We start from the raw sequence: 288,358 nt of genomic DNA on the forward strand, positions 1-288,358 counted from the left end.
GTTTATTGTAACCTATTATGTGAGGTCCTAGAGATAATAGAAAAAAACAACAACAACAACAACAGACACAGTCTCTGCCCCAAAGGCTAAGTAATCTGTATTTTTAATGATCTGCAGGTCTTTCTTGAATACAATAACCCTCTGATTCAGATATTGTAGCATTCACTGCCAAGAAAGTAGATTGGGGCCTGGGACACACATTATTGGGGCTAATCACCACCACCCCTCTCTCCCCCCCACCACACCCCAGCGGAGCATGTGTAGGTCACAGGGAAGGACTTGCCACAGGAGCTGGGCTGAAGACAGAGGCTCTGGCAATGCCGGAGGGGGCTGAGGCCCCACTGCAATGGGACCAGGCCCACCCCATGACAGAGTGCCCTAGGCCTCTGTAGGCCTCTCCTTGTCCCCTCCCTACAGCTCATGCACCCAGGGACGGGCCCTGCAAAAAAGTGCTGGGATTCGGGGAGCAGGGAGGGTAGAAAGTAGGCTTCCTACGGGCCGGGCTGGCTCCCAAGGGGAGACGATGCTGTAAGCATGCACAGCTCCTTCTGCCATGCTCTGGAAGCAGGTATCCCTCTCCTCTGGATGAAGCCGGGATGCTGCTTCTCCAGGGGTTCCCCCTCTGTCCCCACCCGCCACCCTGCATGGAAATGGAGGGATGGGCAGCAAAGGCAGTGATGGTGGATGACGGTACAGACAGTTGGGAGCCCTCAGCCCCAGGTTGCTTTTGATTTATTGTTGCTAAATTAATGTACTGAAGCCTTACTGTGTGTCAGGCAGGGGGCCAACCTTTTGATGTCACTGTCCTGTGGAATCATCTGGAAAGCCCTGACCGGGAGCACTTACCATCTATCTTCACATCTTCTCCAGGATCACACTAGGAAGTGGCAGCAACTGGCTGCAACCAAAATGGGTCTGATGGCAAAGCTGGGGTTCCCAGCCTCTGAACTATGCTGGCTACACTGGTCACCCCCGTCCTTCTTGCAGATGCATGGATTGCTTTCAAAATCACTGCTCACGATACCAAAGGGGAAAGAAAGAAAGAAAATGTGTCTTTTGGCACATGCAAGAATTCTTGGGTCTAGCCAAGAAAACCCCGAGTCTCCTGACGGCCAGATCTGCCACCTGCCCATGGTTCACACGTGATCACCACTCACAGTGGCAAGTGCTCAGTCCTCCTGACGAGCATGTGAGGGGGAATGATATTATCACCTTTTTTGCTAGCTGAGGAATCAAGGCCCAGAGAGGTTAAACAACATAGCAAGTGGTTCAGCTAGGATTTGAATCCAGCCCGTATGACTTCAGAAGCTGTAATTGTCACTACCTCCTCTAATTCCTTTTGGACCAAAGATGAACAAAGCAGCTAGGACAGAACACTGTGGTGATTGGTCATGGGGATTTTCCCTCGGTCCTTTTGGCATATACACTTCTAGATTTTTCCACCAGTCTCGGGGAAATGTCCATTACTCCGTATAATGTGGGCGTGGAGCAGCAGGGAGGGGCAGTCTCCAGTTATGGAAGTCTCCAGTTATTTCTGAGCCAGTTGACTCTTCAGGGGCTTATTCTTGTACCAAAGTACTTAACCCTTTTTAGCCTTTTTATTGACTGTCCTTGGTTCTAAAATGTCTCATGCATAGAACATTCCATTTCCATAATGTGGCCTTTCTTTCTCGTGAAGACTTCTCTTCCCTGCAAATATTGAGAGGGTTTTTTTTTCTCTGTTGATGAGTTAACACACGCCACAGCCCAGCCGGCTTTCACTGCCCCCTGTGCACCTTGAAATGTACCCAGAAGGTTTTTCACCAATTTTATTTGCAGGGAGCACTAAGAGGCCCTCATTGCACTGAGAACAAAGAGTAAACAAAACAAGGAGGGATCACAAGAGGTGAAGCTTTAAAGCAAATCCTTAGGATGCTTAATGATGACCTAACTCACAGCCAAACCTTCTCTAACAAATAAACAGGGGAATGCAGACTGCTCCGGGGTGGTTAGCCTGGCTTTCCCTTTCAGCAGCTCTGATATTCTGAATCATGACTCTAGCTTGTTGTGTAGCACATTACAGAGCTCTTTCATGCCCACAGTCTTCTCTGATCCCTCTAAAACTGTAGGGGAGTGATGGAGCCCGGAGGAGGAAGACAGACATGAAACAAAGATCAGCTTCTCCCCTGCCTCTCTCCACTGCCTGGTGTTATCTCTGCCTTGTGTGGCTAATCCACCCAATAGATTGGAAAAGCTCAAAACAAAACAAAACAAACCTCACTTGCCCAGTCTCCCTTGTAGCCCAAGGTTGTCATGGGGCATAGCTCTGGCCAGGGAGGTAAAAGCAAAAGTCTGCTGGGGATTGCTAGGATAGCTGCATAAAAGGTAAAGAGGCAGTTCCACCTCTTTTACCCTCTCTTCTTAGTGCCCTGAATATGGACTTGATGCTTGGAGCTGCAGCAGCCGTCTTGTGACCATGAGGGAAAGGACAAGAGAATTGCCAAGAAGCCAAAGCAGAACCCTGACATCACTGAGTTGCTGCTCCAATAGCTGAAAGCACCTGCCTTGGGACTTCTCCTTATGGGAGAAAAAGAAACGTCTGTTTAGGCCCCTGTTAAAGAGTATTTGTTCCTTGCAGGCAAAAACATTTCTAAACAATGGAGTGCTACTTGGGTGCTATTATCTCCATTATTCAGGTATCGAATGAGGTCAGAGACACTGTCTTGTTCAAGGTCCCATTGCCAATCAACAGAACATGCACTGAAGCATGAGCCTTGTCCTGGCCTCTCCCTGCCCTTTCACCGCTGCCTCCATAGTACGGTAGTGGCAGAAATTCTACCTAGCAAAAAAACCCCACTGCCCTGAATAACTAGCACTTCCTTCAAGCCGTGAATATGTTTTCCTGAGTCAATGGTCCAAGTGTTTGTGTGCAGCAAGAGGGCTCCCTCAGTTACTTTCCAGACACTAACCAGTTGGGACTTTGGCCACATAAAGGGAAGAGTGAACTATCTTAGCTGTTGGAAGCTTTAGGATGGAAGCTTTAGGTGTTCAGTTGGATTGAAGTAATACTCGGTAAGCTTTCCCTCCCATCCTGAGGCACAGCTGAGTGCAGTCCTGCATCGTCACTGGACGAAGTCAGGGGACATGGACACCAGCTGAGTGTCCAGAGGGGATCTGGTGACCCTTGGCCTCCATCCACCTGTGTAAATGCTCATGGAGTCTCACAAGCCAACCATGCACGTTTTCTTAACAAACACCTGCTTCTGGCCTGTGCAGGGTGATTTTCTGGATGCCTACCCCCAGTCTCCCATGTCCCTACCCTCCAGACTCTAGCAGTTCTCTGTGTTCAAATGCTTTTAAGTCATCTGGACTGTATTGTGTGTCATTTAACTGCAGTTGTAATTAAACAATTATTTATGCGATGATCTGCTGAAGGTCTGTTTCCCACATTAGACTGGAAGCTCCACATGGGCAGACACCCTGCTAGCCCTATTCACAGACATACCCCTCAAGTCTAGCACAGGACTTGGGCAAAGTAAATCCTTAATGATGTGCTTTGAATGAATAAATGAGCAGATAACTGGGTGGTTTCAGGAGCTCTTTCTACCTCTTGCTAATTTGGAATCCCCCGTCTCTCCATCTAGCACAGGAGGTTTACCTGTTCTCTCAGCAACTGCCGTTTTTCCCTCCTCTTCTGATCTGGCTCTGGTTCTAGGCCTTGAAAGAAGAGAGGTGAATGATAATAATATTAATAATAATAATAATAGCAGTTAACATTTATGAAACAGTTAGTATGGGCGCCGAACACGGTGCTAAGTGCTCTCTAACCATTACCTCATCTGATCTACATGCCAAGACTCTAAGGTAAATGCTACAACATTTCCATTTTGGGGGGAAGGAAAGTGGGGCTTCTTTGAGAGGGAGAGGGAGGGAGAGGAAGAGGGAGAATGACCAGGGGGTGGGGCAGGCTTTGCACTGAGCAGGGAGCCCAATGCGGGACTTGATCCCAGGACCCTGGGATCACGACCTGAGCTGAAGGCAGATGCTTACCTGACCGAGCCCCCCAGGTGCCCTGATAAATCTTTTGAGATACAGGAAGAGCCTGTTGAATACCAGGGTTTCCCTTTTCTTTCTTTCTTTTTTTTAAAGATGTTATTTATTTATTCATGAGAGACACCGAGAGAGAGACAGAGACACAGACAGAGGGAGAAACAGGCTCTCTGCGAGGAGCCCAATGTGGGACTTGATCCCAGGACCCTGGGATCATGCCTTGAGCCGAAGGCAGACGCTCAGCCACTGAGCCACCAAGGCATCCCCAGGGTTGCCCTTTTCAATGCCCTTCTGGGTTGAAGCCCGGTGGGCTGTGGGGAGAAGCTCTCTGGCTTCGGTTCCCAGTCCTCAGAACACAAGGCCATGGACAAGCTGGAAGACCACCAACCGAAGGCCGATGAGCTGCTGTTGCAAAACTCCCCATGGCCTCCCTTCCTCTGGGGGCTTCTCTTGCATATCTTGCTTCTCACGCGTCCTTCCTGGTCCCCACGCCAGCTCCAGACAAGACTTCAGGCCTTCCAGGAGCCCTGCCCACCAGAATTTACCTCAAAATTTCTCCACAGACTGTGATGTAGGGGAGACTGTGGGATGTAGGTTGCCCCAGTGGTGGCCAACTGCCCTGATCAGGATCCCACATTTCAGGGGGTGGTTGGGGCCTTCCGTTGAAAGGCTATACTCTGGAGGGGCCACCACCCACTTGGGCTCCTCTTCATCCCTGGTCCATAGTGGAGAATTTGCTACTTATCAATAATAGATATTAGAAATAGATTTTGGTGGTGAATATTCATGGCTAGGGAACATCATGGAAGCTAGAAATGAGCTCTCCTTGGTAAAATCTGTGGTTTTCAGATACGTGCGGTGGCTGACATACGCTAGAGGCATCTCATCCATGTGTGAACAGGAAATGGAGCCCAGGGCGCCCTCCCCCAGGCCTCCGCTGTATGCTCCATTCCTAAAGGGCCTGTGTCCAGCCACCAGTTGAGAGGATTTGGTGACACTTGGCCTTAATGAGCCTTTTACCCAAGGTACAGGTAGAGCACCTACAAGGACTATGAATTGGGACTGAGTGAGCAGGCTGTAGGATTGCTTTGCAGGTCCTTGCTGATACATGTGAGTCCAAGTGGGTAGCATTCCTACCAGGGAGCAAAGTCGGGGAGTACCACGCCTAACAACCACCAGCCTCTGCTATCAACCAAACCTTGCCAAATTGCCATTTGCCTAATGAAGTTGGCTAACATTAGTTCGCAATACATATTTCTACTACTCAACCCCAGTGCTGCATGCATGGATCCTTGTAGGGTTCTGTGAGTTGGCTTTTAAAAATTTAATTTAATTTAAATTCAATTAAATAACATATAGTGTATTATAGTTTCAGAGGTAGAGTTCAGTGATTCATCAGTTGCACAGAACACCCAGTATTCATTCTACCACCTGCCCTCTTTAATGCCCATCACCCAGTTACCCCACCCCCCAACCATCCTCCAGCCACCTTCAGTTTGTTTCCTAGTTAAGAGTCTCTTATGGTTTGCCTACCTCTCCAGTTTTGTTTCATTTTCTGTGGAGTTTTTTGTGTGGAGTCTTGGAAACAGCTCTGGAAGACATTCTAAAGCAACCCTAGAGCAAGGTATTTCAACCTTAGCACTGTTGGCAATTTGGCCTGGTTCATTTTTTGTTGCAGGAACCATGAATTGCAGGCTTTTGCAACATCATGGCCTCTTCCACAAAATGCCAATAGCACTCCCATCCTACCTTCTCCTGGCCCCCTGTGTCCAGTTGTGACAACCAAAAATGCCTCCAGACACAAATGTCTGCTGGGAGTAAAATTGCCCCTAGTTAAGAACTACTTCCCCTGAACTATTGGGTTAGATTCCAATACAGTCAACACGTCCATTAACTGAAGGAAGGGCTCTCCAACCTCCCAAAGAACAGAGTCTCTACAGAAACACACTGGCCAAAACACAGCCCTCCATCTCCACTTTCTAGTGGAGACACAACCTTAAAAGTTACAGAAAAACTAGGTCTGAGGCACACTCTCATCTCTGAATCATCTTAATGTTTGGAAAAGAACGCAATCTGAATGACAGAGGTGCCTTGGAGTGCAAGCCACCAGTGCCATAGCCATTCCCAGTAGTCGATGATGTCAGAAATTCCCATTCCCCACAATCAGAGCAAATTTTCCCACACTCAGCTTGCTTTGCTTTGCATGAGCGTGACATTTGATCACTGCATAAATGCTGGAGCCACGAGCATCCCACAAGAGTTTGCTGAGAGACGCCAAGAGCCTTCGGTCTGACGCTGCTACCAGGCATGAGCTGCGCGTCTTTGAAGTCACTCCTTCCCAACCTTCACAAACGTGCTCCTGCAAAATGGGTGGATTTTAGAAGCTGAAGAATTCTTTGTAAACCTGAAAAAGACCAGGCACCATCTCCCTGGAAAATATATATGAGCATAAAAGTTCCTCGCATAAAACGTCAGGGGTTTCACAGGTGTGTGTGTGAGGATGCAAGACCCCGGTTAGGAATATTCGGTGGGAGGCCTCTAAGCCTGCTTTCAGTTCTGACTTCCTGGAGCCTGTTCTCTTCCTGGAACAATGTTGACCACCAGTTAGGGCGGCTGGGAAGCTGAGGGCGGGGGGGAGCTTGACCAGGGGTGGAAGGGAACAGCATGAGTAACAGAGTATGAGTAACAGAGTGGGGAGAGGCTTCTTACTGTTTTTCTCTGATTACATCAAAGAAAGTCTCAGCTGGATGCTGTAGTCTCCTTACCCCCTCCGCTGCCATCTAATCCTCTTTATGGTAGAGGCCTGAGGCTGAGCCCCTTCAGGAGGCAATGCTATGAAATAATTAGTGGTAGAAGATCAATAATCCAACAAAACTCTACAGCAATGTGGGAATATAATCTGACCCCCTTGATATTTATAATCCTGGGGAAAATAAGGCATGAGTAAGTAGCAGAAAGCAGAAACCCACCCTGAATTCTAATTACAACAAAAAGTCGTTCTATCCAGAAAATGTTGGAACTGTAAGATCATTATGCTGCACCCCTTATACACTGCTGTATGTCAATTATATTTCAATAAAATTGGGAGGAGGAAAAAAAAAGCCTCTACATCAGGAGGTAGTTCCCTTGCAGTGTCTCACCAAAAATTACGAGGCAGAAATTTCATTTACACCTAAAAGTCATTCTCAAATCTTGACTCTAGTTCCAACAAGAAATTTTCCAAGTGTTTCAACATCTCCAAGTGAGGACAAATAGCAGGTGTTAACACCCCCAGTATCTCCAGGAGTACCTTAACTGCCCAGGGGTCCCAGCAGCACAGTAAGGTGGGCACTTGGCTGACTCAGTCAGTGGAGCATGCAACTCTAAATCTTGGGATCATGAGTTTGAGCCCCATGTTGGGCATGGAACCTACTTATAAAAATAGACTATTTTTTAGAGTAGCTTTAGATTTATCGATAAAAGCAGAAAGTACAGACTTCCCATCTACTCCATCCCTCAGATTCTTCTATTATTAATATCCTGCATTGGTGTGGCACATTTGTTATAATTAAGGAGCCACACTTTGCATTAGGATTCTCGCTTTGTTATCCACAGTTCTATGGGTTTTACAAAGACATGATATCATGTATCCACCATGATATGGTCATACAGAATCATATCACCATGCTGAAGATCCTCTGTGCTCTACCTACTGACCCCTCTGTTCTTCCCTCCCTCAACGCCTGGCAACCACTGATCTTTATCCTACTGCCTCCATAGTTTGCCTTTTCCAGAATGTCTGATAGTTGGAATCATACAGTATGTAGTATTTTCACACTGGCTTCTTTCACTTGGCAATATGCATCTAAGGTTCCTCAGTGTGTGTGTATGTGTGTGTGTGTGTGTGTGTGTTTAAGATTTTGTTTATTAAAAAAAAAAAGATTTTGTTTATTCATTTGAGAGAGAGAGCACAATTGAGGGTGGGGAGGAGAGGGAGAAACAGACACCCCCTGAGCAAGGAACCCTGATGTGGGGCTCAAACCCAGGACTCTGGGATCATGACCTGAGCCAAAGGCAGACCCTTAGCCTCCCAAGCCACCCAGACGCCCCCCTCTGTGTGTTTTTGTAACGTGATTGTTCATTTCTTCCTATAGCTGAATAATACTCCATTGTGTAGATGTACCCTAGTTTATCTATTGAAAGACATTTGTTTGATTCCAATTTTTGCCAGTCATGAATAGAGCTGATACAAAAAAAAAAAAAAAAGGAGGCAATGCTATGTAGTCAGAATGTAATGCCAACTTTTTTTTTTCACTGCATTTTTTTTCAAACCATTTATTTTTAATTCCAAAGGCAGAAAGTATAAACGGGATCAGCCAGGAATCTTCACTCAAAGTGGTTTCCCGCCCCGGCCATCAGCTTTTCCTTCTCTCCTAGGTGATCCCCGAGTGCTTCTTATGTGGCCTTCCAGAAATATCTCATGCACTGCGAGTATATGCAATATGCATTTTTTGCATTTGTTTTAAAATTAGTATTTATTTATGGCAAGTAAAGCTGGTCTCTGTTTATGATTTTGATGTATGGTTTTGTTTTCGAATAAATGTGTTCAGGGGCGCCTGGCTGGCTCTGTCGGTAGAACACATGACTCTTGGTCTCGGGTCGTGAGTTCAAGCCCCACCATGGGTGTGGAGATTACATACATACACACAGATGCATGCGTTCACACTTAAAGGAAGGAAGGGGTCACTTGAGTAAAGCACAGTGTCAGGTGTATGCACAGAGACGACACAGCCCCCAGCCCTGCTCTGTGCGGGGCCAAGGCCAGGCTTCACTGCCTCTCTTGGTTGCCCGCCTGTGGTGACCAGTGGCAGAGGCTGGAGGCATTTGGTTCAGACTCAGGTCGTGTTGGAGCAGCCCCCTCCCTGGCACCCTGTCCCCCGGAAAGGAAGGGGAGCCCAGGTGGAGGGCACAGGCCCTGTCAAAGGGATCTGGAGGTGGGATCCTGGCCTCTGGTCTCCTAGGCTCATCAGAAGCTTTCGAGCCCCTCAGTTTCTATTGTTGCCCCCACGTGGAGGAGCTTCCGTTACATCATGCCTGACGTGTATCTGCTTTCAGAAAGAACATATCGTCTGGAGACTGTCCTTCCACTGTGTGGGGGGCCTCGGTGCAGGGGCATGCACACGTGACTGCGGGAGGGCTTGTGGGGCCCCACATGGGTCTCAGCAAAGGAGCAGAGAAGCTGCAGAAATGGACCAACGACTCCGAGCTCCTATCTGTGCCACATTGGCCCAGCTGGAAGCACTTAATAGTCATGAATAGAATATTCATGCATTTTATTTGTGCACTAATGAATTTCATTATAAATACAATGAACGCCCTCATTCTTCTCAGACACAACACCTCATAAATCTAAGGAACAAAATTGAGAGAGAACCACTTACTGTCATTTATCCATAACTAAATTCCAATTTTGGAAGATACACGCAGACTCTCAGGATGGACCCTTGTGACTCAGACCCTGGACCACTCTCGTGCACGTGGATTCGTTTTAGGAGCCGTGTTAGATTCAAAAGAGGTGGGATGTGTTTACCATCGCACAGAACAATTCTAGGATTAATTTCACAGGGTCAAATGAAAACATGCTCAGAAATGCCTGCCACTGTCAGAGTCACTGTGATGCCACATGATAGTCACACAGTGACAGACCCAGTTTTCCTTTGATCACTAGATTCTTGCTCATTCATCAGTTGCAGGGATCATGAGAACTGTAGACCTGGCTGAGCCCTGGGAACCCATCCAAGTATCTTACAGACAATTGTTCACTAGTCACAAAAACCTCCGTGTCCCGGGGGCTGCCTTCAAATAAACACGTGGACCTCTCAGCAAGCCATGAGAAGGTTAAGCCCATTCCACGGAAAAATGTGTGGGTCTTCGTACTTGGCATGCATCTATGCAACTGGGTTTTTTCTTTTCGTTTTAAAGATTTTATTTATTTATTCATGAGAGACACACAGAGAGAGGCAGAGACACAGGCAGAGGGAGAAGCAGGTTCCCTGCAGGGAGCCCGATGCCGGACTCGATCTCAGGATCCTGGGATCACGCCCTGAGCCAAAGGCAGATGCTCAACCACTGAGCCACCTGGGTGCCCCAAGCCTCCCTCAATTCCAACATCTTGACCAGAATGCTACAATCCATGAACCTACATTTGACATGTCATGATCACTCAAAGTCCAAAGTTTACATCAGGGTTCATTCTTGGTATCGTACGTTCTATGGGTTTGGACGAACGTATAATGACATGTATCCATCATTATATCACCATACAGAATAGTTTCAGTGCCCTAAAAATCTTGCTTTTATATACTGACTTTTTTTCCCCTGATGAGCTATACACCATAAGCGTTTTCTTGGATCATTAAATATTCTCCGGAAAAAAAAATTATTTACGTGGCTGGATTAGCTGGAGAGCAGGCTAAGCTGCTACATCAGAGAGACCACTTCTCCCGGGTGCCGAATCTTCAAAGAGGGATCCACATACAGGTTTCTTTCCCTCTCATCCAGCACATAGAGGTGGGCAGGGTGCTATGGGGCTGCTCACTCAGGAACCTGCTTCCTTCCATCTTTTCCTCCCTTTGTATTTCATTTGCTGAAGAGAGAAGACTGCCCACAATCTGTGCTTGTGCCAACACCTAGAGATTATTCTAAAAAAACAGGACAATAATGCCCAGCTCTCGGGGTCATCTGTGAGCTAACCGAGACGAAGGCATGACCGAGCCTCTGATGGCACCCTGCAGAGTGGGTGCATTCACAAGCGCTTCCTTCTTATTGCAGAGGCTCAAGGGAGAGCAGAGTCGGTGATGGTAACCGCAAGCAAAGTGTTTATGAAGTGCAGCTCTGATATCTGTGTGTGGCTGTGGGAGGGCCCCACGCCAGCCTCCCAGAGCTGCGTGACCACACCTAGCAGGGAGGGCCCTGGCAGGCCTGGCCCTCAACACCTGCTGTTGGCTTTCTCTTCCCTTCCTTTGTTTAATGGTCCTGGGTATGGACCCAGGCTGAGTGCTACCAGATTCGAAAAAATAAATTTATAATAAGGCAGGCATCAAACTCCATGAGCCACACAGGAGGCAAGGCAATTACATCCCTAATCATTTTCCTATCTCTGCACTTTACCATGAGAAATTCATTTCAACAACTATTAGGCTTGAATTCGCTACAGTAGGAATGCCACGGAAGGGATGGCGGATGCACCCACAAAATTCCCTTCCCATGGGTTGTTTCTTGGTGAGACATCACACTAGAGTGATGCTACAGTGGACAAGGTTAGGCACGTTCCCTTATGGACCTGAGAACTGTCTGAGGCTGGTGCCCTGGAGCAGAATGGCCAGGTCATGAGGTACATGGTGCTGGTCTGTCTCAACTCTTACAGCACAGCCTGAGAGTCCCCTCGTTAGGCATCAATCAGCTTCTGATGTTGCCAGATCTCATGAGGATAAGGTGACCTCTCGTCATTTCGATTCACTTCTTAGTTACTCGTGAGCTTGCATCTCTCTGGTCTTGTCAGATTCTTCATAGAATTCCCAGCTCAGCGTCCTCCGCTTGTTTTCCTCCAGGCCCCTGAAGGTTGAGCAGAACTCCTTGGTGCCATCTGGTCTAGGCCCCTTGTCAGCTTTAGATGCTGAAAGTTGTCTTTTCCCAGTGTTGCTGGGACTCTATTACCTCTTTTTCATGGTGGCCCTTTGGATCAGAACCTGTGATGCTGTTGGTCTATGGTTCACGTGTTGAGACCATGGTTTCAAAGTCCTTCCCACCTCCAGATCACAAAGATGGTTTCCTATGTTACCATATACATTTTCTGTTTGTAGCACACATAGGCATTTCAGTGTTAATCTGTTTCAAGGCTAATTTTGTTATAGGGTTTTAGACAAGGATCCAGTTTTACAGTTATACATACAGTGATAGAGTTTTCCCAGCATCATCTGTCAAATTGTCCTTTCCTCTTGATTTGCAAGTCCTATACTTTTTTAGCTCTGTGGACTTACTCATTCAAGTATAGTTTGTGTCCCAGTAAAAGTAACCGATTATAAGCAGGAGGCAGAAGCAGCAGCCTGCTGTTCACACAGATGGACACCAGGGGACACACCTTCTCTTTGTGCTTTCAAGCCCTGGGAGCTTGGACAAATGTTTGAGGTCCGACCTTGAACCTCACCTTTTTCACTAGGACAACGGGTACAATAGTCCCAAGGATTCTTACAAAGATTAATCGAACCGCTGCCTGTGAAATGCCCTGGGTGTGCAGTTCTTTTGTTTTCTTTGTCCAAAGTTTCCATCAATTCCTGCCTCTTTTTCTCATTTCATCTCCAGGCTGTTTTGAGGCCTTCGTTTTCCTATGCATTTGTTTGCAAGTCGCCCCCACATCATCCCAGACATAAGCAATGCATCCCCTTCCATGTTGAATATAATGTTTGCAAATATATAGGAACTGGATCTGATTGCATTTGATTGGCTGAGATAATATTATGTGCACGTTTAAAGATGTCTCCATTGCAATTTTTGTGTCAACATTTTTCCTTCATATTTTGAAGCATTTTTTTTAAAGATCTGAAATGTTTTATAAACACTACCACTTAGTGGATAAAACAGCCCAGACTTCTCTACCTCTGCAAAACTAACCTTGTGGCTACCATTTGCCTTCCTGTGTAGATACCTACTTGGAACCCAGCATGGCCGTTCCCTCATGAACCCAAGCCCCACCATCCCATCTTCCACCTGACCAAACCCAGTCAGTGCTGTACCTGGGTCTCCACCGAGGACATGCAGTATTCTTTTCTAGAGCCAATAGCCAAGGACACACGCCCTGGACCAGGCTAGCTGGGTTCAAATTCTTGTTCTGCCACTTACCAGCTGTGACTTTGCAGAAGTTCGTTGACCTCCCTATGCCCATTTCCTAATTTGTAAAACAGGGCAGGAATGACAGCTACCTCATGTGCAAAGTGCCTGGGCAAGTGAATGCCAAATTCCCTTGTGCTATCAGTACAGTTCCGTTCAGAGATGCAGTCTTCTCCACTGGAGGCACTCAAGTATTTCCAAATTTGACTCACAAGAATCACCTGTAGGACTTGATAAAAATCTAGATTTTCCAGGTTGATCCCCTGAGGGATCTAATTCTGTTGGTCTAGGGTGGGGCCCTGGGTTTTGTATTCAACCTCAGTTCTGTAATGTGAATCATATAGTGTTAGGCAAATTATGGAATCTCTCTGTGCCTCAGTTTCTTCTATGTAAAATGGGGATAAGGGCTATCTAGGCTGTGGTAAGAATTAAAACAGTGTCTATAACACCCTGCACAATGCCTGGGGCATAGATTCCTTTTCCATCTGTCATCTTAGCCTCTGGCATAAAAACAACAGTTCCTTGGACCAGATCATTATTCAATTTTTTGGAAAATTGTTTTTATCGGTTAAATTTTTTAAAAATAAAAACAGCTATAGGGGCACCTGGCTGGCTCAGTCAGTAGATCACAAGACTCTTGATCTTGGGGTTGTGAGTTCAAGCCCCATGTTGAACAAAACACTTACTTAAAAATTTTTTTAAAAGGCTCTAAATTTTCCTAGGACCTTAACTATACCCCATCAGTATTCTTTTCTGTTATTTTCAATTATTATAGTTTCAGTGACTTCTTTGATCCAGTTTTTAAAGACTGTTTCTCAGTTTCCAGGTGGGTAAGTTTTCTGGGTTATATTTTTGCTTCTGATACACTGTAATCAGAGATTATGGTTGTGATCGCACATCTCTGTGAAATGTACAAAGGTTTTTTTTTTTTTTTTAGGTTTTTATTTATTTATTCATAGACACAGAGAGAGAGAGGCAGAGACACAGGCAGAGGGAGAAACAGGCTCCATGCAGGGAGCCCGATGTGGGACTCGATCCCGGGTCTCCAGGATCACACCCCAGGCTGCAGGCGGCGCCAAACCGCTGCACCACTGGGGCTGCCCTGTACAAAGGTTTCTTTTGTGGTTTCCAGAAATGCTTCATAGACATAAAAGAAAAACGTGTATTTTCTATTTGTAGGGGCAGAGTAATACAAGCTCATTGATTATGTCATCCAGATATTCTGTATCCTTATTATTTTGGCTTTTTTCAGTGTTTTCTAGAGTCATTAAAATACTCACTTTTGTGATTTTTCCCCCCATACTATACTGCTATTTAATATATTTTACTTTAAAAGGAAACCAATATTAGGGGCTCCTGGGTGGCCCAGTCTGTTAAACGTCTGCCTTCAGCTCAGGTCATGACCCTGGAGTCCCCAGGGTCAAGCCCTGCGTTGGGTTCCCTGCTCAGTGAGGAATCTGCTTCTCTCTGCCCCTCACCCTGCTCATGCTGTCTCGCTCATTCTCTGTCTCTCAAACAAATAAATAAACACAATCTTTAAAGCAAAATAAAAGGAAACCAATATTGTCTCTTAATTTCCACATCAACACAAGTCTAGCATAGGGCACTGAAATATTTGAGAATGAACATGTTCAGGGCTGAACTGCATCCTCCCTAAAACTCATCTTAAAGCCTCAGAATATGACTATATTGGAGATAAGATGATTACAGAGGTTAGTTAAGGTTAAAGGAGGTCATGTGGATGGGCCCTCATAAAATATGACCAATGTCCCAAAAGAGGAAATTTTGGATAATCAGAAACACCAGGGAGGCGAGCATAGAGAAAGGGCGTGAAAGAGATCAGCAGGAAGGTGGCTGTCTGTGAGCCAAAGAAAGGAGCCTCAAGAAAACAAACCTGCCAGAACCTTAATCTTGGACTTCTAGCCTCCAGAACCACGAGAAAACACATTTCTATGTTTAAGCTCCCAGCCTGTTGTATTTTAATAGGCAGCCCTAGCAAACAATATGTAATGAATGAGCTGTTCCCTTCTCCCTGGCACTTAACATCAGCTACTGTTTTATACAATTGACTTATTTATTTTTGCCTGTTTCCCTCAACTATGCTGTACAGGATTAGTAATGTTTTGCTTCCTGTTGAATTCTGCCTAGAGCAGTTCCTGCTGCATAGCATTTTTGAAAAGATTTATTTGAGAGAGAGAGAGAGAGAGAGAGAGAGAGTTAGCTCATGAGCAGGGGGAGGGCAAGAGGAAGAGGGAAGAAGCAGGCTCCCCACTGATCATGGAGCCTGATGTGGGGCTTGATCCCAGGGCTCTGAAATCATGATCTGGGCTGAAGGCAGATGAGCACACACACCTTCAGAGTTTTAGTCAGAGTTTTCTAGAGAAATTAGACCTACTGGCCATATGGATAGGAAAATATTTCTTATAAGAAACTGGCTCATGCCATTATGGAAATCGAGAAGTCCCACGATCTGCCTGGGCCAGCTGGAGAGACCTGGGGAAACCGGCGGTGTAGTTCAGTCTGAGTCCAGAGCTCTGAGGGCCAGGAGTACCAAAGGGCAGGTGAGGACCGATGTCCCAGCTCAAGTACTCAGGTAGGACAGGCTGAATTCTCCCTTCCACTAAGGCCAAGGGCAGGAGAAGACTGATGTCCCAGCTCAAGCAATCAGGTAGGACAAACTGAATGCTTCCTTCCATTAAGGCCTTCAATGGCACCCACCCACCGAGGGCAAACTGCTTTACTGAGTCCACTGATTCACTGCTAATTTCCTTCAGAAACACTCTCACACCACACCCAGAAATAACGTTTCACCAAATATCTGGGCATCCCATGATCCAGTTGAGTTGATACAGAAACTAACCATCTTGTTTATTCACTCTCTGTATCCACTGCACCTTGGATGTAAGGAACATTCCATAACTGTGTCTGTCTCCTCACTCATTCAGCAAACTCACCCAGGATTTTCACTCTTGCAATGACTAGGCAGGCTCTTCCTCATTTTCCTGATATCCAAGAAGATACCCCCATCATGCCCACAAGGAAGTGACACCATGGGCTCTGATGCCCCGCTGTACTCTGCACATCCTCTGTGCGCTGGCCACCAGGCCAATGACCAACCTATTTGCTGCATATTTCCAAGTCAACACATGCTTTTGTGCCCTTGGTTCCCTTGCAATCAAGAGTGTGCTCACATGGCTGGTGTTCTTAGACATGTGGAAGAATCTACAGAGGAGATGGTGGCAGGAACAAAGCAGTACCATGCTGCTGTGGGAAAGCACAGAGCAGGAACACAACGGCTTCTGGTTCCAGCTCTATGTTGAGCTGTTTAACCTTGACCTTGATGTCGAGGAGGTAGCTTCACGTCGAGCCCTCAGCTCCTGCACCCGTAACTGGACTTGGAGGAGCTGACCTGCCTTTCCAATCTCAAGTACTAGGAAATAGTGCCTGAGAGGCACATGGCTGTAATAAGGCAGTTCATGGTGGGGTACCACTCACAGCCATCCAGGGGATCCAGAAACACCCCAACCCCGCTCTACTCAGCATCTTGTGAGACTCCCCACAGTACCCAAAGGACGGTGTATGGGATCAGTGCTGTGGAGCATTAGCAGGAAAGGCTCTGCAGTAAAATCCCGCTTTCTTGCAGTAGAATCTCAAGTTTAAAAACAAAACAAAAAAAGGCTCTTTTCTTTTTCTAAATAAAATCCTATGAAATATTAAAAGTTGAGTGCTCTCGGCAGCCCTGGTGGTGCGGCAGTTTAGCGCCGCTTGCAGCTGGGGGTGTGATCCTGGAGACCCGGGATCGAGTCCCACATCGGGCTCCCTGCATGGAGCCTGCTTCTCCCTCTGCCTGTCTCTGCCTGTCTCTCTCTCACTGAATAAATAAAAGCTTTAAAAAATAAATAAATAAAAGTTGAGTGCTCGGACTTAAAGTGGGTTTAAGGGAAGAGATATGGGCTATTCATTTTATGACCTCCTTCTCTAACCCCCATTGCTGTGTCACAATTACCCCATAATTAGGTTTATGTTCTGCTCATTCCTAGATCTCATATCAGGGATGGAATTATGGTGAGAGATGTTCAGGAAAGACCTTCCGCTGTTCGGGTACACCTCGGAAATACTGCGGGTCTGGTTCTGGGCCACTGTGATAAAGTGACTATCACAATACAGCGACAATATATGTTTGGTTTTTTTCGGTGCATGTAAGTTATGTTCACACTATACTGTAATTTATTAAGTACACAACAGCATTATGCCAGAAAGTACATACCTAAACTTAAAAATATTTTATTGATAAAATAGCCATCATCTGAGCTTTCAATGAGTTACAATCTTTTTGCTGGTGGGGGGGGCGGTTCTTACCTTGATGTTGCTGGCTGCTGATTGGGGCAGTAGTTGTGGAAGGTTGGGGTGGCTGTGGAGATTTCTTAAAATATTGAAGTCTGCTCTATCAATTGACTCTTGCTTTCACCAACGATTTCTCTGTAGCATGAGATGCTGTCTGGTAGCAGTGTTTTTTTTTTTTTTTTTTTTTTTTAAGAGAAAGAGTGCATGTGTGGGGGTGGGAAGAAACAGAGAGCGGGGGAGAAAACCCCAAGCAGGCTCCACACTCAGCACAGAGCCTGACGAGGCTGTTCAATCTCATGACCCTGAGATCATGAGCTGAAACCAAGAGTTAGACACTTAATCAACTGAACCACCCAGGTGCCCATCTGGTAGCTTTTTACCCTCAGTAGAAATTCCAAAATTGGGAGTCAATCCTCTCAAACTCTGTCACTGTGTTATTAACTAAGCTTATGTGTTATTCTAAATCTTTGTTTTCATTATGATCTTCTTAGCATCTTCATGGGGAGTCGATTCTCTATCAAGAAACCACTGTTTCTGGGCAGCCCAGGTGGCTCGGTGGGTTAGCACTGCCTTCAGCCCAGGGTCTGATCCTGGAGACCCGGGATCAAGTCCTGCGTCGGGCTCCCTGCCTGGAGCCTGCTTCTCCCTCTGCCTGTGTCTCTGCCTCTTTCTCTCTCTGTGTCTCTCATGAATAAATAAAATCTTTAAAAAAAACAAAAACAAACCACTGTTTCTATGTTATAGAGATGGCTTCTCTCCTTAAACCTCATGAACTAACCCCTTCTAGCTCCAAATTTTTCTTCTGCAGCTGCCTCCCCTCTGAGCCTTCATAAAATTGGGAGTTAGGGCCTTGCTCTGGGTTAGCTTTGGCTTATGGGAATGTTGTGGCTGATTTGATCTTCAATCCAAACCAAATTTTCTCCCTATCAGCAAGAAAGCTGTTCCACTTATCATTCATGTGTTCACTGGAGTAGCACTCTAAATGTCCTTCACAGACTCTTCCTTTGCATGCAAAACCTGGCTGTTTGGTGCAAGATGCCTTGCTTCCAGCCTGTCTCAGCTTTTGACATGCCTTCCTCACTAAGCTTAATCATTTCTAGTTTCTGACTTAAAGTGAGAAACACATGACTCTTCTTTCGCTTGAACACGTGGAGGTCACTGTCGCGTTATCAACTGGCCTCATTTCAGCACTTTAGTGTCTCATGGAAAAGATGACGTAGAGAGACTGGGGAATGGCCAGCTGGTGGAGCATTCAGAACACACATTTATAGATTAAGTTTACTGTCTTGTGTGGGCAAGGTTCATGGTGCCCCTAACCCATCACAACAGTAACATCAGAGATCACAGATGACAGATCACTGTAACAAATATGGTAATGAACAAGTTTGAAATATTACAAGAATTGCCAAAATGTGACACAGACACAAAGTGAGCAATTGTTATTGGACAAAGAGCACCAGTACTATGCAGGGTTGCCAGAAACCTTCAATTTGTAAAAACAAACAAAAAACAAACAACATAGGATCTGCAAAGCACAATAAAGTGAAGCACAATATACTATTCTCTTAGAGTGTGGTTTCCTAGCTCCCAGGGCAGAACTTCAGTGGATTCATTCTTGCTCCCTGGCATTCTACTAATATTCAAGCTGCCCCCCACCCCTGTCCTTTTGAAGTTGTCTGAATGAGCTACCGAGTAGATACTAAGGAACTTTTGTAAACATAAATGATACAACAGATACAGAAGTCTTCCACATGGGTTAAGTAAGAAGCCTTTAAGGGGCCCTTGGATGTCTCAAGTCATGATCCCGGGGTCCTGGGATCGAGTCCCATATCACCTGGAGCTCCCTGCTCAGTGGGGAGCCTGTTTCTCCCTCTGCTTCTGCTGCTCCCCCTGCTTGTGCTCTCTTGCTCTGTCAAATAAAATTTAAAAAATTTTTTTCTTAAAAAAAAAAAAAAATCTTTAGGTGGCTCAGTCGTTAAGCATCTGAGAGCCCCATGTTAGGAAACTGTGCTCAGTGGAGTCTGCTTCTCCCTCTGCCCCAGTTCATACTCCTTCTTAAACAAATAATCTTAAAACAAAGAATCCTTTAGTTCCTACATGTCCCTTCTTGACCACCCCCTCCATTCTATCCCTTCCTAGGCAACCACCAGCCTGTACTCTACATATTCTTCATTTTGAATTTTCATGCTTTTGCTTTCCCTTACTGTTCTACACCAATTTTCTCTCTAAACATTGCTTCGTCCTGCCTGTGTAGGCAGTAGGGTCACACTGACGTTTTCACTCAGTGCTGCTTTAGACTCATCTGTCATATTATTTTGCTGCTGTAGTCTTGTTACATGGAGACACAATTTGTGTGTCCATTCTTGTCTGATGGCTTTTGGGGCTGCTCCAAAAGTTTCCCAAAGTGACTGTACCCATTAATGTACACTCCTGCTGGCAATACATAAACGTTCCATGCTCCACGTCTTGCCAACATTTGGTTACTGTCAGACATAAAATCTGCCAGGTAGCTGCAACGCAATGGTGCCTCCAAGCAGTTTAGTTTGCCTTTTTCCTCATTGCTGAGGTGGACCAGTTTTTCTGTTCCTGCCCTTTCTACTCTCATTAACATTTGCATCAAAGGTTCCTAAGATAAGAGGAAGAGATTAACAGGCTCCCTTAAAGTGGCCATCTCCGACAGGATCTGATCCAAGGTTAAGGCTCCACCAGCCAAGCCAATTACAAACTTTTTTTTTTTTTTTTTTTTTTTTGGTGCTTCTGCAGTGCACTTGCTCTTGTGCATACATGTGGCCTTGTGCTACAAGCTGGGGGGCAGAAAGAGGTAGAGAACCCTGATTATTAAGAAGTAAAGACAGATGAGAAGACACATGTACCAGTCTCTATGCGGAGTAATTCAAAGTGCTCTAGAGAAAGCACAGAGTACCACGATGTGTATAAGGAGAATTCTTGATGGAGGCAGTCCAGAGCAGCAGGGAGGTCAGGGGAAGAGTGTGTGTGGAGCACAGAGCTAGTGTGACCAGACGAGCACGTGAAAGCCAAGGTCAGAGGTACAGGGCACAGGCCTGGTGTCTGGCAGGGGGCTAAGGGCCTATTTAGAGGCCTCTGGAAGATCCTGACGGCTTGGAGCAAGGGAATCTGAGCAATAAAATCCTGGCTTTCGTGTGGAAATAAATTGGCAGTGTAAAAACCAGTCAGGAAAAGTGCTAGGACATCTCAAAGTATTAACCATGCCGACGATACTGCACCATGTGTGTGAAAAATGGAGAGTCCCTGGAATGGCTCCAGCAACCCTGAAAGCTCCCATTTGTCACAGGTGGATGGGAGGCAGTAAGGAAAGGTGGTGAAGAGGCAGGGCCCAGTGAAGTCACAGATCTAGCTCTTGTTTCCAATACTTGCTACATCACTAACTAGCTGTGCAATCCTGAACAGGGATTCCCACCCTTGGCCAGTTTCTCCACCTATAAATGGGTGGGTACAGGAGCACTTTAGGACAGAGCTGTTTAAGGATGAAGGGTGAAGGCAGCTCATGCCTGTCAAGCCACAGCACCCAGCACAGGCTATGGTGAGTGCGTATTACACTATGACTGTTAGCACTCTGCAATCACTCAGGGTGGAACAGAAATATTCTGGAAAGGTTTTTGGTTAAGAATGAACACATAGAGGAGTTTCTGCTTAGCAACTGCAACTGATGCATAAGAAAATGAAGTGCTTTACATGAGTAAGTGGAGCATGACGATTGGCATTATTGTAAATAAGTACTGAATGCCTACCCCATGCCCAACACGGCCAGAGGCTGGGAATGCCAATAACTTGTCGATTGCTCTCCAAGGACTGCTGGGAGGAAGGATGGAAGGCCTGCAAGCTGCTCTGTGGGGCAGTGACAGGTGCATAGCCAGTGGAGTGGGAGTTTGCCGCCCTAAAGATCAAGACTGAGTGGGAAAATCATAGTAAACTGGAAAATGGAATCGGAAAAGCCAACAACATGGAAAAATACACCTTAGTGGCCTCAGTGGAGCTTCTTCAGCAGTGAGTCATCATCATCGTCAACACAAAGCCTGAAATCTAGCGGGCACTCGTGCAAAGAATCCTGAGAACACACACAGGGTGCATATTAATACCTTTTAATGTTTCACAGTTTTTTTTTTTTTTCCCCAGAAGATACATAACAAAAATACATGGAATTTAATATGAATCTCAGTACAGTGGGCAATTACAGAACCTAAATAAGACAAGTCTATCAAGTATAATCCTTCTTATGGGGGCCAAACATTCCATTCTACTAAGAAGAAAGAATCACAACATGATTAGGCACAAACATATCATACTGCCTATTGTTCTAACTTCTGAGACTGGTAGTCTTGGAGAAAAAAAAATCGATTAAAAAAATAAATAAAGCTGAACACAGTCAACTGCCTCAGTTGTTGTCCCCTCCCCCCCACATCCCCGTTTTCCTTTTTGTGCTCTTCAAAGAGCCATATGGGTGAGGGCGTGAGGCAGAGCCGTGTGGGACAGGGGTAGGCACCCTGCTGACTACATGCCAGGCAGATGCAGAAGTTCCCTGAGGTGACCAAAAAATGTACTGCCACTCAGCGTTGCTGCTGAGAACTCGAGCTGAGAGGAGGTGATGGGCTGGCAGGGGCCTGACAGCCACAGCATATGGTGCAGATCCAACTTTGAGAGACAAAGTGGCCCACACGTCATCGTGGAATAGTCAGCACATTCATGTAGGAATCTCGAACTGCAGAGCCAACCCTCTCTGTCATGCTACAAGCTGGAATGCTTTGACCACAATTCTGCCAGGATCAGTCATTCATTCAACAGAAAAAAAGTCAAAACCATTTGGTTTTTAAATGAAAATCCTTCACGTCCACCTGTGTTCAAAAATAATAACTTAGGACATTAATACTTCCTTAAAACATCAATTACCATAACAGAGTTGAATCGTAAGTGTGGGGGACCTATTTTCCTATGAACACAGCTCATAGGAAGGGATAGATATGTAACACACATGAAAAGTAAGGCTGTGATAGTCTTTGTTTTTAGCTTAAAGCTCAGGTTACCCCCAAAAAGTATTACCCAAGTTAAATGTTTCTTACTGAGAAAGAGCTCACTTAGACCAACACGATACACTAAATAAAGGAAAATATTTATTGTTCCTCCCCATTTAAAGGTGCACCTCTGCCTCCACGGTGAGTCCTGGTGGGAAACCTCCTCTCTGACTAGGTCTGCGCAGTGGAGTATTACTTCAAACAAGCTGGCCAAGGAGCCACCTTTTTTCCTAAACAGCATTAAAACTAAGAACAGTAGGTGATGTAGCAAATGGGACAAATGTGGCCAGATCTTGTCATAACTGTACTTGTTCTGACACAAAACCCCTGAGGGGAGACACTGAATGATAGGTTGGTCACAAAGGACAGGACACTGGAATCCTGGCACAGTTCTGTTGTGCAGGACAAGCCTAAGCAGCCTCCAAGTGACCAAACCACGCCTCCCGTGCACAAGGCACCTTACTTGCATACTCAAGACCTGCTTTTGAACAAAAACCAACTGCTAACATTTCTCCTCTCTAGTATCATTTACACCTTGGAGGGAAAAAAAAAAGGAATCAACATTAAAAAGCTTAACAGTGAGAATAGGCAAACTCAGAAAGGAAAGATCACACTAAAACTGCTCGACAGTTGCTCCATCACTGCCCACCGCATGGCTTGAGGCCAGTGACTTCATGGACGCACCACGCCGATGCATGCCGAATGTCAGTTCCAGTCCTTCACGGTGACCCCAGTGTGACGCTGCCTGCCTTCCATTCACCACCTCCTGCCCAGGAGATCCAAGGGGGCCTTGGGTGCTGTGCGCACAGGACGTCCAGGTGCCAAAGCCCAAGACCTTCCTAAAAACTTCCCCTTGGGTTTGGGCAAGGAAACACAGCAGTGGTTTGGAGTATTGGCAGCAGCATCCACACTGGGGCTTAACCTCAGCAGCCAGCCTGGAGGATGCTTGCCCCAGAGCGCTTGGTCACTGACAAGGTCGTGAATACCTGCGGGAAGGACAGAACAGGAGATGTTCAGACACCCCAGCCAAGAAGTCACCAGGGAGCGGTGCCAGTAACACCAAACCTACTAAGATGGACTCAGAGGACTACTTACAGTGAACAAAATGGAAAAGAAGTATGACCAAAGGTATCACAACTTTTTCAGAGGATAAAAGGGGAGATGTATTTTAAAAACAAGGTAAAAGAGGAAAAAAATTTAAGTTTTATCTAATGAAGAATTTTATTTTCATGAGAGTGATTAAAACAATTAAATGTGTCATCCCGGTTGCCGGCCAACTCTCTCAAAGAAATGCATGGTGAACCTAAGACCCAGCAATTGCACTACTGGGTATTTACGCCAAAGATATAGATGCAGTGAAACACCGTGACACCTGCACCCCAATGTTCATAGGAGCAATGTCCACAATAGCCAAATTGTGGAAGAAGCCTCGATGTCCCTCGACAGATGAACAGATAAAGAAGATGTGGTATATACACAATGGAATATTACTCAGCCATCAGAAAGGACCAATACGCACCATTTGCTTCGATGTAGATGGAACTGGAGGGTATTAGGCTGAGTGAAATAAAACAGTCAGAGAAGGACAATCATCATATGGTTTCACTCATACAGGGAATATAAGAAATAGTGAAAGGGATTATAAGGGAAAGGAGGGAAACTGAGTGGGAAAAATTAGAGAGGGTGACAAACCATGAGAGACTCCTAACTCTGGGGGGAAAAAGGCTTATGGAAGGGGGGATGGGGTAACTGGGTGACAGGCACTGAGTAGGGCACTTGATGGGATGAGCACTGGGTGTTAGACTATAATTTGGCAAATCGAATTTACATTAAAAATTTTTAAAAAGAAAACCTTTAGTAACGTGGAGGGAAATAAAACATAGCAACTAAATAAAACATAGCAACTATAATTTTAATAAACTGTAGATTATGATGTATTTACCTTTCTTTAAAGATGTGTTTTAATGATACTATGATTAAATATGGAAATGGAAATTTTCTCCACTTTTTTCCAAATGGAAAATTTGAAGACAGAAGGGTTATGCCTTTTTTCAATTATTGTAATTTTATAAAATGTTTAGTTTCACATCAAATAAGAGAAACTTTCTAAATTATCTATGAGACAACTTTCAATTTTACTAAGATGATAGTATGAGGAGGATCAGAAAAAAAAGAGGGGGACGCCTGGGTGGCTCAGTGGTTAAGCGTCTGCCTTTGGCTCAGGGCATGATTCCGGGGTCACGGGATCGAGTCCCGCATCAGGCTCCCTGCATGGAGCCTGCTTCTCCCTCTGCCTATGTCTCTGCCTCTCTCTCTATGTCTCTCATGAAAAAATTAATAAATAAAATCTTTAAAAAAAAAAAAAGAAAAAAAGAGAGGAACTAATTGGAAACTAGCAACTATTTAAAATTTCTAGAGAAATGCTGGGATTTCTATAAGAAGAAAAAAGTAATTTTGATTCTTGATGGAGTTATAATAATCTAAGTGTTGCTGTATGTGGCTTAGGTTCTCAATAAAATGTTTGTGGAAATAAAAAAAGAAAAAGAAATGCATGGTGAGATATTCTGGAAATGTAGAAAGGTATACAGTATACTGTCACAAATACCCATGTGCTATTAAGCGTGTATAAATGTGGTTAGAGCCCCATGTGCGCTCCTCCCTCATCACCTCTCTCCTCTCCTCCCCGACCAGTGCTTACCACTCCTATACATTTCTTGCATTTCTTTGGTGGGTTTCTACCAACTTTACCTCTAAATAGCAAGATGATAAATGTACTCTTCTGCCACCTGCTTCCTTGGCATCATCTTGCATTTCTGTAATTCATTCACCGATAAGGATACAAGTATCTCTAATTCTTCCACTTTTCACTGAATAGTATTCAAGTAACTACAGTACACTATATCCACTGTGTACTAGAGAATCCAATTATTCAGTGAATATATTACAAATTACATACCCAGGCTCCTATAGGTGGCCCTTCCAGCAGTTGCTAATATTCTATTTGCAATACGCTCTGTGACATTCCAGTTGTCTCCTTGTACCTGCAGTTAGAGGTACAACTTCTGGGTTGGAAAGTATATGTCACTTCTACGTGACTGGATTCCCAAGGTGCCAGACCAACTGATGAGTCCACCTCAAGTCACATCCTGCAAACATCTGGTGCTTATGGACTTAGAGCCTCAACATCTTCAAGTAGCTATTTTACCATCTACTATTCATAAAAACAGTGATTCTCAAGCATTAGTGAACAAAGTCTACTCATAGATAAAAATACACAGAAATTATACTGATGTCAATATGGCAGATTTAGGGTAGGGCCCAGCAATCTCATTTTTAGCAGGAGTCCCAAGTGATTGATTCTAATGCAGGTTTATCTATAGTACACTTTCTTGTGGAACACTAGTGCAGGAATTTTGGGCAAAATCCAAATTCAAGAAGTCTACTGCATGTAAACTAACCAGCACTTGCTTATCTTTGTAGTTTTACCAAATAGGAAGCCTACAGTCAAGGTTTTTAAAAACCTATACTCTACACATTTAGAAACAGAGAAACAAGGTGAGCCTTCAACAGTCCTGGCTTTCTACCCGGAAGCCTCTGTATGACCCTGGTACAGCCCAGAGACAACACAAACATCTCAGGGACTTGAAGAGACAGAGTGGAGACTGGGGAAGCTGAGGTGGCTGGGCTTTGTGGGGCCAAATTCCTAAGAGGAGGCAGCCATGTAGAGAAAGAGCTGTCCCCTCATCTCCACCTGAATACCAAGCTCTGCACATGTGGGGGGCAAGATCCCATGAGGCCAGAGAAGAACCACCAGCAGACAACTGTATGCTGAACCAGCACCAGAATCCACTTGGGGCTGGGAGATGTTCCAGTTGTCACCAACTGGAGTCCGGAGACTTCTCTGAGGCCCTGGAGCAATCAGTAGAGACCCCAGAAAGCCACATCTAAAAATAGGGCTAAGCTAGTAATGTTACTGGCCCCAGAGTAAAAGCTACCCTAGACCACCCTAACAAAGCTCAAAAACAAGCTTCCAAAGGATCAAATGATCCACAAGGACATTATCTACCACAAGAAAACTCGTACCTTTTAAAGGAAGACAACAAAACCCAGGTACCTGGCATGGATTCAAAGAAAAAAACCTGTCAACCCAGAATTCTATGGTCAACAAAACCTTCCTTCCATGAAGAAAGCAAAATGAAGACATTTCAGATAAACAAAAGCTAAGCGACTTGTCACTAGCAGACCTACGATACCAAAAATGGGAAAGGAAGTCCTTCCAGCTCAGGGAAATGCACCAAGAGGTAACATCTTTCCTACCATCACCGGCCTGTCGCTTGCCACCCAGGGATAGCCCACTCTTACCACCACTCCTCCTCCATGACTCCGCAAGAACAGTCTTCAGGCTGCCAGGCTGGGCTTAGGATCCCACCCCTAGCGTTCTTTCATACATCACCTGAACCCACCTCTTTTTATTCTCAAGTTTGCCTTTACCACTGCTTCTTCCTCCTTGGCTTTCAAAATGTGTTTATACTGCATTTATCCTGAAACAATTCTCCTTCCACCTTATGATCACCTGTACCACCAATGTCTCTCATCCTCTTTACAGACAGAATCTTGAGCTCTTGGTACTGTACTTACAGTCTATTTTGATTCATTTCACAGTCTATTTTGATTCATTTCACTGGATTCTGTCCCTGCCACCACGCCTGGGGTTCATTAAGAATGTCTGGCTGCCAAACCCAGGGGGACACCTTGAGTTTTCTCACCCTCACACACCCTCTGCAGCACTTCTTGTCATCCCCCTCATCTCCCTTTTAACAACTCCTTCCTCTTCCCATGCCCATGTCCTCCCCTAGTGGCTCCTCCCACCGTGCAATGGACACATGCAGGAACACCTATCTCCCCTGGCTAATGCACTGGCTGAGCCCTTGGGGGGCTGCGCAGCCCAGCTGCCTGTCTGCTGTGGGGTGCTGCACCAATGCTGCCCCAGGCTTCGGCCACCATTTCTCCCCGTAAGACAGCCTCACGGCACATGTCTTATTCAGTTGGTCTCTCCCTTTTAGGCAGATGAAGGCACCACTTCTCCAGCCACCGTGTGTCCCTCCTGAACTGTATCTACCAGTAAGACCCAACACAACACTTCTTCCCGGATGACACTTCAAACCCATCACGTCCAAGACTGAACCATCCCCCTCCCTGAATCCAGCTCCTTCAGTGAAGGCCATCACTAGGCCACATATCTGCAGTTAATGTTTCATTCTTTTGTCTCCTTCCTGCTGCTAAGCAATCAATTCTGAGGTCTTCCATAGCTTCTCTTCTGTCATATCTGATCTCTTTTTGTGTTAACACTGACACTCAGCTCATGTCTCATCATTCTGACTGACCTACTGGGAGGTTTTTGCTAGTTTCCAATGTCTTCGTCTCACCATGAAGACTTCTGTATGGCACACATTACACACTTTTGCCCTATTAGATGTTAGGGGCCCAGGGCTTGCAGTGTAAGGAAGAGGGATGCGTCACCTCTGAAAACCGGGAGCACCAAAGTGTGCCTTCCTACATCTTGTTCCCCTCTGCATCTTAGCCAGAAATGCCCCAGGAAGGGGCTGCTTCTATGAGTCAGGGCCTAGAGTGAAGACAGAATGGAAATAGTCACATCTGGTCCATGATGACCATGGAGCACTGGCAAGGAAGAGACCTGGTTTTATAAGCAAAACAAACACCACCACCCAAACTGTCCATCTGTACTGCCCAGTCATGAAAACATAAAAAGGCATTGTGTTCAATTAATTAAACTTAGAAGCCTATTTGGATATCAAGTATACTTAAGATTTCAGTCCAAACCTTTTTGGCCACAGCACTTGGATGGAGAAAAAACACCAGTAAGTTTCTGTAGACTCCATCTGTCCTCTACACCCAGGCTGATCCCCTCCAGCCAGTAAGCATCTGGAGTAAGACTGGAGGCCATGGCTTAGTTATGAGAGTCCCCAGCAGAAGCAAGACTCATGCAGTACCCACAACTGTGCTGGCACACCAGGACACCTGGGCAAATTTTTTGGTCAGCTACCCCCTTGCTTCCTGAGTAAAAACTAGTTTCCTGGTTTTTAATATAAAGAAGAAAGAGCACAAGAAAGCAAGACTACTTTGACTTAATGTCGGTCAAAGCAATAGCAATCAGCATCAAAACTACTTTTGAGGGCAGCCTGATGGCTTAGCGGTTTAGCGCCGCCTTCAGCCCAGGGTGTGATCCTGGAGACCCAGGATCGAGTCCCATGTTGGGCTCCCTCCATGGAGCCTGCTTCTCCCTCTGCCAGGTCTCTGCCTCTCTCTCTCATGAATAAATAAATAAAATCTTTTAAAAAAATACTTTTGAATAAAAGGAGAAAAACTTTTGTGTAAAAGAGGAACATTATTGAGAAAAGCCCTTGGTCCATTTCAGTCTTAAACTAGTGACAAAAAGCCTTTTTACTACTTACATACATATAGATACACTTATCTATAGAACTATATATATCATCAGCACCTTAAAAAATTCAGACCCAAATAATAATGAACAGTATATTAAAACATTAAAAATATGAAGCTAGAAGAAAATATGAACAATTCATATTTTTAAAAATAGGTTAACGAAGATATGTAAAAATCCTTGAAAGTTAGTCCTTTTTTACTTGATACAGAAAAAGATTTATTTACACCGAATTTTGCAACATTTTCATTAGCACTCCCAAATTCATGCTGATGACACTGTAAGCTATGGCAACTTTTGAAAAGCAATAAAAAATTTTTTGTTTAAAAAAATGTGAAACTGAACAAGGACAGAAAGACAATACATGATAATGAAAATAGCTGTGTTAGGATGATATCATGGGCAATTTAAAGTATCATCAAATGCACTGGCCTCAATTTTTATAAAAGAAGAAAGATAAAGAGCCAAGGAATACATTACAACACATTTCAGGCTTCGCGATGTACAAGCTTCAGTTTTACTTCTCAGGAATTAATTTGGAAATAGAACTGATGGGAGATTTTTGGTAGAAAAGGAAACCTGGGTGGCTCAACTGGCTAAGTTCCCAACTCTTGATTTCGGCTCAGGTCATGATATTAGGGTTGTGACCCCAAGCCCCGAGTCCAGCTCCGCACTGGTGTGGAGCCTGCTTAAAATTCTCTCTTTCCTTCTCCCTCTGCCCCATCCTGCCCTGCTTGTACAAGCTACCTCTCGGAAGGAAGGAAGGAAGGAAGGAAGGAAGGAAGGAAGGAAGGAAGGAAGGAAGGAAGGAAGGAACGAACGCAGGCCCATCAAAAACGCAAAGTGCCACTGTTGATTAGTCTAAATGAAAAAAGAAATAAGGTCAATTTTTACATTTTTATTTGTACATAGCTGCTTTAGAATTTTCCTAAAAGCACATATTTTAAAGATGAGCATAGAGGCTACCCCTTCAAACTTTCCTAGCCCAGCAAGAAGTGCACTCACGAAGGTCAAGTGCTGCTATAGGCACCCCCCTCACATTCAGATCCACCACCACCTCCCAGCCTCACAAGCCCCCCTGTTCCAAGGCTGCGATGTTGACATTGTTTACAACTTTTGATGTTCAGCACTAAGACTGACTTAAAAACATTTCCCGGGTCTTTCCTAATGTTTTCTCCTCTTGGGCTATTATTTTTCCCCTACAAATAAACATGATTAGTTGAAATTACTCCTCCAAATGATGTGCAGTTTCCTATTCAATTACTGCTGCTCCAAAACCTGGAATAAATTATCACCACACTATCTTCACACTGAATAATGCTAATGCATTACTGATGCTCCAGCCATTAAGATTCCCCCAGTATTGATACCAAAAAAAAAAAATTGCAGGCTAAAAGAGTTCTCTCCTTCTCTTAGAGCAATTCTTCAACTGAGCAATCTGTTGACTTTTCTCAGTAATTACTCCTCAGAACCAAAGGTTGGTTGCTCAAACAACAGGTTACATTCCCACAATGGTGTGAAGAGCCTTCCGTGATTCATTCCGCAAACCAGCGCCACTGGCCCCAGAGCTGTGGCTAGTTCCGGTCACTACAATAGTGTTCAGGACCAGTTTTTAACTTACTGACTTCTAATCCAGCCCATGGACTGATATTTGTGAAATCCAATAAAATGAAATTTTCAGAGGCACGTAAAAATTTTTTTTTAATTTTTATTTATTTATGATAGGCACACAGTGAGAGAGAGAGAGAGGCAGAGACACAGGCAGAGGGAGAAGCAGGCTCCATGCACCGGGAGCCCGACGTGGGATTCGATCCCGGGTCTCCAGGACCGCGCCCTGGGCCAAAGGCAGGCGCCAAACCGCTGCGCCACCCAGGGATCCCTCAGAGGCACGTAAAATTAAAAGCCAACCTGAGATATCATCAAGTTTCTAACCTTCCCTTCTTCATTTCCATCCATATCTCAAATGCACTACTAACACACACTCTGGGGTGGCTGTGAGAGGCATGTCTCTATAGCATAAAGCTGGACATGAAAAAACTGGGTCCAGCAACTAATCCAATCATCATCCAAGCCAGACCCCCCATTTAACACAGAAAAAAAGAGCCCCTAAAAACTGCCTCCAAATCAAATTTTACTTTCCCTTGATCAAGAAGCTGTAAAAAAATATTTCCATAGTTAGAGATTGGAAGAATTTGATTTTTTCAAAATCCGATTTGCCAGCAAGCAGTTCATACTGAGAGATTAAAAAAAAAAAAAATCACTCCTCTCTTGCCTGAACAGAATAATTGTAAATCCATATCTATTAAGGGGCTAAATATGTAAAATACACAAAGAATTCATACAATTCAACAGCAAAAAATCAAATCCAATTAAGAAACAGATCTGAACATTTTTCCAAAGACACCCAAAAGGCCAACAGGTACATGAAAAAATGTTCCACATCATTAATCATCATCATTAATCATCAGGGACATGTAAAGCAAAACCTACAATGAGATACCATTTCACACCAGTTAGAATGGCTATTATCAAAAAGAAAAGAATTAAGTACTGATGAGGATGTGGAGAAAAAGGAATCCCTGTGCACTCACTGTTGGTAGAAATGTAAGTTGGTACAACCACTATGGAAAACAATATGGAGGTTCCTCAAAAGTTTAAAATAGAACTACCAATATGATCTAGGAATTCCAATATTGGGTATGTATCCCCTCAAGAAACACAAAATACCAATCTGAAAAAGATATCTGCACCCCAACGTTCCCTATAGCACTACTTACAATAACCAAGATATGGAAGCAACCCAAGTGTCCATCAGTAGATAAAGAAAATGTGGTGTACACACACACACACACACACACACACCCTCTGGACTATTACTCAGCCTTAAAAAAAAGAATGAAATCTTGGCATTTGCAACAACATGAATGGACCTCAAGAGCATTATGCGAAGTGAAAGGAGTCAGAGAAAAATATTATAGGATCTCTCTTATATGTGGAATCTGAAACAAACAAAAAAACATGATCCCAGAGAAAACAGGCTAGTGGTTACAAGAGGCAGGGGTGAGGGTGGGAAAAGTGGACCAACTGTTTTGTTTTCTCCTTGTTTCACATGTTTTTAGTTTAAAATTTATTTAAGATTTTATTTTTAAGTAATCTCTACACTCAACGTGGGGCTCAAACTCATGACTCTAAGATCAAGAGCTACATACTCTTCTGACTGAGCCAGCCAGGTATCCGGGACAGGACCTTTTTCAAAATACACATCCCTACCCACCCCACCCTCCAGCCCTCTTAAGAAATACTGTAAGGATGACCTTGAGTGAAGCTACATCTTCTATAATGATAGAAGAACCCAGCCTACACACTCTCCACACAGTGTCGTCCACTAATGATAGAAGAACCCAGCCTAGACACTCTCCACACAGTGTCGCCCACTAATCCTAGGACTCTAGCACCATCTCTGCTTTAGTTAAGGTGTCTGAAAAGCTGGATGCCATGGCCAGGCTGAGATTCTGCTGAGATTACAACCCAGCTCTGTGTCTCCAACTACACTCATGTTACCACCAGGAAATCATTTCTATGTTTTAAATTCTACGTCAAATATCATAGAAGAGGTATGCAAGTAGAGTATCACTTGTGGTGTCTCAGGAGCCAGACTGGTTGGGTTTGAAGCCTGGTTCTGCCAGTTCCATTCAACCTCCCTGTCCTCCATTTCTCCATCTGTCAAGTGGAGCTACTACCGCCCCCGGGGAATGCTTGTATGGACTTTGCAGAGAGCAGAGTGCCTGTCACACAGAGGAAGGCCTGAAGAATGTCAGCGCTGTGGTTAGAATCACTCCCCTGGAACCTGCTTTTTTTTGCCACCACTTCCCACTTCAAGCCATAGCTGTGAATCACTCTGCTTCTTCCCTCTCCCACTTGCAGTCAGTTGGCAAGCACCATGAAGTCCACCTCCTATTTTTCTCTCAAATGTCTCAAGGTCTCCTGACATCCACTGCCACTACCCTAGGCTGGCACCACCTCCCCATTCCCTTCTGGATGTGTCTGCTCTGGTCCAGTAGAGCAATGCCCCAATGTAGCCAGTGATTTCTCTCTACAGTGCATCTGATCACATTACCCCTGGCTCTAACCTTCTCCCAGCCAAACCTCAGTGCCCCCAGGATAAAGCCCCTGGTTTACAAGGCCATGACCTTCCTACCAGCTTCTCTAGCATCATTGTTTTTACTTCTCTATAGGCTCCTCAAGCTACAGCAGTAGAGGTCCTCCCTGTTCCTCCTTGAAGAAACATGATCTCTCCCACAGAGGCCTTGTACTTGGTATTCCCTCTGACAGGCTAACTACCAACACACTACTCATCATAGACCAGAACTACCTCCTCAACTGTCCTGCCTGGGTCTCCCCACTCTGGACACCATCAGGATTGCCCCTGATCTGGGGGCCTGTCACACTGAACTGCAATTGCTATTTCACTCAGCTGCCACTTGCTCTTTCTGAGTCTCATCTTCTATCTCTGCTCTAACCCCATAAATGCCTGGCACAGTGCTACACTCATAATTGTACAACAAATGTGTTCACAGAGTGACGTAGCACCCAAGTTTTCTCTCATTAATAACCAAACACCAGCTTGGGGAAAAAAATTTTTTAAAGCCCTAACAAATCAGTGAAACTTTCAGCCTCCAAGCTTCAAAGTCATAAGAGAACCAACAAATGGAGATGCACAGGAGCAAATGCTCAAAATGTGCCAAGTATACCAAAAGGAAGAGACCTTTGGCTGACCTACCTGCAGGCAGGGGCTTCAGGAAGACTCCCTGCCTCTTCAATACCATCTCTCTGCACAGCTGGCTGTCATCCTGCCAGATGCCACCTCACCTGCCACTGCCGGGTCACAATACAACAAAACCACGTGGATGATGGGAGTCAGTCTTTTAACCAGTCCACTGAGGGCTAAACTCAAACTCAGAGTTAAAAAGTTAAGACACTCACATACACAAGTTGAAAAGTCACCTTTTCATCCAGGACAGAGACGACTGCTGTGGTTTTTAAATATCTTGAATTGGCTTCTAAAATTTTAAATATACTCAGTGTAGTGGGTTAAGTCTCCCAGAATGACATGCTCAATACCTGTTAACGTGATCTTATTTGGATAAGGTCAGGCTGGATTGAGTGGGCCTTAATCCAGTGACTGAGGTCTCTCTAATAAGAGGAATCCAGACACAGACACACAGGAGGCAAGGCCATGCACGTGAAGACAGAGATGACAGTGATGCAGGACTCAGCCAAGGTCGACCAAGGACTGCCAGCAACCACCAAGAGCTCGAAGAGGCCAGCCAGGCAAGATTCTTCTCCAGAGCCTTGGGAGGGAGCATGCCCCTGCTGACACCTTGGTTTCAGACATCCAACCTCCAGAACTATGCAAGGATAAACTTTTTTGTCTTCGGCCACCCAATGTGTGGCACTTTGTTACATCAGCTTGGTCTTTTAAAGACATCATATTATATACTAATATTTATCTCAATGGAAGTATTTATGAAAAAACTGAAGTTAACTGGTTCCTTCCCCAGGCAGATAGTCTTAGTCATTACAATGAACAAAAAAGATATGCTGTATATTCTTTAAGAGCTTCAATCTGGACTCTTCAATTTTGGGGTCATTTTTTTAGAAGCTTAGTTTTATTTCACAAAAACAGAAGTTTTCTATGAATAATGCCCTGGTCACTAAACATGTTAATATTTTATGCTTCCATCCTAGCCTGGTGTATATTATTAACACAGAGGAGGACCCTATCCCTAATTATAGAAAAGGCAAAAGCAAAAGGAATCCCAAATGTTTCCTCAGTCTTGAAGCTGACATTTCACATATTCAGCAAAGAATTCAGTTGTGCAAGGGCAAAAAGAACAGACACCCATCAGTAAACCAGCTGCAGAATGAAATCAGGCATGCACCTGCAGGTATACACCCTGGAAACCACTCACTCTGGTGACCAGATAACAGCTATGGTTTTCAACTCCATACCTACGCTGGTCTAATATGAGCTACCTTCTCCCAACCTTCGCCAGTCTCCAAAGTCGACACATTTTTGGTTTACAAGCCCTGCTTAGTAGTAAACATAATAACCTTCAACTCTTGCATGATCATGGGCAAGCATGAAGAAATGCTGGCACCCCAGAGGCCCAGAGTGGTCAACTTCCAGTTCTAGTGTCAGTTGCTTGATCTTTTAAAAGCAACACTTTCAAATCTCATCCTTTGATACAGAAAGCTAGAGGCAGACAACATCACTGAGCCTTGAGGTGGCTCTGGGATAACTAGGACTGCAAGCTCTTTCTGGGTATGAAGGGCACTAGTCATTGACTGCCAAGAAAACCATTTAGGAGACATGACAAAAAAAATTTAAGGCACATCTCTATAAATAAATCACTGCCATCATTTTACCATTAGCATGATACTCCTATCCAGTTCATGTCAGGAACAAAAGTATCTGAAAAAGGAAATTAAACTGTAAGGAGGTACAGATATAGCTCAACTACAACAGAAGGACACTAACTTCAGAGTCCTGGACTTGCCACTTGAAAGGCAGGTGATGTTGTGCACTTTTAAACAGAGCTGTCAAAGTGCAGGGGACCCACCTCTGCACAGATGGGGTGGATTCCAATGGTACTGTCCAGCTGCATTTTGGTCAGTCCACACTTGAGGGCAGCTGCAAAGCCTTGTGTAACTTCTCCAGCATTTGGACCCAGTACGTGGAAGCCCACGACACGTTCCTAAGATATAAAATAAAGTAACAGTTACGCTGATTCTTTCCCCCTTAACAACCTAGAACATGAACCCAGTCTATTCTAAAAACCCTGTTCAGAAAGACTTATACTAACACATGCTAAAAGTGACTTAGGCTGAAGAGACTCCAACATGGGCTAGTAGAGTATAGTGGTTACAGCAAGTAAGAAGGGAGAGACATGAGTTGGCCTTGAGGGATGAGAAAGAAAATCACTAAAAGCAAACATGCCTGCAACTCCATGGGCACCAAAATGTTCTGGAAAATATTTTCAACGAGCAGTTCTATCCTCATCTCCTCTATTTGGTTGTCTCAAAGCTCCAGATAAACTATGTGTGATAGCTGTACATTCAAAAACAGTCATTTCAGGGTGCCTGGCTGGCTCATTTGGTAGAATGTGACTCTTGATCTTGGGGTTGTGAGTCTGAGCCCCACGTTGGGTACAGAGATTACTTAAAAAAAATCTAGGGGTGACTGGGTATTGCAGTCAGTTAAAGCATCTGACTCTTGGTTTTGGCTCAGGTCATGACCTCAGGCTCCAAGCTTAGTGTGGAGTCCCCTTGGGTTTCTCTCTCTCCCTGTGCATCTGCCCATCACTCTCTCTCTTTCCCTCTAAAATAAATAAGCCTTAAAATAAAAATAAATAAATAAAAATAGTCATTTAAATTTAGAAAGTATTCTAAGGCCTTGAGGGCAGGCAGCATTGTTAGACTTCAGACCTTTTTAATCTGAAGCCATTTAGAAACCAACAGAAAAATTTTTGGCAACTATGAAAAGTGATGTGGGAATTACTTTGAATAAACTCCAAATCTCAGACTCCAGCTACCTCTGCCAAAGGCAAAGAAATCTGATGCATTCTAATGTTCAGACTTTCATGACTGAGCTACACTATCTAGTCCAACCTCCTCAGCACAGGAAAGGCAACTGACACTGCGGGGTACACAGCCTTATCTAAGGTTCAATTGCTGCCTGGAAAACAATCAGGATGGTTGTCCTGTTGCCAAAGTACTATAATATATTCCACGCTGAGTTCCTCCATATTCATTCTGCCAATCAGGGGTTTAGTGTATGGATAAAGCACCAAACACACTGCACTTAAGATATATAGACTTACGTTTAATGATATGGATATATCTCAAAGAAAGAGATTTTTAAAAAGTTATAAGGTTCTATTTTTAGCTGAGGATACCACTCTTAAATCACAATGCGTGTTTATGGATACGTAACAGGCAGCAAATGTAAAAACGTGAACAGGTGAGACACTCGCTTCAAAACAGTGTTGCCTCTGGAGCAAGGAGTGAGGAGTGAGTAGTACAGGATCACAGGACTGAGAAGGACTACAAACGATTACTCAGGCATACGGTAATGCTTAATAGTTTGAGATCTACATTGCCTGGGATTGAGTTCCAACTCTGCCATTAACTAGGTTAGTGACCTGAGCACAGTTACACTTAATCTCCATGTGTTCCAGTTTCCTCATCAATGAAGAAGGGATAACAGGAGTACACACCTCACAGGATTGTGTAAGAATTAACTAAGTCAATACAACAGACACCCAAGTAGTACCTAGTGGTACATAGTAAGTGCTCAATAAACATAAGCTATTCTAAATTTCCTCTGTGATGGTTTCTCTCTTACAACAGAAAAGCTCTGAAGCAGACACACTAAATCTGGATGGTAGGTACTTTCCCTATCCTTCTGTAAATGTTAAATATTTCACATAAGAACAACATACAGAAAAATAGAACCCCAGCAGATAATAAACACTGAAAAAGCCAAGCATAGGTAGACACTGTAAAGTGACGGACTCAAAATGAATAAAACATATGCCCCAAAGATGGTCAAGTTCTAGAAGCATGCTTTTGCATAAGACTGCTCATGATGGCTGAGTGTCTGCCTTTGGCTCAGGGCTTGATCCTGTAGTCCTGGGATTGAGTCCCACATCAGGCTCCCTGTAGGGAGCCTGCATCTCTCTCTGCCTCTCTCATGAATAAATAAATAAAATATTAAAAAAAAAAAGAGACTGCTCATGACAAAAGAACAATGACAAGTATTCATTTTTTCTAATACAGTCTTTGTGAAAATAATTAAAAACAGTATCATCCTCCTTAAGGCCTCAACTATTTTAATTAAGATGGGCTCATTAGTAGTGAAAACTGCTCTTCATATCTTATTTAAAAAGTGTTATTTGAACACATGACACAACAGTGGGAAAAGAAAACACATACAGTTAAAGAAGATTTGCTTGGTCTGAAGGAAAATGTGGAGGTTTCATTGCTACATGCAACATGCAACTGAACTACTTCTTGTTGGAGGCAGTTATCAGACTGCTAGTGACAACCTCAGACATTGTCTCCTTTTGTCTACAGCCGCATGAGAGTTTTGTATACGCAAACACTTTTAATAATAAAACATGTCTGCAAAGGAAAAACTGCATAAAATCATTCTTTATGCCAACTGTATCCTAGTATCCTCATTTATTAAATGCATCTAAATGCATCTAGGATCACCATTCCTGTAGACAGTGCAGGTTTTCCTCTACTACTACCTGAGGCAGGAGTTTCTTAGTAGGATACATGGCTTAATTTTATTCAAACCCTCCAAATAAGAAAAGTATGGATTCTTCAGAACCATTTACATTTTTACTTAGGTCTTTTTTTTTTTTTTTAAGGTAAGATCCCAACTAAGTTAAAAATACCAGTTCTCATCAGATTTAATCCATAAGCATATGTGCAAAGATATATACATTCTGAATCACAATATAAAATGAGGACAGTAGCTAAAAAAGAAAACCAACCGTGTATTCAATCATTTTGTGGGTATGGAAACAAAACTGTGAGGTGAAGGAGTTTGCCCATAGGCTTTCAGTTACCAGTTGTTACACGTAGGAGCTGGCAATGAAATCTTCAATCAGAACCCAATTAAGAGCTCTTCCTATTACACCTTTATCATTAGTGCCAGCTGCCCAGGATACGAACACGTGTTACTCCTTTTATTTTTCATTATTTCTAGATAGTCACTGACTTCACTGCTTCCCTTTCGCAAACACAAGTGTAAACAGTTCTCAAGCTGTCTCTGTGGTCTTTGCTCGGCGAGGTCTTGTGGACCTGCGACCACGTGCGGGGCCCTGTGACAGTGACCCTGAGTAGAGATCAAGCAGTGTCACCATAGTCCTTGCCCTCAGTGTCCACACGGCTGGGAAGACCAACAATAAAACACTAAAGGAATGTGAGGTACATCATGTGATCAAAATAGAACTACATATTAAAAACGGAATTACTGAAAAAAGGATTCAACGAGGATTTCACTTACATTATCTTTGATGTTACAGATTACTTTTGCGTAACATTTGTTATTATCTCTTGAGGGAATTGTCCACTCCAATGGCCAGAAGTAACTATGATAAACCTGAGAAGATACACAATTTAGGCCCATTATCTTAAGAAGTCTGTTTGTCAAACACCAGCTGTGATTTGAAAACACTGAAGGCTCTTTGATACTTAGACTTTCATGAAACAATAAAATTCATGGAATAAATAGGAAATTTGGTCAGAAGGTAAATGACCTTACACTTGTCGTCAGGCCCCTTTGCTATAAGCTCCTTCCCTTAATTACATCTCAACCTCAGAACAGTAAACCTTAGGTAATAATAACAACAAAAAGCAAGCAAATGAGAGAAAGAAACCAGGTAATTACTTGCTGTCTTACATTAAAAAAAAAAAAAAAGAAAAAAAGAAAAAACCCAACACTATCTTGCATCTTGAATGGCAACTTTGGGCAAAAAACAAGCAAGGTGCCACAAACAATTATAGCAATTACCCAGTTCCTTGCTTAATGCTTCCAAAGAAATTTCCTCCTTTGGTATTTTTCACCAAAAGTAATGAAGAGGAGGAAGAGGGAGAGATGGAGGGAAGATGAGAGGTGGAAGGACACAGATATCTTTACTGATGCTTCATGAACTTAAACCTGGGTGACTACAGGGATTTATTTCCACCTCCAGCTGCTAGCCTCAATTGAAAACATACATGGCTGGCTACCTTTTAAAAAAATATGGATTATGTAGCCATTATAATAAGTGTTCTTTGATGTTATAATACAATGTGAATTTTTTTAAAATGTGGGTTATAAAATTGAATATATAATGTTATAGTATCACCACAATTACATAGGGAAAAGATATTAAAGAAATTATCCCAAATTGCGAAGAATGGCTATTTACAGACATAAGTCTATGGATAATGGTTTCCTACTTCCATTTTCAAAATTGCAACCCAAATGCATTACTTTTAAATGAAAAATGCAAATTTCATAAAATGAAAGCCAAAGCCTGTCAAGAAATATGAAATATATACTAAGAACCTTAAAACATAAGACTCTTGACAGGACTCTATTGTCAGAAAATAACCAGAGAAATACAGTGAATTATGAAGATGTTCACTGTTCTATTTGTAAAAGTGAAAAACTATGAACAATCTAATAAAAGTATGGCTTATCAAATTATTTTATAGCATCCAAAAAAAATAAGTCATTTTTTAAAATGCTGGGTTTAGGGTGAAATGCTCATGACCTAACATTAACTGTAAAAGAGAAAACTGCAATAACTTAATCATACTTAAATTAAGACACATGTACCTACAATTATACAATACACACAATGTATATATACAAGTATACAATATATAAACATGTAAATAACTTGGAAAGAAACTAGAAGGAAATATGCCAAAATATTAATAGCAGTTTTTGCTTCATGAATTACAATTTCCTTTTTTATATTTTCCTAATTTTTCAAAAGTCCTAGAATGAGGATACTATTTTTGCAATCAGAAAATGCTACTAATGTGGTACAAATAGACCAAGATATTACATACTACCACTAATGTATATAGTAAGAAAAAATTAAGATATTTAAAATAGGCTTTTATATAATAAAATTTACTCTGATTTACAAATCTGGTCTTCTGGAAGGTTTTACTGGAAACTTTTTTCCTGAACAATTTAAAGCAGCAGTCCCTGGGGTAGCATCCTGTTTCCAAAAATAGCATCTTTCAGGTGCCTGTTCCTGGATTATGGCAAAGTTAGAAGAGGGTAATGGTACCAAAAACCCCGACTATTACTAACAGAGTCGTAGAAATGGAGTTTATTTTTAGTTTTCTTCTTTGTATTTTCCATAATTCCAACAATATTATTTTAATAATAAAAGGAACCAGTAAAAGTGGTTTCAAAAAGTAGAAGGAAGTATTCCTGGGTCAGCTGACAATATTGAAAAACAGAAGGTAGGTCATATCCAAGTATTGTATCAACATTAAACTTGTGAAAAGTGGTGACTATAATGTAGTTAAGAAATACCCTGTTCGCAGGAAACACACACTGAAGAATTTAGTAGTAAAGGCGCATTTCATCCTCTTTCAAAAGGTACGGGGAAAAAATACAGATACAGAGAGAGAAAAAAGAAAATATGAAAAGTATAAAACAAATGGCAATACGTGAATCTGAATTATAGGTATACAGAAAGGTCTTTCTACAATTTTTCACCTTTTCTATGTGCTTGAAATTACTTTTAATTTTGAACAAATGAGCAGTATAACTTAACATAGGCATAAAGAATATAACTTACCTCAATATTTTCTTCCCCGAATTTCTCCACAGCTCTCTCCTCAGAAAGACCACAGGCACCATATTCCAAAGGAGTAAACACAGTTGTTGGAACATTTTCATAATCACACTGTTTCAAAATGAAAGGTTAAAGACTGGAGAAATTATAACTCTAAAAAGAATATGTCAAAAAAGTTTAAAATCAGGAGGGGAGGGCAGCCCTGGTTCAGCGGTTTAGTGCCTTCAGCCCAGGGTGTGATCCTGGAGATCCAGGATCAAATCCCACGTCAGGCTCCCTGCATGGAGCTTACTTCTCTCTCTGCCTGGGTCTCTGCCTTTCTCTCTCTCTCTCTGTGTCTGTCATGAATAAACAAATTTTAAAAAATCTTAAAAAAAAATCAGAAGGGGAAAGCAGACTAATAAATTTCTATGAAAAGTATGGGAAGTCACAACACCAGATATAAACCTACTACACTGAGAACCATTAACTCATGTGGCAGTTTTAAGAGGTCTGAAGTCTGTCAAGACCAGGTATAAATAGATTCATGTGCCTTCTCCATCGATCTACTAACTGATGTTAACAACAAGGACACACTTTTTCTCCCTTTATAAAGCAGCCAAAAACAATACAAGTGTATTCAATGCTGACAGTCTCATACAGGTGACAGAAATTAATAGACTTCTTTGGAAAATCAATTAGGTAATACCTAGTAAGAGCCATAAATACATTCTTTATCTTTGTGTCAAGAACCCCACCCTTAGAAATCTTAATAATTTATTATATGGAAAAAGTGACAGGCATTGAGCATTGCTGCAGTCTTCAACAGGGGCAATATACTGAGTGGTTATAAATAGCAAACAGGAGAGTGATTCTATAGTATATACTCTCAGTGTAGTATTATACAGCCACTAAAGTGGAAGACCACAGAAACAAAAAAGTTAATGATGGTATTTCCAAAGCATATTTCATGATGTTAATAGTAGAGATGACAAAAGGATTCTGAAGTCAAACAAGTTTGTGAAACACTAAATAAACAGGTTTCTCTACAATGGATTTCTCAGAGCTTCCAGTATACTGATGTGAATTGTGTTAAAGATATTATGCAAATACCAAACATGTTTACAAATGATTTGGTAAAAACCTACCAAATCACATTTGTACACAGAGGTGAGCCTAAGTAACATTTTGCATTTAAAATATCAGATATTCAATTCCCCTTTAAAACACTCTCCCTCTAGAAACAATATAATCCTTCTTCTTTAAAAAGAACATAAACTCTTAGAATTATGAATCAAAAGTATAGGTAGACATCAACAGACAGCCATAATAGTGTATCAGGGACCAGATGTCCCTTCCTTCTTTCAACAAGCAGAAAACCAGACAAACAGCAGCCACCACTTGCAGACCCTGGACAACAGGCAGTGCAGGATGTGTGATTCCGGACAGAAGGGAAACAAATGAGGTGAGCCCAGTGATTTCTCATTTACTGTCCAGAGCACTAAGGACTGGTGCAAGAAGAGGGAACACAAACAGAGCACAGCAATCTCTCTTAGTTATGGAGATAGAGACCACAGTTTAGGCTTAGGGCTGCAGGGCAGAGCACCTGAGGGTAGAGCAGGACGAACTCTTGAGATCTGCAAAGAATGGGGCTGAGAACTGATCCATAAATGTGTCATAGGTGGTCCTCAAGGGTGAGGAAAGAGCTACTGGAAAGCAGAAAGCAGCAGGCCCCCAAATGACCAGAACTCTTATAGGACTGGAAATAGCTCCTGTTTCCTCAAGCCAGAGTAGAAAGAACTCATAAGGAGGAATGGGGTAGAGTCCTCCAAAAGGCAGGAGTTAGGAGTGGAATTAAATCAGCCCTAGATAGAAGGTGGCTACTTGCAGACCCTAAAAAAAGCTTAAAAGCAAGTTACAAAAGGATAAAACTAATTCCATGTAACTTAATGGGCTGCCAGAACAAAATTCAACACTGTATAAAGGAATTCAATAAAACCCACCACCCAACAGAGTAAAATGTACAATGTCCACATCCATCCAAAATAACGAGACATGCAAAGGAGAACATGTGAGCCAATAACGAGAGAAAAATCAATGAATAGAAACAGACACTAAAAATGAGATGATGGAATTATCAGAAGACATGAAATGAGCATATTATAAATATGTTCTGTATAGTCAAGTAAATAAAGACATGAACCCATTGAGGAGAAAAAACAAAAACATTTATTTTTTAAAAGATTTTATTTATTTATTCATGAGAGACACAGAGTGGCAGAGACACAGGTAGAGGGAGAAGCAAGCTCCTCACAGGGAGCCCAATGCAGAACTCAATCCCAAGACCCCAGGGTTACAACCTGAGCCAGAGGCAGAAGCTCACCACTGAGCCACCCAGGTGCCTTGAGAACATCTTAGGTAAATAAAACTTGTAGAGATGAAAAAACTATTTGAAGTGCAAATTACACAATCTGGATTTAATAGCCTAAGACAGTGCAGAAGATAGTCAACTTGAAGACATCACAACAGGTCCTTGAAAAAAACACAGCACAGAAACAGAGGGGGAAGAATATGAAAAGAGCATTAGACACTCAGGATAACACTGAGTGAACCAACATTCATTAACTGGATGCTGAGGGGGAAAAAGGGAAGGGGGAAGACAGGAAAAAAAACGAATGGCTAAAAATTTTCCAAATCTGATGAAAAGGAGAAACAGAAGTCCAAGAATCTTGACAAACCATAAGCAGAATAATAATAATGAAAAGCATGCCAAGGCACACAGTAATTTAGCAGTAATTGCTAAAACACTGTGATAAAAGGCAATCTTATAAAGAACAAAGATAAAAATGACAGCATACTTGTGTTCAGAATCTATGTGATCAAAAGATAATAGGCAAATCACTAAAATATTTAAAAAACACAGTAAATCTAGGACTCTATATTCAGCAAAAATACCTTCCCAAAAATTGGAGGCAAAATGAATCTAAAAAAACAAACAACAAAGAGTAGAAAAGGAATCTACCAAGAGCAGACACACACTAAATAACTATTAAAGGAAATTCTTTAAGCAGAAAACAGTGTATCAAACGGAAATCAGTATCTACATAAAAGACAGGTTTGTCCCCGGTTCCAAAATGCAGATTCCTATGGACTTAAAGTGGACTGTGTGGCCTAGCCTGGAAAATGTAACCCTTGTTTCTATCACTTCCATTTGGAGAACACACTTCGCAGTTTTCACAACATCAGCTTAATGCACTTTTAGAATGCACATTCTGAAGTTGAAGATATGTGTACTGCAGTTTCTCTATGGTTTTCACATAAAATACATGCACACACACACACACACACATATATATACACACACATATACACATTTTAAGTAGGCTTTACACTCAATATGGGACTTGAACTCACAACTCTGAGATCAAGAATTGGACACGCTACAGACTGAGCCAGCCAGGCACCCCTAAAATATTTTATATATACTATAATACTCAGTTAACAAAAAGTACCACCTTAATAATAAAGATGCTAGTGTTTACTCTTTGTAAAAACGAAGTATTTCAAGTGTTTGAGAGCAACTTTTTTTTTTTCATTTCTTCATTTTGTTTCCAAAAGAATGGAATAGTTTAATGGCAAATATTTTTAAGTTTTGAAAGTTTAATTATTTTTTTTTAAGATTTAATTTATTTATTCATGAGAATACACAGAGAGGAGAGAGAGGAGAGAGGCAGAGACACAGGGAGAGGGAGAAACAGGCTCCACACAGGGAGCCTGACATGGGATTCGATCCTGGGTCTCCAGGATCAGGCCCTGGGCCGTAGGTGGCGCTAAACCGCTGAGCCACCAGGGCTGCCCGAAAGTTTATAATTATTAAGTGCTAAAAAGGGTCATACAAATTTTCCCTATATATTTTCTGCTTCATTTTATTTAGGAAAATTTTATTTGTTACAGAAATTTTTGCAAATTGGTAGATTCTTTAAGTATGGAGATATCTTTCCTATTCCACCCCCTATTTTTCTATAATCTATACGTCCTAGATCTTCTTTCTTAGGCAATAAATTGTTGTGATTAAGAGAGCAGTACCTACAATCAGAAATGGACTTCATTTTTATGCCTTGGCTGCCTCCTAGCCTCCTGACCTCACGCAGTTACCTAATTTCCCTGTATTATGTCATCAATCTCCACAACTGCCCTGAGGCTGAATGAGATAAGGTCTACAAAGCCCTTAGCGCAATGTCAAGCATGGCACAAGCACTCACATGTAGCATTATCTCTTTTTCCTCCCAACACTCTTGTGAAGCAATAAGGAATAGATGATAGCAATTTTGGAGTAAGGCACCAACACCCACGATTCAATTTGAGCTCCCTTAAAATCCCATAATGGATTGAACTCAGCTAGGTGTTGATGTTAAACTAAACTTTTCAATAGAGCTGCTCCCTTAGAAGGAAGGAAGTCATGGATCCTTTCACCTTCTTAGATAATATGTGATAATGCTCTCATTAACATATGTTGGGCAAAATGAAAGGGAACAAAATTATGCAGTTGCTTTAAAAGTGTGTGATTTCCCCAAATACATTTAACCTAGATATCTACTGGCATTTTGACTTTATTTATTATATTGAAGGACAGACCAGGGAGACTTCAAACTCAGAGATCAGAGCGCATCTGCATCTGTTTATTTTCTTGTTCAGTAAAGTATGTCTTATTATTATGGTTAGACTAAAAATAAGGAAAAAAACATAAAACAGAATAAAAAAAGAGTCCTTTAATTTCAACCTACATTAAACTCTGATGTTGATAAAAGCTTAAGGCACTTTAAGAAAATTGGCTCTACCTAGGAGAGAACAGAATACAGTACCATGCCAACACATGGAAGGCCACAAATAAGTAGGTGCAAATAAAGGTTTTTTAAGAATTAAAGTTTTTTAAAGAATTTTGTGCTACTTAATTTCAAATTTGTTTAGGAGCAAATTTTTGCACGTGTCTTCTTTGGTTATTGTTGGTATACAAAAATACCTCCATTTTAGGAAAACACAAAGATATAAGGTCAGGAACAAATACAATGCATCTCAAGCTGTATTTCCAGGTTCCCTTTTCTTGGTTTACCAGATACTCAATAACTGCAACAATGAATACAAGACATAACTCATTCCAGTAAGTAGTTAAATTTATCCCAAATAGTAATAAGAATCAGCTACTATGCCCTGGATGTTCAGACAATCTGGAATTCAAATCCTTTTTAGTCTAAATCCTATTAATTTCAAGATAGAAGATCTTATTATGCCACTATCCAAACTAACCCCAGGTACATTTGAAATGCCTGTCATAAATTTTACTAGCCATATTCTTTGAGGTTTCCATTACTATAACCAACCCAGATCAACCCACGGTGATTTATGTGCCAGGAAAATGAGTAATGACTAAGTTCTTTAAAATCAATGTTCCTGGAATCCTTTCAAATAATCAATTAGGGAGGAAATGCTGATGATGGGGAAGGCTATGAATGTATGAGTGCAGGGAATAATATATGGGAAATCCTGGTACCTTCCTTTCAATTTTGCTGTGAACCTGTAACTGCTGTAAAATTTGTCTTAAAAAATTACAGTACATTTATATTTGCCATCTAGTCCTATGAAACATACCTAAAAGTTTCAATTTCATACACTGACTTAAAAAAAAATCGAAAACATTAATATAGCACATTAAACATTCCAAGAGCAGAAGACATATTTTTAGAAAGGACAAGGTAATAAAAGCTTAAGTATCTGTTTAAGCAGCTCTGTACAATGACATTATTACCTACATCCTCAAATCCTTTTATAGCCTAGATGGGTGCCATAGAAAGATTCAGAAAATTATACTAAAATGGGTAATAATGAAATTAATGTAAAATGCAACTATTATGCATCTATGAAACATAATAGTGCTGAAACTTGATTAATCAAACTCATTTTATTCCGAGTGTGATTCCAAGAATGACAATTTTCATAATAAAGTCAAAAAAGAACAGTAGTCTTAACAATGTCTTGTTTTGAATACAGTTAATAAAGCACATCTAAGATGCTGTCAGCAGATAGCTAAATTATTCAAGACCCGGAAAACTTGGGACATCTGGGTGGCTCAGTGGTTGAGCATCTGCCTAGGGCTCAGGTTGTGATCCCAGAGTCCCGGGATCAAGTCCTGCATTGGGCTCTCCAAGGAGCCTGCTTCTTCCTCTGCCTATGTCTCTGTCTCTGCCTCTCTCTGGGTTTCTCATGAAAAAATAAAATCTTAAAAAAAAAAAAAGACCTGGAAAACTTCACAGCTACTCCTAACTAGAGAATTGGGAGCATTATTAAAAACAGTCTCAATAGGTGGGGTGCCTGAGTGGCTCAGTAGGTTAAGTGTCCGACTCTTGGTTTTGGCTCAGATAGTGATCTCATGGATCATAGGACTGAGCCCTTGTATAGGACTCCACACTCAACAGAGTTGGCTTGGGATTCTCTCTTCCCCTCTCTAATAAATACATAAATATTAAAAAAAAAATAAAAAACAGTATCAATAGGTGTCAGCTACAACTCACCTTCACATTGGAGCCAGCATAAAGCCTCTGAGCCAACAATCTTCCTGCCTGGATTGCTACTGGGGTGAGCTCCAGCTTCCCCTCCAATATATCACCAATGGCATAGATGTAAGGTACATTGGTCTGCTCTTCATCTGTGACAGGTATTTTTCCAGTCCTGAAAATTCATTCAGTTAAAATTATTAATTACCACTATGAAGTAAAACAAAATCTCCTTTCTCCCAAAGAAGCCCAAAACTGTGATTCTAGCTAAGGCCAACATTCTAATGCATTAACTTAAAAATACATACGTCAGGGGCAACTGGTTGCTCAGTTAAGCATCTGACTCTTGATTTCAGCTCAAGTCATGATCTCAGGGTTGTGGGATCAAGCCCTGTATCAGGCTCTGCACTGAATGTGGAGCCTGCTAAAGATTCTCTCTCGCCCTCTGCTTCTGCCCCATGCCCCAAGCACTCTCCTTCTCTTAAAAAAAATAAAAATAAAAATAAAAAAATAAAATAAAAATTAAAAAAAATTCTTAAAAAGCTTAGAGACAATTCTGGAATAAGAAAAGCGTAAGAAACTCTGGAGGGTTTCAACAGTGGTTAAGAACATGCAGGTGGATACTAGGGGTGCCTGGCTAGCTTGGTGGGAGGAATGTGCGACTCTTGATCTCAGGGTTCTGAGTGTGAGCCCCACGTTGGGTGTAGAGATTACCTAACTAAATAAAACAAAAAAAGAATATAAAGATTCTAAACTGTAATAATCAGGTCTGTTAGTTATCACCTCTATGATGCTGGGAAGGCTATTTAATGTCACTAAGCTTCATTCTCCCAGGGGAAAATGGGAACCATGTATTGGGAATGGGAACCATAATACTGGGAATACCAGTAAGAAGGAAAAGGATACCATCTTCTACTTTAAGAGGCAGCGAGGACTGAATGAAAATGTGTACAAAATATTTAGCACAAAAGGCCATGGCTCATAGTAAGTGCAGAGTAAGTGTTAGCTGTTAACATAACACAAAATCTAAGCCTTGGGCCCACTGGAAACAGGCTAGCAGGTATATTAAGCTGATGGAACATTTGGTCTGCTAAACCTTACTGATGACCTCCTCAACAACTGTCTCTTCATTCACCCTAGTAAAAAATGAATAAAACAAAAATCCTCACAATCAGATTAGGGAAGTCTCTTCTCTAGAAGATAAGATTATTCCAGTAAAAGGGAAAGTAACCTGCATTTTTAGTTTCCCAGACATTTGGCATTCACAGTGCTTGTTTTTACTTGGTTTAAGGAAGGGGATATTGAAAAACAGCCTCAGGCAGCAGATAAGCAGATACCACCCAGGTCAGTTATCTCAACTAGTGCTACAGTCCAGAACGTTTTAACTTTTAACCTTGAAAAGTTTTTGATACTTGTAGCTGTCACTAGAAATACAGTGACCACTCATCATCCTAAAATTTGGTAGCTCTAAACTTGGTTCAATTTATATATTTAATGAGGCTCAAAGCACACACCTGCAATTAACTGTGGGGTTAGATTCTTTTTCTGTACCCTAAACATTAAAAGAAACAAAATGCAAGCTGCTCTATCTTCCATTTAGATTCTGAAAAGGGGAAAGAAGTAAAAACAGAAAATACTACTGTGAATAGCACTGAGAGTTTTCTCCAATATGACAACTAACTAAAAATCTAAAACTTCACTATTAATCAGTATTATAAAATAACTGGAACACTAATTCAGTAAGACATAAATTTTTTTCTTACTTTTCATTTATTTTTACTCCCACGGTTTCTAAGCCAATTTTTCTTGTGCAAGCATCTCTTCCTATTGCCAGCAATACCTGAAAAATTATTAATATATCAGTGACTGTTACCAAAAGGTTGCATATAAGTTACTTAATCATTAAGCCAATCTCATTGCATTTTCCAGTCCTGGAAAGAAATACTTCACTAAGAAAATACTGCAAGAGTTTAAACAAATTAAAATCTTAAAAAATATATATATAGCCATTGAATAGGATACGGTAGAGATCCTTATCCATTTATTAAGAAAAAGAAAGTTAACAATTCCTTTATAAATCTAGCCAAGTTTAGGGACAAAGAAAGCACAGCCTATGACTGAACTACTTTTTTTTAAAGTAGTGAGCTAGAGAAATTAAAATTTTTAAGGACAGAGAAGTTCTAGCTCATTTTAAAAGTTGGATGTCCTTTTCAGCTCTTTGACAAATGATGTTTTAAAGTTACATTAAAGAAAATCTGAAGCCATCCCTATACTAAAACAAATTGTAATACCACAAGCAATAACAATGTCTTAGAATGGGAATATAATCAAGGGTTTTGGAAATAGCAAGCAGCCATTGTATATACCCAGCAAATAACAATAAGCACATTATCTGCTTTCTAATGCATAATGACCTGGGTCCTCTCCTTACCGTATTATACTCTCCTTCAATGGTTTCACTACTACTGGTGGACTGAGCTACCACCCTGAGTCGGCCTGGTGTCCCTGCTTCAATTTGTTCAACCTATAAAAGTAATAAAGTTTCACTTACTCCACAATAAGGACATGTACCAAGCCTTTTCTATCAGGTCAACCCAAAGTTAAAACACAAAATCTGGCTCGAAAGGTCTTTCATGTCTCATCTCCCTCACCTTAACATCATGAGGATAATAAGAGATTTTTCTATTTTATCCCCTTCTTTCTTATTGTTTGTTTGCTAGAGGGGCTTTCTTTCAAATAGTTCCCAAACAGAATAAAATTCAAAGAGAAAATTGGGAGAGAAAAAAGTCAGAGACCCTGGTAACCCAGTAAAATGTTATGTGCACATATTTATTTTACTAGGGGATAGTCCACAAGATTCTCAAGGTGCTCACAACTCTCTAAATGTTAAGACATTATAAAGGAATGGTCAATTAACCTTCAACAGAGAAGGAAAGAATATGTAATGGAAAAAAGACAGTCTCTTCAACAAATGGTTTGAGGAAAACTAGACAGCTTCATGCAAAAAAAAGAAAAAAAGAAAAGAAATGAAACTTGCCCACTTCCTTACACCACACACAAAAATAAACTCAAAATGGATTAAGGACCTAAATGTTGAGACCTGAAACCATAAAAATCCTAGAAGACAACACAGGCAGTAACTTCTTTGACACTGGCCTTAGCAACAATTTTCTAGATAGGTCTCCTCAGGCAAGGGAAAAAAAAAAAAAAAGCAAAAATGAACTATTGGGATTACATCAAAATAAAAAGCTCTTGCAAAGCGAAGGAAACAATCAACAAAAGTATAAGAGAATACTTTCTACTTCTGTAGAATGAGAGATGAGATTTGCAAATGACATATCTGATAAAGGGTTAGCATCCAAAACATATAAAGAATTTATATAAAAAAATTTATACAACTCAACACCAAAAAACCAAATAATCCAATTAAAAAGTGGGCACCTGAGTGGCTCAGTTGGCTAAGCATCTGACTTCTGATCTCAAACCAGATTTTGATCTCAGAGTCATGAATTTAAGCCCAACAGAGCTTACTTTAAAAAAAAAAAAAGGGAGAAGACATAAACAGAAAGGCATCTCCAAAGGCATCCAGATGGCCAACAGACACATGAAAAGATTGTCAACAATATTCATCATCAGGAAAATGCATATCAAAACCACAATGAGGAGGAGGCGCCTGGGTGGTTCAGTCAGTCAAGCATCTGCCTTTATTTACACTGCTGGGGATTTACCCCAAAGATACTGATGCAGTGAAACACTGGGACACCTGCATCCTGATGTTTCTAGCAGCAATGTCCACAATAGCCAAAATGTGGAAGGAGCCTCAGTGTCCATTGAAAGATGAATGGATAAAGAAGATGTGGTATATGTATAAAATGGAATATTACTCAGCCATTAGAAACAGCAAATATCCACAATTTGCTTCGACGTGGATAGAACTGGAGGGTATTATGCTGAGTGAAATAAGTCAATCAGAGAAGGACAAACATTACATGGTCTCATTCATTTGGGGAATATAAAAAATAGTGAAAGGGAATAAAGGAGAAAGGAGAGAAAATGAGTGGGAAACATCAGAGAGGGAGACAGAACATGAGAGACTGCTAACTCTGGGAAATGAACAAGGGGTGGTGGAAAGGGAGGTGGGCAGGGGGTGGAGGTGACTGGGTGACGGGCACTGAGGGGGCACTTGATGGGATGAGCACTGGGTATTATGGTATATGTTGGCAAATTGAACTCCAATTAAAAATAAATAAATAAATTGCTTTAACAAACATGAAAAAAAAATGCATCTGCCTTTAGCTCAGGTTATGATGCCTGGGTCCTGGGACTGAACCCCTCATCAAGCTGCCTGCTCCACGGGGAGTCTGCTTTTCCCTCTCTCTCTGCTCCTTAACCCCCACTCATTTTCTCTCTAAAATAAATAAAATTTTTAAAAAAAACACAATGAGGTATCACTTCACATCTGTCGACGGCTAAAATAAAAAACACAAAAAATAGCAAGTATTGGCATGGATATGGAGAAACAGGAACCCTTGCACACTGTTGGTGGGAATGCAAACTGGCATAGCTACTGTGGAAGACAATATGGAGGTTCCTTAAAAAATAAAAAATAGGGATGCCTGGGAGACTCAGTGGTTGAGTGTATGCTTTTGGCTCAGGGCGTGATCCTGGGGTCCCACATCGGGTTCCCTGCACTGACCCTGCTTCTCCCTCTGCCTATGTTTCTGCCCGTCTCTCTGTGTCTCTCATGAACAAATAAAATCTTAATTTTTTTATTATTTTTAATATATTTTTTATTGAAGTTCGATTTGCCAACATAGTTTTTAACACCTAGTGCTCATCCTGTCAAGTGTCCCCCTCAACGCCCATCACCCACTCACCCTAAATAAAATCTTTTAAAAATTTTAAAAATACAGGGGTATCTGGATGACTCAGTCAGGCATCCACCCCTTAGTTTCAGCTCAGGTCATGATCTCAAAGTCCTGGGATCAAGCTTCACAGTGGGCTCTGTACTCTGTGCAAATCTGCTTAACCCTCTCCATCCCTCTCTGCCCCTCCCTCCATTCATGCGTACACACTCTCTCTAGAATAAATAAAATCTTTTTTTTTTTTTTAATTAAAAATAGGGCAGCCCGGGTGGCTCAGATTAGTGCCGCCTTCAGCCCAGGGCATGATCCTGGAGACCCAGGATCGAGTCCCACATTGGGCTCCCTGCTTGGAGCTGCTTCTCCCTCTGCCTGTGTCTCTGCCTAGACTCTCTCTGTGTGTCTCTCATGAATAAATAAATAAAATCTTAAAAAAAAAAAATTTTTTTTTAAATTTAAAAATTAAAAATAGAACTACCATATGATCCAGCAATTGCACTATCAGGTATTTACCCAAAAGATATAAAAACATTAATTTGAAAGGATAAATGTACTGTTATGTTCACTGCAGTATTATCTACAACAGCCAAATTACAGAAGCAGCCCAAGCATCCATCAATAGATGAATAAAGATGTGGTTTATACAAACAATGGAATATTAGCCATAAAAAAGAATGAAATCTTGCCATTTGCAACAACATGGATGGAACTAGAGAGTATAATGCTAAGCAAAATAAGTCAGAGAAAGACAAAAAAAAAACCTATGATTTCATTCACATGTGAAGTTAAAGAAACAAAACAAATGAACAACAACAACAAAAGAGACAAATCAAAACAACCAACTCTTATTAGAGAATAGATGGTTCCCAGAGGGCAGGCTGGGGTGGGGGGGGGGGGAAGAGTGAAATAGGTGATAGGGATTAAGGAGGGCACTTATCATGATGAGCATAACATGTTGCTGAATGACTATATTGCACACTTGAAACTAATATAACACTGCATGTTAACTACACTGGAATTAAAAAAAAAGACATTATAGGAATAGGTTACTCTTCTATCAGACAACACGTACATCCAGCTGTTGTTTTCTAATCACAGTCCTAGTGCAAACATAGGATATCTACCTCCACTCCTTAAAAAAACTCTAGTAATTATAAAGTAAAGGGATGTCCAAAGAGAAGCATTAAAAAAAAAAAAAAAAAAAGAGAGAGAGAGAACCTAAGGTAAGAAAGTTGAGAGGAGAGTATTATTATTAATTATTAATCTGCAGACAAGAACAAAGCTGTTGGGGTGCCTGGGTGGCTCAGTGGTTGAGCATCTGCCTTAGGCTCAGGTCATGATCCCGGGGTTCTGGGATCAAGCCCCACACTGGGATCCCTGCTCAGTGGGAAGCCTGGTTCTCCCCCTCCCTTTGCCTGTCCCCCAGCTTGTGCTGCCAAATAAATAAAATATCACAGGTGAGGCTAACGGTTTATAATGCTGAAAGAAAGCTCCCATCATCCACCCCAATGCTTTCTCTCCTGCCTTTTAAACCTAAGTATAGAAACAATAAACCTACCAGCAACTCCACTTACTTTTATTGGTACAAACTGTCTTATAAACTTGACACCATGTTCTTCCATATGTTCACCAATTTTGTTGGCCATGTCCTGGTCAAATCCTCTAAGGAGAATGGATCGTACCATAACAGTAACATCTAAACCAATGCCAGCAAGAAATCCAGCACATTCCAGGGCAACATAGGATGCTCCAACCACCAGGGTCTTACCCGGGCAATAAGGTAAGGAAAAAAGATCATCACTGAAAGGAAATTAAAAAAAAGAAAAAAAAAAAGAAAAGAAAAGAAAGACGGAAAAAAAGAAATTGAAAATGGTCGTATGTGAATAATGACTAAATGAAAGTAAAACTTTTGGTTTCTTAAGTATGATACACTTTTCATATTAAAAACATTCAATTAGCTACACACATAATATATGGAAAGTGTTTGCAAGGCCTTAGACACTGTCCCTTTCTTGCCACTCAGTTGCTTTGGGAGTAGCTCAAGCTGCTCATGGCCAAACAGCTCACCGCCCGATTTCTGACGTTAGTCCCAGCTCGTGGTCAAACAAAATAATCCTGAACGGTCTGGAATAACTGTCCACTAATGTGTTTAATATCGTATTTTCGCAAATCAAACCCCCATCCCTCATCTCACCACTTAGCTCTCTCCGAGGTAAAAATCTGTATTACTTTTTATTTAGAACACCAATTATCAAGAGTGGGGAGAAGAGTTGGAGAAAACTTGCAACATAACTGTTTTGTAAAATAAAAACCAGCTCTAAAAGGTAAAACCCAACAAAATCTTTTAGTCAAGAATATACAGGACATGAGAGAGATCACAAAGGCATTGTTGGGAAATTATTTTTTAAAATATGAGAAGGGAAGCTATCCGAGACAACAAAGAGAACTGTTACCATCCGAGCTGCCCCTATATGAAGCACAAGGGAAAAAAAAAAATAATATCCTTGCCCAGAAAAAGGGCCCGAAAGGAAATAATTTATAACATAATCAGAAACTCCTTGAGCAAAAAACACCCAAGAGGACGTATTTATCAACAACCTGTCATAATTTCATCATAATGTTAAATTCCTGATTGAATTCCAAATGTGAATTGCTATGTCACCGTACAATCACCTGATGGGCAAAAATAAATCACACAGCCAAACCTTGCCTGACTCACTTATTTCAGATGGCCAGCCTACAGTGACATTATAACCTTGTAAACAGCATGAGGAGGGACGAGGGTTTAATAAATCTATATGGCCTGCCACCCTGTCATTGTTTTAGTGTCCCCATGAATATTCTTCTGGTTTTATGTTTTATACATTTATAACACACACTCACACATATATACATTTCAAACATAAATCTATATGTCAGCAGTGATGTTAACCGGGTAGTAAAAAGACCAATGTTTACGGCTTTGAATTCTTTCAATGTTCTCTTGCATAAAATGATTTTTCCTGTGTTTTTTTCCCCAACTCCCTGTCCCTTTTGGGCAAAAAATGTGGCAAAATACTTTGAAGTTCTAGGAAATGGACTGAATGGGTTTGAAGAAAAAGCCTAAAAAAACAAACAAACAAACAAACAAAAAAACCTGAAAAGCATAAATCTAAAATGAATTTCTCTTTCCCCTGCAAGGTCCCCTTACCTGCTGATGCAGTACTCTCGGTCACCGGGGATTCCCAAGTAACGTGGCCTCTCACCAGTAGCAATGAGAAATCTCTCTGCTGAATAAATTTTTTCTTTGCCTTTGTTATTTGTTGCCTGCAAAGAAACCAATGTCAACTTTTAATAAGTTATTATTCATTAGAATTGCAGACTTTATAATTAACAAAGGCCATTCACCACATTATCCAATTTGATCGTCACAAAAATCTGGTAATACCCAATAAGATGTTAAGGCTCTGAGTAATTAATACATTTGTTTAAAATCATAAATCTAATAAGCAGCAACACTCAAATCCAGGTCATCTGGCCCCAAATCCAGTACTCTTACACTACCACCCCACAAAAGAAAGCCCTGTAAGATGTGACTGCAAAATCACCAAACTGGGCAATTTGGGTCACCATGGCTTTTATTTTATTAAGATAATCACTTTCTTTTTCCTCCCCTACCCCCAACCAAAGTTTAAAACAAACAAAAGCTACTCAGGGTGTCACACAATTACCTTAATCCTATGAGGACCCACAAACTGTCCATATGCATTCTCATAGGTCACCTTTTTCTCCCGCAGAGCTACCCGGTAGCCCCAGTTCAGAGAGCCAATGTGGTTCTGTACAGCTTCTGTCATTTTATCCCAGTCATGTTTAACTGCACAAAAAGATAAGACAAAATGCTTTTAGCTTTTCAACTGCCTGGCAAAGATCATTTCTTAGCAACTATTCACATGGAATATGAAGAGCAGAGCTTTTAGTCTAAAAGAGCAGGGTCCTTCATTTCAAGCACATCAACAACTTTTTCATGCTCAAATATTCTTTCTTTTTTAGAAGACCACCATACAATTAAGTCATGCAAGGCCTCCTGGCAATTCTTAAAACTAAGATAACCAGGTATAAACTTTTTAAGAAATGAACAGGATTTATTTTGATTGTAAATACTGATTGTTGGGGTAATGAGGTGTGGTAAAGCCTAGGATTCTGTAGTTTTAACAATCCCCAAAGGATCCTGATGTAGCCAGGTTTGGAGTTACTACGCTTGTAACAGAGTCTAGACCAGAGACCAGCAAACAAAGGCCAAGTATGGCCCCACAGCCAAACATAGCCCATCACATTTTTTTTTTTTTTTTAAAGATTGTATTCATTTATTTGACAGAGAGAGAGCACAAGCAGGGTGAGTGGCAGGCTCCCCACTGAGTAAGGAGCCCAATGTGGGACTTGATCCCAGGACTTTGGGATCATGATCGGAGCTGAAGGTAGACGCTTAACTGACTGAATCACCCAGGCGTCCCCAACACCTTTTTTTTTTTTTTTAAAGATTATTTATTTATTTATTCATAGACACACACACACACACACAGAGAGAGAGAGAGAGAGAGAGAGAGAGAGAAAGAGGTGCAGAGACACAGGCAGAGGGAGAAGCAGGCACCATACAGGGAGCCTGACGTGGGACTCGATCCCGGGTCTCCAGGATCACGCCCTAGGCTGCAGGCGGCGCTAAACTGCTGCGCCGCCACCAAGGCTGCCCGCCATCACCTTTTTTTTAAAATCAAGCGTATACACTCATGATCATTTATTTACATATTATCTAGTATCTAGGGCTTCTATTGTGCCACTGGGCCACACCCTTAAGTTTGACAACAGTAATCAGACTAACTGAACTTTGTGGAATCTTTAACATCTTCAGGGCAATCCTGCCTGTGGTCTAGGTCATTATTTTTCCAGGCAGGCATTATTGGCATGTTGGACTGGATACCTTCTAATTGGAAGGAACTATATATAGCGAAGGATATTTAGCATCACTGGCCTTTGGTCATTCCCAAACCACTGTAATAGCCAACCACATCACCAGTAAAATGCTTAGGGTTTCTAGTAAAAGGATGCCTAGGAAGCTCAAAGGTCTGACTTTGGCTCAGGTCATGATCGTGGGGTCCTGAGATTGTGCTCCATGCTCAGTGGGGAATCTGCTTCTCCTTCTCCCTCTCTTTCTGCCCCTTCCCCTGTGCACATGTACAAGTGCTCTCTCTCAAATAAATAAAATCCTAAATATTCTAGTAAAAAAATGGGGGTATATGAAATGAGATTGGCAAAATGTTGGTAATTTTTATAGCTAGATGATTGGCACAGGGGGTTGAGTTACACTCATTATTCTGTTCATTCCTTGGAGACAAAGCAGGAGTGAATCTTGCCCCTTTTTCTAGTGTTGCTAGATGAAGGCCAGATGGGCAGGTTGGCAGGGCTCCCTCAGTGTCCCCCAGTCCTGCCTCCCAGCACCTCACCCTCTCAGCATTGCAACCACAGTGGCTTCTATAGCCGCTGTTTGTTTCCACTGATCTCAAGTCTAACATTTTATGATTATGTGAATTCAGTATTGACAGTCTGCTCTCTCGGGTTCCACAGACCAATTTTTGTGTTGTTATTCCCAGTTCCAGAGGCTGGCCTTTGGGTTGTATAGACTTGATTCACCACTTTCTCCATGGCTAAGCTGCTTATTAATCCTGAATCTAAGATTCAGACTCCTCATTTTCATGACAGATCTTTTGAGTATAATTTATTTTTTTTAAATATTTTTTTTTTATTTATGAGAGAGAGAGAGAGAGAGAGAGAAGCAGAGACGAGAGACGTAGGCAGAGAGAGAAGCAGGCTCCATGCAGGGAGCCCGATAAGGAACTTGAACCTGGGACTCCAGGATCACAGCCTGGGCCAAAGGCAGGTGCTCAACCGCTGAGCCACCCAGGTATCCCTCATTGATAAGTTATTAATGGATGAATGATTGATTTTTTTATCCACTGAAATTTAATATATTAGTGCCTGACTCAAAGGATTCAATTTTTTTTTTAACGCTTTATTTATTTTAGAGGGAAAGAGAGCGAGCATATGTGTGCGTGTACACGCAGGGAGGGGCAGAGGGAGAGGGATTTAAATATAGGGCATGGCTTTCATCAAACCCTTTGGGATTGGTGCTGCTAGCAAATAAAAGAGGAGAGTATAAAAATAGAAAATTGTAATTTGTAATGTTTAAATCTGGAAAGGAGGAAGAAGCACAAGATTAAAACTGTTCATTTAGCTGAATAAATAATTTCTTTAAAGACAACTTTGATTTGGCCAAGTTTTAAAATCCCATTAAAATTCAGGGAGATTTTACTGGTTTTAATGTATAGATCTGGATTTATGCTGGTAGTGGCTCTTTATCACTCCAGTAACTATATATTTATTAGTTCTTTATTATACAATTCAGAAATAAATTCAACATAAATAAGCATAGCTAATGTTTATTGTTACATGACAGATACAGAAATATTCATCTGCTGGAAAGATCTGTCGATTCACTAAATATTTTACCACCCACCTGATTACTGAATTTATTAGAATTACACTTAGTTGGTCCTGTTAATAAAAATTCACATTCAGCAGAGGCCTGTACTTAACTCTTTTTAAGATTCTAAAGACCCACTATATATACACTTCCCTACATTTCTAGCTAAAATTAAGCAATTCTGTTCCACTCACTTTATTTTTCATAAGAGTGGATAGCTTAAAGCTAACATCAATTAGTACAACATGCCAATTTGAGTATTAGATCCTTACATGAATGAATAAAAATTGTGTGACTGAGTTATATAGCTCCCTGGCCCTGTTACTTACCTAGATTTAAGAGACAGACATGTTCACTGTAAATGCCAGTATGTGGAAATTACAAAGCTGTGTAAATCAAAATTTGCTTGGAACAATCTTACTTTTTCCAACAGATTCTAGACTTTTTCAGATTAATGTTCTTGTTACATGTCCTTTTTAAGAGAGTAACTAACTAGTTCAAATATACAACTTCCTGGAGTACCTGTAAATGTTGTTCTACACATTAAAGAACTAAGTGCTTGGCAGAGTCTACCCAATTTATTCAAACCATGAATGGAAGAATTAAAGGCAACAAGTCCAGAGGCAAGGATAAAAACTGTATGTTGAGTGGCAGCTATTTTAACCACACTACTATACTTAATCCTCATCACAAGCAGTGAATGGAAAAGTCAGAAGTTGTGCCAAGGGCTATCTCATTTTAGTATCAGGAGGGCTGGGGTGAAGGAAGCTCTTAACTCAAGGGACCCAGAATACCAGCAAAGACTGTGTGTTGCCACTTAACTCCTGTTACCAATTCTACCTCTGGGCCCCCTGGGTACATGGTCTGCACTTTGATGATAGTGGTACATCAGTGATTATGGAATCTGTGTACCTATACAATTGCTGTTACTCATCTCTGTATCTCTCCAGGACAGACTCAAATGCAAACAGTGGGCACTCAATAGCAATATTATTTAACTTTACCACTTTAAAATGTCTATTAAGAAGTCTAATAATTAACTGAAAGGAGACCTCTTGTTCACGGAGGTACATTAAAAGTAGGCTTCCAGGAGGGGAAAGAGTGTATCTAATGGCAGACTCAGTGGGGAGACATTCAGACATGAGAGTAACAATAATTTGGGGAGGGGCACAGAGATGGGATTAGGGACGGATTATCGGTAGATTATGTGTTAAATTCACATTCCGTAGGTCAAAAGAGTCACTTTGACTGCCCTGTTTGTTGGCAAGAGAAAAGGCATGGCACCTCAGAAACAAGTAATGAAACTCTCAGTACCAGCCTAAGGCCCCAAAGGTCATAGACAGAGAATAGCCTCGTAAGGATCTGAGGAAAGAAAGATGACCCCAACACAAAAACATTTTTTGAGTAACTGATTTTCTAAAATTCCAAACTTGGATAAAAAAGTACTGTTGATTTTAAACAGGAAGTAAAAGCATCAAACAAAGGAAGCATAGCTAATGTGAGTAGGAGCAAAATTTTTCAAAGCACTTATTTATTATGCCTTTTTAAAACAATATTTAATAAACTTAATTAAAATTCAGAAAAAGCTACAAAATAATTTACCCTAGCAAATGTCCCATACCCTATAAGATCTCATAACTGTATCAGATACAGTTGGAGTTTATCTCTTCAAGGACATGGTGACCTATGTCATTAATTATGAAGCTATGCTAACCTCAATTTTTTTTTTTTTTCAACCAGATAATACAATCTACTTTCCAAAGGCAACAATTCCTTTTCAACTTTCCTGGGGTCACTAGGGTACTTTAAATATTTTATCCAACAAAGTCTATCTCTTCCTCAACAAATAAATAGCACCCCCACACCCAAATTATCAGCTTATGAAACTGATTTCTTGGGAGAGAGAAAAATGAAACCATTTCCAAGGAAAGCAAATGTTATTTACACTCTTTATGAAACCCTAAGAAAGAATTTATTTGAGGAGCACCTGGCTAGCTCAGTCAGTAGAGTGTGACTCTTGATCTTGTGGTCATGAGTCTGATCTCCACTCTGGGCACAGAGATTACTTTAAAAAATAATAATAATAAAAAGAATTTATCTAAAAAATTCTGGTTTTCTATTACAGAAAGGCACTCTAAGTACAGTATCTGTCCTTACCATACCAGCTATGCAGCTACCTGACACAGGATAATCACAGTAATTTTAGACATAAAAAACGTCAACAATAAAAACTTCCCAGTCATTTTCTAGTCCCACAGAAATGGATGGTGCATTAGTGCAGGATCACAGCTCAAACCCATCAAAAGCACAAATGGAAAAGCAGCTTTTCCTGCCGTACCCGTCTCCTCGGTGCTCCAACCATAGTTCCGAGAGTCCTGTAGGGCTTGTCCTAACAGAGCTGCTTGGTGCATCAGTTTTTTAGGTATGCAACCCACATTTACACATGTTCCTCCGAGACCTGCAACAACATTGAGAAATCAGTTTATATCCAGCTTCACAATCCTTGAGAGAAAAAGGTCAATAATTATTGTTATGCTAAGAAAGATCATCATTTATTTGTTTAATGTAGCCAATACTATCTACACAAGTTTATTCCTACGACTCATGGTATTTCTAAGCTCAGAAAGCCTTATATATCAAACATAGTGATACATCCTAAAACGAAAGAAAAATGAGATCTCCCCAATTTCCACAGACTTCAAAGATTCAAAATTAACTGCTGATTAAGATGCCACAAATTGACATTTTACTTTGTCCACAACCCTACACTCGGCACCACATCTGTGACTAGAACTAAATGGTAAAGGGGTTGTTAAGCTGGCCACGGATGGACTAGAAGTACATACAAAATCTGGTATATATGAGCATTTTCTAAAGTAGGATTCATGAGTGAAACAAAACAAAGAAACAAAAAGAAATTTAGCATCTCTGAGCTGAAAGAACATGGCAACAGACTGTCTCCATTAGAACAAAATGTAGACAGGCAGGGAGGGAAGACAAAATGGCATAAGCGTACAGGACAGCAGTGGACTTCACAGCTCAGGAAACATAAGCCCTTTGAAGAGAATGCTTCCAGACTGCCACTATGGAGTGGAAGCTCCACAGCCCAGAACACAGCTATGTCTGGCACAAGAATAGTGCCTGACACAAAACTCACACCTAATAGGTACTTGCTGAATGGATTAATCGGAAATTCAGACACTCTCTTATCCAGAGTTCCTGCTTCTTGTCTCCTAATTAGAACAGCTAAGTCATCTTGTTAAGATTTACATTATCACATCAATCCCCGTCTCAAAGGCTTCCTACTATGCTCCAGTTAGATCCAATTTCTTGTCTTGACCTACCAGGACTTGTACACCCTGACACTTGCCTTCCTCTCCAATCTTACCTCCAGGTCGTACCACTCAAGCTACAACCATGAAGGACTCCTACTTGTCTCAGGGCCTTTTTATGTTCTATTCTCAAGAAAAACTGAGAAAAGTCCCCTGAAAGGTTTTTTCTCAGTTTTTGGCATAGTTCGTTCACTCTTAATTCTTTTGGCCTATCTAAAAGCCACCTCTTCAGAGGTCTTCTCTGATAATCTTCTCAAAGTTAAACTCTTTCCTCTACCCAGGTCCTCCCTATTCCACCATATAATTTTTTCTAGTACAACTTATCATAATTCATAGTTCTTGCTTGTCTCCTCACTAGCATGTAAACTTGACAAAGGCAGGAACTTCATGTCCACCAAGTCCACTGCTATAATCTCCAGTGGTTCATAATAAGTGTTTAATTAATACTTATAGAATAAATGAACACAGAATATTTAATTCACCAAGACTGGGAAGCACCACGGGCTATCCATTAAGATACCTGATTCCAGTTCCTGTTGAATGTAGGAACTGGTTTTAAAACGGAAATCCACAGATAAATGTTTAAACTTTCAGTTAATAAGCCACTAATTTCTAAATTTTTAATTGGGTTTTAGGAGCCATTTAAACCAATTTTGGAATTTGGAAGAGCCAGGGAAAAACCTGCTCTTCCAAATTCACTTCTAAAATATTTTAAAGTGGGATCCCTGGGTGGCGCAGCGGGTTAGCGCCTGCCTTTGGCCCAGGGCGCGATCCTGGAGACCCGGGATCGAATCCCACATCGGGCTCTCGGTGCATGGAGCCTGCTTCTCCCTCTGCCTGTGTCTCTGCCCCCCCCCCCCCTCTCTCTCTGTGACTATCATAAATAAATAAAAAAATTTTTTTTAAATGTTAAAAAAAAATAAAATATTTTAAAGCTTACCCCATCTAGTTCCACGAGGGGTTGGAGTGACAAAATCCAGGACCATTATCTTCTTATTATATCTGGCTGCCTCCTAGAAAATAAAAGTATTAAAGTAAATTGGAAAGGTGAATATGACAGACTAGAAATGGGTTATTAAAACTCCACACTCTTCTTATTAAGCTATAGTGCCTAAGGCATAACCAGTTATTACTACCTGGGAATTTCATATACAAAATGATTAGTGTGACTCCAAGATAAAAATTAAGGAACATTCAGACAGTCATAAAGGTAGTTTAAAGAATATGCAGAGTACAGCTATAAAACTATCTGCTGTAAACACTAGAATCCTCTTACAGAATTCCACTCAAACAAAAGCATGTTAAGCAATAATCTGAAAAACCTGTGGTCATTTTTAAGCAAACGAGTATTCAGTAAAAAAGATTTATGACAGTCTACAGCTCTTGATTCAACCTGTATCGTACAAGTATTTTTTAAAGTACTTCTAAGTTTTATCTAATTCAGTATCCGGCAGAATATTGGAAATATTTTTCTTCTAAATTTGTCAGATTTCTTAAAATTTCACATGAGGAGCCAATGATAAAGTTAATGGTATCTAGAAGGTTTCCAAATCAATTTTAGGGGAGTGATCACAACAGTCAGAAGGTCATTTTGCAAAGTATCCTTTAAACTTCTCCGAGAATAAGCTTTGTGTACTGGCAACTAGAACTCCAAAGGTTACTTGAAAAGGTTGAGTCTGGTGTCCTTTAAAACCACCAGAACTGGAGTAAAATACATCCAGCATTATTCCTGTATCATTTACAGCAAAGTATTGCTTGATGCCAGACACTGGCCTGATCTTTATCTGGGCAGCTTCATTTGAATCTACCTTTCCTCTTTTTTTTTTTTTTTAAAGATTTTATTTATTTATTCATGATAGACATGGGGCGGGGCGGGGTGGGGGTGGCAGTGGCAGAAACACAGGCAGAGGGAGAAGTAGGCTCCATGCAGGAAGCCTGATGTGGGACTCAATCCTGGGACTCCAGGATCACACCCTGAGCCAATGGCAGGCGCTAACTGCTGAGCCACCCAGGGATCCCCTGAATTTACCTTTCCTGATCCACAAGCTACATGTTAGGGGAATATAACCATCTCATCTTTTAAAAGTACCTGTTGGGGAAGGATGACAGGTCCCAAGCTCTTCACACATGGAAAATGTATTTCAATTTAGGGCCAGGAGCCCTAAATTTTTTTAGTTGTTTTTTTTTTTTTTTTTTTTTTAATTTTTTTAGTTTTTAAGTAATCTCTCTTAAGGTTACTCCTTAACCTTTCTTATATATACACATCTTCTACCCTCTTACCCCCAGGCCAGAGTTGGTAGTTATTTCTTAGTTCTCTTCACATACAAAGGAGGCAAACATTTTTAATGATTAAGTTTAAGAACTCGAATTGCTCTCCACTTTTCTCTTGGGGTAGAGGGCTTGTGAATATTGAAAATCACTGAAGTGAAAAGTTCATATTAATATTTATAAAAAAAGAAAGATATTTAATTTCAGGCCATTTCTAGACAACACCTTGATTATCTTTGAAAAATCAGTCAAAATGAACAAAAACATGTCCCAAAATATTGGGGCTGGTTCTGTTATATAGAAGTACTTTCATAAAGAAGATCCAGTTCAACCTGGAAAAATGATTTATAAAATAGTTCCTTTATACACATGTGCTGCCCAAGTTAATGTGCAAAATGTCACAAGAATGGCTAAAAGAAATTCCAGTGAGAACCAGATTCCAGTAAGAACCAGAAGTCTGTTAGGAATAGGACTATTCTACCCATCCCCCAGATAACACGGAACTTGCCTTAGCAGCTGCCAGTCCTCCTGAGCCCCCTCCAATGATGATGAGGTCATAGTCATAGACCTCAGGAAGATCCTCAGAGCCATTCATGTTTAGTAGGTTTTGAAGTCTGCCCTCTTGATAAGCCTAAAGAAAAACAATGGAAGGGGAAATACTTTAACTTAAAAGCAGCAATATCTGAAAAGTTTTGTGAGAAAACCTTTCTTTAAAGAAAAACAAAAGGAATTTTTAAAGGAAAAATAGTAATTATATTATAGCACACAAAACAGAAAATGTGCAACCCTTTTCTGAAGTGGTGATCAATGATTTGCTTTTGTTAGGGCTGTTCAAATTCCTTTTTATAGCACAGATAGCTAACTTTGAAATGTTCATATAGTACTTCTACGTAAGTTAGGTCTTCACATTCCAACAAGATCAACTTAGCCTTTTTTATTTTTTTTTATTTTTTTTCAACTTAGTCTTAAATTAAGTAAATTTTTCCTAGAATTATTATACTAGGTTTCAAATTAGGTTTTTAAAACACTTGTCCTATATGTTTTTAGTAAAATCATCAATACCAGTCAGCAGCATCTTTATTTTCTATCATCAAAGGTACCACAATGAATGGGCTAAGGTCTCAGGTTAAGATAGAGGACTGGGAAATAGCAACGGAAACAGATCAGCCAAATACTTTCCTACATTGTTTAGGTAAAAATTCAGAACAAAATCATTAATTGACACTTAACTGCATGAATAGCTAAATGTAAAAGTCCCTAATTTTCCAAGGCATTTTAAATAAGCAAAGGGGAAAAAAAAAAAAGGAAGGAGGATGGAAGAGGGTAAATAAACAAACACGTCCCTGTAAAGCTTCTCTCTTTTTTTTTTTTAAAGAACACATTTTATTTTATTTTATTTTTAGTTTTTTAAGTAATCTCTCCCATCCAACATGGGGTTTGAACTCATGACCCCCCTGAGCCAGCCAGGCTCCCCTAAAGCTTACTTCTTTAATCTACCTATGCACAAGGCCTCTGGTATTTTATTTAAAATTTAGTTTCCATGTACCTGACACATAACAAGGTATATAAATGTTATGTACTTTTAATTTTAAAAACCATTTTATTCCTAGCTTTTATACACATTTCGTATTAGTTTGGAAGACTTTTGATGATCTATTTAATTAGCTTTTATTAAAACAAAAATCTGTGCTAAGGTGAGATAATGGTTAGAAATGTTAATAGGCATGAAAAATTTTTATAAAAATCAAGTTTTAATCTCAATAATAATAATAAAAAAAAAAACCAAACTTACCAACCCAGACTGCACATTTTTCTCCTGCCTACCATCAGCTGCAGGGGGTGAAAGGCAGGGTTTAGGGTCAGAAGAGCAGGATGCTTGGGATGTGGAAGGGGGTACAGTGGAGGAAGGTGGAGGAGGCCCAGCACTGTGGCTGCCCCTTGGCAATGTGGCAGGTGCACCCGGTGGCTTGGGGACTGAAGGAAGAACACGTGGAAACCAGCAACAATGGGGGAAGAAGGGAGAAGACTTCACCCTGACCATCTGTACAAAAGGTCTAACGTGAGAGGCTGGTAAACACAGCCAGTATTCATCAACTGGCATTATGGCAGAGGCTTCTCCTCCAATACAAGGCACTGTGGGGGAAGGGAAACAATTTGGTAATAATAGCCATTTAGATTAAAGGATCAATATAAGCTTCAGATAGCAAGCATTACTCTCTTGTTGGTCTCAAAGAGCACAGGTTGACTGGCTGACTTGCTGGCTTAGAGGAATTAATAAATGCAGCTAGATGTTCTTCTGGAAAAACAAAGTATAACCATTCTAAATTTCAGCCTCAATTTTATCTGCAAGTACATGACACAGTGCCAGAACAGTCATTGGCTGTCTAAATGGCAATTACCCATTTCATAACCACTTCCCCCCAACATATCCACTAGAACAAAGGAAAGAAAATGCACTGTCATACTGAAAAACCACTTACTCCCTCCACCAGAGCGTAATCTGTTCTGCACTGAAATTCTGGATCACACCTGATTCTTATGGTTCAAGTTGAAGTCAAATTATATTAACTAGTATACAGATTTTACAAAGAAAGCTGCGTGAGCTTGAACACTTCACTCTGTACAAGTAAAATGAGTAAGACACAGGCACCTAAAGCATTCCACTGACCCCAGAACATGGTGCTTTAAAATTTTAATCCAACTTAAAACTGAAATTGGTGTCAATAAGGTCCAAATTAAGTGGTTTCCCACCTGAAATATAAATACAATAGACAGTAGAACACAGCTCCCCAAGACAGGGTCAGGAAGGAACACACTGATGGCTATGGAGAGGAGGAGAAAAATACCCCCCATTCTCCAATTATGAGTGCTAGAAATAGTGGCCACTGACCATAGTAACTGATAAAGAACAGTTCTCAAACTTTTTAGTCTCAGGATCCTTAAATTACAACCTTAAATTAGTTAGGACCCCAAAGAGCTTTGGTTAGTGTGAGACTTATATATCAATTTTAGTAGATTAAAAATTAAAACTAAGAAAATATTAAAATATCTTAAATTATTAAATATCAGGATGCCTGAGTAGCTCAGTGGTTGAGCATCTGCCTTTGGCGCAGCACATGATCCCGAAGTCCTGGGATTGAGTCCCACATTGGGCTCCCCAGGGGGAGCCTGCTTCTCCCTCCACCTATGTCTCTGTCCCTCTCTCTGTATTTCTCATGAATAAATAAATAAAAATCTTAAATAAATAAACAAATATTAAATACCTTAAGTACTACTGTTAAACATACCTTATTAACAATAATCTTTTGATTAGTGAGAAGGGTGGCATTATTTTATATCTTTGTAACTCTTTTTAATGTCTATCTTAATAAAAGACAGTTCATATCCTTTCTGCAGTCAATCCATTACAGCATTACCTGTCTGGAAAATTCCAGAAAATTGAGAAAGGATTATAACACAAAAGCATCTTAGTATTACGGAAATAATTCTGACTTTCAAGGCCTTCCTCTTCGGGCCTCAGGAGGCCACCAGAGGAATTCAGTCCACACTTTGAGATCCACTGCTTTAGGTCTTAAGTGCAATTATACAACACCTTACACCAGGAGGTGTCTGTCTGCCCTAGTTACTGGATATCCTTCCATTTCTTCCATCTGTCTCTCAGGAAAGCTTCTGCCCGCCCATCCCACTCCTAAGTGAAACACTGCTCCAGACTCACCTCTGAAAAGGCACAACATAGAAAGTAATTCAAGTGTGCCAGATTTCTTTAAAATTAGAATAATCTCTATCCCCCTTCCCCCAAACAGGATTCATATCCACTGGGCACAGATGTGTACTAGTTTTACCATTATACATTAGCTCTGGTGTTGGACTCACCTGGGTTAAAATACTTGCTCTACTACTTTCTAAGCTCAGTGAAATAAGCTAATCACTTAATTCTTAAGAGTCTGTTTTCTCATTTTGTAAAATGAAGTTAACATACCCCTGTACTTCACCAACCTGCAGGCTTTAAGTAAAATAATGCATATCGGCAGAATGGCTAGTAGGAAAAATCTCTTTAGGTTACTAACTCTCCCCTTCCTAAACAAAAGGAAATCTGTGTGGTCAAAAAGCTCCTGGAGTGTTTAAAAGATGTCCCTTGTACCGCACCTCACCTCTTCCCATCAAATCCTGATAAGAGTACAGGAACAGCACATAAACCTCGATGCTAAATTATTTTTATTCAATGTACACAAACACACTATTCTTTCTAAAGCATTCCTTTAGGGGCAGGGAAGGGTTCTTTTACCAACATTCTAAGACTCCAACACAACGCCCGTTTCTTCCATTAGATCTCCCCTAAAGTTCTCTTATTGTTTCTTGTCACTCCATTAACATATAGCATATCCTCACATGAAGCAGCAGAGGGAGACTTCACTACAGTAGTAAATGTGAAGACAGATTTAAGAAGTTGCACTGGCAGCTTTGAAAATGGAGGAAGAGATGGGGAATCAAGGAATACAGGTAGCCTCCAAAACCTGAAAGAGGAAAGAAAACAGATTCTCCCTCCAGAGCCTCAGCAGAAGCAGCCCTGCTGACATCTTCATTTTAGCCCAGAGAAACAGATTTGACTTTCAACCACTAGAACTGTAAGATAATAAATTTTTGTTGTTTTAAGCCAGTAAACATTTGGTAAATTGTTACAGCAGCAATAGGACACCAATACACTCAGTGAAATATAAAGTGCGTACGAGATGGTCCACCACGTTTCCCCCAGTGCCTAGAGCAGTGTTAGAGCAGTGTCTGGTACAGAGAGCACTCAAACAACTGAGTAAGTTAGCAAGTGCCAATTTCAATAGCTTGGTAATGGAGTCCTCAAAACAAAGGCAAAGCATGATGAAGTCCTATCCTGACGTAGAGTGAATGAACCATAACAGAGATGTCACCACTGAAGGAGGTGGCAACGCAGAATTTCTGACCGTAAGATTGAGGCACTAACATGCATGATCACAACAGGCCAGACACAGTGTTAGATGCTTTATATATATTATCCCATTTAATCCTCACAACAGTCATCCAAGCAAACGTCATTCCCATCTCCTAAGTGACAATATAGAGATCCTTGGAGATGAACTTGCCATGAATCAAAAACTGAACCCAAGAGTAAGTGATTACAAGCTCTTGCTTTTCTCACTATACCATGCCCAGTAACTCATATTTCAAAGAACAGTTGACCCTTGAACATCAAGGCTTTGAAATGCAGTCCACTTATACAGATTGTTTTCAATATAGTATTTTAAGTGTATTTTCTCTTGTCAGTTTTTAAAAATTTCATTGATTTGAGAGAGGGCACACATGTGAAAGAGAGAAGGGGGAGGTGCAGAGGGGGGAGGAAAAGGGAGAAGGAGTGAAGAGAATTTTGAGTAGTCAGCACTGGGCACAAGCTCGACATGGGGCTTGATCCCACAACCCTGAGATCATGACCTGAGCTGAAATGAAGAGTCAGACGCTTAATGACTGAGCCACCCAAAGCACCCCATTCCTTATAATCTTTTTTCTCTAGCTTCCTTTATTGCAAGAATACAGTACATAATACATTTAACATGTTTCAACTAACTCTTTATGCTAATGGTAAGGCTTCTGGTCAACAGTAAGCTATTAAGTTTAGGGGGAGTCAAAAGTTATACCTAAATTTTTAACTGTGCAGGCGGGATGGTGTCCCTAACTCCCTCATTGTTCAAGAGTTACTATACTCGTCACAGAGATTTTCTAACTTTACACTTAAACATAATAGACATATTATATAAACATAATAGAGGTATCATTCCCACTTAACAAGTCAAAAACCTAAGGTTTACATGTTCAATAATTTGTCCAAAGCCTCTAACCAGAATGGTTAGTCAGGATTTGATGCCAGGTGCTTTTATTTTTTTTATTTTATTTTTTTATTGGAGTTCAACTTGCCAACATATAGCATAACACCCAATGCTCATCCCGCCAAGTGCCCCCCTCAGTGCCCATCACCCAGTCACCCCAACCCCGCCCACCTCCCCTTGTTCATTTCCCAGAGTTAGGTGTCTCTCATATTTTGTCACCCTCACTGATATTTTCACTCATTTTCTCTCCTTTCCCTTTATTCCCTTTCACTAATTTTTATATTCCCCAAATGAATGAGACCATATAATGTTTGTCCTTTTCCGATTGACTATTTCACTCAGCATAATACTCTCCATCCAGGTCCCTCTACATCGAAGCAAATGGTGGGTATTTGTCGTTTCTAATGGCTGAGTAATATTCCATTGTATACATATACCACATCTTCATTATCCATTCATCTTTCAATGGACACCGAGATGCCAGGTGCTTTAATCAGAAAAGTGATCGTTACACAATAAAGTTCTAATTAAAATTTTTTTCCATAGGGACACCTGGGTGGCTCAGTGGTTCAGCGTCTGCCTTTGGCTCAGGGCGTGATCCCAGAGTCCCATGATCAAGTGCATGGAGCCTGCTTCTCCCTTTCCCTAGGTCTCTGCCTCTATGTCTCTCATGAATAAATACATTTTTTCCCCATAATATTCTCCTAAAATTCAACTGAGTTTATTGAACCTGTGAAACTTAAGCCACTCTAATTATATTACTGGGAAAATACCAGATCTGCAGTTGGGCTCATACCTATCTCCATAATTATCTATTTGTCTATTCTTTTTTTTTTTTTCTTCCAAGTAAGCAGTCACTTTAATTTCAAAGAGATGAGGCAACTGAGGTGTCACAATAACCAGCAGAAATACAAACAAGGGGTCACACCATGATTTGTATGTTTAAAGCTATAACTTTAGAGAAGACCCCCAAAATTACCTTCCCCCTAAACCTGTACATCTTCTATTGTTTTAGTCAAGTCTCCAATACTCCCTGTAAAGAAAGATACAGGGCACCTAACAGAACCACCTGGGGATGAGTCAAAAAGGGAGGCAGGATCTTCTTGCTACCAAGAATGTCAAATCTCTGGAAAACCCAAGAAATTTGGTTGGGAGAGACAAGCTAAAGTGAGGATCAGCGAGAGTATGGTATTTCCCTGACTGCTAAATAAATCTAAGAGTGGTAGACACCAGAACGGTTAGCATTCCTTCAAGACATGAAAAAGGGGAAGGGATGGCTACATTAGAAAACTGAGCAAGTTTCAAGAGAAATCTGGCTTTTGGCTAAAAACAACTATTACTGAAGAATCTTCCCCACACATACATTAAGATCGCTCCTGTCAATCCTGATGTCATTTATTCAGTCTTTGGATTTCCCTTCCCTGTACCACACTAGACTTAGGAAAATTTATTGTTACTTCTATGGAAAACAGATACTTCTCCATTTGCCAAATCATGCTTTAGGGCAAAATTCACTACCAAAGATTAAGCTCCCTTAGGGATCAAGAAAAGCAGCCTACAGGGCACCTGCCTGGCCAGTCAGTGGAGCATGTGACTCTTGATCTCTGGGTCCTGAGTTGAAGCCCCACATAGGGCACGGAGCCTATGAAAAAGAACAAGAACAAGAAGAAGAAAAGAAGGGAAGGGAAGAAAAGCAGCTTATTTAGGCATGCTCTGTACCTTCAAAATTATTTTCTTAAAAACTTAAATTTTTGGTGTAACCTCAAAATAAAATTGTAATTTATAACCTTAAAACAACTGCAAGCAACAAAAAGAAAAAAAAAGCTTTCATGGTTAAATAAAGAACATTTGGGGAAGTCAATTACACATTTCATTTTTTTAAAAGATTTTATTTATTTATTCATGATAGACAGAGAGAGAGAGGCAGAGACACACGCACAGGGAGAAGCAGGCTCCATGCCGGGAGCCTGATGCGGGACTCGATCCTGGGACTCCCGGATCATGCCCCGGGGCCAAAGGCAGGCACTAAACCCCTGAGCCACCCAGGGATCCCCAATTACACATTTCAGTATAAAGAGAGATTGTTTCCAGGCATTTAAAGCCCAAATAAGAAACAAAATTGAACTGGGAATTTTCAAGGCTGTAACATAATGAAACACCACTGATTCTGAAGGTCACTCTGTGCACTAGCAGAAATTACCAAGGGTTTGGAGATTAGAGACTAGAGAAGAAATTAACCAAGTAGATAAAGCCTATAACTGGTTTGTGTTTGAAAAAAAAAAATACCTTCTACCTCTGAGGATACTAATAACAAGGTATTTCAATTTTTGCTCAGTTTAACATTCAAATCGAACACCAAATCTCCTGATTCTCTCTCTGGTGCCATTATTTCTTGTAATTCCATGTATTTGGCCTCTGTATTCCCCTGCCTAGAATACCCTTCCTATCTTTGACTAATCGCTGCTCACCTTTCAGCATACACTTGATGCCTCACCTGACAAAAGTAGAATGACTCTACAGTAGGTAAGTCTCATCACAGGAAAATTCTTTAGAATATAGATATCCACTCATTAATCATACTGAATCCTCCTTGCAATGAAGCTTGGCATCTAGTTTTTTCTGCAGCATTAACATTGCTTATTCACTGCCCTAAGGATAAAGTCTTCCTTGAACTTTTTTCCTTTTTTTTTTTTTTTTACAGCTTCCCCTAACCTTGTCAGGAACCCCATATGGGATTCTTTTTGTTCCCTCTAACGGAGGAAGCAAGGCAGTATCATAGAGCATCATAAAATTGATATTTTTGGTAAATTATCAAATGCCTTTTAACTTATGAAATTCAGAACTGATTTTTATTGATAAAGACTTAAAGGGCATTCAAAAAATCTTGCAAACATGCAAGTGAATATTTTTTAATAACAGAAGATCATGACAACCTTATAAAGTACCAAAAAAAATACACTGCACAGTAAAACAATTTCTGGTGTTTCTGAAAACACTTTTTCATTCTACATGAAATACAGTATGTGCTTCTGCTTGGATTTTACTCTCCATTTTGAGTACATTAGGAAAGCCAGATAATGCAGCCTATACTAAGAACAAAAATCCCTAGTATGAGTTTGTGATCATAGCCTCTGAAATTTCAAAAGTTGCCACAATATTTTTCCAGTCCTGTAAACTTAAAGATATAACTCCTTGTTTCCTGCCATGAGAACTGGGATCATTTCCCTCATCCACTTGGTTAATATTAATCGGCTCTAATATTGGCAGCCTGTCTTGGTCAAGCCTTATTCTCGCAAAACCATCCCTTATAATGAAAGAAACATAAAATATATTCTCCACAGTACGAGAAAAAGAGTTTGGATCAATCACAAACTCAAAATAGGACACAGGAGTATCAGGATACTTTCGAAAGTACGTTTGCAACAATCCCAAGATTCTCTCTACTTCTTTTTCTGTTGCTTCTTGATTGTTACTCAGGTCCAACTTCCTCAGCTTTGTAGGCATATCCCCACTTTCTTCTACTTTGTGAGCTTTTTTGTGGTGTTCAAGTCGGGGCTTTGGTGCAGAAGGTTTGGACTTGAATGAACCGAAAATAAAGTGAAATGTTTCAGCTTGCAATATCCAGGATGTTGCTTCCTTCTGTACTGTCTCCCAGAAGGAAAGAGCTATATTATCATCACAGCCACTCAGTTCACCAGGTTCATCATCTTCCATCCAGTTCAGACCCACAAATATAAACAGAAAGTCACAAAACGCTACTTGATTAAAAAAGCTCATATCAGAGTTTAGTTGCTTTGCTTTTTCTTTACCCAAATCAGAAGCCAAAACAAGAAACTGGGCATCGAGAGCTGCTTCTCTTGTCCGGCTCACTCCATCAAATAGGACATTGGCTTCTTCAAGAGCCTCGGTTAACGAGTCGCTGGCAGTGTTCACGATGTCATCACGGTTCTGCTGGACGTTATAGATGAGCTGCCGGTACTGCTTGCGGATCTTCCGGCATTTCTCCTCGTCATCCGCAAGCTCTAGGAGGCTGGGGTCTATGTCGGCCTCCCCACAGCTGAGGTCGTCAGAGCAGCCATCAGCCACTTCCACTTTCACGGGCTCCTCGCCGTCGTCCGCCTGTTTCACCGAGTGCACAGTAGCAGCGAGGGTCCCCGGGGGCGCCTCTCCTTCCTCTACCGCTCCGGCGCGGGAGCCTTGTTCCTCAGACATTTCGGGGCCGGCGCACTCACTGACACTCCGCTAACGGCCCTCGCGACGTTTGCGACAAGAGCGGAAATCGAAGGGGGTCGGTGGGAGCAGAGGAGGTCCGCCCATGCGCACTGGCCAGGCCCCGCGCCCTGCCCCCAGCCCACCCCGCCCCTCGGCGCCGGGAGCCCAGACCCGTCGGTGGTTTCCGACCAGCCGACCGCCGCGGCAGGCAGCAGGCAGCGGGCAGCGGGCAGCGTAGAACGCGAGCAATAATGGGCCCCCCTCCGCAGGCGAACAATACCCGCTCAAACGACAGCTTCATTTTAGCAATTACCGACAGTGTCCTCTAGCTTTCAAAGAAATACCTGAAAATCTTACGACATTTTAAAACTGAGGGGGAGGGGGAGGGACTAAAGGTCCTGCGCTTTGAAATACCTGCTGTCACATACTGCAGTTAGGTCAACCTATGGTTTTCGTTTTTACTCTGATTAAATGGTAGGGTCTTTAGAGTTTTCTTTTTTGTGTGTTTTTAAAAACTAAATCTGGCTTTGCTGTCAACTGCCCATAATGCTAAGCATAGTGAACTGCAGAAAGTCCACTACAAATAGGCCGAATTCTCAGGGTTCATTTGCAAGGTTTGGAATTTATTCATTATACAATTGCATATTGGGTTAATTACCCTACACTGGCCCTCAGAAGCCAGACCCCTTTCAACCAACAGAGGAGGCAGCTGCCAGGCAAGTGAGTGGCTGAGCTGGCGCTGGGGCAAAAGGTGGGGGAATGTCAGGCATTACCCAAGTGACCTTTGGGTCTCCACCACCCAAGGGTGGAAGAATAAAGTGGGTACAGTCTCTGCAAAGAGTGGTTTATTTGGAAGCTTACCAAAGGCTAAAAGCCACAGACTGTGGAGAGAAAGCTAAGCCCTGAAAGGTGAGCAAAGCTATTAAGATTTTAAACACAATCTGGGGCAGCGCCGGTGGCTCAGAGGTTTAGCGCCGCCTTCGATCCAGAGCGTGATCCTGGAGACCAGGATAAGTCCCGCGTCAGGCCCCCTGCATGGAGCCTGCTTCTCCCTCTGCCTGTGTCTCTGCCTCTCTCTCTCTGTCTCTCATGAATAAAAATAAATAAAATCTTAAAAAAAAAAAAAATCTGATGTAAGGGTATGAAAGTGAATGCTGCAAATCAAGTGACTACTTTGGAAAACTCACCCACTAGTTCACTGGGAATTCACATACAGTTGGGAGAAAAGGCTTAGCTCAATGGTTTCATAAGCAGCAAAGTATATGTAACAATAAAGAATATATTTTGTTGGCCCCGCGGGGAAAAAAAAGGAATATATTTTGTTGTTAAAGAGAACAAAATAAAGTGCACTCTTAGCCCACAGGATCAAAAGCTTTTCACTTCCAACAGGTGCCCCTTTAATGGGGGCTGGGGGGGGGGGGCCTGAACACCATACTGCACCTGTCAACTCTGGTTTCAGGGTACTAGGAAGTAAACTAGCCCTACCTTCCTTCCTATGCATCTAGACTAGTTCATTTTTCCTTGTTTTTGGCAGAAAGTTTCTTGTAAATGCATTAGCAGCACAACCTAGTATTAAATTTCTCTGACCTATTTGTATTACTCTTCATCCACCACAATTTTCTCTTTTTTTTAAGATTATTTATTTTATTTGAGAGAGAGAAGAGGCGGAGGAGCAATGGGAGAGGGACATGCGGACTCCACACTAAGCCTCACACAGGGCTCTATCATACACCCCTGAGATCACAACCTGAGCCAAGACCAAGAGTTTGGAAGCTCAACTGACTGAGCCACCAAAACACACCACCACCACCACACACAGTTTTTTAAAGTAGAGGTATAATTCAGAGGGAAAAATATGTATTTTTCAAAAACACCAGGCATTATGGCTATTCATGCATAAATATTATCCTGCTGTATTAGACCGAACTACTCTAAAGCAAGAATCTGGTTTTAAATCTTCCAAGCAAAGCTGTTTTCACATGAACATAATTGAATATGCACATTGGAATGTATAAATGAATGTAGATAAGAAACACTGTTCCAGCACCTACTGCCAAGTTATTTGGCAGAAAAGATTAATTTCACAGATTAGTGGGAAAAAATAGATCCAACACACTGAAAATAAAAGTTGACTGCTTTTCAGAAAGTCAACCTTTACTCTTCTCTGAAATAATGGAAAAGCAAGAGAAAAACAAAGGTGAGCCCTAGTATCATCAAAGGGCCATATTTTCCTCCCCAAGTCTGGCCAATTACAAACTATTTAAATGTTTTAAATCTTAGATGAAGAGACATAGTTAATTATAAGTTCCAAAACAAAAAATATTTTCTTTTAGTTAACCATATTCTTGGGAGCTCTTATATCTTCTTCAAATTCAGTAAAAGCAACCTATAAAAGAACTCCAAAAGACAAGCCAACCTTCCCACCCTAAGGTGTCTATTTTCTCCTGTCTCACCAGAGGGAAAACAGGCAGACAACAATTTGCTCTACACAGAGGCTTTCATCTAAGAATTTCAAAATGGTTTAGAAAAATAATTCTCCCACCCTACTTATAAAGTATTACTTGTACCATTTACAGGGATTTCTCAGGAGATAACAGCCCACACAACTTGCTCAGAGCAACAGAACACATCAAGACAAGCATCATATTATTAAGCAGTGATTTCCAATGCTGAATTCATTCATTAGATGCTAGTTAGATCTCAATCCCTAAGGACCTTGGTAACATGTAACATATCATCATCCTCAGAAAGTCATATTTGCATTATATATATTCAGCCTTTTTAACTCTGCCTTCAGAGCAAAGTTTAAATGTCGCTACAAACCGCAAATCTCAAGGCTAATGATTTTCCTTAGTCATTTAAAAAAAATGGGATTTCTATACTTGCAAATGCTAAAATCACTATATAGTGATTTTCTACCCTAAAGTCCGATTACTCATGATAATTATATAAAAGCAGCTTAAAAAGAAGGAACAGCAATAAATTGTTATGCTGGTAAACTTCTTTATGGATTGTAAAAGAAAGCAAACATGCACTAGCACTACAAAGAAATCACTAAAGTTTACCTTCCTCATTCAGTAAGGCTGGTTCAGGTCACCATGACACAGAGCTTGGGCTTCAAGATAATTTGGCTCTTCCCCTTCCCCCTTTTCCTCTTTCAAAAGGAGTTGCTGCCAAGTGCTCAATATGGCCCAACATCTCCTTTCTTCTCTTCAGTTTTTTCTATTTTCCAGTCCCCCTTTACTACAAGTTCAGAATCATTCATTTCCAGCTCTTAGGCTCTCTCCCACAACACCAGGGCTCAACACAAACATGATGGGGTGGATGTCACAGGTTCCAGGCCTCTCTATGGCCAAATAAAAAAAAGAACTCACACAGGGTCAGTGGGGGTTTTTACTGCAGGATTAATCGATAATGGACCTAGAGACTTCTGGGCCAAAGCCAGGGACCAATCAGGTTTGAGTCCCACACTACAGCAGATATGCTTAGCCTATTAGCTACTTCCCTGAACTTTCCTATTCTTTCTTTCATGGCTGTTTCTCTTCTCTCATCCTGCCAGGGTATCTATTTTATACTCAGCAGAGAAGAGTCTTGCTGACAAAAGCACTAGTTTGATTTGTCAGAGTAGCAGGGTTATTAGGTATATTTTCTCTTTCATCTTAAGGTTATGCTTTTGCTTTGGTTGGTATTTTTGTATTTAAGGTAAGCTTCGCCACGATCAAGGCAGATACATATTTTTAAAATAACCATGGACAGTGGAAGGAGGCAAACTCAGGTTCCAATCTTGACCTATTATTAGTTATTAGGTTTCTCTTAGGTAGGTGGCTTAACTGCTCAGCTTCCAGGTTCCTCATCTGAAATACTACTAGTTACACACCATAAAGCTACTGCTAAGTACTAAATGAGAATTATGGGACAGATCTGATCATACTTTCAACTCTGAGTAGGCACTTAGTAAGTTTTAAATTATCCCAAAGGTACTAAATGTTTATTAGTAAACATTAAGAACTAAACAGAAAAAAAGTATACAAACCAGTAGCCTCACTCCTGAATGCTGTTTTAGGAACAGGAAAATATTTTAAAGGTTAAATCCATAAGCAGGAATACAGGAATATGTCCCACTATAACTAATGCCAGTGAAAAGAAAATTGCCATAGAATGCAATTTAAAAACCTACTAAGGTTTCAACTAATGGAAGGGCACATCATACTTTGAAGAGGTAAAAAAAAAAAAACCAACCCAGTACTAGATAGATAATCTGAACTAGGTCTATTAAGAGTCTGAGATTATACGCAAAATTCTTATGTACACTTTTCTCATGAGTGGTTCCTTGGATTTTAGCAGATTCTTAAAAAACAAAACAAAACAAAACACATACAGTACCCAAGAGAGGCTTCAAATAACTGTTCTATTCAAATAACATGGCTTTACTGTTAGTGAAGTAAAAGATAAAATGACAGTCAAGTGCCACAGAATAATGCAGATCCAAGCATTTAAATACTTAAGAGTACATAAAACCTCCACCCTTACTCTGTGGTCAGTCATACACTTCACTGTCACCAGAAAACCCTGTCCTGGCTGACTTACGAAGCCTCAAGAACAAACATAAACAAGGGTGTGAGTTGAGAACAGAACCTTTCAGGTTATGAGAGCAATTACCAACTCTCTTAGGACACATCTCAGAAGTCAGCAATGACCAGGAGCATCATTTTGATAGACTACAGGCAGGAAAGTACTGGGTATTAAAGAAGGCAGCCTTGAAGGAACTCATTCTGGAAGCCTGGGCTCAAATCAAGACTAGTGCTTTATTAATTTCCATTTATTTTCTTCAGTCTGAATTTCCTCCTTTGTAAAAATGAGTCTATTGGAGATCTTCTCTGCCACACAGAGTGGTTGTCACTCTTTATTAAAAAAAATGATAAAGAAACATTGACAAATTTATCTTAAAATATATACATTTGCCCTACAGATTTGTGTTACAGAGAGCAAAGACAATGCCTAGCCCAAAGTTGAGAACACAAGTATTCAATAAATAGTAGCTAAATGGGATCCCTGGGTGGCGCAGCGGTTTAGCGCCTGCCTTTGGCCCAGGGCGCGATCCTAGAGACCAGGGATCGAATCCCAGGTCGGGCTCCCGGTGCATGGAGCCTGCTTCTCCCTCTGCCTGTGTCTCTGCCTCTCTCTCTCTCTCTGTGACTATCATAAATAAATAATTAAAAAAAAAATAGTAGCTAAATAAATGTAATGTGATTTCCTTCTAAACTGACCCGGACACACTTGCTTAACACAATGAAGGCAGATAATGCTGCTGTCATATAGCTCTTTAAAATTCTAAACTGTCTATAATACACTGCCTAGAATCTCTCCAGAGTATCTTAGGGGTTGGTCTCAGGTAGAGATAGTCCATCTTCTCAAAATTAGATACCCTGTAGCTAAATATCTCACTTGAAGTGAGTCTCCTCTGGCCCTACCACCATCCATTCATTCAACAAATACTTACTGAATGCACACTAGGTGTTAAAACACACACATACACAGGATTAAAAAAAAAAATCATTTTTGTCCTAAAGGAACACACAATTTAGTAGGCACAGAGGAATGTAGTTCCACTCAGCAAGCATTTAATGAATGAAAGCCATCTGCCAGAGCTACGCTAGAAATACCAAGATTTGCATGGGCTCAGGCCTGAATGATGAGCACACAATCACACTGGGGAGATCAGGCATGTATCCTAGTAGCTGTAAAATGAAGTGCCTGCAGGTATGAGTATAACACAGTGAATTTCAGACAGGCCTGGATTCCATTCCTGCTTCTGCCATGTAACTTGCTGTCTCATCTGTAAGACTAGATAATAACCCCTTCTGCACAGGACTACTGTGAGAATTTAATCACCTAGGCATTATATGGCATGGAGACCCTAATGTATAGTAGATACTCAAATGAATGGTAGTTACTATTATTAATGGGCATGCTTGTTTAAATATTTGCTGAACTCTAATATAGGCCTGGGATCCTAGGCACAAAGAATATGACTTTCCACTTTTGATATGTAAGTCAAAAAAATTATAATTGGTAGGACTCCCCCTTTTCCAGAGATAAGAGGTCGTGGCAAAGATTGGGCAAATCTGGCCTTGTACTCTAACACAGGCAATTGGGAAGGTGGGTCTGAGCAGGAAGATAAATCAGAAACTGGAATAAAGAACTGAACAAAAGAGGGAAATTTTAGGGACTCTAGCTGTGACGGCAATCCCACTTCCTGTAGGTAAGGGAGCAGAGCAGGAGATAAGCAGAAAAGCAGGCAGGGGTCAGACCCGGGAGAATATAGAATACCTAGCTGAGGAGGGTGCCCTATACCCTGCATGCATGCCCGAGGGCAGGGAAGGAGCAAGCAGGAGATGCCTCCAACAGCAGACGGGAAGGAGAGGAAGATTAAAAGTAGAAAGCCTAGTAGAGAGACTGCTGAAGCGCTTTAGGCAAGAGGAAATGAGGATGTGTGAAGAGCTTGGGCAAAAGTTAATAGAGGCAGTGGGCAAGTATGAGAGAAAAAAGTCAGGCCCCACCCAGTGAACAGACAGGAGAGGCCAAAGGTGACCTAAAGCAGGACCAGCAGAACATTGACACTACTGTGAAAGAACAGATGAAGAGCAAGGAGGTTTGTGTTGTCACTTTGTTTGAGGGGGATGAAGAGGCGTGGAGTCTCAACACAAATTCACAACTTCTAAAAACTTCTTTACACAAATCAGCCCCAGGGAAATTTGTCTGCAGTCCTAACAATCCAGGCCTTTTCTTTTTTTTTTTTTTTTTAATATTTATTTATTTATTCCTGATAGAGAGAGAGAGAGAAAGAGAGGCAGAGACACAGGCAGAGGGAGAAGCAGGCTCCATGCCGGGAGCCCAACATGGTACTCGATCCCGGGATTCCAGGATCACGCCCTGGGCCAAAGGCAGGCGCTAAACCGCTGAGCCACCCAGGGATCCCCCAATCCAGGCCTCTTCTAAATCTTATTAGTCCTCGCCCCTTACCTTTTTAGGTCAGCCAGAGTCCGTTCACTTCCCTCATCTTCAAAGGAGTCCTTCCCATTCCTCTCAGGCCTCAACCTTCTCTCAGTCAAAACAGGTACACCACTAATCTCTCCTAAAGGATTATGTCCCAGGAAGGAATCAAAAGAAACATAGTTTTCTGCCAATTTTGGTAGAGTATTAAGAAAGGAAGGGGATGGTTGGAGAGTTACTAAATTACCACTCATTTCCTGATGTCTATTCAGTTAAAGAATCTGGTTCCTGTAACTTTAGAAGTCAGGCTTGAAAGGAGACCTGCCTTTGTTGTAGTGTCTACATGCACAGCCTAGACCAGGGGGCAGGAGCCTCAATGCAACAGCATCATACTGGAGCTCCACCCACAACTGTCTCCATAATTCACCTGGAGGCCAATCAGGCAGGCACTGCTTTATATCTGGCATCTCTCCTCTTATTGCCTTGAAGAAATTAAGTACCCTGGTGCCAGTTTTAGTCTATTATCTCAAACTACTAGTCTTCATTATGTCATCCTGTCCTCAGTGTGCCAATAAACATATTTCATACACTTCTCTTTTCTTCTCAATTTCCCTCCCCATCCTAATTATTTATTTTTTTTTAAGATTTATTTATCTATTCATGATAGACACACACACACACACACAGAGAGAGAGAGAGAGAGAGGGGCAGAGACACAGGAGGAGGGAGAAGCAGGCGCCATGCCGGGAGCCCGACGCGGGACTCCATCCTGGGAGACCAGGATCGCGCCCAGGGGGCCGAAGGCAAGCGCTAAACCGCTGAGCCACCCAAGGATCCCCACATCCTAATTATTTAGCAACCAATCTTGACCAAACCTCCTCATACATTAGTCTCAAATGTAATATTTACCTTAAGAATTACTTGAGTGGAAAAAAAAAAAAAGAACTACTTGAGTGGACTTGTTTAAAGTAAGTTAAAAGGCAGCTCCTAGTCCCTTCCAGAGGGTTTCCTTAAGACCTCAGGTAAAGCCCAGGCATGCAGGTTTAATGAGCACTGCGGGGGATTCTGTGCAGGTGGCCCATATACTAGTCTTCTGAAATATAGTTCCTTAAAACAAGGTAGGTTTTGCTGTGGCTGCTGCTGCTACTGTTTACTGAGGGGAAAGGGAGATAAAGGAAGAAACAAGAGAAAGGAAAAAGCAGACATTTTAAAGAGCTCCCTCTCCCCTATTTAGGTTGCAATTAAGGTATAAAATCTTCATTTTTTTTTAAAGTGTGGACTTTAGAGGACTATGACACTAATCCTATAAACACTTAATTCTCCACTAAATAAATTCCTTTCTCCACTCAAACCCAACGTTCCCTAAAGATTTTCAGAAGCCTCCATTTAGCCCCAAATGTGGGCAACAGTTGGCTGGAAATTCACAAACATTTCCAACTAGTAGTCCTTACTTTGTTGTGTCTCTTCTTCCATTTCTTAGTACTCATTAGAAACCAATATAGGTGATATAAAGTAGAGTGACAAGCTTACTTAAAAATGATGTGCTAAATGACTTTATTTTAATTAAGACTTGGGTGGTGTACTTCTCAATCTTGACACTGTACCTCACTAAATGTCTGAAATTAACTACAATCAGGGATCCCTGGGTGGCGCAGCGGTTTAGCGCCTGCCTTTGGCCCAGGGCGCGATCCTGGAGACCCGGGATCGAGTCCCACATCGGGCTCCCGGTGCATGGAGCCTGCTTCTCCCTCTGCCTGTGTCTCTGCCTCTCTCTCTCTCTCTCTCTCTCTGTGACTATCATAAATAAAAAAAATTTTTTTAAAAATTTGAAATTAACTACAATCATATGGATTGAAAACATCAATCATACTAATAAAAGTGGACTCAAAGCTTATAAAAACTGATTCTTTTTACTCCCCCTGATGCTAAAACCAGAACTATTTGTAGAATTTACATAAAGGTCAAATGCACGTATAACTTTTTAAGTGGAAATTTATGACACAGGTGGAGAAAACAGAACAATCAGACATAAAGTAATATTAATAAGCCTTTGTTTCATCTTACTTGAAACTCAAGCTAAAAGCCTTTTTATCCTTTAATTTTTAATTTTCCATTAATTTGCTCTGTGGGACACCTGGGTGGCTCAGTGGTTAACTGTCTGCCTTTGGTTCAGGGTGTGATCCTGGAGTCCCGGGACTGAATTCCACATCGGGTTCCCTGCATGGAGCCTGCTTCTCCCTCTGCCTGTGTCTCTGCCTTACTTTCATGAATAAATAAATTAAAAATCTTAAAAAAAAAATTGCTATTTGTCTTTGAAGTCTATCTGCATTTCCTATTCCATTGCCCATTCTTTAAAAATGGTAAATAAGAATCTTTTAGGAGAAAAGGTAGTAAATAAAAATGCAAATTGTGAATATTCTTCCTAAACATGCACATATCTAGACTTTTACATTTAACGGAGGCCTCAGGTTTACCTCTAAGAAGGTAATGCTCAAGTATGAGTTCCATTTCTTAAAAATTACACAAACAAGAACAAACTGATAATCAGTAAAAAAAAAAATTAAGCAAAAAAGCATCAAGGTGGTGAGATTATGATGCTTTTTAACCTGCTAACCAACCACACTTGATGTAGAATAACATCCACGTTGGGTGTCCTCTCAGTCCTGCAGCTGTCTCCAAGCACTCTGCCAGTACCAGGGCCATGACTCATCCACCCCACGGTGCCTGGTCGGTGCCTGGTCCTACCGGAGGGTGCCACCACGCTTGCCACCAGCCAAAGAAAGGACTTCTCCCTTCCCTCTATCAACTGTTAACTCCGGGCTAGAAAAGAGAGAACTGAAGGGAAATAAACTCACTGGAGAAACTTGTGGGTTGCTCTCCCCAGGGCCCTGGGGCATCAGAATTAAAGAGAAAGAGGATAGGGGATGGACAAAGGTAGGCATTTCCTGATCCCCTTTTCTCAGTACTTAAAACGACTCACTTTCAGCAGTTCACACGGCCGCTAGATAATTTTTAAAGGTTTTAGACTGGTTAGAAGGGGCAAAGGGAAGGCAGAAGAGGAGGAAACAAATTTTCCGAACACGTGTTTTAAAAGACAAAAAGTTACATATTTCCTTCCAGGCCTCCCGGGTTCTGAATGTAGCCGCCGACCCACCGAGCTCCACCCATCGAGCTCCCCCGACGCGCCAGTGGCCGCCGTGCGTCTCGGTGGTTTTTAAGGACCCACCGGGCGCGGGGCTGTTCGCATCCCGCCGGCCCTGACCTGACGCGAGGGCCGCGAGCCGGCGAGTAAAGAACATGAACGCCCCTCACCTACCTTCAGGGTTGGACCATGGCCGCCTATGTTCCGCCACTTCACGAACACCACGGGCGCGTCGGTCTCCGGCGTCAGCTCCGAGAGCGCTAGTTCCAGGCCCCGGGCGTCCTCTGCGACACAAGAGCAGGGGCGGACACGGGTCAGCCCCGCCGGCCCGCGGCGGCGGGAAGCGCGCGACGGGGGCGGGGCTTGGGCGGCGGCGACGGCGCAGCCCGCGGCTGCTCCCCCCACCCCCCCACCCCCCACACACACAGCCCGCCCTGACCGTCGAGGTCGGCCCGGGGCCGGGGCAGGCGCTCGGAACCCCGGTAGGTCCCAGAGCGCACACCGGGGCGTCTCCGCGCTGTCAACCGCCTCCGTCCCTAGGTAATTCGCCTTTGAACTCTGCTTGTGCCCAGACTGCAGAGCCCGCTCCTCGGGCTTCTTTCAAGTTCGGAGCCACGAGGCGAGGTGAGAACGCGCTGCCCCGCTGGAGCGCCCTCACTCCGGGGCCTGGAAGCCGCACAGCAGCACCTCGCCTGACACAGCGGGAGCTAGTGGCCCAATTTTACGACCGGGTGAACTCAGGTAAGGGTGTGAGTCAGCGCCGGAATTAAAAATAGACTCCAGTTACTCTAACACCATCAGGTCCATTCATGAGGCAGAAAGCACCGCGACGCTCCCCAGCGCGGCGGGCTGACGGCGGTGGCGGCCGGCCCTCCCCCGGGGACACGGCCGCACCGCGGTCCTCTGGCGTCCGCGCAGCAGGCAGGCAGGCAGGCAGGCGCAGAGCGGCCCGCGCGCCCGAGCCCAAGAGGCAGGGCGTCCGCAGCAGGGTAGGGTTCGCCCCGCCGCCGCCACCCTGGCCTGCCGACAACCGACCCACGCGCCGGGTCCCGAGTCTGCGGCAAGCCGCGAGATCCTAAGCCTCGGTTTCCCCGCAGGCAAACCGGGAGGTGCAGACGATTTGCCAACTCAGGATTTCCGGGCACTAAATGGTGCAAGCGTGTCTTCAAGAGGCCCCTGTCGATCCCTCTGCTCCCTCAGCGCTGTCCAGGGTCGGCCCGGCCGCGCGGCGCACTGGCACCCTCGGTCCGATGCTCGCAGTAGGGGCCGGGGCCGCTCCACCCCCCTCCTTCCCGTTGCTGCGCGGCGGCTCTCCCGGCAGGTAGCGGAAGGACCGCCAGGCCGCCCCGGGCAGGGCGCCCCGCCCCCGCCCCCGCCCCCGCCCCGGGCCAGGCGCTCACCGACCCGCGCAGGCAGCCACGAAGGCGGCCACGCGGCTCACCGCCCGAGGAAAGCTCGCCCCTGCTCGGACACCCCTCAAAACATCGCCCCTTCCGGGACCCACCCCCATCCCCGGCCTCAGGGCCCAGGGGCCCGCCGCTCCGCCCGGCTCCCGCGAACCCACCGCTGGCGTGAACCCGAGCGCCCGGCCCCCGGGCCCTCCTCGCGGGCGGCTCCCCGGCTTCGGCTCCGGCCCGGCGGACTGGCTCGGCGAGGCGGAGACGGCGGGCTCCCCGCGGCCGCGAGAAGCCACGCCCTGCTCGGAGCGGGCGGGCCGCCTCCGGAGTCAGAATGACAAAGCAGAAATCCACTCCCGTGCAGCTCTGCGGACCAAGCCGACAGGCTCTGCGGGCCGGGACCTCCTAATTGGGCGACACCACATGCTCTTCCTGCTCTCAGCGCCCCCAACCCGACAAAGGAGCAGAAACAATGTGAGGAATGTTTGGAAGCGGAACCCAAAGGAGAGTGCTTTAACCACACAAAACCGGCTCTGCCCTAAGGCAGTGACTCCGGAACTTTGCGCCCAATGCAGTCACGAGAGGATCTTTAAAAATACTGACGCCTCGTCCCCACACCCAGACACTCTGAGGTCATGGTAGTGGGTGCGACCCAGGTATCTGAGGGTTTTGTTTGGTTTTTTGGTTTTGTTTTGTTGTCGTGTTTTAACTCCCGGGGTGATTCTCGTGAACAGCAAAGTTTGGGACCCAATGCCCTAAGGTAACAGATTAGTCAGTCTGGCAGTTCCCTAAAGGAAGTTATCTATCAGGCTTTTAAAAGAAACCTCTAAGTCATGCCGAGTAATCCTGAAAAGTGACAAATTCCCACCAACACATAACTTCCCCTTCTAGCCTTCCTCTTTAACCCACTCAGGTTTTGATTTGTTCTGTTTGTTTTCGGGAAAACAATAAGTATGATCGACTCCGGCCATGCCAAACCACCTGCAGCTGCCCTGGTGGGTCATGCTCTCTCATCTTCCTGCTTAGTCATATTCTTACTCAGCACCTTGCTTCAGTAGGTAGCTAGGAATATTTGATGAATAAATAAATGAGTGAACGGGGATCCCTGGGTGGCGCAGCGGTTTGGCGCCTGCCTTTGGCCCAGGGCGCGATCCTGGAGACCCGGGATCGAATCCCACATCAGGCTCCCGGTGCATGGAGCCTGCTTCTCCCTCTGCCTATGTCTCTGCCTCTCTCTCTCTCTCTGTGACTATCATAAATAAAAATAGAAAAAAAAATTTAAAAAAAAAATGAGTGAACGAATGTCTCTCCCCCTTCTTTGTCTGGATACTGACAAACTGAAGCGCACTGGAGTGAAAGGACTTGATTTCTTAAGGCTAGGAGAAGACCTGCCTTCTCTGAAGTGGCAGGCAACCACAATTTGCTCCTGTGAGTACATTCCCAGGCACAAGTTAGAGGTTTGGTATACAGCCTCTCAGCGTCTGCACAGTTTGTGCACTTGTGCAAACACACACATAGCATATATAAATGGGCACTCTCCCTGCATGGTAGTTGCTCACCTAAGTGCATGCCTCTCACCTGTTCTGGGGTCCTTTGAACAGAGAATGGGTCTAGCACAGGTGTTTGGGAAACAATGTGATTTAAGGAGCAAAGGATGAATAATGAGAGGGCAAGAAACCCAGGACTCCAAAGTAGAAAACATTTCCTCCTGGCTGCTGTGCCCAGCTCTGTTAACCGTTTTATATACCTTAGCTCATTTAATCTACACGATAATGATCCATGAATCAGGGTCATAAACTTCTCCCTAAAATGCATAGAAACTACAGCTTCTTCCAAAGGTATGTCTCAAGATAGAGAGGAACTGTAAAATTATTTAACTTGAAATAATGTACTAAAAGCAAGTGATAAAGATTGATTTCTATGAAATTCATATCAGGTCAGAGCTGCTATAGTTCATATCTCCTAACAGCATATCAAAAAAGCATTTTAACTTCACACTGTTATTAAGTGAGCAAATTATAGCACAAATACCTACAATAGCTCCATGTAGCTTTTTTTAAGTTAAAAAAAATCACCATTTTTTAAAAACCTTCACTTTCAAACCTTTTTTGTGCAGTGAAGGGCCCAGATGCCTCACCCTTGTCACAAAACACAGAGAACTCCTTAGTTACTGTTAGTTTCTGGGTAGTGGAAGAAGTGCTTCATCATCTCCCACCATTTCTCAACATGCAGCACTTTGTTCTAGACATAACTCTTTCATCTCTTGACTGAGCTCATGTTATTCCCACGGCCTAAAATAATCTCCCTCCCTAAGGCCTACTCCTTCAAAGCTCATCTGAAATGTGACCTCTTCTGGGAGGGCTTCCCAGGTTCCCACTCAGTGTTGATAGCTTCTTCCCTATCCTGGGATCCCAAATACCCAAAAGTAATTGTAAATCATGTAAATCCAAGAGGGCTTTGGGAAGGCAAACCCTTGTTTAATTTACCCTGTCTTCCCAGAACCTGCTATACATAGTAACTTGCTCAGGAAAGGCTGGAAAAGACCCTCTATGTTGCTGAGCTGTCACATAAACACAGTATAAACAGATCTATGCAGGGTCCTATTGCATTAAACTACTGTTCTTCCTACAATAAGTTTCCCTCTCACACACATATACCACCCTGAGCTAAAACAATCTTTCTGACACTCAAATCTTCTCTGCTCAAAACTTGTCACTCTCTGGGGCACCTGGGTGGCTCAGTGGTTGAGAGTCTGCCTTTGGCTTAAGTTGTGATCCCAGGGTCCAGGACCCCAGGGATTAAGTCCTGCATCAGGCTCCTGATAGGGAGCCTGCTTCTCCCTCTGCCTATGTCTCTGCCTCTCTCTCTCTCTCTCTGTCTCTGTCTCTCATGAATAAATAAAATCTTAAAAAAAGAAAAAAAAAAACAAAAACGTGTTACTCTCTAGAACCCTCAAAACAAATTCCAAGCTCCTCAATTGTACTGACTTGGCAAGGCCCACCCTTGTTAAACCTTGCTGTCCATATATTCTGTACCCTACTTATACAGCAAAAGATTGCTGGAGAAAACACAGAAATTAAAAGTGATTTCACTTCAAAGTCAAGAGTGCAAATGTCAGCAAGTCTCCAAAGCTGCCCAGCAGTGCTTTGCATCTGTGATATGTTTTCCTAGTTTCCAAAGTAAATATTTCATACTTAGTCCTTTTTTTTCTCAAACCTCTAATACACCTACACTTTGCCATTAACTCATAATCTGCTAATTTAAGAAAATAGAATCAACCAGACAGAAATCCCTCCCATTTTCCTCTGAATCACCACGCTGCCATATTCTCTACCTTTGCCCCTGTTTTAAAGAGGGCCAACTTCTCCACTTGTGTACAGATTCTCATCTTGTCTTGCTTTCTCGATCTTTAATAATTTCACTTCTGAAATTAGCCTCTCTCTGGCATCATTAGATTCTTGTTCTCTGCCTGATCATTCCATCATCAAATATACTGTAGTTTTTCCATTAAAAAAAAAAAAAAAGCCTCCTGTGATCCCATGTTTACTATCCCATAGTTACTATTCCATTTCATTGTTCCCCTTCCCTGGGTGGGGGAGAGGGGGAATACTGTCTTTAAAGAATCCTTTCTACCCTGAAGAAGAAGAAAGTAGAATATGGAAGTCAGGAAAGATTGAAGAATATGGCACTTGAGTAGAGACCTAATGAAAAGAAGGAACAAGTCTTATTAAGAGGGGAGAAATCTTTCTAAACAGAGGAAATACGAAGTACTAAAGTCCTAAGCTGGGAGCCTGCTTGACTTGTCCAAAGATCTGCAAGGGAAGCAGTGTGAACAAGGAAAAAAGTGGTAGATAATGAAGCCAGAGGAGTAACCAGGGGTCAGAGCCCAAAGGCCGTAGGACTTTGGATTTCATTCTAAGTGTGATAAACCAAAGCATCACAAGAGAGGACAAGGAAATCACCTAGTTTGTGTCTTAAAAGGATTGCTCTGCTGTGTGGAGAATAGACTAAGGTGGAATGATGGAGCACAGACTAGCTAGGAAGTTGCTGTGGTAGTCCAAGCTAGAGATGATGAAGGCTTGGATTAGGGGGTGGGAAGAGATATTTGAAGGTAAAGCTCATACATTTTGCAGATGGGTGAAATGAAGGACATAAATGAAGGAGAAGACTTGGCAACTGAGTAAATGGGGGCACTCTTTAAAGACAAGTGGAAATACTCCAGGAAAAGAGGAAAGATGGGAGTGGGACAGATGGAATGAAATAGTTTGGGACAAATCCACAGTGTGGTTTGAGAGGCCTATTGTTATCCAAATAGAGATGCTGAGTAGGCAGCTGGTATGCAAATCTGGAGTTCAGGGAGGAAGTTAGAGCTAGAAATAAGAATCTGGGAGTCAAATATAAAAGATGTTTAATGCCATGTATATTAGTCAGGGTTCTCCAGAGAAACAGACCCGATAGGGTGCAGAGATAGAGAGAGAGAGAAACAAATCGGCTCTCAGGAGGGCAGTGCAGGTGGCTCAGCAGTTTAGTGCCGCCTTCAGCCCAGGGTGTGATCCTGGAGACTGGGGATCAAGCCCCACATGGGGCTCCCTGCAAGGAGCTTGCTTCTCTCTCTGCCTGTATCTCTGTCTCTGTCTCTCTCTCTCTGTCTCTCATGAATAAATAAATAAAATCTTTTAAAAAATTGGCTTTCAGGATTGTGAGGGTTGGCAAGTCCAAAACCTATAGGACAGGCCAGCAGGCTGGAAATGCAGCATTCTTCATGTTGCAGTCTTGAGTCTCAAGGCAATCTCAATTCCTTCCCCTTCAGAAGACCTCAATCTTTTCTCTTAAGGCCTTCAACTGATTGAATGAAGCCCACTGGCCTTACAGAAAGTAACCTGCTTCATTCAAAGTCTACTGTCTTCAGTGTTAATCACATCAAAGAATACCTTCACACAGCAACATTTACCCTGGTGTTTGGCCAAACAACATGCCACATAAAGTAACCGTCACACATGGGACTAGATGAAATGACCCAGGGAATTAATTAACATAGCTAAAGAAATGAAGACGGTCCAGGACTGAGCCCAGCACAGTGCAAAGGAGGATGAGGGTCCAGCAAAGGAGCCTGAAAAGAAACTGGAGGGAGGTGGGAGGAAAACCAAGAGAATGTGGTGTCTCAGAAGCTAGGGAAGAAGTGCTCTCCAAGGAGGAAGACCAACTATGCCATGTACTGCTGAGAAATACACCAAGATAAAAATTGAGTCTTGGGCATCATTGCTGATTTTTATGAAAACGAGGGAGGAAAGAAAGCCTGATTGAGGAGGTTCAACAAGAAACAGAAAAAAGGACATGAAGGTAGTGAGTATAGCTATAAAAACAGAAACGTGGGAAAGTAGATGAAGAGGGATAAAGGACCAAGGAAGGTGTTTTGTTTAGTTTTGTCTAAGAAGGAAATTATTAGAACATGTATTTATGTTGGAAAAAAAAAACCAATCTAGCTGAGGGAGAGTTGGCAATTTTCAAAGAGGAAAGCAATGAGAGGAGGTCGTTACAAAGTCCTCTGAACAGGCATCTATGATGCAGCATAGACTTAGTCAAACCCAGGCTCTATCTGTGATTAGACTGTCCAGATACTCAGCCTCTAGCTCCCTCATCACCTTTCTCTAAGACCTTCTGTGGTCTTTCTACCTCTCTATCTCACCCAAACCTGCCCTCCATCTCTATACCCCAGCCTTTAGCCTTTAATTACCTAACCCTGGGGCTTTGCTAACTGCCAGTGGTTCAGCAGATCTGAGTTCAAGCAAGTCTTCCTTGAGGAAGCCATCAAAATGGGTCACCTCCCCCGATGAAATGCTCCTGTGTTATCATGTATTCTTTCTTTTTGCTACTTATCACAATTGCAGCTATATTTTTACTGATGATTATTTGATCAATGTCAGCCTCCCTCTAGGACAGCACAGTTCAACAGAATTTTCTATGATGGAAATGTTCTGTATCAGCACTGTCGAACCAGCACTGTCACTGTCCCACTAACCACATGTGACTGTTGAGCACTTAAAATATGGCTAGTGCAATTGCACATCTGAAGCTTTTATTTTATTTAAGCTTAATTTGCTTAAATGTAGGTTGTCCCATGTAGGCAGGATCCAGGATTATTTATGCTCACCACAGTGTTCTCAGTACTTAAAACAGCACACATAGCAATTGCTCAATAAATATTTCTTGAAAAACTCAATCTGTAAAATGGGAAGAATACTAGTTAATTTGTGGATTCCATCTTTTCCATAGAGGAGAGGAAAAAAGACTTTTATATGGCAACTCCTGTAGGTTCTCAGTCCTCCTACAAAGATGAATTTGCCCTTTAAGTTAGAACTTGATCTATCCCAGAGGGTAGCAGGGATAATAAATGAGAACTTACTGAGTGGTCTGAATGAAATAGCATCTGTAATATGCCTAAGAGTGTGCCTGGAACATAGTAGGTGCTTAAAATGTGGAGGTCATCCATCAACTTCAAATAGAAAAAGCAAATAATGGTATGGGAAGATTGGGAAAGGCCTCAAAAAGCAGATGATACCGAACCATATCTTGAGGAATAATAAAGGTAGAAGTAATAGGAGTGGGAGAAATGCCTGAGAATATTTTAGTGTTTGAATGTTTCAAGAAATATTTATTGAGCAATTGCAATGTGTGCTGTGTGGGCACTGTTTTAAGTACTGAGAACACTGTGATGAGCATAAATAACCCTTGATCCTGCCTACATGGGGCAACCTACATTTAAGCAAATTAAACCTGAGGTATAGAAGGGGTAATTATTTTGCCCACAGCCACCTAAATAACAATCAGCAGAGCTGAGACTGACCCTCAATCCTTGGCAATCACCACGATGCTGTTCTACTTCTTGAACAGAATGTTTTCTAGGCAGAGAGAGCAATGCATACAAAGACACAGCCATAGGAAAGAAATGGTGTGTCCTATAGGAGACGCAGAAGCATAAGAGGAGATGAAACTATATGTTGGGTTCACTTTGGGGTTCACAAGACAGCTAAGTATCTGGTTCTTTTCTCTACATTCTCAGTTAATCCTCAAAAATCATCTAACTGTTACACCATATTAAAAACTAGAAACTGAGATTTCAGGAAGTTTAAGAATCTTGCCAAAGATCACAAACCAGTATGTTGGAGTTAGGATATAAATCCAGGTGTGCCTATCTCCAAATTCATTGTTTGTATTACAATTCAACAATATATAGTGAGGTAGGGGCCAAAAACAGGCAAAAGCAAAATGCTGTAGGGAAAACAAAACAAAGAAACAAACCATTAACTTTCTGGGGTACCTGGGTGGCTCAGTCAGTTAAATGTCTGCCTTCAGCTCAGGTCATGATCCCAGAGTCCTGGGATCCAGTCCCATGTCAGGCTCCCTGCTCAAAGGGGAGTCTGCTTCTCACTCTCCTCCCTGCTCGAGCTCTCTCACTATCTCTGTCTCTCTCTCTCAAGTAAATAAATCCAAAAAAAAAAAAAAAAGAATTAACTTCCTGACAAAAATCAGGGTGGACTTCATCCATGAAGCATGATGAAAACTTCAAAATCCTGAAAACTTCAAAACTTCAAAAAAAGTTCAAAATCCTGCTTGGGGGGTGGGGACCATGATCTCTGTGATGCCTTCTCTGATCAAACACAGAAGTAGTCCTTCTTTTATTTCTTATATCGATCTACATTAAAACTGTTTACATGTCTGCCATGCTCAGAATGGTCACTTAGTGAGTACTTCTGTGCCAGGAGCTTTGCATGTTCTCGTTAATCATTGCAATAACCCTTTGGGATGTGTATTACCGTTTCTATTTGCAGATGGGAAAAGCAAGGTTAAGTGACTGGCCCAAGCAAGTTCTGGCAGCTAGTGCAGAATTTATGTCTCCTACTCTATTCTCTCTGCTAAGGTATTTTTTACCTGAGGCGTTGGTCTTTGTAGCCCCAGTATCTGGCACAGTGCCTTTCCCATAGTAGCTTGCACTTGAGATTTGAATTCAACTGTCAGTATAGCAGGCTTTCAAATGTTAATGAAGTAGAGAAGAGAGTTCAAAGAGTTCTGGTAAACCAGCTTGGGGGTGGGGGCTGAATTTGTAGCATTTGCCAATTTTTGTGGTATAAATACTCCCACTTTGGCTGATTTCTAGCTATCAACCTGCTTACAGAATTCCTCCACGTTTAACAATGGCTGTCTCAAGCTGATAGGAGCAGTTCCAGCACAACCTCTAAGGCCTCAAGATTATCAGGTACAAGCTTCTTCCCCTCCTACATCTCCTCTTCACTGCAGTTCTCTATTCTTAGACGTGACAGCAATCTCAGAAGGCTAAGGATTGTTCTACTTCTACCTTTACCAGAGCCCCACAACCTATCCCAATTCCAGGCGGTGTTAGGAAACCCCACATCCCTTAAACATCCTCTCCCTCTCTTCTATCCAGGACCATTCAAGCCCTCCTGCCTTCAAACACATCCATGTCTCCTCTTTTGTAAATATCTCACTGACCCCACAGCCTTATTCAGCTTTCTACGGGCAGTGTGGCCCAATAGTCAGCACACTTCTTCTGAAGTCCCGTAAACCTGGCTTTTCTGCCCACAAGATGCATGCCCTTAGGCAAGTTCTGTTCCCTCTCTGTTTACTCATCTGTAAGATGGTGATAAATACAGCACCTACACTTCATGGTGTGGCAGTGGGAATCAGATGTAAAGGGCTCAGAATGTGGTAGGTATTCAATATCTGTGTTATTATCATCATTATGTCTTTATGCATGGTGTAAATCTAGGAAGAACACAGAGTGGTTAAGAGTTTGGATTTCCTCCTTTAACAAATTATTCATAGTAACCATCAACAATGTGTTGCCCTAGACGATATTCAAAACTTAATTCAAGGGGGCAACCTATTCATCTTTCTTTTAATTAGCAATCTGTGACTAAGCACACCATTTTCCACGGCTATCTATCCATATTACTCAGAACTTGTTCTTTACCTGCCAGAAGAAAAATGTAATTTCCTTAAACAACTTGCTAAAAGAAATGCAAAGGACATGAGGAACTTCTAAAAGAATCAGTACATGCATCTCATATTGAGTGTTCATACACACAAAATGTAAACACTCTAGAGCATGCAGAAATAGTCCCCTTCTGCACTCCATTTGTTTTAGGTCTCTTGGTGTCTCATCTCAATTCTAGAAGAAAGAAAATGTTTTTAATGCAGAAAACCACCAGCCAGCAGAACCTAAGGAGACACAGGCTCTCTTGAAGTCAACTCTCAGATGTCTTGTCTGAAAAAACTGGAGATCAGCCACCTTTACCACTAGGGGTTGTATAAGTATTAATTAACAGTGGTAAACAGCTTTTAGATCCTACAGATGAAAGAAGAGCCATACAGTTTATTACCATTGTTAACCTCTAAATTCTTAAGCCCTAGTAGGTAGTTGATATTGAGAAGAACATTCGCCTCTAATTTTTCCCAGAGCACAAATTCCAGAATCTCCAGACAGTTGATGACCACAAGTCATTGGTGGAGGGTTAGTGTCACCTCATGAAGTGGCCTTGGATCTCCCTGGATGGTAACTATCATCCAGACCCTGATTTGAACAGAGAGTGATCTATGTCTCATTTATAACCATAGATGTAGTAAGACTAACTTTTCCACTGTAAAGACAAATGAGAACATTATATAGTTCTCTACTAAAATATTTCTGAACTTCTTTATCTACAGATTTACAATATCTATAATAATCTTCAATATTCTCAGAAACTTTTTTGAGGCCATGTTGTAATGGACAAAGCTGGACTACTTCCTACTCCTCTTGATAAGTCCTGGTCAATGTTAAACATTAAGTGAGATTACCAGGCCTCTAGTTCAGTCCTTTTTCAGTCACTGGCCTTTCTAAGACCGCAAAATATTTCCCACCTCACTACCATCATGTAATGACCATAGCAGGGTGCCTCTATACTTGTGATTTAAATAGGAAATAAATGTATGGTTTATATGGAAATTATTATACTAATCTTCAGGTGAACCAACCTCAGCTATTCTGCAGGCAAAACCAAGATGAACTAGCATCACTAACTGGACTCTTGATTTTTAACTGTGTACTTGACTCCCCAAATAAAGGTTTCATTTCCCCGTCTCCTTTCACCATATATATGGCTAAGTGACTAAATTCTGCTTATGTCAATAAGACATAAGCACTCTATCAAGTGCAACTTTCAGGAAATGTTCTTAAATAGTAAAGGCAGTCCTCCTTCAGCTCTTCTTTCAATTGATGGCTGTAGTTGGAATCCCCATCTTGGGACATTAGATGGAAGACAAATGCTGAGGAGTATGGGCCATGAATACAGGAGGACTCAATATTGGATCCAGCGCTGTGGAGTATCACACCAGTCCTGGACAGACTACTCTATTTAGACTTCTTTTAGGTGAGAGAAAACTAAGCTTATATCTAGTATAAGCCATTGTTATTTTGGGTTTGTTGTCACATGAGACCAAACTAAAAACTAACTAAAACACTTATATTACACTATAGGAAACACATTTGCATTATAGGATGTTTAAAAATATATATAAATAAAGCAAAGGAAGAAAAAGACATCATTCAGAATCTTACCCTCTGGATGCAATCAAGATCTAAGTCTCCTGGGGGATCCCTGGGTGGCTCAGTGGTTTGGCGTCTGCCTTCGTCCCAGGGTGTGATCCTGGAGTCCTGGGATCGAGTCCCACATTGGGCTCCCTGCGTGGGGCCTGCTTCTCCCTCTGCCTCTCTCTCTGTGTATCTCTCATGAATAAATAAATAAAATCTTAAAAAAAAAAGATCTAAGTCTCCTGCTTCACTCACAGACTTTCCCTGAGTGCTCTTCTTCATTCACTTCACCTAGAAATTAAACCCTCTCAAATCTGTATCTCCCACTCATGCAGACCTATAAACCAACCAGCCTATATATCCACATTGGATAATCATTATATGTCCAAAACCAAATTCATCATCTTCCTTAGTCTAAATCCCATCTCCTCTCTCAATGAATACCACCACAATCCTCCATTCTTTGTAGCAGAAATCAAAGCAGCATGTTTGGCTTCTTTCTGTACTTCATCCTACACTACTTTGTGACTGTCTGTCTCCCTTATTAAAACCTTTTCCTCAAAACAAAAACAAAAAAAACCCTTTTCCCTGGGGTGCCTGGGTAGCTCAGTGGGTTAAGCATCCAACTCTTGATTTTGGCTCAGGTCATAATGGCAGAGACTTGGTCCAGTCTGCTTGAGATTCTCTCTTCCTCCCTCTCCCTCTGCCCCTTTGCCCCCACTCTAATGAATAAATAAATAAGATCTTAACAAAACAAACTTTTCCCTGACAAAGAAACACATCATTTCACCTGTATTTCCTCAGTGCCTATTGCACTAGCAAAATAGATGCACAAATAGTTGAGTGATTATTCATATTTAGTGTACCTTTCTAGTCCTTTTCCTATACTTTTAAAAACAAGATGGGACTATTTTATAAAAACTATTTTAAACTCTGCTTTTTTCCACTAACTATTATAGTACAGAAAAATTCCCCATGCTATTAAAAACTTTTTTTTTCTTATGAATATAGTATTTGTTTGTCTTCCCTCTGTCAAACCCTGAGCCAACCACTCTCCCCAGGCTTCCTGGGGAGGCATAGGAAAAGGAACATACAGAGCAGACAAGACAGGGGAGAAAGACCTATGAGAGGTGGAGAGGACACCTTCACATGGTGCAAAGGATGAAAAAGGCCACCATCAGGCCAAAGAGCCCCATGGCATCCAAGAGGGCAAAGCCCAGAATGGCGTAGAAGAAGAGCTGTTGCTTCAGAGAGGGATTCCTGGCATAACCAATGATAAGGCTCCCAAACACAGTCCCAATTCCAGCCCCAGAGCCTGCCACCCCTACAGTGGCAGCCCCAGCCCCAGTGAACTTGGGGCTGCTATGTCAATGTCCCTTGAAATGGCGCTGGTTCGGAAGCTGCCGCTAGAAATATGTGAGGTCAGGGGATGTGGGGCAGCCCAGCTGCTGAGGCTCTTATCTGTCAGTGTCAGTTTTAGCACCACTGCCGACAGTCATCAGCTCAACAGCTGAGAGGTGCTCCGGACCAAGAAGGCAGTGGAGACAAACTTTGCACAGGCGTACATTTTCAGGGGATGAGGGGATGTAGACGGAGAGCTGCTCCCAGGGCAGAGACGACAGGGAGCTTTGTGAATCTTTTTTAATGGCTGCATAATATTACATGAGTTAGCATCTACTACTAAGGACTGAGTGTGTGTCAGTGCTAGGTGTTCTTATATACATCCTCATTAGATCCCCTACTTGACAGATGAGGAAACAAGGGCTCAGAGAAGCAAAGAGCCCTCTTTGCACCTGTGGTGCCTGTGGCCTGTGACTAATAACCCACAACATATAGAGTCCACAAAGGGCAGAACTCTTATCATTTATGTGTAAGAGCAGGCCCTCCAACATTTGTTCAAAGATTGAAAAGAATCAACAATTTACTAGAATGTATGTCTGGCTTTATCTTGCTTCATAAAAAGCTTAATCTAACTTTTTCTTACCTAAGTACATTGGGAAGAGGACAGTAATTGAACACTATGTTAGATGTGTTATATACATTATTCTGTTTTTTATTTTTCTAAATTTATTTTTATTTAAGTATAATTAGCATACACTTATGTTAGTTTCAAGTGTACAATATAATTTTTTCAACAATTTTATACATTACTCAGTATAGTTTTAATCCCCTTTATCTATTTCACCCATCTCCCCCACCCACTTCCCCCTTTTCTGGCAACTACTAGTTTGTTCTCTGTACTTAAGGCACAAACATTATCTCCTATTAATCCTTACAACTCAAACAGAGGAACAACATTATTCCATCTGGCATGGATTTGAACCTAGGTCTGTGTGATAGGAAAATGTATTTTTTATTTCTTACTTAAAAGAAATCCTTTCATAAGATGTGTGAGTTGTTTTCTTAAATAATCAGCTCTCCCACCCACCTCGTATTCATTCTAAAACAGAAATGGACTTGAATAGAGGTGTATGTATATGGATTCCTATGTGAATGCTACATGACCACTGGTCTCTGTCCTCTCTGTGCTCTTTATCTAAGAGCAAAGCATACACAAGCGGTGCAATCAGTGCAGTGGTTACTTCCACAAACTGCATGGAAACAGGTATAAAAGGCAATCGGGGGAGGGGGGGTGTGGAAGTTAGTGAGGAGCACCAGGACCTGCACGATCATCAGCAGAGGTTAGAACAGAGTTCAGCAGTAAGTCTGGTTTTATGACCTTGAGCAAGTTGTCTGACCTCTTTGTACCTTGATTTCCTCATCTGTGAAATGGAGATAATAGAAATATCGGCTTCACAGAACTGTGTAGTTAAACTAGTTAACATTGGCCATGGCAATAGCTCCTAGATATTGCTATAAAAGGGTTTCCTGGTATCATTACTGTTACGTGAGGAGCATGAACACATAATTCACATAATAAAGGACAATAAATGAAATACAATGCAGATAAAGTGCTACAACCTATAGAAAAAACTGCCTCATTAATAGTCAAAGAAATACAAATAAAAATGACACTTTTTTATCTCTCAAATTGGCAAACAATCATTTTTAAAAACCTCTTATCATTTCTAATACTCACTAAATACAGAGAAAACTCATTGAATCTGTGGAGTTTAACAATTAGTCCACATCATTTAAAAGGCTCTAGAAATTTAGAAATGTTAATACTCTGATCCAGGTATTGATTCTAGTAATCTATCCTATGAAAAGAATTCTAAATACAACAAAAAATTTAGTACAAAGAAAAATATTTCTAACCTATTATCCCATAATAGTGAAAACACCAGCAATAGACTATTTGTCCAACCAAAGTGGAATAGCTAAATAAAAATATTATATGGACTATTATTTTATAGCAACTGGGAAGATTACTAAAAACTTTTTTTTAAAGATTTATTTATTTATTCATGCAGAGAGAGAGAGAGAGAGAGAGAGGCAGAGACACAGGCAAAGGGAGAAGCGGGCTCCATGCAGGAAGCCCAATGTGGGACTCGACCTAGGGTCTCCAGGATCACGCCCTGGGCTACAGGCGGTGCTAAACCACTGCGCCACCGGGGCTGCCCACTAAAAACTTTTAATAACATGCAAAAACATCTTAACATAACAAACAGAACGCAGAATACATAAAAGGCATACAAAAATATTTATAGTGGTTCTCCTGGATGCAATTATATGTGGTTTTTGTGTTTTATTATACTGCATTCTACAAAATCTCTAAAATGAACCTTTTTATGGGCAAAATCAAAATGTCTAAAGAACATTTTGAGGGACGCCTGGGTAACTCAGTGGTTGAGCATCTGCCTTTGGCTCAGGGCATGATCTCAGGGTCCTGGGATCAAGTCCCACATTGGGCTCACTGCATGGAGCCTGCTTCTCCCTCTGCCTGTGTTTCTGCCTCTGTGTGTGTGTGTGTCTCTCATGAATAAATAAATAAAATCTTTAAAAAAAAAAAAGAACATTTTGAGTTTCATTCGTTGAAATAAGCAGAACAATCTCCTACGGACCCCCACTTCCTCTACCGTCAAGCCTCTTGATTTCTCCACTTTCATCTCTTATTATTCTCTCTGCCAGGTACTCCTCACTAGATTCACTCTAAATGAACAAAGCAGGATGCTTTCTAATTTGTTTTGTTTACAACTACAAATTCCTTACTTGCCACATTTTTTCTATCAGGAAAACACTTGTGCAACATGCTCTTACAAGTACTCTGTGATCCTGCAGCCTCTCCAGGTACCAGATCACACTGAAATTAGAAGGGAGGCAGATGCAAGCCAATAGGATGATCTTAAAGAATGAGACTGTGCCTTATTCATCTTTTTTCTCCTGCAGTGGCTGGCACAGAAATCAGTGCCCAAGCACATCTGTTGAATGAATAAGCATTGGTACCTAAGTGGTAAGGTCTGAGCTGGGCTAGGGTACCTCTGCATGTAAGGGGTTTTTATTTGTTTAAAGAAAGCAATCCCTGGGGATCCATGGGTGGCTCAGTGGTTTAGCGTCTGCCTTCCGCCCAGGGTATGATCCTGGAGTCCCGGGATTGAGTCCCACATTGGGCTCCCTACATGGAGCCTGCTTCTCCCTCTCTCTCTCTGTCTCTCATCCATAAATAAATAAAATCTAGAAAGAAAGGAAAGAAGGAAAGGAAGGAAAGAAAGAAAAGAAAGAAAAGAAAAGAAAAAAAGAAAAGAAAAAGAAAAAGAAAAAAAGAAAAGAAAGAAATCCCTGAAGAGGCAGCTGGGGAACCAGACAAGCCTGGGCTTGACATAGCAACACTGAGCAAGTTACTAAAATGCTGAGTATCTGCTTCCTTGCTTGTAAAGTAGAATTAAATCCAGCAGCCACACAAGGTCAGTGTGAGGATTAAGCAAGAGAGATGTGAAACACAGACATGAGAAAAAAAAAAGTTCATCAATATAACTCAAATATGTGTTAAGTCAAGGTTGGTTCCTTTCCCTCTGGGTAAGGGCATTAAAGCTATGCCCTCCATAAGCAGCCGGGGTAAGGATGATACCCATCAGAACCCCCAAGCCAGTGAGTGACATATGGCATCCAGACATACATCCTGGCAAACTATCACATGAGTCCTCTTAAACCTTACATCTGTTTTCCATATCAACAGCTGAAGAGCGGCAGCAGCTTCCAGACCAGATTAAAATGACTACACTGATGTTGTCTGTTCCTCGGATCGAAGCCGCTGGGCAGATACCCAAATCCAAGAGAGAGGTTTCACAGACCAACAAGCCCTGTGAATGACAGCTCATCCACAGGGATAGCTAAGGTGCAGCTATCACAGTGGTAGGTTGCATAACCTCCGGTCACAATAAGTCACTGTCCCATCCAGGAACACCCATCATAGTATCAATGCCATGAACATCATACATCATACATAAGGCAGATAGGGTGAGTCATGACAGCCTCTGAGGATGTAATCAGAGGAAACTGAGGGGAGGGACCAGGAATTACCCATGGGTTCACTAGCAAGCCATACATCCTCTATATTAATACTTTTCTACATTTTGTTTCTTCATCATAAGAAGGTGATATCACACCTACCTCACTGACGGTATTTTGAAGATTAAGTAGGAAGATATGCATAAGCCCCTGGCACAGGGAGGAAAAACATTTATGCCCATTACCGCTGCCCATACACAGATGCTAATGCCATGCATTCCAGGTGCTGAGTTCTCTCCAGTACCAATCTTGGTAGATCTGAGTTGATCTTGATGGTTCTCAAATAGTAATCTTAATTTATATAGACTTGTCCAAAATATAGCCCAAAATAAGGAAGAAGAAACTGTCAGGGTGGCAGGGGAGGTTCCTGGCAACAGAGCTTCCCTTCTTGATTTTCCTTAAGAGATCATACTACTGCCACCAGGAACTCTGTGCGCAGCACTCCATTACCAGCCCCATCAGATAGCACACTGCACTGGCTGCCACAGACATTCAACTCTAAAAGAAGAGGAGGGGGTTTTTGTGAGTGGGGGGAAATGCAAGTCTAACTTGACAAGAACACAGTTCCCCACTATGTTTCCAGTGCTTAGTACAGAGCCTGGCATGCAGCAAATACTCAACAAGCTGGGTGAAAAAATGCACCCACTTCATTCTATACCAAACACCCCTGGCCTACCAAATGACCCTCTGGCTCTTTGAGAATCTACTGTGATCCAAGAGCTGAGGAGATTAGGTAGCCAAGACTGGTGAGAAAATAATGCCTGGGCAGTGTTCTTCATAGAGCCAAGCCAAAACAGATAAAAAACTATTCATTCACAAAACCAGCACTTAGAGACCACAGCAGCAATTCCAGCTTTGTAATTACAAGCTGCTTGCCAACACAAACCTGATCACGTATCTCTCCTGTGTGGCTGGTTCTGAGGCCCAGCACATGTTGTACAGTGTTCCTCCTGTGCTGGAGACAGGTAAATCACGTAGAATCCAAAGTTCTTAATTGTTTGTTTGTTTTTTAAAAAGTTTATTTTTTTTTTTTTTTTTTTAATTTAAGCAATTTCTACACCCAACATTGGGCTTGAACTCACAACCTCCAGATAGTCTCATGCTCTTCCAACTGAGCCAGCCAGATGCCTCCCATGTTGTTAGATTAATACACTCTTCCTACTTGCCTTAGAACTCAAGATGTCAAATTTTTGGTGTCAGTAGCCCTTTATACTCTTAAATAATTATTGAGGACTTCAAAGAATTTTTGTTTGTATGGGTTATAGCTATTAAAACTTACCACATTAAAAATTAAAACCAAGACATTTTAAAAATATTTATTTATTCTCTTAAAATTGGTAAACCCATTACATGTTAACGTAAATAACATCCTTTAAATAAAAATGACTGTATTTTTCCAAAAGAAAATAATGAAAAGTTGGCATTGATATTTTTGCAATTTTTTGTCTGCTTGGTTTAATACTAGACAGATTCTCATATCTGCTTCTGTATTCAATATATTGTAATATATGTTGTTGTAGTAGAAGTATATGAAAAAAAAACCCACTCTCACAAAGACAAATAGTTGGAAATAAGATAAATATTCAGTAGATTTTTTAGATAATTGCAGATATTCCTTGATACTGCACCAAAACTTTGAATAGCTCTTTTACCCATGAACAACTCTGTAAGATCATACATTGATCATTCAGAAAATATTCATTCACTAAATACTGAAAAGCTATTGAGCTCACATGCCAGGGACAGCTTCCAAATTTCTTATTTTCACCTGAAAGCTTAAATTTTATCATGGACAACAAATATTGTCAGTGGTTTACCTTTAAGTGACAGACTCGTTTATTCATTTGAGGGGAAATGTCTGTCAAATACCCAGCTCTGAATAATCTATATCATTTGAATAATTTGACTGCTGGTCATTCTTTCAAGTATATATGGTATTTCATGAGAAAAGCAGCTAGTTCACTTTGCAATGCAAACTGTTAATTGTACAAGTGCTTTTCTTTGAGACAACCATTGTGCTTCATGCAACAAAAACACTTTATGCATTTTTACCCACAACTGCTTTTTTTTTTTTTTAAGATTTTATTTATTTATTCATGAGAGACACACACAGAGAGAGGCAGAGATATACGCAGAGGGAGAAGCAGACTCCTCACAGGGAGCCCAATGTGGGACTCGATTCCAGGACTTCTGGATCATGCCCTGAGCCAAAGGCAGATGCTCAACCACTGAGCCACCCAGGTGCCTCACCACAACTGCTTTTGCACCATCAATGAAAATATCAAGACGGGGCAGCCCAGGTGGCTCAGCAGTTTAGTGCTGCCTTCGGCCCAGGGCCTGATCCTGGAGACCCGGGATCAAGTCCCACGTCGGGCTCCCTGCATGGAGCCTGCTTCTCCCTCTGCCTGTGTCTCTGCCTCTCTCTCTCCCTCTCTCTCTCTCATTAATAAATAAATCTTAAAAAAATATATCAAGACAGTAAAATAGTAAACATCTTAAACATTATTAGAAAACAGTTTTGAGCTTAAGGATCCCTCCAAAATCACAGGTACACCAGGGGTGTGCAGACATTTTGAGAACTGCTACCTTACTCTATAAATCCTTATCTGAAAAAAAATAAAAATAAAAAATAAATAAATCCTGATCTGTTCCTACAAACTGCCTGGCTTGGGAAGGAAGAGAGCTTATTCTGTGTGATGAAGCAGCAAGTGAGGACACAGAGGATCATCAGCTCTCTCATCGAGGAAGAGACTCCCATCTTTCAACTACAGAGGCTGGTTCAGGTCAAACCTATTGCAGCTCATGTCCTTCAGGTTTTCTGAGGTAGGACTTTACCAAGGGGTGAGTGGGAGCTCCCAACTGTGATCTGTAGATCCACTGCCACATCCACAATAAAGGGAAAGAACTGCCTGTCTGATTAGTGTTGCCAGAATTAAAATGTCTGAATAGTTGGCACTTGCCTTTACTGATCTCCCATCTACCTTTGGCATTTCTGTCATACTCTTTGTCTCTTTCTGTGTTAGGGAATCTGTCTTTAGAAGCATCAAATAGGAGCGCCTGGGTGTCTCAGTCAGGTAAGCATCAGCCTTCAGCTCAGGTCATGGTTCCCCCGGTCCTGGGATGGAGCCCTGCATCTGGCTCCCTGTTCAGCAGGGAGTCTGCTTCTCCCTCTTTCTCTGCCCACTCCCAACCCCGCTCATGCTCTCACTCACTCTCTCTCAAATAAATAAATAAAATCTTTTTAAAAATTCTTTGGAATAATAATTTTCTGTCCTACAACCACCTCCTTCCTCTTGACCCTAGAAATGAGCTTTCTACCCCAATTATCACATCTCTATAGTTGAGTCTCTTTTATTTTCAAATACTATTTGGTATAACTTATTGGAAAGGTGGCAAATTTGCAAAAATAATAGTTACCATGAAACCAGAAAATACTGTATCTGTAACTAGACTCAGGATTAATAAGAAGAATGATTTCAACATGAAGCTCATATAAAGGCTATAAACAAGGTAAAGACAAAAAGCAAATACAGTTAGTCCCTTGGAATGGTCTGGCTAAATGGTCAAAAAAAAGAGATCTACTGGAAAGAGCTCCCTAAACAATAAAAACTTCAAAGGAGAAAAATAAAAACCAGACAAACTAGATTAAATAAACTGCACAGTCACCGGATGTATTTTACATATTCAGTAGAATCTTACCTGCTTGATCAAGTTCGAGCAAAAAATACGGAACACTCATCGACTCAAATAACTTCTTTACCTGAAAAAACAAGGGGGAGAATTGCTTTTCAAGAGTCTTCTCTCCAGCTTTTTACTTTCCTCTTTAATCAGGCTTCTCCTTTGCAAACTTACCAGCCCATTTTTATAGAACCCACAAGATTCTCCCTGTTGTTGGCAGTAATGATACTTAATGGCTATTTGAAGTATGTTGATTCTACTCTATGTTCAGTGATTCACCTCAGATAGCTTCATAAAATACATTTTACATGTTTAGTGACTCCATCTACCCCACTATAAAATGGGTTTAGTACTAACCATGTTTAAAAAGGCACTGTCATATTTAATATTTCCAAAACATATGTGGAAACTCTAAGAAAAAAAACACATCCTGGGATCCCTGGGTGGCGCAGCGGTTTGGCGCCTGCCTTTGGCCCAGGGCGCGATCCTGGAGACCCGGGATCGAGTCCCACGTCGGGCTCCTGGCATGGAGCCTGCTTCTCCCTCTGCCTGTGTCTCTGCCTCTCTCTCTCTCTGATGACTATCATAAATAAAAAAATAAAATAAAAAAAAAAAAAAAAAAAAAAAACACATCCTGCAATAGTCAAAGTATTATTTATTTTTTGGCCAAGTAAACCTCAACCAACACATCAATTACAGAAGTCATATGCTCAATATTATACAAACCATAATGGTAAAAAATTCCTGGAAAGATAAAGAGTTACTTTTGCCAAATTTGTGCCATTAAATAACAAATTACTGATAAAAGGGACTGTAAAATGACATTTATAAATAAGACACAATAGCTTGTCATTAATGCTTCAGGAAAATTTAGAACTACATTTCCTCCAGCTTCTACAATAAAATGAAAAAGGTCTGAACTATGGCCTGGGGTTCATAGAAATTACCAATCTAGAGAATGTATTCCTGTCCCATTCTAATGTAACTACTGAAACAGCAGGTTGAAAGAAATTTTCAATTTTATAGGACCAAAGACTATATTTTGATAAAAATGGAAGAATAAGCTCATTCACACAGTCTCAGGGCCCTCCTCTTAGCACTCCTCTGAGCAGCTTCTGTGCCCCAGTAGGAATTCAGTTCCCCCGGCAACATACAGTTAAAAAGATAAGAATCATTTGGAAGAGTGATAAGGTGAGTAAAGAGGGACTTTAAGGAAAGGGCAAAGAAAGCTACAGCTGAGAGACCATCTGGACAAAAGTTAATTCCTATTCCAATGCTCATTTTCTAAGACTAAAAATAAACAAGGACAAACACATAAAATTATGGGCTCTTAAGGCTTCCTTAGCCACTTAACTTTAGAAATAAACCATTTGCAGTTTGTTATAAAAACAAACAATTTTCCAGATATAGAGAGTAATCCTAAAAACAGCTCCTAAAAATATCAACATGTGACAATATATGAAATGTAGAAAATATAAGCTCTAGATTCCAGAGTACACATGACCCTACTTCAAGAAACTCTTTGGTAGGTTATTGTAACTCTGATAAGGGGCACCTGGGTGGCTCAGAGCTTGAGCATCTGCCTACGGCTCAGGTTGTGATCCCGGGGTCCTGGGATCGAGTCCTATATTGGGATCCCCACAAGGAGCCTGCCTCTCCCTCTTCCTGTGTCTCTGCCTCTCTCTGTGTCTCTCACAAATAAATAAGTAAAATCTTAAAAACAAACAGAAACCTCTGATGAAACTTTCTCATTGATCCACAGTACAACATTAAAGATCTGTATTGAATATCATTAGCACCGGTTTCCAGAATACTCTAATTGGTAGAAGTAAAGGATGGTCAACTTTGCCTATAAAATATACACACTATGGAGAAATGGCAGTGGATCTGGGTGTCAGGCAATTGATAAGTTATATGAGACTTCATTTGCTAATTCCAACTTCATACATCTAATTTCCCATTGAAATATCTGTAAGAAATAAATATCACATTTCTGAAGAGATAGGAAGTTATCTTTGCACTTTAAAACCCAGCCATCACAGTAGGATGAAAGCAAAGCACACACCGTAATGTGTTATGCAATAAGTGGGAAACTAACTTACGTAGAAGTTCATTTCTTTGCGGGCATTTCTCAATTTGAATTAATGCAAATTACTTACTCATCTCAGAGAGAAATATATATTCATTAGACTAAGTGCAGATATAAAACTGAAGTTTCTCCATTCTGATTTACTCACAACTGTTAGACAATCAAATCAAAACTGAAGGAAATTTAAAAAAAACTGAAGGAAATAACCTGGGGAAATGCTACTTCAAGGTAACTTTTAAAAACAATAAAATAGAAAATTAAAATTAAAATAAAAAAACCATGAACAGCCAAGTATAGAAGTTGTACCCTCAAGAAAATCACTATTTTTACCAGAAGAGACACCTAACCATCCTTCACAAAGGAATTGAAAATTAATTTCCATATTAATTGGCACAAATCTGAGAATAGCTTATATATTACATATTCAGAAAAGCTAAGGAACTGGTATTTGTCAAGGTAAAACTAGGGGATATTTGTCCAAAGGCCCTGGTATACCCAGGAATTATTCAGATAATGACATTAAATAAAGTTGCCAGAATTACCCTGCATTTTAACACAATAAATATGCAAGATCTACCACAAATTTTACAGGAAATGTTCACCATTCCTAGAGCATATTTAATTGAGGAAAAGGAGGTTTTGTCTTTTCAGAGTCAGGGAGGAGACTTAGGAAATGAATTCAGGGAAAAGAGTGTAAAATAAGAATAATTATAGGTCAAAGAGATGGGCAATTGTAGGGAACATGCAATGAAACTGCCTATAGCTACTAGCAATCCTGGCCAGGCTAGCCCAGTTCTTTGCTGCAGGACTAGAGCAGGGTGAAAAATGCAATTTTCCAATTTTTTAGTAGTGTTTTAAAATACAACTAGAGTGACCAAACATTGCCTTGCACACAGTAAACACTCAATGGTGGCTCCTAATACAAGTGTAGTACTGTAGGCTTCCAAATAGATCTAAAATGACTGGTCCTCATAAGGAAGCTGTGCATAAACAAGAATAGCAGATAAGGTGGCATTGTCAGTCTTACTGTTGAGGAAGCTGATTTACAGAATGAGAACTGAGCCCTTTCAAATCCAGGTGTTCTTTCATTACACCACCAGGTGCATAGAGTTTTGAAGGGAGTTGTTAGTTTAGGAAAAAAAATAGCCACTTTTTAATAGGAGTAGCTATAGTAGGAATAGAATCGGATACTTGTTGATTTCCACCTACCTGAGGCTCAATATTGATGAAAGAAGATCTCATCCAAGGTTGGAAGTCATGTTAGGAAAACAGGAAGGGCAAGTAGTTCTTTTATTAAAAAAAAAAAACAAAAAAAAACATTATGTAGGGGCACCTGGGTAGCTCAGTTGGTTAAGCACCTGTCTTAGGCTCAGGTCATGATCCCAGAGTTCTGAAAATCAAGCCCCACATCAGGGCTCCCTGCTCAGCGGGGAGCCTGCTTCTTCCTCTCCCTCTGCCTTCCTCTCTCCCTGCTTGTACTCTCTCCTTTTCTTTGTCAAATAAATAAATAAAATCTTTATAAAAATCAAAAAACATTATGTAGCATTTACTATGTGCCAGGCATGTTCTGTGGCTTCTATAAATATTAGCTAATTTGATCCTCACGACAAACTTCTGAGATAGGTGTATTATTACCCATATTTTACAGATGAGGAACCTGATGCACAATAGATAAAAACCTTAACCAAGATCATATGGCTAATAAGTCACAGAGGCAAGATTCAAACTCCGACTTCAGAGTTCAGGCACCTGACCATTATTTGGAAACAGAAAAGATTAGACAACTCCATAATTTCAGAACTAACAGGAATCTCAATAGTCAACTAGTCCAAGCCCTTTATTTTACAGATTGCACAAACAAGGGGGAAGAGCCTCAAAAGAAGTTCCCAGAGGACGGGAATTATGCAGGGGATTTCTGATACCCAGCCCTCTTCCAAATTCTCTAATGTTTACTGCCTATGCTAATGATTTAGAATGTAATGGTTTACCTTAGGTCATTTTTCTTTTCTTTTCAAGATTTTATTTATTTATTTGAGAGAGGAGAGACAGAGAGCATGAGCAGGGGAGGGGCAGGGCAGAGGGAGAGGGAGAAACAGACTTTCCACTGAGCATGGAGCCAAAAAGCAGGGCTCCATCCCAGGACCCTGAGATCATGACCTGGGCCAAAATCAAGAGTTGGTGCTTAACCGATTGAGCCACCCAGGTGTTCCAGATCATTTTTCTTTTTAAGGCCAATGTCTGCCTTCTCAGTTTGATTAAACCTTCTGGGGATGGAACTTGTGTCTCCTACCTCTTTACAACCCTGTTCCCAACATGATGGACTACACGAAAGGTTCCACAATGATGTTAATAGAGGTGAAGCCCCAGGTGACACTGAGGCAGACTATGTTGGGATGAGAAACAAACATGAAAGGTTTTGCCTACTTTCAATATTTCCACTGCTTGCCCACTTTCCTTTTTATTTACAAGAGAAGCACGCATACACACACACACACACACACACACAAACCAGGAGTCCAAGAAACCTGTCTCTGTGTAAGGCTTCCAGAATATAAAGGCTTCTGAGTTCAGTCTCCTTGAGAGCTGGAAAATAAATCAAGAGATAAACAGAGAAAACTGAACTTAATAAATTACAGGTGAACCCTGACAAAAGGTCAGCTATGTTCACTTAAGAATCCACTGTGTCAAATCCTGGAGCTACCCTGAGTATAATCTAAAGCTAAGCTTCAGTGACATTTAAACATCCTCAACCTTCCCATAAAGCACCTGATCAGATTTGTCTATTAATTCTCGACATCATTCTGTGGTTAAATCAGGGAGGACTAAACCAACCCTCTCCATGGCTGTGATCATTGACCTTTTCTCTAAGAACCAAGTAGGAAGCACAGTTTATTCTTTGGGAAGTCATTTTCCCCATGATGAGCATGAAGAGATACTTAACAAAATTTAGCAATATCTTAAGTAACAGCTCCTAGGAAATATTCTCTGTAGAAGTGCCTAAAAGAGCAGCCAATCACCTGGTTTGGGAGTTCCCACCCCGACTTTGCCTGACCCTTGATTACCTGAAAGTATCTAGTATTTTGGAAAGTCAGGAGATTACTCAAGCAACCTTTTGTTCTCAAAGCATCACCCTCCAAGGTTTCTGAAGCAACTTACAACCACGCAAACCCCTTCCTCAGGTGAAATCCAATGACTCACAGCTGAGCTCAGAAGTCTGTCAAATTTCTCTAAGGCAACAGTTTATCGCAGCTCCTAGAGGCTGAAGGCTTACCTCAGCACAGCGCTTGCATGCGGACTTGCTGACAATGACTACAGGGTGGCTATCTATATAGGCCCTGAGCCGGGCTCTGGGGTCCAAGAGGCTTGTGCTGGTGGACCCTGAGGGTCTGCTCACACCAATGGCTGGGTTTTCTGGCAAAGGCTGACAAGGGAAATGGTCCTTAGCTAGAAGAAATGGAAGCAAAGATGGTAATTATCAGAAAGGAAAACATGATGATGCATTTCCTAAAATTAGTTTACTCGACAAGCCTCACAATTTTAGCTCCAACCACCAAAATAAGGAGTCTGAGGAAGGACTCTAAGGTGGATTACACATTAAATTCTGTCATCTGACCGGAGACTCCTGGCAACTCACTGGATATTTCCAATTTGTTTTTGTTACATTCGAGATTAGTTGGGGGCTGATAAAAAAAGGGAAGAGACTGAAACTTCCTGAGGCAGGAAACTAAGTGACAGGTCTGGACATTGAGGGCCACATATGACCTCACCCCGACCCTGCCCATGGTATAAATGCAGAGGGGCCAAAGTTCAGAGACTACATCCCCTTCTCACACAACCCTGCTCGGAGCACTGGAACAGGCAACTCAAATCAAGGCTCATTCCTTTCCCTCTAGCTAACTTCTGGACAAGCAGAAACAGGATCTTCAGACCACAGGCACAGCAAGATTTTAAAAAAATGACTTCAGATTCTGTTTTCCTCCCCAGGATTCTGTGGCAGCCCAAACTGGCACCTTAGTACACATGACCCAACTCAGTGGTATGTTACCCCACATGACACCACTATCATCTCAGGCATCATAGCCAGACAAAAACCACGGAGAGATTGCTACCTCTGGCTTGTAAATATTTTAAACTAGCTATCTTCTCCAGGGCCACAAGCAAAGCAAGCTTGATCCTACCCTTATTACCTACTCCACAAGTTATTTCCTCTCATTTTTGCTTGTCTAACTACCCATTCTTCTTCAACCTCCTCATCATCTTCATAGTTGATATTAATGTTTACTCAGAACTAGACAGGGAGTATCCGATATTTGCATGCATCATCTCATTTAATCTTTACAAGGATATCATAATGTAAATACCATCATCCCTATTTATGCAAATAAGGAAACAGATTCAGAGAGGTTAAGCAACTTCCCCACAGTAAGTGACAGAACTGAGATTCAAAGTACATCTTAATTCTCTGGAACCCATACTTCAAAAAACCCAGCTTTATTGCTATATAATTTATATACCATAGAATTCACCAATGGAAAGTATATAATTAAATGTTTTTTTTTTTTTTTTAGTTCAAGTTGGGCAACTATCATCACAATCAAATCTAGAACATTTTCATCACCTCAAAAAAGAAGCCCTGTAGCCATTAGAAGCTGCTCTCCATTCCCCGCCGCCCCCCCAGCCCTTCTCCTTATTCCCCTCGGCAACAACTACTCTATGGAATTATATAATATGTAGTCTTTTGTAATTTATTGTTATATTTTTTAAGGTTCATCTATGCTGTAGCATGTGTCAGTGCTTTCTTTTTTATTGTTAAATAATAGTCCATTGTAGGAATATACATTTTTTAATCTATTCATCAGTTGATGGGCATTTAGGTTGTGTCCACTTTTTGGCTGTTATGGACAGAGCTGCTATGACCATTTGTGCACAGGTTTTGAATACCTGTCTTCAGTTTTTGTTTTTGTTTTTGTTTTTTGAGTAAATGCCTAGGAGTATGAATCTTAGGAGGAACCATCAAACTGTTCTCCAAAGCAGTAACATTTTACATTCCCATCAGTGATAGATGAGGGCCCCAATTTCTCCACAACCTTGCTAATACTTACTATTTACTTTTTGATTTGAGCCATCCTAGTAGATGTGGAGTGGTGTCTCATTGTAGTTTCATGTGTATTTCTCTGAGGGCTAATAATGCTGAGCAACTTTTCATGTGCTTATTGATTATATATCTATATCTATAGAAGATATAGATATATTTCTTCTTTGGAGAAATGTCTGTTCAGATCCTTTTCCCGCTTTCTAATTGGGCTATTTGTCTTTTTATTGCTAAATCGTAAAAGTTTTTTTTTTTTTTTTTAAGTAGACTCCACACCCAATGTAGGGCTTGAACTCATGACCCTGAGATCAAGAGTCACCTGCTATACTGTTAAGGCAGCCAAACACCCCTAAGTTACAAGAGTTCCTCAGATAGTCTGGATATAAATCCCTTATCTATATGACCTGTGAAATTTTTCTCCTATTCTATAGGGTTTTTTTTCCCCCTTTAATTGATGGTGTTCTGTGAAGCCCGGACATTTTTAACTCAGTAAATCTAACTTATCTATTTTGTTTTCTCGTGCTTTTGATGCTGTATCTAAGAAATTGTTGTCTAATCAAAAATCACAAAGATTCACTCCTATAATTTTCTTCTAGGAGTTTATAGTTTTATCTCTTACGTTTAGTTCTATAATCCATTTTGAGTTAATCTTTGTGTAGGGTATAAGGAAGGGGTCCAACTTCGTTCTTTTGCATGTAGATATCCAGTTGTCCCAGCACCATTTGTTAAAAACATTATTCTTTCCCCATTGAAATGTCTTAGGAACTCTGTCAAAAATAAATTGACCATGAATATAAGAGTAGAACCCTTGCCTTTAACTAGTGTGCCATACTGACACAGCACTCAGAACAATATTTGCACAAAGTATTAACAAAATCTGCTAATCTCAAGAATGTTAACGATGGTTATCTCTACTAAGCTTGACTTTTTTTTTTTTAGATTTTATTTATTTATGAGAGAGAGAGAGAGAGAGAGAGAGAGAAAGAGAGACAGGCAGAGGGAGAAGCAGGCTCCAGGGAGCCGATGTGGGACTCGATCCTGTCCGGGATCACGCCCTGGACTGAAGGTGATGCTAAACAACTAAGCCACAGGGGCTGCCCCCTAAGCTTGACTTTCATTTTTCATCATAAAATCTTTTGTATTATGTGTTTTTAAACCATAAGTATTATTTTTATAAAAAGTTTTTTAAGTGCTAGTTAATTTTAAATTTTTAAAAAATCACCCCTATTATACGTGGTCAAGACAGGGTCAAAAACTAAGTGACTGTATTTTTATATGCCATTCAAATATTACTAACTGAAATAAAGTAAAAAGGGATATAGAAATCTCTAAATCTGAGACATGGGTGCTTTTTTTTTTAAGATTTTATTTATTTATTTATTTATCTATTTTTATTTTTTTTTATTAATTTTTTTTTATTTATTTATGATAGTCACAGAGAGAGAGAGAGAGAGAGAGGCAGAGACACAGGCAGAGGGAGAAGCAGGCTCCATGCACCAGGAGCCCGACATGGGAATCGATCCAGGGTCTCCTGGATCGGGCCCTGGGCCAAAGGCAGGCGCCAAACCGCTCCACCACCCAGGGATCCCTATTTATTTATTTTTGAGAGACACACAGAGAGGCAGACCACAGGCAGAGGGAGAAGCAGACTCCCTGCGGGGAGCCTGATGTGGGACTCGATCACAGGACCCCGGGATCACGACTTGAGCTGAAGGCAGACACTCAACCACTGAGTCACCCAGGTGTCTCATAGGCATGCGTGCTTTTTTTTTTTTTTTTCATATTCAATGAATTGTAGACTTTTTTTCAGTTTATTAAGAAAAACTAGAATTGACATGTCTGTCAAATTCTTGTCACATCTACATTTTTGTATTCAGAATATCTCAGACTTCACCCAATAGATAATACCACTGTATTATTCAGGGCTCACCCCATTGCAAGTGACAGAAACCAAATTCAAATTAGCTGAAGCACTACTGGTGGCTCTAGAAACTACTGGTGGCTCTAGAAAAAAGCATAAAGGACTCAAGAGACTTCATGACTGCAGAATTAGATCTAATCAGGCTGATATTAAAAATCAATTAAATGAGATGCAATCCAAACTAGAGGTCCTAACGACGAGGTTTAAAGAGGTAGAAGAACAAGTGAGTGACATAGAAGACAAGTTGATGGCAAAGGGGGAAACTGAGGAAAAAAGAGACAAACAATTAAAAGATCATGAGGATAGATTAAGGGAAATAAGTGACAGCCTGAGGAAGAAAAATCTATGTTTAATTGGGGTTCCTGAAGGCGCCGAAAGGGACAGAGGTCCAGAATATGTATTTGAACAAATCATAGCTGAAAACTTTCCTAATCTGGAAAGGGAAACAGGCATTCAGATCCAAGAAATAGAGAGATCCCCCCCCCGCTAAAATCAATAAAAACTGTTCAACACCTCGACATTTAATAGTGAAGCTTGCAAATTCCAAAGATAAAGAGAAGATCCTTAAAGCAGCAAGAGACAAGAAATCCCTAATTTATATGGGAAGAAATATAATATTAACAGAAGACCTCTCCACAGAGACCTGGCAGGCCAGAAAGGGCTGGAGGATATACTCAGGGTCCTAAATGAGAAAAACATGCAGCCAAGAATACTTTATCCAGCAAGGCTCTCATTCAGAATAGAAGGAGAGATAAAGAGCTTCCAAGATAGGCAAAACTGAAAGAATATGTGACCACCAAACCAGCTCTGCAAGAAATATTAAGGGGACTCTTAAAATTCCCCTTTAAGAAGAAGTCCAGTGGAACAATCCACAAAAACAGGGACTGAATAGGTAACATGATGACACTAAACTCATATCTTTCAATAGTAATTCTGAATGTGAATGGGCTTAACGACCCCATCAAAAGGGGCAGGTTTTCAGACTGGATAAAAAAGCAGGACCCATCTATTTGCTGTCTACAAGAGACTCATTTTAGACATAAGGACACCCACAGCCTGAAAATAAAAGGTTGGAGAACCATTTACCATACAAATGATCCTCAAAAGAAAGCAGGGGTAGCCATCCTTATATCAGATAAACTAAAATTTATCCCGAGGACTGTAGTGAGAGATGAAGAGGGACACTATATCATACTTAAAGGATCTATCCAACAAGAGGACTTAACAATCCTCAATATATATGCCCTGAATGTGGGAGCTGCCAAATATATCAACCAATTAATAACCAGAGTTAAGACATACTTAGATAATAATACACTTATACTTGGTGATTTCAATGTAGCGCTTTCTACACTCGATAGGTCTTCTAAGCACAACATCTCCAAAGAAACAGAGCTTTAAATGATACACGGGACCAGATGGATTTCACAGATATCTACAGAACTTTACATCCAAACGCAACTGAATACACATTCTTTTCAAGTGCACATGGAACTTTCTCCAGAATAGACCACATACTGGGTCACAAATCAGGTCTTAACCAAAACCAAAAGATTGGGATTGTTCCCTGCATATTCTCAGACCACAGTGCCCTGAAATTAGAGCTAAATCACAAGAAGTTTGGAAGGATTTCAAACATGTGGAGGTTAAGGACCATCCTGCTAAAAGATGAAAGGGTCAACCAAGAAATTAAGGAAGAATTAAAAAGATTCATGGACACTAATGAGAATGAAGATACAACCATTCAAAATCTTTGGGATGCAGCAAAAGCAGTCCTGAGGGGGAAATACATCGCAATACAAGCATCCATCCAAAAATCGGAAAGAACTCAAATACAAAAGCTAACTTGCACCTAAAGGAGCTGGAGAAAAAACAGCAAATAGATCCTACACTCAGCAGAAGAAGAGAGTTAATAAAGATTCGAGCAGAACTCAATGAAATAGAGACCAGAAGAACTGTGGAACAGATCAACAAAACCAGGAGTTGGTTCTTTGAAAGATTTAATAAGATAGATAAACCATCAGCCAGCCTTATTAAAAAGAAGAGAGAAAAGACTCAATAAAATCATGAATGAGAAAGGAGAGATCACCACCAACACCAAGGAAATACAAAAAATTTTAAAAACATATTATGAGCAGCTATATGCCAATAAATCAGGCAATCTAGAAGAAATGGAAGCATTTCTGGAAACACAAACTACCAAAACTGTAACAGGAAGAAATAGAAAACCTGAACAGGACAATAACCAGGGAGGAAATTGAAGCAGTCATCAAAAACCTCCCAAGACACAAAAGTCCAGGGCCAGATGGCTTCCCAGGGGAATTCTATCAAACGCTTAAAGAAGAAACCATACCTATTCTACTAAAGCTGTTAGGAAAGATAGAAAGAGATGGAATACTTCCAAACTCGTTCTATGAGGCCAGCATCACCTTAATTCCAAACCAGACAAAGACCCCACCAAAAAGGAGAATTCTAGACCAATATCCCTGATGAACATGGATGCAAAAATTCTCAACAAGACACTAGCCAATAGGATACAACAATACATTAGGAAGATTATTCACCATGACCAAGTGGGATTTATCCCCGGGATGCAAGGCTGGTTTAACACTCATAAAGCAATTAATGTGATTGATCATATCAGCAAGAGAAAAAACAAGAACCATATAATCCTCTCAATAGATGCAGAGAAAGCATTTGACAAAATACAGCATCCATTCCTGAACAAAATTCTTCAGAGTATAGGGATAGAGGGAACATTCCTCAACATCTTAAAAGCCATCTATGAAAAGCCCACAGCAAATATCATTCTCAATGGGGAAACACTGGGAGCCTTTCCCCTAAGATCAGGAACACGACAGGGATGTCCACTCACCACTGCTATTCAACATAGTACTAGAAGTCCTAGCCTCAGCAATCAGACAACAAAAAGAAAGAAAAGGCATTCAAATTGGCAAAGAAGAAGTCAAACTCTCCCTCTTCGCAGATGACATGATACTGTACATAGAAAACCCAAAAGACTCCACCCCAAGATTGCTAGAACTCATACAGCAATTCAGCAGTGTGGCAGGATACAAAATCAATGCCCAGAAGTCAGTGGCATTTCTATACACTAACAATGAGACTGAAGAAAGAGAAATTCAGGAGTCAATCCCAATTACAATGGCACCCAAAAGCATAAGATACCTAGGAATAAACCTAACCAAAGAGGTAAAGGATCTATACCCTAAAAACTATAGAACACTTCTGAAAGAAATTGAGGAAGACACAAAGAGATGGAAAAATATTCCATGCTCACAGATTGGAAGAATTAATATTGTGAAAATGTCAATGCTACCCAGGGCAATTTACACATTCAATGCAATCCCTATCAAAATACCATGGACTTTCTTCAGAGAGTTGGAACAAATTATCTTAAGATTTGTATGGAATCAGAAAAGACCCCGAATAGCCAGGGGAATATTAAAAAAAGAAAACCATATCTGGGGGCATCACAATGCCAGATTTCAGGTTGTACTACAAAGCTGGGGTCATCAAGACCGTGTGGTACTGGCACAAAAACTGACACATAGATCAATGGAACAGAATAGAGAATCCAGAAGTGGACCTTCAACTTTATGGTCAACTAATATTCGATAAAGGAGGAAAGACTATCCACTGGAAGAAAGACAGTCTCTTCAATAAATGGTGCTGGGAACATTGGACATCCACATGCAGAAGAATGAAACCAGACCACTCTTGCACCATACACAAAGATAAACTCAAAATGGATGAAAGATCTAAATGTGAGACAAGATTCCATCAAAATCCTAGAGGAGAACACAGGCAACACCCTTTTTGAACTCTGCCACAACTTCTTGCAAGATACATCCACGAAGGCAAAAGAAACAAAAGCAAAAATGAACTATTGGGACTTCATCGAGATAAGAAGCTTTGCACAGCAAAAGAAACAGTCAACAAAACTAAAAGACAACCTACAGAATGGGAGAAAATATTTGCAAATAACGTATCAGATAAAGGGCTAGTTTCCAAGATCTATAAAGAACTTCTTTTTTTTATTTTTTTTTTATTTTTTTTTTTTTTCTATAAAGAACTTCTTAAACTCAACAGCAGGCAGCCCCGGTGGCGCAGCAGTTTAGCGCCGCCTGCAGCCCAGGGCATGATCCTGGACTCCCGGGATGGAGTCCCATGTCAGGCTCTCTGCATGGGGCCAGCTTCTCCATCTGCCTGTGTCTCTGCCTCTCTCTCTCTCTCTGCATCTCTATGAATAAATAAATAAAATCTTAAAAAAAAATAAACTCAACAGCAAAGAAACAATCCAATCATGAAATGGGCAAAAGACATGAACAGAAATCTCACAGAGGAAGACATAGACATGGCCAACAAGCACATGAGAAAATGCTCCGCATCACTTGCCATCAGGGAAATACAAATCAAAACCACAATGAGGGATCCCTGGGTGGCGCAGTGGTTTAGCGCCTGCCTTTGGCGCTATGTATGTATGTCTTCTTTGGCGAAATGTCTGTTCATGTCTTCTGCCCATTTCTTGACAGGATTATTTGTTCTTTGGGTGTTGAGTTTGATTAGTTCTTTATAGATTTTGGATACTAGCTAGACCTTTATCTGATAAGACATTTACAAATATCTTCTCCCATTCTATCAGTTGTCTTTTGGTTTTACTGACTGTTTCCTTTGCCGTGCAAAAGCTTTTAATCTTGCTGATGTGGCAATAGTTCTTTTTTGCCTTTCTTTCCCTTGTGCCTTTGGAGATGTGTCTAGCAAGAAGTTGCTGTGTCTGAGATCATAGAGGTTGCTATCTGCATTCTCCTCTAGGATTTTGATGGATTCCTGTCTCACATTTAGATCTTTCATCCAGTTCAAGTCTATTTTTGTGTATGGCATAAGGGATTGGTCCAGTTTCATTCTTCTGTACTTGACCGTCCAATTTTCCCAATACAATTTGTTGAAGAGACTATCTTTTTTTCCATCGGATATACTTTCCTGCTTTGTCAAAGATTAGTTGACCATAGAGTTGAGGGTCCATTTCTGGGTTCCCTCTTCTGTTCCAATGATTTGTGTCTGTTTGTGCTACAGTATCATACTGTCTTGATGATCACAGCTTTGTAATACAGCTTGAAGTCTGGGATTGTGATGCCATCAGTTTGGTTTTCAACATTCCTTTGGCTATTTAGGGTCCTTCCTGGTTCTATACAAATTTTAAGATTATTTGTTCCGGCTCTGTGAAAAAAGTTGATGGTATTTTGATAGGAATTTTACTGAATGCATAGATTGCTCTAGGTGACATAGACATTTTAACAATATTTGTTCTTCCAATCCATGAGCATAGAATGTTTTTCCATTTCTTTGTGTCTTCCTTGATTTCTTTCATGAGTATTCTATAATTTTCTGAATACAGATCTTTTGCCTCTTTGGTTAGGTTTATTCCTAGATATCTTATAGGTTTTGGTGCAATTGTAAATGGGATCAACTCCTTTATTTTTCTTTCTTCTGTTTCATTGTTAGTGTATAGAAATGCCACTGATTTCTGTGCATTGATTTTGTATCCTGCCACTTTGCTGAATTCCTGTATGAGTTCTAGAAATTTTGGGGGTGGAGTATTTTGGGTTTTTCACATACAGTATTATGTCATCTGCAAAGAGTGAGAGTTTGACTTCTGTGCCAATCTGGATGCTTTTCATTTCATTTTGTTGTCTGAGAAAAAAAAATTTTTTTAAATAGTATGGTGACGGTACACCTGGGTGGCTCAGTCTGTTAACTAATTTTGGCTCAGGTCATGATCTCATGGTCATGAGGTCAAGCCCTATGTTGAGCTTTGCACTGGATGTGAAGCCTACTTGGGATTTTCTCTTTTCCTCTCCCCCAGCGCCCCTCCCTCTCTAAAAAAGTGTTTAAAAATTTTAAAAAATTAAAATAATATCGTAATTATGGCTCCATAATTTGGAAAAAAGTTTTTTCACTTATCTCTTACTATATAACAAACAAAAAGAACTCAAGCAAATTGGTGAATAAACAGCAGGATCACAAATGATAAAGTGAATAAAGAACAAGAACAACTAATTCATTAGAAAATAAAGAACAAACCTAGAATAAAATGTCTATTTCACTTTTCTTTCAAAATCAGAATTGAAGATTAAAGCAATGAAGTATAGTTTCATATTTATATACACATATATATGTAAGAGATTTTATTGATTTATTCATGAGATACAGAGAGAGGCAGAGACACAGGCAGAGGGCGAAGCAGGCCCCCTGTGGGGAACCTGATGTGGGACTCGATCCCAGGACTCTGGGATCACGCTCTGAGCTGAAGGCAGATGCTCAACCATTGAGCCACCCAGGTGTCCCCATTTTTTATGTATTAAAAATGGAAACTCCCAGTGTTGGTAAATGTACACTAATGGGAGTCCATGAACATAAGGGAGTATCTAGTATAAGCTGTTACTATTCTTTTGGAAAACCATTTGATAGTGTGGATCAAAAACCATTGAAATAGCCATCCTTTTCCTTTTTTTTTTTTAAGATTTTATTTATTTATTCATGAGAGACACACTGAGAGAGGCAGAGACACAAGCCAGAGGGAGGAGAAGCAGGCTCCATGCAGGGAGTCTGATGTGGGACTCGATCCCAGGACCCCAGGATCATGACCTGAGCTGAAGGCAGACGCTCAACCACTGATCCACACAGTCACCCAACAGCCATCCTTTTCAACCAAGGATTCTTATAGGAATTTATCTTAAGAACAACAACAAAAAAATTAAACTAATGAAAACATTATATTCATAAAATGACCCTCACTTTCTAGTCTTCTCATAGGAAAAGTTTTTAGTAATTTTTATTTATATAATTAGCATCATCTGGTTAATGGGAAAATTTCCAAATCTCTTTTCAATATGAGTTCTATAGCCTTAGGAATAATCATGTTAACTTCCTGTGAAATCCAAGGGAGCAAAACAGACCACTGACCTATCAACATTTTCCACTCCCTACCTCCTGAACATGTGTATCACCTTTCTAAGGACAGGGACAAAATCATATCTTGTTTCAGCCACCTTTCTCTCTCCAAAGGCTAAATTGCAAACAGCTTCTATTCCTCCTCTCCAGCCTCCTTCACACCTTTCTATTCCCATCCTCAATCCATTCTTTTTATCTATATGTTACCAACACAGCATCATTGGTTATAGTAAAAAAAAAAAACTGGAAAACAACATATGTCCAACATTAGGAGAATGGCTAAATTATAGTACCTCTCTTTTTCTTCAATAATTTTAATGGTTCTATACTTATGCAAGATTCAAAACAATATGGAAATGGCTTAACGTATTGTTAATTGCAAAGAAACAGAATACCAAATCCTATATACCATAGTTTTACAATTACATGAAACTTTGCATATAGGAATCCTAAAAAGGGATATGCAATATGGTTATAGAAGTTATATTGGCAAGATAGAATTATGCATGACTTTTCCTTTTTTGTATTTCTCAAACTTAAAAAAGATTTTTTTTTTGCAAGACACAATAATTGGCCACAATTTGCAATATATGATCCTTAATTAGAGCTCTAACTCACAACCCCAAGATCAAGAATTGCATGCACCATGGACTGAGCCAGCCAGGTGCCCCACAACTGAGTAAATTTTAATATGAACTTACATAGGATGATATTATTGTGTTAAGTCCACTGACTTTATATGGAAGAGTATTTGTTCTTAGGAGACACATGCTGAAATACTTAAGGCTAAAAGTTGTGATGTCTGTAATTTATTTCAAATGGTTCAAGATAAAAGAGTAGAGGGGGATTGTTTGGGAGAAAAAAGAGGATGTAAGGAAGGAAAATAAAACAAATGTAGCAAAATGTGAATCTTAAGAAGAGAATTTGGGTATCCATTATACTAGTCTTTCAACCTTTCTGTTGACTGGGGAAATTGCTAGAATTATTGGGATAATAGCCTTCAAAGCTTTTCTACAAAGCCCATAATACTGTATTCCTGTTCAGAGTTGCGGGAAAAGTCTGGCTCATTCGTCTTCATTCCATTACCTTCAGTCATGTCTCTGCAGATGGCTGGTTTGAGTTTGAAAAACTCCGGAAGTTGTAAGTCAGCCAACTTTGGGTACATCAACTTGTAGCTAATAAGGAATCCCTGGGACTTATTTCTTGATTTCCTTTGTTTAGGCAACATAAACATCTCTTAGAGCAGTGGCCCTCAAAATGTGGTAGGCATACCTCTGGAATCCCTGAGGTCAAAACTGTTTTCATAATAATAAGATGCATTTGCCTTTTTCACTGTTGGCATTCTTAATAACGTCGAAGAGTAAAAGAGTATTAAGACCAAAAGTTTGACAAAAGTTTGACAACGACCAATCTTGATGTTTTCAAAGATTTGAAAGAAAGAAAACATGAAAGGTAGAAATTCCATAGGAGCTAATTTTATCTAGGCCTGAAAAAAAAATTTTTTTTAAAGATTTATTTATTTATTTATTTATTTATTTATTTATTTATTTATTTATTTATTTATTTATTTATTTATTTATTTATTTATTTATTTATTTATTTATTTATGATAGACATAGAGAGTGAGAGGCAGAGACACAGGCAGAGGGAGAAGCAGGCTCCATGCCGGGAGCCCGACACGGGACTCAATCCCGGGACTCCAGGATCGTGTCCTGGGCCAAAAGCAGGTGCTAAACTGCTGAGCCACCCAGGGATCCCATGAAAAAAAAAATTCTTAAAGCGAACACAACTTGGCTTCTCTCCCCAGAGTCCCCAACACTAATTAGAATAGGGCAGTCCTTCAGTCTAGGCTCCTCTTAAAAAACAAAAAAATTGCTTTTGTCACTGTTGTTAGTTCTAACTCCATGCCACTTAAAACAAAATGGAGGAGGAGATGGTGGAGGAGGAGGGGAGGAAAGTAAAGGAGGAGAACAAGAGGAAGAAGAGGAAGGAGGAGGTAAAGTGACCTTACCAACTGTAGAACAAACAGATTCAATGTTCCCCTCCTTCCTTGATCCTTACACATTGCATGAGGCTCTCAAGGCCTGCAGGTCTATGCTGTAGTCACCAGGACAAAAAAAAAAACAGCAGCAGATTATTGGAGTTGACAGCTTAGACTTCTGAGAGCACGGGGTCAAGGCTGTCAAGAGATGAGAGGAGTAGCTTGTAAATTTCAGAGCAGGGGAGTCAAGGGGGAAAGCAAAGCAGAGCCCAGCAAAAGGAAGCAAAATGCAGAGTTAAATACAAACTAAAACTGCCACTTGTTAGAACTTGAATTTCTGCCATTAATAAGCCACATGATCACTTCAAATGTGATGATAAAAATTTTATAGCACTCCACTCTGCCCGCTGTCATCACTTCCTGGTTCATAGGTTTGTCACATTCATGTGTTTACTCTGTTGCCTATGGTGAAAAGCACCTAGACTATAAGACATCAGAAGAAATCAAGGATTTCCGCAAATCCTATAGCTCTAAAACTTTTTATTTGGCTCAAGGATTTTGCAAACATGCCACTGCTCTCAGATTTCTTTTAATAAATTAACATTTGTAATGGTATTTTTTTCAACCCGGAATATTATTACACTTGGGTCTAATAAGACTCCATGAAATAACAAGATATTCCATAAAAATCCTAAGAGTGGGGAAGCTATCATGGGGAAGTATGACATGATCTATATGGTGAGAAGACAAGATAATTATGCACGCTTTTTAAAGGCTGCAGGGTATGAGACATGTTAGAAAAATAAAACATAAGAACATAAGAAGGAAGACTAAAGACTCCTTAATGTGACATGATGATGACTTCTCTAACACTGAATAAATGCATCTTAGTCTTTAGTACTATTTATTTGCCAAATTAAAACAAAACACCTAGGATGTTTTTTTAAGCCTCAGAGGGATTTTTAATTCTTACAAAGAACTTGCCATGTTAAGTACTTAGTATGTTTCAGAAGAGCTGCTACAAACAGGCCTACAAGTCCTGATTATAGCTCTTCTTTATCTCAGAGGAGTCTCATTAGAGGGTTAAAATTAAACCTGGGTTATGCTGAAGGTGCTACCTCTTAGGGATTTCCCACTTGCCTCACCCCACAGTTGTATACTATTATGATGATATGCCATGTCCAGGATTAGATAGCTATATGAGACTGAGAAGATACATTTGAAAGGAAATAGCCCTTCCCCAAAGGACTGGATTATGGAATGATCTATGATGGAAGAAAATATGCCAGAAGCTCAAATGAGTTGTCACTAGAAACTGACTCTTCTTGTGGGGGTGGGCAGGGGTGGGCAGAAGGTTATTCTTATTTACTGGATCACTCAGCCCAAAGATTATCAGGTCAGGGTTAGGGTCTACTACTGAATGATCAAATGGAAGAAGAAGAAAATCCAACTTCTTTTCACCTCGCTGTTAAATTTTATATTGATGCTATTAATAAAAACATCATTTTAAAGGAAATACTATAGAAGTTTTTTAAAATTGGAAGTGTGAAAACAAAAGATATTACATGAAAGAATAAAATCTTTTTATTTTCTATTGGTGTTCAATTTGCTAACATATAGAATAACACTCAGTGCTCATCCCGTCAAGTGCCCCCCTCAGTGCCCATCACCCAGTCACCCCCACCCCCGCCCACCTCCCTTTCTACCACCCCTTGTTCGTTTCCCAGAGTTAGGAGTCTCTCATGTTCTGTCTCCCATGAAAGAATAAAATTGAGAAGCTTTCCTTAGTATGTCCTTTAAAAATGACTTTCAATGACTTGAGAGATAGATCTGGCTTAATAATGCCTTCTGGACTTCAATTTTTCCATCTGTGATATGAGTTGGTCTAGACATTTCTGCAAATGTGCCCTTTGTGAACATAAAGCATATACATGGCAGAAAATGTATAACATACTTACTATTAACATACTTTGTATAACATACTTACTATTAAACCTGAATAATAGTCATTAAACTACAAAAAGAATCTGTGGAAAATGACACAACTGATTCCTCACATACCTACGTATGCGCGCACACACACACACACACACACACACACTCCTACTACATACCACTTAAGAGCTAGCTAAAAAGATCTCACCTATACTACACCATTAATTCTCATAATTTCAATAAACATGCTTCAAACATTTATACAGAAAATATTCTGCATTTTTCATATTCTTTATGTGACCTAATGAGTGTTAAGAATAGCCAATGAGAAAAAAAAAAATAGCCAATGAGGGGTGCTTGTGTGGCTTTGTTGGTTAAATATCTGCCTTCGGCTCAGGTCATGATCCCAGGGTGTTTATCCTGGGGATACAAGACTGGTTCAATATTCAAACTCAATCAATATAATCCACCATAGGGATCCCTGGGTGGCTCAGCGGTTTAGCACCGGCCTTCGGCCCAGGGCGTGATCCTGTAGTCCTGGGATCGAGTCCCACGTCAGGCTCCTGGCATGTAGCCTGCTTCTCCCTCTGTCTGTGTCTCTGCCTCTCTCTCTCTTTATGTCTATCATGAATAAATAAATAAAATCTTTAAAATATATACATATAATCTACCATATTAATGGTCTAAAAGAAAAACCCGTATCAGTTATATGCCAATGTACTAGATGCCCTGTAACTACCCAAACTGACTCAAGAAGAAATGCAAATCTAAACAGACCTATAACTAGTGGAGAATTGAATCACCAAGAAAACTTCCCACAAAGAAAAGCTCAGACTCAGATGTCTTCATTAGTGAACTCTAACAAACATCCAAAGCAGAATTAACACCAATTCTTCACAAACTATTCCAAAAAACAGAAAAGGAAAGAACATTTCTCAACTCATTTTATGATTACCACTATTACCTTGAAAACTAGACAAGAACATTACATGAAAAGAAAAACACAGAACAATATTCCCTATACACACAAAAATCCTCCACAAAATATTAGCAAACCAAATCCAGCAACATAATCGAAATAATTATGTATCAATCATCAAGTGGAATTTATCCCAGGATTAACTTTGCATAGGTTGATTTAACATATGAAAAAATCAATTGAGGAACCCCTGGGTGGCTCAGTGGTTGAGCATCTGCCTTCTGCTCAGGGCATGATCCCAGGGTCCGAGGATCAGGTCCCACATCGGGCTCCCCATAGGGAGTCTGCTTCTCCCTCTGCTTGTGTCTCTGCCTCTCTCTCTGTGTCTTTCATGAATAAACAAATAAAATCTTTTAAAAAATTAATTGATGTAATCATTTTTAAACAGAATAAAAAACAAGGGACCCCTGGGCGGCTAAGTGGTTGAGCATCTATCTGCCTTTAGTTCAGGGCATGATCCTAGAGTCCTGGGATCGAGTCCCACATTGGGCTTCCTGCATGGAGCCTGCTTCTCCCTCTGTCTGTGTCTCTGCCTCTCCGTGTTTCTCATGAATAAATAAAATATTTTTTAAAAAGAATAAAAAATAAAAAACAAAAACTACATGATCATCTCAATAGATGCAGAAAAAACATTTGACAAAATTAATAACCACCTTTCATGATAAAAAAAATACTCAACAAACCAGGAATAGAAGGAAACTCTCAATTTGATAAAGGCCATCTGCAAAAAACAAAGGCTAACATCATGCTTAATGGTGAAAGAATGCTTTTCCTCTAAGATCAGGGACAAGATAAAGATGTCTGGTCTTACCATTTCCATTCAACACTGTATTGACAGTTATTGCCAGGGCAATTAGGCAAAGAAATAAAAGGTATCCAAGTTGAAAAGTATGAATAAAACTACTTGTATTCACAGATAACACGATCTTCTCTGTAGAAAATCCTCAGGAGAACACACATACACACACCTGTTAGAATGAATAAGCAAGTTCAGCAAGGTTGTAAGATATGAGATTATATTCCTATAGATGAATCTGAAAATGAAATTAGGCAAGCATTTTCCCCCCGTTTACAATAACCTCAAAAAGAATAAAATACTTGGGAAAAAGTTTAACAAGACTGCAATGATTCAATTTCTATGAAATGTCTAGAATAGGCAAATCTATAGAGATAGGTAGATTGGTGGCTGACAGGGCTGGCAGGGGTGGGGGTGGGTGGGTGGAGGCTAGTATTTATGGATACAATGTTTCTTTTAGGGGTAGTGAAAATTACATGGTTGTACCTGAACTATGCATTTTATTTTATTTATTTATTTTTTAAATTTATTCATGAGAGACAGAGAGAGGCAGAGACACAGGCAGAGGGAGAAGCAGGCTCCATGCAGGGAGCCCACGGGACTTGAGCCTGGGGTCTCCAGGATCACACCCTGGGCCGAAGGCAGCGCTAAACCACTGAGCCACCAGGGCTGCCCAACTATGCATTTTTAAATGGTGATTTTTTTTTTTAATGGTACGTTAGTTATGTCTCAACTTTTAAAAACCCTTATGTAAATATTTATAGCAGCTCTACTTATAATCCAAAAAAGTGGAAATAATCCAAATATTCTTTTTTTTTAATTTTTATTTATTTATGATAGTCACACAGAGAGAGAGAGAGAGAGAGAGAGGCAGAGACATAGGCAGAGGGAGAAGCAGGCTCCATGCACCGGGAGCTCGACGTGGGATTCGATCCCGGGTCTCCAGGATCGCGCCCTGGGCCAAAGGCAGGCGCTAAACTGCTGCGCCACCCAGGGATCCCTCCAAATATTCTTCAATGAATGAAAGGTAAATAAATTATGGCATATTCATGCAATGTAATAAATGCAATGAAATGGAATAAACTATAGTTACACACAACAAATTGGATAAATTTCTAAGGCATTTTACTGTGCGGAAAAAAAAATCTCAAAAAGTTATATATTGTGTAATTCTATTTATATGACATTCCTGAAAATGCAAAACTATACGGAGAACAGATAGTGGTTCCCAGAAGTTAGAAGTGGGGGTTGGTTGTGTCCAGAAAAGGACAGCATAAGAGAGTTTTTTCAGGATTATGGAACTGTTAATATATGCTGATTATGTACACATGTGTTAAAACTATCAATTTTACTTGTATCATAAAAATTAAAAAAATAAAATTTAACAAGGTATCTCAAAAGATACACTCATTTCCTATGCAGTTGTTATAAAATGAAAAAACAAGACTGCAATAGAGATCTTATATGAACAAGAGGGACATGAATTTAAGGATCAGCCTTCTCAGAGAATGGGTTCTTTTTTTTTTTGTAATAATAAATTTATTTTTTATTGGTGTTCAATTTGCCAACATACAGAATAACACCCAGTGCTCATCCCGTCAAGTGCCTCCCTCAGTGCCCATCACCCATTCACCCCCACCCCCCGCCCTCCTCCCCTTCCACGCCCCCCAGTTCGTTTCCCAGAGTTAGGAGTCTTCTATGTTCTGTCTCCCTTTCTGATATTTCCTACCCATTTCTTCTCCCTTCCCCTCTATTCCCTTTCACTATTATTTATATTCCCCAAATGAATGAGACCATATATTGTTTGTCCTTCTCCAATTGACTTATTTCACTCAGCATAATACCTTCCAGTTCCATCCACGTCGAAGCAAGTGGTGGGTATGTGTCATTTCTAATGGCTGAGTAATATTCCATTGTATACATAAACCACATCTTCTTTATCCTCAGAGAATGGGTTCTAAAAATATACTTGAATTTATGCATATTCCTCTACTGAAATCTTAAAAAATGCAATTAAGATATTATTTGGATCTTAGCATATTTATTACTTTAAAGCAAGCTCCTTCCTGCTATGTCAGAAGTTACTGACATACCCACATAAAATGAAGCAAATGAGTTAAAATCCTAGTTGTTCAGGCATGCGTTCCAGCAGCCAAGATGAGAAAAAGGATATGTCTTAGATAATACATGCAAAATTCCTTTGTATATTGTGGGATCCTATAAAATGCTAGTTATTTTTATTTGGAATTAATACATTTCCTATGCATCTGGTGATTTGATTAACTTTTCTGGGAGACAGATCTACAGAATATTAGAGCTGGAAAGGTCTTTTTGTCTTAAGATTTTATTTATTAGTGAGAGACACAGAGAGAGAGAGAGGCAGAGACATAGGCAGAGGGAGAAGCAGGCTCCCTGCAGGGACCCCAAAGTGGGACTCCATCTGGGGACTCCAGGATCATGCCTTGGGCCAAAGGCAGGCGCTTAACCGCTGAGCCACCCTGGCGTCCCAAGAGCTGGAAAGGACTTAACATTTATCCATTCACCTTATTTTGCAAGGAAACCAAGGCGCAAAAGTGCTATGGAAATTGTCTAAGATCATATAGCTAGTTGTTGGTACAACAAGAATTAGAGGTTTGTTTTCCATTGTCTCTCAAGTGACTTGTGGAGCATAATCTAAATGAGCAGCTAGCTACATCATCACTGTCATGACAGTGACTATATCAGGGACCTAACTTGGAAGCTAAGTTTGTTTGTTTTTTTTTTTTTTTTAAGATTTTATTTATTTATTCATGAGAGACACACAGAGAGAGGCAGAGACGCAGGCAGAGGGAGAAGCAGGCTCCATGCAGGAAGCCCGATGTGGGATTCGATGCCAGGATCCCAGGATCACACCCTGAGCCGAAGGTAGACACTCAACCACTGAGCCACTCAGGTACTCTGCTAAGTTGTTTTATATCAAGTTCTTCCTATTGGTTCAAGGTTATATTCCAGGGACACAATTGGTCTTGTGGACATGAAGTGATAAAGGGATCTACTCTGCTTTGTAGGCAGATCAGTGAGCCCATTGCATTCAGCATTCACCACCTAAACTGGGTATTGAGGGCTATTCAGGATTTCTATGACTGATTTTTATTCTACTTGTCCCTAAATATAAGGTTAAACTACATAAACATGCTCCTTTCCCCATTATTTCCAGGTACTGGCAATCCTCCAAAAAGTTTTATTTTAATTCTAGGGCTGGTTCTCATAATAACACAACGCTTTACTTTCAAGGGGGGATCCATATTGCCATTAGATTAGAAATGGCTAATCAGTCTATTATGGGAAGGAGTATGGCACAGTACTTAAGAGCATTAGTTCCTAGGTGAGAATCCTGGCTCCAGTAAGGACTGGAGCCTTACCAGTTACATGCCCTTTCCTCTTCTGCGCCTCATTTGCCTACAATGCCTAACGTCTATAAGATGGTTAGCTTAAGTGTTGAATGAGGAAATGTAGCCTAATTTACAAGAATTATCTTCCCTTTCAAAAAAAATTATTACTGGAAACTACAACATTCCATATGGTATATTGGAAAATTGACGAAGACAATTTTACCTGCCTGAGATGTCCCATTTGTAGGATTCCAAAGAGGTGGGGAAAGAGAAGTAGATAAGAGGTTTCCAAAAGGAAAGAAAGATGGTCCTCCATTGACTTTCACCAGGATAGAAAAATCAGACAGGAGGGGTGCCTGGGTGGCTCAGTTGGTTAAGCGTCCCACTCTTGTTTTTGGTTCAGGTTATGATTTCAGGGTCGTGAGACATGCCCTGTCTCAGGCTCCATGCTCAGCCTGGATCCTGCTTAAGATTCTCTCTGTCTCCCTCTCCCTTTGCCCGTCTTATGCTTGTGTGGGTGCATGGATTCTCTCTCTCTCTCTCTCTCAAAAAACAATAAAGTAAAAGAAAAATCAGAGAGATGGAAAAAACTTGACTCACTTGATACAATTATTTTTGAGCATCTACTATGTGTCATGATACATCATCCCAAAAAGGAAATTCAACTCTGAGCAAGACATCCTTACCCTGGGAAGTCAGCCTAGTAGAGCGCACTACACAATGCACTATATGTCCTGTAACAGAAAATGGAAAAGGCCATAGTTTTCCACAAGGCACAACACTAACTCTACTTGGGGAATCTCAACACTGTCACTTGGAATGGGTCTTTATGGGTAAGGAGAGCTTGCTCAGCAAAGAGAAGAAGGAGAATATTCTAGGCAGACAACCAAATGTTCAAGAACAGATGAATGAAGGAGCTTGGCAAGATCAGCGAACAGGAAGAAAAAATGTGTCAAATGCAAGAGAAGGGCTTAGAAAGAGACCTAACCCTGTCAAAAGGTCCTTTGTTCTTAAAACAAACTTCACTAGGAGCTCCAGGATTGGTCCAATGTAGTGAGAATGATTACTAATCAGTACCTATGCAAAAAGAAAAGATCCAACACACAATTCTCTTTAAAATCTACCTCCTCCTGGGGTGCCTGGGTGGCCCAGTTAGTTAAGTGTTGGACTCTTGCTTTTGGCTCAGGTCATGATCTCATAGGTTATGGGATCAAGCCCTGCATCAGACTTGATGCTTAAGATTCTCTCTCCCTCCTTTCTTTCCCTTCCCACTGCTCATGCACTTTCTCTAAAAAAATTAAGTAAAATAAATAAATCTTAAAAAAAAAAATCTACCCCTCCCCTTCTCACACTACTCTGCCCACACCCAGAGCTAAAGACATTGACTTGGCTTTTTGTTGGGTTGTTTTAATAAATACAATTAACATGCTTTAGCAAGTCATTCCTGCTGTTGTGCTCCCAAACCAGTTGCCAAACACACACTGGCCCATGCTTTTTCCTCCCTCCTTGCCAATCTCTACCCGCAGCTGCCTCTTTGTAATACCAACGAGCTGTTACTGCTATTCCCTGCACTTGACTGAGGACCCAATCCCAGTTTAACTTCCTTTTCATTTCACTTTGGTTTGGACACCCGCTCTTGCCCAGCCAGATCAGCCCCACCAAATCCTGAGGATCATATTACCAGTCTAGCAAATCAAATCACATCCAGAAAGATACCATGGAATCCTACTGCAAATAGGTACAAGGAAACCTTGCCTCCTGGCTCTCCCAGCATAAAGACTGTTTAGCCCAGTATTAACATTTCTGACAAAACCTGATGGGGGTGGAAAGCAGCTTACCAAGCAACCCCCCTCACTTCTTTGACCTCACTGCCTACATAAAAGAAAAAAAAAAAAAAACCAAAGAACTAGCCGTTGCTCAAATATGTACAATTACTTCCATGAACCTAAAACAGTACAGTACATGACTGTACTGTATCCACTTCCAATTAAATCTTTGTTATAAAGTATTCAACGAAACAATCATTAACTGGATATAGAGGGGCGCAAGTCTTTAATATGGTCACAGAGGTTTAAACCTTATGTAGGCTGTGGCACATACCTGAAAAAGTAGTTGAATTTGGGCAGCACATTGGGGATGGAGGAATAACCAGCTTCAAATGCCACTAAGTAAGTGAGCAATTACTCCATGGTAACCATAACTCTGGTATAATATCCATGATCTTAAAAAAAAGCATCCAAAACTTGAAAATAAAGGAAGAGGATGACGATGCCATTTCAATGTCATACTGGGGCATTGTTTGTTTAACAAGCCCAATAAAGGATCATTCAATCCTTGAAGAGAATGTGCTTGTTCTTGACTTTGTTATTTACTAGTTCATTAGTGTCCAGACACTGAAGTTTTGTCATTGTTTTAAGATGTTGCTGTTAAATAATCTCTACACCCAATGTGGGCCTGAACTCATGACCCCAAGATCAAGAGTCTCACACTCTACCTACTGAGCCAGCCAGGCACCCCTGGGACTCTGAAGTTTTATTTTAACTTATACACGTCTATCCAGTAATACCAAAGGTTACAGTTTTATTGCCCTGTAGGACATTAACCAGTTCTGTAACTACTAGCAAAATTCAATTCAGTAATACTTTGACTGATTCTCTATTCCTTGGATTCTCCCTCAAAACAGCAGCTTTACCACCTACTGATTACTTCATACATTCAGTTTAATAAACTTTTATACATGTTCATCTTATTTTTACAAGAATCATGTTTTTAACTTTTTGAAAATCATACTTTAGTCACTACATCGTTCATTCAGTTGTTCCTCTGTGTTGCGTTGCTATCTATGAAAACAATGTAGATTTTCTGCCTTGTCTACTTTTCCTACACCTTCAAAAGGCACCATCTTTTTTTCCTTTTTTTTTTTTTTTTTAAAGATTTTATTTATTTATTCATGATAGTCACAGAGAGAGAGAGAGAGAGGCAGAGACACAGGCAGAGGGAGAAGCAGGCTCCATGCAGAGAGCCCGACGTGGGATTCGATCCCGAGTCTCCAGGATCGCGCCCTGGGCCAAAGGCAGGCGCCAAACCACTGCGCCACCCAGGGATCCCCCATCTTTTTTTCCTTAATGTGTGCCAGCTTGACACGACATATTCACAGGCCATAATTACCTGCAATTGTATCTTGTTTGGCCCTCAGTGTTTTGTTTTATTTAACTGAATTATCACTGACATTTACAAACTGGAAGAAGTCACAAGCCAATATATGTGGATTTCTAGTTTCTCTTGAAGAAAATCAGAAGTATCTAGCAACACTAGAGTCATCTTCCCACCCAACAAAGAAGAGCCGAGCCCCTTTTAGCGCATGTTGTCCCTTGTTCATCCCAGTCTCCACTGTTGTCTATTGTTACCTGCCTGTCTTCGCAGTTAATTCAAATTTTCAATCCCTCAACTGTGTCCATTCTTCCCATAACAAGCTGATTCTCAGTCTGTCCCACCTCCCACTACCTGCTTAGCTCAATTCTTCATTCAATAGACACTGACATCTGAAGAGTGTCTGTGTGTGTATACATATCCTATACACACATACATTCAATTATGGCAAAAAAATAACTAAAATATTGATCGAAAGTTGGTAGCACATTTTTAAGGCATTCTTGACACCCCTAATGGTTGAAAGCTGAAAACCTTTGCACTCTCATTTAAACCAACAATAAATTGTTTTACAACACCAAATAGGGATTCATAATAGTGATTTACAGCTGTACACATGTAAGACTAGCAAAGCTCTGAGCTAAAGAACAGGATATAAGGAACATTCATGAAATGCTCAATGATGTTGTATGAAGGTTAAAAAAGAACCAACGTGGGATCCCTGGGTGGCGCAGCGGTTTGGCGCCTGCCTTTGGCCCAGGGCGCGATCCTGGAGACCCGGGATCGAATCCCACGTTGGGCTCCCGGTGCATGGAGCCTGCTTCTCCCTCTGCCTGTGTCTCTGCCTCTCTCTCTCTCTCTCTCTCTGTGACTATCATGGATAGATAAATAAAATTTAAAAAAAAAAAAAAAAAAAAAAGAACCAACGTTACACATTAATCCCTCCTTTCAAGGGCTTAATCCAATTGTAAATCCAAAATATACTTTTAAAAAGGACACATTTAAAAGCTTTAAATACTCGGAAAACATTAATACAAAGAGGTGAACATTCAAGTGTAAAGATTCAAACAATGGCTAAAGACTTTTATTTAAATTATCTGGCTATTGTGGGCTAAGAGCAAGTTTTCCCTTGAATTATCCAGCAAATTATGCAATATTCACTTTTGACTGCAGATTCCTAGCACGTCACTCAGGATGATCTTAGTTTCTACACCACAGCTTTCAATTTCTTATTACATCCTCCACCCAAGCCTCAACCCCACTGCTAAGGACAGGAGCCTCTCCCCAGTAAAAGGTGGGTTCACTCTGGCTCAAACACCTCCCTCCTGTGTTCTCAGACCTTGGTTCAAACAGAATCACCTGAAGCACCAAACATGGCAATTCCTGGCCCAATACCATGAGGCTTGATTTAGTAGGATGAAGCCAGGAAAACAAACTTTTAACTTACATATAACCCACCCTCTGTGTAATTAATTCTCTTGCAGGTGGTCTTAGAAGAGGAGACACACTGGCAAACACTGTGTCCTTGCCTCACTGGAGAAGCTGGTTGTAGAAACCAAAATGGAGTCACTCATGTAAAACAGGGGCCTGTGTCAGGTGATGACGCAAGTACTTGAGATACTGCAGCTACAAGATATCGCTGAGACCAGCAGCAGCTGACACCCAGAACTGATAATAAGCCGAAGTGGAGGAGGTCTGCAAGGGCCCAAGACTAATTAAATCTCTCTGAAAAGGGAGGATTTTTGCTGCAAACTATCCTCAGACATGACCCCTTTATGTCTGGCCTCTTTAAAAAGGCAGCTGCCACCAAAGGCTCTTCCTGATTGATCTCTGAACAGAGGTGAGATCCTTCATTGCTCGAACATCATAAGCAGTAAGTGCTGAGAGCTGACCCGGACCAGACTCTACCGTGGGCTCACAGGCTGAATTCACGTTTAGTTTGTTAACTTCTACCCACTGTTATCTTGTTTACCGTGTGACTTACGTTCTGCTTTGTGTGCCATGTAAGAAGCCAAGTTAATGATATCGGGACATGTCTTTGAATTTGGAATCCTGAACCTGCTTCATAATTACATTAATCCTGCTTTATGACCGAACAAAGCTGACATTATGGAAAGATACAACTCACGTGTGCGCCTTGAGAGCATGCTCGTGACGCAGGTCAACGTTAGTAACATCGGCTTTCGGAAAGTTTCTCACAAAAAGTTGTCCTTTGCCGTATGGAGCATATGGACACATTTACTGAGTCCTAACCATGTGTAAGGCAGCGTGTCAAGGACTGTGGCCGACAAAATAATGAACAAAACACATTCCTAACCCTCACAAATCCAGCGGGGAAAAATAAGCATTTACCAGTTAATTAAAATAGAATGGAATATGTGTCATGGCAGGAGTCCAAATTAAACTCTAAGCACTCAGAAGTTAACTCCCTCTACCATTCTTCCCCAGCATCTCAACGATCTATCTTTATGATTACACATGATGATACAGCATTTTCCAAACCCTTGCTCTCCACTGGACTGCAAGTTCCAGGGCTGAGGTCATGCCTTGTTCATTCCTGAGTTGTTAGTGCCTGGTACATAATAAATGCTAAGTAGAAGAGTCATTTAATCAACACACGCTTCATCATTACAACTTGCCCCAGATTGTGAGAAACTTCACATTAATTTCTGGCTGCTCATTTAGGAAAGTCAGTTCCTTGAAACCTAGCCATGTAATTTCACATTTGGGGGTAACATGTGGTCTGGCATGTCACAAATTTGGTGTGCAGATTATTAGTGGCACTCAAGGAAGATAGCTTCTAGAATGTTTATAGGTGACATATGAAAAACATTTTAAATTTCAATAGGACGCATATGTAGGCGTGTATAGAAAATATCTAAAACAAAGCAGTGCTTTCACAGATTAGTGCTTAAAACAATTTATTTCAAAAAGTAAATGTAGAACGGGTGAAACTACTATGCTATTAGGAATCATAGTGGTTGCCCTTGGTATGAGAGTAAGAGGCACAAGGTGGGTTTCTGGGGGGCAGGAAATGTTTCTTTAGCTGGGTTCTAGCTGCTCTTTTCTGTAATGTACAGTATATTTCGATCCAAAAGTATTTTTTTAAGGGGATGTAGTTAAATAATAAATGATAGCACATGGACACTGGAAAAATCCTGAAACTGGGAAAGGAAAGGTTAATTTGGGACACAGCTACTCAAATTCCATTGTGAAGAAACTCAAGTGATTACCACACATCAGCTGCTTGATCTTGAGTAGGAGCTGCCTCTCTCCCATTCTCCCTTTTCCCACCTCAAGTCCTAAATTCCAGCAGGATAAGCACCTTCAGTGTCTCCACAATGGTTTTTATCAGCCGCTTCCCACTCAGACACCGGAGCCAAATCCTAATTCTTCCAAGAGATTCGCCTTCCCCACTTGGCTGTTTTTTTTACCATTCCTCTAAGCCCTTCGCCATATGCTGCCTTGTCACTAAATTATAAGCCACAGGAAGACAGGTGCTGCGGTATTTAACAATTCCATCTTTTGGGCAAGTGACTCTTTTATGTCTCGCTTTTAACACCTGTAAATCTGGGAGTTGCCGAGGTCAGCACGAAGATTTTGATGGAGTCTGGAGTCAAACGTTGCACCTATCCCAGCGCTCCCGCTTACTACTGGGGAACTTTGGGCACGTTTCATCATCCTTTTGTGCTGTCTTTTAGTGCTGCTGGTAAAGTGACACAAGATCATCCACGTGGGGGGCTTGAAACCGTGCTTAGTACCTGTTAGGCACCGTCACCGTCATCTACAAAGTGGAGGGAATCCCAGCGCCTTTCCCCTGCCGGAGTCCTGGAGAGAGTGGGCCATCGCGGTCAGAAACATGCCTAAGACTCAAGGGGTGGAGAAGGCCGGGGAGGGCAGGAGAAGGGCACCCGGGTGGCTCAGCTGTTGAGCGTCTGCCTTTGGCTCAGGTCAGGGTCCCGGACCGGCATCGAGCCCCGCCTCGGGCTCCCCGCAGGGCGCCTGCTGCTCCTGCTGCTCCCTCTGCCCGGGTCCCTGCCTCTGTGTCCCTCGTGACTATATACATCTTTAAACAACAAAGAACAAAAGATTCTCCAAGGCGGAGGGTGTGCGTGGGCAAAGGGGTGCACGAGCCCCCCCCCCCCCCCCCCACGAGCCACCAATTCAGGATCTCCGGTTAAAACGGCCCTTAAGTTCCTTGGATTTTGGTTCTGTACCCCCGCCCGCCACTCCTTGAGAGGTGAGGGGGAATTCCCCTTCGAAACACGGTGCTTGGAACAAGGGAGCAGCCCAGGGCACCCCGACACCGCCCCGGCCTCGCTCGCGGGAAGCCGTCTCGGGGCAGGTCCTGGGGAGGCCGCTCGGAGGGCGCCCCCCGGCCCCGCACGCCCCGCGCCCTGAGGCCGCACCTCCGCCCACGCTCGTACCTGACGATTGGCTGCCCGGGCCCCGGCGGCCGTTGGCTTCCGGCTGGGGCGGGGCGCCCGCCCTCACCTTGCTCTTCCCGCAGCCCATAGCCCGCGGAGGCCTCTGGGAACTCGCGGCGGACGGCCCCTGAGCGGAGGCCGCGCGCCCCCTGCCGGCGGGGGGCGGTCACACCCTGACGTCCCGCCTCCTCTCTTTCAAGCAGGTGAATTTTTTTCATATTAAAATATTCTCACCAGGGGCCCCTGGGTGGCTCAGTTGATGAAGCGTCTGCCTTCGGCTCAGGTCCTGATCTTGGGGTCCTGGGATCGAGCCCCGCATTGGGCTCCCTGCTCAGTGGGGAGCCTGCCTCTCCCTACCCCTTTGTCCCTCCCACCCCGGCTCCTGTTTGCTTGCGCGCTCTCTCTCTCTCTCTCTCTACAAACAAACAAACAAACTTTTTTTAAAAAACGTCCTCTCGGGGGATCCCTGGGTGGCGCAGCGGTTTAGCGCCTGCCTTTGGCCCAGGGCGTGATCCTGGAGACCTGGGATCGAATCCCACGTCGGGCTCCCGGTGCATGGAGCCTGCTTCTCCCTCTGCCTGTCTCTGCCTCTCTCTCTCTCTCTCTCTCTCTCTCAATGTGTGTGTGACTATCATAAATAAATAAAAATTAAAAAAAAAAGTCCTCTCAATAAATAAATAAACTTTTTTTAAAAAACGTCCTCTCAATAAATAAATAAATAGACTTTTTTTTTAAAAACGTCCTCTCGGGCAGCCCGGGTGGCGCAGTGGTTTAGCGCCGCCTTCAGCCCAGGGCGTGATCCTGGAGACCCGGGATCGAGTCCCACGTCGGGCTCCCTGCATGGAGCCTGCTTCTCCCTCTGCCTGCGTCTCTGCCTCTCTCTCTCTGTGTCTCTTATGAATAAATAAATAAAATCTAAAAAAAAAAAAAAAGTCCTCTCAATAGAGCTACTGTACTAGGCTTACCTAGTCCTCTACTGATGGACATTTAATTCATTTCTTATTTTAAAATATAATGAATAAGATGACAGTGAGTATCTTTGTTTTTAGAGCTTTAAGGCTCTCTCTTGCTTTCCAGAATGGTGGTGCCCATTTGTACTCCCAGTGGTAAGGAATGAGAGTTCCATACTACCCAAGACTGATTTTTAACACCAAAACCACATTGTGCCACATCAGGTGGGGTCATTGTTCTCAGGGCAGTGCTTAGTTTTCCCTTCTTTCAATGAATTACCATATGTGAAGCATCCAGCCCATATCTGGCTTCGTTCTAGGGCTACAGGGTGTCTGAAACATGTTTCCTGTTCTTGAGGAACTTCCATCCCAGCTGAGATTTAGTGAACATATTTGGTCATTAGATGTGTGGTAGGGGTGCAGGCTCTTTGTTTGCATCTGGATTTGTGTGCAAGCTTATTTCCTGCTTTTCTTGGGTGCAATCCAGAGTCAAAATGCTCTTGGAAAATGTTGGGTGTTTATTTGCTTAAATACAGAAAGCAAAGGCTGAACCAAAACCTTTTAAAAACACACTACACAAAGCCAAAGTGGAGCTGGAAAACCTCATCCAGTTGTTTGCAATCTGTCATGATGGTCAGTAATATAATCAAGCTGGGAACTTTCAAAGGCAAAGAAAAGTTCGCTCCCTTGGTGAGCCAGCTCACAGTTCCTTTCTGCAGTTGGGCTGATTATTTCAGAGATTTAAAAAAAAAAAAAAAAAACATGCTATTCAACTTATGCTAAAATTACTACATATTTTGTCAACAAAATTCTAATTGTGGTTGTCTTTTCTTTTTCCCTATTTAAAGCACACATTAAACTAAAATGATGGCTTTTCCAAAAATTTTTAAAAAATATCTATGCAACAGAAGCTGACAGTCACATGCTTGCCTGAGTCATCTTACCACATGTCAACAATTTGTTGGATGCTAAGATGAGCCTGGCACCTTCACCTTATGTTACCTATACAAGAGCCCTGTGTGGTAGGGACAACCATTATTCCTATTTTATTTTATTTTTTCTTTTTTTAAAAACACATCTTAGGCACACTGTCACCTGCCTAGCTGCCTAGACAAAGAATTTCTGGTCAAGGTCAACCGTTGCTACGCCATCCTGGACTGCTGAAGTGACTGTTGGGGTTTTAGTTCTTTCAGCTGCCTTTATTTATTTTAAAATATTTTATTTATCTATTCATGAGAGACACACACAGAGAGAGGCAGAGAAACAGGCAGAGGGAGAAGCAGGCTCCATGCAGGGAGCCGGACGTGGGACTTGAGCCTGGGTCTCCAGGATCATGCCCTGGGCCAAAGGCGGCGCTAAACCGCTGAGCCACCCAGGCTGCCCTATTCCTACTTTACAGTGAGAATCCTGAGGCTTGTGGATTAATTGCCCAGATTCACAAAGCCTGATATACAAATCCAGGTCTCCTTACTTTAGGGCCTCTGCTCTTTTTTTTTTTTTTTTTTAAGATTTTATTTATTTATTCATGAGAGACACATAGAGACAGAGACACAGGCAGAGGAAGAAGCAGGCTCCATGCAGGGAGCCCGATGTGGGACTCGATCCCAGGTCTCCAGGACCAAAGGCAGGCATGAAACCACTGAGCCATCCAGGGATCCCCAGGGCCTCTGCTCTTAACTACTAACTTATATAATCATTGTGATATTGCAATCCCCAATCTCTATACATGGAAGGACTCTTCTTTGGGAAATATTTTGAGTGTTGATTTAATTATATAAGATCTGTTTAAAGTGCATCAAAAGAGAGGGCATCTCTTTTCACTCAATAACAGTCGATGTTTAGTCCTTGGCTTATGTGACCCATCCATCCCATGTGACCCCCGTTTGTCATTCTCTCCTTCTTGCAACTGTTGGCTTCTAGAATACCACACTCTTCCCTTCCTCTGAGCTTGAAGATGCCCCTCCGGGTCTCCTTTGCTGGTTGCCTCCCATTTTCCATAGCACTTAGTATTTAAGTGCCCAGGGCTCAGTCCTTAAACTTTCTCTGCCCTTCCCCCCCATTCTCAATCTGCATTCGCTCCCTTGGTGACTTCACCCAGTCTCAAAGCTTTCTGGGCCATCTGCCAAATTCACATTTCCTGTCCTGTCATCTGCACCTGAGTGTCTAAGAAACCTCTCATACCTAAAGTGTCCAAACAGATTGTCCCCTCCCCAAACCTGTATGTCCCCCCATCCAATAAAAAGGCAACTCTGTTCTTTGAGGTACAAATTGGTGATCTTGGAGCAGTATTCATTCATTCCTGCAGAAAATACTTATGGATCCCCTGTTGTGTGCAGGGCATCACTTGCAGACCACCAGATAGTAACTTATGGATGCCCACCCTCACTGTTACCATACTTATAATTATCGTTCTGGGATGATTAATGTCAAAGCTGCTGTCAGGTCAAAGTCAGAACATCTCATTTATCTTAAACCATCAGTGCACCTCAGAGGGCTACTCCATAAATGGAGCTTATGAACAAAGTCTTAAAGTCACAACAATTAAGGTTCAACAATTATTTATTTAATTTAATCTCTGAGTGTTGACAATCTGGGTACAGTACATCCTTTATCCAGAAGAGGAATTTCTCTTTCCATGTAACTCTGTGTGCCTTGCTTGGACCGTCCTCCCCCTGCCTATTTCTGGTCCCATGGTCAGAGGCCACCCCTAGCCCACCAGGTTCTACTTACTCTACCTGCTAAACCCCTGAATCCACCTGCTCCTCCCAGCCCTACCTGGGGAGATACCTGTGGTACCTTGGTCTCCTGCTCCTTTCCCTACACCATGGTGAATGTGTTAAGGGCAGGTATGTGACTAATTCACCTCTGTGTCCTCAGCACATGGCTCAGTATCTAAGAAAATCACTGTGAAAATATTACACAACATCCACCATCAATTATGCATTGAAAAGCCTAACATTGGTCATCAATTACACATTGAAAAAACTTCCAGTTTTTTTAGTTTTCCAGTTGTTTGGATTTGCTGTGAAATTTACATTTTAAAACAACTTTCCTAGATATAATGTCTCTGCTATTAGCACTTTCTGCTTGAGTAACATGCCAACTCCACCGTCCATTTTAAATTTTTTTTTTTTTTTATGATAGTCATACAGAGAGAGAGAGAGGCAGAGACACAGGCAGAGGGAGAAGAAGCAGGCTCCATGCACCGGGAGCCCAACGTGGGATTCGATCCCGGGTCTCCAGGATCGCGCCCTGGGCCAAAGGTAGGCGCCAAACCGCTGCGCCACCCAGGGATCCTTCCACTGTCCATTTTAAAGTGATTATATATAACCTTGCATGCAGCTTTCAAACAGCCTCTCACATAAAGGAGTTAGAGGCTATCTCAACAGTAGTTGTGGAGGTGCAATGGAAATGTGCTGTACTTAATTCTGAGAAGCAAGCTTTCCTTGAAGGAAACGTTCAACTGCCCTTAACATATGGAAGTTAGATCTTTTTTTTTTTTTTTTAAAGGGGGTGGGTATTTTTTTTTAAAGATTTTATTTATTTATTCATGAGAGATACAGAGAGACAGAGGCAGAGACATAGGCAGAGGGAGAAGCAGGCTCCCCACAAGGAACCTGATGCGGGACTTGATCCCAGACCCCGGGATCATGCCCTGAGCCAAAGGCAGATGCTCAACTGATGAGCCACCCAGGTGTCCCTGGAAGTTAGATCCTATCTCAACAGTAGGTGTGGTGGTGCAGTGGAAATGTGACATACTTAACTTTGAGAAACAACCTTTCATTAAATGCAGCTTTCAACTAGCCTCTACCACAAGGGAGTTAGAATGTATATTGATAGTAGATGTGGAAGTGCAACCTAAATGTGCTGTACTTAAGTCTGAGAAACAAAAGTTCCTTGATTGGGGTTTTCAACTAGCATAAGGGAGTTAGAACCCATTCTAACAGAAGGTGTTGAGGCGTAATGGAAATGTGCTGTACTTAACTCTCAGAAACAAGAGTTCCTTAAATGCAGCTTTAAACTAGCCTCTTACAGAATGGAGTTAGAACCTCTCTCAAAGTAGATGTGGAGGTGCAATTGAAATGCGCTGTACTTAATTCTGAGAAGCAAGTGTTCCTTGAATGAAACTTTAAACTGGCCTCTAACATATGGGAGTTAGATCCTATCTCAACAGTTGGTGTGGAGGTGCAATGGTAAAGTGATATACTAAACTCTGAGAGGCAAGCATTCCTTGACTGCAGCATTCAAATAGCCTCTGACATAAGGGAGTTAGGAGACTGGAGAGATGGTGGAAGAGTAGAGGCCCTCAACTCATCTGCTCCCACAAACTTACCTAGATAACTTTCAAAACACCCTGAACACCTACGAATTCGACCTGACATGTAAAGAGAGAACAGCTACAATGCTACAGAGAGAAAAGTTTTCACACCCAATAAAGTAGGAAGGCAAAAAAATAAAAATAAATCAAGTCGGGGAGGGGAACCATGACTAGCAGTGCTAAAGCAGAGCTGAGAAAACCTCCGGGGCAGGAAAGCCCAGCCCCGGACAAGAAGGAACTTTAAAAATCCGCACCTCAGTTTGCCCTGATGCAAAAGTGCTTAGGGAAATCAGGCAGAATCGCAGGAGGGCAGTGAAGCCTCAAGATTTCCAGAGTCACTATAAGAGGACGGGCGCCTCGGGGAAAGCATACTGCAAACCGTGGACTGAACTTGGTAAAGGGCTGGAGCGACGCAAGGGCATCTGGGAGATGCCAGTTAATCAGGGGGCCAGCTCTGGAGCGCCCTTTACCCTAGAGGTTGGCAACAGACAGAGGCAGCTGTCTGTTGGGCGAGGCGGCCCTTGGGAGCATGGGTCCAGGGGCACAGGGCCCTGGATCTGAGGGTGCAGAAGGGGACAAAGCCAGCTACCCTCCATTCTCCCTGGGACAGGGGGAAGTGGGGAGGGCACAGGACAGCGAGAACTCTCCTGCTGCTGGACACCCCTGAAGCTGTGCAGATTAGTGCACCTGCATCTGCCCCAAGGAGCATCTAGGCCAGTGTGGACTGGGAGACTGCAGTTAGTCACCCGGGGGGGAGCTTGACTACAGACCTGGCAACCTGGCTGCCACCATTTTTTTCTCTTCTTTTCACCTTGCACCTGGGAGAGTTGGGGCCTCTAGGGAACAAAGGTCTCACAGGATAAACAGCTCACACAGAGCTCTGCACCTGGCAAGGGGTGGAACATCTCCAACCAGGCACACACACCTGAGAACCAGCACAGAAGACCCCCTCCCCAGAAGACCAGCTGGAAGAACAAGGGAAGAGCAAGTTTACTGAACAAGCAGCACTGGAAAGCTCCAGGACTGAGGGAGAATAGTTTATAGAATTAGATGGTCCTTTGTTTTTTTTGTTACATTTATTTTATTTTCTTTACATTTCTTTTATTTAAGTTCGATTTGCCAACATATAGTATAACTCCCAGTGGTCATTCCCTCAGTGCCTGTCACCCAGTTATCCCATCCCCCCACCCACCTTCCCTTCCACAAGTCTTAGTTTCCCAGAGTTGGGAGTCTCTCATGATTTGTCTCTCTCTCTAATTTTTCCCACACAGTTCCCTTCCTCTCCCTTATAATCCCCTTCACTATTTCTTATATTCCAAGTATGAGTGAAACCATATGATGATTGTCCTTCTCCAATTGACTGATTTCACACAGCATAATACCCTCCAGTTCCATCCACATCAAAGCAAGTGGTGGGTATTCACCCTTTCTGATGGCTGAGTAATATTCCATTGTATATATAGACACATCTTCTTTATCCATTCATCTGTTAATGGATATCGAAGCTCCTTCCACAGTTTGGCTATTGTGGGCACTGCTGCTATGAACATTGGGGTGCAGGTGTCCTGGTGTTTCACTGCATCTATATCTTTGGGGTAAATACCCAGTAGTGCAATTGCTGAGTCATAGGGTAGCTCTATTTTTAACTCTTTGAGGAACCTCCACACGGGTTTCCAGAGTCGCTGCACCAGTTTGCATTCCTACCAACAGTGCAAGAGGGTTCCCCTTTCTCCACATCCTCTCCAACATTTGTTGTTTCCTGTTTTGTTAATGTTCACCATTCTCACTGGTGTGAGGTGGTATCTCATTGTGGTTTATTTAGATTTGTATTTCCCTGATGGCAAGTGATACAGAACATTTTCTTATGAGCTTGTTGGCCACATGTATGTCTTCTTTGGTGAAATTTGGTTACATTAGAAGCGAAAACTTCTCTCTGTAGCATTCCAGCTGTTCTCTCTTTAAATCTCAGGTCAAATTCGTAGGTGTTCAGGATGTTTTGAAAATTAGGTAAGTTTGTGGGACCAGATGAGTTGAGGACCCCTACTCTTCTATCATCTTGCCCCTTACCCCACAACAGCTTTTTTTTTTTTTTTAAAGATTTTATTTATTCAAGAGAGACACAGAGAGAGGCAGAGATATATGCAGAGAGAGAAGGCTCCCCACAGGGAGCCCAATGTGGCACTGGATCCACAAACTGGTGTCATGCCCCTGGCCAAGGCAGACACTCAATCACTGAGCCACCCAGGCATCCTGACAACAGTTTCTTGAATGCAACTTTCCACTAGCCTCTTCCATAAAGGAGGTAGACCCTATGTCAACAGGAATCTGTACGGGGAGTGGAAAGGTGGTCTGGTTCACACTGAGAACCAAGCTTTTCATGAAAGCACCTTTCAACAAGCTCTCACAACTGAGGGAGGTTAGCAGTGAGCTCCAGCATTGGTGGAGGAAGGGCAGTGGAGAGGCAGTTCTTTTCATTGAGAAAGCAACATTCCTGGCCTTCACCTTACACCAGGTCTATCATTGGACAGAGTTAGCACCTCTCTCCAGTTGTTGTGAAAGTGAAATGACAATGCGATATACTGAACAATGAGAAACAAGTGTTCCTTGAATGAAACTTTCAGCTAGCCTCTCCCATGTAGGAGGTGGGCCTTGGCTCAACATTAGGCTGTAAACACAATGGAATTCACTCTCCTGAACTCTGGGCACAAGGTTCTTTCCACTGGCTCTAAATGAAGGGCTTTAGAACCCAGCTCCTCAGTAAGTTTGGGGGGGTCCCGTAAGGCACTGTCCACCTCTAGGGGATATAGGCCTTCACGGAATGCACCTTCTGACTAGCTTCTCACATCAGAGAGCTGGGGCATCTGTCTCAGCAGTGGTGGTGGTGCAAAGGGAAAGCAGGCTACCTTTCTCCAAGGACAAAGCTTTCCCTGACTAAGCTTACCTGTAGGTCTCTCCCAGAGGCCTGTAAGACCCTGCTTCCCCAGCAGCTGTGGGGGCACAATGGAAAGGAGCTGGCCTTAGTTCTAAGGCTCAGGCCTTCCGTGAAGGTTAGCTTCTCAATGAAGGGAGTTCAAACCTGTCTCCCCACAAGGTGTCGAGGGGCAGTGAAAAAGTGCTGGAGGGCCTCTGGGACACCATAGTTCCTTGAATGCAGCTTTCTACTAGCCTTTTCTCTAAGGAAAGTAGAACTTATCACCCCAGCAGATAGACATGGGCAGTGGAAGGACTGTCAGCTTCAGTCCGAGCACCAAGCCCTCCCTGAGGGAACTTTTCAATGAGCCCGCACAGCTGAGGGAGGTTAACACCAGCTCCACCCTTTGAGGTGGAGGGGCAGTAGAGAGGTCTGGTACTTTTCACTGAGAGAGCAGCTTTCCTGGTCTTCACCACTGGGCCTATCACTGAGGTGAGTTAGCACACCATCTCCACAGTTGTGGAAGTGAAAAGACCATGCGACCTACTGAAACTATCAGTAGCCCCTCCCTAGTGGGAGGTATGTCCTGGCTCCATCTTAGGCTGGAGACCCAATGGCACTCTCTGTCCCGAACCCTGGGCTCAAGGGTCCCATGAGGGCAACTTTCCACTCACTTCTTCAGGAAGGGCTTCAGAAACCAGCTCCTCAGGAAGTTTGGAGGGGCCTCGGAAGGCCGGTCCACCTCTTGGGGACCTAAGGCTTCCTGGAGTACCCTTTGTGACTAGCTTCTCACCTCAGGGAGTTGGAACATGTGTCTCAGCAGTGGTGGAGGCACCAAGGGAAATCAGGCTACTTTCCTCTGAGGGCAAAGCTCTCCCTAACTAAACTCACCACTAGGCCTCTCTCAGAGGCCTGTGAGACCCTGCCTACCCCGCAGCTGTGGGGGTGCAATGGAAATGAGCTGGGCTGAGTTCTGAGGCTCAAGCATTCCCAGAAGGCTGGCTTCTCAAAGAAGGGAGTTCAAACCTGTCTCCCCTGAATGTTTGGTGGGGTGGTCCAAAAGCATTGGGAGGGCTTCTGGGACACCACATTTCCTTGAGTGCAGTTCTCCATTGGCTCCTTCCTTGAGGTAAGTCAAACCCCTCATCCCAGCAGACAAGCCTGGGCAGTGGAAAGGCTGTGCGGCTTCATTCAGAGAACCAAGGCCTCGCTGAGGGAAACTTTCAAGGAGCTTTCACAGCTGACGGAGGTTAGCAGGTACCTCCAGCCTTGGTGGTGGAGGGGAAGTGGAGAGGCTAGGAACTTTTCACTGAGAAAGCAGCTTTCATGGCTTCAGCTTACAAGGAGTCTGTCACCAGGGTGACTTAGCACACCCTCTTCATAGATGGTGTGGAGGTAGAAAGACCATCTGACATACTAAATGCTGAGGAAATAGCATTCCTTGAATGAAACTTTCAGCTAGCTCCTCCCAGGTGGAAGGTATGCCCTGGCTCCACCTTAGGCTGGAGACTCAATGGCACTCTGTCCTGAACCCTGGGCCCAAGGGTCCTATGAGGGCAGCCTTCCACTGGCTGCCCTTCCTTGAGAAGCCAGCTCTTAGGGAAGTTTGGAGGGGCCTTGGAAGGCACTGTGCACCTGTAGGGGAACCTAAGGTTGTGACTTAGGTTCTCACCTCAGAGAGTTGGAACATGGGTCTCAGCAGTGGTGGAGGCACCAAGGGAAAGCAGGCTACTTCCCTCTGAGAATAAAGCTCTCCCTGACTAAGCTCACCACTAGACCTCTCTCAGAGGCCTGTGAGACCCTGCCTACCCAGTAGCTGTGAAGACACAATGGAAACGAGCTGGACTAAGTTCTGAGGCCCAGGATTTCCCAGAAGGCTAGCTTCTCAATGAAGGGACTTTAATCCCCTCTCCCCACAAGGTTTGGGGGGCAGTCCAAAAGCACTGGAGGGCCTTTGTAACACCATAGTTCCTTGAGTGCAGCTCTCCACTGGTCCCTTCCGTGAGGAAAGTAGAAACTCAGCAGATAAGCCTGGGCAGCTTCTTGAATGAAGCTGTGGGCTTCATTCAAAGAACCAAGGCGTCCTCACAGCTGACGGAGGTTAGCAGGTACCTCCAACCTTGGTGGTGGAGGGGAAGTGGAGAGCCTAGGAACTTTTCTTTAATAATAAATTTATTTTTTATTGGTGTTCAATTTGCCAACATACAGAATAACACCCAGTGCTCATCCCGTCAAGTGCCCCCCTCAGTGCCCGTCACCCATTCACCCCCACCCCCCGCCCTCCTCCCCTTCCACCACCCCTTGTTCGTTTCCCAGAGTTAGGAGTCTTTATGTTCTGTCTCCCTTTCTGATATTTCCTACCCATTTCTTCTCCCTTCCCTTCTATTCCCTTTCACTGTTATTTATATTCCCCAAATGAATGAGAACATAGAATGTCCTTCTCCGATTGACTTACTTCACTCAGCATAATACCCTCCAGTTCCACCCACGTTGAAGCAAATGGTGGGTATTTGTCGTTTCTAATGGCTGAGTAATATTCCATTGTATACATAGACCACATCTTCTTTATCCATTCATCTTTTGAAGGACACCGAGGCTGCCTAGGAACTTTTCACTGAGAAAGCAGCTTTCATGCCTTCAGCTTACAATGAGTCTGTCATTGGGTGACTTAGCTCACCCTCTCCACAGTTGGTGTGGAGGTGAAGAGACCATGTGACAGACTAAATGCTGAGGAAATAGCGCTTGTTGAATGAAACTTTTAGCTAGCCCCTCCCAGGTGGGAGGTATGCCCTGGCTCCACCTTAGGCTGGAGACCCAATGGCTCAAGGATCCCATGAGGTCAACTTTCCACTCAATTCTTCAGAAAAGGCTTGAGGAGCCAGCTCCTCAGGAAGTTTGGAGGGGCCTGGAAGGTGCTATCCACCTCTAGGTGACATAGGTGTTGCTGGAGTGCACTGTGTGACTAGCATTGCACCTCAGGGAGGTGGAACACGGGTCGAGGCAGTGGTGGCAACACCAAGGGAAAGTAGGCTGTTTTTCTCTGAAGACAAAGTTCTACCTGACTAGTATGCTCACCACTGTACCTCTCTCAGAGACCTTTGAGACCCTGCCTACCCAGCATCTGTAGGGCCGTAATGGAAATGAGGAGGCCTGAGTTCTGAGGCTCAGGCCTTCTCAGAAGGCTAACTACTCAATGAAGGGAGTTTAAGCCTGTCTCCCCAGAAAGTTTGGAGGGGTGGTCCAAAACTGCTGTAGGGCATCTGGGACATTACAGTTTGAGTGTAGCTCTTCACAGGTGCCTTCCATGAGGAAAGTTGAATCTCTCAGCCCGGCAGACAAGTCTGGGCAGTGGCAAAGCTGTGGGCTTCTGTCTGAGAACCAAGCCCTCCCTTAGGGAACCTTTAAATGAGCCCTCACAGCTGAGGGAGTTTAGCAGCTAGCTCCAGGCATGGTGTTGGAGAGAGTGGAGAGTCCAGGTACTTTTCACTCAGAAAGTAGCTTTCTGGGCCTTCAGTTTACAAGAAGTCTGTCACCGGGGTGAGTTAGCACATTGTCTCCACAATTGCTGTGGAGGTGAAAAGACCATGCAACCTCCTGAACTTTCAGCTAGCCCCTACCAGTTGGGAGGTAGGCCCTGACCCCACCTTAGGCCGGAGAGCAAATGGAACTCGCTGTTGTGAAACCCTGGGCCCAAGCGTCCTGTGAGGGCAGCTTTCCAGGCCTCTCCAGGAAGAGCTTGAGAAGCCAGCTCCTCAGGAATTTTGGAGGGGCCCTGGAAGGCACGGTCCACCTCTAGGGCACCTAGGCCTTCCTGTAGTACCCACTGGTGGCTAGCTTCTCACCTTAGGGAGTGTGAACAGGTGTCTCAGCAGTGATGGGGGAGCACAAGGGAAAGCAGGCTACTTTCCTCTGAGGACAGAGCTCCCCCTGACTAAGCTCACTCATAGGCCTCCCTCTCCCAAAGGCCTGTGAGACCCCGCCTCCCCAGCAGCTGTGGGGCGCATTGGAAATGAGTTGGCCTGAGTTCTGAGGCTCAGGCCTTCCTAATGTAAGCTATGTCCAGAGTAGGTGTGGAGACCAAATGGAAAGGTCCTGCGCTCAACTCTCAGAAAGAAGCATTCATTGAACACAGCTTTCAGCTAGCCTCTCACCTATGGGAGTTAGAAACTAACACCACTGTAGGTGAGGAGGTACCATGAAAATGCACTGAACTCTGAGATACAAGCTTTCATGCCATGCACATTACCACTAGCCTCTCACCTAAGGGAGGTAAAAGCTATATCCACAGGAGTGGAGGGGCCATGGAAATGCTGTGTAATGAGCATTTATGTAGTGAACTGTGAGCAACCAACGTTACTTGGTGCAGCTTTCCACTTCCGTCTCACCCTCTGGCATTAGAACCTATATCAAAAACACCTGTGGAGGCTCGAGTGAACCTGTGGGCTACTGAACTCTGAGAAAAAAAAAAAAGTGTTCCTTGGAGGCAGCTTCTGAGAAGCCTCTAACATAAGGGAGTAAGAAGATACGTCCACAGGAGGTATGGAGGCCCAATGGAAAAGTCCTGTGCTCAACTCTGAGAAAAAAGCATCCTTGAACGCAGCTTTCAACTAGCCTCTCACCTATAGGAATTAGAAGCTAGCTCCACTCAGGTGAGGAGGTGCCATAGAAAGGCACTGTACTGAACAATGAGGTACAAGCATTCCTGCCCTGCAGCTTTCCACTAGCCTCTCACCTATGGGAGGTAAAAGCTATCTCCACAGGAGTGGAAGGGCCATGGAAATGGTATGTAGTGAAGTGTGAACAACCAGCATTCCTGGAGAGCAGCTTTCCACTCACCTCTCACCTACCTGCATTACAAGCTCTATCAAAAGTACCTGTGGAGACTCGAGTGAAATGTGGGCTACTGAACTCTGAGAAAAAAAGTGTTCCTTACAGGCAGCTTCTGAAAAACCTCTAAAAGAAATAAAAGGCATTCAAATTGGCAAAGAAGAAGTCAAACTCTCCCTCTTCGCCGATGACATGATACTGTACATAGAAAACCCAAAAGACTCCACCCCAAGATTGCTAGAATTCATAAAGCAATTTAGCAATGTGGCAGGACACAAAATCAATGCCCAGAAATCAGTGGCATTTCTATACACTAACAATGAGACTGAAGAAAGAGAAATTCAGGAGTCAATCCCATTTACAATGGCACCCAAAAGCATAAGATACCTAGGAATGAACCTAACCAAAGAGGTAAAGGGTCTATACCCTAAAACCTACAGAACACGTCTGAAAGAAATTGAGGAAGACACAAAGAAATGGAAAAATATTTCATGCTCATGGATTGGAAGAATTAATATTGTGAAAATGTCAATGTTACCCAGGGCAATTTACACATTTAATGCAATCCCTATCAAAATGCCATGAACTTTCTTCAGAAAGTTGGAACAAATAATCTTAAGATTTGTGTGGAATCAGAAAAGACCCCGAATAGCCAGGGGAATATTAAAAAAGAAAACCATAGCTGGGGGCATCACAATGCCAGATTTCAGGTTGTACTACAAGGCTGTGATCATCAAGACAGTGTGGTACTGGCACAAAGACAGACACATAGATCAATGGAACAGAATAGAGAATCCAGAAGTGGACCCTCAACTCTATGGTCAACTAATATTTGACAAAGCAGGAAAGACTATCCACTGGAAAAAAGACAGTCTCTTCAATAAATGGTGCTGGGAAAATTGGACAGCCACATGCAGAAGAATGAAACTAGACCACTCTCTTGCACCATACACAAAGATAAAATGGATGAAAGATCTGAATGTGAGACAAGATTCCATCAAAATCCTAGAGGAGAACACAGGCAACACCCTTTTTGAACTTGGCCACAGCAACTTCTTGCAAGATACATCCAAGAAGGCAAGAGAAACAAAAGCAAAAATGAATTATTGGGACTTCATCAAGATAAAAAGCTTCTGCACAGCAAAAGAAACAGTCAACAAAACTAAAAGACAACCTACAGAATGGGAGAAGATATTTACAAATGACCTATCAGATAAAGGGCTAGTTTCCAAGATCTATAAAGAACTTATTAAACTCAACAGCAAAGATACAAACAATCCAATCATGAAATGGGCAAAAGACATGAACAGAAATCTCACAGAAGAAGACATAGACATGGCCAACACGCACATGAGAAAATGCTCTGCATCACTTGCCATCAGGGAAATACAAATCAAAACCACAATGAGATACCACCTCACACCAGTGAGAATGGGGAAAATTAACAAGGCAGGAAACAACATTCCAAATGTTGGAGAGGATGTGGAGAAAGGGGAACCGTCTTGCACTGTTGGTGGGAATGTGAACTGGTGCAGCCACTCTGGAAAACTGTGTGGAGGTTCCTCAAAGAGTTAAAAATAGAGCTACCCTGCGACCCAGCAATTGCACTGCTGGGGATTTACCCCAAAGATTCAGATGCAGTGAAATGCCGGGACACCTGCACCCCGATGTTTCTAGCAGCAATGTCCACAACAGCCAAACTATGGAAGGAGCCTCGGTGTCCATGGAAAGTTGAATGGATAAAGAAGATGTGGTCTATGTATACAATGGAATATTACTCAGCCATTAGAAACGACAAATACCCACCATTTGCTTCGACATGGATGGAACTGGAGGGTATTATGCTGAGTGAAGTAAGTAAATCGGAGAAGGACAAACATTATATGGTCTCATTCATTTGGGGAATATAAAAATTAGTGAAAAGGAATAAAGAGAAAGAGAGAAAATGAGTGAAAACATCAGAGAGGGTGACAAAACATGAGAGACACCTAACTCTGGGAAATGAACAAGGGGTAGTGGAAGGGGAAGTGGGCGGAGGATTGGGGTGACTGGGTGATGGGCACTGAGGGGGGCACTAGGGATGAACGCTGGGTGTTATGCTCCAACCCTTTATGGAGCTCAGCCCACGGTGTGTGGCGCGCTCTCCCCTGGGGTGCACATCCTCCGTTAGTGACCCTGGGAGCCTGGGGGCATCACTGCCCCTCCTGGGAACTCCTGCCCAAGTTCCCTGCGAGTGCCTTTCTGTCCAGGAAGATTGGTAAAGTTCCTGCTTCTCCCGGACTGGGCTTTCCTGACCTGTAGGCACTTGCTGCCTGGCCTTAGCCCGGCTCCTCGCAGGGGCCCCTCCCTCTTGGATGCTTTTTTATTTATTTAATTTTTTAAAAGTTTTTATTTATTTATTAATGAGAGAGAGAGAGAGAGAGGCAGAGACAGAAGTAGGCTCCACTCAAGGAGCCCGATGCGGGACTCAATCCTGGGACTCCAGGATCATGCCAGGGGCTGAAGGCAGGTGCCAAACTGCTGAGCCACCCAGGGATCCCCTGCTTTTTTATTTCTTTATTTTTTTCCCGTCTTCCTACCTTGATAGAAGCGCGAACTCTTCTCACTGTAGCATTCCAGCTGTTCTCTCTTTAAATCTCAGGCTGAATTTGTAGGTTTTCAGGATGATTTGAAAGCCATCTAGGTAAGTTGGTGGGGACAGGTGACTTGGAGATCCTACTCTTCCACCATCTTGCCGCTTCCCCCCTTGATATAAGTTCTAATACTGATAGGTGAGGGGGGTGTGGAAAGCTGCACTCAAGGAACGCTGGTTGCTCACAGTTCACTACATAGCATTTCCAAGGCCTCTCCACTCCTGTGGAGATGGCTTCTCTCTCCCTTAGGTGAGGGGCTCCTGGAAAGGTGCAGGGCAGAAATGCTTCTGTCTCAGAGTTCAGTACAGAGCATTTCCATGGCACCTCTTCACGTATAGTGGAGTTAGCTTCTAACTTCCATAGGTGAGGGGCTGGTGGAAAGCTGCATTCAAGAAATACTTCTTTTTGAGAGTTGAGCACAGGGCCTTTCCATTGGGCCTCTATTTTTAAAACTTTGAGGAACCTCCACACTCTTTTCCAGAGTGGCTATACCATCTTGCATTCCCACCAACAGTGCAAGAGGGTTTCCCTTTCTCCACATCACGCCAACATTTTTGTTTCCTGTCTTGTTAATTTTCACCATTCTCACTGGTGATTTCTCATTGTGGGTTTTTTTTAAATAATAAATTTATTTTTTATTGGTGTTCAATTTGCCAACATACAGAATAACACCCAGTGCTCATCCCGTCAAGTGCCCACCTCAGTGCCCGCCACCCAGTCACCCCCACCCCCTGCCCTCCTCCCCTTCCACCACCCCTAGTTCGTTTCCCAGAGTTAGGAGTCTTCCATGTTCTGTCTCCCTTTCTGATATCTCATTGTGGTTTTGATTTGTATTTCCCTGATGGCCAGTGATGTGGAGCATTTTCTCATGTGCTTGTTGGCCATATGTATACCTTCTTTGATGAAATTTCTGTTCATGTCTTTTGCTCATTTCATGGTTCTCTATTCTGTTCCATTGATCTATGTGCCTGTTTTTGTGCCAATACCACACTGTCTTGATGACCACAGCTTTGTAGTACACCTTGAAATCCGGCATTGTGATGCCCCAGCTCTGATTTTCTTTTTCAATATTCCCCTGGCTATTCAGGGTCTTTTCTGATTCCACACAAATCTTAAGATTATTTGTTTCAGCTCTCTGAAGAAATTCCATGGTATTTTGATACGGATTGCATTGAACGCGTAAATTGCCCTGGGTAGCATTGACATTTTCACAATATTAATTCTTCCAATCCGTGAGCATGGAATATTTTTCCATCTCTTTGTGTCTTCCTCAATTTCTTTCAGAGGTGTTCTGTAGTTTTTAGGGTATAGGCCTTTTACCTCTTTGGTTAGGTTTATTCCTAGGTATCTTATGCTTTTGGGTGCCATTGTAAATGGGATTGACTCCTGAATTTCTCTTTCTTCAGTCTCATTGTTAGTGTATAGAAATGCCACTGACTTCTGGGCATTGATTTTGTATCCTGCCACACTGCTGAATTGCTGTATGAGTTCTAGCAATATTGGGGTGGAGTCTTTTGGGTTTTCTATGTACAGTATCATGTCATCGGCGAAGAGGGAGAGTTTGACTTCTTCTTTGCCAATTTGAATGCCTTTTATTTCTTTTTGTTGCCTGATTGTTGAGGCTAGGACTTCTAGTACTATGTTGAATAGCAGTGGTGAGAGTAGACATCCCTGTCTTGTTGCTGATCTTAGGGGAAAGGCTCCCAGTGTTTCCCCACTGAGAATGATATTTGCTGTGGGCTTTTCGTAGATGGCTTTTAAGATGTTGAGGAATGTTCCCTCTATCCCTACACTCTGAAGAGTTTTGATCAGGAATGGATGCTGTATTTTGTCAAATGCTTTCTCTGCATCTATTGAGAGGATCATATGGTTCTTGTTTTTTTTCTCTTGCTGATATGATGAATCACATTGATTGCTTTACGAGTGTTGAACCAGTCTTGCATCCTGGGGATAAATCCCCCTTGGTCATGGTGAATGATCTTCTGAGAATTGGAATAAATAATCTTAAGATTTGTGTGGAATCAGAAAAGACCCTGAATAGCCAGGGGAATATTGAAAAAAACCAGAGCCGGGGGCATCACAATGCTAGATTTCAAGTTGTACTACAAAGCTGTGATCATCAAGACAGTGTGGTACTGGCTCAAAAAACAGATTCATAGATCAGTGGAACAGAATAGAGAACCCAGAAATGGGCCCTCAACAGTATGGTCAACTAATATTCGACAAAGCAGGAAAGACTATCCAGTGGAAAAAGGACAATCTCTTCAATAAATGGTGCTGGGAAAATTGGACAGCCACATGCAGAAGAATGAAACTGGATCGTTCTCTTACACCATACACAAAGACAAATTCAAAACGGATGAAAGATCTAAATGTGAGACAGGAATCCATAAAAATCATAGAGGAGAACACAGGCAACACCCTTTTTGAACTTGCCACAGCAACTTCTTGCAAGATATATCTATGAAGGCAAGGGAAACAAAAGCAAAAATGAACTATTGGGACTTAAGATAAAAAGCTTCTGCACAACAAAAGAAACAGTCAACAAAATTAAAAGACAACCTACAAAATGGGAGAAGATATTTGCAAATGACCTATCAGATAAAGGGCTAGTTTCCAAGATCTATAAAGAACTTATTAAACTCAACAGCAATGAAACAAACAATCCAATCATGAAATGGGCAAAAGACATGAAGAGAAATCTCACAGAGGAAGACATAGACATGGCCAACAATCAGATGAGAAAATGCTCTGCATCACTTGCCATCAGGGAAATACAAATCTAAACCACAATGAGATACCACCTCACACCAGTGAGAATGGGGAAATTTAACAAGATAGGAAATAACCAATGTTGGAGAGGATGTGGATAAAGGGGAACGCTCTTGAACTGTTGGTGGGAATGTGAACTGGTGCAGCCACTCTGGAAAACTGTGTGGAGGTTCCTCAAAGAGTTAAAAATAGAGCTACAATACAACCCAGCATTTGCACTACTGGGGATATACCCCAAAGATACAGATGCATTGAAAATTCAAGACACCTGCACCCCAATATTTATAGCAGCTATGTCCACAATAGCTAAACTGTGGAAGGAGCCTCGGTGTCCATCAAAAGATGAATGGATAAAGAAGATGTGGTCTATATATACAATGGAATAATACTCAGCCCCTAGAAATGATAAATACCCACCATTTGCTTTGACGTGAATGGAACTGGAGAGTATTATGCTGAGTGGAGTAAGTCAATCAGAGAAGGACAATCGTTATATGGTTTCACTCATACAGGGAGTATAAAGAATAGTGAAAGAGATCATAGGGGAAAGGAGAGAAATGAGTGGGAAAAATTAGAGAGGGTGAAAAAACATGAGAAGACTCTTAACTCTAGGAAACGAACAAGGAGTAGTGGAAGGAGTGGTGGGCAAGGGAATGTGGTGACTGGGTGACGGACACTAAGGGGTGCACTTGACTGGATGAGCACTGGGTGTTATAATATATGTTTGAAAATAGAGCTGCAATAAAATATATATACTTAAAAATTATTAGTCCCTGTATTTTTAATATACCTGTCTTCCTATGCACATTGAATTCCAGTAGTATCTGTGTAATGATATTCTTCCCAAAAGCTTACTGTATCACATAGCTCATTTTTACAGATTGTATTTTTTTAAAGATTTATTTATTTATTTATTTATTTATTTATTTATTTATTCATTCATTCATTCATTCAGAGAGAGAGAGGCAGAGACACAGGCAGAGGGAGAAGCAGGCTCCATGCAGGGAGCCTGATGTGGGACCCTATCCCAGGTCTCCAGGATCACACCTTGGGCTGCAGGTGGCGCTAAACCGCTGCGCCACCGGGTCTGCCCTACAGATTGTATTTTTGTGGCATATATAAACATGTCACACAGATTCTGCTAGATAAAACCTATTTCACACTAGTTATATATTGGTTTTATTAATGTTGACTAATTTCAGAAACATTAGGGTATATATGGTCAAATGCAAAATATCAAAACCCACAGCCAAGTCATAGATTACTTCCATCATATCCTAAATCTCTTACCTCCAGCAAGTGGTCCCAGTGATCTGCTAAAACTGGAAAATTTGGAACTACCATAATCTCCATATTCAGCTCACTGACACTGACTGACATGTGTCTTATGCTGCCTACCTATGTGTCTCAGGACTCCCTTAGCCCTCTACTTGAGTATTTCCTGAAATCACAGGTAAGACTGGAGATGCCACCAATAGACCAAGAGGTAAGAGGAGGCTTATTACCTACATAATGAGGCTCTGAGATCAGGATAAGTCTCCAGAGATGATCCAAAAATGGTTAGGGAATGAATAAATGTAAAAGAAACTGACCAGATTTCTTTCTTATTATTGTTATGGTTACAGGTGTGGCTGGGGGAATGGCTTATACATGCCAGCAAGGGGTTGGTTGCATGGTGCCACAGCAGGGAGAACTTTGGATTTCTTATCGCTTTGCCCAGAGTTGAGGCACAAGGGGAAGAATAAGGAGGAAAGCCTAAAAGCTGATAGCCAACATAAAAGAAAAAAAAATAGAGTCAGCCTTATTATTACAACTACCCGCCCATCAGAATAGCCACAATTTTACAAGTGACAACACCAAGTGTTGGCAAAGATACGGAAAATTTACCACTTGTATACATCCAGTTGTAATGTAAAATCTTACAATCACTCCTGGAAAAGAGTTTAGCAGTTTCTTCACAAAATATTTTGCATACAAATACCACATAATTTAGCAGTAGCACTTTTGGAAATGTATCTCAGAGAAATAAAAAATTATTTTCAAAAAAAGTTATTTTCACATAAGAAGTATGCTACCATTGATAACATTATCTACAATAGCTAAATTATGGAAACAGTCTGGTGTCTATCAACTGCTGAGTGCATATGGAAGAGTGGTATACATTGTCTGTATGTATATATATTTCTAATATTTCTTCGTGCCAAAGGGACTTTCATGCCTTCAGAAATATGCAAATATGTGATAATTTTAGCTCTTTTTAAAGTCAGATATAGTTTAAACTATCACAAATTTCTCTTAAATGTGCTCTTATCTAATGGTTCATGTACATCTTTATGGAACACATAAATTTAAGATGGCACTGATGATTTTATACTGATGATTTTTATATCGTATGATGTTACTCATATGCTAATGTGGCAAAAGTTAAATTATTCAGCTGGGCTTAATCCAAACACATGAGACCTTTAAAAACAGAGTTTCTCCAGGTGGTAGTAGAAGGCGGATGTCAGTAGGATTTAAACTGCAAGGACTCAGTGCACTGCTTTGAAGATGGAAGGGCCATGTAGAAAGAATGTGGGTGGCAAGAATGTTGATAGTATCTATGAGCAAAGCATGCTCCCATCTGACAGCAAGAATGTTGATAGTATCTATGAGCAGAGCATGCTCCCATAACAGCAAAGGACCTATGGCCACAGGGAACTGGATTCCGCCAACATACTGAATGAGCTTAGAAGTACATTCTTCTCTAATCCTCTAGCTCTAAGCCTACTCAGGCTGACATCCTGACTGCAGCCTTGTAAGGCACTAAACAGAGTTCTATTGAGCTCACTTGGACTTCTCATCTACAGAACTGTGAGCTAATAAATGGGTATTGTTAGAATCTGCTAAGTTTTGGTAATACACCAAGATTTGTTTAGGAAAAAAAGGAAGATATATATGAATTGCTCTGCCATAAAAAAGAACAAAATCTTACCATTTGCAAGTACATAGATGGAGCTAGAGAGTATTATGCTAAATGAAATAAGTCAATCATAGAAAGACAAATACCATATGATTTCACTCCTACGTAGAATTTAAACAAAACAATTGAGCAAAGAGAAAAAGAGAGGCAAACCAAGACACTCTTAACTATAGAGACCAAACTGATGATTACCAGAGCGTAGGTGGGTTTGGGGATGGGTGAAATAAATGATGGGGGTTACAGAGGGCACTTGTTGTAATGAGCATGGAGTGTTGTATGGAATTGTTGAATCATTACATTATACACCTGAATCTGATATTAGACTGTGTGTTAACTGGAATTTAAATGAAACTTTAGGAGGAGGGACAAGATGGCGGAAGAGTAGGGTCCCCAAGTCCCCTGTCCCCACCAAATTACCTAGATAACCTTCAAATTTTCCTGAAAATCTACGAATTCGGCCTGAGATTAAAGAGAGAACAGCTGGAATGCTACAGTGAGAAGAGTTCGCGCTTCTATCAAGGTAGGAAGACGGGGAAAAAAGAAATAAAGAAACAAAAGGCATCCAAGGGGGAGGGGCCCCGCAAGGAGCTGGGCTAAGGCCGGGGCGAGTGTCCCCAGGACAGGAGAGCCCCGTCCCGGAGAAGCAAGAGCTGCACCAACCTTCCCGGGCAGAAAGGGCCTCGCAGGGAGTTGGAGCAGGACCCAGGAGGGCGGGGATGCCCTCAGGCTCCCCGGGACAGTAACAGAGGAACTGCGCCCCAGGAGAGTGCGCCGAGCTCCCTGAAGGGCTGCAGTGTGCACGGCTGGACCCGGAGCAGCTCGGAGGGGCTCGGGCAGAGGAAGAGGCTCCATGCGGAGGGGGCTGCGCCGCTCCGGGAGCAGCTCGGTGGGGCTCGGGCGGTGGCTCCGCGGAGGGGGCTGCAGGCGGGAGCGCGAATCCAGCAGCGCAGGCGCCGGAGCACAGGGCGCCGGGGACACAACCCAGGATCTGGCCTCCCCCTGGGACAGGCAGAGGCCCGGAGGGCCCAGGACAGCGAGGACGCTCCTGCCCTGAGCTGAGCAGATCAGCGGCCCCGCCCCAGAGCCTCCAGGCCCTGGAGACGGAGAGCTCTGGAGCTACTGCGGGGGCTGACTCCAGGGCTCCAGGGCTGGCCCCGCCACTGCGGTTGTTCCTCCTGGGGCCTCACGGGGTAAACAACCCCCACTGAGCCCTGCACCAGGCAGGGGGCACAGCAGCTCCCCCAAGTGCTAACACCTGAAAATCAGCACAACAGGCCCCTCCCCAGAAGACCAGCTAGACGGACAAGTTCCAGGGGAAGTCAAGGGACTTAAAGTACACAGAATCAGAAGATACTCCCCCGTGTGTTTTTTTTTTCTTTTTGATTTCTGATTGCTTCCCCCACCCCCCCTTTTTTTTCCTTTCTTTCGTTTTTTTTCTTTTCCTTCTCTTTTTTCCCTTCCTTTTTAATTTTTTTCTTTTTCTCTTTTCTTTCCTTCTTTCTCTCCTCTCTTTTTCTCCTTTTCCCAACACAACTTGTTTTTGGCCACTCTGCACTGAGCAAAATGACTAGAAGGAAAACCTCACCTCAAAAGAAAGAATCAGAAACAGTCCTCTCTCCCACAGAGTTACAAAATCTGGATTACAATTCAATGTCAGAAAGCCAATTCAGAAGCACTGTTATACAGCTACTGGTGGCTCTAGAAAAAAGCATAAAGGACTCAAGAGACTTCATGACTGCAGAATTTAGATCCAATCAGGCAGAAATTAAAAGTCAATTGAATGAGATGCAATGCAAACTAGAAGTCCTAACGACGAGGGTTAACGAGGTGGAAGAACAAGTGAGAGACATAGAAGACAAGTTGATGGCAAAGAGGGAAACTGAGGAAAAAAGAGACAAACGATTAAAAGACCAGGAAGATAGATTAAGGGAAATAAACGACAGCCTGAGGAAGAAAAACCTATGTTTAATTGGTGTTCCCGAGGGCGCCGAAAGGGACAGAGGGCCAGAATATGTATTTGAGCAAATCATAGTTGAAAACTTTCCTAATCTGGGAAGGGAAACAGGCATTCAGATCCAGGAAATAGAGAGATCCCCCCCTAAAATCAATAAAAACCGTTCAACACCTCTACATTTAATAGTGAAGCTTGCAAATTCCAAAGATAAAGAGAAGATCCTTAAAAGCAGCAAGAGACAAGAAATCCTTGACTTTTATGGGGAGGAGTATTAGGGTAACAGCAGACCTCTCCACAGAGACCTGGCAGTCCAGAAAGGGCTGGCAGGATATATTCAGGGTCCTAAATGAGAAGAACATGCAACCAAGAATCCTTTATCCAGCAAGGCTCTCATTCAAAATGGAAGGAGAGATAAAGAGCTTCCAAGACAGGCAGGAACTGAAAGAATATGTGACCTCCAAACCAGCTCTGCAAGAAATATTAAGGGGACTCTTAAAATTCCCCTTTAAGAAGAAGTTGAGTGGAACAATCCACAAAAACAAGGACTGAATAGATATCATGGTGACACTAAACTCATACCTTTCAATAGTAACTCTGAACGTGAACGGGCTTAATGACCCTATCAAAAAGTGCAGGGTTTCAGACTGGATAAAAAAGCAGGACCCATCTATTTGCTGTCTACAAGAGACTCATTTTAGACAGAAGGACACCTACAGCCTGAAAATAAAAGGTTGGAGAACCATTTACCATTTGAATGGTCCTCAAAAGAAAGCAGGGGTAGCCATCCTTATATCAGATAAACTAAAATTTATCCCGAAGACTGTAGTGAGAGATGAAGAGGGACACTATATCATACTTAAAGGATCTATCCAACAAGAGGACTTAACAATCCTCAATATATATACCCCGAATGTGGGAGCTGCCAAATATATCAATCAATTAATAACCAAAGTGAAGAAATACTTAGATAATAATACACTTATACTTGGTGACTTCAATCTAGCTCTTTCTACCCTCGATAGGTCTTCTAAGCACAACATCTCCAAAGAAACGAGAGCTTTAAATGATACACTGGACCAGATGGATTTCACAGATATCTACAGAACTTTACATCCAAACTCAACTGAATACACATTCTTCTCAAGTGCACATGGAACTTTCTCCAGAATAGAGCACATACTGGGTCACAAATCGGGTCTGAACCGATACCAAAATGTTGGGATCATCCCCTGCATATTCTCAGACCATAATGCCTTGAAATTAGAACTAAATCACAACAAGAAGTTTGGAAGGACCTCAAACACGTGGAAGTTAAGAACCATCCTGCTAAAAGATGAAAGGGTCAACCAGGAAATTAAGGAAGAATTAAAAAGATTCATGGAAACTAATGAGAATGAAGATACAACTGTTCAAAATCTTTGGGATGCAGCAAAAGCAGTCCTGAGGGGGAAATACATCACAATACAAGCATCCATTCAAAAACTGGAAAGAACTCAAATACAAAAGCTAAACTTACACATAAAGGAGCTGGAGAAAAAACAGCAAATAGATCCTACACCCAAGAGAAGAAGGGAGTTAATAAAGATTCAAGCAGAACTCAACGAAATCGAGAACAGAAGAACTGTGGAACAGATCAACAAAACCAGGAGTTGGTTCTTTGAAAGAATTAATAAGATAGATAAACCATTAGCCAGCCCTATTAAAAAGAAGAGAGAGAAGACTCAAACTAAAAAAATCATGAATGAGAAAGGAGAGATCACTACCAACACCAAGGAAATACAAACGATTTTAAAAACATATTATGAGCAGCTATACGCCAATAAATTAGGCAATCTAGAAGAAATGGATGCATTTCTGGAAAGCCACAAACTACCAAAACTGGAGCAGGAAGAAATAGAAAACCTGAACAGGCCAATAACCAGGGAGGAAATTGAAGCAGTCATCAAAAACCTCCCAAGACACAAAAGTCCAGGGCCAGATGGCTTCCCAGGGGAATTCTATCAAACATTTAAAGAAGAAACCATACGTATTCTACTAAAGCTGTTCGGAAAGATAGAAAGAGATGGAATACTTCCAAACTCGTTCTATGAGGCCAGCATCACCTTAATTCCAAAACCAAAGACTCCACCAAAAAGGAGAATTACAGACCAATATTCCTGATGAACATGGATGCAGAAATTCTCAACAGGATACTAGCCAATAGAATCCAACAGCACATTAAGAAAATTATTCACCATGACCAAGTAGGATTTATCCCCGGGACACAGGGCTGGTTCAACACTCGTAAAACAATCAATGTGATTCATCATATCAGCAAGAGAAAAACCAAGAACCATATGATCCTCTCATTAGATGCAGAGAAAGCATTTGACGAAATACAGCATCCATTCCTGATCAAAACTCTTCAGAGTGTAGGGATAGAGGGAAATTTCCTCAACATCTTAAAAGCCATCTACGAAAAGCCCACAGCAAATATCATTCTCAGTGGGGAAACACTGGGAGCCTTTCCCCTAAGATCAGCAACAAGACAGGGATGTCCACTCACCACTGCTATTCAACATAGTACTGGAAGTCCTAGCCTCAGCAATCAGACAACAAAAAGACATTAAAGGCATTCAAATTGGCAAAGAAGAAGTCAAACTCTCCCTCTTCGCCGATGACATGATACTGTACATAGAAAACCCAAAAGACTCCACCCCAATATTGCTAGAACTCATACAGCAATTTGGTAGCGTGGCAGGATACAAAATCAATGCCCAGAAATCAATGGCATTTCTACACACTAACAATGAGACTGAAGAAAGAGAAATTCAGGAGTCAATCCCATTTACAATTGCACCTAAACAGCTATTAGAAATGACAAATACCCACCATTTGCTTCAACGTGGATGGAACTGGAGGGTATTATGCTGAGTGAAGTAAGTCAGTCGGAGAAGGACAAACATTATATGTTCTCATTCTTTTGGGGAATATAAATAATAGTGAAAGGGAATATAAGGGAAGGGAGAAGAAATGTGTGGGCAATATCAGAAAGGGAGACAGAACGTAAAGACTGCTAAGTCTGGGAAACGAACTAGGGGTGGTAGAAGGGGAGGAGGGCGGGGGGTGGGAGTGAATGGGTGACGGGCACTGGGGGTTATTCTGTATGTTAGTAAATTGAACACCAATAAAAAATAAATTAAAAAAAATTGCACCCAAAAATATAAGATAAACCTAACCAAAGAGGTAAAGGATCTATACCCTAAAAACTATAGAACACTTCTGAAAGAAATTGAGGAAGACACAAAGAGATGGAAAAATATTCCATGCTCATGGATTGGAAGAATTAATATTGTGAAAATGTCAATGTTACCCAGGGCAATTTACACGTTTAATGCAATCCCTATCAAAATACCATGGACTTTCTTCATAGAGTTAGAAAAAATTATTTTAAGATTTCTGTGGAATCAGAAAAGACCCCGAATAGCCAAGGGAATTTTAAAAAAGAAAACTATAACTGGGGGTATCACAATGCCAGATTTCAGGTTGTACTACAAAGCTGTAGTCATCAAGGCAGTGTGGTACTGGCACAAAAACAGACACATAGATCAATGGAACAGAATAGAGAACCCAGAAGTGGACTCTGAACTTTATGGTCAACTAATATTCGATAAAGGAGGAAAGACTATCCATTGGAAGAAAGACAGTCTCTTCAATAAATGGTGCTGGGAAAATTGGACATCCACATGCAGAAGAATGAAACTAGACCACTCTCTTGCACCATACACAAAGATAAACTCGAAATGGATGAAAGATCTAAATGTGAGACAAGATTCCATCAAAATCCTAGAGGAGAACACAGGCAACACCCTTTTTGAACTCAGCCACAGTAACTTCTTGCAAGATACATCCATGAAGGCAAAAGAAACAAAAGCAAAAATGAACTATTGGGACTTCATCAAGATAAGAAGCTTTTGCACAGCAATGGATACAGTCAACAAAACTAAAAGACAACCTACAGAATGGGAGAAGATATTTGCAAATGACGTATCAGATAAAGGGCTAATTTCCAAGATCTATAAAGAACTTATTCAACTCAACAGCAAAGAAACAAACAATCCAATCATGAAATGGGCAAAAGATATGAACAGAAATCTCACAGAAGAAGACACAGACATGGCCAACACGCACATGAGAAAATGCTCTGCATCACTTGCCATCAGGGAAATACAAATCAAAACCACAATGAGATACCACCTCACACCAGTGAGAATGGGGAAAATTAACAAGGCAGGAAACCGCAAATGTTGGAGAGGATGTGGAGAAAAGGGAACCCTCTTACAGTGTTGGTGGGAATGTGAACTGGTGCAGCCACTCTGGAAAACTGTGTGGGGGTTCCTCAAAGAGTTAAAAATAGATCTTCCCTACTACTCAGCAATTGCACTGCTGGGGATTTACCCCAAAGATACAGATGCAATGAAATGCCGGGACACCTGCACCCCAATGTTTATAGTAGCAATGTCCACAATAGCCAAACTGTGGAAGGAGCCTCGGTGTCCATCCAAAGATGAATGGATAAAGAAGATATGGTCTATGTATACAATGGAATATTACTCAGCCATTAGAAACAACAAATACCCACCATTTGCTTCGATGTGGATGGAACTGGAGGGTATTTTGCTGATTGAAAAAAGTCAATTAGAGAAGGACAAACATTTTATGGTCTCATTCATTTGGGGAATATAAATAATAGTGAAAGGGAATAGAAGGGAAGGGAGAAGAAATGTGTGGGAAATAACAGAAAGGGAGACAGAACATAAAGACTCCTAACTCTGGGAAACGAACAAGGGGTGGTGGAAGGGGAGGAGGGCGGGGGGTGGGGGTGAATGAGTTACGGGCACTGAGGTGGGCACTTGACGGTTTGAGCACTGGGTGTTATTCTGTATGTTGGCAAATTGAACACCAATAAAAAATAAATTTATTAAAAAAATAAATGAAAGTTTAAAAAAATAGACAGCAAAAGAAAACTAAAGGCATCTATTACATGAACACAGACACAAATATCTCAAGCTAAGTATTAGCAAACTGAATCCAGGAATACATGATAAACACAGGGGAAACTGTCATGATGAAGTTGGGTTCGCTCCTGAAAAATATGAAAAGATGTTCAACGTCATTATGCAATGCAAATAAATAAAAACCACAATGAGATGTGACTCCACACTCACTAGGAGTATCATAATCATCAAGAAGGAAAATAATGACAAGTATGTGGGGAAGTTGGAACTCTCAAATATTGCTGGTTGGAATATAAAGTGGTCAGCCACTGTGGAAAAGTTTAGTGGTTTCTCCACAAGTTAAACATTACTATATGTTCCAACAATTGTTCTCCTAAGCATATACTTGAGTAGAAATAAGAGTTCAGACAAAGACTTATACACAAACGATATAGCATATGCAGTTGCAATAGCTACAAGATGGAAACAACCTAAACGCCCAAAAATAGAAAAATGGATAAGCAAAATGTGCACACTCATGTGATGGAATATTATTCAGCTATAAAAAGGAATGAAGTGCTGATACACACTGCAACATAGGTAAGCTTTGCAAGCATTATGCTGAGCAAAAGAAGCCAAACAAAAAGCATCCATACATATGATTCTATTTACATGAAATATAAATGTGTATATAAATATAAACACTCAGAATAGGTAGATCCACAGTGATGAAGAGCAGAGTAGTGGTTGCCAGAGGCTGGGAGTGAAGAGGGAATGAGGATGAACCATCTACACAGCATGACGTTTTCATATGGAATAATGAAAATGTTCCAAAACTAGATAGTGGTGATGGTCACCTGATATCGTGAATGTACATAATGCCACTGAATTATAGACCTTAAAATGGTCAAAAAGGCAAATTTTATGTGTATTTTGTCACAGTAAAAAATATGAAGAAAATATAGAATTTAGCTCAAAGGTGAGACATATTATCATTCTTCAGAGTATTTCTCCACTTTTTTTTTTCCACTTGTAATAGAAATCACAATATATATGAATTAAATATATTATATGTAATATATAAGATAATATATAATAATATATTATTAATATATATTATATATTATATAAAATATGTAGTAGAATTATATATTTAATGTGATTTAAAAAATAACTCCTAGAAATTAAATACCAATGAAAATGTTACTTAGGAGTAAAGATACACTGAGGATATTTTCAGAGACATATATGCACATACATGCACACAAGCACACACACCAAAGCTACTGCAGTCAATACAAAAGGAAATTCTAAAGAATGTTTTTCAGGAAGGAGACAAGTTACCCCTGAAGGGCAGGGGTAATCCTAAGTTGGATTCCTATGAAGCAGCCCCTACAGCACAGTCACCAAAACCCTTCCACAAGTAAACTACAGAACCAGAGAATATCATGGTGAACTCTATTACACAAAGTAAAGTAATTCCACACTTACATTTTGGCAAATAGTAAAAATTGCAAGCATTCCACAACTAATTTTATTACACTAGTAAAACTTTAAAATAAAACCAAGAAAGGAAAATACTAAGACACATCAATATCATTCATGAAGATCTAATCCAGACAAAATCACTTAATTCAACAGTACACAAAATGATAGTTTCCATGTATGAGTTAGGTTTACCCCAAGAAAACAAAATTACCTTACTGTTAAAAAGTAGTCAACTAATCTTTGACAAAGCAGGAAAGAATATCTAATGGAAAAAAGATAGTCTCTTCAATAAATGGTGTTGAGAAAATTGGACAACTACATGCGGAAGAATGAAACTGGACCATTCTCTTACACCATACACAAAGATAAACTCAAAATGGATGAAAGACCTAAATGTGAGACAAGAATCCATCAAAATCCTAGAGGAGAACACAGGCAACACCCTTTTTTACTTTGGCCACAACCACTTACTGCAAGACACATCTCTAAAAGCAAGGGAAAAATAAAAATAAAAAAATAAAAAAAATAGGGATCCCTGGGTGGCGCAGCGGTTTGGTGCCTGCCTTTGGCCCAGGGCGCGATCCTGGAGACCCGGGATCGAATCCCACGTCGGGCTCCCGGTGCATGGAGCCTGCTTCTCCCTCTGCCTGTGTCTCTGCCTCTCTCTCTCTCTCTCTCTCTCTGTGACTATCATAAATAAATAAAAATTAAAAAAAAATAAAAATAAAAATAAAAATAAAATAAAATAAAAGCAAGGGAAACAAGCAAAAATGAACTACTCTTGGGACTTCAAGATAAAAAGCTTCTGCACAGCAAAGGAAACAGAAAAACTAAAAGGCAACATACAGAATGGAAGAAGATATTTGCAAATGACATATCAGATAAAGGGTTGGTATCCAAGATCTACAAAGAACTTATCATACTCAACAGCCAAAAACAAACAAATCTAATCAATAATGAGCAGAAGATATGAACAGACATTTCTCCAAAGAAAACCAACAAATGGCCAATAGACACATGAAAAAAAAGCTCCATATCACTTATCATCAGGGAAATACAAATCGAAACCACAATGAGATACCACCTCACACTAGTGAGAATGGCTAAAATTAACAAGATAGGAAACAACAAATTTTGGTGAGGATGTGGAGAAAGGGGAACTCTCTTACACTGTTGGAGTGAATGAAAGGTGGTGCAGCCACTCTGGAAAACAGTGTGGAGGTTCCTTAAGAAGTTAAAAATAGAGCTACCCTCTGACCCAGCAATTGCACTACTGTGTATTTACCTCAAAGATACTGATGTAGTGAAACACCAGGATACCTGCACCCCAATATTCACAGCAGCCAAACTGTGGAAAGAGCCATGATGTCCTTTGACAGATGAATGGATAAAGAAGATTATATATATATATATATATATATATATATATATATATATATTCAGCTATCAAAAGAATGAAATCTTACCATTTGCAATGACATGGATAGAACTAGAGGGTATTATGCTAAGTGGAATAAGTCAGTCAGAGAAAGACAAATACCATATGATTTCACTCATATGTGGAATTAAAGAAAAAAATAGATGAACATCGGTGAATGGTAGGAAAAATAAATAAGATGAAAACGGGGCGGGGGGGAAGAGACCCATAATCATAGGAAACAAACTTAGGGTTGATGATTGGGAGAGGAGTGGGGGGATGGGGTAACTGGGTGATGGGCATGAAGGAGAGCAGGTGATGTAATGAGCATTGCGTATTATATCCAACTGATGAATCACTGAATTCTACCTCTGAAACTAATACACTATATGTTAATTAATTGGATTTAAATTAAAATTTAAAAAAATTTTTTAAAAGATCCGTTGGCCATATCAGAATGCATTTCCTTCTGGGCTCTCTATTCTGCTCCATCAGCTTATGCCAGAACCACACTATTGTGGGGTTGGTTTTATTAAGTAGGCCCCATGCCTTGTCCATAGCCCAGTACAGGACCTGAACTCATGACCCTAAGATCAAGACCTGAGGTGAGATCAAGAGTCAAACACTTACCGACTGAGCCAGACAGGTGCCCTAGAACCACACTGTTTTAATTCTGTGGCTCTGTAACATAGTTTGAAATAAGAAAGTGCTGCATCCAGCTCTGTTCTGCTTCTTCAATATTGTTTTTGCTGTCCAGGGTCATTTATGGGGGTGTATGAATGTTAGGGTTGCTTTTTCTATTTCTAAAAACTGCCATCATTATTTTGATAGGAATTACACTGAAACTGAGGGTCACTTCAAGTACTATGGACATTTTAACAATATGAAGGCTCCCACCCCATGAGCCCAGAATGTCTTCCCAATGTCTTCTAGTTTTCAGTGTACACGTCTTTCACTTCCTTGGTTCAGTCTAATTATTTTGTCCTTTTTGATGCTACTGAGAATGGAGTCATTTTCTTAATTTTCTTTCTGAGTGTTCATGGTTGGTACACAGAAAAGCTACTGATCTTCAAATGTTGATTTTGTGTCCCACAACTTTACTGAATTCACTTATTAGTTCTAACAGTTTTTGGTGGAGTCTCTCGGGTTTCCTGTTTATAGTACCATGTCTTCAGCAAATAGGGACAGTTTGACTTCCCCCTTACAGGTGTGGACACCTTTTATTTTTTTGTGTCTGTTTACTTCCAGTGCTAAGGACTTCCAGTGCTAAGAAGGGACTTCCTTGTCTTATTCTTGCTCTTAGGGGAGACAATTTCAGCTTTTCACCATTGAGAATGATGTCAGCTGTGGGCCTTCATACACAGCCTTTATTCTGTTGATGGACATTTCCTCAAAACCCACTATGCTTTTTAGGATGTATTTTGTTAAATGCTGTTTCTGCAACTATTGAGATGATTGTATGGTTTTTGTCCTTTCTCTAGTTAATGTGTTGGATCGTGTTGATTGATTGCCAGAGGGAAGGAGATGGGCAAAATAGATGAAGAATATTAAGAGCCATAAGTATCTGGTTCTAAAATAAGTTACAGAAATTTGAAAAGTACAGCCTAGGGAATGGAGTCAGTACTATTGTAATAACTTTGTACGGGGACAGATGGTGATTATACTTCTCATGGGGAGAGCTGAATAATGTACAGAATTGTCAAATCACTATATTGTAGTCCTGAAACTAATGTAACATTGTGTGTTGATTATACTTCAATAAATATTAAAGAATAGGGGCTTCTGATATAAATCACGATGGGTCCGTGAAAGGCATTTACACAGCCTTTACAAATATGAAGGCACCTCTGCAGAAGGGATAAAGATTTCTGAAATGTTTTAAATGTTAGTTTTTAAAATATGTATTTGAGAGAGCATTCCGATGCTAGCAGGAGGGAGGGGCAGAGGGAGAGGAAGAATCGGAAGCAGACTCCTCACCCAGCCGGAGCCCGAGCCCCACATGAGGCTTGATACCACAACCTGACGATCATGACCTGAGCCAAAATCAAGAATTGACATTTAACCGACTGAACCGCCCAGGAACACCTCAAATGTTCTTAAGTGAAAAACCCATGCTATGAACCCTTGGGGATGGGAGGACATTTGCGACACCCAGTCTACCTAGAAAGACAAGAGGCCTGGAGGGCCTGATGATGGGAGCTAAGGATTTGGGAGGGTGCCAGCATCCCCTTCCCACCTTGCATGGTGACAGGACCCTCCCCTGGGATACTTGCCCTTCAGGGTGAAGGGCTCAGTGATGACTGGACCTCCATCAATCTACAGTGATGATGTGGGACCCCATTGTGAGTGGAACTGTGGTGCCATGCTCACTACGTGTCCGCAGGCATTTGGAGGCACTCATGCTCCATACCCTGGCTCTGCCATAATGGAACTGTCCCACTCTCCCCAATTATCCAGTCTTTAAACGATAGGTGCTCACACAGTGACAGGTCACAGGTGAGTGGGAGCTGTTCCCTGCTTCCCTTGGGCCACAGGTGGGGGTGCTGGTCTCTTGGGCTGGGTCAAGAATACCCCAACCCCCATGCAATGACCATGAGACAGCTCCTGAAGCCCTTCCACAGCTCCATGGGGTGAGGGCTGCCAAGCTGCTGCCTCAGTCCAGGAAAGGAGGCTGAAGTCAGAGCTCAGGCAGCTCACCTGGGACCTCTGCTCCCCTGAAAGCCCTGTCCTGTGCAGGAGAGACCCAAGCCATGACCTTTCCAGCCCATCCGAGACCCATGGACCCCAACACATGATGACCCATCCACCCACCCTGTGGTCTAGGGTAGACGGTCAGGGCTTTCTGGATCCTCCTGGCCTGTGAGCAGGCTTGCTCTTTATGAACTGGAACATGGGGTCCCTTGTGCTCCCCCTAGACTCCCCCCTCAGGCTATTCACAAATCATTGCGTTCAGGGGGTTCGTTGCATTCAGTTGGTCACACTCTTGCTGGCATAAGTTTTTAATTTTGATGAAGTCCAGTTCGTTGCTTTTTCCCTTTGGTCATTGTGCTTGTGGAATCTAAGAGAAACCTCCAATCCTCTCAAGCCTGTAGGAACACTCACTGGCCGGGCCACTCACCACCATCTTGGCACCAGCCCTTGGCTGGGAAACATCACCCCAAGCATCAGGTCGGCAGTTCCCTGGAGACTCCTGGGCCCCCCGTGTGCTTCTGATAATGGGGTGGGAGAGCTCTGTCATCTCAGTATGACGGTGTGTCCTGGAACAGTGGCTGGGAAGGTGGACTGTAGTTGGGTGAGCTATAGACAGTGAGTGCCCGTGTGTGATCCTCCAACCCAGCATGTCCCCCTAGGAGCTATAGGGTTGTCTCCATGCTCTGGTCAGACATATAGGGATCTGCCCACAGGGAGCAGATAGATGCATGTGTCCTCTGAAGGTTTGCATGCAGTATCATATTTGGATATGTTTGGTTTGTAGTCCATGCAAGAGGACTTGGAGACCCTGCTGGCCCTGGAAAGGGCTGATATCATACCAAATACCATCAGGTGAGGCCCAGACAGGTACCATAGACACTAGAGCACCCACTAGAGGTGGGGACCATATCTGCAAGAGCAGGTGAGGCCCAGGAGGAGATCAGAGCCAAGGATGAGCCAGGTCAGCCCAGACAAGGACCATAGACATCAGAAACAAGTGAGACTCTGGGGATGGTCCTGGCCATTAATAGCACGTGAGGGTCCATCCTGGATCATAGTCATTGGTAACTGATGAGTCCAGGTGAGGCCCAGGCGGTGATCAGACCCAGGTATGGCCCAAATGGTATCATGAGCAGCAAGAGCAGTTATGTACCAGGTGGGGATCATAGCCACAGTCCAGCTGATGAGACCCAAGTGGGTATTGTTCCTAGAGCAGATAAAGCCCAGGTGGGGATCATAGTCCTCAGGAGCACCAGATTTCCAGGTGGGTGTTTTAGCCAGCAAGTAGAGGTGAGACCCAATCAGGGATCCTAATCTCGGCCAAGCAGATAGAGCCTAGGCAGAAATGAAAATAAGAGGAGCAGAGCTTCAGGAAAAGACTGGAGGCATCAGAGCCAGGTGAGGCCCAGGTAGGGATCACAGCCAAGGATGAGCCAGATCAACCAAGACAAGGATCATAGTCATCAGGAACAAGTGAGACCCTGGGGATGGTCCTGGACATCAGTATCAAGTGAGAGTCCATCCAGAATCATAGTCATTGGTAGCCCAAGAGCCCAGATGGGGACCATAGTCACTCACATAGTCAGGTGAGGCCCAGGCAGCGATCATAGTCACCAGGTCCAGGTGAGGCCCAGGTAGGGATTGTCACTGGTAGGAGCAGGTGAGGCTGTCAGGCTGCTCCCACTGGGCAGAGGGGCCCTTCCTCTCATGCCCAGCCAATCTCAGGGGGTCCTGGGTTTCCTCAGGATTCAGGGGAGGGATGAGCCATTCTGCTCCCTCCTTTCCCCATGTCTCTGGCTCTGATCGGTCCCCATCACGGGGCCCTCTCTGTTTCAGGCACACTAAGCAGGGTCTTCACGGGACCCTTGGGATGATGCTGACCTGTCACTGTGGAAGGTCACGGACCATCAGGGCTTTCTCCAGTGAGTCCCCTGGACACAACTTCATCCATCTCAGGGGTGGTTTGCATTTGCAGGAACACCTCTCTGGAAGGTGACCCATCTCCCCAGGTCAGGACCTCATCCCCTGGAGCCCACTTAGGGCCATGTCTGCACTGGGATAGAGCTGAGAGACCAGGAGGCAAACCGCGAAAGTGGGCAGAAAGGGAGCCGGGCCTGGGAGCGGGCTCCCGGGCACTCAGGGGAATGGCCTCCACGCCTGCTTCGGGGAGGGCCTGGTGTCTGTCTCCTGCTTTGGGGTGGGGTGAAGGGGGTGTCCAGTCCCTTCAGCAAGTGCTCTAGAGGGTGAGGGGCTCTGGGACAGTGGTGTGCTTTCTGTAGGAGGATGGCCTGGTCTGGGGTGAGTTGGGAGGAGTGCTACTCACTCACACCCCCCAGGCCAGGGCCTCCACAGTCCCAAAGGCTTCTGCAGGGCTGCAGGTAGATGCCAGGGACAAGGCAAGTTCAAGGAGGGAGGGTGGGCACAGTGGGAGGGGCTGACCAGCTTGGGCAGGAGGAGGGAAGAGGAGGAGGAGGCTGCCCTGGGGCAGGAAAGAGGGAAGGGGACGGGGGACCCAGTGGCCTTGGTCAGAGGGGAGGAGGCTGCTGGGTCGACAGCCCCACAAGAACCTCACGGAGGCTGGAGATTCCATGTGGGGCCAAAAGGGCTGCTTCCTGCCCTCTCAGCCCTGCTCCCTGCCCAGTGGCTGCTTGGATGGGTCAGGGGTGGGTCGTGCTCAGGGACTGTGATGAGACAAGAGGTAAAATGGGCCAAAGTGGCAGAGATGATAGCAAGAGGAGACACAGCCAGGGGGCAGCAGGGGGCATGGCCAGGATGCGGGGGGAGGCTGGCTGGACACCGGGCAGTCAGGCCCTGGGAAGGTGGGGAGACCTCAGTCGGATAGTCATGGGGGCACTCGGGGCACGCTGACAGGTCTCAGGCTGGTCCATCCCAGGACAGTGGCAGGTCACCTCCCAGGGGTGCCGAGGGGCCCCTGTCCAGCCCACCACCAGCAACAACCCTTCTCAGACACCCCAGAATGCTGCTCCTATCTGACCACAGGCAGCTGACAGCCCCTGCCCTCCCTGGGGGAGAGCCCTCCCCTCCCGAGGCCCCTGGGCCCAGACATGGGGGTGTGGGGGTTAGGGCCTGGGCCTCAGGGCTCTGCGTCTCTTGCCTTCCAGGGAGAAGGAGCTGCCTGGCCCCAGCCCCCTTGAGGCCAAGGTGAGAGCCTGTCCTGGGCACCAGACAGGATGTGGACGGTGGGCTTGGGGCCAGGTGTCTGCAGACCCTGTCCCCCAGGATGTCCCCCGGGGTGTCTCCTCAAACCCCCTGTCCCAGCACTGCATGGGCTGCTGGGAATGTGCCCCAGACCTGGAGCCGCGGTCAGCAGGAGAGGCCCTGTACCTTCCTGGCTCCTCTGAGTCCCTGCGGGGGCAACTGGACGTGGCACCAAGTGCCCACCTCCCATGGCTGGAGGCTCATCTGCTGCCCCCACTTGTCCTTTACCAGAAACATCGCCAGGAGACCTGGTGAGCTGACAAGTGGCTAACAATGTTCAGAAAATGGGGCCACTACCATCAAAGCGTGCCCCCCGAGGGTACCCTGTCCTGACCGAGCTAGGGGGCCACCCACAGTCTCCTCCTGCCCCGTCCCCAGGAGAGTCCCCTGCATGGGGAGAGTCTGCTGCTGGAGCTGAAGCCTCCCCAGGTCCAAGGATGGCAGTGGGGGAGCATCAGGTGAGAGCCACGGTCCCCTGCTCCTTGTGGGGGAAGGGGCCCAGCTCTAGGGATGCCCAGCCTCTCTGGAGACACCGTAGAACCGAAGCTGGAATCTCTAGATGCCTCCTGCTCCCTGGGCTCCATGGTGCTGCCCTGGGCTTGTCTAATCAGTTGTCTAATCAGCACTGCCTTCCTTCCTGCAGCTGTGTCGCCAGGTCTATAAGGGGGTCCCTCCCCAGGTATGGGGACAGGTGTGGTTGTGTTTGCTGGACAGGTAGGGCCCTTCCACTCCTGGCAGACACATGGCCCCTAATGGAGGCCGGGGCAGGAGCTGAGGGGAACCTGGGAGGAGGGGGTGAGGTCACCTGCCTGGAGACCTGGGGTGGCCCCAGCATTTCCTGGTGCCTCTCAGACCCAAGGACCCTGCCCACCTCCCTGCTGTCCCCACCTCAGTCCCACTGTCCCTGGAGCAGGGTAGACCTGGGGTCCAGAGAGGGACAGGGCTGCGGGGCTCTGAGCTCCTCCTGGGCAGGGTTGGTGTTGGAGTGATGGGAGCTGGCCCTCTGGACAGGCCTGGAGCCGCAGCAGCCCAGCCCTGGAGCCCCAAGTGGGGCCGAGCAGGTGGGATGGGGCCAGGTTCCTGCTGGATGAAGCAGAATGAGCTCTCAGGTGGGGATGGGAAGAGGAGGACAGTTGGCCCGTGCCACACCTCACTCAGGAGGGCATCAGGAACAGAGGCCCCCCAACTCTCCTTGTCTCCCCAGGTGCCCTGAGAGCAGCCGGTGCCCTGGGGCAGGTTTCAGGGAGGTTTCTCCCTGAGGGCAAGCTCAAGGTCTAGCCTGGGGCTCAGTCCTGGACAGGCCCTGTGCTGGAGGAGGGGAGGAGCCTTGGGCTGAGCCCTGGGAGTCCCCTCCCTACCCGAGGTTGACCCCCTGTGTCCCCTCCCTGCCCATGACAGCTGAGCACAAGCCCTCACACAGGCCCCATGGGCACAGTGGGCACTTGTGCCATCTCTGGCTTCACAGGAGAAGGAAGGAGGTTTCTGCAGGACTCACTCACATGGTAGCCAGCAGTGCTCCCTGCTTAGGATGGCAGTTGGTGAGAGTTCGGGTTCTGTGTCCCTGATGCCAGCTCCTCCTCCTGGGTGCTCCCCACAGGAAATGAAGGAGGAGGCCCAGGTCTCCTATGACATCAAACAAATCGACCTGGATGTTTTTTATTTTTATTAAAGATTTTATTTTTTATTTATTCATGAGAGACACAGAGCAAGAGAGAGAGAGGCAGAGGGAGAAGCAGGCTCCATACAGGGAGCCCGACATGGGACTTGATCCTGGGTCTCCAGGATCACGCCCCGGCTGCAGGTGGCGCTAAACCGCTGTGCCACTGGGGCTGCCCACGACCTGGATGTTAACAGAACCTTCCACTACCACATCATGTTCTGGGACCACAGGGTTCTGGGGGCCCCAGGGTAGCCCCAAGGGGCTTCTGGGTAGCGAACATGGGATCTCTGAGGCCAAGGGGAATTACAGCAGCAAACAAAATACTGCCGCATGGTAAAGTGCTTGGATGACCCATGTGCCCCCTACCTTCTGGGGTCTCTGCAATGGGGAGGCCACTAGGACAGGGCCTCCAGGTGTCACTGTGTGAGCTGAACCCCAAGGTGGTGTGGGGTTGCCCCATGAAGATCAGGGGCTGTGGAAGGGCAGTAAGAGGACATGGGGGCCAGGCAGCACAGCTGCGGCTGGACCAGGACACACATGGACCGAATGAGGTTTGGACAGGTCAAAGTGACAGCAATCCTCAGTGTTTTAATGTATTTCTGAATTTTTTGCATTTTATTTTAGACAATTTGTACTGTTTGTAAATATACATAGTATGATGAACCCCCACATACCGCCCTGGGTCCAGCCAGGGTCCTGCACTGACTGCACGGGACCCAAAAAGCAAGTGTGTCACAGAGCAAACCCCAGACCTGGGGTAGACTTTACTTGTGGACATCTCCGTATGCATCTTACAGAATGGGGATGCCCTGTGTCTGCATGCTCCCCACAGCATAATCCCCCACACCATCCCCTGCACCACCACCCCACCCCCGCACCATCCCCTCACAGCATCCCCTCCACAGCCACCCCCCCCCACACCATCACCGTCCACACCATTGCCCTGCACACCATCCCCCCACACCATTGCTCTCTACACCATCCCCCATACCATCGCTCTGCATATCATCCCCCCACACCGTCACCCCCACACTATCCTCCCTGCACATCATTGCCCCCACACCATTGCCCTGCACACCATCCCCCCACACCATCGCCCTCCACAACATCACCCCCACCCAATGCCCCCACACTATCACCCACACCATCGTCTGCCACATCGTCGTCCCCCTGCACCATTGTCACCCTGCACTATCGCCCCCCACACCATCGCCCCCTTGCAAGGATGTGGTGCAGCTGCTTAGTGTGGGGTATGTTTGTACCTCCCCCACCACGTTAGCGTTCTCTGGATGGTCTGTTCCCATCAGAAGCCTGGGTGTCCTGTAGAGTCCCAGGGGCCACACGGGAGGGAGGGGAGGAAGTGTGCCCCCAGACAGGTGAGTCCAGGTGGATGGAATAGAGGATAGAGCTCTATCTGTGTGCAGCGTGGGGTGGCTGGTGGTGTGTATCAGAGCCCGAGACCCACAGAGGCTGACCTGGAGGGGCACCAGGGACAGGGCTGAGGAGCCACCAGGCAGGGGTGCACTGGGGCTTCCTGGGGGGCCCCTTGGACCATCTCAACCATGAGGGGTCGATGCTCCTCCATGCAAGGAACCTGGTGAACCCTGTGTCACCCTTGGCTCTCAGAGTACAGCTGCGTCAGGCTGACCCGTGACCAGGTCCAGAGTGAGCCAGCCTCTAGCAGCCCTGGCACGAGGGCAGTGGGAGCTGGGGGTGCAGACTCAGGCAGCAGTGTGGGAAGGCAGGCGAGCGGCTTCTGGGAAAGCTGAGCGGGGCTTTACCACAGTACACCCCAAAGTGCTCATAGAGAGTGGACCAATTGGTTCAAATCCTTGTATCCAAGTCAAACCTACACGAACGTTCCCTGCTTTCTTCACAATGGCTCAAACCTGGAAGCACCCAAGATGTTCTTGGATGAGCAAGCACGGGAATCCCTAACACACAATCCAGTTCAGGGACACAAGGAAGGCACTGTGGATGCGCTCAGTGCCATGGATGCACCCACTGCGTTTGCTCAGGGCAGGAAGCTAGATGGGGGCTGGTGGTGTTCCCAGGACATAAGGAACAAGCCAGAGCAGGGAGACGAGAGTTGTCAGAGCAGGGTCAGGGGGAGCGCCTGGCTTCCAGGGGGGCGTTCAAGGTGGGGGGCTGCTCCAGGGCTGGAAGGGGAGCTGGTGACTCAGGGAGAGCCCAGGAGCTGCACACCCCACAGCAGGAGCTCTCCTGGAGGCACACGGAAAACACCAGAATGCAAATAAACCCCAGCATGCTGTATGTGTGAGGTCGCTGCCTATCACCGTGTGCCGGCCTGACCCCAGAGAATTGTCCCCCACTGAGGTGCCCTGAAGAGTGCAGGGCCTGCCTGGCTGGTGTCCACACCTTGCCAGGCTTGCTGGGCAGGGGGCCGGACTGAGCAGACCACCCTGCTGTCCCCCCTCCTAGCCAGCAAGCCCTGTTCCACATGCTGTCAGCCTATTCCATGTACAACACCATGAATGCCCCTGCCCCCGGGCCTCCTGCCCTGCAGGTGTCCTTGTCCTGAGTATTAGTGACCAACAGGTTACATAGTTAGGGCCCCAGCTCCCACTGTCCCAAGATGCAAGGGAGGGTCTGTCTCCTTCAGGACCTGGGCAGGGGGCTGGGGTGCAGACCTCCCTGTGGGAGTGCCTGAGTGCTGGGGCTGCCTGGGGCTCTCATGTGCAGTTGCTGTCCTAAAACTCAGGTAGGTGCTGCCATCTGGGCTTCATCTGGCTGTGGGCTGGCAGGGTGGCCTGGGTGGGGAAAGCAGGCAGCCAGATGGGAGGCTGGAGGAGCAGTGGGAGTGCAAGACTGTTCTGCAGATGGTGGGGCGGGTGGCCATGGCTCAAGGACCCCAAGGGCCACCTGGGGAGGCGGTGCCCTTGCTGGTGTGGAGGCAGGCTGGGTGGGGGTCCCCGCCTGCCCCACGGCTGGAGCAGCCCTGCAGGCAGGCTGGCTGTGGCAGGTGGGAGTCCCAGCCTGAGTTGAGACCCCCAGGGGCCCTGCTCAGGCTGCTCCTCTCACCCCGCTGTCCCTTAGACCCCCTTCTCGCTCACCCTGAAGCTCTGGGACTCCTACATCCTGGACAGGGAGCGTGTGCTCACAGCCATGGCTTACAGGATCCTCAAGGTGCACAGGAGTAAGTGAGCCTCTGGGAACCCAGGTGTGCCCGAGGAGGGGGACAGGGACGTTGACCTACTACTTTGAGTACCCATCGCGCTGGCCACGCACTGCCCACGGCACTCCTGGGCACAGCTGGACCCCCAGCCACTGCCCCTGGGGGGCACCCTGGAGCCACAGGGTGGGGCCCCTCTGGGTCTGACTCACCCACTGCCCAGAGCACTCCTGAAGCTGCCCCTGGAAGGTCTTTGGGAGTTTCTGCAGGACTCGCTGGCCCAGCCCTGGGCCCTGGAGGATGAGGTGGTGTTCAGACGCCCCCGGGCAGCTCCGAAGGATGACGTATGACCTCCCCCACCCCCCAGGTGGGCTCAGGGCCCTATCCCCTCCCGATTCAGCCTCCTGGGGCTGCCCACAGTGGAAAGAGCCCCCAGGGCCTTCCTCCTCATCTTTGGGCCTCTCCTCTTCTGCTCCAACCTCGGGGATGCCAGGCCAGGGCTAGGGGTGCGAGCACTTACTGCAGAGGCTGGGCACCAGCAGTGTGGAGAGCTGCGGACAGGGTCAGACCGGGGCGGGGGGGGGGGGGGGCACACAGGATCCGTGAGGACCCCTGGGGCCCCCCTGCTGGGGACACACAGCCTGCTGGTGATGCTAACTCAGTTGGCCTTTTTCCAGAGGAACCTGAAGAGTTCCCCATGAGGCCCCTGGGCCTGGAGTGAGCGTCCCCGGCGCCAGGGCCTCTCCTCCCTTCTCCTACTGTTGACATGCTGCCCAGAGTGGACGAGCAGGCCTCCCCAGGCCCAGCCACCCAGCCTGAGCTGCCTGGACTCCCCTCCTGGCCAGGCCATCCTAAAGGCCGAGGAGCCACTGTAGGAAGGAATACCCAGAGCCCATGGCTGCATACCTGTGTCCAGGAACACTGGGGGCTCTGCTTCTGGCCAGGCCGCCCCCAGCCCAGGACCCCTCACTGGCCAGGCTGCCCCCACAGTGACGGAACTCCCTCCCCATCCTCCCAGTGAACCAGGAGGGTGCAGACAGGCAGTCCACAGACATGGGCTTGAAGCCAGAACACGGGTCCCCTTCCCTTTGGCACTTGCCTGGGCCACCCCAGAGGCCATATGACAGGCCAGGCCCTGGACTCCCCTGGGACTCCTCCCATCATGGGGTCCACCTAGCCCACTAAAGACAATGCTCTAGTGCCCAAGACACCCTTCCTGCTCTGTGGCCACAGCAGCTCAAGCCCCTCACTGGGCAGTGACTGACCCAGCCAGGGGAGAGTCAGGGCAGCACTGAGCCAGCTGCCCTAAGGCCCCACACATGCCTGGGACCCTCTGACCTCTACAGCCCCAGGGAAGCTCAATGCTCACAGGCCTCTGGAGCAGAGCATGATGGGGAGTGTGGGGGCCCTAAGGCTCTGGCCAGCCAGCACCATGCCCTGCCTTGTCTCACTGTACTTCCTGGAGGGCGGTACACTCAGGGATGCAAGTCTCTGACCCAGAGGGACCGAGGCTGGCCTCTCCCCAGGCTCTGAGGGGGCAGGGTCAACATGAGCCCCACCCAGGGCCAGAATGAAGACTGATGGAGTCAAGCCCCCCGTGGCCCTGGCCAGTCCTGGATTCTGCCCCAAGCCTGTTTGAGCCCTCTCAGAGCAGTATGTGGCCTCCTGGGACCTGGGTGTGCCCCACAGATCCAGGTCTCTGACCTAGGGCAGCACTGGGAATAACAGGACCCCCCAGGATAGGGGCAACAGGGGCAGGCCAGTGGGCCCCACCCTCACCCACACTAGGAGGCAGGCTCCTCCACATGCTGGGTCTCCAGCAGTCAGTCATCAATGAGCCAGAGGCTGGGGTCCAGCTGGGACTCGCCCCAGGAACCCAAAAGCTGCAGGTCTGGGTAAGGTCTGCTGTCCTCAGAACTGCTTCTCATGGCCCAACCTCAGGAAATATGCCCCCACCCAGAGTCGGCACAGGCTCCAAGGTGGGGCACTCTAGCACCCACAACCCCATGTGATTTCAGCATTCCTATAAAGGACAAGGTCTCCCTCCCCAGGGGAAGGCACACACCCTCAGCTCTGAGCCCCTGTTTGCTGTTGAAAGTTCAATAAAGTGTTGTTGTGTTCAAATGCACACCCAGCCCATTTCTGCATCTCCCAGAGCTCTGCGCAAGAAGCACCAGACAGACCCCCAGAAAGTAGGAGGGGGCACCTCCCAGGCCCCTGACCAGCTCTGCAGAGGGGCCACCAGGCAGACAAAGCTGATGTTCCTACATGCCTTCCAAGGTTGGCCAGATGCCAGGGTCAGAACCATCATAGACTTTACTGTGACTCAGCCTATGCCCCATAGGCCAGGACGGGGCTGGGAAAGAGTAACACCCAAGGGGGCCCGGTGGCCTCAGTTCATGACAGTCTGTGCAAAGCGCCCTGGGAGGTCTGTGCTCCCTCTGTCCAGGGAGCCTGGACTGGCCGGGTTCTGGGGGTGCTTCCTCCCTTCCTTGCCCTGTGCCTGTGCTCCTGGGGCACAGAGGGCCAGCAGGGCTGTCAGCATGGCCCTGGAAGAGATGTAAGGACAGAAGGCACTTGCAGCTCATGCACCTGGGCCACCGTCACTAGGTGGGCTCAGCTTGCGCACCTCGTGCTGCTGGATCTCTTGCACCAAGTTGTGGAAAGCAACCACCACGCCCTAGCAAGAAGGGGCTGGGTGAGAGAGGGGCTTGGCCCAGGGGCCTGGCAGCACAGGAGACTGAGGGACCCCAGCCCTTTCCCCATCCTGACTCCCACACACAGGCAGCCCCAGGGCTCTCCCCCATCGGGCAGCTTGCTCTTCAGGAGCTCCCCCACAGGGTGGCCCTGAGGTCTGGCTCCCAGCTTGGGAGGCATCGAGAAGAGAAGCCAGTGCTCAGCTGGGACCCACTGCCAGACACATGAATGTGGCCAAGCTGGACCTTCAAACTCAGCTGACCCTCCAGCAGAAAGTCATTGCACGAGTGAGTCCAGGGTCGACCAGTAGAACCCAGCTAGCCACCCAATGCCAGCACCAGAAATAATAAAGAAATGTTGTTTCAAGCCAGTTCAGTGTGAAGATGACACAGCCTGGGGATCAGATAGCTGCACAGCGATAGATACACACACACACACCTCAAAACGAACAAAAGTCGGAATCCCCCCTCAATGTTGTCAGCAGCAGAATTTTTACATACACGATACTCTAGTCACACGAGAGAATAGACTGAAGATGCTACAAATCATGACTGCAGAGAGGTGTTGGAGGCATGGAGATGTGCTTGCTGGGCTCTGACAATTAGTGAAGAGTTGTAGGAAACATTTGACAGAGGGTGGGCCCTCTCTTAGGAAAGGACACCAGAACATTTTGAAGGCTATAGCTGGTGAAATCTGTCCTTCTCTTTTGCAGCTTCTGTTTCTTCCTCTACTTGTTCTTCATAATTATATTTCAGCCTCCCCCCTTCTTCCAAGCCAATGGCCATACAGGCTTTTTAAAGACATTAGGTCCTAAAAGGAGGCAGAGATTTGGCTACTGGTTTCAGGAATGATTATTGCTTAGATGTATGCTGATCCACCAAACTCCTGCCTTCACAGCTCTTCTCTCCTTGCAGATGAGGGGGAACACAGGTCTTATAATGAAAGAAGTCCACTCCCACTTTGGTGGGACCATCACTGTGGAGGATGTCATCTGGGCAAAGCAGTGAAAGTAGGGTTGATGAAGAATGGGTTGCAGATTAGACATTCCGGTTTGTTTTTTCTTTCTGAAGCAAGCACTTACCTTTGATGCCATGTTTTGTTCATCCATTTATTATTTTTAAATACTGTATTTTTGTGTAATCTCTATATCAAACGTGGAGCTCAAACTCACTACCCTGATATCAAGAGTTTCACACTCCACTGACTGAGCCAGTCAGGCACCCAGTGCCATGTTTTGTATCTTTGCTTGCACGCCTATCTCTGCATCCGGCTGGAACATTAAGTCCACAAGGGGGGAGCTTTAGTTATCTCCAAATCATGGAATGTTCTTGCTATATCCCAATCCTAGAACAATGTTTGCCATTGAATAGCACTTTAAATAAATCATCGGTTAAAGGACTACTGGTAAAGGAAATTGTCAACATTTAACATATATGGGCCCAGCTCTCTGGGCTCCCAGGGAAGCTATGCTTTCTTTAACACTTATCAAGGTCCAAATGATTCCACAAAACTTCAAAGGGTGGGCTTAATTTCTTCCCTGAACACATGCTGCATGTCTGGTTCAACTAATATCAATCAATCAAAGGGGGCCTGGCTGGCTCCGTGTGGTTGGTAAGAGTATGCGACTCTTGATCTTGGGGTAGTGATCTTGGGTGTCTGCGCCTAAGGGAGCTTCCCCGCCCCCTGCTGGTGCCAGGCTCAGTGGGAGCTGTTTGTCCTGTGAGGCCTTTGTCCCCTGGGTGTCTCCCAGGCACAAGGTGAAACAAGGAGGAAAAACACCACTGTGGCAGCCAGAATTCCAGCTCTGGAGTCAGTTCCCGGTGAGTAACTAACAGAGTCTCCCTGTCCACACTGGCCTAGGTGTTCCTGGGGCAGCGAGGGTGCGCTGATCTGCACAGCTTGAAGGTGCCCAGTGGCAGGAGAGGCCTCGGTGTCCTGGGTCCTCCCGGCTTCCGCCTGTCCCGGGGAGCACAGGATCCTGGGCTCTGTCTGTTTCAATGCTCTGGGATCCAGGGGCCCTGTGCTGCTGGACCCACACCCCCAGGGACCGCCTCTTCCAAAGGGAATGGAGGACAGCCACCTCCATCTGGAGCCAACCCAACTAACGACTGGCTTCTTCCAAATGCCCCCGAGGGCTGCGGCGCTCCAGCCCTTTACCAAGATGGGCCATTGGTTGGTGGTGAGCTTTCCCCTGGACACCTGAGAACCAGCACAACAGAGCAAGTTCTTGACCAAGCAGCCCTGGAAAGCTTCAGGACTGAGAGAAAATAGTATATAGAACTAGAGGGGCCTTTATTTTATTTTATTTTTTCTTTCTTTTTCCATTATGACTCATTTTTATATCAGATAAAAATTTCTGATATATTTTCTCTTTTCCCACCTTAACTACAATATTTTACCAACTCCTCATTTTTAAGTGTTTTCCTTTTTGACTTTAATATTTCTACAATTACATGTCTTGGATATATTTTTTACTTCTGGATTTCCTTCAATGTATAGAATTTAATTTTGGTAGATATATATGAGATATGGGTTTTTATTTTTTATTTATTCTGCCTTGTTTTGTTTTATCATGGTGGAAGTTAGTATCTTCTAAAGCAAGACCACATACACCCAGAACTAAGTGGTTAATTGTGTGAGATTATATTCTCTCTTCCTTCCCATTCTGTCCCCCTAATTTATCTTTTTTATATTTTGATGGTCAATGTTGGGTCTTTATATAAGTATTTCTGGTTTATATAAGTTTGGGATTGAGCATCTTCTAACATACAGAACAAAATACACTCAGAACCAAGAAGGTCACTCTCGAGGATCCCCGAGGGACATTACATTCTCTTTCTACTACCACTACTTCACCACAACCATCACCTCTTTTTACTTTTACATATCAATTTACTTATTTTATTTATTTTTATTTATTTATGATAGTCACAGAGAGAGAAAGAGAGAGAGAGAGGCAGAGACATAGGCAGAGGAAGAAGCAGGCTCCATGCACCGGGAGCCTGATGTGGGATTCGATCCCGGGTCTCCAGGATCGTGCCCTGGGCCAAAGGCAGGCGCCAAACTGCTGCACCACCCAGGGATCCCACATATCAATTTATAATATTTTTTATTAGAGTTCGATTTTCCAACATATATTATATTATAATACCCAGTGCTCATCCCATCAAGTACGGCCCTCAGTGCCCGTAACCCAGTCACCACATTCCCCTGCCCACCTCCCCTTCCACAACCCCTTGTTCGTTTCCCAGAGTTAGGAGTCATGTTTTGTGACTGTCTCTGATTTATCTCCCTCATTTTCTCTCTTTCCCCTATGATCCCTTTCATTACTTTTTATATCCCCTGTATGAGTGAAACCATATAATGATTGTCCTTCTGAGATTGACTTACTTCACTCAGCGTTCCATCCAAGTCGAAGAAAATGGTGGATATTCATCCTTTCTGATGGATAATAGCCCGTTGTATATATTTTACCACCTCTTCTTTATCCATTCATCTTTGCATAGACCGAGGCTCCTTCCACATTTTGACTATGGTGGCCATAGCTGCTATAAACATTGGGGAGCCAATGTCTTGGCTTTTCATTGCATCTGTATCTTGGGGTAAATCCCCAGTAGTGCAATTGCTGGATCGTAGGGTAGGTCTTATTTTAACTCTAGAGGAACCTCCACAAGGCTTTCCAGAGTGGCTGTACCAGTTCACATTCCCACCAAAAGTGCAAGAAGGTTCCCCCTTCTCCACATCCTCTCCAACATTTGTTGTTTCCTGCCTTGTTAATTTTCCCCATTCTCACTGGTGTGAGGTGGTATGTCATTGTGGTTTGATTTGTATTTCCCTGATGGCAAGTGATGTGGAGCATTTTCTCATGTGCTTGTTGGCCATGTGTATGTCTTCTTTGGTGAAATTTCTGTTCATACCATTTGCCCATTTCATTATTGGATGGTTTGTTTCTTTGCTGTTGAGTTAAATAAGTTCTTTTTTTTACATCTTGGATACTAGCTCTTCATCTGATATGTCATTTGCAAATACCTTCTCCTGTTTTGTATGTTGTCTTTTAGTTTTGTTGACTCTTTTTTTTTTTTTTTGCTGTGTAGAAGTTTTTATGTTGATTAATATTCAATAGTTCATTTTTGCTTTGTTTCCCTTGCAGAAATAGAAAACCTTGCAAGAACTTGCTGTGGCCAAGTTCAAAAAGTGTGTTCCTGTGTTCTCTTCAATGATTTTTACAGAGTCTTCTCTCAAATTTTGGTCTTTCATCCATTTTGAGTTTATCTTTGTGTCTGGCCTAAGACAATGGCCTAGTTTCATTCTTCTGCACATAATAGTCCAATTTTCCAGCACCAATTATTGAAGAGGCTATCCTTTCTCCAGTGGATAGTCTTTCCTGCTCTGTCAAATATTAGTTGATGAAAGAGTTGAGGGCCCACTTCTGGGTTCTCTGTTCTGTTCCATTGATCTATGTATCTGTTTTTGTGCCAGTACCACACTGTCTTGATGATCACAGCTTTGTAGTACAACTTGAAATCCAGTAGTGTGATGCCACCGGCTCTGTTTTTCTTTTGACCATTCCCCTGGCTATTCAGGGTCTTCCCTGATTCAGAACAACTATTTTTTTTAAGATTTATTTATTTGTTCATGAGAGACACACACAGAGAGAGGCAGAGACACACAGGCAGAGGGAGAAACAGGTTCCACACAGGGGAGCCTGAGGCGGGACTCGATCCCGGGACTCCAGGATCATGCCCTAGACCGAAGGTGGTGCTAAACCGCTGAACCACACGGGCTTCCCTGATTCAGGACAACTCTTAAGACTACTTGTTCCAACTCTGTGGAGAAAGGCCATGGTATATATACATCACCTAACTAAAATCTTAGAAGTAACTATGCCTTCAAGCCAGATTCTGCTAGCTTCTCTTTTATGCGAGTTAGACCCTAGCTCCATTCAATTTGAGCATATTACTAGGAAATCGCTGTACTGAAGTGGATACAACAGGCATCTGGGCCTGCAACTTCCAAATGCTTTGCACACAACTTCTGCCAGCATCTAACTTAAGGAGGATGGAAGCTAAGTCTACAGGAAGTCAGGATGTGTGAGAGTCCTGCAAGAAGCTAAACTCTAAGAAATAAGGATGTCTTGAAACCAGCTTTCAACTAGAATCCTACTTGTTGAAGTTAGAACTTAGCACCTTACTTAAGGACGAGGTTCCACTGAAGCGCTGTACTTTACACAGAGACACAAGCCTCTCAGGCCCGCAGCAGGCCACTTAGCTCTTTCGCAGATTCCGACGATCATCTAAGAGAGGATGTTAGAAATTACATTCACAAGCACTGTGAAAATGCCAGGGACAGCACCTATGTCCCACAAGCTGAAGGAAGTCTGTCTAGTAGCCAGATTACAAGTACACATGCTCCTATGGGAGTTATAAGCAAACATCATTCTAATGTAGGCAATTCCATTGGAAAAGGTGTCTTGAACTCCGAGACACTAGCCCTCCATGACTGCAGCTTGCCACTGGCCTCAACGCAGTTTCTGACAAGCAAATAAATTAAGGATATTACAAAGTAAATCCACAGGAAGTGTGGAACTGCAAGGGAAAGCACGTGTGCTCAACTCCCAGAAGTAAGCATGCCTCGAATCGAGCATACAGCTAGACTCGCTCCTATAGCAGATAGTGGCAAACGTCATTGTGAGGTAGGATCGACCGAGGCAAAGGCAGCCTTCAACTTGGAGACACACGCCTTCCAGGCCTGCAGCTTGCCACCAGATTCTCATGCTGCTTCTGACAAGCTTCGAAATGAGGTTGTTGGAAAGTAAATCCCCAGACAGTGTGGAACTGGGAGGGACCTCACCTAGGCTCAACTCTCAGAAGGAAGTACGCCTTCAAGCCAGATGTCAGCTAGCTCGTCATTTAGGCCACTTAGCACCTGGCTCCCTTCGCATTGAGCATAGTACTAGGAAATCGCTGTATTGAATCGGATACGACAGGCATATGGGCCTGCAACTTCCACGTGCTTTTCACACGACTTCTGCCAGCATCTCACGTAAAGATGTTGGAAGCTAAGTCCACAGGCAGTCAGGATGCGGGAGCGTCGTGCCAGAAGCTCAGCTCTCAGAAGTAAGTAGGTGTTCAAGCCAGCCTTCAACTAGCTTCGTTCTTCTTCGAGTTAGAAGTTAGCACCTTACTCCGTGATTAGGTTCCATTGAAGTGCTGTACTCCCCTGGTGACACAAGCATTCCAGGCCTGTCACTGGCCGCTAACCTCTTGGGCAACTTCTGACGATCATAAAAAGAGGACGTTGGAAATTACATCCGCAGGTAGTGTGAAAGTGGGAGGGACAGCACCCGTGTTCAATTCGGTGATGGAATTCTGCCGTGTAGCCTGCTTACAAGTATACATGCTCCTATGGGCGTTACAGGCAAACACTATTCTACTGTAGGAATTTCTATTGCAAAAGGTGGCTTGAACTCGGAGACACTAGGCCTCCATGACTGCAGCTTGCCACTAGCCTCAGACACAGCTTCTGTCAAGCCTACCAAAGGAGGATGTTAGAAACTAAATCCACAGGCCGTGTGAAACTGCAAGTGGCAGTACATCAGCTCACGTCTCAAAAGTAAGTACGCTTGAAGCCAGGTTTCAACTAGGCTCTCATTGATGGCAATTTTAATCTAGCCCCCTTCTTAGTGAGGATGTTGTGGGAAATCTCTCTATTGAACAGGGAGACACCAGACATCTGGACCTGCAATGTACACTTTCTTCTCACGCAACATGTCAAGCATCGAACATTAGGATGTTAAAGCTAAGTGTTTAGGCAGTCAGGATTGGGGAGCTACAGGTGGTAATCAACTCCCAGTAGTGAGTATGCCTCGAATCCGGCATACAGCTAGACCCCGTAATCTGGGAGTTAGTGGCTAACTTCATTCTGCCGTATGATTGTGGCAAAGGTGTCTTGAACTCACCCCTTCCAGGCCTGCAGCTTCCATTTGCCTCTCATGCTCTTCTGTCTGCTACCTAATTGAGGATGTTGAAAATAAATCCCTGGGCAGTGTGGAAGTGGGAGGGAACTCACCTAGGCTCAACTCTCGGAAGTACTTATTCCTTCAAGCCAGATGTCAGCTAGCTCCTCATTTATGCCACTTAGAACCTGGCTCCTTGGGCAGCCCGGGTGGCTCAGCAGTTTAGCGCCACCTTCAGCCCAGGGCATGATCCTGGGGTCCCGGGATCTAGTCCCACATCAGGCTCCTTGCATGGAGCCTGCTTCTCCCTCTGTCTGTATCTTTCCCCACCCCCACCCCCGTCTTTCGTGAAAAAATAAAATCTTAAAAAAAAAAAAGAACCTGGCTCCTTTCTTATTGAGTATCTTTCTTGGAAATCGCTGTATTGAATCAGATACAACAGGGGATTGGGCTTGCAACTTCCACATGCTTTTCACACAGCTTATCCCAGCATCCAATGTAGGGATGTTGCATGCTAAATCTACAGGCAGTCAGATGCGGGAGTGTCCTGCAAGAAGCTGCACTCTCTGAAGTTAGGATGTCTTTAGCCAGATTTCAACTTGCTTCGTTCTTCTTTGAGCTAGAACTTAGCATCTTACTCTGTGAGGAGGTTCCTTTGAAGCGCTGTACTCTACTCGAAGACACAGCCTTCCAGGCCTGCAACTGGCTGCTTAGCTCTCACGCAGCTTCAGACAATCATCTAAAATGGATGTCAGATATTATATCCCCAGGCAATGTGAAATTTCCAGGGACAGCCTCTGTGTTCAATTCTCTGAAGGAAGTCTGTCTGTAGCCAGTTTATAAGTATACTTGCACCTATGGGAGTTACAAGGAAATAGCATTCTATTGTAGGAATTTCCATTGCAAAAGGTGTCTTGAACTCGGAGGCACTAGCATCCCATGCCTGTAGCTTGCCACTTGCCTCACATGCAGCTTCTTACAAGCATATAAAACGAGGATGTATGAGTGTAAATCCCCAGTCAGTGTGGAACTGCAAGGGACAGCACCTGTAGTCAACTCTCAGAAGTAAGTATGCTTTGTAGCCTGTTTTCATCTAGCCTCTCTTGATGGCACATGGCCACCACTGGGTGGTGGGCACTGAGGGGGGCACTTGATGAGATGAGCACTGGGTTATACGCTATATGTTGGCAAATAGAACTCCAATAAAAAAAATAAGAAGAATAAAAGAAATGATTAAGTGGAAAGTTTGATGAGAAATGGGATATTTATATAGAATCTCCCATAAAATATGAATTCGTTATAGAGAAGTAATAGAAAAGCCTGGAAGGCACCACTTTCAACAATGATCAAAGAGAATATATTTAGTTATAAGCAACTGAAATTGTTCTCCACCAAATAATATGCAATAGAAGAATTCATCATGGCTTTTGTAGTAATCCTGGCAAAGTTGCATAACCTGAATTGAATCAAGAGAAAACTCAGAAAAAAGCAAATCCGTGGGCATTATAGCAAATAACTGACCTGAGGTCTTCAAGGTGTCAAGATCTTGAGATAGAAGACTGAGAAACTGTCTCAATCTAAAGGAGACTAGAGAGACATTATCAACTGCAACACATGATTCTAAGTTGTATCTTTATCCTATTTGGGGACAACTGGTGAAAACTGAATCGATTCTGAAGATTAGATGTAAAAATGTTAATGTCCTGATTTTGATGATTCTGTTGTGGTTATATTAAAAAATGTCCTTGATTGTGGGAAATTACACTAAAGCATTTGGGAGTGAAAGGGCATCATGTCAGCAAATTATAGATAAATATTTCAGGGGGAAAAGGTCTTTGTGCTGTACTTGCAAATTTTGTAATTCTGAGATTGTTTTGAAACTAAAAAATACGTGTTATTACATTTATAAATTAAAAACTCTAGTTATTGATACTCTAAAAAAAAGCCATCTATGAAAAGCACACAGCAAGTATCATTGTCAATGGGGACAAGCTGAGAGCCTTTCCCCTCAGATCAGGAACATGACATGGATGTCCACTCTCACCACGGTTATTCACCATTGTCTCTCCTTTCCCTTTATTCCCTTTCACTAATTTTTATATTCTTCAAATGAATGAGACCATATAATGTTTGTCCTTTTCCGATTGACTTATTTCACTCAGCATAATACCCTCCAGGTCCCTCCACGTCAAAGCACATAGTGGGTATTTGTCGTTTCTTATTTTTTTTAATAAATTTATTTTTTATTGGTGTTCAATTTGTCAACATACAGAATAACACCCAGTGCTCATCCTGTCAAATGCTCACCTCAGTGCCCACCACCCAGTCACCCCCACCCCCCGCCCACCTCCCCTTCCACACCCCTAGTTCGTTTCCCAGAGTTAGGAGTCTCTCATGTTCTGTCTCCCTCACTGATATTTCCCACTCATTTTTTTCTCCTTTCCCCTTTATTCCCTTTCACTATTTTTTATATCCCCCAAATGAATGAGACCATATAATGTTTGTCCTTCTCCGATTGACTTATTTCACTCAGCATAATACCCTCCAGTTCCATCCACGTCGAAGCAAATGGTGGGTATTTGTCGTTTCTAATGGCTGAGTAATATTCCATTGTATACATAAACCACATCTTCTTTATCCATTCATCTTTTGATGGACACCAAGGCTCCTTCCACAGTTTAGCTATTGTGGACATTGCTGCTAGAAACATTGGGGTGCAGGTGTACCCAGGGCAATTTAAACGTTCAGTGCAGTCGCTGTCAAAATTCCATGGACTTCCTTCAGGGAGTTGGAACAAGGACTCAGAAGAGTTGCCTGCACTGAAAAAGACTCTGAATAGCCAGGGAAATAGTGAAAAAGAACACCAGAGCCAGGGATATCACAAGGCCGAATCTCAAGCTGTACTACAAAGCTGTGATCCTCAGACAGTATGGTCCTGGCACAAAAACAGACACCTAGCTTAGTGGAACAGAAAAGAGAACCCAGAAATGGGCTCTCAACTCTATGGTCAACTGGTATTTGACAAAGGAGGAGAGACCTTTGGAAGGACAGTCTTTTCAGAAATGGTGCTGGGAAAATTGGACAGCCACATGCAGAGGAGTGAAACTAACCATTCTTTACACCAGACACAAAGGTAAACACAAAATGGATGAAAGTCCTAAGTGGGAAACACAAAGCCAGCAAAATACAAGAATAGAACACAGGCAACACCCTTTGTGAACTTGGCCACACACCTTCTTGCAAGATACATCAATGAAGGCAAAAGAAACGAGAGGAAACTAACTATTGGCACTTAAACAACAGATAAAGACTCTGCACGGCATAAGACATTCAGCAAAATGAAAAGACCACCTACAAAATGGGAGAAGATATTTGCAAATGACATATCAATAATTGGCTAGGACCCGAGATCTACACAGAACTAATTAAACTCAACGCCCAAGACACAAACAATCCAATCCTGAAATGGGCAGTTGGCATGAACATAAATGTCACCAAAAAGACGTAGACATGGCCAACAAGCATATGAGAGAATTCACCACATCACTTGCCATCAGGGAACTACAAACCAAAACCACAATGAGATACTACTTCACACCAGTGAGAATAGTGAAGATTAATGAGACAGGAAACCATGAGTGCTGGAGAGGATGTGGAGAAAGGGGAACCCTCTTGCACCATTGATGGGAATGTGAACTGGTACAGTCTCTCTGGAAAGCAGTGTGAAGTTTCCTCAAAGAGTGAAAAGAAGAGCTGCCCTATGACCCAGCAATCGCACTACTTGGGATTTACCCCAAAGATACAGAGATAGTGAAAGGCCGAGACACTGGCACCCCGATGTTTATAGAAGCAAAGGCCACCATAGACAACTGTGGAAGGAGCCTTGGTGTCCATGGAAAGACGAACGGATAAAGAAGAGGTGGTGTAATATATACAATGCACTATTGCTCAGGCATCAGAAATGACGAAGACTCACTGTTTTCTTCAACGTGGGTGGAACTGGAGGTATTATGCTGAGTGAAGTCTGTCCATCGGAGCAGGACAATCATTATACGGTTTCACTCATACAGGGAATACAAGAAATAGTGAAAGGGATCATAGGGGAAAGGAGAGAAAATGAGGGAGAAAAATCAGAGAGGGTCCCAAAACATGAGAGACTCCTAACTCTGGGAAACGGACAAGGGATAGAGGAAGTGGAGGTGGGTGGGGGCATGGAATGACTGGGTGAGGAGCACTTTGAGGATCACTTGATGTGATGAGCGCTTGGCCTTATACTGTATTCTGACAAAGCGAATTTCAATGAAAACATAAAAGAAAGAAAACAAAAAACACCCAAGGACTTGATTAAAATTCTTTTACACCTATTACTCTCACAAGATGTTTTCTTTTTTTCAAACACTGAGGTGGATCTTATCATATAACCATGCTTTACTTTTGTCTAGTACATTTTCGTTCAACTTTATTTTAGATTTACATTTAATCTGATGAGACCTCTTAAACTTAGAAATCATATGGTAGTCTTTAATATCCTACTCCGACTGTCTTTATTTTTGAAATAATATTATGAAATGCAATGTTTATTAGTTCCAGGTGAACAGTAGTGATTCATTAGTTCTGTATATTACTTAGTGCTCTTAGCAGTAAGTATACTGAATCCTCTTCACGTATTTCACCCACTCCTGCATCCATTTTCCTCCTGGTAACTACCAATTTCTTTTCTATATTCGAGTCTGATTTTAGTTTGTCTCTTTTTTTTCTTGGTTCTTTTGTTTCTTAACTGCCACACATGAGTAAATTCATATGTTAACCTAACAGTCAATTTTTTAAAAATATTTTTAAAATTTATTCATGAGACACACACTGAGAGAGAGGCAGAGACACAGGCGGAGGGAGAAGCAGGCCCCATGCAGGGAGCCTGATGTGGGACTCAATCCCAGGACTCCGGGATCAAACCTTTAGCCAAAGGCAGATGCTCAGCTGCTGAGCCACCCAGATGTCCCCACAATCATTAATTTTAAATCCCATTTCAGTTTTTTTGGTCTAGGCAAATGTAGTGAATAAACCATGAGGTTCACTCCACCATGGTCCCTGGTGGTATCCGTCATCCCTGGTCTATATCTCTCTGTAAGCTCTGATTGGTTGCTAGTAGGTCTCTGAGTTATGATGTCAACTCTTGTCTTCCCTCAACTATACAAAGCAAGATTGGTGTTTAGAACTGCCTTATATAGAGGCCCACAAAGGAAGAACCTAGGGATTGCCCAGGCCAAAAGGCAGAAAGGAGCTTAAACAGTAATTTTAAGTTAAATCCTGATACTTGGCACTTGGGAGCAAATATTACCACAGCTGAGCCTCAGGTGAGGCCACAGACTACACCACACAGAGAACTTGAGGCAGAGACACCTTGGTTAAGCTGTGTACAGATTCCAGCTCCAGACTCAGTTTTACAGCAGTGTTGTCAGAGAGAAAGAGATAGCTAACACAGTCTACCAAACTTCAGCATCTGGCCCCACCATCTACCCCCATCCGTTGTTCTCCCCTCCCAGCCTCCACCACACTCTGGCCACTTTTCTAAACTTATCTATCCAAACTAGCTTCTGTCTAAGAGACTCTGCCCCAGAAGTGCCTTCTGCCTGACACTCTGCTCCCAGACTTGTGCAGGTTGCTCCCTCTTGTCATTTTGCCCCCAACAGGGAGGCCTTCCAGATCTTCCTATCCTGTGACTCCCTACCACAGTGTGGTTTTAATTGGGGTATAGTATTTGCTCTTTTCTGTCACATATCTTTGCTTTCAAGCTTTTGTCCTACATACTTTGAACACCTGAACAGCAGAAACAACTTGGCCATTTTCAGCACTGCACTGGGGCCCACCAAGTCATCTGGCACAGGGTGAGTGCTCAGATCATAGCTGCTTAAAGAATAAATGGGAAGATCTTGGAGCCTCTCCTTCATGATTCTGACTAATTCATTCTGTAGGGATAATGACTAATAATAGGACATGCATGTTGTTTCTGAGGTAGAGGCATGGCCAAAATAATCTTTGTATTATCCTTTCTCAAGTTGCTCCAGAAATGCTCAGTAACACCACAGACACCACTACCTGCCTCCTAGTAGCCAGCACTAGCGCTGCAGCACCACACAGCAAACTAATTGGGTATTTTTGGGGCAGAGGCTCTCCACAGCATAAAGTTCAGCATAAAGCTTCAGTTCCAGCAGCTTCCAGGGCTGTGGAAGGAACCTCAAAAGACACTCTTGATAACCTATTCTCCTCTACACTCTGAGGCGTTTTATTTACTCACAAGGCATCCTCACCTCACCCAGGGTCGTGATTACACCCATCTTTCAAATGAAGACTCTAAGGATCCAACTAGGACAGATATTGTCCCTTATACCCTTCTTATTCAGTCCATGGCTCTGCCTCCTCTCCACCCAAACTCCTCATTTGCCAAGCTCCAATGTTCCCTTTTCTCTGAAAAACTCATGGAGTGGAAAGCATTTGTCCATGTTCTCAGAGAACAATGAGCTTTTGGTTCTGAACTAAGGTCTAAAAACTTTCCAAACAGACATAATCCTTGTGGTCAGACACATCAAGTACACATTTTGTAGTGTAGGAAACTGAGTCCTTTCCTATAGCCCCTGTCTACACTGAAGGATATGTGCCCAGTTTCAGGAGCCGAGAGCTGTCGACATTAGGAGCCCTGGCCTTATCCTCTGGAGACTACTGGGATATGGCCAGGCAGGGCTATGGGGACTTTGAGAGTCCCTCTCATGCTGTGGACCTCTAGATGTATCACCAGGAGAATAGATGCCCCTTGTCTGTGCCTCCAACTTCTTTCTTCTTTTTTTGTCCCTTGCAGGGATTCTGCTCTCCTTAACCATCCCTCAATGTCTCCAACTGTGAAAAAGTCTGTTTCCATTTGTGTATGCCCATGTACTTCTGGGGATGAGGTGAGTAAAATGGCCCATATTGGAAGGGGTTGTGCAAGGATAACAAGGATCTTAGGGACTCTAGTTTCCAAAGTAAATGTGCTGAGAGGGTTGAACTCTGTTCTAAGGAAGCCAAAGTAGTCACATTTCTTCTGGGATCTTCCTATGTACTGAGACCTGGACCATCCCTGCTTCTTTTAGGGCCTCTGACTCCCAGATGTATAAAGAGCGTTGGGATGTGGAACTGTGAAAGTATGTGCACAGGAGGATATGATCTCTGGCTCCATCCTCACTGGATGGGGTGTTCGTTTGGGTGGCCTCTGGCAGGCACAGGTATACAAGTCTCCTCTAACATGGCTAAAGTGGCTGGACATGGAATGGGAGCAACAGGACTCCTGTGGAGGTTCCAAAATCGACAAGAAGCCATGTACAGTCCCCAGGACAATGAGTACTCCTGTGCTCCAGCCGCCTGTGTAGGCATTCACCCTGCACCAAGAGATCTGCTCAGTAAGCAAGTTCTTTGTGATGCTCTCACCTGCAACCTATGAATGCCCCACAGATGAAGATAATTCACATTTCACAAGTAGTCCATGGTAAGTAAGTATGGGTGGCAGTGATATTTACCCTATACATGTTCACACCATGAAAACTTGCTTCACAATCTACAACACTTCCCTCTTACAACTGAGAGGAATAATCCTAGTGAGAATACCCACAGCTGAAGGTACACATTGATTATGGCAAATCCAGTTGTTCAGCTGAGTCTCTGAATCTCTATTTGGAGAAAATTCAATAGGACAAGTCACTTGCTACTTGAAAGCCTATGTTTATGCTTTATGTGAAGTAAATATGAATTTGTGTAATGTTAAAAACTGATATTTTCATGTTTGCCATTATAGCAGCTAACTTTAAGGAAGTCTGGATATACACATTATATCATATTGTATATATAATACATAGAATTTTTTCAGATATTTTACAAATGGTATCAGTTCTACTTAATTTAATTTGCATAAAAATTTAATTGAATAGAGAGGGTTATTATCATAATGTTCTTCCTTATCTGATTAACTTTTTATTTATTTTTTATTTTTTAATAATAAATTTATTTTTTATTGGTGTTCAATTTGCCAACATACAGAATAACACCCAGTGCTCATTCCATCAAGTGCCCACCTCAGTGCCTGCCACCCAGTCACCCCCACCCCCCAACCCCCTCCCCTTCCACCACCCCTAGTTCGTTTCCCAGAGTTAGGAGTCTTCCATGTTCTGTCTTACTTTCTGATATTTCCCACTTATTTTTCCTCCTTTCCTCTTTATTCTCTTTCACTATTATTTATATTCCCAAATGAATGAGACCATATAATGTTTGTCCTTCTCCGATTGACTTATTTCACTCAGCATAATACCCTCCAGTTCCATCCACGTCAAAGCAAATGGTGGGTATTTGTCGTTTCTAATGGCTGAGTAATATTCCATTGTATACATAGACCACATCTTCGTTATCCATTCATCTTTCGGTGGACACCGAGGCTCCTTCCACAGTTTGGCTGTTGTGGACATTGCTGCTATAAACATCGGGGTGCGGGTGTCCAAGAGTTTCACTACATGTGTATTTTTGGGGTAAATCCCCAGCAGTGCAGTTGCTGGGTCATAGGGAAGATCTATTTTTAACTCTTTGAGAAACCTCCACACAGTTTTCCAGAGTGGCTGCACCAGTTCACATTCCCACCAAAAGTGCAAGAGGGTTCCCTTTTCTCCACATCCTCTCCAACATTTGTGGTTTCCTGCCTTATTAATTTCCCCCATTCTCACTGGTGTGAGGTGGTATCTCATTGTGGTTTTGACTTATATTTCCCTGATGGCAAGTGATGCGGAGCATTTTCTCATGTGCTTGTTGGCCATGTCTACGTCTTCCTCTGTGAGATTTCTCTTCATGTCTTTTGCCCATTTCATGATTGGATTGTTTGTATCTTTGCTGTTGATTTTAATAAGTTCTTTATAGATCTTGGAAACTAGCCCTTTATCTGATACGTCATTTGCAAATATCTTCTCCCATTCTGTAGGTTGTCTTTTAGTTTTGTTGACCGTGTCCTGTGTTGTGCAAAAGCTTCTTATCTTGATGAAGTCCCAATAGTTCATTTTTCCTTTTGTTTCTTTTGCCTTCATGGATGTATCTTGCAAGAAGTTACTGTGGCCGAGTTCAAAAAGGGTGTTGCCTGTTTTCTCCTCTAGGATTTTGATGGAATCTTGTCTCACATTTAGATCTTTCATCCATTTTGAATTTATCTTTGTGTATGGTGCAAGAGAGTGGTCTAGTTTCATTCTTCTGCATGTGGCTGTCCAATTTTCCCAGCACCATTTATTGAAGAGACTGTTTTTCTTCCAGTGGATAGTCTTTCCTCCTTTGCCGAATATTAGTTGACCATAAAGTTCAGGGTCCACTTCTGGGTTCTCTATTCTGTTCCATTGATCTACGTGTCTGTTTTTGTGCCAATACCACACTGTCTTGATGACCACAGCTTTGTAGTACAACCTGAAATCTGGCATTGTGATGCCCCCAGCTATGGTTTTCTTTTAAAATTCCCTTGGCTAAAAAAAATTTAAAAAAAAATTCCCTTGGCTATTCGGGGTCTATTCTGATTTCACACAAATCTTAAAATAATTTGTTCTAACTCTCTGGAGAAAGTCCATGGTATTTTGATAGGGATTTTAATAGGGATTGCATTAAATGTGTAAATTGTCCTGGTAACATTGACATTTTCACAATATTAATTCTTCCAATCCATGAGCATGGAATATTTTTCCATCTTTGTGTCTTCCTCAATTTCTTTCAGAAGTGTTCTATAGTTTTTAGGGTATAGATCCTTTACCTCTTTGGTTAGGATTATTACTAGGTATCTTATGCTTTTGGGTGCAATTGTAAATGGGGTTGACTCCTGAATTTCTCTTTCTTCAGTCTCATTGTTAGTGTATAGAAATGCCACTGACTTCTGGGCACTGATTTTGTATCCTTCCACACTGCCAAATTGCTGTATGAGTTCTAGCAATCTTGGGTGGAGTCTTCTAGGTTTTCTATGTAGAGTATCATGTCATCGGCAAAGAGGGAGAGTTTGACTTCTTCTTTGCCAATTTGAATGCCTTTTATTTCTTTTTGTTGTCTGATTGCTGAGGCTAGGACTTCTAGTACTATGTTGAATAGCAGTGGTGAGAGTGGACATCCCTGTCGTGATCCTGATCTTAGGGGAAAGGCTCCCAGTGCTTCCCCATTGAGAATGATATTTGCTGTGGGCTTTTCATAGATGGCTTTTAAGATGTTGAGGAATGTTCCCTCTATCCCTACACTCTGAAGAGTTCTGATCAGGAATGGATGCTGTATTTCGTCAAATGCTTTCTCTGCATCTATTGAGAGGATCATATGGTTCTTGGTTTTTCTCTTGCTGATATGATGAATCACATTGATTGTTTTATGAGTATTGAACCAGCCTTGCATTACAGGGATAATTCCTACTTGGTCATGGTGAATAATCTTCTTAATGTATTGTTGGATCCTATTGGCTAGTATCCTGTTGAGAATTTTTCCATCCATGTTCATCAGGGATACTGGTCTATAATTCTCCTTTTTGGTGGAGTCTTTGATTTTGAAATTAACGTGATGCTGGCCTCATAGAACGAGTTTGAAAGTACTCCATATCTTTCTATCTTTCCAAACAGCTTTAGTAGAATAGGTATGGTTTCTTCTTTAAATGTTTGATAGAATTCCCCTGGGAAGCCATCTGGCCCTGGACTTTTGTGTCTTGGGAGGTTTTTGATGACTGCCTCAATTTCCTCCCTGGTTATTGGCCTGTTCAGGTTTTCTATTTCTTCCTGTTCTAGTTTTGGTAGTTTGTGGCTTTCCAGAAATGCATCCATTTCTTCTAGATTGCCTAATTTATTGGCGTATAGCTGCTCATATGTTTTTAAAATCGTTTGTATTTCCTTGGTGTTGGTAGTGATCTCTCCTTTCTCATTCATGATTTTTTTAGTTTGAGTCTTCTCTCTCTTCTTTTTAATAAGGCTGGCTAATGGTTTATCTATCTTATTAATTCTTTCAAAGAACCAACTCCTGGTTTTGTTGATCTGTTCCACAGTTCTTCTGGTCTTTATTTCATTGAGTTCTGCTCGAATCTTTATTAACTCCTCTTCTACGTGGTGTAGGTTTTATTTGCTGTTCTTTCTCTAGTTCCTTTAAGTGTGAGGTTAGCTTGTGTATTTGATTTTTTCCCCAATTTTATGAGGGATGCTCGTATCGTGATGTATTTTCCTCTTAGGACTGCTTTTGCTGTATCACAAAGATTTTGAATGGTTGTATCTTCATTCTCATTAGTTTCCATGAATCTTTTAAATTCTTCTCTAATTTCCTGGTTAACCCATTAATCTTTTAGCAGGATACTCTTTTAACCTCCACGTGTTTGAGTTTCTTCCAAATTTATTCTTGTGGTTGAGTTCAAGTTTCAAAGCATTCTGGTCTGAAAACATGCAGGAGACAATTCCAACCTTTGGTATTGGTTGAGACGTGATTTGTGGCCCAGTATGTGGTCTATTCTGGGAAAGTTCCATGTGCACTTGAGAAGAATGTGTATTCAGTTGCATTTGGATGTAAAGTTCTGTAAGTATCTGTGAAATCCATCTGGTCTAGTGTATCATTTAAAGGTCTTGTTTCTTTGGAGATATTGTGCTTAGAATATCTGGCATTTGCAGAAAGTGCCATGTTGAAGTCTCCCAGTATTAGTGTATTATTATTTAAGTATGTCTTCACTTTGGTTACTAATTGATTGATTTACTTGGCAGCTCCCACATTAGGGGCATAAATATTCATGATTGTGAGGTCTTCTTGTTGGATAGATCCTTTAAGTATGATATAGTGTCCCTCTTTACCTTTTACTACAGTCTTTGGGATAAACTTTAATTTATCTGATATGAGGATGGCTATCCCTGTTTTCTTTTGAGTACTATTTGAATGATAAATGGTTCTCCAACCTTTTATTTTCAGACTGTAGGTGTCCTTAGGTCTCAAATGAGTCTCTTGTAGACAGCAAATAGATGGGTCTTGCTTTTATATCCTGTGTGAAACCCTGCATCTTTTGATGGGATCATTTAGTCCACTCACGTTCAGAGTTACTATTGAAAGATATGAATTTAGTGTCATCATAATACGTATTCAGTCCGTGTTTTTGTGGATTATTTACTTGGGCTTCCTCTTTCTTTTACAGAGTCCCCTTTAATATTTCCTGAAGAGCTGGTTTGGTGGTCACATAGTCTTTCAGTTTCTGCCTATCTTGGAAGCTCTTTATCTCTCCTTTTATTCTGAGTGAGAACCTTGCTGGGTAGGGTATTCTTGGCTGCATGATATTCTTATTTATGACCCTGAATATATCCTGCCAGCCCTCTCTGGCCTGCCAGGTCTCTGTAGAGAGGTCTGCTGTTAATCTAATACTTCTCCCCATATAAGTTATGGATCTCTTGTCTCTTTCTGCTTTAAGGATTTTCTCTTTATCTTTGGAACTTGCAAGTTTCACTAGTAAATGTCAAGGTGTTGAATGGTTTTTATTGATTTTAGAGGAGAATCTCTCTATCTCCTGGATCTGAATGCCTGTTTCCCTCCCCAAGTTAAAGAAGTTCTTAGCTATGATTTGTTCAAATATACTTTCTGGTCCTCTGTGCCTTTCAGCGCCCTCTGGAACCCGAATTATACATAGATTTTTTTCCTTCTGAGGCTGTCATTTATTTCCCTTAACCTTTCCTCATAGTCTTTTAAGTGTTTTTCTCTTTTGTCCTCAGCATCCTTCCTTGCCATCAACTTGTCTTCTATGTCACTCACTCTTTCTTCTACCTCATTAACCCTCATCATTAGGACCTCCAGTTTGGATTGCATCTCATTTAATTGATTTTTAATTTCAGTCTGATTAGATCTAAATTCTGCAGTCATGAAGTCTCTTTAATCCTTTATGATTTTTTCTAGAGCCACTAGTGGCTTTATAATTGTGCTTCTGAATTGGCTTTGTGACATCAAATTGTAATCCAAATTCTGTAACTCTGTGGGAGGGAGTACTGTTTCCAATTATTTCTTTTGCAGTGAGTTCTTCTTTCTAGTCATTTTGCTCAGTGCAGAGTGGCTGTATTAAGAATATCAGCCACGACCCAAGTAAATTTTACCCTAGATGATTCTGCCATGGTCAGAGACCAGAAATTGAAAACAAAGATCAAAATGAAATAAAACAAATGGACCACTAAAGTGAAAAACAAATTTTACAACAAAGTAGTAAATATAAAAGGCCAGGAACCCTAAGGAAGAATAGAATAGAAAAGAAAAGAATAGAAAGAGAAAAAAGTAAAAAAAAAAAAAAAGAGAGAAAAAAAAAAAGAGAAAAAAGTGGGAAAAAAGGAGAAGAAAAAAAGGGGGAACTGGGAGATGGTGGTGGTGAAGAAGTTGTAGTGGAGGGAGAATATAGGCTACCTGAGGGGTTCTAGAAGGTGATCTTGTTTCTGAGTATATTAAGTTCTGTTATTTAGAAGATGCTCAGTCCCAAATTTATATAAACCAGAAATACTTGTTGACAACTCTACAATTGACGACCAAAACAAAAATGATATAAGGGAGGGGCAGGTTGGGAATTAGGAATCTCACATAATGAACCAGCATGGTATACCACTTGTTTCTGGGTGCATGCTGGTCATGTTTTAGAAGGTATTAACTTCTGCCATTGTAGAACAAAATGAGGCAGAGAAAACAAAACACACACACACACACACACACACACAAACATATCTTGTATATCTCCCAAAATTAAGTTGAGTATGTTGAAGGGAATCTAGAAGTGGAAAATATATCTAGGACCTGTAATTCTAGAAATATGAAAGTCAAAAAGGAAGAATCTTAAACATGAAGAGGTGGTAAAATATTGTAGTTAAGGTGGGAAAAGAGAAAAAAATTGGAAATTTAGGCTGGTATAAAAATGAGTTATACTGGAAAAAAGAAGAAAAAAAAGGGGGAAGGGTACCCAGGGTAACCAGAGCTCTATATACTGTAAATCCCTCAACTTTCCCTGTAGCTTTCCAGCGATGCTTATTCAAGAACTTGCTCTTCCCCTGTCCTTCCAGCTGGTCTTCTGGGGGTGGGGCCTGCTGTGGGGTCTTCCGGGGGTGGGGCCTGCTGTGCTGATTCTCAGGCGTGAGCACCTGGGGGAGCTGCCCCACCCCCTGCCAGGTGCTGGGCTCAGCGGGAGTTGTTTATCCTGTGAAGCCCCTGTACCCTGGCAGCCATGCTGCGTCCCAGGCATAGGGTGATGCAAGGAGGAACAACAACACTGGCAGTGGCCAGCTCTCCAGCCCTGGCATTACCTCCCACAGTAACTACTACAGTCCCCCAGTCTGCACTGGCCTAGATGCTCCCGGGGCAGTGCAGGTGTGCTGACCTGCACAGCTTGGGTGCTCCCAGCCACAGGAGAGTCCTCACCGTCCTGTGCCCTCCCCGCCTCTGCCTGTCCTGGGGGGGAGCCAGGATCGTGGGCTGTGTCCCCCGACGCCCTGGGATCCAGGGCCTGCGCTGCTGGAATCCTCCTCCTGGGACCATGGCTCTCGAAGGCAGCAGGGTGCAGCTCCCTCCATCCAGAGCTTCTGCCTGAGCTTCTTTGGAGGCCCCACCGGGTGCACACTCCAGCCCTTTACCAAGATCCGCCCACAGTCTGTGGTGCGCTTTCCCCCGGGGGGAACTTCCTCTGTTAGTGACCCTGGGAGACTGGAGGCTCCACTGCCTCTCCTGGGATTCTGCCCGAGTTCCCTGCTAAGTGCCTTTCCATCAGGGAAGAATCTGGTGTGGATTTTTAAGGTTCCCGCTTCTCTGGGACTGGGCTTTCCTGTCCTGGAGGCTCTTGCTGCCCGGCCTTAGCCCAGCTCCTCATGGGGGCCCTCCCACACTTGATTATTTTTTATTTTTTTCCACCTTCATACCTTGTTAGAAGTGAAAACCCTTCCCTCTGTAGCGTTCCAGCTGTTTGCTTTTTAAATCTCATGGCGAATTCGTAGGTTTTCAGGATAATTTGACAGTTATCTAAGTAAGTTGGTGGGGACAGGTGACTTGGGGACCCTACTCCTCTGCCATCTCGCCCCGCCCCCCTCTGATTTGTTCTAATATACTTTGTGGCCCTCTCTCCTTCTCAGGACTTCTGGAACCCCAGCTATATGTAGATTCTTCCTTCTCAGGCTGCCATTTATTTCCCTAAGCCTTTCTTCATGGTCTCCTAATTGTTTTTCTCTTTTTTCCTCAGCTTCCTTACCATCAACTTTTCTTTTATCTCTCACTCTTGCACCTCATCAACCCTAGCAGTTAGGGCATCCAGTTTAGATTACATTTCACTTAAAATATTTTTAATTTCGGCCTGATTAGATGTCAATTCTACAGTAACAGAGTCTCTAGAGTCCTTTGTGCCTTTTTCCAGAGCCACCAGTAGCTTTAGAATTTTGCTTCTGAGTTGGCCCTCTGACATCGAATTGTAATCCATATCCTGTAACTGTGGCAGAGAATACTGTTTCTGATTCTTTTGTAGTTAATTCTTCCTCTAGTCATTTTGTTCAGTGCAGAGTGGCTTTATGCACAGGCTGAGTCAAAAATATCAACCACGACCTAAGTAAATTCCACCTTAGCTGATTCTGATGAAGTCAGAGACCAGAATATGAAAAAGAAGGTCAGAACAAAATAAAAGGACCACTAAAGTGAAAAACAAAATTTAAAACAAAGGAGTAAAGATATAAGACCAAAAACCCTAAAGAAAAAGGAAAAAGAAAAAGAAAAAATAAGAAGAAAAAAAAAGTAAAGCTAAAAAAGAGAAAAAAAGAAAAAAATGGGGTGGGCACGGGGGATGGTGGTGGTGAAAAGTGGTAGTGGAGAGAGAATGTAGTTTACCTGAGGGGTCCTAGAGGGTGATCCTCTTTGCTCTGAGTGTAATGAGTTCTGTATGTTAGAAGATGGTCAATCCCAAATTTATATAAACCAGCAACGCTTGTAGAAAGCCCCAACATTGACCACCAAAACATAAACGAGATAAAAAAAGGGGGGCAGAATGGGATTGAAGAGAGAATATAATCTCACAGAATGAACCAGCACGGTATTCCATTGGTTCTGGGTGTATGCTGGTCATATTTTAGAAGGTATTAACTTCCACCATTGTAAAACAAAATGAGGCAGATAAAACAAATACAAAAAACAAAAACGCATATCTCTTATATCTACCAAAATTAAATTGAATATGTTAAAGGGAATCCAGAAGCGAAAAATATATCTAAGATATGTAATTGTAGAAATCTGAAAGTCAAAAAGGAAGAAACTTAAAAATGAAGAGCTGGTAAAATATTGTAGGTAAAATGGGAAAAGAGAAAAAATATTGGAAATTAGTTGTAATGGAAAAAGGAAGAAAAAATTTTTAAAAATTAAAGGGGGACTCTCTAGTTCTATATACTATATTCCCCCATTCTCCTTTGGTTTTGGAACTTTCCAGCACTGCTAGGTCAAAAATTTGCTCTTCCTCTGTTCTTCCAGCTGGTCTTCTGGGGGAGGGGTCTGCTGTGCTGATTCTCTGATGTGTGTGCCTGGACTGGGATGCCCCATCCCTCACCAGGTGCTGGGCTCAGTGTGAGCTGTTTACCCTGTGAGGCCTTTGTTCCTTTTCGGGCCCCTCCTCTCCCGGGGACAGGGTGAAACAAAGAGGAGCAACAATAGTGGTGGTGGCCAGATTTCCAGCTCTGGAGTCAGGCCCCCCCTGTGTAACTAATGCAGTCTCCCAGTACGCAGTGGCCTAGATGCTCCCTGGGCAGCATAGGTGCACTGATCTGCACAGATTGGGGGCTCCCAGCGTCAGGAGAGTTCTTACTGTCCTGTGCCTCCTGGCTGCCACTTGTCCCAGGGGGAATGCAGGATCGCCGGCATTGTCCACTTTGGCACCCTGGGATCCAGGACCCTGTGGGCTGGAACTGGGCTCTCGCGGGCTGCCTGTCTGGAAGGGAACAGGGCACAGCCACCTCCTTCTGGAGCAACCTGCCTAACCCCCTGACTTCTCCCAAATGCCCCAAGGGCTGTGGAGCTCCAGCCTTTTACCAAGATGGACCCGCGGTTTGTGGTGAGCTTTCCCCCAGGCGCCCCTCCTCTAATAAAGACTCCGGGAGGGGATCCCTGGGTGGCTCAGCGGTTTGGCGCCTGCCTTTGGCCCAGGGCACGATCCTGGAGTCCCAGGATCGAGTCCCACGTCGGGCTCCCGGCATGGAGCCTGCTTCTCCCTCCTCCTGTGTCTCTGCCTCTTTCTCTCTGTCTATCACAAATAAAAATAAATAAATAAATCTTAAAAAAAAAAAAAAAAAAAAGACTCCGGGAATCTTGAGGCTTCACGGCCCCTCCTGCGATTCTGCCCGATTTCCCTGCTAAGGACTTTTCCATCTGGGAAAACTCTGGTGCAAATTTTAAAAATTCTCACTTTTCCAGGGCTGGGCTTTCCTGCCCCAGAGGCTTTGCCTCTCAGCTTTAGCCTGGCTAGTCATGGTGCCCCCTCCCACTTTATTCTCCACCCCCCTTCCTACCTTGTTAGAAGTGAAAACTTTTCTCTCTGTAGCATTCCAGTTGTTTTCTCTTTAAATCTCAGGTCAAATTCATAGGTGTTCAGGATGTTTTGAAAGTTATCTAGGTAAGTTTGTGGGACCAGGTAAGTTGAGGACCCCTACTGTTCCGCCATCTTGCCCCTCTTCCCTGGCCTTCCTTCTTCTTTGTTTTTATTTTTTAAATTCTTATTACTTTCTTTTATAATTTGTTTTTCACTTTAGTGGTCTTTTGTTTTACTTTGTTCTGTTCTTCTTTTTCTTTTATTTTCTGTTCCCTGACGCCTTTGTAATCTTCTAGGGTGTGTTTTACTTTGTCAGGATTCCTATTTTTGACCCTGCTCTCTCATACAACCACTCTGCACTGGACCAAATGACTAGGAGACTAGAAGGAAGACTTTGCCACCAAGAAAGAACTGGAAGCAATACTCTCAAGCCACAGTGTTACTGAATGTGGATTTTAAAACGATGTCAGAAATTCAATTCAGAAGTACAAGTATAAAGTTACTGGTGGCTCTGGAAAAAAACATAAAGGACTCTAGAGACTCTTGTACTGCAGAATTGAGACCTAATCAGGCTGAAATTAAAAATACTTTAACTGAGATGCAGTCCAAACTGGATGTCCTAACTGCTAGGGTTAATGAGGTGAAAGAGAGAGTGAGTGACATAGAAGACAAGTTGATGGGAAAAAAAAAGGAAGCTGAGGAAAAAAGAGAAAAATATTCCCATGAAGAAAGGCTTGGGGAAATAAATGATAGCTTGAGAAGGAAGAATATATGGGATTCCAGAAGAGATTGAGAAAGAGAGGACCACAGAGTATATTTGACGAATCATAGCAGAGAGCTTCCCTAACCTGGAGAAGGAAACAGGCATTCAGATCCAAGACATAGAGAGGTCCCTACAAAAAATCAATAAAAACTGTTCTACACCTCATCATTTAATAGTGAAACTTGCAAATTCCAAGATACAGAGAAAATCCTTAGAACAGCGAGAGACAAGAGATTCTTAATGTATATGGGGAGAAATTTCAGATTAAGAGCAGATCTCTCCACAGAGACCTGGCAGGCCAGAAAGGGCTGGCATTATATATTCAGGGTACTAAATGAGAAAAACATGCAGCCAAGGCTGTCATTCAGAATAGGAGATATAAAGAGCTTCCAAGATAGGCAGAAATTTAAGGAATATATGACCATCGAACCAGCTCTGCAGGAAATATTAAGGGGCACCCTGTGAAAGAAAGAGACAATCCACAAAAACAGTAACTGAGGAAGTTTACAGTGACACTAAATTCATATCTTTCATTAGGTACTCTGAACATGAATGGGCTAAATGATCCCATCAAAAGATGCAGGGTTTCAGACTGGATAAAAAAGCAAGACCATCTGTTTACTGTCTACTCATTTTAGACCTAAGGACACCTCCAACCTGAAAATGAAGGGGTGGAGAACCATTTACTATTCAAATGGTCCTCAAAAAAAGCTGAGGTGGCAATCATCCTAACAGATAAATTAAAGTTTATTTCAAAGACTGTAGTAAGAGATGAAGAGGGACACTATGTCATACTTAAAGGGTCTATACAACAAAAAGACTTCACAATCATGAATATTTATGCCCCTAATGTGGGAGCCACCAGGCATATCATTCAATTAATAACCAAAGTAAAGACATACTTAGCTAATAATACACTAATAGTAGGAGACTTCAATATGACACTTTCTGCAAATGACAGATCTTCTAAGCAGAATATCTCCAAAGAAACAATGGCCTTAAATGATATACTGGACAAATTAGATTTCACAGATATATACAGAACTTTGCATTTGAATGCAACTGAATACACATTCTTCTCAAATGCACATGGAACTTTCTCCAGAATATACCACATACTGGGTCACAAATCAGGTCTTAGCAGATACCAAAAGATTGGGATTGTCCCCTGCATATTTTCAGACCACAATGCTTATAGACTAGAACTCAATCACCAGAAAAATTTTGGAAGAAACTCAAACACATGGAGGTTAAAGAGAATCCTACTAAAAGATGAATGGGTTAAACAGGAAATTAGAGACGAATTTAAAAGATTCATGGAAACTAAAGAAAATGAAGATACAACCTTTCAAAATATTTGGGATACAGCAAAAGTAGTCCCAAGAGGGAAATACATTATAATACAAGCCTCCCTCAAAAAAAGTGGGAAAAAAATACACAAGCTAACCTCGCACCTAAAGGAATTGGAGAAAGAACAGCAAGTAAAGCCTACGCCAAGTAGAAGAAAAGAGTCAATATAGATTCGGGCAGAACTCAATGAAATAGAGACCAGGAGAACTGTAGAACATATCAACAAAACCAGGAGTTGGTTCTTTGAAAGAATTAAGATACATAAACCATTAGCCAGCCTTATTAAAAACAAAAGAGAAAAGACTCAAATTAATAAAATAGTGAATGAAAAAGGAGAGATCACAACAAATACCAAGGAAATACAAACGATTTTTAAAACGTATTATGAGCAACAATAAGCCAACAAATTAGGCAATCTAGAAAAATGGGTGCATTTCTGGAAAACCACAAATTACCAAAACTGGAACAGGAAGAAACAGAAAACCTGAACAGGCCAATAACCAGAGAAGAAATTGAAGTAGTTATCAGACACCTCCCAAGACACAAAAGTCCGGGGCCACATGAGTTCTCAGGGGAATTCTACCAAACATTTGAAGAAGAAATAATATGTATTCTACTAAAGCTGTTCTGAAGGATAGAAAGGGATGCAATACTTGCAAACGCGTTTTAGGAGGCCAGCATCACCTTAATCCCCAACCCAGACAAGTACCTCACCGAAATGGAGGATTATAGACCACTATCCCTGATGAACACAGATGCAAAAAATTCTCAACAAGATACTCTCCAGTAGGATCCTAAATACATTAGGAAGATTATTCACCATGACCAAGGGGGATTTATCCCTGGAATGCAAGGCTCTTTCAACAATCGTGAAACAATCAACGTGATAGATCACATCACCAAGAGAAAAGACAAGAAGCATACGATCCTCTCAATAGATGCAGGTAAAGCATGTGACAAAATATAGCATCCATTCCTGATCAAAACTCTACAGAGTGTAGGGACAGAGGGAACATTCCTCAGCATCTTAGATGCCATCTATGAAAAGCCCACAGCAAATATCATTCTCAATGGAGAAAACCTGAGAGCCTTTCCCCTAAGATCAGGAACATGACAGGGATGTCCACTCCCACCATGGTTATTCACCATCATCCTAGACGTCCTAGCCTCAGGAATAAGACAACAAAAAGAAATAAGACATTAGACATTCAAATTGGCAAAGAAGAAGTCAAACTCTCCCTCTTCGCCGATGACATGGTACTGATTATAGAAAACCCAAAAGACTCCACCCTAAGATTGCTAGAACACAAACAGCAATTCAGCAATGTGGCAGGATACAAAATAATTCCCATAAATCAGTGTCATTTCTATACATTAACAATGAGGCTGAAGAAAGAGAAATTAGGGAATCAATCCTATTTACAATCGCACCAAAAAGCATAAGATACCTAGGAATAAATCCAACCAAAGAGGTAAAGGAACTATACCCTAAAAACTACAGAACACTACTGAAACCAATTGAGGAAGACACAAAGAGTTGGAAAAATATTCCCTGCTCATGGATTGCAAGAATTAATATTGTGAAAATGTCTATGCTACCCAGGGCAATTTACACATTCAATGCAATCTCTTTTAAAATACCATGGGCTTTCTACACAGAGTTGGAACAAATAATCCTAAGATTTTTGTGGAATCAGAAAAGACCCCAAATAGCCAGGGGAATATTGAAAAAGAAAACCAATGCTGGGGACATCGCAATGCCAGATTTCAAGCTGTATCACAAAGCTGTGATCATCAAGACTGTTTGGTACTGTCACAAAAACAGACACATAGATCAATGAAACAGAATAGGGAACACAGAAATGGACCCTCAACTCTATGGTCAACAAATATCGACAAAGCAGGAAAAAATATCCACTGGAAAAAAGACCAGTGTCTTCAATAAATTGTGATGGGAAAATTGTACAGCCACGTGCTGAAGAATGAAACTAGACCATTTCTTACACCATACACAAAGATAAACTCAAAATGGTTGATAGATCTAATGTGAGAGAATAATCCATCAAAATTCTAGGGGAGAACACAGGCAACACCCTTTTTGAACTCGTCCACGGTAACTTCTCACAAGATACATCCATGAAGTCAAGGGAAACAAAAGCAAAAATAAACTATTGGGACTTAATCAAGATAAAAATCTTCTGCACAGCAAAAGAAACAGTCAACAAAACTAAAAGACAACCTACAGAATGGGAGAAGATATTTATTTGCAAATGACGTATCAGATAAAGGGCTAGTATCAAATATCTACAAAGAACTTATTAAACTCAACACCTGGGGTGACTGGGTGATGGGCACTGAGGGGAGCTCTTGATGGGATGAGTACTGGGTGTTATACTGTATGTTGGCAAATCGAACTCCAATAAAAAAATACACACAAAAAATAAACTCAACCCCAAAGAAACAAACAACCCAATCATGAAATGGGCAAAAGACATGAACAGAAATCTCACAGAGGAAGACATAGACATGGCCAACAAGCACATGAGAAATGCTCCACATCACTTGCCATCAGGGAAATACAGATCAAAACCACAATGAGATACCCCCTCACACCAGTGAGAATGGGGAAAATTAATGAGACAGGAAACAACAAATGCTGGAGAGGATGTGGAAAAAGGGGAAACCTCTTGCACTGTTGATGGGAATGCAAGCTGATACAGCCACTCCTGAAATCAGTGTGGAGGTTCCTCAAAAAGTTAAAAATAGAGCTACCCTAAGACACAGCATTTGCACTGCTGGGGATTTATCCCAAAATACAGATGTAGTGAAAGGTCGGGACAGCTGCACCCCAATGTTCACAGCAGCAATATTCACAATAGCCAAACTGTGAAAGGAGCCATGGTTTCCTTTGACAGATGAATGGATAAAGAAGATGTGGTTTATATATATAGTGGAATATTAGCCATCAGAAAAGACGAATACCCACCATTTTCTTTGATGGGGATGGAACTGGAGGGTATTATGCTGAATGAAGTAAGTCAATCAGAGAAGGACAATCATCATATGGTTTCACTCATACGGGGACTATAAGAAATAGTGAAAGGGATTGTAAAGGAAAGGAGAGGAACTGAGTGGGGAAAAATTAGACAGAGAGACTAACCATGAGAGACTCCAAACTGTGGGAAGCGAGCAAAGAGTTGCAGAGCAGGAGGTGAGCAGGGGAAGGGACAAGTGGGTGATGGGCACCAAAGAGGGCACTTGATGGGATGAGCACTGGGTGTTATACTATATGTTGGCAAATTTAATTTAAATTAAAAAAGTAGAAGACACGGCTCTGTGCATACTGCTAACTACTGCAGAATTTGGTTAGGAAGAACGACTGGAAAACTATTTTAATTATCCATCCTTTTTTGTGTTTTTATGCATGAAGCCTTAATATACTGTCATTATTACATGTAATTATTTTTCCATATCTCTCTTTAGCTTTTTAAATATTAGTATTATTGGTAATATCTCTCTCTCTCTCTCTATCATGTTTCATGTTCTAAAGTTTACAAAGGAAGGAGTACACCAGATTTTCCCTCAGAAATAGATGATGGGGCACCTGGGAGGCTCAGCGGTTAAACATCTACCTTTTGCTCGGATCGTGATCCCAGGGTCCTGGGATGGACAAGTCCTGTATCAGGCTCCCCAGAGGGAGCCTGCTTTTTCCTCTGCCTATATTTCTGCCTCTCTCTCTCTATGTCTTTCATGAGTAGATAAAATATTTTTTAAAAAAGAAACAGATGATGACTTAAATGCTATAATGATTTGAAGCTAGAGGTAGAAAGATGCAATAGGACGGTCAAGTGCCATTAGGTGGCTCTGTTACTCGTTAAGTTTTTTAGGCTTTGGTTTAAAGTAATATTCACCAAAGTCTCATATATATATACCAGTTTTGGTGCTCCCATAAGCACATCAGCCATGATAGTTTAACTGAACTATTGATGGAGAACAGTTCTGAAAAGCAGCTCTGGATTGAATGGGAAGAAATATATTTAATCTGCATCTATTTCCATTGCATGCAATGAATGAATATTCTTAGGTATTTTCCTAGTTTTTAAAATTACTTTTAATAAAATATTTGAAATAAAATATGATTGAAGTAATCCTAATTACTCATACCTTTCCTTATTATTACTCTTTTTGGTCAAATTACAAGATAGAGAAGAAAGTCTGGAAAACCCCCCTAAAGGTCAAAATGCCTTCAGGTCCCCCAAAAAAACAGAAGCAAAGTTTGTTTCACAAAGATAAACTGCAAGTCCTTGAGACAGTTTTTCTCTGAGTTTCAGATGGTCATCCTACTGGTATGAATGACTCACAGGGTCAACCTGACAATTAAAGTGTATGAACTGAATAAGCCCTGAGGACACTTGCATGTGCACTTCCCTGTTGGATCTGATGTGTAAGTGTCCTTCCATTCTGTTATGTTATGACTGGTTTACACATTTATTTTCAGTGTAAAAGTTAAAGTCATTTTTCTTATTTTTTATTCATGTCTCTCATGAATAAATAAAATCTTTAAAAGAGAGAGAGAGAGAGAAATTTGTTTCATATCAGTTTCACTTGTTATTTGAAATGTTCTCAAGTGTGCCATAGTATAGCTGCTGTGGCACATGGACATGGGGTTCCTGCTCAGCCTTTCCTATTTCCTCCATCTACTCCAAGCTGGCATCTGGCCTTGAGGAGTACATAGCACTTTGCAACCCTGAGTCCTGTGGGGCTAATGTCTGAGCAGTTTCAGGAATTGAGCTGGCTGATGTGGCAGTGGAAGAGGGTAGCAGTGAGTAGAGGAGAGCTGGAGAGAAGGAAGGAAAATAATCTGTGTTCCTGATACAGGAGAAACTCATGTTCAGGCATCAAGAGAGACTGGGGAGGGAGTGGACCTAAAGAGAATGGTTTCTTGGTGCCTACATGCTAGCTTTTCCTTTTGCTGAAGATCCTGGAAGATACTAGCCCAGGCTCCCTTCACCCCAACCAGGCCATTATGGCTGCATTATTTTCTGCCAAGTTTTTATTCCCCTTTTGTATTTGCCCAAGATCTGGGGTCCAAAGCAGATCCCATGAATGCCCCCAGCAGATGAGATATTATTCTTCAGCTTACCTCCTGCCCCCACCTCTCATCAGAATGTGAGAGAAGGAGAAAAGCAGCCCATGCCATCCAGAAAGTGACCTGGTTCCCTCAGTTCCTGGTGCACATAAATACCTTCACAGAACATCAGTATCATAAGACCATCAGATGGCCTGGGTCAAGGGAAGTACAAGTCTACTCTGTAATCCGATGTGAACAGAGACAAAGAAGACATCATCCAAGTCATAAAATTTTGACTATCCCCCTTCTCCAAGCCAATATGACAACTGGTGCTTCTTTATTGACTACAACTATAGTTTTGCTCTGGGATTACCTATCTAGAGATGAAATTACCAATCATAAAAGCATCCCTGATTACTGATACACACCACCCTGATTAAAATTCTGCTTATTTTAACCCACATCCAAAATCAACTAACATTAAGTGCAAAGTCTATATATAATAAGACTCTTCTAACAATTGTTTTGAAAATGGCCCATGATTCCCATGGTGCATTTCTCTCTTGCTGAATGGAGTAATCCAGATTGTATTTAATTATATATATGTTCCAAGTGGTCTTTCACTTGGAGGTTATTGACCTGTCTCTATAAAATATGAATGTATACATGAACATTAAGACAGATATTGTTTTATTCTACAGACCCGAATCTGTGTTCACCAAATTTTAAAGACATTTTCAATAAAGAATATACCTAAGCTTGTGCTGAAAGACCCAGTGGGGAATGACACAGGATGTGAGGGCCAGTTATTGCAGAGTCATGGCATATTGGTATTGTGTATGTGTGTGATGGAGGTAAAGGTGCATAGGAGGAGAATACAGTTTGTCCTGATGAGGGAGAGCCCTCAGTTATTGAAACCAACAGAAGGTGTTTGTGGTTTTGCACATCTCTCCACCAAAAAGCAAGTAAGCAAGACTGAAGAAAAGACCATCACAAGGATGGGTGTTGGGGGTTGTGGTGAGTGGAATGTGGTAAAACCATAACCGCTGGGGAATCCAAGTGAAAGGATCAGAAAGAATTCATTATACTGTTATTGCAATTTTTCTATAAGTTCTATAATTATTTCAAAACAAAATATTTTTTAAATGACGATGTCACTACTGTGCCAGTAACAAAGGGACATTAATCTGCTTTTTAAGGAGATTAAACTCAATTCAAACTCACTTCATTCACAGTTGTGAAACTTCTACTCACCATCCTAAGAGTCTGAATTTTATTAAGGAAGCAATGTGGGAATATTATAGCGATGGCTGCTAAGGCTTTGGTGTTGTGAATTATTTCTGGATTCCATGGAGACAATGGGGTTTTGAATTCCATTTCTGCTCAGCACTCTGGAGCCAGGCTGGAAGCCCAAGGCCAGGGGGTGGGAGAGGTAGAAGGGGCATTTACTTGCACTATCTTCTTACTTCTATCCTCCAAGGGAGCTACCTGCCCTCCAGAGTCATAGCTAAGCTCACTCTCAAACACCCCAGGAGGCCCATCAATTCATTTGATGAATTTTCTGTCCTGGCTGCAGCTTTTTCTATCCTGGCTGCAGCTTTTTCAGTTGGTTTCATGCTTGTGTATTCCAGGGGTCATGCAAAGAGATGTGTGGACAGAGTTTGGGGATCCCTTCAGTGGCTATTTCCTTTCCAGGATTCTATTGGGGTTTTAGTGCATGTGAGGCATGACATATTGCCTTGACTGTGATTTACCAGATGGTGATCAAGGTCCTTGGGGGCCATCAGATGCTGGGATTTCCTCTAGTGTGTCAGGGAAACAGATCCTTTATGGGGAACTTGGTTGGAGTATCCTTTAGGACTGGGCCTCAACAAGAGTTTGGACGGGAATCATGAGATGAACTTGTGCTCTCTCCTGGCCCATCTCAGAGGATGCCAGGGCAACTACCAATGGCCCTTCCTTGTAGCAGTGAGGAGGAGTGGCCCTATGTGGGCGCCCTGGAGCAAAGCACAGCCTGAAGAGCCACCGCAAAGTTTCAGACCATGACCTTTGGATGCTACAAGAAAGAACCTGGCCATCCTCATTTAGGCTAAGGCTTTGGGCATCCAAATGAGAGGTAAGCATGTCTGAGATTTATGGAGGTGATATTACAGGCCCTGGGGAGTTTGATTTGGGGAAAGGAAGTTGGAGGGAGCTGCTCTGAATTGTGAGGGATGGTGTGAGAATAGTCAGGGCTCATGGGCATGGCATCTCAGGAAGGTGACCAAGACTAAAGGTGCCATCCTAAGTGAAGAGAGACTATGGGTGAACATTCCTATGGGAACAAAGACCTGGGGCCAATTTTGGGGAAGGGAAGAAGATTAAGAAGACTCCGATGAGCTGAACTGGAGACAAAGACATCTTTGACTCAGTGGAAGGGAGTTGGAGTCCTAAAGCAAGGCTTGAGGAGGGTGGGGCAGAGGACCACTGGAAGGTGAGTTGAGGGGAAGGCAGAAACTGCATGGATGGTGACAAAGGCCTGGGAGGACCAAGCAATGAATGGGAGCAAGAGACCTTGTCCCACAGAAGGGGTGAGGCAGAGGGGCTGGGAGGAATCTCAGGGAGAAGGGACTTAAGAAAGAGGTAGGGAGGAGACCAAGCCAGGCATCCAGGGGAGACCAGAGTGCAATGTTGAGGGAGGATGAGAGGAGGTAGAGGGACAGGGTGTGTGGACCACAGAAAACCATGCTGTCTGTACAGAGCAAAGTCAGGCCAGAGGAGCTAAGCCATGAGCATGGAGGTGAAGAGACCAAGAGACAAAAGGAGGGCTGAGGTAGTGCCAGAGAAGAGACACCCTCTGAATATCTAAGGCAAAGTGGGACCCCAAGAGGTGAGAAAGGGGTGACAGAATCAAAAAGGGGGAAGGCAGATTCACCAACTCAATTACATTGTGGTCATGGCTGGTGCAGGGCAAGGAGCTGCGGTTATGGGGTGAAGTGTCAGAGAGGAGTGAAGCTCCCATGGCTGAGGTGAGGAAGTGGGCACCAATTTGTGTTTGAAAAGGTTGGTAATATCCTGAAGAGTCCTTGAAATTACAATAAAAATTAAATCAACAATACACATATCACTTTTCTGTGTTGGGATTGTTCCCTCCACATGGCTTTCATCCTTCCCCAACTGCAAAATGAAATGAACCAGAATGGCTGCCCCGGAGCCACTCCCTTCCTAATTTATCATTTCTTCCTGGCATTAATCTACCTGACACACATAGGTAAATCCCACTGGAATGTGAGCGCAAGCTCCTCCCAGGAGGGACCATCTGCTTTATTTCTGGGGAGGTCCCTGCAACAGGCACCCCACTCCTGAAAACTCCTAAGGGAGGAGGGAGGCAGTTCTTAGTTTAGCCACCAGAGGACACTCAGAGTTGGTTTTGGTCCAGTGACTACAGCTAAAATTAATACAGACAGCCTCAGGGGAAATTAGTTATTGTTTTAGCAGATCAGGCTATTTAGAAATGCTGTGACCTGAAAATACTTTACAGATTGGCTATGAAAACATTTCAATACAAAAATGAGATGATGACCAGTGATGTACCCAACTGTCATATCCTCCGGTATTTTTATTTCCAAACGTTGATGAAATACTGACTACCTATAAAAAATTATATTTACAAAAAAAATTATATTTACAGTATAAATTAATTTATTCTCATTAACAACTTTAACATAGTGGTACTAGTCCTATCTCTACTTTGGAAGTGAGGACACTCATAGAAAGACACAGAAGGGTTCAGTAACAAGTCCAAGTCCACAGATTTCTCATTGGGATCAAAACCCCTTGGGGCTGTCCCCAGGGTCTGGACCCCTAACCACTAGCTTGTTCTCTTGTTCCCTTGTTAACTAGTGTTGACACCCCATGAACCTGCCTAATCATAGCCCTTTCTCTTCCATGATGTGCCCAGACCCTGAATTGGATGTTCATCCCCTTCATTCACAATTTGACTTTTGCTCACCCTGGCTGTATGGTAGAACCAAAAATTAATAAAGGCTCAGCCTCATCGAGGGATGTGCTCATTTAATTGGTCTAGAGGTGATTCCATAGCTTTGGGATTTCTGCCTATTTGGGGAGAGCACACAGTAGCCTAGTTGATCCCCTGGGAGTATTTCCCTTTGAAGTTTAGGTTCAGTGTGCGTCCCAGGGGGAGTAGTGATAGTCTGGCAAAGGTCAATATGTTGCCCAGTGCTGGGGGACAAAACAGGGAGACCCCTTATGTGAGAACTATCATATTGCTATAGGAGCATTGCACTAAATTATTGATAAGAGGGGCTTATAAGGTGGCTTACAGGTTAGAGGACTTTACCTGGGTGGGGATTTATCTTGTGGGCTGCTGTGCTATGAATTTAACCTGTGGCCTTGCCTGAGGAGACTGGTGGGTAGATAACTCAGGACTGGCCTGATGTGGTTACAATCACGGGATGAACTTCTGCCCTCTCCAGGGCCCTCTCAGAATCTTCAGGAATAGCATTCAAGGAGTTTTATATGAGCTTGAAGGGCAGGACTGCCTGTTGCTCTGGCTCCAGGTGGCTGTCCAGGAGCCGAGACAAGCACCAGAGCCCTCCCCCACACCTCCCACCAAAGCTTCAGACTGGCACTGTGCCCCATGACCAGCTAGGGCCATGACAGACAGGGCCAATTGGTGCTAGTGAAGGGATGAATGTTTAGAGTTGAGCTGAGTTCTGTTGGAGGAAGGCAAGACTCATGGAAGAGAGTGGATCTCTGCCCACATGCCCAGTGGTGGCAAATCTGGGGAGAGATGCAATGACAGGTCTGGTGACTATGGGACAGGTCACTTGAAGCCAGTGAGGAGATCTGTGGAGGAAAAGATCAGGAGGGAGGAGAGAGCCAAGCTGAGATGACTTGAGTTGGGGAGGTGGAATGAGAGCTGGTAGACTGACTCAGGAAAGAGGGGCCAGAGATGGTGAAAGAGAAGGGAGTTATGGATGCAGAGGAAGTGAGATAGTGAAGGAGAGAAGAAGGAAAGTATACTAAGGAGAGAGAGGACAGACAGGGAATGAGGAGAAAAGTGGCCCAAGGGAAGGAGAGGACCCACGAGGCAAACTGAGGAGAGAAGAGAGCTGAGGAGATATTGGAAAGGAAAATTGAATGAGGGGCAAGAAGGAGTCTGTGTGAGGAAGAAGACCTAAAAAGAGGGAAGAGGAAGTGAACTATGGGAGAAGGAGTGGAGAGAGGTAAGAAGAGTGAGCCGGGAGCGGGGGTTGGAATGAGGTGGGTGGGGAGAGGATGTGTTTAGAGGGGCAGCCACCTCAGCAGAGGGAAGAGGATAAGAGGATAATTGGTGACAGGGCAGAGAGGTAAACTGATGCAAAAGGGGAATCACACAGAAGGGAAGCAAACATTTTGGAGGAGAGTGAACTGAAGACAAAGAAAGATGAGTGTGAGGTATGAGAAGAAGAAGCAGTGAGGAAGGGTTGGGGTGGTAAACTCAGGGCAGGTTAAAAGAGCAGAGAGTGGAGCTGAGGGTAAGGCAATGGACATGAGCCATGGGGCATGGTAAACAGAAGGGACTCTGAGTGGGGAAGAACTGAGGGACAGAAGGAGAAGGGGAGTGAATTCAGGGGAGGCAGGTAGAAGAATTGATGCCAGGAAGAGTAAGATCAGAGGAAAAACCAACTGTGGAGGAAGTGGAAGTCTTAGGATGAGAAGGAAGAATTATTTTGGAAGTGACTCAATGGGGAGGGCATGAGACAAAGAGAGGTCTTTTCAGGATGGAAAGGGAGGGACAGGAGGAAATACTGCCAAGACACTGTGCAACTCTTTGAAGGAGTGTCAGAAATCACACCTCAGAACTGAGCCAGGCAGAATCTGACCTTGCTCTGGCTCTCATCATTCCTACTCCTATTCCTTAAATTTAGAAATAAAACCCTCTGTCTTCCTCATCAGCATGACCACCCCACAAACCCACATGGTGACCTGATGGGGAGACATGAATTGAGAGTCATTTCTTTCCTAGTACTTCACCTTTCTCTAGCCTCACATTAAACCTGATTGAGATAATTTTGATGACAGTGTCCCATGTCATGTGTTACATACATTATCCATGTGTAAACCATTTTCTCCCAAACTTTTTTGTGGATTACAATTGCCCATATCTGAAACCTTCAGATAAGAAGGTCACTAATTTTGACACCATGGGGGAAAAATTGTTTGCAGGATCTCTCTTTTACATCACTTTTACCTCCCTAAGCAGGAGAGTGCTATGCTTTTATTTATGACTAAAAACAGTTACAGAGAAACACTAAATGTGTTTTTGCACAAACTTTTAGAACTATGCATAGAAAAACTAAGATGAAATCAATATTTGTAACTCTATGGAAAAAACTTTTATTGTCTTATCTATGACAAAACATTTAAAATTTCAGTGTTTTCTCTTCTATGCATTAATAGTATTGGTCTATCATAGACAGATATTCACGTCAAAAATGTGGCAAACAGAACTTCTTGTATCTGCCACATTCAAGGCAAGACTTGCCTGGATGCCCAGCAGCCACCTAAAGCTGCCATGTGAAGGTTGCTGACAGCAGCAAAATGGAACATAAGAGACCCAGGGAACAGCTCTGAATCAAGAGTGGACAGACTTAACAGAATACAGAACAACAGACCAAAACCACAGGATACATTATACACAAATAACTGAAATTAATGTCAGGTAGAAAACACTGAATTTTGGGGACCACTAAAATATACTCAGCTTATTTGCCATATATTTTCATGGCAATAGATGATAGATAGATGATAGATAGATAGATAGATAGATAGATAGATAGATAGATAGATAGATACCTAAGTTACTTGTAAACCCAACCATTCACACATCTGGACACAGAGGAGTTTCTTTTGTCCACTGAAGCTCACTCTTAAATCCATCAAATGTGGATGTTACTGTAATTGTTTCATTCAGCTGCCAAGGTAGATTGACTTTAGGGACACCTGGGTGGATCAGCAGTTGAGTGTCTGCCTTTGGCTCAGGGCATGATCCTAGGGTCCTGGGATCCAGTCTCACACCGGGCTCCCTGTGAGGAGCCTGCTTCTTCATCTTCCTATGTCTCTGTCTCTCTGTGTCTCTTATGAATAAATAAATCTTAAAAAAAAAAAAAAAAGACAATAGATTCCTAGTTCTCCAGTGTTCACATTGATTATGTTATAAGATTTTTTGGAATTTCTTGTGTCTCCAGAAAAATCTGTGTCTGGAGTATTTCCTACTAATGGTCCAGTCTTTCTCGGAGACTACAGAACTTCCTCACTACAATCATTGGCTCTATGGATGAGTTCTATGTGAGAACATTCACTTCCACACTCCAGATTCTTAAATCTGCTTTAGTATTAATGCTTACTCCCAGCACTGTATCCTATGTCTTTGATATGTCTACTCTTGCTGAAAAAGCAGTATCATTAGTTACAAGCTTATTAAGATTTATGATGATTTGTTCTAAGTTGAGAGAATCATCAGAAGTGGCTTTTGAGTCAAAGCTCAGGTAGAACTTTTTCAAGCCATATTCAGGTAAATCAAGATATTTTTATTGTGAACTTTAAGTTTTTCATATTTTGAACTGTTTAAAATATTACCTGTTTGCAGAAGGCTATCAAATATTAATTTTCTTATTTATACAGATGCAGAAAAATATGTCCCAAATGAAAAAAAGAATAGGACAAATTCACAGCAAAAGAGATAAATGGAAAGGAGATAAGCAATATGCTTGATAAAGACTTCAAAGTAATGGTCACAAAGATCCTTAGTAGACTTGAGAAAAGGGTGAAGAATCTCAGTGAGACCTTCAATAAAGAGATAAAATATTTTAAAAGAACCAATCAGAGATGAAGAACCAATAACCAAAATTAAAAATACACTAGAGAGAATCGATGGCAGATTAGAGGAGGCAGAAAAATGGATGGTAGCCTGGAAGAGAGTAATAGAGAGCAAGCAAGCTGAAGAGCAAAAAGAAAAAAATAATAAAAATGAGAATAGGTTAAGGGAACTGAGCAACATCATCAAGAATAATGTCATTTGAATTATAAGGATCCCAGAAGGAGAATACAGAGAAAAAGGAGGCAAAATTATTTGAAAATAATAGCTGAAAACTCGTCTAACTAGGCAAGGAAACAGAAATCCAGATTCAAGAGGCATAGACAGTCTCTAACAAAAGCAACTCAAAGAGATCCACACCAAGACACTTAATAATTAAAATGCCAAAAAAAAAGTAATAATAAAGATAGGATTTTAAAAGCAGCAAGAAAAACAGGTGATTATATATATACAAGGGAAATACCATAAGGCTATCATCTGATTTTTCAGCAGAAACTAGACAGACCAGAAGGAAGTAATGTGATATATTCAAAGTACTGAAAGAAAAAGAGCCCTCAATCAAGAATACTTTATAAGCAAGGCTGTCATTCAGAATGGAACGAGAGATAAAGAATTTTTCAGACAAAGAAAAGTTAAAGGAGTTCATCATCACCAAACCAATCTTACAAGAAATATTAAAGGGAAGTATATAAGAGAAATAAAAGGCCATAATCAAGAGTAAGAAAATTAGGAAAGGAAAAACTTTCATAGATACATACAAACAAAATAAAAATAGTAGATTAATCACTTATAAAAACAGTACAGAGGTTAAAGCACAAACACAGTAAAATTATATCCATAAAAATAAGTCAAAGGGCTCATATATAAAAGGATGCTAAGTATGACACATATACATAAAATGTACGGGGTGGAGAGTAAAACTTTTGTGCTTCTTAGAATGTGTTCAAACTTAAGTGACCATCAACTTAATATAGACTGCTATATGCATGAGGTTTTATATAAACCTAATGGTAACCCAAATAAAAAATCTGTAATAAGTATACAAAACAGTAAAGTGTAAAAAAATCCAAATATATCACTAAGAAAGCCAACAAACCATGAGAGAAGAGAGCAGAAGAAAAAAGGAACAGAGAAGAATTACAAAAGCAACCATAAAACAAGTAATGAAGTGGCAATAAGTATATACCTATTAATAACTACTTTGAATGTAAATGGACTAAATGCTCCAATCAAAAGACATAGTGTGATTAAATGGATAAAAAAGCAAAACCCAACTATATGCAGCCTATAAGAGATTCATTTGAGACCTAAAGATACATGCAGATTGAAAATAAAGGAATGGAAAAATATTTACCATATAAATGAAAGGAAAAGGAAACTGAGATGGCAATACTTATATCCAAAAAATTGACTTCAGAGAAAATACTGTAACAAGAGAAAATGGAACACTGTATATTGATAGAGGGAACAATCTAATAAGAGGATATAACAATTGTAAATATGCACCCAATGTTGAGAGCACCTAAATACATAAAGCAACTATTAATAGACATAAGGGAAGAAATTTCTAGTAATACAGTAAAAGTAAGAGACTTTAACATCCCACTAACATAGCAGATAGATAATCCAGAAAGAAAATAAACAAGGAAAGAAGGGATATAAATGATACATTGGATCAGATAGACTTAATAGATATATTCAGATCATTCCATCCAAAAAATATCAAAATATACATTTTTTTTTCAAGTGCACATTCTCCAGAATGGATCACATGCTAGGTTGGAAAATAAGTACCAATAAATTTAAAAAGACTGAAATCATATCATACATCTTTTCTGACCATAATCATATGAGAATAGAAATCAATCACAAGAAAAAAATCTGAAAAGAACACAAACACATGAAGGCTAAATACTATGTAACTAAACAATGAGTGGGTCACTTCATTTCTCTTTTTCAAAGAGAAAATTAAAAATACTTGGAGGGTGTGCCTGGGTGGCTCAGTTGGTTAAGCATCCAGCTCTTGATTTCAGCTCAGGTCTTAATCTCAGGGTCATGAGTACTAGCCCCACATTGGGCTCCACACTGGGCATAGAGCCTAATTTAAAAATTTATATGGATACAAATGAAAATGAAAACACAATGGTCCAAAGTCTTTAGAATGCAGCAAAAGCTATTCTAAGAGGAAGGATTATAGCAATATAAGCCTACCTTGAAAACCAAGACATGTTAAAAAGAGGAGAGAGGGAGAGTGAAAAAATCAGAAATGAAGGAGGAGAAATAACAAGCAGTATCACAAACTACAGAAGATTATAAGAGAATATTATGAAAAATTGTATCTCAACTAGTTGCACAATCTAGAAGAAATATTTAGGTTCCTAAAAACATATAAACTTCCAAAATGAGTCAGTAATAAATAGAAAATTTGAGCAGACAAATTACTAGCAATGAAATTGAGTCAGTAATAAAAAAACACCCAACAAATGAAAGTCTAAAATCAGATGGCTTCACAGGTGAATTCTACCAAATATTCAAAGAGGAGTTAATACTTGCTCATCTAAAACTATTCCAAAAAGTAAAAGAAGAAGGAAAGCCAACATTACCCTGACACCAAAACCAGATAAAGACACTAAAAAGGGGGGAGAGGTATGAAAGGCCAATATCCCTGGTGAACACAGATGCAAAAGTTATCAATAAAATATTAGCAAACCAAATCCAACAATACATTAAAAAATTATTTACCACAATTAAGTAGGAATTATTCCAGTAATGCAAGAGTGGTTCAATATTCACAAATCAATCAACATGATACATCACATTAACAGAAGAAAGGATAAAAACCATATAATCATTCCAATAGGCAGAAAAAGGCTTTTGACAAAAACTCTCAGCAAAGTAGGTTTAGAGGGAACATACCTCAACATAATAACAGCCATAAATTTAAAACCCACAGTGGTTTTCATACTCAACGGTGAAAAATTAAGAGTTTTTCTTCTGAGATCTGGAAGAAGACAAGGATATCTACTCTCACCACTTGTATTCAATATTGTATTAGAAGTCCTAGCAACAGCAATCAGATCAGGAAAAAAATAAAAAACATCTAAATGCTAAATATATTTGTATATAGTATGATACTATATATAGAGTACCCTAAGGACCCTACCAAAAAGAAAAAAAAACTACTAGAACAGATAAATTCAACAAAGTTGCAGAATGCAAAATTAATACATAGATCGGTTGCATCTCTATACACTAATAATGAAGTAGCAGGAAGAGAAACTAAGAAAACAATCCTAATTGCAATTGCACCAAAGATTAAAAAAAAACAAACAAACCTAGGAATAAAATTAAGACCTGAACTCTGAAAACTATAAAAACATTGAAATAAACTGAAGATGACACCAAAAAATGGAAAGACATTCCATGGATTGGAAGAATTAATATTATTTAAATGTCCATACTATCCAAAGCAATCTACAGATTTAATGTATCAAATATCAACAGCATTTTCCACAGAACTGGAACAAAAAGCCAAAATTTTTTTGGAATCACAAAAAATCCTGAATAGCCAAAACAATCTTGGGAAAGAAAAGCAAAGCTGGAAGTATCACAATTCCAGATTTCAATTTAAGCTACAAAATTGTAGTAATCAAAACAGTATGGTACTGGCACAAAAATAGACATATAGATTAATTGAACAGAATAGGAATCCCCCAAATAATCCTATAACTATATGATCAATTAAACTTCAACAAAGGACACAAAAATAACCAATGGGGAAGAGTCACTTCAACAAATGATGTTGGGAAAACTGGACAGCAACGTGCAAAATAATGAAATTGGCCCACTTTTTTCACCATGGACAAAATAAACTCATATAGATAAAATACCTCAGTGTGAGACCTGAAACCATAAAAATTCTAGAAGACAGCAAAAATAATTTCTCTCATATCATCTGTAACATTTTCCAAGATATGTGTCCTGAGGCAAAGGGAAATCATATATGGTCCTTTTCGTGTATTACTGAATTTGGTTTGATAATATTTTGTTGAGGATTTTTGCTAAGTGAACATTGGGACCATTGTGGAATCCTTGTCTGGTTTTGGTATCAGAGTAATTCTGGTTTCAAAAAATGAGTTTGGAAGAATTCTCTCCTCTTTTATTTTTTGAAATAGTTTGAGAAATATTGATATTAACTCCTCTTTGAGCATTTTGTATAATTCACCTGTGAAGCCATCTGGTCTTGGACTTTTGTTTCTTTGGAGGTTTTGATTACTAATTCTACCTGCTTAGTAATCTGTTCAGATTTTCCATTTCATCATGATTCAGTCTTAGCAGGCTGTATGTTTCTAGGAATTTAGCAATTTCCCTTAGGTTGTCCAATTCGTTGTTGTATAATTATTTATAGTAGTTTTTTATGATCTTTTGTATTTCTCTGGTATCACTTTTAACATCTCCTCTTTTGTTTTGTATTTGAGTTCTATCTTTTCCTCTCTTTCACTTTTTTTTTTTTGGCAAGTCTAGGTAATGGTTTGTTGATTTTATTTTCAGAGTACCAGTTCTTGGTTTCATTGGTATTCTCTATTATCCTCTTAGTTCTGTTTCATTTTTTCTGCTCTAATCTTTGTTGTTTCTTTCCTTCTAATAACTTTGATGTTTTGATATGCATGTGTGGTGTTTTAAATACATTTTGATGACAGAAATGAATACTACATCCAGTCAAAAATTAATCAAAACAAAACCCAAATATATCATGACATTTCCTAAATGTGTCCTCACACCTTTCTTTAAGCTTCTAAAGTATTTTGTAGAATTGCTTATAAATTGTAAATTTTCAGCATGAGATATTTGAGTTTGCCTATATTTTTAAATCATTCATAGTCAGACAATACTTCATATTACAGGTAGCTTGTGTTGAAAACATAATACATTAGTACTGTTAGAATCAGAAAGACAGTTTCTAACTGAATTCTGACTATGACAAGAAAAGGGTACACAATCACAGCCTTAGAAGAGTATGTGAATAAAGGATATCTTGACCGTGCCCATAGAATATAGGAGCACCTTCTAAGTGTTCTGTATTGCAGTAAGAGTTGAAAAAAGCAACATGTGGGAGTTCTGTAACCTTGGGCTTAAGCCTTCTGGGATTAAGCCTGGGATTTCTAATGTTTCAATAAGGCTGAATTAGATAACTTGAATATTAATTCCTAGTTACAGTCCTCTTATGGGACCATTGTGGGAGTTTAATGGAGTTATGGGTATAAAAGGCTGTGTGGTAACTGGCACCTAGTTAGTGCTCAAGAGCTATCAGATATCACTATTATCACTATTTTCCTGAGCTATCCAAATCCATATACAGCTACTTGGATATGAGTAAATGCCTCAGACCAGGGCTATTCATGTATGTGCTGGGAGATTGTTAGCAAGGATTCAGGCATTATTTAGATTCAGTACTGGGGTAAAAACGGGAAGGAAGACTAGATACCAGTATTAGTTTTCTGTTTCTGTGTAACAAACTTAGTAACTCAAAACAACACAAACATTATTGGGGAACATCCAGGTTATTTCAAACCGCAGTCTATGTGGTATTTCTTTTTACTGAAGTTATTATGTATTCAGAGTATGTGTATAACTCTGAGCATATGTGAAAGGTGCATACCAGGTCATCAAGGAAAAACATTGGGTCAGACCATCAAAGGCAACCTGAGCTTTCTATTGCACACAGCCCTCTGTCCCCAGCATGTTGAATCCTATCTGGGACTTTAGTAAAGATGGCCCTGAGTGAATCAGAATGCATATGATGTTGTAGGGATCAGTGACCTTAGAATGTGGCTATGGATGTCACCCAGGAAGAGAGAGTCCTGCTGGACAAATCCTAGAGAAAGCTGTATAGAGAGTGATACAGGAGAACTTCAATCACCTAGTCTCCATGGGTGAGTCTTGTCAACACAATTTATTTATTCAACAAGGGTCCAGAACAGCTTCTACATATGCTACTACTTCCCTCTCTTCTGTCATCTGTATTCTTTCATAGTACCTACAACTATCTGAGATACACTTTATTTACTTACATCTAGCTTGTCACTGACTATATATTGTCTTTATGACCAAAATTTCTTTGTTTTTCAATTTTATTGATATATGATTGACACACAGCTCTGTATAAATTTCAGGTATACCCCATAATGACTTGACATACATATGTTGGGAAATGAATACCACAAAAAGTTTAGTGTTTTTTAAAATATGTATTTATTTATCCTAGAGAGAGAGCAGGGAGAGGGCCAGAGGGAAAAGGAGAGAGAAAATCATTAAGCGAACTCCCCACTGAGCAGGGAGCCCAATGCTGAGCTTGATCCCAGGACCCTGAGATCATGACCTGAGCTGAAATCAAGAGCTGGCAGCCTAATCTACTGAGCCACCCAGGCATTCTTTTTTTTTTTTTTTCCACAATAAGTTTAGTTAACATCCATTTCCTCATATAATTACATCAAAATTCTTTTCCTTGTGATGAGCTCTTAGTAACTTTCAAATAAAACATATGTCGGTGATAACAATAGTTATGTTGTATATTGTATTCTTGGTATTTATCTCATAGCTGGAGGTTTGTACCTCTTCATTCAGTATCCCCTCTCAGCACGCCTACCTCTGGTAACTATAAGTCTGATCTCTTTTTCTATGAGTTTGAGCAGGGGGATTTTTGTTTGTTTTATGTTTTAGATTCCACCTATAAGTGAGATCATCTAGTATTTGTCTTATTTTACCTAATATAATGTCCTCAAGGACCACCCATGCTGTTTCAAATGGCAGGATTTCCTTATTTTTATGGTTGAATACTATTCCATTGATATATAGACCAAATTTTCTTTATCCATTAATCTATTGATGGATATAAGTTGTTTCCATATCTTGGCTATTATGAATAATGCTGTTATTAACATGGGAGTACAGATACCTCTTCAACATGCTAATTTCTTTTTTTCAACTTGCTAATTTAATTTTGTTCAACTCTATGACCAGAAGTGGAATTGCTGAATCATGTGGTAATTTTATTTTTAATTTTTTGAGGAAAGTTCATAGTGTTTTCCATACTACCTATACCAGTTTCATTCCCACCAACAGTGTACAAGGGTTCCTTTTTTTCTATACCTTCACCAGCGTTTGTTATCTTTTGTCATTTTGATGATAATCATTCTAACAGGAATGATATCTCATTGTAGTTTTGATTTGTATCTTCCTAATGATTAGATGTTGAGCATCTTTTTATGCTGGTAGTCCATTTATTCATTTTCTTTAGAGAAATATCTATTCAGGTTCTTTGCATTTTCTTTAGTCTTTTTTTGCATAAAATTGAGTTGTATGAGTTATTTATATATTATATATTAATTTCTTAATATTATATGCAAATATTTTTCCCACTCCATATGTTGCATTTTCATTTGTAGATTATTTTTTTTTACTATGAAGAGGTTCTTGAATGTAGTATCACTTATTTATTTTTGTTGTTGTTGCTTGTGCTTTAGGTGTTATTTTTTAAAAATACATTTACCAAGACCAATATCAAGTAGTTTATTCTCTATGTTTTATGATTTCAGATCTTGCATGTAAGTCTTTAATCTATTTTGAGTTAATTTTGTGAATGATGTTAAGATAGGGTTCCAGATTTGTTCCTTTACATGTGAATATATCCACTTTTCCCAGCAACGTTTATTCAAGAGGCAATTTTATTTTTCTCCATTGAGTATTTTGCCTCTCTTCTCAAAGACCGTATATCTAGTCTCTCTATTGTGTTCATTAGTCTATGTGTCTGTTTTTATGCCAGTACCATTAGATTTTGATTACTATAGCTTTATAGTACAGTTGAAATCACAAAGTATGGACACTCCAGCTTTGTTCTTCTTTCTGAAAATTGTTTTGGTTATTCAGAATCTTTCACTGTTACACTCAAATTTTAGGATTTTTTTCTACTGTAAAAAATGTCATTGGAATCTTGATAGGAATTTCATTGAGTCTATAGGTGGCTTGGGTAATGTGGGCATTTTAACTATTATTTCTTCCAATTCATAAACATGGAATATTGTTTAATTTATTTGTGAGTTTCTTTTTTTATATCTGTCATCAATGTCTTACAGTTTTCAGTGTACAGATCTTTCACCTCCTTAGTTAAGTTTACTTCTAAGTATTTTATTATTTTTATCCCAATTTATTTTTTTTTTTTAAGATTTTATTTATTTATTCATGATAGTCACAGAGAGAGAGAGAGAGAGAGGCAGAGACACAGGCAGAGGGAGAAGCAGGCTCCACGCAGGGAACCCGACGTGGGATTTGATCCCAAGTCTCCAGGATCGTGCCCTCGGCCAAAGGCAGGCACTAAACCGCTGTGCCACCCAGGGATCCCTTTATCCCAATTTAAATGGAATTGTTTTCTTTATATCTTTTTCAGATAGTTTGTTGTTGGTGTATAGAAATGCTACTGATATTTGTACATTTATTTTGTGTCCGACAACTATACTGAATTTATTTATTAGATATAACAAGGTTTTTTTTTATTTGATAGAGTCTTTAGGATTTCTTTACATAAAATAATGTCATCTGAAAATAGAGACAGCTTTGCTTCTTCCTTTCCAATTTTGATGCCTATTATTTCTTTGTCTTGCCTGATTGTTCTGCTTGGACTTCTAGCAGAAGTACTTCTAGTAATATATTGAATAGGAATGTTGAGAACGGGCACCCTTGTGTTGTTCCTGATCTTACATGACTAATTTTCAATTATCACCATTGAGTATGATGTTAGCTGTGGGTTTGCCATATATGGCCTTTACCATGTTGAGGTACATTTCTTCAAGATCCAGTTTGTTGAGGGTTTTTATCATGAAAGCAAGTTGTATTTTGTCAAATTCTTGTCAAATGCTTTTTCTATATGTATTGAGCTTAAGAATACAATGATTGGACTGAATAATCCAATAGAGAGCTTCAGCTGAAATATTTTCATTTTTTTTAATTTATTATTTTCATGTGTTTTTATCTTCCATTCTATTACTATGATGTGTCACTGTGATTGATTTGCATACGTTGAACCATCCTTGCATTCCATTTGATCATGTTGTATGACCCTTTAAAGTGCTGCTGAATTCAGTTTGCCAATATTTAAAGATAATTTTTTTCACCTATATTCATCAGGGATACTAGTATATAGTTTTCTTGTAGTCTTCTTATCTGGCTTTGGTATCAAGGTGATACTGGCCTCTTAAAATAAGTTTGTGTGTATTCCTCCTTCTTTGATATTTTTGGAAGAGTTTAAGTACTATAGGTATTAATTCTTCTCATAGGGCAAGTCTAGTAGTGAGGAACTCATTAGCTTTTGTTTGTTTGGAAAAGTCTTTATCTCTCCTTTATTTCTGAAGGACAGTTTTGTCAAATAAAACATTCTTGGTTGATAGGTTTTTAAAATTTCAGTATTCTAATGTATCAATTCATTCTCTTTTGCCTGAAAAGTTTCTGTTGTGAAATCAAAGATTGGCTCATGGAGATCCTGTGTATATTTTCTCTTCTCACTTTCTGCTTTCAAAATAATTTCTTTGTCTTTGAATTTTGACATTATGATAAATCTTGGTGTAGACCTACTCAGGTTCCACAGACTTGGGGTCTTTTGAGCCTCATGGATGTGAATATCCATTTCTCTCTCCAGGTTCAGGAAATTTCCAGTCATTATTGCTTTAAATATGCCTCCTGTCCCTTTCTCTTTCTCTTATCTTGGATTCTCATAATCACATATAGGTTTTTTTTTTTATTGCATGCCATAAGTTCCATAGGCTTTATTCATTTTTTTTCATTTTTTTTTGTTTTGCTTTTGTGACAAGATAGTTTCAGTGTAGCATCTTCTAGTTCTTTGATGCTATCTTTTGCATGAAAGTCTGATGTTGAAGCTCTCTATTGAATTATTCAGTCCAATCATTGTATTCTTAAGCTCTAAAATTTTCAGGGGACTATTTTTTTTATGGTTTCCATTTCTTTGTAAAACTTCTCACTTTGTTCATGCACCGTTTTCTTAATTTTGTTTCATAGTCTGTGTGTTCTCATATTTCACTAAACCTCTAGGAGGATTATTCTGAGTTCTTAGTCTAAGAGCTCATAGACCTCCATTTCCTTAGCTCAGCTATTAGAGCTTTCTTAGTTTCCTTTCATGGTATCGTGTTTGCCTGATTTTTTTGTGATTCTTGATTATTTACATTGATATATGCATATGTGAGTCAGGAGCCACCTCTTCTAATATTTATAGGTTTGCTTTGGCAGAGACAATCCTTTGCCAGTGAGCTTAGCTTGGGGTTTGGAGTGTGTCAATTGGCAATGTCCTATTGAGTGTTGCTATTTGAGTCAATCTTGGAGTGAAGCCACTGCTGAGCTTTGAGGTAGTTAGTACCATCGACAGAGAACAATTGAGTAGCACTGTTGGCTAGATTTCTTGCTCAATAGAATGTGTTCCCTATTTGTCTAAATTCTCTGGTCAGACTTCTTCTGTGTTTGGGACTGAGCATGGTACTTAGCAGTAGATGTGACTCTAAATTAGCTTCCTTGAGAGTTAATAAAGATTCAAACAGAACTCAATGAAATTGAGACCAGAAGAACTGTGGAACAGACCAACAAACCAGGAGTTGGTTCTTTGAAATAATTAATAAGATAGATAAACCATTAGCCAGCCTTATAAAAAGAAGAGAGAAAAGACTCAAACTAATAAAATCATAAATGAGAAAGGAGAGATCACTGCCAATACCAAGGAAATACAAGCGATTTTAAAAACATATTATGAGCAGCTATACACCAATAAATTAGGCAATCTAGAAGAAATGGATGCATTTCTGGAAAACCACAAACTACCAAAACTGGAAGAAATAGAAAACCTGAACAGGCCACTAACCAGGGAGGAAATTGAAGCAGTCATCAAAAACCTCCCAAGACCCAAAAGTCCAGGGCCAGATGGCTTCCCAGGGGGAATTCTATCAAATGTTTAAAGAAGAAACCATACCTATTCTACTAAAGCTGTTTGGAAAGATAGAAAGAGATGGGATACTTCCAAACTTATTCTATGAGGCCAGCATCACCTTAATTCCAAAACCAAAGACCCCACCAAAAAGGAGAATTATAGACCAATATCCCTGATGAACATGGATGCAAAAATTCTCAACAAGATACTAGCCAATAAGATACAATAATACATTAAGAAGATTATTTACCATGACCAAGTAGGATTTATCCCCAGGATGCAAGGATGGTTCAATACTCATAAAACAATCAATGTGATTCATCATGTCAGCAAGAGAAAAAACAAGAACCATATGATCCTCTCAATAGATGCAGAGAAAGCATTTGACAAAATACAGCATCCATTCCTGATCAGAACTCTTCAGAGTGTAGGGATAGAGGGAAATTTCCTCAACATCTTAAAAGCCATCTACGGAAACCCCACAGCAAATATCATTCTCAATGGGGAAGCACTGGGAGCCTTTCCCCTAAGATCAGGAACATGACAGGGATGTCCACTCTCACCACTGCTATTCAACAGTACTAGATGTCCTAACCTCAGCAATCAGGCAACAAAAAGAAATAAAAGGCATTCAAATTGGCAAAGAAGAAGTCAAACTCTCCCTCTTCGCCGATGACATGATACTGTACATAGAAAACCCAAAAGACTCCACCCCAAGATTGCTAGAACTCATACAGCAATTCAGCAGTGTGGCAGGATACAAAATCAATGCCCAGAAGTCAATGGCATTTCTATACACTAACAATGAGACTGAAGAAAGAGAAATTAAGGAGTCAATCCCAATTACAATGGCACCGAAAAGCATAAGATACCTAGGAATAAACCTAACCAAAGAGGTAAAGGATCTATACCTTAAAAACTACAGAACACTTCTGAAAGAAATTGAGGAAGACACAAAGAGATGGAAAATATCCCATGCTCATGGATTGGAACAATTAATATTGTGAAAATGTCAATGTTACCCAGGGAAATTTACACATTCAATGCAATCCCTATCAAAATACCATGGACTTTCTTCAGAGAATTGGAACAAATCATCTTAAGATTTGTGTGGAATCAATCAATAGCCAGGGGAATTTTAAAAAAGAAAACCATAGCTGGGGCATCACAATGCCAGATTTCAGGTTGTACTACAAAGCTGTGGTCATCAAGACAGTGTGGTACTGGCACAAAAACAGACACATAGATCAATGGAACAGAATAGAGAATCCAGAAGTGGACCCTCAACTTTATGGTCAACTAATATTCGACAAAGGAGGAAAGACTATCCACTGGAAAAAAGACAGTCTTTTCAATAAATGGTGCTGGGAAAATTGGACATCCACATGCCAGAAGAATGAAACTAGACCACTGTCATGCATCATACAGAAAGATAAACTCAAAATGGATGAAAGATCTAAATGTGAGACAAGAATCCATCAGAATCCTAGAGGAGAACACAGACAACATCCTTTTTGAACTTGGTCACAATAACTTCTTGCAAGATACATCCATGAAGGCAAAAGAAACAAAAGCAAAAATGAACTATTGGGACTTCATCAAGATAAGAAGCTTTTGCACAGCAAAGGATGCAGTCAACAAAACTAAAAGACAACCTACAGAATGGGAGAGATATTTACAAATGACATATCAGATAAAGGGCTAGTTTCCAAGATCTATAAAGAACTTCTTAAACTTAACACCAAAGAAACAAACAATCCAATCATGAAATGGGCAAAAGACATGAAGAGAAATCTCACAGAGGAAGACATAGACATGGCCAACAAGCACATGAGAAAATGCTCTGCATCACTTGCCATCAGGGAAATACAAATCAAACCACAATGAGATACCACCTCACACCAGTGAGAATGGGGAAAATTAACAAGACAGGAAACCACAAATGTTGGAGAGGATGTGGAGAAAGGGAACCCTCCTGCACTGTTGGTGGAAATGTGAACTGGTGCAGCCACTCTGGAAAACTGTGTGGAGGTTCCTCAAAGAGTTAAAAATAGATCTTCCCTAGACCCAGCAATTGCACTGCTGGGGATTTACCCCAAAGATACAGATGCAATGAAACGCTGGGACACCTGCACCCCGATATTTATAGCAGCAATGTCCACAATAGCCAAACTGTGGAAGGAGCCTCGGTGTCCATCGAATGGATAAAGAAGATGTGGTTTATGTATACAATGGAATATTACTCAGCCATTAGAAACGACAAATACCCACCATTTGCTTCGATGTGGATGGAACTGGAGGGTATTATGCTGAGTGAAATAAGTCAAACAGAGAAGGACAAACATTATATGGTCTCATTCATTTGGGGAATATAAAAAATAGTGAAAGGGAATAAAGGGGAAAGGAGAGAAAATGAGTGGGAAATATTAGAAAGGGAGACAAAACATGAGAGACTCCTAACTCTGGGAAATAAACTAGGGAAGGTGGAAGGGGATGTGCGCGGGGGATGAGGGTGACTGGGTGATGGGCACTGAGGGGGGCACTTGATGGGATGAGCACTGGGTGTTATTCTGTATGTTGGCAAATTGAACACCAATAAAAAATAAATTTATAAAAAAGATAAAGCTCAGCATATAACCAATAGATAGATAGATAGATAGATAGATAGATAGATAGATAGATAGATAAAATTAGCTTCCTTGCTCTGGTGAGACAGCAGAATGGGCACCCAGACCAGAAACCCTGATTGTTTTGGGACCCAGACATTTTCCTTTTCCACACAGAATTTATATTTTTCTGGTATACTTTATGTGTATTAGATTATTTATGAACATAAAATTGAATCCACTGTGTAATCATTTATTTACTCTTGTTCAAAACCACTGAGGATTCTTCACACCTTGTCTTTGAGCTTAGTCATGAGCATCATTAGCAAGAGATTTCTCACTGTCTTGTGCTCCCTGCTTGCTGCACACTTTCAGTTAGTTTCCAGAGTTATGTAAAAATTGATTTTGACAATTTTTCACCAGTGTTTTTACTGTTTTTATGGAAGGAAGACTTTTGGAATTCCTAACTCCACCATCTTCATTCCAAACCTATGCATGGATGGTTTTAAAGGAATTAATTTCCAGATCTTTAACTTCTACATATACTTTTTCCAAAAAGTGATCTAAGATCTAGTATAAAAACGAATATTTCCCTTTCCGATAAACCTTCTCCCACTTCACAAAAGAAATATTGCTTTTCAAGAATCTTTCATTTTACCTTGGGCCATGGATCCATATTCCGGTGCCTAACAAAGGGATAATTTAAAATATTGTAGTAGGTATTGAGAATAAGCCTCATTCTAATTCCTGGATATCAAGTCTCATTACAACTCAGGTAACTTTCAGTTCTTCATTTAAACAATTTAAGCATTGGAACTAATCCAGTTGTTAGCATATGGGTCATTTATAATAACTTTTATTAGTATTGCTGTATGATTTTTTATCTATAACTTTGACAAAATTCAAGTAATTGCATAAGGACTCTTTCCATTCATGTCTACTTATTTGTAAACAAATACAACATACAAATACAAAAATGAAAAATATGTATAAAACTGATGTCAAATCTTGTCTTATTCTAGTAGTAAACTGTGTTTGCTCATAGTTCAGAAATAAAAATGGTGAGGACGTTATGAAAGTTTAGCAGCAACCCTGGGTAGAACACTGAGGTGGGCCTACAACATCTCATGTAACCCTACTGGCCAAATGCTCCATGAGTTCTTTGCAGACAGGAATTAAAAAGAATGATTCACAGTTTATTCTGTGTTATAGTTGGACTCTGTGTCTTACTAGCTGTGGCCCTTGGGGCAAGTCCCTTTTCTGCTCAGAGCCTCACATGTCCTACAGGTTCTGACCCACAGTGTAAAGGACACAAACTCAAGAGCGTTCAAGAAACCAGCTGCAGAGTATACATAGACACTCATGCTTTTCCTTAAGCACAGTGTTTTTCCTGTTTGCCAAGGTATTTTTCACAGCACAGGTTCAAGAACGTGACTCTAGATAGAATACTGGTTTTGCTATGGAATAGCAGTGAGCACTGGACAAGTAACTTAATGCTTATGTTCCCTAATTTCCTCATCTTTAATATGGGGGAGATACAGTATTTATTTCAGAGAATCATTATGAGTATTAATTAAAAATTCTTGAAAAGCAGAATTGTGCCTGACAAAAATAATAAGTCATGAGAAGTTGTTCCTTAGTGAGCAAACAGGAGGGTGGTCACAGATGGTTTCTTGAAGGAAGCTTTGAGGCTCTGGGAAAAATATCTTTTTCTGACATGAGTTCTATTTGTACAGTATATTGAGCTTGTGGAAATCCATTGCACTGTGTATTTTACATCCATTTATGTAAATTTTCAAAAAAAAGTAATGGCAGAGAATTTTTTTAAAGTCCTGGGAGAGGGATCCCTGGGTGGCGCAGCGGTTTGGCGCCTGCCTTTGGCCCAGGGCGCGATCCTGGAGACCCGGGATCGAATCCCACGTCGGGCTCCCGGTGCATGGAGCCTGCTTCTCCCTCTGCCTGTGTCTCTGCCTCTCTCTCTCTTTCTCTCTCTTTCTCTCTCTCTCTCTGTGACTATCATAAATAAATTAAAAAAAAAAATAAAGTCCTGGGAGATCTTCAGACCTCCAAAGATTTGGTCAAAGTCTACATATCTAAGGAGGAATAGGAAACCCTATTAATATATGAATTATAGGTGGAGTAAAAAGTAACTTGAAGTAGAGTAATTTTGGAAATAGAAAATAAGTAGTTCTATAGAAAGGTAGAGGGATCTAGAACCAAAAGAGATGGTGGATATACTAGGATGCATGGTAGGGGAGTGGCTGTTGGTTCACTTTCCCTTTTTTGCCCCCTCCCCCACACTCAAGAGCAATTTGTGACTGTTCCACATTTTGTGATATAAGCTTGGAGCTTGACATTGAAACATGCATTCTCTGTGCTCAGTTGCTAAGGCAGCAGCATACTTTAGATTATGAAGAATGATGAGTGGTTTCATCTGTATTTTGATGAGTCCTGGGCTTCAATTCTATCTTCAGTGATTTTGCATGGGTCTTCTCAGAAGATCCTAATTAGTGGTATCCATATTAACCAATGTTTGGGAAAAAGAGAGACATCTAAGGAAACTCTAATCTCAGCCCACTGAAAGAAATGGACACTTTTTCCTTTCTTCCCAATTTTTTAGCTTTATTGCTGAACGATAGACACTGAAAGCTGAAGGTAGGGATGTGGGTTTGAAGTCTCAGGGATAGGAGTGCTTCTGACCTGTCTGGGAGGAGTCAGTAGGTGGGCCATATTGGCTGGGATGGGGAGATATGAGATGTAGGTAAGGCCAGGCTTCCAAGAGCCTTCACTGCACACCACCCCCATGTGGTAACTTGGAGATAGTCAAGGAGCTAAAAGAGAGCCTACCTATTGGGCCCTCATTGTCTTCATCTCCCAGCCACATCCCACCCATCTATCCCCACTACCTGTCTTCTGAGTGCTTTCCCTGGTTCTGTCATTCTCTTTCTTCCTTAAGCTAAAGCCAGGCTGGCCATAGTTCTAGAGCACCCCTTTCCCACCCTTAGATCCAGCACTGCCTGCTCCACAGCACAGCCTCCACAGAGGGTCCACCAAGTCAATCAATGGGTACACATCCCTCCAGTTCCCAGAGCTGTTTTGGAAAGTTCCTGTGGAGATGGAGTACTTCATTGGCAAGCTACAAAACAAGCACTGTCCCATCATAGCAGGACATTCTCTTTAAAGGCTCATTTCCCAACAGATTATCCCCCTTTAAAACCACCTCAAATTTGTTTCTCTCTCAGACCACTATTGTTTCTCATAACATAAACCTGTTTGTTGCAGATATCTGTTGAGATGCTTTGGCTGCCAAGTTTCTGAACCCCTTTTTCTATTTGGAGAATCCCTTACTGTGGGGACAAAAAAAAAGTCAAATATTCCTTTTCCCAGCTTCGCTTGCCACTAGAAGACAAGCAGCAAAGCTAGGCCAACCAGATGCACCCACCCCAGGTTTTAAATCGAGAGCCAGTGATGAGAGGAAGCAGTAATGGGAGAATCTTCTTCGATGATGGTGGTAAGGGCAGCAACACCTAGCATCCAGAGGCAGAAGCAGCAGGCAGAGAGGCACCCAGTAACCTGCAGCAGGGGTGCCAGGTGAGGAAGACAGCAGTCCTATGGCACAGTTCCTACTGCAGCTCTGGCTAAGTCAGCTTCTGGTTGTTCCTGCCCTTTATCCAAGCCTGTATCTGAGAATATCCTTGTGATAAATTCCCTTTCAGCTCAAATCAGCCATCCAGTTTCTGTTGCTTGTGTCTAAGAACATTCCCTGGAGGCAAGAAATGCAGACTGCCTGTAAAAGGTCTGGAATGGGCCCCAGGGCCTCTAGGACCAGGCCTCCAGTTGGCCTCACGCTCAACAGTCCTCTCAGTCTCTGACTCTTTCCCTCATATGTTGAATTCATTCTCTAAAAAATGAAAAGCAATTTAATTATAAAAGTAATATTAGTTAAATATAAAAAAATTCTAGCAATACAGAATAGAGAGTCGAAAGTAAAAGTCCCCTTCTAGAGCACTCTCTCCCTTGCAAGTTATATGGTAAGTATTTTGGTGTTAGCTTCTCACTCTGCCTTTGTTACTGGTATCTAAGGCAACTTGATACCCATTTTCCAGAGATGAAAGATGTAACTAATCATTCACTTTCTCATTCAACAAACATTCACTGAATGCCACCATGTGCCATCATTCCAAGTGCTCTGAATGCCTCAGTGAACAAAAGAGAAACATCTTTGGCCTCATGGAACAAGGAGTAGGAGGTAGACAAACATAATAAATGACAGAATTATACACCACATTAGAAAGGACTAGGTGCCATGAGGGGAAGCAGAGCAGGACATACGGGGAGTAGAGGCATTGAGAAGTGTGGGAGGTCAAGGCAGGCTCCAATGGTAGATGAAACTGGAACTAGTAGATGAGATTGGTCTTAGAGGAGGAAAGGGGTCAGCCACATGGGTTTCAGAGGAAGGACATTCCAGACTTAAAAAAGGCCAGTGTGAAAGCCCTGAGATAAGGATGTGCCTAGTGTCTCCAAGGACCAGTATGATCCAGTCTGTTGAAGTGGAAGCAACACCAGAGAAGTCATATGGATCTTCCTTCCTGGTAAGACTTTGGCTCCTCATCTGAGTGAATGGACACTACTGCTGGATATGAGCAGGAATGGGCTGGCCTACTTTATGTCTGCTGTGCTGAGAATAGGCTCAGGGGATGGGGGCAGGAGGAGCAGCCAGGAGGCCACAACATAACCCAGGTGAGAGGTGACAGTAGTTCTCACTAGTGAGTCAGTTAGAAGCAGTGGTTGGATATTTAGTATACCCTAAATGATATCCTAATAGTCTGGGTATGAATCTGAGAAGGAGGAATCCAAAATGACACCAAAGTTTCTTATTGTTGGTTTACATGAACAGCTAGAGTTACTTTTATCTGACTAGAGACAAGTGGAACAGTGTGATTTTTCACAGTGGACTGACATTAGGATTTCTATTTTAGACATCGGAATTTTAGATGACCACTAGGTAATCATTCCCTAAAACTTTCTTGGCTGAACTTCAGAGACAATGGCTCTATTTTTACAGGTCCTAGACTTCCTTGGGGACTGAGACTTTAACTCCTGCTCCTAAATGCAAACTTGGAAAAGCCTGCTTGGCTGGACCAGAGTGGCTCTGCCTAAATTTTAGGGAAAGCCAGCACAATGCCAAAGGTCTGCGGGGGCACCAGGCTCTGGTCCAGCACAGTCACCCTGATCAGTTCTGTGCTTTAGAGAACCATGGCTGAAACACTGGGGTGAACTCTGGGCACTTTAACTCTGAGTCTGAGCCTGGAACAACAGGGAACCAGGCCCACAGATACATGCCCACAAGGTTTCCAGCAGCCCTGGGAGGCAGCAAGAAAGCCTCCAGGAGTCCGCTGAGCAGGCTCTGTTCTCTCTGTCCATCCACCATCCTCACTGCATGTATTCCATTTTCTTTTTATCTGCTAATCTGATTGGCAGGAATGATTGTTGTGTCATTATGCATTTTTATGATTCCTAGAGGGGTCTGAGCATCCTATGTGAGTACTGACTTATACCAAATCATTGTATTTCTCTTACTGACTTTTTGATACCTGCCTTCCTCTTTTCTCTCTAGAGGCAGTTGTCTGTGTTGTGTAACACATGGGGTACAAATATGGCAGTCTACCAGCTTAGTTCAAGGCTCAATATAGACTAACTGGGGCTTCTGAGCCCACTTCCAAATGTGTGGGGAGAGATGACCTAACTAATCTGATGGATATAGTTTCTACCCTGGGCCAAAAACCTCTGGTGAGCAGGGTCAGTTCATTCAGGCCCACACCCTGGGTAGCTCTCTGATAAGGAGGGATAGAACAGTGAGAAAATGGTGATGGAAGAAATGCTACCTCTAGTACATTTTACAGCAGGACTGTACCCTCTAGACAACTCCAATGATGGAAGTCTGCTTTGCTCTTCATAGTGTGTCACCAGTTTTTGCCCAAAAGTGGCCAGTTATGTGACTTGAGCTTAACAAATAGGTAATTAGCAAACTTTATATGTTTTTGAGCAGGAAGAGGACATTTGTATAGTGGTTTTTAGAGAGTCTATTCTGATGGTGTGTATTAGATGAAGGGAGGAAGGAAGATGGTAAAGGAGGAAGATTAAGTTGGAAAGATACAACAAATCACAAGGTGAAGAGCAATTAACATATAGAAAAAAACCCAGACCACCGCCATGCAATATTTAAGCATTGTCTGTGTGAGTGTGAACACATCCTGTTAGATAACAGGACACAGTCACAGTTCAAAAGATATGGTACTATTTTATTAGTGTTTACACATTACAGTTCAGAATGTAATATAAAAAACTAACCACTCAGGATCTCTGGGTGGCTTGGTGGTTTGGTGCCTGCCTTTGGCCTGGGGCGTGATCCTGGAGTCCTGGGATGGTGTCCCATGTTGGGCTCCCTGCATGGGGCCTGCTTCTTCCTCTGCCTTTGTCTCTGCCTCTCTCTCTCTCTCTCTCTCTGTCTCTCATGAATAAATAAATAAAATCTAAAAAAAAAAAAACAACAAAACTAACCACTCAAACTTCAGAGTAACAAATTTTTTGTACAGTCCATTCCTAGTCCTGACCCCAAATTTGATCAATGTTTTTTGCTATTTTTGTGATATAAATATTATGCTACTCTGTCTGAGGTTAGGAAGTGGGTAAGAATGTGGTGAGCAAAAAAAAAAAAAAAAAAATAGAGTAGGGAAACTAGATAAATGGTTATTTCAATTCTGAATCACCTACAAAAAATTTAAAAAGTAAAATCAAAATCTCAATTTTCACATTTTTTTATATAATTGAGGTTTCAGAAAATTTTCATTTGTTTTTAGAACACCTGACCTAGCTTGATACAACCAAACTTTCCATGGATTAATGTACATTAAAATATTTATCAGATCAATAAAGTCTAATAAAGCTAAACTAAAAGAAAAAAAAAAAGAATGTGGTGAGCATGCTTATATAGAAGCAAAGAACTTTTGAGAGAATGGACCATCATCTAACTAGCCACACCTCTGTTGTCACACTACATAATATACCTATAATAAAAGTAACTGACTAGAGCCCAAAGAATGTAGGGTGAGAAAAGGAAAGATCTACAGAAATAAACTGGTTATGAATATCAGCCCAGCACTTTCTGAAACCACCAAGTAATATAAATCCTCCAACATATATATTACTGATAGGATCAGAACAAGGAAGGAATGCTCTGGGGTGAATTTCCTTTTAGTGTGAATTAAAGGCTTGTCTTACTGTATAGTTGGCCATTTGTTATCTTCGTGTGGGATCTAAGAGAGAGGCAGGGTTATACCCAGTGTTTATATAGTCAGGTAGCATGGGACATTCTCCGGCATATCATGTATATGTGGAATCTAAACAAAAAGTCAAGAGGCGCCTGGGTGGCTCAGGCAGTGAAGCATTTGCCTTGGGCTCAAGTTGTGGTCTCGGGGTCCTGGGATCGAGTCCTGCATCAGGCTCCCTGCTTCCCCCTCTCCCTTTGCCATTCGGACCCCACTAGTGCATGCTCTCTCAAACGAATAAAACATTTAAAAAAATAATCAAGCTCATAGAAATATCAAGTAGAAAAGTGGTTGCTGGGGGGTTGGAGGGTGGAGGAAACCGGTAAAGGCTAGTAAAAGAATACAAACTTTTAGCCACAGTTTAGGATGATTAAGGTCTGTTTCTCACGTGTAATATGGGGACATTGAAGGTTACCACTGTGAAGTGTCCTAAAGGAAGAAACCTGAGAATACTTTCAACACTCCTCCCCCCGCAAAAAAAGATAAATATGTGAGGTGATAGCTGTGCTAAGTAACTTGATGAGAGAAGCTCTTTACGATGTGTATCAAATCATCATGTGCACTTTAAATATCTTCTAATTTTGTCAATTATACCTTGAAGTTGGAATAAAAGTAAAATTGTAAAAGAGAAAAAAAATATGCCTTTGGCCAGGAGGCCAGGTGGATCAGTGGTAGATCAGCCATGGACTCATAAGCTGGACTGAAAATCTGGGAATGCAAGCCATATGAGACATTGGACCAGGGCTTGCCCCAAGTAAACACATGGATGAAATTTGTGTTTGGTTTCCCTTCACTTCCTCTTTTTAATCTCCTGCTTTAATAATCTCTAATCCTGAGTTTTTAAATCCTCCACAGTTGTCCACTCCGGAGAACTTTCCAAGAAAGTTATACTCCTTTCTTTACCACCACCCAATTGATATTTCTCCGTGGCCTGGTCTCAGTCGTTTTTCACAAGGAAAATAAGCGAATACATTACCAGGGCAGGGCAACCAGCTTGTGGCATTTCCCTTCTTGGAGGCATCACACAGTGGGACTTCTGACTTTGCAGAAAACATATGGAAGTAGCATTTCAGGCAGGTGACCCTTCTTAGTATCCTTCAGATCAAACTTTTTAGGTGATTGCTTACTTTAACCACACAGAAGATATGGTGTGGGGATGCCTGGGTGGATCATTGGTTAAACGTCTGCCTTCAGCTCAGGTCATGATCTCAGGGGTCCTAGGATCAATCCCCACATCAGGGTCCCTGCTCAGTGGAGAGTCTGCTTCTCCCTCTTCCTCTCTCTGCTTGTGATGTTTCTTTTTCCCTCTCTCTCACTCTCTCTCTCTCTCAAATGAATAAATTAAAAAATCTTAAGAAAAAAAGATATGCTGTGAAATAGTATGCAAGCATAGTCATTAATGAAAAAAAGTCAGGTAGATGTTCAAGGGACTAATTGGCCTCTGTGACTAAAAAGAAAAAAGTACACATTTTTGGTTAATAGTCAACAAATTCAAGTTCAAATTTAAAATACTTGCTTTGGAAACTAAAAGCAAAGTCACTGTTAGAGAAAATAATTTGATTTATTTTTTTCTAATTTGCCCTGGGTAAGGGAATTGCATCCAATTGCATGTGGTAATCCTCATGGGATGAGGCTCATTTTGTTGTATCCTGACTGTAGAAGGTGACTGATCCTCTTAGCTTAAGTTCTTTCTGCAAAGTAAGTGGCAATGCTGAGCCCAGAACCCCTGCTTCTGAGAACCTATCCCCTGCAGTTTGGATTCCATGGATTTCCCTCAGGCACAAAGGGCTGTGAGGATATATGTATCTCTATTGTTGGTTTTGAAGTTACTGTTATTCACAAGTTCTCTTTTGCCTTTGCCTTCCCCAGCTTTCCTCCTACTTCATCTTCTGATTTGTTCTTTTGCCATTTCCTTAAGGGAAAAAAGTCATCAATCTTCTGTCCTCTGCACTTGATGGGATGAGCACTGGATGTTATACTATATGTTGGCAAATCAAACTCCAATAAAAAAATGCGAAAAATCAATCAATCAATCAACCAATCAATCTTCTGCCCTCTGACTATGGTAACTCCCTGTTGACTCCGATGGGCCTTTCCTTACTTTTTCTTCTTACCATGTCCTTATTAGCTGCAACTACATTTCAATATAGAAGTGCATCACAGTGTGGAGGCCGAGAAAAATTAAGGCCATTCCACCTCAAGTTTAGCATTAGCACAAGTACAGCCATCTTATGTCCCTGGGAATAAGAGCTGAACTTTACAGGGAAAACTGCCGATTGTCCTATGCAGGACAAATCAGAAAGACAATAAAGCTCAATAAAGCTCAGAATGCCTTCGGCAGAGAATCCCGTATCAGATCTTAAGAAACTCCCCCACCCTTTCCCCCATATTGGAATGGAAAAAATTCCTCCACCTCTTCTGAAGATCCCCTAGACCAGCCCATAGAAAACCCAACTGTAACCCACTTCGGGGTCCAAGTCCCCGGTCTGCTGTATGGAGTATACTTGGACCCAAGCTCGAGCTTGTAAATAAACCCTCATGTGCTTCCATCGGTGTCGGCTCCTTGGTGGTTTCTTGGATTCACAGTCTTGGGCACAACACACAGGATGTGCAAACAACAATTAATCTCTCCAATATCCCCTATAGGTTTCCAAATACTCACACTAGGTTGCAATTATGATAATTATTGTTTTTACTTTGACCTTGAATTTATTACAAAATATCCTGGACACTGAATGCTATTCAACTTAAAATGTACTTCAGGTTTTCTTCTGGCAAGAACTTTTTAAGACAATATAATAGTAAAAATAAAGAATTATCCATAACATCCGCTCCACCCATTAAAGATAAACTACTGTAGAAATTATCTTCCTGCAATAAAACTAGAAAACAAACAAAATAAATGAAAAGTTTTTTTTCAGAGATTGAACAACAAGCAGTGCAGGAAAATAATCCTTGAGACAAGAGTATCAAACAAGGTAAACCCTGCAATTGTCTCGGCTTCCTTCCTGGAGGCAGTGTCTAGCCTGCGGCACAGGGAAATGGAACCTAACGTGATCCCAGATGACTAACTGAATTGAAAGAAAAAGATCATAATGTGAAGCCAGTGCAGCAGAGTACTAAAAGGGAAGGGCTTAAAAGAAACAGCATTTCAGAGATGTGTGGGATTCCCTGTCAGCTAAAATAAATTACACAAAACTACATAAAATTAAATTACACAAGGCATGAAAAGAACACCAGAAAGTGGAATATCAGTACAACAGAACTCACTCAGGCAAATGAAAGACTTTATAATACTTCTGGGCCAAGACCCCAGAAGACAGAATAGTCCTACCTTAGTAGTGGAGTTAAAGTAAAACACTACATAAAAGCTGCCTCATACCCACCTGGAAAAAAAAACACAACAACTTTAAAACCAACCTATAAAACCATCTATAGGAAACTGAACTGCTCACTGAAACAAAGTACAATGCTCTTAAAATAATACAATAAAATCCAGTATCCAAATGTAAAATTTTCAATTGATACAACAGGTGCAATTAATACAAACGAATCTCAACTAATACAAATGAACCCAGAACTGACACATGATTGATTAGCACACAAGAATATTAAATATGTGTTACTATAAATATTATAAATCTATAATTATAAATATTATAATCTATAATTTAATTAGTTTTTTTCGCTGTTCTTTTTCTCTTTCATGGGTAATGCTACATTGTTTATTTGAGATTTTTCTTGCTTCTTTTCTAAAAATTTTTTTCAAGTTTTATTTATTTATTCATGAGAAACACACAGAGAAAGGCAGAGGCAGAGACATACAGAGGGAGAAGCAGGCTCCTCAGGGAGCCCGATGTGGGACTTGATTCCAGGACTCCGGAATCACACTCTGAGCTGAAGGCAGATGCTAAACCACTGAGCCACCCAGGCATCCCATGAGATTTTTAAAACTTCTTGAAGTAGGCCTGCATTGCTATAAACTTCCTTCTTAGAATTGCTTTTACTGTATCCCAAAGATTTTGGAACTTTGTGTTTTCATTTTAATTTGTCTGCAGGTATTTTTTTTTTCTTTTTCATTTCTTGTTTGACCCATTCATTGTTTAGTAACATGTTGATTAACCTCCATGTATTTGTGTCTTTCTAGATTTTTTTCTTGTGATTGATTAATCAGTCTTTTTTAATTTCTTAAGACTTGTGGTAATGGCCAGTTTTTTTTTTCAAATCTGATGAAATTACAAATGCAAGATGCAAGAGCCTCAACAAAACCCAGCAGATGGGACAAAGAAAAACACTTTTTGTTTTCATTTTAAAACATTTAAAAATAATATCACTGCTTAAAGCAATAATAGCAACCCTAGGGTACCTGGCTAGCTCAGTTAGTAGAGCATGTGACTCTTGATCTTTAGATATGAGTTCAAGGCCCATGTTGAGTATAGCGATAACTAAAAAAAAGAGAGAGAGAGAGAGAGAGAGAGAGAGAGAATAGAAAACTATTTTGTGGAAGTTATAAAATATGGAGAAGCAAAATGAGTGACAAAATAGCCAAAAGGACAGAAAAGGAAATGGAAGCATAATGTCATCCTTAGGACAATGTGTGCCAATGTGTGCAATGATAGGGAAGCTATCACTATGAATCTTACAGACATTAAAATAATAACAAAGGGGGCAGCCCCGGTGGCTCAGCGGTTTAGTGCTGCCTTCAGTCCAGGGCCGGATCCTGAACCTCGGATCGAGTCCCACGTCCGGCTCCCTGCATGGAGCCTGCTGCTCCCTCTGCCTGTGTCTCTGCCTCTCTCTCTGTACGTGTCTCTCATGAATAAAGAAATAAAAATCTTTACAAAAATAAAAAAGGAATATCATAAACAACTTTTGCTAATAAGCTTGACAATTTACATATTAACATATTCTTTGAAAGACACAAACTACCAAAGCTCATTCAAGAAAAAGGTAAGCTGAATAGCTTTACACCTATTTTAAATACTGAATATGCATATGGTCATTGCACAAAGAAAACTGCAGTCATTGATAGCGTTATTGATGGATTCTACCAAATATTTTAGGAGGAAATAATATCAATTTTTTGCCAGTGCAGAAACTAATGATACCAAAACCAAAACCAATGAGGTTTTGATACCAAAACCAACAAAGGTTTTTTCAAAAAAGATTTTATTTATTTATTCATGAGAGACACAAAGAGAGAGAGAGAGAGGCAGAGACACAGGCAGAGGGAGAAGCAGGCTCCATGCAGGGAGCCTGATGTGGGACTCCATCCTGGGTCTCCAGGATCATACCCTGGGCTGAAGGTGGCGCTAAACCACTGAGCCACCCAGGCTGCCCCAAAACCAACAAAGATTTTAAAAGAAACCTGCATACCAATAAGCCTTGTGAAAATACTTTTTAAAATATTTAACAAAATATTAGTAAATCAAACCCAACAATGTATATATCATGACCAAATAGGGCTGTACCAGAAATGCAAAGTTGGTATGACATTCAAATATCAATTAATGTAACTTACCATGTTAACAAACTGAAAACAATAACATAGGTTTAAATATGGAAAAAAATTGAAAACATTCAATATCCATTCATGAAAGAAATTCAGCAAATGAACAATTGGTGGGAACTTCCATGTCCTGAAAAAATACACGTACAAAGAACATGTACAAAAAACAAATAGAGCTAACATCACATTTAGTAGCAAAAGAACCAAATGCTTTCCTCCTAAGAATATGGCAAACATTCCTGCTCTCACAACTTCTAAATAACATTGTGCTAGACATCTTAGTGCCAATAAGCAAAGAAAAGAAATAAAAAACAAAAGGTAAACAACAGAAAGGAAGAATTATTTGCAGATGGCACAATTGTCCATGTAGAACATTCTCAAGAATCCACAAAAAGTTACTAAAACTACTGACTTTAGCAAGGTTATAGGATATGTTATTATATAATAATTAACTGTATTTCTATATACTAGCTATGAACATTTAGAAGTTTAAATTCAGGAAAAAATATCTTTAATATTGGCATAGACAAATACAAAGGCCTAGAGATAAATCTGACAAAAGTACATGTTTTGTACACAGAAAGCTACAAAATACCACAGAGAGAAGTTTTTGAAGGTTTGTATGCATGGAGAGCTATAGCATGTTAATGAATCACAGGTCTCATTATTAAGATGCCAGTTCTCCCCTAATTGATCTATAGATTCAATACAATTCCAATCAAATCTCAGCAGGTACTCTTTTAATTCTAAAGTTTGTATAAAAGTGCAAAGGAGCTAAAATAGCCAAAACAACTTTAAAAAAGAACAAAGTTAGAGAAATTGTACTACCTGATTTTACTTGTTAAAAAGATTCATTATTTGATGATTTCAGAGACAGAGTGTGAGTGAGTGAGTGAGTGAGTAGAGAGCACATAGGGAGCAACAGAGGGAGAGGGACAAGCAGGCTCCCGTCCAAGCAGGAAGCCTGGTGTGAGGCTCCATCCCAGGATCCTGGGATCAAGTCTTAACCCACTCAGGTGCCCCTGTACTACCCAATCTTAAGACTGCAAAACTAAAATAGCTAAGACTGAAAATGGCATAAAAATAAATATGTAGATAAATAAAACAAAATAAAAAGCTCAGCAATGGACCCACAATGTTTGATTGATCTTTGATATAGGAACCAAAGTGGCACAACAGGCAAAAATTAGTCTTCTACAAATGGTAATGGAAAAATTAGATCTCCATAAGTAAGTAAAATGAACCTAAACCATTAACACATATTAAAAAATAACTTGAAGTAGATTGTAGACCTACATATAAGAGCTACAACTATAAAACTCCTGATGAAAATCCAGGAGAAAAAGTATGATGAATATAAATTGGACAAGAATTTTTAGAAAGAATACAAAAAAGAATTATACTAAAAAAGTTGAGAAATTGCATTTCATCAAAATTAAAATGTAAATTGCATACCTTAAAACAGTACATTCTGTGGTATGTAAATTTTATCTCAACAAAGCTATTACCAAAAATATAAAACTTTTTATTGTTCAAAAAATATTTTAAGAAAATAAATATGTAAAACACGAGAGACACCTAACTCTGAGAAATGAACAAGGGGTAGTGGAAAGAGAGGTGGGTGGGGGGTGGGGATGACTGAGGGATGGGCACTGAGGGGGGCACTTGGCGGGATGAGCACTGGGTGTTATGCTAAACGTTGGCAAATTGAACTCCAATAAAAAAATTTTTTTTAAATAAAATAAATATGTAAGCCAGAGAAAATATTTGTAAAGCATATGTTTATAAAAGGATTTGTATCCTGAATATATAAAGAACACTTACAACTCATTAATAAGAAGAGTAACTACTCAAAAAAATTGATAAAATGTTTAACAGACATTGCACCAAAGAAGATATGTAAAAAAGAAAATATGGAAGTGTAAATTAGCATATTAAAAGACACTCATTAGAAAACTCAGATCAAGAGACACCTGGGTGGCTCAGCAGTTGAATGTCTGCCTTTGGCTCCGGGTGTGATCCTGGAGTCCTGGGATCAAGTCCCACATCAGGCTCCCCACAGGGAGGCTGCTTTTCCCTCTGCCTGTGTCTTTGCCTTTCTCTCTGTGTGTCTCTCATGAATAAATAAATGAAATTTTTTTTAAAGTTTAAAAATGCAGACTGCAACCACAATAAAATATCACCTCACCCCTACTAGAATGGTTAAATTTTCAAAGGCAGATAATAGTAAGTGTTGGCAAGGATGCTAAACAACTAAATTTCTCATTCACTGACTGTTAGAATGATGATGGTACAGCCAGTCTGGAAAACACTTTAGCAGATTTTCACAAAATTTAAAAGGTACTTACCATAATCCCAGCAATCATATGTTTATGTATTTGCCAAGAGAAATGAATGCTTTTCACACACCCATGAAATAATGCTTAGAGAAATTTTACAGAAGTTTTATTCAAAATAGCTGAACTGGGTGTTATTCTGTATGTTGGTAAATTGAACACCAATAAAAAAATTAATTTATCAAAAAAATAGCTGAAAATAGGAAACAACTCAAATGATTAACAACCAGTGAATAAATAAACAAAATGAGATACATTCATGCAAGGAAATGCTAATTAGCAATAATAAAGGAACAAAAAGGAAAGGTGTAACAACATGGATTAATCTTATAAACATTAAACTAAGTAAAAGAAACTAGGCTGCTGGCAAGATGGCAGAGGAGTAGCATCCTCAACTCACCTGGCCCTACCAACTTACCTGGGTAACTTTCAACCCATCCTGAAAACATATGAATTCGACCTGAGATTTAAAGGGAGCACAGCCAGAACGCTACAGAGAGAAGGGTTTTTGCTTCTAACAAGGTAGAAAGGTGGAAAAAAAATAAAAGAAAAAAGAATCAAGTGGGGGAGGGGCCCCACGAGTAACACAGCTAAGGCCAGTGGCAAAAGCCTGTGGGACAGGAGAGCCCAACACTGGAGAGGTGAGAACTTTAAGAAATCTGCACCAGATTCTTCTTGGACTGAAAGGCAATTAGCAGGGAAATCGAGCAGAATCGCAGAAGGGGCAGTGAAGCCTCCAGTCTCCTGCAGTCACTAATAGAGGAAGTGCACTGGGGGAAAGCACGCCACAAACTCTGGACCCATCTTGGTAAAGTGTTGGAGCACACACCCGGCAGGGCTTCTGGAAGAAGCCAGTCAGTAAGGTGGCGGCTCCAGGTGGAGGCTCCAGGTGGAGGATCTGCGCCCTGCTGCCTTCGGGAGCCACAGCCCTGGGAGCGAGACTCCAGCAGCACAGGGCCCCGGATCTCAGGACAAGGAGCAGACTCAGCCCATTATCCTGCACTTCCCCCGGGAAGGTGGAATCAGGAGGGCCCAGGACAGTGAGGACTCTCCAGCCGCTGAGCGCCCCCAAGCTGTGCATATCAGCACACCAATGCCGTCCCGGAAGCATGTGGGCCAGTGTAGACTGGAAGACTGCATTAGTTGCTAGTGGGGAGCTGAAACCTGAGCTGGAAATCTGGCCACTGCCATTATTGTTTCAGCACAGCAGGCCCCTCCCCCAGAAGACCAGCTGGAAGAACCAGGGAAGAGCAACTGCTAGACCAAGCACCACTGGAAAGTTCCAGGGGAAGTGAAGGGGTTTACAGTAAATACAACTAGAGGATATCCCTCCGATTTTTTTTTCTTCCTTTTTCCAGTACAACTCGTTTTTATATCAGACTGTAAATTACCAATTTTTTTCTCTTTTCCCATCCTTAACTACAAATTTTACCACCTCTTCATTTTTAAGTTTCTTCCTTTTTGACTTTCATATTTCTACAATTACAAGTCCCAGATATATTTTCCACCTCTAGATTGCCTTGAACATACTCAGCTTAATTTCAGGAGATATACAAGATATGTTTGCTTTGCATATATTGTACGCATGTTTAGTGCTTTTTGTTTTCTTGCCTCATTTTGTTCTACAATGGCAGAAGTTAATACCTTCTAAAACATGACCAGCATGGACCCAGAACCAAATCATATACCGTGCAGGTTCATTCAGTGAGATTCCTCATTCCCATTTTGCCCCACTCTTTTATCTCATTTATGTTTATGTGGTCAATGCTGAGGCTCTCTACAAGTATTTCTGGTTTATATAAATTTTGGACTGAGAATCTTCTAACATACAGAACTTAATGTACTCAAAACCAAGAGGATCACCCTCTAGGACTCCTCAGGTAGACTACATCTCCCTCCACTACAACTTCATCACCACCAACATCTCCCAGTCGCCTCACCCTTTTTTTTCCTCCTTTTTTTTTTTTTCTTTTTTCTTTTTTTCTCTTTATTTTTCCTTTTTTCTCTTCCTTTTATCTCTTTTCTTTGTTATTTTTTTTCCTTTGGAATTCTTGGCCTTTTATTTTTTACTACTTTGTTTTAAAATTTGTTTTTCACTTTAGTGGTCCATTTATTTTATTTCATTCTGATCTTTGTTTTCAATTTCTAGTCCCTTACCTCGTCAGAATCATCTAGGGTGAAATTTACTTAGGTTGTGGTTGATATTCTTGACTCCACCCCTCATAAAGCCACTCTGCATTGAACAAAATGACTAGAAGGAAGAACTGAATAGAAAAGAAAGAATCAGAAACAATACTCTCTGCCACAGAGTTACAGAATTTGGATTATAATTCGATGTATTAAAGTCAATTTAGAAGTACAATTATAAACCTACTGGTGGATCTGGAAAAAAGCATAAAGGATTCAAGAGACTTCATGACTGCAGAATTTAGATTTAATCAGGCCAAAATTAAAAATCAATTAAGTGAGATGCAATCCAAACTGGAGGTCCTAACAACAAGGGTTGATGAGGTAGAAGAAAGAGTGAGTGACATAGAAGATAAGTTAATGGCAAAGAAAGAAGCTGAGGAAAAAAAGAGAAAAACAATTAAAAGACCACGAGAAAAGGTTAAAGAAAATAAATGACAGCCTCAGAAGTAAAAATCTACATATAATTGGAGTTCCAGAGAATGCTGAGGGGGGGCAGAGGGCCAGAAAGCATATTTGAACAAATCATTGCTGAGAACTTCCCTAATTTGGGGAGGGAAACAGGCATTCAGATCCAGGAGATAGAGAGATACCCCCCTAAAATCAATAAAAACCGTTCAACACCTTGACATTTACTACTGAAACTTGCAAATTCCAAAGATAAAGAAAAAATCTGTAAAGCAGCAAGAGACAAAAGAGATCCATAACTAATATGGGGAGAAATATTAGACTAACAGCAGACCTCTCCACAGAGACATGGCAGGCCAGAGAGGGCTGGCAGGATATATTCAGGGTCCTAAATGAGAACATGAAGCCAAGAATACTCTATCCAGCAAGGCTCTCATTCATACTAGAAGGAGAGAGAAAGAGCTTCCAAGATAGGCAGAAATTGAAATAATTAGTGACCACCAAACTACCTCTGAAGAAATATTAAGGGGGACCCTGTAAAGGAAAAAGGAAGCCCAAAGAAATAACCCACAAAACCAGGGACAGTATAGGTATTACAATGACACTAAATTCATACCTTTCAATAGTAATTCTTAACGTGAATGGGCTAAATAATCCCATCAAAATATGGAGGGTTTCAGACTGGATAAAAAAGCAAGACCCATGTATTTGCTGTCTACAAGAGACTCATTTGTGACCTAAGGACACCTGAAAATGAAAGGTTAGAGAGCCATTTACCATTCAAATGGCCCTCAAAGGAAAGCAGGGGTAGCAATCCTGATATCAGATAAATTAACGTTTAATCCAAAGACTGTAGTAAGAGATGAAGACGGACACTCTATCATACTTAAAGGATCTATCCAACAAGAGGACCTAACAATCATGAATATTTATGTCCCTAATTATGGGAGCTGCCAAGTATGTCAATCAATTAATAACTAAAGTAAAGACATCCTTACATAATAATACACTAATACTGGGAGACATCAACATGGCACTTTCTGCAAATGATATATTTTCTAAGCACAACATTTCCAAAGAAACAAGAGCTTTAAATTATATACTGGACCAGATGGATTTCACAGATAGTTACAGATTTTCACACCCAAATGCAACTGAATACACATTCTTCTCAAGTGCTCATGGAACTTCTCCAGAATAGACTACATATTGGGTCACAAATCAGGTCTCAACCAATACCAAAAGCTTAGGATTGTCCTTGCATATTTTCAGATAACAATGCTTTGAAAATAGAACTCAATAATAAGAAGAAATTTGGAAGAAACTCAAACACGTGGAGGTTAAAGAGCATCCTGCTAAAAGATGAATGGGTCAATCAGGAAATTAGAGAAGAATTAAAAAGGATTCATGAAAACTAATGAAAATGAAGATACAACCATTCAAAATCTTTGGGATACAGCAAAAGCAGTCCTAAGAGAGAAATATATCACAAAACGAGCATCCTTCAAAAAATTGGAAAAAAACCCAAATACACAAGCTAACATCACATCTAAAGGAACTAGAAAAAGAACAGCAAATAAACCGTACACCAAGAAGAAGGAGACAATGAATAAAGATTCGAGAAGAACTCAATGACTCAATGAAATAGAGACCAGAAGAACTGTGGAACAGATCAACAAAACCAGGAGTTGGTTCTTTGAAAGAATCAATAAGATACATAAACCATAAGACAGCCTTAATAAAAAAAAAAAAAAAAGAAAAGATTCAAATTAATAAAATCATGAATGAAAAAGGAGAGATCACAACCAATACCAAGGAAATACAAATGATTTTTAAAACGTATTCTGAGCAGCTATACGCTAATAAATTAGGCAATCTAGAAAAAAGGATGCATTACTGGAAAAACACAAATTACCAAACTGGAACAGGAAGAAACAGAAAACCTGAACAGGCCAATAACCAGGGAGGAAATTGAAGCACTCATCAAAAACCCCCCAAGACACAAAAGTCCAGGGCCAGATGGCTTCCCAGGGGAAATCTATCAAATGCTTAAAGAAGAAACAATACCTATTCTCCTAAAGCTGTTCAGAAAGATAGAAAGGGATGGAATACTCCCAAACTCATTGAGGCCAGCATCACCTTAAGTCCAAAACCAGACAAAGAACATATCAAAAAGAAGAATTATAGATCAATATCCCTGATGAACACAGGTGCAAAAACTCTCAACAAGATACTAGGATCCAACAGTACATTAAGAAGATTATTCACCATGACCAAGGGAGATTTTTCCCCAGGATGCAAGGTTGGTTCAACACTCGTAAAGCAATCAACGTGATAGATCATATCAACAAGAGAAAAAGCAACAACCATATGATCCTCTCAATAGATGCAGAGAAAGCATTTGACAAAATACAGCATCCATTCCTGATCAAAACCCTTCAGAGTGTAGGGATAGATGGAACATTCCTCAGCATCTTACATGCCATCTACAAAAAGCCCACAGCAAATATCATGCTCAATGGGGAAACACTGGGAGCCTTTCCCCTAAGATCAGGAACATGACAGGGATGTCCACTCTCACCACTGCTATTCAACATAGTACTAGAAGTCAAAAAAAAAAAAATTAAAAAAAGGCATTCAAATTGGCAAAGAAGAAGTCAAATTCTCCCTCTTTGCAGATGACATGATACTGTACCTAGAAAACCCAAAGGACTCCACCCCAAGATTGCTAGAACTCATACAGCAATTTAGCAGTGTGGCAGGATACAAAATCAATGCCCAGAAGCCAGTGGCATTTCTATACACTAACAATGAGACTGAAGAAAGAGATATTAAGGAGCCAATCCCATTTACAATGGCACCCAAAAGCATAAGATACCTAGGAATGAACCTAACCAAAGAGGTAAAGGATCTATACCCTAAAAACTACAGAACACTTCTCAAAGAAATTGAAGAAGACACAAAGAGATGGAAAAATATTCCATGCTTATGGATTGGAAGAATTAATATTGTGAAAATTCAATGTTACCCAGGGCAATTTACACATTTAATGCAATCCCTATCAAAATACTATGGACTTTCTTCAGACAGTAGGAACAAATAATCCCAAGATTTTTGTGGAATCAGAAAAGACCCCGAATAGCCAGGGGATTATTGAAAAAAAAAAAAAAAAACATAGCTGGTGGCATCACAATGCCAGATTTCAAATTGTACTACAGAGCTGCAATCATCAGACAACGTAGTACTGGCACAAAAACAGACACATAGATCAATGCAACAGAATAGAGAACCCAGAAATGGGCCCTCAACTTTATGGTCAACTAATATTCGACAAAGCAGGAAAGACTATCCACTGGAAAAAGGACAGTCTCTTCAATAAATGGTGCTGGGAAAATTGGACAGCCATGTGCAAAAGAATGAAACTAGACCACTTTCTTACACCATACAAAGATAAACTCACAATGGATGAAAGATCTAATTGTGAGACAAGAATCCATCAAAATCCTAGAGGAGAACACAGGTAACAACACCCTTTATGAATTTGTCCACAGCAACTTCTTCCAAGATACATCTATCAGGGCAAGGGAAACAAAAGAGATAATGAACAATTGAGACTTAATCAAGATAAAAATATTTTGCATAGCAAAAGAAACAATCAACAAAACTAAAAGACAACCTACAGAATTGGAGAAGTTATTGGCAAATTGCATATCAATAAACGGCTAGTACCGGAGATCTGCATGAAACTTATTAAACTCAACACCCACGACACAAAGAATCCCATCATGAAATGTACAGTTGGCATGAACAGAAATGTCACTAAAGTCTTACATACACGTGGCCAATAAGCACATGGAAAATGCTCCACATCACTTTCCACCAGGGAAATACAAATCAAAACCACAATGAGATACCACCTCACACCAGTGAGAATCGTGAAGATTAACGAGACAGGAAACAACAAATATTAGAGAGGATGTGGAGAAAGGGGAACCCTTTTACACTGTTGGTGGGACTGCAAACTGGTGCAGCCACCCTGGAAAACAGTGTGGAGATTCTTCAAGAAGTTAAATATAGAGCTATCCTACAACCCAGCAATTGCACTACTGGGTATTTGCCCCGAAGATACTGATGTAGTGAAATACTAGGGCACTTGCACCCCAATGTTCTTAGCAGCAATGTCCACAATAGCCAAACTGTGGAAGGAGCCTCAGTGTCCATCAAAAGATGAATGGATAAAGAAGATGTGATATATAGATATATATATATATATATTGGAATATATATATATGAATATTACTCAGCCATCAGAAAGGACGTATACCCACCGTTTTCTTCAATGTGGATAGAACTGGAGGGTATTATGCTGAGTGAAGTAAGTCAATCAAAGAAGGACAATCATTATATGGTTTCATTCATATGGGGAATATAAAAATTAGTGAAAGGGATTAAAGGGGAAAGGAGAGAAAATGAGTGGGAAATATCAGAGAGGATGACAGAACATGAGAGACTCCTAAATCTGGGAAAGGAACAAAGGGTATTGGAAGGGGAGCTGGGTGGCGGCATGAGGTGACTGGGTGATGGGCACTGGTGGGGGGCACCTGACGGGATGAGCACTGGGTGTTATACTATATGTTGGCCAATCGAACTCCAATAAAAAAATACACACACACACACAAAAAGAAACTAGAGTCAAAATAACTATATGCTTCAAAATTTCATTATGGTTTTTGACATTGGGGTTGAAGTAGGGAAGGAACTGAAGTAGAGGAAGGAATTGACTGAAAATGAGCAGGAGGGAACTTTTTGGGTTAATGTAAATATGTAAATAATGTAAATATTCTATATTTTAAATTGTGGTTGTTGTTACACATTGTATGTGTTTGTCAAAATTCATTGAACTATTCATTGAACTTAAAATGGATGAACTTGATTGAAAAATAATTATTTATCAGTAAAGCTGATTAATTTTTTTCCTACCCTTATCATTTCTATTATTGAAAATTATCTTCCAAACACAAAAGGATGGCTGAAAGTAACATGACTAGGAATTTTATATGCCAGTAGGATATAGATTGAAAAGACTTATATTTTCAACAAACCAAGTTAAAAATAATAGCAAAAGCAATTTGTTGTCCAGTTTGGGATAGGATGAAATAATCCTAATCTTTCCATGTCCGCCTTTATAACTCAAAACACTAAGCAAAACATGACATAAAAACATAAGAATACTGAAGAGTGGGGAAAAGATGTACTACATAGAGATTTCAGAACTTCAGGGATAATGTGTGGTGAGCTCTCAGGGTTTCCTTACTGCTTCCCTACATCCTAGACAAAAAGCCACAGATGCCTCCAATCCAGAACTGTCAATAGTCACAGAAAAATAGGTGTGTGTGTGTGTGTGTGTAAACTCCAATAAAAGCCTAATACCTCTAACCAAAGTCCAAGAAAAAGGGAGTCGAAAATAGAAAACACTTTTGGCAATATCCACTGTACTCCAGCCAAAAGTAAATGTAAAAACTACCCCCTACCTACTGCAGTTTCAGCAAGACTAAGCAAGAAGCTGGCCTTTCCCTCTAACCCTCTGCCCTATGGAAGCAAGCCTTATTCCAATTTTCCCACACAGTCTGTATCATTGAGCAGGGAGACAATCTTCCATCTTTACCTGACAGAAGCAATTAGCATAGCTATTCCCCTTCCAAAGTCACGTTAGCAGGGCTGTGCAAATATTTGATAGCTCAAGAAAAAATTATTGATCTTCCATCCATCTCTCACCTGGTTGAAGCAGATGATGCCCCAATTTCCCCACCAAGAGGTCTGTGGGATCTGGCATCAAAATGAACCACCATTTCCATCCAATAGCACCTACTGACTACATTTTTGCTGAAATGATATTAGAAGGACCCATGGGAAACTGAAAATAACATATCCATCCAGCCTTCATGGTACATCTCAACAGGGGAACTGTTCACTAAAAACAAGAAGATTAAATGGGATATGGATTCTTATAATATCCAAAATATCCAGGATACCTATCAATCCGTGCCCATTTTAGCTTTAGCTTTACTGCCAGGAGGCTGCCTGCACAGAATATCTCAGTACCTAGCAGCCTACACCCACCTCAGATCCTGGGCAGCCCTTCAGGAAACTCTTTGGTCCTGGAACACCATGGCAATATGTATATACCTATCAATAATTATTTTAAATGAGAATGGCCTAAATGTTCCAATCAAAAGACAGGCTGGTAGAATAGATTAAAAAAAAAAAAGAAAAAAGAAAAAAGAAAACCATTCCCATCTATCTGCTGCCTAAAAAAGACTCACCTCAGACCTAATGATGCATGCAAATAGAAATTAAAGGGATGGAAAAACTTTTGCCATGCAAATGGTTGCAAAAAAAAAAAAAAAAGCTAAGGTAGCAATACTTATATCCAACAAAATAGACTAAATAAAAGACAAAAACAAAGAAAGATATTATATAATCATAAAGGTATCAATCTAGCCAAAGAATATAACAATGGCAAATATCTACACACTCAACTCTGGAGCACCTAAATACTTAAAGCAAATATTAATGGACATAAAAAGATAAATTGATGATAATTTAATAATAGTAGGGAACATTAACACCCCACTTAGATCACTAGACAGTTAATCCATGCAGAAAAGCAAAAAGGAAATAGTGCCTCTGAATGACACATTGAACCAGATGGACAAAACATATAGGAAATACCATACAAAACAATAGAATACCTGTTCTTTGCAAGTGTACGTGGAATATTACCTGGAAGAGATCCCATATTAGACTATAAAACAAGTCTCAATAAATTTAAGAAGACTGAAATCATAGCATGCCCTTTTTCTGATCACAATGTTATGAGTAAAAATAAGTCATAAGAAAAAAATTGAAAAAAAAAAACCCATAAACATGTGGAAGCTAAAGAACATGATGCAAAATAACCAGTGGATCAATGAAACAATTGAAGAAATTTTAAAATACATGGAGAAAAATGAAAATGAAAACATAATGGTTAAAAATCTTTGGGACACAGCAAAAACAATTCTATGAGGGATATATATACCAATACAGGCCTACCTCAAGAAACAATAAAAAGCTTAAGTAAACAATTTTACCTTACAGTTAAAGGGACTAGAAAAAAGAAGCACAACCACAACAAAAATCCAAACCAGTAGAAGGAAGGAAATAATCATGATCAGAAAAGAAATGAAGGACATACAGACTAAAAACACAGTAGAAAAAAAATCAATGAAACCAAAAACTGGTTCTTTGAGATAAACAAATGCTAAATGCTTAGCCAGACTCATCAAGAAAAAGAGAAAGGACCCAAAAAAATAAAATCAAAACTGAGACAGAAATAATAATTGATACTACACAATTACAAAGAGTTATAAAATACTATGAAAAATTATATGTCAACAGGTTGAGCACCCTAGGTGAAATGGATAAATTCCTAGAAACATATAAACTTCCAAAGTTAAATTAGGAATAAATAGAGAATCTAAACAGACTAAATACAAGTAAGAAAATTGAATTGGTAATCAAAATACTACCAAAAAATAAAAACCCAACACTGGATGGATTCACAGGTGAGTTCTACCAAATATTTAAAGAAGAGTTAATATTTATTGTCTTCAAACTATTCCAAAAAATAAAAGAAGGAAAGAAAGCCATCAAATATATTTTATGAGGGCAGAATTACCCTGATACCAAAACTAGACAAAGAATCTACCAAAAAAGAAAACTACAGGCCAATATCTCTGATGAACATAGATGCTAAATCGAACTCCAATAAAAAAATATATATACAAAAAAAAGAACATAGATGCAAAATCCTCAATAAAATATTATCAAGCCACATACAATATTTTTAAAAAATCATTCACCATGATCAACTAGGATTTATTCCAGGAATGCAAGGATGGTTTAACATTCACAAATCAATCAATATGATACACCACATCTACAAAATGAAGGATAAAAATAATATGATTATCTCAATAGTTGTAGAAAAAGCATTTGACAAAATTCAACATCGTGCATGATAAAAACTCTGAATAAAGTGTGGTTAGAGGGAACATACCTCAACAAAATAAACACAATATATGAAAAACCCACAGGTAATGTGGCGAAAAATGGAGATCTTTTCCTCTAAGATCAGGAAGAGGACAAGGATGTCATTCTTGCCACTTTTATTCAATAATGTATAAGCTTATCAAATCATTATGTTGTACTCCTGACAGTAAAGTAACACTGCATGTCAACTATACCCAAAGTAATAGTCAAAGTAAAAAAATATATATTAGATAGATATAGATATAGATTTTATATTTATGTATCTATATTTATCTCCAGGATACAATTGAAAATTATTTATCATACCATGAAGGAGGAAAAATCATAACTTGAGTTAAAAAAGTAAAGAGACCTCAATACTAAGATGAATTAGATGTTGGAAATATCTGACAAGGATTTTAAAACTATTATAAAGGTTAAATAAGCCATTAGGAATTCTTTTAAATGAAAAAAAGAAAATCTCAGCAACGAAGTAGGAGCTATGGATTTTGTTTTTTTAAAGATCTTATCTATTTATTTTAGAAATAGAGAGCACAAGCAGGAGGGGAAGAGGGAGAAAGACAATCTCAAACAGACTCTACATTGAGCACAGAGCCCAATGTACAGCTCAATCCCAGGACTCTGAGATCATGACCTGAGCCAAAACAAAGAGTCAGAGGCTTAACTGACTGCACCACCTCGGTGCCCCAATATTACATTTTAAAAAAAATAACCAAATGAAACATATAGAACAGAAAAAATACAATAAATGAAATTCTAAAAGTCACTGAATGAACTCAATAGCACAGAGAAGAAGAGAGATAGAATCAGGGAACTTGAATAAGGAGAATTTACCCAATCTGAACAACTGAGAAATAATAGAATAAAAAATAAAATAAATGACTCTAGGATCTGCATAAGTCTTTAGGAATTGTAGGCTAACAACAAAAGAACTAATATTTCTATCACTGGAGTCCCAGAAGAAAAGGACAGTGGGACAGAAAAAATATTTAAAGAAGTAATGACCAAAACTTGACAAATTTGCTTTTACAAAAAATAATAATAATAAGCTACATATTAAAGAAGCTAAGAAAACTCAAGTAGGATAAATCCAAAGAAATATATGCCAAGATGCACCATAATTTAATTTATGAAAACTAAAGGCAAAGAGAAAATACTGAAAGCTGCTAAAGAGAAATGACAAATTAATAATAAAACACAAATTCTAATAACATCAGATTTCTTATCTGAAACCATAAATGCCAGAAGGAAGCAACACATTTTTCGACTACTGAAAGAATTGTCAACCATGAATTCTACACCTAATGAAAAGATTCTTTAAGAATGAAGAGGAAATAAAGCCATCCTCAAATGAAGGAAAACTAAGACAATTTGTTGCTAGTAAACCTTAGTCTTATGGAATGGCTAAAGAACATCCTCTAAACAGAAAAGAAAACAAACAAACAAACAAAAAAGAAAGAAAGAAAGAAATCATAACAGAAGAAGGCCTGGGACTTCAGAATTGAAAGATAAGCATTGAAATGGGCAAATAGGCTGTCTTACTCTAATTAATCTTTAAAATTAAAATACCATCTGATATGGTATCCAATGTGTAGAGAAAATACATTAGGGAAGTATGTTTTAAAAGCAGAGAGGGTAAGGTGCCTGGGTGGCTCAGTCAGTGTCTGCCTTCCATCCAGGTCATGATCCCAGGGTCCTGGAACTGAGCCCCACATTGGACTCCCTGCTGGAACATAAAGGCTGCTTCTCCTTCTCCCTCTGCTCCTCCCCACTGCTTGATTTCTTTCCTTCTCTCTCTTTCTCTCAAATAAATAAATAAAATATTTTTTAAAAACTTTTCAAGAAATAAAAATAGTAAAAGTAGTGAGGGTAAAGGAACTTAAAATGGAAGGAGAGTCTCTACACTTCACTCAAAGAATTGAAATGTTGATACCAGTAGCCTGCAATAAGTCATATGTATATACACATATAGTAAAACTCTAAGCAACCATTTAAAAACTATACAAAGTGATATACTCAAAACACTACCAAAAAAAGAAATTCAAGAGCCCACATTATGGTAAGAAAGGTGAGCAGAGAAACAAGAAACAGGCAGAAAAACAAATAACAAAATGACAGATATATATATCTGTATCTGTATATATCTGTATATATAGATTTATATATATAATTACTTTAAATATAAATAGTTCTAAATACACTAATAAAAAGAGATTGGCAGAGTAGATAAAAATAATTCAATAACATGCTATCTATAAGAAACTCAAATATAATACAGGTGGTAGAAAGTAAAAGGGTGGAAAAATATACATGCAGACATTGACTTTTTAAAATCAGGAATGACTATGTTAATATTAAATAAAATAGACTCTTTTTTTTTTAATTTATTTTTTATTGGTGTTCAATTTACTAACATACAGAATAACCCCCAGTGCCCGTCACCCATTCACTCCCACCCCCCGCCCTCCTCCCCTTCTACCACCCCTAGTTCGTTTCCCAGAGTTAGCAGTCTTTACGTTCTGTCTCCCTTTCTGATATTTCCCACACATTTTTTCTCCCTTCCCTTATATTCCCTTTCACTATTATTTATACTCCCCAAATGAATGAGAACATATAATGTTTGTCCTTCTCCGACTGACTTACTTCACTCAGCAATAAAATAGACTCTTGAGTAAAAAAAAGTAAAAAGGAAAATTACTGGAGAAAAAGAGGAAAATACATAACAATAATAAAAGGGTCAATTTACCAGGAAGACATAAAAGTCCTATATGTGCATGCACCTTCAAACAACAGAGCCTCAAAATACTAATAGAAGTAAAAACTGGTAGAGCTGAAAGAGAAATAGATAAATCCACAACTATAGTTGGGAGACTTCAATATCCCACTCTCAGGAATTGATAAAACTACCAGACAGAAAATCAACAAGGAAATAGAAAAAATGAACAACACAATAAACCAACAGGATCAAATTGACCTATATACAATATATCCACCAACAGCAGAATATACTTTTTAAAAGCATCTGTGGAACATTCACCAAGATGTGGCATATTGTGGACCATTAGACCATAAACTTAGACCACAGAATAAACTGCACAAAATCAATCAGTAACAGAAAAACAACAGAAAAATCTTCAAACACTTAGAAATTAACACAATTCTAAATTATCCATGGGCCAAAGAAGAAATATCAAAAGAAATTTTGAAACATAGAACTGAGTGAAAATGAAAATACAACATATCAAAATATGTGGGATGGAGCTAAAGCAGTGCTAAGAGGGAAACCTATAGCATTAAATACTAGAAAAGTAGGTCTCAAACCAATCACTGATAATCCTACCTCAAGAAACTAGAAAAGGAAGAGAAAAATAACCCAAAGCAAGCAGAAGGAAGGAAATCATATAAACAACAGCAGAAGCAAATGAAATTAAAAATAGGAAATCTATTCAGACAAATAAACAAAATAGAAAGCTGGCTTTTTGAAAAAAAATAGATAATATTGATATCCCTCAAATACAAATCAAAACCACAATGAGATACCACCTCACACCTGTCAGAATAGCTAAAACTAATGATACAAGCAACAATAAGTATTGGCAAGGATGTGGAGCAAGAGAAACCCTCTTGCACTGTTGGTGGGAATGCAAACTGATGCAGCCACTGTGGAAAACAGTACAGAGATTCCTCAAAAAGTTAAAAATAGAGCTACCCTATAAGCCAGGAACTGCACTAGTATTTACCCAAAGGATACAAAAACACAGATTTGAAGGGATACATTCACCCCAATGTCTGTAGCAGCATTATTAACAAACTATGGAGAGAACCCAAATGTCCAATGACTGATGAATGAAGAAAGAAGTAGTATAGGGATCCCTGGGTGGCGCAGTGGTTTAGCGCCTGCCTTTGGCCCAGGGCGCGATCCTGGAGACCCGGTATCGAATCCCACGTCGGGCTCCCAGTGCATGGTGCCTGCTTCTCCCTCTGCCTATGTCTCTGCCTCTCTCTCTCTCTCTCTGTGACTATCATAAATAAATAAAAATTAAAAAAAAAAGAAGTAGTATATTCACACAATGGAATATTACTCAGCTATCACAAAGAATGCATCTTGCCATTTGCAATGACAGATGCAAATGGATGAAGCTAGAGTATATTATACTAGGCAAAATAAGTTAGTTAGAGAAAGAAAAATACCATATGATTTCACTCATATGTGAAATTTCAAAAACAAAATAGATGAACATATGGGAAGGGAGAAAAAAGGAGAGGGAAACAAACCATAAGCGACTCTTAATGACAGAGAACAAACAGGGTTGATGGAGCAAGATGGGTGGGGAATGGGTATTAAAAAGGGCACTTGTGATGAGCATTGGGTGTTGTATGTAAGTGATGAATCACTGAATTCTACTCCTGAAACCAATATTGTACTGTATGTTAACTAACTAAAATTTAAATTAAAAAAATTTAAAGGATAATATTGATATCCCTCTAGCAAGACTGTAAAAGTTAAAGAAGACACAAATCACCAATATTAGGAATGAAACAGGAGATATCACCACAGATCCTGCAAGTATTGAAAGGGTAATAGGGACTACTAGAACTTTATGCTCACAAATTCAACAACTTAGAAGAAATGAACCAATTCTTTGAAAACTGCAGAGGTGAAATAGACAAATTGACTAGTTCTATAACCATTAAAGAAACTGAATTCATGATTTAAAATTCCTAAAAATGAAATCTCCAGTTCCAGATGGTTTTGATAGAGAATTCTACCAAATATTTGAAATGAATTTATTACCAATTTTATACAATCTTTTTCATAAAGTGGAGAAGGAGGGAACACATCTCAACTAATTTTATGAGACTATTATTAACCTAATATAGACAATACAGAAAGAGAAACTACAGGCCTATATCTTCCATGAACTTAAGGATAAAATTCCTCAACAAAATATGAGCAGGTAGAACAACATACAGATGATATGCAAGCGTAACATGTTTCATTGTGCTTTGAAGATATTGCTTTTTTATATATATATATACTGAAGGTTTTGGTAACTCTCTGATAAACAAGTCTCTTGGCATCATTTTTCCAACAGCATTTGCTCACTTTATGTCTTCGTATCACATCTTGGTAATTCTTGCAATATTTCAAACGTTTCCATTATTATTATATTTGTTATGCTGATCTATGATCAGTGATCCTTGATGTTAGTATTGCAATTGGGGTTATCAGAACCTGCATCCATATAAGATGTCAAACTTAATCAATAAATGTTGTATGTGTTCTGACTGCTCCACTAATTGGCCATTCCCACATCTCTCTCCCTCTCCTCAGGCCTCCCTATTCCCTGAGACAATAGGAAAATTAGGCCAATATTGTAATTAGCCCTGCAATGGCCCATATATGTTCAAGTGAAAAGAGATGCATATCTTTCACTTTAAATCAAAAGCTAGAAATGATTAAGCTTAGTGAAGAAGGCATGCCAAAAGCAGAAAGGCTAAAAGCTAGGTCTCTTGCACCAAACAGTCAAGCTGTGATTGCAAAAGAAATACACTTGAAGGAAATTAAAAGTGCTATTTCAATGAACACAGAAATGATAAGAATGTGAAACAGCCTTATTGCTGATATGGAGAAAGTTTTAGTGGTCCGAATATAAGATCAAAACAGCCACAGCATTTCTTTAAAGCAAAGCCTAATCCAGAAAAAGTTTCTAATTCTCTTTAATTCTGTGAAGCTGAGAGAAGTGAAAAAGCTGCAGAAGAAATGTTGGAACCTAGCAGAGGTTGGTTTATGAAGTTTAAGGAAAGAAGTCTTCTCTAAAACATAAAGTGGCAAGGTGAAGCCGCAAGTGCTTATGTAGAAGCTGCAGCAAGTTTTCCGAAAGATTTAACTAAGATAATTAATGCAAGTGGCTACACTAAACAACAGATTTTCAATGTAGATAAAACAGCCTTATTTTGGAAAAGCATACTATCTAGGACTTTCAGAGAAGAGAAGAGAAGGGAAGGGAAGGGAAGGGAAGGGAAGGGAAGGGAAGGGAGGGGAGGGGAGGGGAGGGGAGGGGAGGGGAGGGGAGGGGAGGGGAGGGGAGGGGAGAGGAGAGGAGAGGAGAGGAGAGGAGAGGAGAAGAGAAGAGAAGAGAAGAGAAGAGAAGAGAAGAGAAGAGAAGTCAAAGTCTAGCTTCAAAGCTTCAAAGGACAGGTTGACTCTCTTATTGGGGTCTAATGTCACTGAAGACTTTAAATTGAAGCCAATGTTCATTTGCCATTTTGAAAAACCTAGGGCCCTTAAGAATTATGTTGTATCTACTCTGCTGTGCTCTATCAGTGGAACACAAAGCCTGGATGACAGCACATCTATTGACAACATAGTTTGCTGACTATTGTAAGTTACTGCTCAGAAAAAAAGGTTCATTTCAAAACATTACTGGACATCGACAATGCACCTGGTCACCCAAGAGCTCTGATGGAGATGGACAACAAGATCAATGCTATTTTCATGCCTACTAACACAACATCCGTTTGGCAGACCATGGGTTAAGGAGTAGTTTTGACTTTCAAGTCTTATTACTTACGAAATACATTTTGTAAGGCTATAGCTTCCATAGATTATGATTATTCTGATGGATCTGGGCAAAGTAAATTGAAAGCCTTCACGAAATTGAAAGTAGTATTTACCACTCTAGATGCTATTAAGATCATTCCTGCTTCATGGTAAGAGGACAAAATATCAACATTAACATGAATTTGGAAGTTGATTCCAATCCTCATGGATGACTTGGAGGGGTTCAAGACTTCTGTGGAAGAAGTAAACTGCAGATGTGGTGGAAATGGCAAGAGAACTAGAATTAGATCTGGAATCTGAAGATGGGACTGAATTGTTGCAAGCTCATGATAATACTTGAATGGATGAGAGGAAGCTTCTCATGGAGGAACAAAGAAAGTGGTTTCCTGAAATGGAATGTAGTCCTGATGAAGATGTTGTAAATATTATTGAAATGGCAACAAAGGATTTAGAATATTATATTACATAAAGTTAATTGATAAAGCAGTGGCGGAGTTTGAGAAAATTAACTCCAATTTTGAAATTTGGGTGAAATGCTATAAGAGTATTGCTTGCTATAAAGAATCATTTTGTCAGTTGATGCAGCAACTTCATGGTTATCTTATTTTTAAAAATTGCCACAGCTTCTGCAACCTTCAGCAACCACCACCCTGATCAGTCAGCAGCCATCAACATGGAGGCAAGACCCTCCACCAGCAAAAGGAGTCACTGAAAGCTCAGATGATGGTTAGCAGTTTTTATCAATAAAGTATTTTTAATTAAGATATTCACATTGGTGTTTTTAGACATAATGTGGTTGCACACTTAATAGACAACAGTACAGGATAAACACAACTTTTATATGCTGAATGCAACTAAAAATTTCATTTAACTCATTTTATTGCTATACTAGCTTTATTGTGGTGCCTGGGACTAACTCCCCAGTATCTCTGAGGCATGTCTGTATAAAACGTAACATATGCCATAAGCAAGTGGGAATTATGGCATGTATGTAAGTCTAATTCAACACTCAAAAAGCAGGCAATGTAATCCACCACATCAACACATTAAAAAGAGTCTTATGATTATATTAATCAATGCAGGAAAAGCATTTAACAAAATCCAGCACTCACTCATGATAAACACTCCCAGCAATCTAGAAATAGAGGGGAACTTCCTCAACTCGATAGAGAACATCTAAAAAAACCTTACAGTTAACATCATAAGAGTAAAAGGCAAAATCCTTTCCTCCTAGATTGAAAACAAACCAAGCACATCTGTTCTCACTAGTCTTATTTATTATAGTACTGGGGAACTCTAGCCAGACAATCAAAAATAATAGTAATAGTATAAAGATTGGAAGGAACAAATAAACTTCCCTATTTGCAGATGACATGATTATCTACGGAGAAAATCCCAAGAAATCTACACACGCACACACACACACACACACACAAAACTCAAAACAAAATACAAAACAAAACAATGACAAAACCTCCTAGAATAAGAAGTGAGTTTAGCAAGATTGTACAATTGCAAATCAACACACAAAAGTCAATCACATTTCTTATACTAGCAATGAATACGTGGAAACCAAAAGTAAAAACACAATACCATTTATAATTTCTTTTCTTTTTTTAAAGATTTACTTATTTATTTATGATAGACATAGAGAGAGAGAGGCAGAGACACAGGAGGAGGGAGAAGCAGGCTCCATGCTGGGAGCCCAACGTCAGACTCGATCCCGGGTCTCCAGGATCGCCCTGGGCCAAAGGCAGGCGCCAAACCGCTGAGCCACCCAGGGACCCCCCCCCCCCCCGACATTTATAATTTCTCTAAGGAAAATCAAATGTCTAGGTATAAGCATTTGGTAAATCTAAACAAAACAGGGTTTCCCTGGGTGGCTCAGCGGTTTAGCGCCTGCCTTCGGCCTAGAGTGTGATCCTGGAGTCCCGGGATTGAGTCCCACATCAGGCTCCCTGAATGGATCCTGCTTCTCCCTCTGCCTGTGTCTCTGCTTCTCTCTCTCTCTCTCTTTCTTTCTCTCTCTCTGTGTCTCTCATAAATAAATAAAACCTTTAAAAAAATATAAACAATTATGTGATAAATATCCTGAAAATTCAAAGTCCTGATGAAAGAAATAATATATAGAGGTATACTGTGTTCAAAGATCAGAAGACTGAACACAGTAAAAACATCAAGTCTCCCCAGACTGATATATCAGTGCAATGTAATTCCTATCAAAATCAGAAAGATGTTTTTTTTTTATAGAGATAGACAAACTTATTCTAAATCCAGGAGAAAACACACAGAACCTAGAATAGCTAAAACAATTTTGAAAAAGAAAATTAAGTAGGGGAAATTATTCTGTCTAATATTAAGGTTTAATATCTAATTATAAAAATGAAGACAATATAATAATCGTGAAGAAACAGATACAGAAATCAATAGAAAGGAATAAAAGAAAAACTAGAAATAGACTCACACAAATGATTTTTTTTAAGTAAAACTTAAAAAAAAGAAATCATCAGGACCTAAGGCTAGGCAATGTGTTTTTAGATCTGACACCAAAAACACAATCTATAAAAGGAAAAATTGATAAATTTGATCTCATAAAAATTTTTCTCTGTGACAGACCCTGTTAATAGAATGAAAAGACAAGATACAGTCTGGGAATGAGCATTACAAGCCACATATCCAGCAAAGGAACTATTTGTAGAATTATACATAAATAACTCACAAATCTCAATAATGAAAAACATTTAAAAAGTAAAATACAATTTTAAAATGCCAAAAAACATAAAAAGATATTTCATTATAGGACATACAGATGCATGACATAAAAAGATATTCAGCATCATTAACCGTTAGGGAAATCCAAATTCAAACCACAGTGTGATACTACTATGTATCTCTTGGAATGACTAAAATTAAAAATGATAACACCAAATGCTGGCAAGGATGGGAAGAAAATGGATTGCTCATTTTTGGATTGCCATAATTCCCACTTGCTTATGGCATATATTACGTTTTATACAGGCTTGTGGTAATGTGAAAAGGTAATAAGTCTAGTAAAAAGTATAGCAGTTTTTCTAAAACTAAACATGTATTATATGATCCAGCAATTACATTCTTGAACATTATCCTAAAGCAATGAAAATTTATGTTCACACATAAATCTGTACACAAATGTTCACAGCTGCTTTATTTGCAATAGCCAAAAGCTGCAAAAACACAAATATCCTCCAGTGGGTGAATGGTTAAACAAACCATGATATTTCCATACTATGGAATACTACTCAGAAATAAAAAGGAAAAACTATTGATACAACTTGCACAGATCTCAAAGATATCACACCAAAAATTTAAAAAGCCAACCTCAAAAGGTTAGATACTGTATTATTTCATTTATGTAACTTTCTTGAAATGACAAAATTATAGGGACAGAGAACAGAGTCATGCTTGCCTGGTATTGAGGATATTCCAGGGAAAGGGTAAGAAAGGGTGTGGCTTAAAGAAGTAGCATGAAGTATCTTTGCCATAGAACCATTCTGTATCCTGAATGTGGTGGTGACACTAGTCTACATATGTGATCAAATTATACAAACTAAATACACACAGGCACAAATGAGTGCACATAAAAATGATGAAATCTGAATATGGTCAATGGATTATATCAATTTCTTGGTTGTGGTACTGTACTATAGTTATGCATGATACTAGCATTGGAGGAAACTGAGTGAGGGGTGTATGGAATCTTTCTGTACTGTTTCTTAGAACTGTATATGAATCAGAGCTTGAGTGGCTCAGTCAGTTGAGCAATCAACTTTTGATTTTGGGTTAGGTCATACTCTCAGGGTGGTGAGATCCAGCCAAGCATTGGATTCCATAGTCAGCCCAGAGTCTGCCTGAGTTTCTCTCCCTCTGCCCCTCCCCCCACTCATGAGTTCTCTCTCTCTCTCTCTCTCTCTCCCCCTCCCTCCCTCAAATAATAAACAAATCTTTAAAAGAACTGTATGTGGATCTACAATTATCTGAAGATAAAAGTGAAAAAGAAAGAAAAGTTAATCACTGAAACCAGACCTCAAGGTAAAGGTAGATATTGGACTCTGTAAAAATGAACCTCTTAGCCATAAATATAGTTCAAAGACAATTGGAAGGAAATATTGATAATCAAAGGTTAATATTTTTACTAATGAAAGCTCTTATAAACCCATACGTAAAACATAGACATCTAAAAATATATGTAAAAGATTTTGAAAATAAAAATTTAAGTGTTTAGCAAACATACCAAATATATTCAACTTAACTATCAGATTGACAAAAAATATTTACAAATGCCAAAACCAGCTATTGGCACATATGTGGGGAAAATGGGTCCCTTGGTGAAGGCTTTCTGGAAGGTAGTGTGGCAATGCATATCAATGTTTAATGTGTGTATCCCATTTGACCCAATAGTTCCACAGTTTGAGATTTCTCCTCTGGAAATATCCAGACAAGTCTGGATGCTCATTATCAATGCTAATACTACTAGTAAGTGAGAACCACCTCACTGCCCATTGGTAAGCATGAATGAAATGCTTTGTGTTTTCTGAAATGTTTGCAATGAACATAGATTACCTTCATTAAAATAAAGCCATCAAACAAAGGAATAAATGATACTATGGTAAGTATTTGATTAAAGTACTTTAAGGACACTTCCTTTAAAAAACACGATACCTATTCTTTTAGCAACTTTTAGATATGCAATACAGTGTTATTAACTACAGTTACCATGTCATGCATTAGTTGCTAAGAAAGAAGACCCTAAAAGTTCTCATCACAAAAAAAATTTTTTTGTAACTACATATGATGATAGATGTTGACTAGACTTGTGATCATTTTGCAAGATATACAAATATTGAAACATTCTGTTGTACATGTGAAACTAATATAATGTGATATGCCAATTATCCCTCAATTTAAAAGATATATGAGAAATTGCATGTTATTTCTTAAAATCTTAAAGTAATTTAAATCTTACAAGTATCTTAAAGATTTATTTACTTATTTTAGAGAAAGGGGGTGAATAGAGTCAGAGAGAAAGGGAGACAGAGTCTTAAGCAGACTCTCCATTGAGTGCATCACCCAACGTGGGGCTCAATCTCACCATGCAGGGCTTGATCTCACAACACTGAGATCACTACCTGAGCTGAAAATAAGATTGGATGCTTAACCAACTGTGCCACCAGGCACCCCAGTAATTTTTTTGTTATGAATTATATATAACAATAATTAGTACCATGATTCGGTGTATAGAAATTACTTTAAGTTTATTGTTACTTACGAATGCAGAGAGAATCCACAGGCACAAGTAGAGCATGTAGAGCCAACTGTATTCAGTGAAATGCTTGATGAAATTAAAGTGAATCTACTGAGGATATATTAAATAGTACTTCTAACTATATTTTACCTTGTTTTAATATCACTTTTATGCAAGGGTTTTAAAGGGTTCCATTGCCGTATAAACAAGTTTTCACACTACTCCTTCAAAGGGAAGGAGGGGAATACCCAGACAGAGAGGAAGGCTGGGTAGGCCTAGCTAGTGAGAGTCCCTGAGTTGTCTGTCCCTGTCTCTATTACTGACATATCCAGAATCAGGAAGACCCTCGAGCTTGGATTATAATTCTTAATTCATAAAATAGTGCTAATAATCCTTCCTATCCCTTTCTTCATTAAATACTGAAGAAATTTTAGCAATCTGAATAAAGGTATTATCTCAATATATTTGGCACAGTGCTTTGTCATTAGCAAAAAGTGTCATTAGCACTAACTTCAGGAGTATTACTAGCAGTTAGCTCCAACTGTGTCACTCCTAAAATGAGTGGCCCTTTTCTTTCATCCTTCAGTTGTCACTTCCCCATTTTTGTCCCTAAATCCAATCATAACTCCTTACTTGAAACCTTAGTACCAGATAAGCTTTCCAAAATATGTAGTTGACAATTAGGATCTTTGCATTCCTTTGTGTTTCTTGGAGATAGTCCTGGTAATTATTTGATCTCTGCCTGAGGTGTTACAAGATTTAAGCCTGAAAAACACTTTGAACTTCTTGAAGCAAAATAATTTTTTTTGAATTATGACGAGAACACCCACTGAGAAAATGTATATTTCTTGGCAGCAAGCATTTTAGAAGTATAGATTAAGGAGGAGGGGTAAACAGAGTTAGCCAAGAGCAGGCAAGGGGGGGAAGAAGAGGAGACAGGGCAGTGAGGAAACAGACAAAAGAAAGAATAGTCAGAAGTTAGTGAAAAAGAGGGCTGTTTCCTCAGACTGAGTTTAGCTCCTTTAAGCAAGTACATATTACACTATATGAGCTAATTTTTTGTGTGTGTGCTAATTTTTTGTAACATGGATCCACTCTGCAAAGTGCTTTGGTATCTTTTACCTATGGTGCCTAAAATATAATTTAGAAGATTTTGAAAGTGTTGGCCCACTATATGTACTGAAAGACAATCAAGAGAATCATTCTGTTTCCAGATCAGGGAATAATTCTCTCCTTTCTTTCCTGAGCCTCACCACTCACCAGCAGTGGGCCAGGTATCCCAAGAACAGAGGCAGGAGTCTCCACCTGTCTCAAATTGACATTTAATCTGGGATTAATCTGGGGTCTTGCTATTTTGCTCCCCGTTGGGACCTGCTGACTGTAACTACCCATTTCCTAACCAGAACAATCCCAAATCAGGAACAAATTTTCTGGATGATACCCTGTCAGAAAATTTTCTCTGGCCTCAATCCATTAATCCTCAACCCTGCTACATCCTATCCATTTTCTTCTGGAAAGAGTGAGAAGCAAAGACAGAACAATGCCTTTGCCTATTTTTGAGAGCCAATGCCTGAGTTGACAGCCTGCACCAACCTCCTCAGTAGTTTCTGAGTCTATGAAGTCAAAGGGAATTTTCTGGCTCATCAGACCTGGGTAGGGCAAGATATCAACTTCTTGCCAATGACCTGTGTAGCTTTTGCACTGTTTGCACACTAAAGCCCCACTCCTAACAGGCCCAGTGACCAGAGAAGGATTAGGCTCCACCTTCATCCCCAGCCTTCCAGGTTCTCCAGGCCTTTTCTAAAATAAGAAAACAGGAGTCAGACAAGATGTGCTTGAACAGGCAAAAATTCTAATTTATCTAAAGACAAACAGCTATGATGGAGTTCAAAGGGCAAAATCCATTTGAGGTCAGATGAGCAGTGCTTTCTCCCAACTAAGGTTGAGGAGAGAGTCAGGGAACATTCCCTGGAGGAAGTAATGCCTGAGCTGGGTCCTGAAAGGACAGAAGGCAGTGGGCTGAATACATTGTAGGAAGGGAAGAGAATTGTAGGCAGAGGCAGGAAGCTAAGATAGTATGGACACATATTCAGAGAATTGCAGAACAACAGATCAACTGACATGTGGTGTATGAGAAGAGGAAAGCAAGGTCACATCTAGAAGACTTTAGGGACCCAGATGGCCGGCAATGGGGAGCCATTAAAGAGCTTCTAAGCAAAGGAAGATCTGGTTGCTTTCTTCAAGTGTCCTGTCCACTAATTATGGACATATATTTTATTAATATATATAGGATGAAGTCTTTTCTGTCAACCACCATGGATCCATAGGAGAAAAACAAACAAAAACAAAAAACACTGAGTGCATGGTATTTTTTAAACTATTAAATACCCTACGACCCAGCAATTGCACTGTTGGGGATTTACCCCAAAGATACAGATGCAATGAAACGCTGGAACACCTGCACCCCAATGTTTATAGCAGCAATGGCCACAATAGCCAAACTGTGGAAGGAGCCTCGGTTTCCATCGAAAGGTGAATGGATAAAGAAGATGTGGTCTATGTATACAATGGAATATTACTCAGCCATTAGAAATGACAAATACCTGCCATTTGCTTCAACATGGATGGAACTGGAGGGTATTATGCTGAGTGAAGTAAGTCAATCGGCGAAGGACAAACATTATATGTTCTCATTCATTTGGGGAATATAAATAATAGTGAAAGGGAATAGAAGGGAAGGGAGAAGAAATGTGTGGGAAATATCAGAAAGGGAGACAGAACGTAAAGACTTCTAACTCTGAGAAACGAACTAGGGTTGGTGGAAGGGGAGGAGGGTGGGGGGTGGGGGTGAATGGGTGACGGGCACTGGGGGGGCACTTGACAGGATGAGCACTGGGTGTTATTCTGTATATTGGTAAATTGAACACCAATAAAAAATAAATTTATTTTAAAAATAAATAAATAAATAAAAGAAAAAAATAAAAATAAACTATTGAATATTTTACTTTTTAAATTAGCAGTTCTGACTAAAAGTAATGATAACATTGGTGACTAATAAAAGAATTGGATAGACACCTCAAATTTGGCTTCCTCCATTGAATTTTCCAACCTTTTGTAGCCATCACACTCTAGGACCTACCAAAATTAGGGACATGTTCTTTTTTGAAGGTGAGGCTTTGACTCTGGTGAGACCAAACCTTCAGGACACCCACAGCCAGTTGGCTCTGTGGGTCTTTTATTCCCATGAGCCCTCTGCCTAAGGGGGAGTTAAAGGATCCTGATGATTCTGATCCCCTAGCTTGTATTACCCACTCAGCAGTTGGGAGGCAGAAGATGGAGGGGATTAGCCTAAAGTGTACAGCCAAACCCTGAGAGTGTTTTGAAGCTTTTTGTAACCTAACTCTAGGTACCAGTTGTCATCCAATCACAACTTCCTTTCCCTTAATTTGGTTTTCTTCCTAATCTATCTATGGAGATGTATATGTCAAAAGAGCAAGCAAGCTAGATTTCTTAAACACAGGTCCTGTGTATGTCACTCATCCTCCTGCGGCCTATCTTTTGGGAACAAGTATACCAACTTTAGCACACCTGTCTATCACTCAGGATGTTCTTGACTGCAAGTAGCAAAAAGCTAAACTTAAAGTGGCTTCAACAATAAGAAAAGGATTAGCTCACATATCAAACAAGTCCCAACATGGCACAGCTCTGAGCATGGCATAATTAGGACTTCCTCTCCATGCCACCACAAGTACCTATCTCTGCCCTTCACATTTGTCCTCAGGCTGCCTTCCTTCAGGACCACAGTCATCAGGTACCACATACCACCATGTTGAGAGAGCCTCTCCTCCAACCGTGGAATAACAGTCCTCCCCCTCAGTCTTATTGGGCCAACTGTGAAGAAGAATGCAATACCCCATTGGGTTAAGCCTGGCTCCCTGAACCAATCACTGGCAAGGAGAAGTGGAATCAGCAAGATGAGTTTATTTAGACTGATGAGGACCCACTCCTGGAATCATGGTCATAAAGTAAAGGGTCATCTTCCCCTGGGTCACTCAGCCTGCAAAATCTAAGTTCTAATAGGACAGAGGACGGACACAGAATCCTTGACAGAAAGTGTCTACAATACCTCACTTAGGAGTGATAGTCATTATTAATACCTTTAGTTCTCAATTCCTGGGAGTGCATTGAAGAGTTTTCCCAAGACTTTCTATAGCATGTCATTGATGTCCTTCTCCTTGATAATCCTTAAGGACAACTCATCTGATGTGGATCTTGTATTTCACTATTCTTTCATGTATTCCACTCTTGTCTCTCAACTAAAATATAAGTTATCAAAAGACAGTGTTCAGGACATAAAGAAACAAATCCCCTGGCAAAGATAATACTTTCCGAAGACAATATACAATAGCTTATAAGTAAAAAACTTCATCCATGAGGTAGAAACACTATGAGGCATAAAGATGCATTTTAGAACAAAAATTCTTTTTTTAAGGTGTTATAATGCCCTAGCTCCATTTATGCTCAGATAACCACATAATACCCAGCTCTGATCATATCACCCCCCTGCTCAGAATCCTTCAGTTGCTTGAGGACTGCTCAGTCTGCCCTAAAGGACTTCCCAGCCACTTCCCTATCTCTACTTATGGGGGCCAAACAGCACCCACTACTTTCTCCTTTTTCAGTGCCTTTTCCTGAACAATGACCCATTTGGAACACCTTCCTTTTTGTTACCACTCTTGAAATCTTTAAGGCTCAGTTCAAATGCCACATCTTCCCTGTGGAATAGGACTGAATCCTCTTCAGAGAAACCCTCCCCCATAAAGTAGCTGCCTAACTCCTCTCACCATGTATTTTATTCTTATTGTACTAGTCACTTTTTTTTTTTTTTTTTTACATCCTCTGTTGCTTGTTTCTGTCTCCACTTAACAGAATGTAAGTCCCAGGAAAGCAAGATTCTTATCTGTATAAGAATATCCCCTAACGTCATTGTGTCCAACACCTGAATCTTCTACTGCGCCCTCTGGAATATCAATGAATACCATCAAAAAACCCCTTTTGTGCACCTCCTTGCCCTATGGAAGATACCACTTCCCCTGAAGCCTACTCACAGGGTGGCCGGTTCCTCCTCCTCTTAACTGGCCCTGATGGCCTAACTCCTCAACATCTCTCTGAGACCATTATGTCGCTTGCCCCTGAACCTGAGTTCTGACCTCAGATGCTCAGATTCTGGTCACCCAGGACTTCATTCTGTGACTCATGTTTCTGCTGACATCACTCAGACCGAGCAGGATTCACCCTTCTTTCCTGGCTCAATGTATTTCACCAAAATCACACCTGCTGTAAGGTTTGCAGTGCACAAGAGAATGAGTCTTCCCACACTTGGTCCTCTTATTTCCTTCAATTCTTCTCTAGTGGTCTGGCAAAAACAAGCTCTCTTGTCAAGGACACTGTGGACCTGCCTGCGTATTGCTAGATTTCATGGTCTATTCTCAACTCTCACCTTTTAGTAGCATTTGACACAGCATATGCCCTCTTCCAGACATACCTCCTTCTTGTGGTTTCCTGGGTTCTTCCCTGTCATAGTGCATTTCATCTGCCTGTGCTGGTCTCAGCTTCTCTCTGAACATTTATTGTTGGATGTCTGGCCTCTGTTGGTCTGCTTCTCTTTCTTCCTGGGCAGTCTTCTTGGTCTCATAAGTCTAAATACCACCTATCTGCTGGCCACTCCCACTCCACCCTTCAAGTTTATTATTTTTTTTCACACTTCAAGTTTATGTATGCAACAGCTCACCTGACATCTCCACCTGGAAAGTTAATTGACATCTCCAAGGTAATAACCCCAAATCTGCTCTATCTATGGCCTTCTCTGTCTCAGTCAGACCATTCTTCCTTTGTTTGGGGCAAAATTTAGAGTCATTTAGACTTTTCTTTTTGTTCCATACCTCACATCTAATCAGAAAGGCTCTGCACTTATGATACATCTGTAATATATATTACAGATATATATTACACCTCCACAGCCACTGCCCTGGTCCCAGCACCACTGTCTCTTACCAGGATGATACAGCCCTGAGTCTATCTCTGCCTCTTAATCTCTCCTTTAAAAAAATTTATTATTTATTTATTTATTTGGGAGAGACCATGCACAATTGTGTGCAAGTCGAGGAGGGGAGGGGCAGGGGAAGAGGGAGAGAGAGAATCTTAAGCAGAATCCACACTGAACACAGAGTCCATCTGACACAGGGCTCAACCCCATGACCCTGAGATCATGACCTGAGCTGAAATCAAGAGTTGGACACTCAACTGACTGAGCCACCAAGGTAACCCTGCCCTTTAATCTCTTCTCAAAACAACAACCAGAGTGGTCCTTCAGAAACCACTTCAGTTGTGTTCCTCCTCTGTTTAAACCACCCAGTAGCTCTGCATCTCTCTCAGGACAGAAGCCAGAGACCTCCTCCTTTAAGAGGATGTGTTTAATCAGGAGTGGTAGGACATGCAGACATGGAAATGACTGTTATGAAGGAAGATTTTATATTCACAAACCCTTAAAACCAGGAGGCATGTAGAGCCATATGGGAGAACACCAGGGCCATACAGGAGGCAGAGGTAGCTGAGAAAATGTGGACAAGAGCCTTTATTGTGGTTTCTACAGGAAGATAAAGGTAAAGCTGAATAAGCAATTTTCTGATTGGCTGGCTTGAATAATTAATTGTAGCAGGTTCCAGATCACAGGAGCTCTCCCTTGTTTTCTGGTACCAGGCCGGGTGTGATTACAGCGTGAGAGTGGGGCCTGGAGAGTGAGAACCAGATAGAGGGAGCAGTTGGGGGCATGGGCTTGGAATTGGATTGTTCGCATATTTACTATCTCTAGGACTTAGCTGACCCTAAAATCCATCCAGGGTCAGCAGGACCCAAGAAATCAAAGCATGAAAAATACAGAATAAAAAGGCATGATTAACATACCTCACAATGCCTTCCATGAGCTGTAGCCCATCCCCTTGCTTTCCTTGGTGTCATTCCTCCTGTCCCCTCACTGACTGTACCCCAGTAACCCCCGCCTGCTCCTGCCTTAGGTGCAGAGTCCCGTCCTGGACAGCTCTCCCCCACCTACCTGCAGGAATCTGTCCTGTACCTCCTTCATGATCTTTGTTCAAATGATACCTTCTGAATGGGGTCTGCTCTGCCCACCCTGTCTTAAACTTGTAGTGTTTGCCCCCTCAGACTTGTGCCCCTATTATCCTTTACCCTGCTCTGCTTTTTTTCCCTTAGCACTTACTACCTTCTAATATGCCATATGATTTACTTCTATTTTTATGTTTACTGACTTTCTACTGTCTCTGACTGAAATGTGAGTGTCCTAATACAAAGACCTAATGTAACCCAACTACTAGAACAGTGTCTGGCATGTAGCTGGCCCACAATAAATCTGCACTGAATGAATAACAGTAAAAGACTTTAAAGGAGACATATATGGATCCACTGCTCTGCAATTTTGAAGGTGAAAAAATTCAAGCAGCTATTTAGCAGCTTTCTAGAAACCCCAAATTCCAATTTAGGGAAATAAGAAATGGCAGAGGGCCAATGATGGAGAAGGAGACTATCTTGCGTGTTTTAGGTTTTTCTCCCATATATATGGCCTGTAGCCTCTAGATGAGTAAAAACCAAACCAAACCAAACCAAACCAAATCAAATCAAAACAAAACAAAACAAAAACCAGGGACTTTTCTAATGCAGAGAGAGGCAGGAGTCCCCTTAGGTTCTATTTTGTTTCTCCCAGTTCTGCTGTCACATTCACTTTTCATGGAAATATAATTCATATACCACAAAGTTTATCCTTTTAATGTGTACAGTTTACTCATTTTTAGTCTATTCCCAGAACTGTGTGTCCACCACCACTATAACCCATTTTAGAATATTATTATTACCCCAAAAGTATACTCTACACCCTTTGCCCTAACCTCCAATATACCCACTGTCCCCAAAAACTCTGCCTTAGACAACCACAAATCTACTTTCTGTTTCTATCTATTTCCCGATTCTGGACAGTCACAGTGAAGCCATACAACATGTGGGTTTTGTGCCTGGCCTTTTTCTGCTGCCACATGTGACCAGCACCTGCTCCATTACACAAACACCAGTGTGCCCAGGCAGTAAGCTTGCAAAAGGTATACTGGGATTTGATATGCAGAAACTCAAAGTTGATCACAAACTTTCTAGGATGCTTTAAGTTGGAGGTGGAAATAGGTGTGTATACAAAGGCCAACCACCATGGTTTCAGTTTTACTGTATAGATTTACTCTATCTCCATCTTTACTCACCACTAAGGAGCATGGGAAGGAGCCACAGCTGGGACCCAAGAGATGACCTGAGGCAGCTCCAAGTCCCATTTATGGAAGGAGGGAAGAACTTACAAAGTGCTGTGTAAAATCTGCTCTGGACCTGGCTTGGCCCCTGAGGGCATTCTGAGCATTTCTGCTTTGATCCAGCTCAGAACAGAGCCCTGGAAACTGGCCTGGGTGAGCCAGAAACCAGCCCTGCTAGGTCCTCGGTGAACTGTCGGCTGCACTTTATGCTTATCCGGCAGCAATGATTGATCACTAGACTGTGTCTCTGGGTGGATCTCCACCAAGTCCCTATGTTTAGGCTGAAACCACCATTGTTATGCAGTACTACTAAAAACCTACTATTTAAAGGACATTTCTCCCCCAATCATCAACAGCTGATTGTGACTAGCCCTGTTACTTGAGAGTCAGTGTGTTTTTCTTTAAACACGTTTGCTGGGCTTCTGGCAGAGCTACTGTAAACACTTCCCATCATCCCTATGTATTTTTAGTCGTGAGTTCTGCAGTGCTGGGAGAGACCCAAGGTCTTTGCTCTGTCCTTTGTAAAGAACCTGCCTTGCAGCAGGACAGAGCTGACTGCTCTGGTGTTGGTGACTGAACATTATAAAACCTGCAGAACCAGCTGCTGCCTGACAAGGTGAAGTGCCCTGCACTGGTATGAGAAGCAGAAAACAAAGCCATGACTGAACTGGAAAGGGATAGTACAAGGGCAATGTTCAGAATTCTCTGGTTACTGAGTGTGCAAGAAGAAAGAAGGTGGGGCAAAGGGGAGAGGCTCAATCAGGAGGGGGTCAGGCTGGCAAAGTCCTTCTTCCCCTGCCCAAGGTGCTTCCCAGGTACACCACCATGGCCTTATGGATGCTGAGCAGTAGTCTAACATGGAGGCCCCCTGGCTTCAAAGGATGGTGGGTCTCTCCCTTGATGTGCCACCTGGCACATTAGTCAGCCTCAGACGACTCTGAGTGCCTCTGTGCCTGGTAGCCCCCTTTGTGACATGTGCCAAGAACATGATAACAACTTTTTTTTTAAATATTAATCTTTTTAAATTTTATTTGTTTATGATAGGCACACAGTGAGAGAGAGAGAGAGGCAGAGACATAGGCAGAGGGAGAAGCAGGCTCCATGCACCGGGAGCCCGATGTGGGATTCGATCCCGGGTCTCCAGGATCGCGCCCTGGGCCGAAGGCAGGCACTAAACCGCTGCGCCACCCAGGGATCCCCATGATAACAACTTAATAATAGAATCATCATTGGTACATTTCTCTTTCCCTCAACAGAATAATAATTCCTGGAGAAGACAAGTCAGATAGCCTTTACCTTTATAGCCCCAGGGACCTGCCTCCAATATACACCTGATACATATTAGGAATTTCATAAATGCTGGTTAAATTGAATGAAATTTTTAGGAGAAGAAGAGTACAAATACTAATTTTGGATTCCAATTATCACTTTTTCTGGGAAAAACGTTTTATTGTTGTTCAGACACACTTGGCAATGGAATAGCTCCTTCAAAAGAGGAGCTTTTCTGAGTGAAGTGTAGATGATCCAGCCCATATGGATCAAATTTCCCTGTAAGTGCTTGTACATGCTTTGAGGAATAGTAGAGATAGGGAGGAGGAGGGAAAAGTGTATTTGGCAAAAGGAATTTTAGAGTTTACTTAACCGGAGTGCAGGAAAGGGAAAAAGCAATTTTGTTGAGTCCAAGGCGTGGCTGGATTTTGTCATTGCTAATGAAAAGCAGGTATGGAAAATATGCTATAGTTAGTTGCAGATGTCTCCACCAGCTGTTTCCTGCTGATCTTTTCCCACTTCCATGCCTACGGACCCCAAATGCTGCAACGTAAGGAGATCCAGTTTAAATTTAACTTCTACTCTGTTATATCGTCCTAAATGGATTTGAAAAGAAACGTTACAGACACTGAGATTGCAGAGGTTCATTTCAAAAAGCCATTATACATACACATATTTCCTAGTCCTATTGACTGAGAAGGTCTAGAAATAGTGACACCCTTATAATACTGAGCACACTCGGCTCCCAGATACCATTCTCCAAGAAAAGGAACCAGAGTTCCCTGGAGAAGAGATTGGTTCCAGGGACTTTTTACTACCAAAAATAGCGAAGTGCTCCAAAAATCAAATGAGGGCATATCAGAAGGAAAGAGGTCAATTTAAAGGAATTTGGGATGGCCAATGCTGGGTGAATGTGAACAACAAAATAAGTAATGATGATTATAATCCCCAAAATAAAACAAATATTCTTGAGTCCATACTGATATAACTGAATAAGTAACACAATTGAATGCACTGAGCCTAACTAGTGCCTGGCAAGGCACTCAGTCTATACATGCAAACCAGTATAAGTAAGTGATACCTATACAAATAAAACACTTATGAGTAAAGAGAAATCAAATGTTCCCTACATAGGGAAGGGGACTGCATTTAAAGGATAAATGTATTTTGTAAAACATTTATAAGACTATGAGTAATTTTTATTTACAAAATATATTCAAGATCTAAGTCCTTTCCTATTCAAAGTAGCAAGTTTGGGATTAGAAATATAAACAACTTGGGGGCACTTGGTGGCTCAGTCAATTAAGTATCTGCCTTCAGCTCAGGTCATGATCACAAGGTCCTGGGATCGAGCCCTGCATCTTGCTCCCCATTCGGCAGAGTCTACTTGTCCTCCCTCCGACTCTTCCCTGCTTGTACTCTCTCTCTCTCTCTCTCTTTTTTTCTTATGAATATATTTCTTTATTAGGATGCTCACAAGAATGACACACTAGCACTGATGTGTTCTGATGTGATACAGAACACATACATCTGAGCCACATTCTGGCAGGAAACAGGTATAAGGGCTCTCAGAGCTGGTACCAGGTGTCCATTGAAGACAACTCCATTCACCAGAGAGGATGTTTCCTTGATTCCAATGTCTCTGCTGTAGCTTCCAGTCAGGTCTCCATGACATACTCAGACTTCATTCCAGCGTCAGTGGACTCTCTTTTTTTTTTTCTAGCCACTCTCGACTCCTTCAAGACTTACATCAGCTGCCCCACGTCTAACTCACTCATGTAGCCTCTGGAATTCTGCAGCACATCTCTTTGGTATGCTGCTGCCCTGCCACCCTCAGGGGCATGGTTGGGATCTGGGGAAAGGGGAACAACATCACATTACCAAAGTAAACAGCAGGAGCATATTAACAAATGACACTTGGACACACACCTAACAACTTCAAAAAATACATGCTTTCTCCCCTAATGATCCATAATCCCCTAGAGAACAAACACATATGGAATGATTTTGTACTCCAGGCACAAAGATTCAAAGTGAATGGTGTTTACATCCATCATGTTCTACATGCAACAGGAAGTGAGCTCAAACCAGACCTCTAACAGGCTCTTCCCTGCCTCTGAATGGTGTCACCACTCTGTTTCTGCCTGTTCTTGGCATTAGTTCATTTTTCAAAAGGGAGGATAGGATGGTAGAGAGAGAGTAGAATGGGAAATTGAGGTGGGGTGGGAATTAATATACAGATAACAACCTGTAAAACAAAACAAACAACCAACATACAAAAATGCAAAACCAGGATTTAGTACTAGAATATAACAAGAGAAGGTAGCTGGAGAAACTACACGCGAACACAGACGATATGATACACAACCCCAGGGGGAGGACTCAGTGAGGAGAGGGACAGAGGCCAGTGGTTTACACTAAGAGCCTTTCAATGGACTGCTGAATGGATGGGATCTGCTGCTTCAGCTGGGAGCCTTCTTTGATGGTGACAGAACAGGCGATGACAGGCCTGGACACCCCGCAGGCCCGCCCGAGGGCCTGCTTGGAGCGCACAAACACGTAGGGCACATTCTTATCTTCACACAGCAGCGGAAGGTGCAGGATGATCTCCAGGGGCTCAGCGTCTGCAGCCATCACGATGAACTCAGAGATGACTCTGTTGAGGGTTTTGGTGGCTTCGTTGGCTCCTTTCCGAAGCTACTTGTAGTTACATGACCGCTGAACAAGGTCCAGTAGTTTCTTGGTGAGGTGGGCATCTGCAAGGGGATGGCTTCTGAGGATGCAGGAAATATATCTAATATATTGGTTGTGGGGGTGTAATTGGGATGACTTTATTAAGGCAATTTGGCAATAATCACCAAGGGGGTAGGTGCAAGGGGGTAGGCTTCGGATTTACATCAGCCTCAGTCATTGCGTCTGCCTTGGTGGTCTCCTGCCGGGTACCACTTCTTTCTCTTTTTCTTAAACAAATAAATAAAATCTTAAAAAATGAAATATAAACAACTTTAAGTATCTGTGGTGGCTTCAAGTCCAAGTAATAAAACCAGTTTGCTTAAGTACTAGTTGAGCTTGATGACCAAGATTCACCTAAAAAAACAAACAGCCTCCTCAAGCTTCCAGAGGTTACTGGTTCAGGGCTTTGACTTGCCTGAGAAAACATCTCAGAAGCTGTCTCAACACTTCTTGAAAGTTTCCCCCAGCATGGCAAACAGTCCCCAAGACAGTAATACCAGTTATCACTGGCTGAGCAAAAATGGTAAAAACCATATAAATATAATAATAATAAAGGCATTAAGGTGTGATGGCCAAAGGCTGGGAAAGGAGGAAATTCCAAAATTTACAAAATAAACAGACCCCCTCTAAGAAATTACTTTCTTGTGAAAATTTTTAGGAACTTTTAAACTCCAAATTTCACCTCATTGTTTAGCTTTATTTTTCTTTTCCCCAAACTTGGTCTGTTCTCTGATCATTCCCTGCTCCTTCCCAACCCTCAGAACCTGGTGACTCCTAACTCTTCCACCATTTTCCTCTTCTCCCACTGTCCTCGTTCTATCACTGTGCCTTCTTCACCCCTGGAAACCCTCTCCTCCTCTGCTTTGTCTGTGTGATATAAGCCTTCCCACAAACTGATGGCCATTAAAAAAAAAAAAAAGCCCCACAAGATTAATCGATCTTAGATGTTACATTCCACAGAAAATTAAAATTATTTCACTTAAAAAATAAAATTAGGGGCACCTGAGTGGCTCAGTCAGTTAAGTGTCTTCCTTTGGCTCAGATCATGATCTCAGGGTCATGAGATCGAGTCCCACACTGGGCTCTGAGCTCATCAAGGAGTCTGCTTCTCCCTCTCTCTCTGCCCTTGCTCTCTGTGCATCTCTTTCTCTCTCTAATACATAAAGAAAATCTCTTTTAAAATGTTAATTTAACTTAATTAAGTAAAATTTAAAATAAACCTCAGAACCGCAGCCATGCAACAGCCCCAGATGGACAAGCCTTCTGCACACCTTGGTAATGTATGCTGTGGCAACTCTCATAGGGCTGTCCTGCCCATCTGGCAAACTTCCTGACAGCTTCCCACCAGAGCAGGATATTCTGTATTTCCCAGCCTTGTACATGTTCATAACATCAAAAAGGGTACAATACACAGAATGAGGGCTCAGTATTTTTTGCCTCAAAGATATAAAATCAGAGTAGGCTTCTGAGGATGCAGGAAATATATCTAATATATTGGTTGTGGGGGTGTAATTGGGATGACTTTATTAAGGCATTTTGACAATAATCACCAAAATTTGAAATATATATACCCTAAGACCCAGAAATTCTACTCTTCAGTAATTATTCTACAGTTCTACTGGTATAAATACAAAATTGTGTGTTCATACGCCGGGACACCTGCACCCCGATGTTTCTAGCAGCAATGTCCACAATAGCCAAACTGTGGAAGGAGCCTCGGTGTCCATCGAAAGATGAATGGATAAAGGAGATGTGGTTTATGTATACAATGGAATATTCCTCAGCCATTAGAAATGACAAATACCCACCATTTGCTTCGACGTGGATGGAACTGGAGGGTATTATGCTGAGTGAAGTAAGTCAATCGGCGAAGGACAAACATTA

The 288,358-nt window shown here is 41.6% G+C and overlaps 2 protein-coding genes, 1 long non-coding RNA gene and 1 pseudogene across 15 annotated transcripts; 1 reads left to right on the forward strand and 3 right to left on the reverse strand.

Annotated features, from left to right (window-relative positions):
- Nucleotides 1–240: 240 nt before the first annotated feature.
- TXNRD1 (thioredoxin reductase 1) lies at nt 241–138,772 on the reverse strand. 13 transcript variants are annotated; one of them, XM_072844286.1, is made up of 19 exons: nt 127,726–127,858; nt 111,306–111,478; nt 110,544–110,617; nt 109,244–109,321; nt 105,967–106,027; nt 85,009–85,118; nt 65,144–65,266; nt 63,308–63,380; nt 61,374–61,493; nt 56,232–56,374; nt 55,712–55,827; nt 54,096–54,321; nt 50,091–50,183; nt 49,423–49,499; nt 47,678–47,834; nt 41,136–41,243; nt 38,831–38,926; nt 35,373–35,507; nt 21,344–23,272 (listed from the first exon to the last, which is right to left on the reverse strand). In XM_072844286.1, the coding sequence occupies exons 4-19, from the start codon at nt 109,274–109,276 to the stop codon at nt 23,210–23,212; spliced, it is 1,734 nt and encodes a 577-aa protein (XP_072700387.1). In that variant the 5' UTR covers nt 109,277–109,321; nt 110,544–110,617; nt 111,306–111,478; nt 127,726–127,858; the 3' UTR covers nt 21,344–23,209. The 13 variants fall into 13 exon arrangements, 12 of the variants coding, with proteins under 12 accessions (XP_072700387.1, XP_072700391.1, XP_072700389.1 ...); XM_072844290.1 differs by lacking the exons at nt 109,244–109,321; nt 127,726–127,858 and adding an exon at nt 138,659–138,705 and having other exon boundaries at nt 110,560–110,617; XM_072844288.1 differs by lacking the exons at nt 110,544–110,617; nt 127,726–127,858 and adding an exon at nt 138,659–138,697.
- EID3 (EP300 interacting inhibitor of differentiation 3) lies at nt 72,356–74,820 on the reverse strand. The gene has a single exon (XM_072844296.1). It carries the CDS (start codon nt 74,697–74,699, stop codon nt 73,593–73,595), a length of 1,107 nt encoding a protein of 368 aa, XP_072700397.1. The 5' UTR covers nt 74,700–74,820; the 3' UTR covers nt 72,356–73,592.
- LOC140643003 (ATP synthase F(0) complex subunit C2, mitochondrial pseudogene) lies at nt 97,965–98,386 on the reverse strand (annotated as a pseudogene).
- On the forward strand, nt 130,491–137,863 carry LOC140643004 (uncharacterized). Its single transcript, XR_012039387.1, has 2 exons — nt 130,491–130,642; nt 135,716–137,863. It is a non-coding gene; the product is annotated as an uncharacterized lncRNA (long non-coding RNA).
- Nucleotides 138,773–288,358: the final 149,586 nt, after the last annotated feature.

Source organism: Canis lupus, chromosome 11, assembly GCF_048164855.1.
Source record: "Canis lupus baileyi chromosome 11, mCanLup2.hap1, whole genome shotgun sequence".
Taxonomy (NCBI): domain Eukaryota; kingdom Metazoa; phylum Chordata; class Mammalia; order Carnivora; family Canidae; genus Canis; species Canis lupus.

Bases quoted from the DNA above. Each gene is read 5' to 3' on its own strand.
- EID3 (XM_072844296.1), bottom strand. From the start codon at position 74,699: ATGTCTGAGGAACAAGGCTCCCGCGCCGGAGCGGTAGAGGAAGGAGAG.
- TXNRD1 (XM_072844283.1), bottom strand. From the start codon at position 138,746: ATGGGCTGCGGGAAGAGCAAGGTGAGGGCGGGCGCCCCGCCCCAGCCG. The intron at 65,267-85,008 runs GTAGGTGAGGGG...GTTTTTCTTTAG, and splicing joins GCCATGGTCCAACCCTGAAG to GCTTATCAAGAGGGCAGACT. The intron at 41,244-47,677 runs GTGAGTTGTAGC...ATTTTGAAACAG, and splicing joins ATGCTGGCTCCAATGTGAAG to TGTGATTATGAAAATGTTCC.